The sequence below is a fragment of the Microcebus murinus genome, chromosome 1, assembly GCF_040939455.1.
Source record: "Microcebus murinus isolate Inina chromosome 1, M.murinus_Inina_mat1.0, whole genome shotgun sequence".
Classification (NCBI taxonomy): domain Eukaryota; kingdom Metazoa; phylum Chordata; class Mammalia; order Primates; family Cheirogaleidae; genus Microcebus; species Microcebus murinus.
In genome coordinates, this window is record NC_134104.1 from 8,669,633 (window position 1) to 8,957,990 (window position 288,358).

At 44.1% G+C, this 288,358-nt stretch overlaps 5 protein-coding genes and 4 pseudogenes across 8 annotated transcripts; 4 read left to right on the forward strand and 5 right to left on the reverse strand.

Annotated features, from left to right (window-relative positions):
• Nucleotides 1-1,118: 1,118 nt before the first annotated feature.
• On the reverse strand, nt 1,119-4,348 carry LOC105881306 (carbonyl reductase [NADPH] 1-like). Its single transcript, XM_076000332.1, has 3 exons — nt 3,945-4,348; nt 3,282-3,389; nt 1,119-1,847 (listed from the first exon to the last, which is right to left on the reverse strand). The coding sequence occupies exons 1-3, from the start codon at nt 4,231-4,233 to the stop codon at nt 1,411-1,413; spliced, it is 834 nt and encodes a 277-aa protein (XP_075856447.1). The 5' UTR covers nt 4,234-4,348; the 3' UTR covers nt 1,119-1,410.
• A 5,482-nt stretch (nt 4,349-9,830) lies between these two features.
• On the reverse strand, nt 9,831-16,545 carry LOC142861060 (carbonyl reductase [NADPH] 1-like; annotated as a pseudogene).
• A 5,826-nt stretch (nt 16,546-22,371) lies between these two features.
• On the reverse strand, nt 22,372-26,753 carry LOC105881308 (carbonyl reductase [NADPH] 1-like). The gene is made up of 3 exons (XM_020284764.2): nt 26,313-26,753; nt 25,631-25,738; nt 22,372-23,109 (listed from the first exon to the last, which is right to left on the reverse strand). Exons 1-3 carry the CDS (start codon nt 26,599-26,601, stop codon nt 22,673-22,675), a joined length of 834 nt encoding a protein of 277 aa, XP_020140353.2. The 5' UTR covers nt 26,602-26,753; the 3' UTR covers nt 22,372-22,672.
• A 7,532-nt stretch (nt 26,754-34,285) lies between these two features.
• On the reverse strand, nt 34,286-38,081 carry LOC105881307 (carbonyl reductase [NADPH] 1). Its single transcript, XM_012782930.3, has 3 exons — nt 37,674-38,081; nt 36,975-37,082; nt 34,286-35,395 (listed from the first exon to the last, which is right to left on the reverse strand). Exons 1-3 carry the CDS (start codon nt 37,960-37,962, stop codon nt 34,959-34,961), a joined length of 834 nt encoding a protein of 277 aa, XP_012638384.2. The 5' UTR covers nt 37,963-38,081; the 3' UTR covers nt 34,286-34,958.
• Nucleotides 38,082-44,060: 5,979 nt separating this feature from the next.
• Nucleotides 44,061-68,460, forward strand: SETD4 (SET domain containing 4). Of its 4 annotated transcripts, none has more exons than XM_076000344.1 (12): nt 44,061-44,996; nt 48,060-48,165; nt 49,491-49,586; nt 53,361-53,398; nt 55,801-55,889; nt 57,469-57,898; nt 59,387-59,561; nt 61,147-61,228; nt 62,097-62,177; nt 64,680-64,803; nt 66,845-67,011; nt 67,141-68,460. In XM_076000344.1, the coding sequence occupies exons 2-11, from the start codon at nt 48,093-48,095 to the stop codon at nt 66,977-66,979; spliced, it is 1,323 nt and encodes a 440-aa protein (XP_075856459.1). In that variant the 5' UTR covers nt 44,061-44,996; nt 48,060-48,092; the 3' UTR covers nt 66,980-67,011; nt 67,141-68,460. The 4 variants fall into 4 exon arrangements, with proteins under 4 accessions (XP_075856459.1, XP_075856465.1, XP_075856467.1 ...); XM_076000350.1 differs by having other exon boundaries at nt 44,061-44,531; XM_076000352.1 differs by having other exon boundaries at nt 44,061-44,385.
• LOC142869594 (insulin-like growth factor-binding protein 3 receptor pseudogene) lies at nt 44,992-48,045 on the forward strand (annotated as a pseudogene).
• A 13,276-nt stretch (nt 68,461-81,736) lies between the features above and the next one.
• On the forward strand, nt 81,737-82,443 carry LOC142863840 (carbonyl reductase [NADPH] 1 pseudogene; annotated as a pseudogene).
• Nucleotides 82,444-92,602: 10,159 nt separating this feature from the next.
• LOC105881276 (large ribosomal subunit protein uL6 pseudogene) lies at nt 92,603-99,854 on the forward strand (annotated as a pseudogene).
• A 15,471-nt stretch (nt 99,855-115,325) lies between these two features.
• LOC105881277 (smad nuclear-interacting protein 1-like) lies at nt 115,326-221,838 on the reverse strand. The gene is given in 8 exon segments (XM_076000457.1): nt 115,326-115,624; nt 115,627-115,753; nt 115,755-116,328; nt 197,746-197,780; nt 212,777-212,893; nt 214,149-214,335; nt 214,531-214,666; nt 221,610-221,838. Coding segments are annotated over 8 exon segments (1,704 nt in total).
• Nucleotides 221,839-288,358: the final 66,520 nt, after the last annotated feature.

Consider the following 288,358-nt stretch of genomic DNA (forward strand, 5'->3'; position numbering starts at 1 on the left):
ACAGCAGGCACCATTTGAAATACTACCTCAATACACACAGTCCTCTATTATCTCCATTTGACAGTGCAGGAAACTGAGGCACAGTAAGATGCAGTGATGTTGCCTGAGTTCATGAGCTAAGGTGACAGAGCTTGGAACTTCTCCCTCAAGCTTTGAAAGCTTTCAACAAACAGAAAAGTGGAAAGAACAATAAAATAGACACCCATACATCCATCAGGTCACAATAATTGTTAATATTGTTATATTTCACTTATCTGTTCATCTCTCTGTGTATACTTTACTAAGGTATGTTAATGTTGTGGACCTCATGTCACTTCATGCCTACATGAATATCATATTTACATCAAGGAGATTTAACAGTTCTCTCGTCTCAGTCTTTCATGTCTCATGTTTCATACAATCACCCATTCACATTTCACACACTGCTGTTGGTTGTTTTTCTGCAATGACTTTGGCTCCTTAAAGAGACCAAGTCAGCTGCCTTTCCCTCTGTGGTCCTGTCCACGTCTCCCTAAAGCCCAAGGGGCAAGTCCAGCTGTGCTCGTGGTGGACACGTTGTCTGCTTTCCTGTTACCCAGTGGCAGAGGTGAGCACTTGAAACAGACTCTGTGCCTCACACAGCGGAGGACATTCACTGTCGGGCTCCTTCTTTACTCTCTGGGTTTGCTGACCCCAAGTTAATCTGTTCCTTCCCTTAACCACTTCAGTACGGTGCTCACTGGCCATGAAACCTCGCCCACAGCCGGCACTCATAGTCCGAACGATAGTTTGTGCTGTGCATAGACGACGAATCCATTTTGCTCTTGTGTGATGAGGAAAGCTTTAAAGCACTGAAAGTTTGTTTTACTTTACAGGCAGCTTTACTTGTAATGTAAATCAGAATAGCTAACATATACATATATGTTTTCATTACGTTATTTTTTAATGTTCACAATTATATTTCGATACATGAAAAATTAGAAAAGTCATATCAAGGCTATCGGCAAAAGTCGCTGTGTGCGTTCATCTGTGGCTATCGACTGTAGTCAGTGCTGGTACCGAAGTGGTTAAACTAACTTTTAGGTTGACTACACATGTGAGAAAGCGCTAGATCAGTAGGTTAACAATCTGCACACATGGACATTTATAAAGAACCATTTATTCATCTATTGGTTTTCATTCATTATATTCAGCAATCACATGTTTTCCTCTCCCTACATCACAAAGGAAATTACAAAAGCCTTTGTAGAATTAGTACTCAATTGTGTGAGTAGCCTACTCCATTCATAGTATATTAGTGAATACCTGGTAGGGATGTTTTGATGTGATTTTTTTTGATTGGATAGGAATATTTTTGACATTGTAAATTTCCTTTGGGTCAAATCAGGATAGGGTACAAAACGGGTCCACAGATGGAGCAGGGAGTCCAGCTCACCACTGCTGAACTTTCTTCTCTGATACGAACTGTCCATGAGGCCCCTCAGCATCCGGGGGCAAAAGGGCCAAGTACACCGGGGTCTCTGCTCCTTCTTCTGGACTTTTCGGGGCTTTGGGTCCTGCCATGTCGGTTCTAACCCAGCCTGGGCAGCAGGCATTCAGGAGGATTTTGTCTCCTTTCCTCTGCTCACTGAGTTTCCTGGCCTGGATTCTTGACAGGACTGTGACGCCAATCTTTGAAACTCCATATGCGGTGTTGGGCCAGCCCTCTTTCTGGTGCACTCCCTTCTTGGTGTCTTCCACAAACTTGTTCATGAGCCCCACCAGCTCCTCCTCCGTGATGGTCTCGCTGCGGAACTTCTCCTGCAGCTCTGGGCTGCAGTTTTTAAGGGTCATGAGACTCATCATGCTAGACACATTCACCACTCTCCCTAAAATACACCACAAATCATAATGTAGAAAGGCATAATGATTTTAATCATTAGGCAACATACTTTAATTTTTCTAAACATGGCTGCTTCATTTCACAACTACAAAGACGTAAGAATGCATGGTATATTTATATACCATGGAATATTACTCCACAATCAAAAGGAATGAAATAATGTCTTCTTTAGGAACTTGGATGGAATAGGAGGCCATTATTCAAAATGAAGTAACCCAGGAAAAAAGAACCAAATACAATATGTTCTCACTTATAAGTAAGAGCTAAGCAATGGGTATGCATGGTCATGCACAGTGACTTAGTGGATATGGGAGACTCTGAAGGGGGGTTAATGGGGATTGTGAGATGGAAAATAACTCATTGGGTGCAATATACACTAGTCAGGTTAATGATATATTATAAGCCTTGACTCTTCCACTGTGCATGGGCCATGTAATAAAAACGACTATTATTCCCTAAATCTACGTTTTTTGTTTTTTTTTAAGTGGCTACATGTCTCAATTGCTGTGTATTTTATGGGTGGGTTCATCTCCCATTCAATTACTTGGGGTGAGCACTACAGCACTTTACAGTGCAACACAAATGGCGGTCATGCCGATGATAGGGAGCACGATGAAGGGGAGTTAACCTGAGCCTGGGGCTAGGCAGCGGCAGATTCTGCACATCCCTATAAACTATGCTATGGGCTTGGACTTTGTTCTAGAAGGATCTGTGGGAGGGTAGTGACACAGCATGCAGGATCCTGGGGAAGGAAAAGAGCCAAGAAAGGAGAGGCCCTAGAAGGATCTGCCATTGTCCAGGATGACAGCTGAGGGCCTGTTGTAGAGCTGGCATGAGGTGGATTCAGGACAAACTCCGTGGGCACAACTGCTAGGCCCTGGTCAGTGATGATATGGGGGCAGAGCCTGTGACCTGCAGGATCCAGTGGGTGGACACTGGGGTCAGTGGCCAAGATGATTTAGGGAGAAGGATGAGCACCCTCTGGAAATGTGTGTTTTATTATAGAGTGGGAGGAGGCCACTCTGGGAGTGTTCTAGGCAGGTGACACATTTTAGAAGGGCTTGCTGGATTGGTGGCAGTGAAGGCTCCACCAGCCTGAATAAGATCAGTCTGATGGAGCAGAGAAAGGGTGAGGGTGACATCCTACTGCACTGCAGCGTGTGAGGGGCACAGAGCAAATAAACAGCCTCTCTGAGGAGACACTGGGCTGAGACCTGAAGGATAAGAAGAGCCAGGTGAGCAAAGACCAGCGGGACAGAGAGCACCCAGAGCCACCAGAGAAGTGAGGACAAAGTCCTGCAGGAAAACTGTGCCTGGCAGGCTGGAGATAAAGCAGGGAGGCAGGTGCACCCGCAGCACGGGGAGTCAGCAGGGCCGGGTCCGGGGCACAGACAGGGTGAGCTGTTCCCACCACACTCACCTTGGGGTTTTATCAGAGGGAGTAACTCTGTGCAGACATCTCTGGTAGCAAAAAAGTTTGTTTTCATGGTCACTTCTGCTTGAATATGGAAGGGTGTGGTATCAGCATCTTTTAGGGCAGAAGAGAGCAGAGTTAAAGGACAGTAGCCATGGGGTGACATTTCATAGAATGATTAAAAAAAAAAAGTGCCTGTGAATCCTTGCGATTTGCACCACTAGAGTCTGCCTCTAGTTACAGTGTTGTGCCCGTTTCACCCCTTGGTTTGATAACCTTCCATATAGTATTTTTGAATGATGATACCACTGGGGGAAGGTGGATGAAGGGTTCATACACTGGGTCACAGTGTATCCTTTTGCAATTTCTTGTTTATTTGAAAATCAGTTAAAACTTCATCCAACTTCCTGAAAGTTTAATGTCAGCAAAACGTTGGAAAACCTGGGAAAGATCCCCAGGAGTCCCTCAGCCAAGGAATCACCAAGTTCCCTTTGGCTGGCAGTCCCTGCCTCTCCCTGAGAACTCTGGCTCTCTGGGCAGCTCCCCACCCTCCCTCTGCTCCTGGGAGCCTGTTCAGTCCCTCCAGGCGTAAAGGGGTCCCAGGGATTCTCCCACCGGCAGGAGTCTCTCCCGGAGGCCACCTCCCCTCTGAGCACACCAACCCCTTACTTTTGAAGGCGATGCCCGCGTTGTTGACCAGCACGTCCAGGCCCCCGTACTCCTTGCGCAGGAAGTCGCGCAGGGCGCGGATGCTCTGCAGGTCGTCGATGTCCAGCTGGTGGAAGCGCGGGCTCAGGCCCTCGGCCTGCAGCTGCTGCACGGCCGCCTGGCCCCGCGCCGCGTCCCGCGCCGTGAGCACCACGTCCCCGGAGAACTGACGGCACAGGTCGCGCGCGATGGCGAAGCCGATGCCCTTGTTGGCGCCGGTCACCAGCGCCACGCGGCTGCAGGACGACATGGCTGAGTGGGGCGCGCGGGGCACTTGCGTGGAGAAGGGATCACGCCGAGGTGCTGGAGCAGCCCGGCGCGTAGGAGCGTGTGTGCGAGCGTGGAGGGTGCCAGGTGCGCTTAAGTAGGAAAAGCACCAGGAACCCTGGGCTGGCGCACAGGTGCAGGACCCGCCCCGTTAGGGCGGGGCTTGTGGGACCTCCCTGAACCTCCCTGGATCAGAGGATGCCCAACAGAGCCCTGTGTCAGGGCTTTGCAAAACCAAAGGCAGAAGACCATAGCTAATCAGTGCCCCTGGCTGGCTGCCTGACAGTGATAAAGCATTTCTGTTGCCCACGTGACTATATCTGAACTCACCCCTAATCCCTGGTTCTCTGGTTTCTAAGGGTTTTTCTTTGTGTTCCTGCAACCATTCAACCATGCATAGTTGTGCTTGAAGAAATGTGGCATTTGTATGGACTTTTGTTTGTTTCTGATGTGCTAAAAAAATATGGCTGGAACTAAAGTCTTTGGAACTAGAGTTGTGGAACAATAAGGAAGGAAATGACAGGCTGATTTCTCCCCTTAGTACATGAAAGCAAAGCTGCCAGCTAGTCCTTGGCCAGGTTTTCCAAAAACGTGGGAAACATTCATTAACTCATCACAGGGTTACCTCTCTGGACACTTGTGGGGCCATTGTCTTATCTGTATCTGGGTCCTACCGTGTACAGGTGACAGAGGGCTTCCCCGACCTATTTTACATTCAAAATTACACATGAGGGTGTATCCTCTATACCCATTTGACAATGAAGAAATGGATCCAGCCTCAGAAATTTTTAAATTAGTTCAGTGATGGGAAATGAGTTTTCTTCCTTACTATTTAGAACAAGAGAGGAGAGGACTATAAGGTCAAGTTTCATTTCTGAGTTGTCTCTAGGTGTCCAGTAGCCACAGTGGCCATTTAAATGCAAATTTAAATCAATCAAAATTAATGCATTTAAAGTTTCAGTTCTTTAGTTCCACCAGGCATCTTTCAGGTGCTCACTGTTCACATGTGTTAGTGGTCACGGTATTGGACAGTGCAGATACAGGATATTGCAGATACATCATTGCAGGAAGTCCTCTTGGGCACCATGAGTTTAAATAGAATCCAATTATGTTGCAATTTCAAGGTAGGTTTCCAATCAGTTGCTTTAAAAAGTTAATGATCAGAGAAAGTACTTTGCTTATCTTCAACCGTAATTTTTATTGAGATAATTGTGGATTCGCATGCAGTTAGTTATAAGAAATAGTAGAGATTCCTTCCTTACACTTCACCCCGTTTCCCTGAATGGTAATATTTTGCAAAACTATATTATAATAGTGCAAATAGGATACTGACAACAAAACAATCCACAAATAATATTCAAATTTTATCATTTTTATTTGTACTTCTTTGTGTATTTGTTCTATAAAATTTTATTGCCCATACAGCTTTGTGTATCCACCACTACAGTCAAGATAAGGGCATTTCCATCATCACAAGGGTCCCTCCTGCTGCTCTTTCATTAGCATACATACCTGTCTCTTGCTGCCTAACCCAACTCCATCTCCTGGCAACCACTAACATATTCCCCATTTCTACAAATTTGTTGTTTCAAAAATGTTGCACAGATGGAGTCACATAGTATATAACACTTTATTCCCCCATTCGGGATAATAAAGACCTCCAAGTTGGATTTTCTTCTTTATCCCAGTGTGTTTTGGTGTGTAACTCGTTGGCCTCTCTCTACATCACTAGCTACTTTCTTCCATAGCTGGGTTGAGCCAGTGTTAGAAGGAGGTGGGATGGATTAAACTAAGTGAGAGAGCCACTCATCCACAGGTGTATAGGGAACTTTGGACAGGGTGAGGTTTCTTCAAGTTCAAAAGGCAAATCATAACAAGGCCATGAATCATGATTTTCACTTTCAATTATATGTCCTTTTATTACTGCTACCAACACAAGAATTGACAAATCCATTGGGCAAGATGCTCCAGGAAAGGTAACATATAAAATATCGTGTATTAATAAGAATTTAGTATATGATAAATGTAACATTAACAATTAATTGAGGAAAGAATTCTTCCAGAATTGGCACCGAAGAAAGGGCATAATAACTGGAAAGAAAATAAAACTCTTATGTCAGTCATGGTGGCACATGCCTATTATCCCAGCACTTTGAAAGGCCTTAGTGGGAGTATCACTTGAGGCCAGGAGTTGGAGACTAGCCTTAGAAATATAGGGAGATCACGTCTGCATAAAAATTTTGTAAAAAAACTAACTGGGCATGGTGGCACCTGCCTGTAGTCCATGCTACTGGGAGGCTGAGGCAGGAGGAATGCTTGAGTCCAGGAATTTGAGGTTACAGTGAGCCATGATTGAGCCATTGGGGCCATTGTACTCCCGCCTGGGTGACAAACGGAGACTCTATCTCAAGGAAAAAATGAAAACCAAAACCAAAACTAATCAAAAAAGGTTATGACATACACGAAATAATTTTTTCTTTTTTTTGAGACTTGGTTTCGCTGTGTGTCCTGGGTTAGAATGCAGTGACATCATCATAGATCACCTCAGCCTCAAACTCTTGAGCTCAATTGATCCTCCTGGCTCAGCTTTCCCAGTAGCTGGGACTACAGGCGTGAGCCACCACACCCAGACCAGTTCCTGCTATTAGTAACATCTAACTACCGTGGTACATTTGTCACAACTAAAAACCAATTGGAACACTATTATTAACTAACCTCCATACTATATTCAGAATCCACTAGCTTTTCCCCTAATATCCATTTCTAGTCCAGGATCCCCTCCAGAATGGTACATTAGGTTTAGTTGTCAAGTCTCTCTACTTTCCTCTGGGTCGTGACAGGTTGTTGCATTGGTGAATGCAGGTTTAGCTGCTCATATCCTGAGAACCAGACATGAGGGGTGAGTGCTGGTGACAGAGAGGGGGTTTATCCAAGTGCCAAAAGGCAGAGGAGACAGTGGACTATTGTCTCCGAGGCCATCTCGTCTCTTCTGCTTACTAGCAGCTTATAAAGCAAGGGGTACAGTGGGTTGGTGGCAGACAGCAAGCGTTGTGGTCCTCATCATGACTTGCTGGCCAGTTATCAGCAAACACTAGGTGGTCTGGTGGGTCTTGTCCTCAGCAGTCTATGGTTGGCCTATTCCGGACTCATGGTTTGTTTTTCCTCAAGGTGGTTTTTCTAATCTGTGCCCACAGCTGCGTAAGCAGGGGGGAAGTTAATTAAACTTTGAAAACAGAAAAAGTAGAGAGCGTGCTGGAATCAAGACCACTTCCCCTTAGCCAGCCTGGCCTTATAGACTGAGTGGCCCTTGGGTTATGCTTACAAAATGAGTCCCCACTGTCCAGATCAAGAATGGAAACACAGATACAAACAGCTACAAAGTGAGAAACTTTGCCTTCTAGGGCCACATGGTGCAGGCTGCATCCCAACCATAAAGAATTTCCTGCTTCCCAAAGACTTAAATGATACTTACAGAGAGGATATCAAGCTACATGGTGACAGAGCTTTCTGGGTATAGTTGTTCTGGGGTTTATATGAACAAATGTATATAAGGTATTTATTGGCCACCTTAGATAAATTACTGAAGTGACTCCAAGAAATATTGCTATACAACAAAAGTCTCTAAATTCCTTAGCTTAAATAGTTAACAATACTTATGTTTCATATAACAAATTGCATAAGTTGGAAGCCAAATCCAAGATTACAATAGCTCAATGGTTATAGATAAGTTAGTTAATTTTGTAACCTTGCCTTTGGCTTTTGTATGTAGTCGCCAAAAAGGTTTTAAAGGTTGATGAGCACCTGTCCATCTCCATTCCAGTGTGGCCTAGAATGTTTAGTTGGCTGTAAGCCTTTTGCCTCTAAGTCCTTTGGATACAAGGGTCCCATTGAGGTCCTAGATGGACCCAGGGCAGGTAGCCACTCTACCCAGGCAACGATGGGACAAAGTAAAAGTTTGACCATTGATGCACTCTCTGGCATATCTTACCCAAATGGGGGGGATTGTGAATGCAAAGAAAATCTTAAGCTCCCACCTGACTGAAAGTACCCCTCTTGCCTGAGGGGAACCCAGAAAAACCTTCAAGCTGAGTTGTTGGCCATGAGGAGAAGGGAGGTCAGACTAGCTCCGCCCCCTCCATTCTGAGTTATTCTGTCCAACAATTAGATACTAATTCATTATCAACAAGCCTAGGGCTGTGAAGGGCAAAGCTTAAAGCACACGTGCTGGCCATCCATGTAGTTAACAGATCACTTGAGTTTTGCAGATGTCTGCTGTATGTGCAGTGGTTTGTCTCTGATTAACAGACATCTTCATCTTAAAACATTCCAAGCCTTTAGACAAAGCTTCATTTCTTTAACCACTCAAAGAGTCAAAGGATCTTTAAACCCACCTATAACCTGTAAGTCCCTGCTTCAAGATATCCTGCCTTTTTGGGACAAACCCATGTATACCTTCCATGTATTGATTTGTGATTTTACATGTAATTCTGATATTGAAACTCCAAGTAGGTTTCTACCTAAGTCCAGTTACTCGTCGCACAAAGATCCAATTATTGAGACAACTGTGGATTGCCAAGGAAGAAAGGAATTTTTAATATGACAGATATCTTGGCAGAACAGGGGACAAAGCCTCAAATCTTTCTCCCTGACTAATGGAGATTGGGGACTTTTCAGCAGGAGCCACGTGCCCTGGGACAGGTTATGGTGTAACTAACAAGAGACAGGTGCATTGGGGGCAGGTTGTGGGGGATGGTGAATCTGGGCATCAGGAAAATGCCCAGGGGCCTTCAGAATCTCAGCTCCTTTGTCTTGCAGAAAATCCACTATTTCTGGAAAACTCAAAATGTCAACTAGTTAGTTAAGGGAAAGGATTATTAAAAACACATAGGGGTAATTGAAATTTGCTTATGGAGCTGGTAACAATTCCTATGTCTCTAAAATATATAAAACCAACCGTAACCTAACCACAGTGGAACCACTTGTTCAAGGCTTCTTGGGTGTGGCTCTCTAGGCCATGAGCTCACATATTTGGCTCAGAACATACCTCTTTATGGGTCCTTTTCTGTTGACACTTTCAATATCTTTTTGATCTATGGTGGTTAGAACTGTATTTGTTTAGATTTTAAGTATTTGGGGATTTTCTTGCTGCTATTGATTGTTCACACGATTCCGTGGTAGTCAGAGAACATACTTTGTATGACTTGACTCCTCAGTTGTAAAAGCTGGGAGAAAGATATGAAAGCATGCTGTAATGCAATGGTGATCTCAGAGAGGCAAGATTGGGTGAAGGAGAGAAAGGGAATAATGGCAAGAACAAAACCTGGGAGAAGGTGATCCTGGATGGATCGAGCATTCAGGTGGGAGCGTGGCCTGGGAAGGAGCACACCTTTTCTCTTGCAGCAGAAGGGGAGGCAGGGAGTGGAGGTCTAGTTGCAGGTGTGTTGAATGCTTCTCTCTGACGGCATTTCTCTTTGAAGGGTGACATATTTGAGGTCATCACTGAGAGGGACTAGCCTGAGAGACTCGAGGAAAGAATAGCCATAGGCTCATTACACTTCTGAGAAAGAGCTGGATCAGCACATAAGCAGCATGTACAAATGGACATTTATAAAGGGCTATTTATTCACCTATATCCTTGCATTCATCATTTTCATCACTGACAAGTTTTTCTCTCTTTACATGACAAAGAAAATCACAAAAGACCTTAAAGAGTTAGTAGACAACTGAGCGAGTAGCCTACTCAATGAGTAGTATATTAGTGAGTTCTTGGTAGTGATGTTTTGATTTGGGTTTTTTTAGATAGGAATGTTTTTGACAGTGTAAATGTCCTTTGGGTCAAATCAGGACAGGATAGAAAATGGGGCCCAAGGATGTAGCAGGGAGTCGAGCTCACCATGGCTCAACTTTCTTCTCCGATATGAACTGTCCATGAGGCCCCTCATCATCTGGGGGCAAAAGGGCCACATACACCGGGGTCTCTGTTCCTTCTTCTGGACTTTTGGTTGCCGTAGGTCCCACCATGTTTTTTTCTAACCACCTGGGCAGCAGGCATTCAGGAGGATTTGTCTCCTTTCCTCTGCTCTCTCAGTTTCCTCATGTGGATTCTAGATAGGACCGTGATGCCAATCTTTGTCACTCCATATGTGGTGTTGGGCCAGCCCTCTTTCTGGTGCACTCCCTTCTTGGTATCTTCCACAACTTGTTCATGAGCCCCACCAGCTCCTCCTCTGTGATGGTCTCACTGCGGAACTTCTCCTGCCGCTCTGGGCTGCAGTTTTTAAGGGCTCTGAGACTCACCGTGCTAGACACATTCACCACTCTGCCTAAAATGCACCACAAATCATTATGTAGAAAAGGGTGCACAAAAATGACAATTGCCATTTTTGCTAGGATTTTGGACCAGATAATTTTCATTTGAGGGACAATTACCTGGAAGAACTTTAAGAGGACTTTGCACAGAAAGTATGGTAGTTGCATGATAAATTCCATTCCTACCTTTAAGTTTTGTCTGAGTAGAGCAGTAAGGTGACATTCAAAAGAGCTGCCCTTTGAAGTCCTAGTGAACCAGAGTCTTGGAAGTAGTATAACCTTCCAGGAGTACAGGAGAAGGAAACAAGTTAGGAGTTGAGAGTCCAGGGAAGTGCTCAAATCTAGTCCACCCATTTTAATCTTACTAAAAGTGGCTGCTTCAATTCACAGTTGCGAACATATGGAACCACCAAGGAGATGACTAGATAAAGAATATGCCACATATATACACAATAGAATACTAGTAGCCACCAAAAAGAATGACATAATGTCTTTTGCAGCAGCTTGGCTGGAATTGGATGCCTTTATTATACTGGAAGTAACCCAGAAACAAAGAACTAAATACCACGTGTTCTCATTTAGAAGGAGTGAAGCAATGGGTATGCATGGTCATATAGAGTGACTTCATGGACATTGGGGTTCACGAGGGGAGGATGGGCTGTGTGAGATGAAAACTTGCCTATTGAGTACAATGTTATCCAGGTTAATGGTATATGATAAGCCTAGACTCCTCCACTATGGAATTCAGCTATGTACAAAAAAATTTCTTGTACCCACTAAATCTAAAGGGGCTGCTTGTATCAGTCACTCTGTATTTAACGGCCAGGTTCATCTCTGACATCACCTGACACATTAAGTGCGGTGAGCACCATGGCAGTTTACAACCAAACGCATATGGCAGTCATGTGCAGAACAGGGAGGATGTTGAAGGGGAGTTAATCCGAGCCTGGGGCTAGGCAGTGGCAGATTCTGCACATTCCTATAAACTATGCTATGGGCTGGACTTTGTTCTGGAAGGATTTGGGGGAGGGGTCTGACACAGCATGTAGGGTCCTGGGGAAGCAAAAGACCCAAGAAGGGAGAGGCTCTAGAAGGGTCTGCTGTTGTGCAAGATGACAGCTGAGGGCCTGTTGTAGAGCTGGCATGAGGTGGATTCAGGACAAACTCCGTGGGCACAACTGCTAGGCCCTGGTCAGTGATGATATGGGGCAGGGCCTGTGACCTGCAGGATCTGGTGGGTGGACACTGGGGTCAGTGGCCAAGATGATTTAGGGAGAAGGATGAGCACCCTCTGGAAATGTCTGTTTTATTATAGAGTGGGAGGAGGCCTCTCTGGGAGTGTTCTAGGCAGGTGACACATTTTAGAAGGGCCTGCTGGATTGGTGGCAGTGAAGGCTCCACCAGCCTGAATAAGATCAGTCTGATGGAGCAGAGAAAGGGTGAGGGTGACATCCTACTGCACTGCAGCGTGTGAGGGGCACAGAGCAAATAAACAGCCTCTCTGAGGACACACTGGGCTAAGACCTGAAGGATAAGAAGAGCCAGGTGAGCAAAGACCAGCGGGACAGAGAGCACCCAGAGCCACCAGAGAAGTGAGGACAAAGTCCTGCAGCAAAACTGTGCCTGGCAGGGTGGAGACAAAGCAAGGAGGCAGGTTCACCCGCAGCACGGGGAGTCAGCAGGGCCGGGTCCCGGGGCACAGACAGGTGAGCTGCTCCCACCACACTCACCTTGGGGTTTTATCAGAGGGAGTAACTCTGTGCAGACATCTCTGGTAGCAAAAAAGTTTGTTTTCATGGTCACTTCTGCTTGAATATGGAAAGATGTGGTATCAGCATCTTTTAGGGCAGAAGAGAGCAGAGTTAAATGATAGTAGCCATGGGGTGACATTTCATAGAATGATAAAAAAAATAGTGTCTGCAAATTCTAGTGAATTGCACCTCGAGTCAGCGTCTTGTTACAGTATTGTGCCCCCGTCAATTTTTCTGGTTTGATAACGTTCCACACTGTACTTCTGAAAGATGGTGCCTTTGTGGGAGTGTGGGTGAAGGGTGCACACTCTGAATCTGTGTATCCATTTTTTGCAATTTCTTGTTTATTTGAAAATCAGTTAAAACTTCATCCAACTTCCCGAAAGTCTAATCTCACAAAAACTTTAGAAACCCTGGGAAAGTCCGAGGCAGGGAAACAACAAGTTCCCTTTGGCTGGAAGATGATTCCCATCCCGGAGAACTCTGGCTCTCTGGGAAGCTCCCAGGCACCTTTCTGCTCCCAGGAGCCTGTTCGGGACCCTCCAGGGCTGGGCATGGGGGGCGCTAGAGGGGCCCCAAAGGGCTTCTCTGCCAGGTGCACGTGCCCTGGTAGGAGGCCCTCCGGGAGGCCACCTCCCCTCTGAGCACGCCAATCCCTTACCTTACCCTTGAAGGGGAAGCCTGTATTGTTGACCAACACGTTGAGCCCCCCCCCCCCCAGGAAGTCGCGCAGGGCCCGGATGCTCTGCGGGTCGTCGATGTCCAGCTGGTGGAAGCGCGGGCTCAGGCCCTCGGCCTGCAGCTGCTGCACGGCCGCCTGGCCCCGCGCCGCGTCCCGCGCCGTGAGCACCACGTCCCCGGAGAACTGGCGGCACAGGTCGCTCGCGATGGCGAAGCCGATGCCCTTGTTGGCGCCGGTCACCAGCACCACGCGGCTGCAGGACGAATGGCCCGGTGGAGCGCGCGGGGCACCTGCATGGAGAACCAACCGGGCTTTGGAGGACACCGGCGCGTACAGCGGAGCCCTACAGAGTCACAGCAGCCATGCAGAGGAAGTTCTGGGACCCAGCCCTGGAATTCCTAGACAATAAGGCCCTGGTCCTTGATCCCCTCCCCTCTGAGGAAGGGCTGTCTGTTCCCGAAGGTTTCATAAAGCTCCTACTCTCCGGCCCGCCCTCTGCCCGCGCTGCGCTTTCTTTGGTCCAGGCTCCGAGCCCAGGGAGCTGTGGTTCCCCTGGAGCCAACCCGATGTTGACAAGTGAGTAGAGGGGTACAAATTCGTGGCAGCTGGACTGAAGAAATTGTTTGGAGAGAACCCCAAGGGGAGGAAAGGGAGAGCTGAGTAATTTCCTTGGTTGTGCGCCCATCGTCCACTGCAAAATGTGAAGGTTTTTTCCTAAGGTGCAGTGAAATTACTTGGACACTGCTTCTCTGGACATAGATCCCTTTGCTTGCTCAAGAGAAATTTAGAATTAGGTATTCTGTGGGAAGACTTAAGAGGTGTGGGCAGGCTGCGTGGCACTGCTTCCCAGAGCGCCCTCGGGTGGCAGGAAATGTTTACTGTGGGCTAGCCCTTTAGTGGGAATTTTTAATTTGATCGTTACCTAACTCCTAGGGATGATAAAATTATCTGCATTTACATTTGTCCAAGGAGGGTAGATACCTGTATCTACATTGATCTATATTGATGTATATGTCTTCTGCCCAGTGAAATGTGTGTACCCACCAACAAGTCCAACTGAAAACAAATTCCCAAAGGTGAGTCAAGGTGTGGGTACAAAATTAGAACTCCATCCATTTAAAAGTGCTGCGACCTGGCCCTCATCCCCAGAATGTTGTGCTTCGATTGGTCTGGGGTGTGACCCAAGCACTGGGAGTTGTACAGGCCTTCCAGGTGATTCCAACGTGCAGCAAAGTTTGAGAGCATTGGGTTATAGTGACCAGGTTAGGTGGATCAAAGTGAGGTGTTCTTCAAAAGAGCCTGGGGTCTTTGAAAGACCAAAGAGGAGAAAGAGTTTGGAAAGCACTCAGGGTATTGTGGACAGAATAGCACCCCTCCCTCAAGAGGATCACTTCTAATCCCTGGAGCCTGTGAATGTCAGAGATTTGCAGATGTGATTTAAGATCCTGGTGTGGGGAGGTTTTCCTGGGTTATTCTGGTCGGTCAAGGGTATCCGTGAGGGTCTTTGTTAGAGGGAAGCAAGAGGATTAGAGATGAACATGTCAGAGATACTTGAAAATGGAGGAAGGAGATGTGAGGCAAGGAAACGAAGCAGCTTCTAGAAGCAGCAAAAGACAGCGAAGGGGCCTTCCCTAGGACCTCTGGAAGGAGCACAGCTCTGACACCTTGACTTTAAGACTTCTGGCCTCCAAGACTTCTGGCCTCCAAGGCTATAAGATGATAAATTTCTGTTGTCTTAACCCATGAAGTTTGCGGTCATTTGTGACAGCACCCATAGAAAGTGACTTTAGTTAAAAGAGGATTCCCACCTCATGTCCGGGGCAGAGGGTAAACACCTTTCACTTGTAGCTAGCACACACAGCATTGCACAAAGGATTGGAATTGTGAGCAAATCTTTTAAGACAAGGACTGAAACATGAAATTTGAAATTTTGATACATTCCTGAGAGTGTAGATAGAATGAATTCAAGGGAAAAAGCCCCCTGATGCCGTATGCCCTAAGAAAAATGTGAGCTAGCTGGACCTGTGTCACCTGAAAGCAGAAGTGACAGGGCAGTTCCAGTGCCTGATGCAACTCCTGCCACCTACATGGCCACATGCACACCTTCAGAAGAGTCATGGGCTCTGGCCAGGTTCATTGCTGCGATTCTTTTATAATTGGCTTTGCTGTCACTTAGCCAGGCAATTATCCCTTTGTGTTTGCTAAATCCTTAGGGTCAGAACCAAAGGCTTCACCAGCATTGTGGTATGTCTATCACGGCATGTCTACTCCTTTATTTTATTTTATTTTTTTTTGAGACAGAGTCTCACTTTGTTGCCCAGGCTAGAGTGAGTGCCATGGTGTCAGCGTAGCTCACAGCAACCACAAACTCCTGGGCTCAAGTGATCCTCCTGCCTCAGCCTCCCAAGTAGCTGGGACTACAGGCATGTACCACCATGCCTGGCTAATTTTTTCTATGTATATTAGTTGGCCAATTAATTTCTTTTTTATTTATAGTAGAGACGAGGTCTCGCTCTTGCTCAGGCTGGTTTCGAATTCCTGACCTTGAGCAATCCGCCCGCCTCAGCTTCCCAGAGTGCTAGGATTACAGGCGTGAGCCACTGCGCCCGGCCGTCTTCTCCTTTAAAAGGGCTGTTGAGGTGTGAGGGGCTGCGTGTCCACAGCATGCCTGCAGTGACTACCTGAGCACCTGTTAGGTACCAGGCGTGTTCAGGAATGAACAGATGGTGGGTGGAGAGCTCCCTGCTTGCAAAGCTGCAGCTCTGCTACTTACTGTGTGATCTTGGGCAAAGTTCTCCATCTCTCAGAGTCTTAGTTTGTTCATCTGTAAAATGAGAATAATTATAGTGCCTCTCTCCAGTGATTGCTGTAAGGATTAAGTAATTTAATAGTATTAAAAAGCTTAGATCAGTACTGGCAAATGGTAACACTATATAATTGTTTGCTGTCATTATATTCTTCAGCAAAGGGAGGCAGACAACTGTCTAAAACCAATATGCTCATTTGTTTCCAGCCATTTACTGACATCCTCTGGATAACAGGAGCTGGGGAAGGCACAGTCGTGATTCTGCCAGAATTTATGTGCTGTGGCAGATAATGTGGGCAGAGATGGGGGGGCGAGAAGAACCTGTCTGCACCTCACCTGAAGGGAAGCGCTGCTGACTCCTGCCATGTTCTAAGGACGTCTGGGTTGCAGGGGGCAGGCCTGAGCAGGCCTGGGGCCCTTTGTCTTTCTGAAAGTAAGATTAAGGTCAGGTTCCAGAGTCACATGAAGAGGTCAACAAAAGCTTGGTAACTCCCCACCTCCTCTTCGTGGTCCCCTTCCCAGGGGTGGGTCTTGAAGTGGATTAGAGTCACAACAATGGGGCTGTGAGTGCCATGGGAGGTGGCAGGGAGAGGGCAGACGCTGTGGTGCCACCGCACTTAACTGCAGCCTCACCTTCTTTCCCTGTGTGTTCTGTCCCTGAACACTGGTGGTGGGGTTATCCAGGTCCCAGCAGGGGTGGACCAGGCAGGGAAGTAGGTATGTGATGGCTATCATTGAGGTCACCATGGTGGCTGTCCCTTTGGTACCCTGCGATTGGTTTCTGGTCTCTATATGGAGAGTGACTTGGGGAAAGGGTTCTGCTTGCTGTAAAGCCTGCTGACTTGAGAGATATTCTCCCTGCAGTTGTGGTAGAAACCAGTTTGTGTGTGGTGTCTGCAAGGCTGGGCTCTGTGCCCAGAAAGGAACTGGCCACACCCTTGCTCGGCTGGAGAAGGTTCCCCAGCAGGCTGGTGAAGCACCTGAGCTGGGAAATGTGGGTCCAGGGGCCCTTACCCCTGTCCTTGGGACCCACATCACTGCTTGTTCTAAAGCCTGTTTTTGACTCTAATCTTTGCAGAGTGTTGCCAAGACTGGGGAAAAACATCCTTTCCCATGTTTTTGGTAAGTGGAATATACCTCTTCCTTGGAGAGTAATTAGGCCCTGTCTGTTTAAATGAAAGACATGCATCTCTTCCTGGAAGGGGAATTGTGGGGGAATTTGTCCTACAGGTACCTTCCCATGTGTGAAACAGCAGCAGGACAAGGATGGTCTTTACAAGGGACTCCCAGCCAGGTTGCTGCAAAGCTCACAAATTATTCAGCAAGATGATAATGGTTGCACCTTTTTAAAGTGATAAATTATAACCTGTTTGCCATTACAAAAAGTATGAGAACACTCTTCCTATGGATTTCTGTGTCAACTCCCAGTAATTCTTTCGGACTCATTTGTACATAAAACTTGCTGCCAGGCAGTGGCCCCTAGTGGTCTCTTAGCTGCACTGCATGGCATATGTGCGAGTTCCCTAGGGCTGAACGTATCAGAATGGTCATTATTAAAAGTCAAAAAACAATAGATGCTGGTGCAGATGTAGTGAAAAGAGAATGATTATATAGTGTAGGTGGTACTGATGCAAACTCTGTGGAAAACAGTTTGGAGATTTCTAAAAGACCTAAAAGCAAATCTACCATCTGATCCAGCAATAACACTGCTAGGATCTACATAAAGGAAAAAAAACTCATATTATGTAAATGACACTTGCACCCATATTTTTATCATAGCACAATTCACAATTGGAAAGATATGGAGACAACCTAAGTGCCTACCAACTGATAACTAAATAAAGAAAATGTGGTGTGTGGTGTGTGTGTGTGTGTGTGTGTGTATGTGTGTGTGTGTGTGTGTATATATATATATATAGAGAGAGAGAGAGAGAGAGAGAGACAACCTAAGTGCCTACCAACTGATAACTAGATAAAGAAAATGTGGGGTGTGGTGTGTGTGTGTGTATGTGTGTGTGTATATATATATATATATATATATATATATATATGATGGAATACTACTCAGCCATTAAAAAGAATGGAATATGTTTTTGCGGCAACTTGGATGGAATTGGAGGCCATTATTCCAAGTGAAGTAACCCAGGAACAAAGAACCAAATGCCACATGTTTCACTTACAATTGGGAGTTAAGCAATGGATGTGCATGGTCATACAGAGTGACTTCATGAACATTGGAGACTCAGCATGGGGAGGGTGTGGGGGGCTATGGGATGAAATATTACCTATTTGGGCATAATATACACTATTCAGGTGATGGGTATATTAAAAGCCTAGACTTTTCTACTATGCAATTCAGCCATGTAACAAATACTTGTACCCCCTAACTCTATTTAAATTAAAACAAATAAAAAATAAAATAACTTTTATATCTATAAGGTGTTTTTTGTAAGTAACCACAACATAAAAACCTATAATAGATTCACTAAATAAAAAGCAACAAATTAAAACATACTAACAGAGAATCCCTTAACCACCATGGAAGACAGTAAGAAGGGAAGAGAAGAGTTGCAAAACAACTTGAAAACCAGCAATGAATGGCAGTAGTAAGTCCTTACTTATCAATAGTAATACTGAATGTAAGTGGATTTAGTTCTCCAACTAACAGGCATAGAGTGGCTGAACAGAAGAAGAAATGAGACCCAACTATAAGCTGCCCATATAGGTGAAGAAACACACTTTACCTATAAAAACACATATACTGAAAATGGGGGGCAGGGGGGAGAAAGATATTCCATGCAACTGGAAACCAAAAAAATGCATGAGTAGCTATACTTAGATAAAATAGATTACAAATCAAAGACTGTAAAAAGAGACAAAGAGGTCACTATATAATGATAAAGCAGCCAATTTAGCAAGAGGATATGACAATTACAAACTTCTATAAACCCAACACTGAATCTGTATTATATAAATGGAACATTAATAACGGAACATCAATCTCTCCTTTTTAAAGGGATAGACTGCAATACAGTAACATCAGGGGACTTTAAAACCGCACTCTTACTAATGAACAGATGGTCCAGACAGAAAATAGATGAAAAAACATCAAAATTAAACTACACTACTGGATCTCATAGGCCATTTGTAACACTTAAAGAACATTCCGCCTAAGTGCTGTGGAATATACTTGTGTATATTCTTTGCATCGGCTCAGGGAACATACTCCAGAATAGACCACATCTAAGGCCACAGAGCAAATCTGAACAAAATAAAAAAAAGTAGGAATCATAGCCAGTATCTTTTATGACCACAATGGAATCAATCTAGAAATCAATAGTTGGAGGAAACTTGGAAACTACAGGAACACATGGAAATTAATTAGTAAGCTTCTGAATGACTGACCAATGGGCCAACGAAGAACTTAAGAGGGAAATTAAAAAATTTCTTGAAACAAATGAAAATGGAAATACAACATACCACAATCTATGGGATATAGCAAAAGCAGTCAGTACCAAGAAGGAAGTTTATAGCAACAAATGCCTGTATCAAAAAAGCAGAAAGACTTCAAGTGAACAACCAAACAATGCACCTCAAAAAATTAGAAAAGCAAAATCATTCCAAAACCAAAATTAGAAGGAAAGAATAAGGATTAGAGTGGGTCTACATGAAATTAAGACTAAAAATAATACAGAAGATCAATGAAATGAAAAGTCGATTTTTTTTAAAGATTAAACATAAATTACCAAACCTTTAACTACACTAAGAAAAAAAGAGAGAAGGCCAGGAACAAAATAAAACCAGGAACATAAAAGGAGACATAGTGAGACCACAGAAATACAAAGAATCTATAGGCTACTATGAACTATAAAGCAACCAATTGGAAACCCTAGAAAAAATGAGTGATTTCCTGGACACATACAACCACCCATATTGAGCCATGAAGAAACAGAAACCTCAACAAACCAGTAACAAGTAAAGAAATTAAAGCTGTAGTAAAAGGTCTCCCATCAAAGAAAATCCCAGGATCTAATGGCTTCACTGCTGAATTCTAACAAACATTTAAATTCTACTCCAGCTCTTCAACAAAATGGAAGAGGAGGGAATACTTCCAAATTCATTCTACCAGGCCAACATTACCCTGATAGCAAAACAAGACAAGGACACAACAAAAAAAGAAAACTACAGGCCAATATCATGTTCTATCATGAACATAGATAGATGCAAAAAATTCTCAACAAAACACTAGCAAGCTCAATTCAGTAACACATTAAAAAGATCATTCACCATGATCAGGTGGGATGCATTCCAGGGATACAAGGCTGCTTTGACACACACAAATTAATTAGCATGATACATCACATTAAGAGAACCAAGAACTGTTCTTGTTTCTTGATGTGTGCCTGTCCTCAGCGTATGTGATAACCCTTTGTCCATAGCCTATTGGCAAGCTCGAGTGCACGCATGGAGCTTAAGCACATTTTCCTCTGCAGTAGGAGGTGGCCTCTGAGGGTGAAGTTAGATCTATTATAGTTTATATATTCAAGACTTTCCTGTTTGAACTGCACAAACAATGTCCAACCTGGACTTTTTATGGGAGTCTCCAACAATTCTGTTTGAGGGGTAGATACCTAGTTCTGGGACCATCTGAACAGGGGTTAAGCAATCAGAAGGTTCCCCTTCTTCAGATAAAGAACCCCTGCGGTAGAGATCAAGATGCTACAGTTGCAGATATAAATGGGTGTGGGAGAAAGTAACACAATCTATGGGGGGTGAGTGGGCTTTCTAAAAAATATTGGCTATGTTCAGTGAGCAGCAAATATTGTATGGCATGAGGGACCATTATGCCAAAAAAGCCCGTGAGGGTGAGGTGGCAGAGGTCTGCAGGTGCTGGGCTGCTGCTGCTGCTGCTGCTCTGAGACAAGGTGGATGGGTCTTTGCTGCTGGACTGAGAAAAAGGCTGCCATGGCTTTTTGCCTCTCGTCCCCAGGAGCTGGGTAAAACTTGGAAGGCTTTGTTTATGAGTGAGCAGAAAGGTTTAGGTAGACCCAGAATGAGAATCTGTTGGACTGCTAATTTTTTCCCCATATAAATCTATGCCCTTTTAGCTTTTCCTTTGAACCAGTTACAACATCCACCTGGTTGCCTCCTATCATATGAGTAAAATACATTTTCAACATAACATTATTTTTATATCTGTATGACCGCCATCATTTTGCATTTTCCCCAAAATTTTCATTTAGCACCACGTACCTATCTCCCAGCATAAGAAAGAAAGCCTTAGCCATACAGCCTCCCCTCCCCCACTCCAGAGTAACCAGGTCCTTGAGTTTGGAATCCTGCTTTCTTTAAATGCCTTAAAGCTAGGTATTTTTTTAAGGTACTAGTGGATAAATATCTTTGCAATTCAAGTATACATTTCCAAACTAGCACTTGAGATACCACAGTCTTGACCAGACATTGTTGTTGTTCTGGTGTCTGACTATAAAAACACAATAACTAGGAGGATGTGAACAGCTCTACTGAAGGGCTAAACTTGTGCAGTAAACCCCACTTTAACATAAGGGCCCCATTCTTGCTTTAATGGGCGATCACGTTTCATTTCTCTAAGCCTGAAAATCATGGGAAGAGTGAGGAATCATGAGGGTTGGGGTCTTGTGCAACCCGTAGCGATTCCATGGGAGGGACAGAAAGGCGTGGGCACTTACTGATGCCCACTGAAGCACACCTGGGTGTTGGGCGGCGAACACGTGTTCCTCATCGCCACAGGGGACAGGGTCAGGACGCTTACAGGAACTCGGGAGCAGGCACCATTTTCAACACTTTACCTCAATACACACAGTCCTCTATTATCCCCATTTGACAGTGCAGGAAACTGAGGCACAATAAGATGCAGTGATGTTGCCTGAGTTCATGAGCTAAGGTGGCAGAGCTTGGAACTTCTCCCTCATGCTTTGAAAGCTTTCAACAAACAGAAAAGTGGAAAGAACAGTAAAATAGACACCCATACATCCATCAGGTCTCAACAATTGTTAATATTGTTATATTTCACTTATCGGTTCATCTCTGTGTATATACTTTACTAAGGTATGTTAATGTTGTGGACCTCGTGTCACTTCATGCCTACATGAATATCATATTTACATCAAGGAGATTTAACAGTTCTCTCGTCTCAGTCTTTCATGTCTCTTTCATGTTTCATACAATCACCCATTCACGTTTCACACACTGCCGTTGGTTGTTTTTCTGCAATGACTTTGGCTCCTTAAAGAGACCAAGTCAGCTGCCTTTCCCTCTGTGGTCCTGTCCACGTCTCCCTAAAGCCCAAGGGGCAAGTCCAGCTGTGCTCGTGGTGGACACGTTGTCTGCTTTCCTGTTACCCAGTGGCAGAGGTGAGCACTTGAAACAGACTCTGTGCCTCACACAGCGGAGGACATTCACTGTCGGGCTCCTTCTTTACTCTCTGGGTTTGCTGACCCCTGAGTTAAACTGTTCCTTCCCTTAAACTAACTTTTAGGTTGACTACACAGGTGAGAAAGCGCTAGATCAGTAGGTTAACAATCTGCACACATGGACATTTATAGAGAATCATTTATTCATCTATTGACATTCATTCATTATTTTCAACCATCACATGTTTTCCTCTCCCTACATCACAAAGGAAATTACAAAAACCTAAAAGTAGAATTAGTACTCAATTGCATGAGTAGCTTACTCCATTCGTAGTGAGTACTTTATTAGTGAGTACCTGGGAGGGATGTTTTGATTTGATTTTTTTTAATGGATAGGAATATTTTTGACATTGTAAATTTCCTTTGGGTCAAATCAGGATAGGGTACAAAACGGGTTCCACAGATGGAGCAGAGAGTCCAGCTCACCACTGCTCAACATTTTTTTCTGATACGAACTGTCCATGAGGCCCCTCAGCATCCGGGGGCAAAAGGGCCAGGTACACCGGGGTCTCTGCTCCTTCTTCTGGACTTTTCGTGGCCTTGGGTCCTGCCATGTCGGTTCTAACCCAGCCTGGGCAGCAGGCATTCAGGAGGATTTTGTCTCCTTTCCTCTGCTCACTGAGTTTCCTGGCCTGGATTCTTGACAGGACTGTGACGCCAATCTTTGAAACTCCATATGCGTTGGTGGGCCAGCCCTCTTTCTGGTGCACTCCCTTCTTGGTGTCTTCCACAAACTTGTTCATGAGCCCCACCAGCTCCTCCTCCGTGATGGTCTCGCTGCGGAACTTCTCCTGCAGCTCTGGGCTGCAGTTTTTAAGGGCTTTAAAAGACATCCTGCTAGACACATTCACCACTCTCCCTACAATACACCACAAATCATTATGTAGAAAGGAATGCACCAGAATGGTGATGACCAAATTTGCTGTGATTTTGGACTATAAAGTTTTCCTATGAAAGACCATCAGCAGGATGAATTCTCAGAGGACAATGCATAGAGATGTGATAGTTTGCTGAGAGTTGGCTATTCTCCTAGCCCAAACAGCTCCCAAGGCAGGATCATTGCAAGGGATTTGGAAATAATAGAAAATAAAGAAATGATATATGTTAGATGTAGAAATGACTGAGACAGAGACAATGTGCAGTTTAAAAGATGGGGGAGTCAGGGGTCATCAGCATTCCCACAGGCTGAGACCACACCCCCCCAGTGAAGTCCCACATCAGTATTTATTGGTACAGCAAATAGTTATCTTTTGTTAGAGAATTACGTATACCGTTCATTTTTTGAGATTTCCAAGGGAACCTTACCTAATTCTGTCTACAATAATAGATGGTTACACAATTTTCCCAAGATAAGCTTGTTAATCTCTAAGTTAGAAACAGACCTAGCTGAGCATACCAATTAAAGATAAAATGTATAAGATGAGAACACTGAATCTGTGTACTACTGTAATATATGTCTTCTAAACCCAGAGACATGTAGTCAGGAGTGAAGTGGGACTAGCCTTGAAGACTAGGATGGTTCCAACTGCATGTTATCTGCTGGGCAGACATTTTAATAAGATTCTCCACCAAGGACCCAAACCAAGCTTCTGCTTTGCAAAAAAGCTCAAGGCGCTAGCTGGAAGCAAAGAAGAAACGTTGCTTTGCAAACATCATCTGACAATGTCCCCTTATTGGAAGCAGTTTCTATTTTGTGAACTAACATGTCCACAGATTCCTTCAAGGCAAAGCCCTGCAAAACTGAAACTTCTCACATCTCCTAGCCTATCTTCCAACAGTAGTTGCATAATAAACTCCATCCTAGCCTTTAAATTTTAGCTGAGGAGAGCAGTCAGGTGACATTTGGAAGAGCTGCCCTTAGAGGTTCTAATGAAGCTGAGTCTTAGACATAGTTCCATATTCCAGGAAGACAGGACGAGGAAGCAGGTTAGGAGGTGAAAGTCCATGGGAATACTCAACTCTGGGCCATACACTTTAATCTTTCTAAAGGTGGCTTCTTCAATTTACAACTGCAAAGATATGGAACCACCTAAGTGCCCACCAACTGATGATGAGATAAAGAATACATAACATATTTATTTATATGCCCTGGAATATTACTCTGCAATGAAAAGGAATGAAATAATGTGTTCTGCAGCAACTTGAATGGAATAGGAGACCATTATTCTAAGTGAAGTAACAAGGAACCAAATACAATATGTTCTCACAAGTGAGAGCTAAGCAATGGGTATGCATGGCCATGCAGAGCGACTTAGTGGATATAGCAGAGTCTGAATGAGGGGAATGGGGACTGCGAGATGAAAAATTACTCTTTGTGTACAATATACACTAGTCAGGTTAATATATTAAAAGCCTAGACTCCTCCACTATGCTATTCTGCCATGTAACAAAAAACCTCTTGTACCCCCTAAATCTATTTTTTTTAAAAAAGTGTCTACCTGTATTAATTGCTGCGTTTTTAATGAGTGGATTCACCTCAAGTCTCATTAACTTGGGGTAAGCACTACAGTAGTTTACAATCAAACACATATGGCGGTCAAGTCCAGAACACCGAGCACGATGAAGGGGAGTTAACACGAGCTTGAAGCTAGGCAGCGGCAGATTCTGAACATCCTTATAAACCATGCTGTGGGCTTGGACTTTGCTTCTAAAGGATCTCAGGGGAGGGGACTGCCATGCAGACAGTATGCAGGATGCAGAGAATGGAAAAGACTCAAGAAAGGAGGGTCCTTAGGAGGGTATGCAGTTGTGCAGGATGATAGCTGAGGGCCTGTTATAGAGCTGGCATGAGGTGGATTCAGGACAAACTCCGTGGGCACAACTGCTAGGCCCTGGTCAGTGATGATATGGGGAAAGGGCATGGTGACCTGCAGGATCCTGGTGGGTGGACAGTGGGGTTGGTGGCCAAGATGATTTAGGGAGAAGGATGAGCACCCTCTGGAAATGTCTGTTTTATTATAGATCGGGGGCGGGAGCATCTCTAGGAGTGTTCTAGGCAGGTGACACATTTTAGAAGGGCCTGCTGGATTGGTGGCAGTGAAGGCTCCACCAGCCTGAATAAGATCAGTCTGATGAAGCAGAGAAAGGGTGCAGGATGACATCCTACTGCACTGCAGCATGTGAGGGGGACAGAGCAAATAAATAACCTCTCTGAGGACACACTGGGCTGAGACCTGAAGGATGAGAAAGAGCCAGGTGAGCAAAGACCAGCAGGACAGAGAGCACCCAGAGCCACCGGAGAAGTGAGGACAAAGTCCTGCAGCAAAACTGTGCCTGGCAGGCTGGAGACAAAGCAAGGAGGCAGGTGTACCCGCAGCACGGGGAGTCAGCAGGGCTGGGTCCCGGGGCACAGACAGGTGAGCTGTTCCCACCACACTCACCTTGGGGTTTTATCAGAGGGAGTAACTCTGTGCAGACATCTCTGGTACCAAAAAAGTTTGTTTTCATGGTCACTTCTGCTTGAATATGGAAGGGTGCAGTATCAGCATCTTTTAGGGGAGAAAGAGAACAGAGTTAAAGGACAGTAGCCATGGGGTGACATTCCATAGAATGACACACACACAAAATAGTGCCTGTGAATCCTGATGACTTGGGTCAGGAGTCTGCGTCTAGTTACAGTATTGTGCCCACATCAAATTTCCTGGTTTGAGAATGTTCCAGGCAGTATTTTTGAAAGATGATACCACTGGGGGTGAGGGCTGAAGAGTACACATACCAGATCTCAGTGTATCCATGTTTTGCGATTTCTTGTTTATTTCAAAATCAGTTAAAACTTCATCCAGCTTCCCTAAAGTCTGATCTCTACATACTTTAGAGAACCTGGAAAAGATCCCCAGTAGTTCCAGCCAGGGAAACACCAAGATCCCTCTGGCTGGAAGACCCTCCTTCTCCCTGAGAACTCTGGCTCTCTGGGCAGATCCCCGCCCTCCTTCTGCTCCTGGGAGCCTGTTCTGGGCCCTCCACGTGCCGGGGGGACCCTCAGGGCTTCTCTGTTAGGTATGCCCACCCTGGCAGGAGGCTCTCCCGGAAGCCACCTCCCCTCTGAGCATGCCATCCCCTTACTTTGGAAGGCGATGCCCGCGTTGTTGACCAACACGTTGAGCCCCCCGTACTCCCTGCGCAGGAAGTCGCGCAGGGCGCGGATGCTCTGCGGGTCGTCGATGTCCAGCTGGTGGAAGCGCGGGCTCAGGCCCTCGGCCTGCAGCTGCTGCACGGCCGCCAGGCCCCGCGCCGCGTCCCGCGCCGTGAGCACCACGTCCCCGGAGAACTGGCGGCACAGGTCGCGCGCGACGGCGAAGCCGATGCCCTTGTTGGCGCCGGTCACCAGCGCCACGCGGCTGCAGGACGACATGGCCCGGTGGGGCGCGCGGGGCACCTGTACGGAGAAGGGGTCCGGCTGAGGTCTCCGAGCTGCACGGCGCGTGTGAGAGTCTGAGCGAGTGTGGAGGGTGCCAGGTGTACACAGGCAGGATGCCCGCTCAGGCGCAGGATCCGCCCCTGCCACTGGAGCTCTTGGAACCTCCCCAGACCTCCACAGAGCAGAGGACGCCAAGGAGAACCCCGTGACAGGGCTTTTCCGGACCAGCAACCTGAAGACAGTGGCTGGTTGGTGCAGGTCACTGCCCGCCTAACAGAGATAAATCATTTCCATTGACCACGTGCCTAAATCCCTTATCCCTCCTTCTCTGGTTTCTAAGGGTGTCTCTTGGTGTTCCTGCAACTATTCAACCATGCACATTTGAAGTCTTTGGAGCTAGTTGTGGGCGAATCTGGAAGAAAATGACAGGCTGATTTCTCCCCTTAGTATATGAAAGCAAAGCCGCCCGCTTATCCTTGGCCAGGTTTTCCAATAACGTGGGAAACATTTACTAACTCATCACAGGGTTACCTCTCTGGACACTATGGGGCCATCGTCTTACCTGTATCCGGGTCCTGCAATGCACAGGTGACAGAGGGCTTCCCCGACATATTTTACACTCAAAGTAACATGTCAGGATGTGTCTTCTATCCCCATTTGTAAACGAAGAAATGGGTCCAGCCTCAGAAAGTTTTTAAATTATTTCGGTGATGAGAAATGAGTTTTCTTTCTTACTGCTTAGGACAAGAGAGTAGAAGGTTATAAGGTCAAGTTTCATTTCTGTGTTTTCCATAGGTGGCCAGTAGCCACAGTGGCCATTTAAATGCAGATTTACATAAATCAGAATTAATACATTTAAAATTTCAGTTTTTTAGTTCCACCGGCCACCTTTCAGGTGCTCACTGTTCACATGTGTTAGTGGTCACTGAATTGGGCAGTGCAGATACAGGATATTTCCATCATTGCAGGAAGTTCTCTTGGACACCATGAATTTAAGTAAAATCCAATTATGTTGTAATTTCAAGGTAGGTTTCCAATCAGTTGCTTTAGAAAAGTTAATAATTAGAGAAAGAACTCGGCTTTGTTTATTTTCAACTGTACAGGGAACTTTGGACAGGGTGAGTTTCTTGTAGTTTCAAAAGGCAAATTGTAACAAGGCCATGAATCACGATTTTCACTTTGATTTATTTATCCTTTTAGTATTGCTCCCAACACAAGAATTGACAGGTCCACTGGGCAGGATGTTCCAAGAAAGGTAACATACAAAATATCGTGTATTAATAAGAATTTAGTATATGAAAAAGGTAACATCAACAATTAATAGAGGAGAGAATTATTCCAGAATTGGTACTTTAGAAAGGGTATAATAACTGGAAAAAAAAAAAAAAAAACCCTTATGTCAGTCATGGTGGCACATGCCTATAATCTCAGCACTTTGGGAGGCCAAGGTGGGAGGATTGCTTGAGGTCAGGTGTTTGAGACCAGCCTGAGCAACATAGTGAGACCCCATCTCTATTAAACTTAAAAAAAAAAGTATATGGGCATGGTGGCATATGCCTGTAGTCCAAGCTACTTGGGAGGCTGAGTCAGGAGGATAACTTGAGTTCAGGAATTTGAGTTACAGTGAGCAATGGCTGGGCCACTGGGGCCATTGTACTCCAGCCTGAGTGACAGAGGGAGCCTGTCTCAAGGAAAAAAAACAAAAACAAAATACCTTATAATGTACACTAAATAATTATTTTCTTTTTTTTTGAAACAGGGTCTCTCTGTGTGGACTGGAGCCAGCATAGTGCGCTGTAACCTCAAACTGAGCTCAATTGGTCCTCCTGGCTCAGACTCCCGTGTAGCTGGACTACAGGCGTGCACCACCCAGTCCAGCTACTTTTTCTATTTTTTGTAGAGATAGGGTCTCACTCTTGCTCAGGCTGGTCTTCAGTGAAGACCTTTTAGTCTCTACTAAAAATAGAAATAAATTAATTGGCCAACTAAAAATATATAGAAAAAGATTTCAATCAATAATGTGCTAGTGCTATAGGAAGAGGGTCCAGCATGAAGGAAACTCAACTCTCACTTGTACAAGGTTGACTGTGCATTTTAAAGTTAGAATGAAAGCTCAGGAAAGGGAACAGTGGGGGTTGAGCAGAGTGAGGGAAATGAAAAATGACAGCAGGGTTAGCCAGTGTGGATGCTGATCAGGCAGCTGTGTCTGTTAGCTGGCAGCCAGCAAGTTAGGATTCTATCTTCCCACTATAAAGAATGCAAGGCTAACATTTCTGCTGATTCCATTTCAGGGCAATGGATTCCAGGTCCTGAGAAGACTACTCCTAAACTGTGACAGAAACCTGGAAATCCCACAGGGACAAAGAAAGAATTCTCAACTGTAAGCTCTTTTTAGTAAATGCTTTAGGAAAAGGTGGTCAGGGGCCTATTGTCAGATGTTAACTATAACAAACAAAATTTTTTTATGGTAGCCTTGAACATTCTGAGGAAAGTTCTTTAAGGGGGGCAGGGTCATCCTAGGGATGTAGCCTTGAGCTATTAGAAGCTATTTTAGTGTTTAAGTCTTTTAATGTAGGGGAGCAGGAGTAGATGAAATCATTTGTGCTGAGAGTCTGTAGTTTTTGTTGGCTTTTTTTGTTTTGTTTTTTAGAGACAGTTCTAGCTTTGTCGCCCAGGCTAGAGTGCAGTGTTGTCATCATAGCTTACTGCAACCTCAAACTCTGAGGCTCAGGTGATCCTCCTGCCTCAGCCTCATTAGAGCTGGGACTACAGCTATAAGCCACCGTGCCTAGACCAGTTCCTCCTATTACTAGCATTTTAGTACTGTGGTACATTTGTCACAACTAAAAACCAATATAGAATATTATTAACTAACCTCTACACTTTATTCAGATTCCCCTAGCTTTTACCCTAATATCCATTTCTAGTCCAGGATCCCCTCCAGAATAGCTTATGTTTAGTTGTCAAGTCTCTCTAAGTTCCTCTGGTTTATGACAGGTTGTCGCATTGGTGAATGCAGGTTTAGCTGCCCACATCCTGAGAACCAGACATGAGGGGTGAGTGCTGGTGACAGAGAGGGATTTATCCAAGTGCCAGAAGGCAGAGGAGACAGTGGACTATTGTCTCCATCTCATCTCCTCTGATTACTAGCAGCTTATGAAGGGAAGGGGTAAAGTGGGCTGGTGCCAGACAGCAAGCATTGTGCTCGTCATCATGACTTGCTGGCCAGTTATCAGCAAACACTAGGTGGTCTTGTTGGGGACCAATTCTGGTGTTATGCCTTATACTAGTCATTCACTGTAGCCTGTAATGTACGTGTGCTGCATGGTGCAGCGGTAGTCAGCATTTTCTTCAGACACGGTTGCTGCCTCATGACATGTAAGAGCTTGAGTTTCTGCACATAAGCAAATGTTGCCTAGCTCCCACACGGCGGGCCCCGTGTGATGGTTGGTAGTCAATGATGGGTAAGAGTCCTCAAGGGAGGGGCAACCTAAGACAGGCTCCACGGTGGAGGCCAGTAGTTGACTGGGGAGAGTCGCCAGCTGGGAAAGAGAACAGGAAGTTCTTCTGATGGCTGCATTGCTCTGTTGCTTATCTCGGCCTTGGCTTTTGAGCTATGTCCAGTGCCTTAAGTAACTGTTTTGAGGTCTGAGATCATGGGACCATTGTTCCCTTGTGAAACAACTCCGGAATTGAAAGTTATCACTGCTATGCTCAGATGCTCACGTACAAGGAACTAACCTTGGGTCTGGGGGGTATAAAAGTAAAGTGATCGGTGTATTGGGTGCTTGAGTTATGTCATGTCCTTGTGTGTCTGTGTCGTTATTTTATGTTCTGTGTTCATCCCCTGTCTTGTAATCGGGCCACGTCAGGTCTGGTGGGTCTTGTCCTCAGCAGTCTGTGGTTGGCCTATTCCGACTCTCTGTTCTTCCTCAAGGTGGTTTTCTAATCTTGTGACCCAGCTGTGTAAGCAGGCAGGAAGTTAATTAAACTTTTAAGACGGAACAAGCCGAGAGGGTACTGGAAGCCAAATGGCTTCTCCTTAGCCAGCCTGGTCTTATAGACTGAGTGGCCCTTGTATTATGCTTACAAAATGAGTCCCTACTCTCCAGATTAAGGACAGACACACAGATGCTCAAACAGCTACTACGTGAGAAACTTTGCCTTTTAGGGCCACATGGTGCAGGCATGCATCCCAACCATAAAGAATTTCTTGCTTCCCAAATACTTAAATGATACTTACAGAGAGGATATCAAGCTACATGGTGACAGAGCTTTGTGGGTATAGCTGTTCCCAGCTATGGGGTTTATACAAATATATATATAAGAAATTTTCAGCAACATGAAAACAAATTACTACAGTAATTGCAAAAAAACTGCTATATAACAAAAGTCTCTAAATTTCTTATCTTAAATGGTTAACTGTGCTTATGTTTTACATAAGAAATTGCTATAAGTCTATAGCCAAATGCAGGAGTACAACAGCTCAACGCTTACAGATAAGTTTGTAACCTTGCTTTCGGCTTTTGTGTTTTGCACATAGTTGCCAAAGAGCTTTTAAAGGTTGATGAGTGCCTGTCCATCTCCATTCCCGTGTGGCCCAGAACATTTAATTGGCTGTAAGCTTTTTGCCTCAAAGTCCTTTGGACACAGGGGTCTATTGAGTTCCTAGGTGGACCCAGGGCAGGTAGACACTCTACTCAGGCAATGATGGGACAAAGTAAAGTTTGGCCATTGATGCTGCCTCTGGCAGATCTTAGCCAAAAGGGGGGAATTATGAAAGAGAATAAAATCATAAGTCCCCCACATGACTGAATGTTCCCCTCTTGGCCCAGGGGACCCCAGAGAAACCTTCAAGCTGAGTTGTTGGCCATGAGGAGAAGGGAAGTCAGACTAGCTCTGCCCCCTCCATTCTGGAGTTATTCTCTGTAATAATAAGATACTAAATCATTAACAGGCCTAAGGCCATGTGGGACAAGCTTAAAGCACACATGCAGGCCATCAATGTAGTTAACAGGTCACTTGAGTTTTGCAGATGTCTGGTAAGTGTCCCAAGGCTTTTATCTGATTAACAGACATCTTTATCCTAAAACATTCCAAGCCTTTGGGCAAAGCGTCATTTCTTCAATGGCTCAAAGAATCAGAGAATCTTCAAACCCTCCTATAACCTGTAAGTCCCCACTTAGAGATGTTCTGCTTTGGGCCAAGGCCATGTACACCTTCCATGGATTGATTGATCATTTTACATGTAATTCTGTTGTTGAAACTGGGGCGGGGGTTTCAGCATAGATCTAGTTGCTTGTTGCTCAAAGATCCAATTATTGAGACAATTGAGGCTTGCCAAGGAAGAAAGGAATATTTCATATGACAGACTTGTTGGGAGAATAGTTTCAAAAGCCTCGAATCTGCCCCTCTGGCTAATGAGGGTAATGCCCTTTTAATAGAGGGGCCGCTTGGCTTCAGGGCAAGTGGTGTAACTAACAAGAGACAGGTGCTTTGGGGGCAGGTTGTGGGGGATGGTGAATATTGGCATCAGGAAAATGCCCAGGGGCCTTCAGAATCTCAGCTCCTTTGTCTTGCAAAAAATCCACCATTTCTGGGAAACAACTCAAAATGTCCAGTAGTTAAGGGAGAGGATTATTAATTAAAAACATATAGGGATAACTGGAGTTTACTCATGGAGGCAGTAACAATTCCTGTCTCTCTAAAGTATATAAAACCAGCTGTTACTCAACAGTGGTACAGTTTAACCCAACTGTGGTATGGTGGGACCACTTGCTCAAGGCTTCTTGGGAGTGAGTCTCCAAGCCGTGGTCACACACATTTGGCTCAGAATATGTCTTCATTATAGAGTTTGGATTCTTTTCTGTTGACACTTTTAATGTCTTTTTGATCCAGGTGTTCAGAACTGTATTTTTTAAGGTTTTAAGCATTTGGAGATTTTCTAGCTATCTTGCTGCTAATTGATTGCTAATGTAATTCCGTGGCAGTCAGAGAACCTACTTTGTATGACTGGACTCCTCAGTTTCAAAAGCCGGGAGAAAGATATGAAAGCATGCTGTAATGCAATGGTGATCTCAGAGAGGCAAGATTGGGTGGAGAGAAAGCGAATAATGGCAAGAACAAAACGCTAGAGGTGCCCCTGGAGGGATGGAGCACTCAGGTGGGGCGTGGCCTGGGAAGGAGCACAGCTCTTCTCTTGCAGCATAAGGGGAGGCAGAGAGTGGAGGTCTAGTTGCAGGTGTGTTGAATGGCTCTCTCTGAAGGATCTCTTTGAAGGCTAACAGATTTGAGGCCATCATTGAGAGGGACTAGCCTGGGAGATAAGAGGACACAACAGTGATTTTATAGAGAAGGAAAATCAATTTATTAGAGAAAAAGGCAGCATTGGATAATAGAATTTGTGGTCACTTTGTGATTGAACTTGTAACATAAAAGAGCACAGTTGGCTTCCTGTGATCCCTCCCCCGGGGCTGTCTAGCTGCTGGTGCAGGCTGAGCATGGTGGGTAAGGACGTGGGTTGGGGTTTTGCCAGGGTTCTGCAAGAGTGAAGGGTGTTTCCAAGGGGAGCGTTGTAGCACAGGGCTATGGCCCTGTTCGCTCTTAGAGATATTTTGCCTCTCTTTCTACATTTTAGGTAACTGATAGGGATGCAAATGCTGCCCTGTCTAGTGCTGATTAGACTTCCTCCCCTCTGTGGAAACACCAGTTTTGTCAACACTTGCAATTCAGCTCAACATTAGGTTTTTTTTCCCATATAGATCTGTACCCTCTTAGCTTTCCCTCTGAACCAGTTATAACATCTGCTTGGTTTACTCGTATCTGTAAAACACATTTTTAAATATAAGTTTATTTTTAGTCTGTATGAGAGTCATGATTTTGCCTTTTCCTGAAAATTTCATTTTAGAACTATGCACCTATCTCCCAGCATGAGAAAGCAAGCCTCAGTAATACAGCCTCCCTCCCACACCCCAGAGGTAATGAGGTCCTTGAATTTGGAATCATGCTTTCTTTAAATGTCTTAAAGCTAGGTGTTATTTTTAGGGTACCAAAGGAAAAATATCTTTGCAAGTCAAGTATACATTTCCAAACCAGCACTTGAGATACCAGTCTTGACCAGACATTGTTGTTGCTCTGGTGTCTGATTATAAAAGTACAATAACTAGGAGGAAGTGAACAGCTCTGTTGAAGGGCTCAAGTTGTACAGTTAACCCCACTTTAACATAAGGGACCCATCCTTGCTTTAACGGGGCAATCATGTTTTATTCCTCTAAGCCTGAAAACCATGGGAAGAGTAAGGAATCATGAGGGTTGGGGTCTTGCGTAACCCGTAGCGATTCCATGGGAGGGACAGAAAAGCGTGGGCTCTTACTGATGCCCACTGGAGCCCAGCTGGGTGTTGGGCAGTGAACACGTGTTCCCTATCCCCACTGGGGACAGTGTCAGGCCCGGTTACAGGAACTCATGACAGCAGGCACCATTTTCAACACTTTACCTCAATACACACAGTCCTCTATTATCCCCATTTGACAGGGGAGGAAACTGAGGCACAGTCAGATGCAGTGATGTTGCCTGAGTTCATGAGCTAAGGTGGCAGAGCTTGGAACTTCTCCCTCATGTTTTAAAAGCTTTCAACAAACAGAAAAGTAGAAAGAACAGAATAGACACCCATACATCCTTTAAGTCTCAACAATTGTTAAAATTGTTATATTTCACAAATCTCTGTTCATCTGTGTATATTTTACATCATATATAACATATGTTAATGTTGTTGACCTCATGACACTTCATTGCTACATAACATATTTACATTGGAGAAATTTAACAACACTCTTGTTTCTCTCTTATGCTCCGGTGTTTCATATAAGCCCCAACTTAGGTTTCACATACTGCAATTGGTTGTTTTCCCAGAATGACTTTGGCTATTTAAAGAGAACAAGTCAGCTGCCTTTCCCTCTGTGGTACTGTCCACGTCTCTGGAAAGCCCAAGGGACAAGTCCAGCTGTGCTCGTGGTTTACATATTGTCTGCTCTCTTGGTACCCACTGGCAGATGTGAGTACTTGAACCATTTATTTATCTATTGACATTCATTCAATATTTTGAGCAATTACACACTTTTCTCTCCCTACATCACAAAGGAAATCAAAAGACTTCATAGAATTAGTAGTCAACGGAATGAGTAGCCTACCCCATTAGTAGTACATTAGTGAATACTTGGTAGAGATATTACGGCTTTTTTTTGTGTGTGTAAGTGTGGATAGCAATATTTTTGACATTGTAAATGTCCTGAGTCAAATCAGGACAGGGTACAAAATGAGGCACATGGATGGACTGGCACATGGAGTCCAGCTCACCACTGCTCAACTTTTTTTTCTGATATGAACTGTCCGTGAGGCCCCTCAGCATCTGGGGGCAAAAGGGCCAGGTACACCGGGGTCTCTGCTCCTTCTTCTGGACTTTTCGTGGCCTTGGGTCCTGCCATGTCGGTTCTAACCCAGCCTGGGCAGCAGGCATTCAGGAGGATTTTGTCTCCTTTCCTCTGCTCACTGAGTTTCCTGGCCTGGATTCTTGACAGGACTGTGACGCCAATCTTTGAAACTCCATATGCGGTGTTGGGCCAGCCCTCTTTCTGGTGCACTCCCTTCTTGGTATCTTCCACAAACTTGTTCATGAGCCCCACCAGCTCCTCTTCCGTGATGGTCTCGCTGCGGAACTTCTGCTGCAGCTCTGGGCTGCAGTTTTTAAGGGCTCTGAGACTCACCGTGCTAGACACATTCACCACTCTGCCTAAAATACACCACAAATCATTATGCAGAAAGGTGTCCCCAAGAGTAGTGATTGCTAAATATGCTGGGATTTTGGACCAGGAAATTCTCATTTGAAAGGCAATTACCAATATGAATTCTAGGAGGACTATGTATGGAAGGTGTGGTAGTTGCATGGTAAACTCCATTCCTGGCAATAAATTTTGGCTGAGCAGTCAGGTGACATTTGAAAGAGCTGCCCTCTGAGGTCCTAGTTAGAAGTAATGCAACTTTCCAGATGATAGGTTGAGGAAAGAGGTTAGGAGTTAAGAATGCACGTAAGTATTCAACTCTAGGCCACACATTTTAATCTTGCCAGAAGTGGCTACTTCAATTCACAATTGTAAACATAGTGAACCAACCTAAGTGCCCACTAACTAAAGACTAGATAAACAAAATATGGTGTGTATATACACCTTCAAATACTACTCTGTCACCCAAAAAGTGACATAATGGCTTATTGAGCACCTCGGATGGAACTGGAGGCCATTATTTTAAGTGAAGCAATGCAATAACAAAGAATCAAATATTACCTGTTCCCACAAGAGGGAGTTAAGCAGTGGGTATGCATGATCATGCAAAGTGACTTAATGGAAACTATAGTCTCAGAACAAGAAGTGTGGGAGGCTCCCAGATGAAAAATTCCCTACTGGGTAAAATGTACAGTATTAAGGTTAGCAGTATATTAAAAACCTAGACATCTCCACTATGCAATTGAACCATGCAACAAAAAAAACCACTTGTAAACCCTAAATGTATTTAAATTTTTAAAAAGTGGCTGTTTGTATTAATTGCTATGTATTGAGGGGTGGGTTCATCTTCTATGCCATTACTTGAAGGATTTGGGGGAGCAGACTGACCACATGCACAGCATGTTGGATGTTGGGAATGGAAAAGATCCAAGAAAGGAGGGTCCTTGGAAGGGTCTGCCATTGTCCAGGATGACAGCTGAGGGCCTGTTGTAGAGCTGGCATGAGGTGGATTCAGGATAAACTCTGTGGGCACAACTGCTAGGCCTTGGTCAGTGATGATATGGGGGCAGGGCATGTGACCTGCAGGATCCTGGTGGGTGGACAGTGGGGTCAGTGGCCAAAATGATTTAGGGAGAAGAATGAGCACCCTCTGGAAATGTCTGTTTTATTATAGATTGGGGGTGGGAGCATCTCTGGGAGTGTTCTAGGCAGGTGACACATTTTAGAAGGGCCTGCTGGATTGGTGGTATTGAAGGCTCCTCCAGCCTGAATAAGATCAATCTGATGGAGCAGAGAAAGGGTGCAGGAAAAAATTCTACCGCACTGCAACATGTGAGGGGCACAGAGCAAATAAACAGCCTCTCAGGAAGCACTAGGCTGAGACCTGAAGGATAAGAAGAGCCAGGTGAGCAAAGACCAGCGGGACAGAGAGCACTGAGAGCCACCGGAGAAGCAAGGACAAAGTCCTGCAGCAAAACTGTGCCTGGCAGGCTGGAGACAAAGCAAGGAGGCAGGTGCACCCGCAGCACAGGGAGTCAGCAGGGCTGGGTCCCGGGGCACAGACAGGTGAGCTGTTCCCACCACACTCACCTTGGGGTTTTATCAGAGGGAGTAACTCTGTGCAGACATCTTGGGTACCAAAAAAGTTTGTTTTCAGGGTCACTTCTGCTTGAATATGGAAAGGTGTGGTATCAGCAACTTTTATGGAAGAAAGAGAACAGAGTTAAAGGACAGTAGCCATGGGGTGACATTCCATAGAAAGACACACACACACACACACACACACACACACACAAATAGTGCCTATGAATTCTGTTGACTTACATCTGAAGTCTGCATTTAGTTGCAGTATTGTGCCTACGTCAAATTTTCTGGTTTGATGACGTTCCAACATAGTACTTTTGAAGGACGGTACCAAGGGGGTCATGTGGGTGAAGGGTGCACATACTGGATCTCAGTATGTCCATTTTTTGCAATTTCTTGTTTATTTCAAAATCAGTTAAAACTTCATCCAACTTCCCTAAGGTCTGACCTTAAAATACTTTAGAAAACTTGGAAAAGATCCCCAGTAGTCCTAGCCAGGGAAACACCAAGATCCCTTTGGCTGGAAGACCCTTCGCCTCCCTAAGAACTCTGGCTCTCTGGGGAGCTCCCCGCCCTCCCGCTCCTGGGAGCCGGTTCAGGAACCTAGAAGTAGGAGGGGAACCGCAGGGCTTCTCAGATAGGTTCACCCGCCTTGGCAGGAGGCTCTCTGGGAGGCCACCTTACCCTGGCAGGCCAAGTCCTTACCCTTGAAGGCGATGCCCGCGTTGTTGACCAGCACGTCCAGGCCCCCGTACTCCTTGCGCAGGAAGTCGCGCAGGGCGCGGATGCTCTGCGGGTCGTCGATGTCCAGCTGGTGGAAGCGCGGGCTCAGGCCCTCGGCCTGCAGCTGCTTCACGGCCGCCTGGCCCCGCGCCACGTCCCGCGCCGTGAGCACCACGTCCCCGGAGAACTGATGGCACAGGTCGCGCGCGACGGCGAAGCCGATGCCCTTGTTGGCGCCGGTCACCAGCGCCACGCGGCTGCAGGACGACATGGTTGAACCGGGCTCGCGGGGCACCTGCGTGGAGAAGGTTTGAGGCCGAGACGCTGGAGCTACGCAGACCGTGTGAGCGCCCGCGCAAGCGTAGAGGATGCCGGTTGCGCGCCCGCAGCCCGCGGCTGAGCGCGCAGGCGCAAAACCCGCCCCTGGGTGGGCGGGGCTTCCGAAACGTTCCCTGAGCTGCAGAACTATGTTGCTTGGCTCTGCAAAACTGGCAGCTGAGGCTTGAGACTTGGTGTTGGTGGCTGCCTGCCTGGCAGTGAAGAACCATTCCTATTGATCACTTGTCTAGGTGTCGACTCACCCCTTATCCCTGCTTCTCTGGTTCTCTAATGGTTTTTCTTTGTGTTCCTGCAACTATTCAACCATCACTGTTGTGCTTAAAGAAATGGGGCATTTGTATGGACATTTTCTCAGTTGGTCTAAAAAATATATGGTTGGAACTGAAGTCTTTGGAAGTAAAGTTGTGGAAGAATCTGGAAGAAAATGACAGGTTGATTTCTCCCATTAGTATCTGAAAGCAAAGCTGCTGGCTTATCCTTGGCCAGGTTTTCCAACAACGTAGGAAACAAAGTTTACTAAGTCATCACAGGGTTATCTCTCTGGATCCTTGTAGGGGCCATAGACTTACCTTTGTCAGGGTCTTGCAGTGTACAGGTGTCAGGGACTTCTTTGTCAGGGTCTTGCAGTGTACAGGTGTCAGGGAGCTTCACAGCCCATTTTACACTTAACATGTCAGGATGTACCTACTTATCTACTTGTCCGCTTTTTAAAAATGAAGAAATGGATCCAGCCTCAATCTATAAATTAGTTGAGTGGTGGGAAATGAGTTTTCTTCCTTAGTACTTAGAACAAGGGATTAGAAGACTACAAAGTCAAGTTTCATTTCTTTGGTGTCCCATAGGATGGCAGCAGTCCCAAGTGGTCATTTATATGAAAACTTAATCACAATAATTAAAAATTGAATATTTGCACTAGCAACATTTAAGGTGCTCAACGTTTACATGTGTTAGCCGTCACTGTATTGGGCTTGGAGATAGAGGATACTGCCAGCATTGCAGAGAGTGCTTATGGACAGCGCTGCTTTACATTATTTCTAATTATGGTGTAATTTCAAGATAGGTTTCCAATTAATTACTTTAAAAAAGTTGATAATCAGGGAAAGACTCTTGCTAATTTTTAACTGAAATTTTTATTGAGATTATTGTTCACTTACATGCAATTGTAAGAAATGGTACAGAGATTCCATAGACTTTATCCAGTTTCTCTGAACAGGAACATTTGCAAAAAGTACAGTATCACAAGAAGGATATCGACAAGAATACAGTCCACCAATCATCTTCAAATTTCCCCAGTTTTACTTGTACTTGTTTGTATGTGTATTTGTTCTATATAATTTTATCACGTATAGGTTTGTGTTTCCATCATTACAGACAAAAGAACATTTCCATCAACTGAAGGATCCCTCCTGTTGCTCTTTCATCACTACATATATACCTCTTTCTTGCTCCTCAACCCAACTGTCTCCTGTCAACCACTGCTCTGTTCACCATTTCTACAGATAAGTGTAGAAATGTTTGTTATTTCAAAAATGTTACATAGATGGAGTCACACAGTATATACATTTTTCCTTTTTTTGCACTCAGGATAATTAAGAGATCCATTTTGGATTTTCTGTCTTATCCTAGTGTGTTTGGTCTATCATTGGTTGGCCTCTCTCCACATCCACATTTTTCTTAGTTGTGACAGTCAAAGGTCTGCAGCTGGCCTGAGCCAGTGTCATAAGGAAGTGTGATGTATTATATTCAGTAAGAGAGCCACTCAGTGATAGCACATGGTGTGCAGGCAATTTTGGACACAGTGAGGTTCCTGCAGTTTCAAAAGGCCTGATTTTCAGTTTGATTTGTTTATAATTTTAGTACCGGTACCAACATAAGAATTGACAGATGTCCAGAAAATACAATATACAAATATCATGTGCTAATAAAAATTTAGTATATAATAAAGGTGACATTAATAATTAATAGGGAAAATAATTATTCAAAATGTGTATTGGGGAAAGGGCAGGATGATTGGAAAAACAAAAAACCTTAGAATGTACACTAAGAAATTTATAAAGAGAGAGAAAAAAGTGACTTATAACTGAAACCATGAACTATGAGATAATATAAGTAAAATTTACATTTTCTGTAGAGTTAAAGGACTTTATAAGCATAAGAGCAGGGGCAAAATTATCAAGGAAAAACTGACAGGTTTTACCATGGACAACTTTTTGAAAATTTATTTTTGAAAAGCATGATAATTTAAAGCCTTTGAATTAGGCTATACATGAATGCTTTGTATTTTTTTCCTCTGTGACATTTGGGTCTTTATTCTGATGGTGTGTTTGACTGGTGACCCATACATAGCATCTTGTCTGCATTCTGAACAATTTGAGAAATAAAAGAGTGAGGATGGAGGTCCTAAATCTGTTATTACTGCTGATGGCTTAGTTGGAAGGCATGCCTTGGTTGTGACAAAGGTCTGAGACCATATTGGTTGCTACATGGATAAAGGATTTTATTGTATCTATTGGCTTGTAGAATAAATTCACATCTTTACTATCCACTGGTTTAAGGCAATTATTTTATTTTTCCCAAAGTACATGGTTCCATGGTATCTATTAAAAGATGTTGGAATACAATATTGTCAAATTATGAATTATTAAGCTCTCAGGGTGTTTCCTTGTCCATAATTATCTACGCTCACAGAACTCTACTTGACACTTGCTTTTCTTCTATTTGAGCCTTATTTAGGATGTTCAATAAGCCTTCCTAAAGTACACCATGGGCTCTGAGTCCTGGAACCAACTGTAGTTCAGCTGCTTAGTGCTAATGTAACTCAAGCAAATTTAATTAATTCTGTTGAAGATTAAGCCAGGCACTAAAGTGGTAAGGACAGATTTTTTTTTTTGGCAGAGTCTCACTCTGTTGCCTGGGTTAGAGTGCTGTGTGTCATCAGCCTAGCTCACAGCAACCTCAAACTCCTGGGCTCAAGCAATCCTTCTGCTTCAGCCTCCCAAGTACCTGGGACTACAGGCATGCGCCACCATGTGCGGCTAATTTTTTCTATATATTTTTAGTTGTCCGTTTAATTTCTTTCTATTTTTTAGTAGAGATGGGGTCTTGCTCTTTGCTCAGGTTGGTTTCGAACTCCTGACCTTGAGTGATCCTCCTGCCTCGGCCTCCCAGAGTGCTAGGATTACAGGCGTGAGCCACCTTGCCCAGCAGGTAAGGACAGATTTTAATCAATAATGTGTTAGTGTAATAGGAAGAGGGTCCAGCATGAAGGAAACTCAACTCTCACTTGTATAAGGTTGACTATGCATTTTAAAGTTAGAATGAAAGCTCAGGAAGGGGAACAGTGGGGGTTGAGCAGAGTGAGGGAAATAAAAAATGACAGCACGGTTGGTCAGTGTGGATGCTGATCAGGCAGCTGTGTCTGTTAGCTGGCAGCCAGCAAGTTAGGATTCTATCTTCCCACTATAAAGAATGCAAGGCAGAGGCCCTAACATTTCTGCTGATTCCATTTCAGAGGAATGCCTTTCAGGTCCTGAGAAGACTACTCCTAAATTGTGACAGATACATGGAGATCCCACAGGGACAAAGAAAGAATTCACAACTGTAAGCTCTTTTTAGTAAATGCTTTAGGAAAGGGTGATCAGAGCCTTATTATCAGATGTTGGCTAGAACAAACAAATTTTTTTATGGTAGCCTTGAACATTCTGAGGAAGGTCCTTTAGGGGGGGCAGGGTCATTCTAGGTATGTAGCCTTGAGCTGTTAGAAACTATATCAATGTTTAAGTCTTTTAATGTGGGGCAACAGGGGTGGATGATATCATATGTGCTAAGAGTCTGTAGTTTTTGTGGGACAAGCTTTTGCTCAGAGGAGTCTGGCTAGAATTCACTGGTAAAGGAGAGAATCGTTCTCAATTCTCATGTAGAAAATGGGAGTATGCAGTACTTTCCTCCTTCATAAAAGGAAAGTCTCCATTTCTTCTACCCCTCTTCTTCCTATCTTGAATGCAGTTGTAGGAGAATGTGATGCCTGGAGCAGCAACAATTGTCTTGAGGTTATGAAGAAACAAACAAAAAGGTAAACAGCCAAATCCTTAAGGATGATAAGGTGGAAAGTCAGAGTGTTAATCTTTGATGACATCACTGAATCATGCATCTGTTAAAACAAACAGGAGGTAACGCTAATGCTGTGGGTTCCAACCTAAGCAAAGCAAAACCTAGCTCAGAATTTAAAAGAAAATGAAGCTGAAGCTCAGCCAATCACAGGTAGTTAACTGTGTGTTACTTACCTTGTCTTGAACTTCTCCTAGGAACAGTTCAAATATGGCAATGTTTCTAACTTTAACCAAGCAAGAATTTCTTTGCTTTACTTCTGCATTCACACTATAAAATCCTTCTGTTTATGCCCCTTTGGAGGAGACCTGAAGCACTTACAGTGTAGAGCTGCCTGATTCATGAATCTGTGTGCTCAAATAAAGCTTTAAAATTTTAAAGTGCCAAAGTTTATCTTTAACAATTATCAATCTATAACCATCTATGTCCAGCACCCTCCACTCCTTTTTTTTTTTTAAACCTTTTAATTTTAGAATAGTTGGATTTACTGAAAAGTTACAAATACACTACAGAGAATTTCCTGTATACCTCTCACCCAGATTCTCTTATTAACATCTTTCTACTATGGAACATCGTCTAACTAAAAACCAATACTGGAACACTCTTATTAAGCTCCACACTTTATTCAGATTCCACTAGTTTTCCCCTAAATATCCTTTTCTATTCCAGGATCTCCTCCAGAATACTATATTACATTTAGTTGTCATGACTCTAGTTTCCTCTGATTTAGGATAGCTTGTCAGGGTTTACACTTGACCCTCCACATCTTTGGGTTCTGCATGTGGGGATTCAACTGACCAACAATTGCAAATATTCAGAAAAACAAAATAAAAAATAACAATATAACAATAAACAAATACAAATAAGAAAAACTATACAACACCCATTTACATTGTATTAGTTGTTGTAAATAAACTAGAGATGATTTAAAGTATTCGGGAGTATGTGCATATATTATATGAAAATACTATACCATTGTGAAAGTTATCAAAATCAAAATGAAGTATTCGTGTTATAACCCTGACAAAAAGAGCCAGGGAAGGCCATGAAGGGAGGGTTCTCATTCATGTATCCCTGATAACAAGAAGGATCACTTAAGATTGCAAAAACCACAACCTTGCATGAAGGCCACAGAAAATACTTCTGCAGCACTATCTGTCCAGCAACCGTCTGCTCAACCTTGGGCTGGCATTATCCTGGTTATTGATCCATGTAGCCAAGGATAATTGATTCCAAGCAATTTTTGTAATCCTATTTTGCCTTTAGAAACTTCCCCTTGCCTCAGCCTCCCTGAACACACACATAATTCACTATGGCACTTGTATTTCCATTGCAATGCTACTCCCAAATAAATATTTAGAGAGCCTCTCTGCCACTTAGGTTGGCACCATTTTATATAAGGGACTGAAGCATCCATAGATTTTAGTATGGGGGTAGTGGTGGCCTGGAACCAATCCCCTGCGTATACCAAGAGACGACTGTGCTTATTTTTCACTGATAGAAAATGTTTTAGGTGTACTGGTCAGGTGTTTTGGAGTTTGCCTGATTTTTTTTAATGGAAGAACTGGGGTTCTGGGTAGGAATACCACAGGGACATGCTATCATCATGTTTATTTCTGATATTACCCTTGAGCACTCAGCCAAGATAGCATATACCAGGTTTCTCCACTGTAAAGTTACTTCCCACTCCTTCTCCATAATGTAGTCTTGGGAATCAAGTCACTAGCCCATAATCAAGGTGGGGGTGAGGCAGAAATTGAGCTCCCTCTCCCGGAACACGTATTTACATGAATTAGAATTCTCTTATAAGGCGGGTCCTGGGCAAGGCCAGAAAGGGTGAAATAGGGCGAAGATGTCGACAGAGGGGCAGGACGGGGTAGAGCCTGCCTGGTGTGTGTGGGGCCACCAGAGAGGCTAGGCCGGAGGGCGGAGCGAGGCGCCGTCCTCTGGCCGGCCAGGGTCAGGGTCAGGCGCCCGAGGTGGTTGGTCTTACTCTTACCAACTTCCTAAGGAAAGACTCCACAAGCCGGATCTTTAGGGAATAGGTAGCCTGCCCGCGGGCCACTAGCTTTTTTTGGCCCTAGAGCAGGGTGGCTGATGTAGGGAGAACCTCGCCTTCAGCGGGATTTGGTGTAGGCAGTGAGTCCGCGCACACTGCGCATGTGCGTGCTGGGAGGAAGCGACCCGCGGCAGAAATACCGGAGGCTCGCCCAGGTGACTGGAGACTTGGGTTGCTTAAGGACTCGAGGTGGGCCTGACGGCGCTTAGCTTCTCCCTGTGCACCTTCGGCCCACTTCTTAAACTCGCATTCGTCTGGGGCAGAGTCTCAGGGTTTCTACGTGCCTTGGGCCCTTCTACTGCCGCCTCCATCTTGGAGGGGGCAGTGGAATCGTGGTGAGTCCGGAGTACTTCCGGGTCGGGGCCTTTGTTGCCCCGGTAACGGGAGCGGAGTTTGTGCTGTAGATTTCCTTAGTTTTTTATTCATCTGTATAAAAAGGAGAACTGAGTTCGTCTTGCAGTCCCCCACCAGGTCTGGCATTATTCTGTGCACTACAGTAATTTCCCGTAGTTAGGAGATCGTCCGTTTACCAAATATATTGCTCAGGCGTCCGGGGAGAGGCGAAATAGCCCAAGTCCCGGGGTGGATGGTGCCCATAGCTGTGGCTGTCATCCGGTTTCCACGTGACAGTCACCAGAGCGCTGGTGGGAAGCTCCCGCGCGGGGCCGGGGGTCACGGTGGGGGCTTCCGGCTCTGTGCGGACAGAGTGCTGGGCGCCGGGAGGGGACACGCCGCGCCGGACTGTGGAACCAGACTCGCCACCTTTGGGTAGATCAAGCAAGGAACCTTCCACTGCTGAAGTGGGGCATTCATTCTACCTGGAGTTTTTGTTTCCTGCTCATTTCTGCCTTGGTGTTTTTTTAGGAGTAGATTTTAAAACTAGTTACATTGTTAAAATGCACATATATTCATTTAATGTTCATAATATGTCACCTATATACTCACACATTATAAGTCACAGTGTAGGGGGATGCAAAGGTAATAGTAAAAGCCCCCTTCCCTTAGCACTTTTTAAAATTGATGCCAGTATTTGAACATATTTGTGTGAGTAGGTGTGATAATTTGTTACCAGCATAGACTGTAATGATCAAGTCAAGATATAGGGCCATCCGTCACCTTGAATATTTATCATTTCTATGTGTTGGGAACATTTCAAGTCCTCTTTTCCAGCTATTTTTGAAATATACATTAACTATAATCACCTTACTTTGCTATGGAACCATAGAATTTATTCCTTCTAACTATGTTTGCAGCCATCAACCCACCTCTCTTTATCTCCCCCCATCCAACCACCTTTTCAGCCTCTGGTATTCTGTTTTCTACCTCCATGAGATCAACTTTTTTAGCATCCACGTAAGAGTGAGAACATGTGATATTTGTCCTTCTGTGCCTGGCTTTTTTTACTTAACACATTGATTGACCTCTGGTACCATCCAGTGCTGCTGCAAACGATGACATTTCATTCTTTTTATGGCTCAGTAGTATTCCATTGCCCTAGCATGTTTTTGATTATCCTTCCTTAAATCCTCTAGGTTTGTAAACATATATAATATGCTCAAAAGCAAACTCAAAAGGGATCATTTAATTTATAATGTTCTGCAACTTTATTTTTTTCGCTTAATATGTCTTGGATATTTTTACACCTTAGCACATGTCTTCCTATTAATGTCTGCATTAATTCCTATTATTCCTATTAATGGTCCCACTCCATTGCCTGTATAATGCTCAAGCTGGTGTGTTTAATGGATTTCATTTTTTTTTTTTTTTTGCTTCCAAAGAAGTAGCATATAGAAACTTTAGTAGCTATTTTAGGTCTAATGATCATCATCTCTTAGATGTTTTTTGGCTTTCATTCTCTCCCTAATCATTTGCAAATGCCTATTTAATTACAGTATACTGTGTTTATTTCAGGATCCTGGTATCTAAGAACAAAGCACTGTTTATTTCACACTGAAAGGTGTTTTTTTTCTCTAAGACTTCCTAGCTGATGGGGGCTTTGTGGCTACTGTTTATTCTAAGTATAGTTAATTTAAATTGGTGCTTTAGTAAATATTGATTAGGATTGAGATGTGTAAGTGACCAAAGTACATGTTTATGAAATTAGTGATGAAGATTTCCATGATTAATCGGTATTCAGTAGGCCCTCAAGATAAAACTGTTTTAGTGGGACCAATATAATGGGCATTCCATTTGTGCAGGGATTATGCCTTAGCTCACAGCATAAACCTTTCCTGTAACACAGAGAAGGAGAAAGGAAATGGGATATATGTTGAGTTCCTGCACCGCCGAGTACCATGCAGACTGCTTTATCTGCCACATTTAATCCTTATTACTTGGTGTTCTTAGAACTCCCATTTCACAGGTTCTTAAGCTCACAGAGAGGTTGCCTGACGTGGTTTTACATAGCCAGTGAGTAGCAGAGAGGGATTCAGACCTAGCCGTTTAGCTCTGAAGGTGAGTTCTTCAGCAGACACTGTGTGGGCTCTGGCTGGAACTGTTCTTCAGCTAATTACCTAGCCCCAGAACAGCAGCTTCCTATTTCTCCAGCTAAGAATTCTACTTTTTGGGTTCCTTTTTCCATCATAGAGAGCTCTGCTCTGCTTCTGCTTTGATTAGTTCAGAAATGAAATGCAGCAAACATTTATTGAATGATGCAGGGAGATGAACTGTTAGAGTCAAGAGGCTTAGATTCTTGTCCTGATTCTGCCACTAACTGTGTGGCCTTGGGCAAGTCCCTTATCTTCTCAGAGCTTTAGCTTCCCTTTCCATAAAATCGGTGAGTGCCTTCTCACCAGCAGGCTCTTGTCCAGTTCTCCGTCTCTGTCCTCCAACAGGCTCTGTGTGGAGGCCCAGACACCTCTCTTCCTCATGGGTGACTGCCAGGTGGGGCACAATCTGCATCTGTGTCTGGCCCACCACCCACCTCTGATCTGTGCCACCTTGATCCTGCTGCTGCTTGGCCTCTCCGGCCTGGGCCTTGGCAGCTTCCTCCACACCCACAGGACTGGCCTGTGCAGCCCTGACATCCCTCAGGACTGGGTCTCTTTCTTGAGATTTTTTTGGCCAGCTGACCCTGTGCCCTGTGAATGGGATAGTCACAGGGAAGTGGCAAGGGTCTCACGTCGTGGGCTTACTGACCACCTTGAACTTTGCAGAAGGTCCAGACAGGAACAAGACACAGACATTCCAAACCAAGATCCTGGGTGGTCAGATGGGATTGAAAGGATCTTCTGCAGGACAGCAGGTCCTCATCACAGCCAGGGTGACCAGTGAAAAGACCCCAGGAATCTGCTGTATTTTAGTGCTGTTCCAGGAATTCTGCCCTCTAGCCAGCCACCCATATCCTGTTCAGAGGAAGGAGCAGGAAATGCCACCCTAAGCCCTAAGATGGGTGAGGATTATGTCAGGGTCTGGAGCCACAAAGGCCTCGTGCTCACCAAGCTGCTCACCTCGGAGGAACTGGCTCTGTGTGGGTCCAGGCTACTGGTCTTGGGCTAACTTCCTGCTTCTCTTCTGTGGCCTTCTCTGCTGTGTCACTGCTTTGTGCTTCCACCCATGTCGGGAGTCCCACTGGTCTAGAACCCGGCTCTGAAGGCACTGGCCTACTTCCTGCCTTGTTCTCAAGTTTGAATCAACTTCTTGGTCTTTGTTTCTGTGTTGGAAGAAAGGTTACAAAAAGTGAAGAGCTGGAATGTGGGGGAAATAAAAGGCTTTTTTTTGCCCTGAAAAAAAAATCCTTTCCTGTAAAAAAATACTTTAGGAAAATGATTTATCAAAATATACATTTGCATATTTTAAAAGTACAAGGAACGATGATTATCATACAACTGGAAATTAAGGCAAAGAAATGCTTTTTATTTTAGGTTGGGTACCTACACAGAAACTAGAGTTTGAGTATGCATAAGAGAAGAGGAAGAACAAGCCGGATCAGAAAACGAAAACTCTTCAGAAGTTCTGAATCAAGAGGAGGTACAGTTTTGTTTCTTTTAGTGTCAGTGATGAAAAAATAAATTCTTTGTTGATTAGTGTGTGTTCATACATATAGATTTTCTCAAAGAGAATATTTCTTAAAGAACAATATATATATATATATATATATATTTTTTTTTTTTTTTGGGACAGAGCCTTACTCTGTTGCCTGGGCTAGAGTGCTGTGGCATCAGCCTAGTTCACAGCAACCTCAAACTCCTGGGCTCAAGCAATCCTCCTGCCTGAGCCTCCCGAGTAGCTGGGACTACAGGCATGTGCCCCCATGCCTGGCTAATTTTTTCTCTATATATTTTTAGTTGGCCAATTAATTTCTTTCTATTTTTAGTAGAGACAGGGTCTCGCTCTTGCTCAGACTGGTTTCGAACTCCTGACCTTGAGCAATCTGCCCACCTTGGCCTCCCAGAGTGCTAGGATTACAGGCATGAGTCACCACACCTGGCCAAGAACAATATTTTTAATAGTGCCATTGTATTCTTTTAAATCCTGGTGGGAATGTAAACATATTTAACTCATTACTTCAACTGTCTTCTTTGGGGATAACTCCCAGGTTTCTTTTTCTGGTCTTGACCTGGAGCTATCTGTAGGATATCAATGTTTGAATATAAATTTATCACTTCAAATTCAGAGTAACCCATTCTAAAGGAGATACTGGATGTGAAAGTGCTTGGCAGTTACCTGGAAAACGCTACATAAATGTAATTGTACACGGTACAAGATATGAGTACTGTTTTTTTTTTTGCTTATCGAGAGCCAATTGTTCAAGCATCATTTATTCAAAATGCTATCTTTTTTCCACTGAGAAAAGATTTTTGCACTTAGTCAAAAATCATACATATGTGGGTCTCTTTTGATTTTCTATCCTGTTTCAATGACCAATTTGCCGATCTTGATGACAATATCACACTAATTTGATTATTCTAGCTTTATGTTTTAAAGATCAGCATTTCAAAGATATTTTGGCTATTCTAGGTCTTTTGCATTTCCATATGAATTTTAGAATTAGCTTGTTAACTCCTATAAAACAGCCTGCTTGAATTTTGATGAGAATTGCATTGAATTAATACAGTCATGTACTACATAATGATGTTTTTGGTTGATGGACCACATATACAACAGTGATCCTGTAAGATTCTAATACCATATTTTTACTGTATCTTTTCTATGTTTGGATATGTTTAGATACATAAATACTTATCATTATATATGTCTCTCTGGTACACTTTATCAGAGATATTTTTTTAAAAATGGCGATCTGATTATACAGTGATTTATTATCACCATTTGTTCTCTTCTCACCTGATTAGTGTCCGAGAGCTATAAGTATGAATTTATAGAGCTAAAGAAGTGGCTGAAAGATAGGAAGTTTGAAGATACAAACTTAACGCCTGCTTGTTTTCCAGGTAAGATCTGGCATTCAGCTCTCTGACCTTTCTCATATGAGAGCCGTGTGGAGAGCAGGGGTGATTCTTGCAGGTGGGCTGCATTCTCCGGGAACACATCTATTGCCGTGTGTTCAGCTTCCTGCCTCATAGTTATACAGTTTGCTTGTACTTCACCTTGTAAAAATAAATGAAAGCGGCTTGTGGAGAGAAATGACAAGATGATGAAATAAAATTAAAAATTAAAAAAGAATGAGAATAGAAAAATATGATGAAGCCAAGAACAAGGATAACACATAAAAGACATGGTTATAAAATCTTATGCACTCATCAGAGGTGAGCTACAAACTTAGTCTTTTCAGCGGCTCATATAATTGGTATGATCAATGACCTGAGTCTCAGTGTTCTGTAAACAAAACTGAGTTGTCTACTCAGTAGAAATGCAGGTGTTCCTGGAACTTAGAACTGTGGGAAGTGCCTTCTCTGGGTCCTCATAAGAAAGACATTTGTGTAATATGGTGACTCAACATTATTCCTATGGTGGTTTCATGGAATTTTTCCATCTTTCCAGGCTAATGAGATTACCCCATGGCTCCAGTGAATAAAAATACTAGTTTTCTAAGGGGGAGAGTGGTTCCAACCAACCAGTGAGGTGATTGTTCTCTGGTGGTGTGGCTCGTGGAGAAGAACCCTTAGGGAGGCCTCAGCAAATATTGTCTCCTCAGCTGTTTGTGGCTGTGCACCCCAAGTCTTGGAGGAGGGGCCCTCTGTGTGGCCAGTTAATTGCAGAGCTATAGGCTTCAACAGTCACCTGAGCTGGGGTAGATTAACATTTTGTTCTGGAAATTAAAGAGCTTATTTTGGAGGTTGGATAACATTTTCTTCTGGAACATTTTTTTATGGAAGTTGGGCAGCTTGCTGTGGGTGTGTGCCTGCATACAAGGCCACTCCACTCCACAGGGAGGACAGAGGTGCTCTTCAAAAGGATTTGGGGCCTGCTGTAGCACAGAGATGGTATGCAGTTTGGGTCCTGAAGTTCTGCATTACATGGCAGGCTGTAGACATTTTACCTTATGGAAAATTTAAAGCATATGCCACTGAATCCTCTTGGTCATTAAAATTATGGCCAAGTAAATTAACTTCCTTGTATTTCCCCTAGGATGGATAATTTCCTCATGTGTACTCCTGGCCAAGTGAGGTGATGTGTGTAAAGTTGTTCCCCATGAATCAGTTGCACATGATGACTTTGGACTAAAATGCTTAATTTGAGCTATTTCTGTTAAGGCCTCTCCTAGTTTATGATTGTGAACCATAATTGTCAGCCTCTAGCAGAGTGTTTAACTTTCTGTTTTTGTGTGTCAAAGATGGTCCAGTAAAAGCCACGCTCTTAGATGATACTATATGGAGTTCCTTACCGGATAACCAAGAGAAAATAGTGTCAGGAGTGAACTTGCTGTGCCTAAGGCCTGCCTGCTTCTTGAGTGCCACCGTGCTCTAAGAATGATAGGTTTAAAATCATCAAGCAGGATTTGGCAAATGGTTTAGATGGAATACCTGAAAGTAAGTAATGTGTGTACAATTTGGAGCAGTAAAGATCTCCTAATTATAAAAGTGGGAACAACTTTCCTTGGCCCCAGTCTCAGATTTAGGGCCATGGAGGTGCTAAAGCAAAATGGTTTGGCAGTGATCTGAACCCACAGCTTACACAGTTCTGGGTACAAGGAACCTTCTGTAAGTGCTTTAGCTCTTAGTGTATGATAGGAGGGAACATTTGGGGGATTCAGTCAAAATTTTGTACAAATTTCAATACAAAATTTTGTACAAAATTCAGTACAAAATTTTGGGGGATTAATCTTAGTTTGTAGAAGGACAAGGGAAGGCTCCTACGATACAAGCAGGATTCTGTCTTTAGGCTCTCACCTGATTTATGTCTTGGGAACTGACCCTAGCGTCTCATTCACCACCAAGAGCACTAGCCAAGTTTGGGCCTCCCAGGGGGATTTGTGACCGCAGAAGTTTGAAGCCTTTGATATGTTGGTAATAAGCCTTACTTTTATGAGCTCTTAATGGCCACTTCTCCCTTGCCTAGTATCTTCAGCATAAATATGATAATAAATGCAGATTAGTATGATATGTTTTTTGATATTGAACACTATACATTGTAGAAATATAGGCAAGGGCTGGGCACAGTGGCTTATGCACAAAATCCTAGCACTCTGGGAGGCCGAGGTGGGAGGATCGTTTGAGCTCAGGAGTTCGAGACCAACCTGAACAAGAGTAAAAATAGAAAGAAATTAATTGGCCAACTAAAAAAAAATATATAGAAAAAATTTGCTAGGCATGGTGGCGCATGCCTTTAGTTTCAGCTACTCAGGAGGCGGAGGCAGGAGGATTGCTTGAGCTCAGGAGTTTGAGGTTGCTGTGAGCTAGGCTGACGCCATGGCACTCTAGCTGGGGCAACAGAGTGAGACTCTGTCTCAAAAAAAAGAAAAGAAAAGAAAAGAAATATAGGCAAAGTGTCTTCCAGATTTATTCCTTATGCCAGTTTCCATTCATACATATGTTTGGAGAGAAATTTCCACTTAGATTAACAGGTCTTTTGAAGGTTGACGACATAGAAAAAAGTCCTCCCTTTAATAATTGGTTCTGGGAGGGATTTTGGTCCACAATGATGATTAACTTCACAATGAGATATGCAAAATAAATAAAATAAGTTATTAAGACTGGAACTGTGTGTATTAGCAGACAGTATGATCCTGGGGAGATCCAGCGCCAGATCTATGTAACGTTCATGGTGGTCTTTAGGTCTCAATCCCCGAAGCTGACTTTCCCCTTCAATTATTTTAAACCCACAGGAGGTCAGGACATTTTCCAGAATGTTTCCTGACCTCTTGGTTTCCTGTGGGAATCAAAGACTGAGAGAAACCCAGCTTCAGCTATGTGTTATTTTGAAGTTCATTCACACTTTGTATTCAAAATGGGATCTTGAGGTGGCAGCCATGGGCGTGGAGAGTATGGGCGCCACTCTCGGGTGGATGAAGCGGTTCCTGCTGCCTGGGTAGCCCGGCCCTGCCTTCTGTGTCCTCACTGCCCTGGTCCCTGCCCACAGGTCTTGCACTCGAGACTTGGGCAGGTAGGTGGCGGCATGGATCTTTCAGGCATGGGGCTGTGGTTTGTGCCTGCAGAAATGGGGTGTAGCACGTCCTTCCCGCCTCTGGGGCCCCAAAGCTGCCTCACTTGGACCCTTCTGAGGGGTGTTTTGCTTTCTTCTTTTCCCGCCCCACCCACCTTTCCTGAGCGATAGGAAATGCATGAGCCCTTTCTGGAGAGGGGTGACCCACCCTAGGGAAATGTCCCTTACAGGAAGAATGGTATTAGTATCAGATGAATGTTGAGGCGATCTGTGAGTAGGGTTTTTTTGAAACTTAGAATTTGGGAAGATGATCTGGGCATAAGTTTGGGGAAAAGGCAGAAACAGACTTGTAAGTCTCTGATGATCATCTGGAGAGGAAGTAGAACAGTCCATGTTCCTTGAATTCTGCATGTGTGGAAGCCTTGGTGCTGTGTGTGGTAGGTGCTGTGGGGTGACCTTGCTGCTGTATATAATCCAGGAATAAACTATGTTGGGGCCGACATGTAACATTTGTAGGATTTTTTTTTTTTTGTATTTGGTATTAAAGTACTCAAAGTAGTGTAAGATTAAGAGAAACAAAACAAAACAAAACACCAAAATGGTATCTCTAGGTCCTTGAAGGAATTATAGAATTTACCCTTTTTCCATCTTTGCTTTCCTAGGGACAGGAAGAGGGCTGATGAGCAAAACATCCCTGCAGGTGAGAACTTCTCTTTTATTCTTGAAACCCAAAGTAGATTGTACTGCTTTGTGTGGTTCAAGTCAAGTTAATGAAAAATATTGGAAACATTCAGGCATTTCTTACTTAGCTAATGGATATGTTTGAATATAGTTCTGTCGACTAGAGTAAAGTTTGCTGCGTATGAGAGACAAGCCCAAAGTTGCAGTGCTTAAGCAGCACAGAAGTTTATTTTGCTGTCATATAAACAAACCTGGAGAAGGCAGACCTGGGCTGGTGGCACAGTCCCATGGCCGTCAGAGGCCCCCACTCCTTCCAGCTCTCTGTCATGGCCTTAAGGGGGCCCACACCCTCAGATTGGGCTGTGGCTCTTGGAGCACGAACAGTGGAGGGAGAGGGGGTGAGGAAGAGTAGGCTTTCTCCTTTTAATTCTGGCCCCCATGTCCTTGGCCAGCAAACGGGTACATGGCCCCAGCCAGCTGCAAGGGAGGGGAGCCGTGCTGGCCTTTCCCTGGTGCTGTGCCCTCCAAATAGGATTCCGTTAGTGAGGAGGGGGGAGGGGGCATGTTGGGGTAGGCAACTAGTCGTCTCTGCCACAGTATGTTTTAGAAATCGCATCATATTTTAAGTGTGCCAGGGGAGCTGCTGTCATCTGAGAGAGAGGCTGTGCATAGTGTGGCAGGTAGAACCCTAGCAAGTGTGGGAGGTGGCCTCGGAGCCTGTCCCAGGGTTGCCTTCAGTGCCTGTGGGACCCAGAGTGAGACTCCTCGTCCTCTTGGCTTCTGTTTCCTCACCTATCAAATGAGGAGTAAATGACATAGATGATCTCCAAGGTCCCTTTTAATTCTTTTTGTGCTGTTTTAAAGGATATCTAATGTATAATTTTTGTGTTTTTTTCCTAATGCACAATTTTTGGTAAAGCTAGAAGTTAATTCCTTCCTTTATTTTAAAATTATCTCAATTAATTAATTTTTTTGAGATAGGGTCTCGCTCTGTCGCCTAGACTAGGGTCCAGTGGCATCATTATAGCTCACAGCAATCTCAAACTCCTGGACTCAAGCAATTCTCCTGCCTCAGCCTCCCGAGTAGCTGGGAATACAGGCATGCGCCACCATGCCCGGCTAATTTTTGTATTTTTTTTTTTTTTTTGTAGAGTTGAGTTCTTGTTCTTGCTGAGGCTTAATTTTTGAATTTATTTTAAACTCAGCTATGTACATGTGTTTAGCCTAAAGAATAGTACCTTTTAATATTGTATTCTAATATGCTGTTTTTATTATTTTAAAATTTTTAATTGTGGTAAAATATACTTGTAACATAAAATCTACCATCTTAACCATTTTTAAGTATTCAGTTTAGTAGTTTAAGTACATTCATATTATTGTGCAATATTTTATTTTTATTTTTTGGGAAAGGTGTGATGACTTTATTCCATAATGGAATTTAGGGAGGAGAAATACATCTCTCATGTATGCAGCAGTAACTACAGGTAGTTTTGTTTAGATCATGGAATGATAATAGCAGTCGCTTCACATGCACTTTCAAGGGTGGCTATTTCATTAAAATTTTTGAGAATTGAGACATATTTTATGTATAGTGAAATACACAGATCTTAAATATACAGGTTGCATATTGATAATAAAGAAATATACCCCAATTTTTTTTTTTAAATCAGAAAGTCATAGGATGCCGGAACAGGAAGGACCAGTAGTGATCACCCAGCTTGATCTTGTGTTATGGATGAGGAAACCAGAAATTAATCCTGGCAGGTTTCTGGCTGAGGATTTTTAACCAATGCAGATGCCAGTTAAAAATGAAAGCAGGATGTTATATCTGGCTTCTTGGTGCTTTCTTTCTTTCTGGTGTCTGTTACTTTACATCTTGTTTTTTCTTTCTATGGTTCTAGCTCAGTGGGAGAAACTGAAAGTTACACTTTTGCAAATGGTGGAATTAGATCCTGGTTGTGCTGGGTAGGCTGCCCTTTGCTTATCTAGTTGGCACAGGTTATGTAGAGGGCAGACCATTGCTGGTCACTCAGATTTCACTGGATAGATTTGGGGTGGTTTCTGTCTGTTTCCAATTGTTAGCACATTTCCTGGCAAATAAAATGAAGGAACAATATGATTTGAGTTGTCAAAGTGTTTTCACATTGTTTTCTGGTGAGAGGTTGACTGATGGTGGGTGTCAGTCACATAACTAACCTTCAATTCTTGCTGGGGCCGTGGTGCCTGGCATCGGAGTTGCCTTGTCCGTGTCTGCGGACTCAGGGAGTTGGAACGAGTCTGTTGGTGGGCTCACTGGTGGCTTGTGGTTGGACTGTAGTGGGTTCTTGGTAAGTGATTGTGGGGTCGATGATCTGCAAGATTCATACTAACTGGTCCTTCCCAAAGCATGAGTGTCCTAAACTTTACTTTCTTTTTGGCAAGGAGGGCCAGATGATTATTTCACTGCCTGAGAGCTGCCTGCTTACCACGGACACGGTGATTCAAAGCTACTTAGGGGCGTACATTACTAAGTAAGTAAGTGACCACACACATGCTTACCTGGTACAATGCTTCTCCTTAAAAGTGTCTGTCATTGGGAAATATATCATCTAAGGCATAGTTCATTACGACGCAGCCCCTTCGTATAGCTAATAGATACCTGAAATGATTTGAAGGGTTTACTCTGTTCCAGGAAGTTTGTTCTTAATTCATTTTAAAAAGCATATTTAAGGTTTTTGATAGGCTGCCTGGGTTTTAGGTGTGAATCCTGATCTGTATCACTTTCTGGAAAATGAAGGTTACATGGGATAATATATATAAATCTCAGCTGAGTGCCTTGACTCATAGTAGCCTGTTCTCTATCCTAGTAGGTCTTGACCCATGTTACTCTCTCTTTTATTTTTACCCTCATTCTACTTACTTGAGTTCTTTAATTATGAAGAGCTGTTGACATTATGAAAGAGTTTTAGTTCGGTGTTGAAGAGAGGCTGTTGAGAATGACTTTTGGCTCATCTTAGGGTGGGCCTTTGTTTGGGGCACATCTGAGGGCAGAGAGAGAGTGAGATCCTCAGTGGAAAGGATTTCGAAATTATGAAGGTTGAAAGATTATACTGTTTCTTAACCCAAGGTAAGTTCTGGACTTTTTTCCCCCTGGCATGTTTTCAGAAGAGGGCTAGTGCATCTTTATAGGCCTGAGCAGAGGCAAGGATGCACTTAGTATTTAACATTAGTATTAGTAACATTAGTAACATTAGTATTTCTGAATCCTTCTGAGATTTTGAGTAGAATGTATGGCAGTGTAAGAATCTGGACTTGGAAGGATTAATGAAAACGTTTTCTATATATATTCATATAACATGAGATCTTTTTATTGGTAATTATGAAAAATGTATAAAATACTATGATATGTAATTTGTAATAGAGCAGGTAAATTTAGGAATAAAAAGCTTTAGAACTATAAAAATTATATAATGAGCATATTCAGTTTTTGGTCTAGGGTAGAGCTGTGCAATAGAACTTCGGGCAGTGACAGAGATGTTTTACTCCGCGTTGTCTAACGTGGTAGCCAGTAGCCACAAGTGGCTATTGAACACTTGAAATGCGGTTTGTCTGACTGAGGAATTGTATTTTACATATTATTTAATTCTAAATATTAAAATGTAAAATTAAATAGCTCCATGTACCCGTGGTTACTATATTCTATGGTGCAGTTCTAGGTTCTTTCTACCAGTTTTTTCTCCCTACCATATTTTATATCCTTATTCAGGTGAAACAAATGGACTATGGCAAAAAGCTTTAAAACTGGAGAACCAAGTTGTAAGCAAAGAGGTTTCCTGCATATAGGAATCTCTTGCAAACAAACCTGGAACTTGGGTTGGTGAGTCAGTTTTTCTGACACATGAACTTGGCTTGTTCAGAGCACTTGTATTGGGGGTGTGCTCCGGACAGGAAAAGCCTTAAGGAAGGGAAGAACTCTCTTGGGTCCATTGGGTAAACTTAGAGCGTGTTGACAGGATGAGCACACTCCCTCTGGCAGCAGAACAAACCACTTAGCTTATTTCATATTTTGAATAAAAGTAATTCCTTTACACTGGCTTTTAATTTTAAAAGGTGGAAGCCTCCTCCGTCTCCTCTGCTGGCTCTGTGCACCTTTTTAGTTTCAGAAAAGCATGCTGGGGACCAGTCTCCCTGGAAGCCGTACCTGGATATTTTACCCAAGGCCTACACCTGCCCTGTTTGTTTGGAACCGGAAGTGGTGAATCTTCTTCCCAAACCTTTAAAAGCAAAGGCTGAAGAACAGAGAGTCCGCGTGCAGGAGTTCTTTGCTTCCGCCAGAGACTTTTTCTCTTCCCTGCAGCCTCTGTTTGCAGAGGCTGTTGACAGCATCTTCAGCTACAGCGCCCTCCTGTGGGCTTGGTGCACTGTCAACACCAGGGCTGTGTACCTGAGGCCCAGGCGGCAGGAATGCCTTTCTGCAGAGCCGGACACCTGTGCTCTCGCTCCATACCTGGATCTGCTAAATCACAGCTCAAATGTCCAGGTGAGAAGCTGACAAGGGAACACATGTTCTGTTTTGGTAGCAAGGATTCCAACACGTAGAACCTGTGACTTTGGATGGTGGGCAAAACCCTAGGGAAAGATGTAGCTGGCTGGCTTCAGGTAAACCTGTGTTAAGGCCACCTGCCTTCAGGTGTGCTCCTGGCTTTCTTCCCGACCTCTTGTCCCTCTTGCAATGCTTTTCTTTTTTCCTGTCCTGTCCCTTTTGAACTTGGTGGCATAGCTGCCAGAGCATTTATCTTTGCTTTGATCACTGATTGACTTGCTTCTTCTTCCACCGAGCTCTGAAATCTTTAGGACTGAGGACTTTGTCTTGTTCCTCTTTGTCACCCCAGTGCACATGGCAGGGCCTGGCACGTAACAGGTGTTGAGTGAATGTTTACTGAATGGATGGATGTTTATGGGGAAAGGAGTCTGGGAAAGGATCCTGACGTGGGAGAGGGTCACAGATCTCCCCTTCCCCAGCCCCCCTTCCCCAGCCCTTTCCTGGTGGCTCATGTAGGAAATGTGCATTTGCAGGACACGCTGTGGTGGAGGCCTGGCTTGGAGGGCAGAGGGGAGTCCATCTGTCAGCTCGCCTGTAACCATGTGGGGGGCACTGTGGAGGCCCATGGCTGGGATCTGGGTCATGGCTGTCCCCTTCACATGACATGCCACTGTGAGAAGAGTGATGAAGCATTGTCAGCCCACGTCAGGGAGAGGAGAGCTTATGTAGGTCCTGCTATGCTTTCTTAGGCCGGGGACGATCACGTGGCCTGTCTGCTTGTTAGTTTTTGTAGAAAGATATATTTTTAACAATCTGGAGCAAAGGAGCCAGAGGTTAGATGAGTATTTCTCATCAATGAGTGGTTGGTGTTGATGAAATAGTATCAGGGATATGTTTTTTTAAAATTTATTTTTATTCGGGCTTTGGGTGCATTTATGTTCAAACCAGTGATCTTATAGTCTGCTGTAGGAGACCACAGACTACACACTGTGGGCGTGTGGCCGGAGATCCCTGAGCTAGGAATGGTTTTTACAGTTTTAAAGGATTGTAAAAATACAATAGCTTGCAACAGAGACCACACGGGGCTGGCGAAGCCTAAAATATTTACTCTCTGGATCTTTACAGATGAAGCTGGCTGGCACTGCCATGTCTTCTTCCCACAGGCTGTGAGTGTATGTGACTGATAAACTGCCGTGGGTGTCACCTGTCCAGCGTTTGGCATCGTGTGTGTGTGTGTGTGTGTGTGTGTGTGTGTGTGTGGGTCGCCATCCCCAGAACCCCAGGGCAGGACTCCCTCCCTCGCCAGTGGGGTGAAGTTGAGGCGAAGGAAGCGAGCTGAGTCACAGAAGTGGCATGTCTCCCATACGTAAATTCATTGATGAGCACTTGAAAGCTGCACCTGACTTACGTTAATACAATAACTTAATCAGCTTTGTAGTTTTATGCTTTACTTTAAAAAAAACCTTTAATAATTTTCCTTTCTAGGTAAAAGCAGCATTTAATGAGGAAACTCGTTGTTATGAACTTAGATCTGCTTCAAGTTGGAGAAAACACGAAGAGGTATTCATCTGCTATGGCCACCATGATAACCATCGACTGCTCCTGGAATACGGATTTGTTTCCGTCCATAATCCTCATGCCTGTGTTTATGTGTCAAGAGGTTGGAATCAATTTTTCATCATTATTAGATATAATTTTTCTCCCATTTGCAGTGGTGGTTAATTTTAGTTTGAATAAAAATAACAAAACCTTGAAACATACCTACACATCATTAATTTTCTCTTAGCTGGGTCTAGCCTTACTCTTACTGACTGTAATTTCAATGTTAAAGTAAAAACAACAAGCCTTGGATTGATGTTGAGGATAAGAAGAACTGAGAAAAGTTTTCTTGTATTAGGTCAGAAGATAGAATGGAAGAAAAGGAAAACTGCTAAGAAAATAAGTTTAATATTAAAGAATGGAAAGAAATGGAAATTTTTATAGATGGGTCTCACTATGTTGCCCAAGCTGGTCTCAAACTTCTGGCCTCAAGTGATCCTCCTACCATAGGCTTCCAGAGTGCTGGGATTACAGGTGTGAGCCACTGCACCTGGCAGAAATGGAAATTTTTATACTGATATGTCATTACTGTCAATAAGGATAGAATGAGATTAGAGAGCAACAACAAAAAAATACATTAACCACCTGCTGTGTATAAAATACTGTGCTAATCACACACAGAGATAAATCTATTACATAGTCCTTGTTTTTAGAGTTTAATGCCATGATAAGGTTTGGTTTCATTTATGTTCTTTTGCAATCTATTAACTAGCTATCATCATTGGTATTACTATTTTAAAATAATAATTTAGCCGCTAAATGTGTTGTGAAAATCCCAAATATAGTATTAAAAATAGTTATATAGAAGACTGATTTTTCCCCTTTTGAAAGAGCAGAGTAGCAGTTTTATAGGCCATGAAAAAATGACCAGAGATTTACCAAGTATATAATTTGAGTTATTTTAAATTTAAGTTAGTATGGAAAGAGAAACTTGGTTAAGGTGATACTTCTCATCTTGTAGGCAGAATAATAATGTTATTTCTTGAAATAAAAATGGAAAAGTAAAAACTGGGCCTTGTTGCCAGAAAATTAATTTTGAGATTGGGCTCATGTTTTCAGAATTCTAATAAATTTAATATTGATGGTCATGAAATATTAATTTGTTAAATAAATTAATTTGAACAAAAATTATATTTTAGTTATTTTTATATGTTACAATAGAAAAATCCCTCATTACCCTACTCCCCCAAATAGCTTTGTTAATTTTTGCATGTTAACTTTAAGTTGTTATGGTTGCAGTCACTAATGTCCAGACTAATTTGAATTCTGGCTTTTAAGAAACTCAATAATACAAATCTTTCCTCATGTTTTTACAGAGCCTATGCTTTCATTGGTTGTAATTTTCCAATAGTTATGCTAAGATTGTAACTACCTGATTTTGTGGGTTGATTTATTTAGTGGAGCATGAACTGAGGCTGTGGATGCTTTGTCCACTGGCCTTGAGATTCTTTCAGCTTTTTAGGGACTAAATAATGATCTTATTGAATTGGACTTGAAGAATAGACTTTTTTTCATGTGAGTTAGGTAAAACTATTTATACATGTCTTGATTGCTAATGGGAAGGAAAGTGAGTTGAGAAAGGAAGAAAAGACACACTTGTATCTGAATTACATCCTAAATTTATCTAATATTTTTTTTTTATGTAGAAATACTTGTTAAATATCTTCCATCATCAGATAAACAGATGAACAAAAAGATTTCCATTTTAAAGGATCATGGCTTTATAGAGTAAGTGTTTCTCTTTCCCTCTTGAAATTATTCTTTCAGGAAAAACTTGAGGGGTGGGGTTTCTGCAGGGTGAGATGCCTCCTGACTCTATGAGCTGATAAGTGTTTATTGAGCACCTATTATGCATAGTAAAATTATGCTTATTGTTATAGGGGAACACAAGCAGTATAAGACACTTTAAAGAAACTTATTTGGGGACATGAAGTAAAATCTTGAAATATGAAATTACTGTACTAAAGAAGAGCTGTGTATGTTTTAATTGGTGGCCCAGGATGAGTTTGTGCCCACCTTGTGGCCAAGTGGGAAGGGGAGGGCTACTGCAGACGAGGTTGGCCCTCTGAGAATCCGAGTCACCTGGCAGCAGGGTACAGGCTCTTAGGGTAGGGTGGCTGGGTGATTCCATGACAGATGAGATGAACTGGGTTCGAGGCTCTCCCTTTCCAGTTTTCTTTTCTGGGTAAAATTCAGTTTTAAATAATCCAGTCGTAGTATGAGAGCAGTCTAGCTGTGGTGGCTGCAATTGGTTTAATCCAAAGGAAAATGCAAATTCTTCATCATTCATCTCACTGTGAACTCTGGCGTGGGCCTCTCACTGGGGCCCCTTCATCTAAATTGAGCTTCTTACTAAAATTAATTGAAAAATAGCTTTTTTACTCTTTAAACAAAAAAAGGAAGAGAATTTTCGGTTACTTAAGCTTTATTCGTAAGTATTTGCAGACTTATTTTTCTCTTGTTTTTTTGACCAAGATTGCAGGTTACATAACATTTAATAGCCCCTTGAAAAATATGTTTGGCCCTTCAACCATTTGCCATGGTGTCATGAAATATTGAAGTGATGGATTTGTCGTTATTTGTTTTTCTACTTCAGAAATTTGACATTTGGATGGGATGGACCATCTTGGAGGTTACTCACAGCTCTTAAGTTGTTGTGTCTGGAAGCCGGAAAGTTGTAAGTTCCACGTGCATTGGTGTTAACCTACAGCCACTATCTGACTATCTGGATATAACTGGTTTCTTTTTTGTTGTTATTTTTGGCTTGCATTTAAATACCCAACCTGAGAGGAATAAGGACAGTCATTGTACATTGGAGTTGCTTATTCATTATGTGACTTGCCCACGTAGTGAGTGTTTTACTTATAAGTTTTAACTGTTTCTGGAATTGTAGTTTTAGAATCATAATCAAGGTACATGGTTCTGAGAGTTTTTCAGCCTGTGCTCAAGACTGTGCTCAAGACAGACTGGCACTTGAAGAGAAGGAAAACTCTCCTGCCTTTGCTCCTTAGTTGTCTGGCCTTTCGGCTGTGGCCTCGTCCTCCCTACTGTCTCTTATTGTATCCCCATGGCAATTGGGTGTGACTCCACTTACTTCTGCGCCAGACACAGGGTTGAGATGATAATTAAACTCAGTCCCTGCCTGCACAGAGCACCCAGACCCCTTGCTGTGTATTCTCGGTTACCCCTTCTTTCTTACATTCCCCCTGGTGACCTCATCTTTGTTTTTCAAGGTTAATATTTTATAAAATTGAGCACTGGCACTATTCAGAGGAAAGTCTCCGAGTAGGTAGGTTTTTCCTGGGAGCAAGCAGAGCTCCTAACCACAGCACCACCTGGTCCTGCCCTGGGGCAGATCTAGAAGCCCTGCTGAAGGAGAGGCCTAGGTATTTCCAGGGACATAGAGGATCCCCGGCGCAGGTGAGCATCCTGGCCAGGCTCCTTAATATTCCTGTGAGGCTGTCAGTCCTGTTCCCTGCGGCCACCTGTGGCACATACAGCTGCTTCAGTGGGTCCCTGTGTGGGAGAACAGCCTCCACCTTGCTGCTGCTGGGTGCCCAGGGAGGCCTTCCCGAAAATGGTGCAGCCCATCGCGCAGTAAATGAGCTGATGCCTTGCATGGCCCTTAGCACAGCACCTGGAGGTAGTCAGTGCTCATTCAGTGGTGCCTGTTGTTATTTCAGATGTTACTTCTTTTTCTGTAGGTATTTGGGGAGTAAAATTTCTCCCCATTGTCGACACCAGAAAAAGTTGTTTTTATTCTCAGCAAACGATGTGTTTTTACTTTATAGACTCTGTGAATTCTGTAACTGATATGTTTCCTTCTTTTCATTGCTCACTAGAAAACTCAGGCAAATTTGAGGTTCATCCAAATGTGTAGCATCTTAAGGCTTGTACTTTATCACTGAGTCATTCCTGGCTGTATCTGACCTTCTCTCCTGTCGTTGTTCTGACATTTTATTTTATCTTGTGTGTACCTGTGTAAGCTTCTTTAAATCCTTCTGGGAACGAGGTATGAGTCCTTTTCAGACACTTCAGCCTAAGTTAAATACAATGACTGGATCTTTCCCAGAGGCCTTCCTGAGGGTCCCTTTTCTTCCCTTTGAGTTATTTCTAACTGAGTGGTGTGGCAGAGAGAGCACATGGCTGGGATTCTGCCAGTGACATGTTGCATGCTCTTTCTGCCCCTCACTGAGGACGAGTTTCCACCTTTCCTGATTCTCAGTTTCCTTGAGCCTAACATGGGGGTAATCTTCTTTGCTCGGTAATTCTGAGGATTAAATTAGATAATGGTTGTACATGAAATACTGTGCGTGACACATGGTAATTTCCTTCTTTTTCTCCTGGGAACACATAGATTCTCGAGATTTCAACTGTCACCTCTTAAGTTGCAGACTTCTAAGACCATTCTCTGTTTTGTCTTGTCATCCAGTTTGAATTTCTAACTGGCTTCTGTATATGTTCACAGCAGCCTTCTTACCTTCCTCTTGTGGATTCTCTCCGTCCAGAGTCTGTCCCACCACCCTCCTCCTCCCTGCTTAGTGCCTCTGCCACCCCTGGCTCAGCATCGAGCGTGGGCTCCCTTGTGCCTGTGCTGACACGCCACCCTCTCCCACCTGCTCACGGCCTCGTTTCCTACAAACCTTTGTGTATAAAATTGGAATGAGCTGCACGTAGAGAAAGGCTTGACTGTAGATTTCTACTGCCATAGGTAGAGCATTTTATTTTGTGAAAGGTGTTCCAGTTTGCCTTTTTTTCAGGACAGACTGGCACTTGAAGAGAAGGAAAACTCTCCTGCCTTTGTTCCTTAGTCGTCTGGCCTTTCGGCTGTGGCTGTGGCCTGGTCCTCCCGTCTGTCTCTTACAGTATCCCCATGGCAATTGGGTGTGACTCCACTTACTTCTGTGCCAGACACAGGGTTGCGGTGATAATTAAACTCAGTCCCTGCCTGCACAGAGCACCCAGACCCCTTGCTGTGTATTCTCGGTTACCCCTTCTTTCTTACATTCCTTACCTGCTTCCACACAGGAGCTGCAAGTACGCGGAGGTTTTGAGGAATCTGCTTATGGAATGAGTTTTATTATGCTTTGGAAAAATAGGAGAAGAGTTTTGTGATGTGTAGAAGTCATCTTTAATTTTTGAGAGCCTGCTGAAATTATCTTATTAATTTTGGTTCTAGTACATGCTGGAAAAAAGTACTTCTTGGGGAAGTAATTTCAGATACAAATGAGAAGGCAAGTTTGGACATAGCACAGAAAATATGCTGTTATTTCATAGAGGAGACTAATGCTGTGCTTCAAAAGGTATATTTCTAGAATATTATATCCTTTACTTAAAGACGTGCCTTAAGTATTTACTTGCTGTATAGGTGTTATTAGGAATAGTACATTTTATAGGAGCTGTTTAGTGCCTTAAATATTAATAAATAAATGTTGATGTAATCTCTAGTTTTTGAATTTTAATTATTTTTCAAAAAAATCTTACTGGTTTCTATTATGTTTCCTATTTACTCACCACTATACTAATGAGGAAATGTAATCTCTATTTTTTACTGTTAAAATTGTTGCTGTACCTTTTTTTTCAATTTTTTTCTTTCTTTATTTTTTTTTCAATTTTTTTTTTTTTTTTTTTTTTTTTTTGAGACAGAGTCTCACTTTGTTGCCCAGGCTAGAGTGAGTGCCGTGGCGTCAGCCTGGCTCACAGCAACCTCAATCTCCTGGGCTCAGCGATCCTACTGCCTCAGCCTCCCGAGAAGCTGGGACTACAGGCATGCGCCACCATGCCCGGCTAATGTTTTTTGTATATATATATATTTTAGTTGGTCAATTAATTTCTTTCTATTTTTGGTAGAGACGGGGTCTCGCTCAGGCTGGTTTCGAACTCCTGACCTTGAGCGATCCGCCCGCCTCAGCCTCCCAAAGTGCTAGGATTACAGGCGTGAGCCACCGCGCCCGGCTTCTTTCTTTATTTTTAATCATCCAGTAAAAGTAGTATATATTTAAGGTATGCCCCATGATGTGTATGTGTATACATTGGTATGTGTATACATTGTGGAATGGCTAAATCAAGCTATCTAACATATGCATAACCTTACATACTTATTTTTTTTATGGTGAGAACACTTAAAATTTCTCTTAGAGGGTGGGTATGGTGGCTCACACCTGTAATCCTAGCACTTTGGGAGGTTGGGGTGGGAAGATAGCTTGAGGCCAGTAGTTTGAGACCAGCCTGGGCTATGTAGCAAGACCCTGTCTCTAAAAAAAAAATTAGCTGGGTGTGGTGGCACATGCCTGTAGTCCCCACTACTTGGGAGGCTGAGGCCAGAGGGTCGCTTGAGCCTAGGAGTTCAAGGCTACAGTGAGCTGTGATTGTGCCATTGCACTCCAACCTAGATGACAGAGCAAGACCTGTTTCAAAAAGAAAAACTCTTAGCAATTTTCAAGTATATAATATATTGTTATTAACTATTGTCAACATGATGTATATATAACAGATCTCTTGAACTTATGTGTCTGTCTGAAATTTTGTGTCTTTTGATCATCTCCCCATTCTCCCCAACCTCCCCAGCTCCTGGTAACCATCATTTTACTTTCTGTTCCTATGAGATCAGTGTTTTTACACTCTGCATATAAGTGAGATCATGCAGTATTTGTCTTTCTGTGCCTGGTTTATTTCACTTAACAAAATGTCCTCCACGTTCATCCACGTTGTCACAAATGACAGGATTTCCTTCTTTCTTAAGGCTGAATGGTATTCCATTGTATACATACCCCACATTTTCCTTATTCATCTATCTGTTGATGGATACTTGGGTAGATTCCATATTTTTATGTACACCTTTTAGTAAGTAAAAATTACTGCTTGACTTCTTAGTGATAGATTTCCAAGTATTTTTTTTTCTCTTTGAAGTTTTTATTCAGTAAATATTTTAGATAAATGAGTAATCAGCTCATTCATATGAAAGCACAACTGGAATTAAAAAAGTAATTTTAATGAGCCTTAAAGACAGTATGGTAAATGAAATAAGCCAGGCACAAAAGAAAAAATACTGTTTGATTCTGCTTACATAAGTTACCTAGAAGTGGCAAATTTATAGAGACAGAATAGAATTGAGATTACCAGGGGCTGGAGGGAGAGGGGAATAGGGTTATTGATTAATGGTTACAGAGTTTCTGTTTGGGGAGATAAAAAAGTTCTGGAGCTGGAGATTGGTGATGATTATACAACAGTGTGAACGTACTTAATGCCACTGAACTGTACACTTAAAAATGGTTAAAATGGGAAATTTTATCACATATATATATATTTTACTACAGTAAAAAATAATTAAAAAATAACTTCCAGGTTTCTCATATGAAGGATGAAAAAGTAGCTTTGATAAACCAACTAACTTTGGTGGAAACATTGTGGATGGAAGAGCTAAAGATTCTCAAGGCGTCTGCTGAGGTCCTGCACAGTTTGCAAACAGCTCTTCCCTGACTTCACCTAAGTGCATTTGATCACCTCCTATGGTGAGTGCAACTTACACATTTTTAAACTAAGTCTTGATGGATTAAACTTATGCAGAAGCATCTATAGTCGAGGAATGGTTTCTATTAGACAATTAGGTACTTAATCCTTTCCTTTTGGTCTTCCTACAGATACCGAACTTTTAGGAGTGTCTTCACAGGCTACAGTGGTGGCTGCCCCAGGGGCGAAGGGACGTGCAGGGGCCCCACAGGTTCCGGGACTGTGGGGCTGTGAGTGAAGATGGATGTGCTGTCCGCGAATGGCACTGTAATAATGCTGTGCGGAATAAACAGCACTCGGAGAGCACTGAGCTGCAAGGGGAAAGGCAGACTTCGAGGGGACCAGGAGCCCGCCGGCCTCCGTGTGTGGCCTGTCACCGCAGGGCCTGCTTCTTATCTGGCTCAGCAGCTGTCAAAGTCAAGCAGTTGTGCTTTTAAGATGCTCTGATACCATCGGGTGAGGGGGCACGTTGGCGGTGGGTGGCTTCGGGCGGAGAGTGTGGGGGAGTGCCTGGCAGTCCTGGGTCCCAGCCCGGCTGGCCCCCAGCCGTCAGACCTTCCCCACGTAGACACACTAAGGTGGGTGTTGAGGAGCCTTCCAGGGACGCTTGGGGTTCCCAGGAGGAGGGATTTTCCCCTGGACACGCTCCTTTCCTCGAGCTCGCCCAGGTCAGGGCTTATCTCATTATTCATTGAAGACAGAGAGGCTTAGCCACGAGCTCTTTCAGCTTTGGTCCGGACTCTTTCCTGGGCAGGCCTTTCCGCTGGGGCAGCCAGGCCCTGTCCTGCTCAGCTGTGCCTTGGTGGGCAAGTCTGTTCGATTCTGGGGTTCAGTATGGATCAGCTGACCTCAAGCCATGGTGATATTTTGGTTTCTGTCCTTTTTGTTTTATTTTTTATTCTTCTCAGACCCAGAGTAGGGAAAAGGGACCACTTTCCACGGCTCTCAGCAGTCTGTGGCCTCAGGGGACCCTCTGGATAAGAAATAGAGGAGGGGAGCCCTAGAGGGCCAGCCAGGACTGGCAGAGCTTGGCCTGCTCCGGTCTGTGCCATCACAGTTGCCCAGAGTCCTGTTTCCCCTCCTGGGGGTTAATTGCTCCCCAGAACTCAGATTCCTTTCTCATTATGGAGCTCATCCACCAAGTAGATGGGGCCCACTCGCCTCCAAAGGCAGTCTGAGTTTAAGTGAAACATTTTCATTATATTTGGAGCGTCTTTCCCTGTTTGTGGGTATAGTTTGTGTTGATTTCATTTTTTAATAGCTGTGGTATATTTTATAATATGCCATATGGGGTTTGGGCAGACTCTTTCTGTGGAGGGCCAACTAGTAAATATTTTAAACTTAATGGACCATATGATATTTATCCCAACTATTTATGCCAAAATGGCCAGAGACTACATGTAAACAAATTGCACAGCTGAGTTCTAATAAAACTTTGTTTACAAAGACAAGTGGTGGGCCATAGTTTACTGACCCCTGTGCTATTCCAGCATTTCTTTTTCTTGTCCGCTGTTAGTGGACCTTTGGGATCCAAATATATTAATTCCTTTACACTTTTCAAAACAGAGACCTCCATGAACATGAAAATCTTTGCATACTGCACGTGGTATTTGTTGTGCTTTGATTGTCTAGTGATTAGAGAAAATACACAGTGACAAAAAGCAACTACTCAGAAACATTGACAAGTGAGTAATATTTCATCAGCCCCAGCAGATCCACATTTATTTGAAGAACAGTAGTATAAGACTGTCAGTTTGGAGGCAATGCTTGGTTATATGTGAACCACAGACCTCTAGCAAGAAACCTGTGGCCACTGTGGGGCAGTGTGTAGCCTGCAGGGTAAAAACACTATTCACAGGCCACATGCTGCCTGCTTGGCTTTTCTTGTAAAATCAGTCTGGGGCAGCAAACCCACCTCTCCCCCCAGAGGACAGGCCACTTGTGGTGGTCTTTAATTACCGCCCTGCCTCCCTGATTTTTCTTCTTTCTTGGTTTTCTCTTGGCCGCTGCCTTGGGCGTGCCTGAGGTTCCTACGGCCCCCACCCCTGTTGGCATCTGGTTATGGGAGTTTGTGGGTGGTAAACCTCCAACTGCTGACTTGGCCCGAGGGGACAGACACCACAAGTTAAGGGTGATTTGAGGCATTCCTCTATAATCTTTCAAGCTGAAAATAGAAGAGCACTCCTCAGTCTGAGGGCTTTAAGTGCTTCTGCCTGAATGTGGAGACTGGCAGTGACCTCTTAGGAAGTCTGAGCTGTAATTAATTCTGTGACAATGGCTTTGTCACTGAGGCACCTGGACACCACCTTTACAGGGGCCATTGGGGTAGGGAAATGGGGGTTTGTTTTATCTCCTTGTCCTGTGTGACCGGTGCTGGGCAGTAGGTTTTGTCCCGAGGGGAAAGTCTAACAAAGGCCATGTGGTGTTGGCTGATACTAATACTAGAATGTAGCGCTTTGTCAGGAATGCCGCATGTGGGATCACTTGGAAAAGAACTTTCTTTTATGGTCCAGAAAGTCATGGGTGAACTAAAGGGAACAAGGTCAGTAAGAGGGAAGACGCGGGCTCCATGTGCTTTTCCACAGCCCTGCCCGCGCCCCCTAGCCACAACACGCCAGTGCCCCCCGCACAACATGCCAGTGTCCCCCCTCAACACGCCAGTGCCCCTCACAACATGCTAGTGTCCCCCACACAACATGCCAGTGTCCCCCTCTCAACATACCAGTGCCCCCCACAACATGCCAGTGTCCCCCACATAACATGCCAGTGTCCCCCTCTCAACACACCAGTGCTCCTCACAACATGCTAGTGTCCCCCACACAACATGCCAGTGTCCCCTGCACATGCCAGTGTCCCCCTCTCAACATACCAGTGCCCCCCACAACATGCCAGTGTCCCCCACACAACATGCCAGTGTCCCCGCACAACATGCCAGTGTCCCCCTCTCAACACGCCAGTGCCCCCGAACACACCAGTGTCCCTCACACAACATGCCAGTGTCCCCCTCACAACATGCTAGTGTCCCCCACAACATGCCAGTGTCCCCCACAACATGCCAGTGTTCCCCACAACATGCCAGTGTTCCCCACAACATACCAGTGTCCTCCCCACAACATGTCAGTGTCCCCCACAACGCCAGTGTCCCCCACAACATGTCAGTGCCCCCATGCAACATGCCAGTGTCCCCCACAATGCTAGTGTCCCCACACATGCCAGTGTCCCCACACATGCCAGTATCCCCCACATACCAGTGTCCCCCCACATGCCAGTGTCCCCCCACACGTCAGTGCCCCCACAACACCAGCCCTCTGCTCTCTCCAATGCTGTCCCTCTTCCTTGTGCTGCTGTAACCACTCCTGGAGGGGTTATTCTCTTGTTTCATTTCCTTCTATTCCACGTAGCTTTTTAACATTAGGCTGTAAGTAAATTAAAAAAAACACAAAAAAACTGCTCACAAAAAATTAGAATTATTTAATAAAAAGGTAAGTTTACCACCTGACACCCACAGAATGACTATAATGAAAAGAATAGATAATATCAAGGCTGTTGAGGATTAGGAGAAATTGGAAGCCTCAAAGCCCGTCGGAGGAGAGTCAAATGGTGCACTGCTTTGGAAAACGGCCTGCGGCTCCTCGGGAGGGTTAGTATACAGGTGGTTTCCTCATGATCCAGCAATTCCACTCCTAGGTACGTACCCAGGAGATTGAAAACTTACAAAACTTGTTTGTGAATGTTTATCACAGTACTGTGCATGATCATTAAAGCCCAAATGTCCATCCGAGGATGACGGGCAAGGAAAACGGGGTTTCTCCATAAAATGGAATGTTCAGGCATAAGAGTGAAGTTAGTGATACGCCGCAACGTGGGTGGGCTTAAAATCATTATGCTAAGTGAAGGAATCCAGTCACAAAGGAGCACATACAATTTCATCTATACGAAATGTCCAGAATAAGCACATCTATATAGAGAGAAAGTTTATTAGTGGTTGCTTACAACTGGGGCAGAGGGTGCTGCACCAATTGGAGGGTGATATCTAAAAGTGCAGGGTTTTGTTTTGCTTTGGTGAAAATGATGAGAATGTTCTAAAATTGACTGTGATGATGGTTTGCATACCTCTGTGAATATACTCAAATCATACACTTTATTATTTTTAGTCTTGCTCTGTCACCCTGGCTAGAGTGCAGTGGCATCATGATAGCTCACTGCAACCTCAAACTCCTGGGCTCAAGTGATCACTCCTGCCTCAGCCTCCCCAGTAGCTGGGACTACAGGCATGCATCGCCACGCCCAGCTAAATTTTCCATTTTTTGTAGAGATGGGGTCTGGCTATGCTGCCCAGGCTGGTCTTGAACTCCTAGCCTCAAGTGATCCTCCTGCCTTGGCATCCCAGAGTGCTGGGATTATGGGTGTGAGTGACCATGCCTGGCAAGGGCCATAGATTTAGATCAGAACCCATGTTTTCTTCCCCCTTCTAGTGGACTTTCTCCTCCCCCTGTCTCCTCCCAGACTGTAAGATCCAGACCCCTCCCAAAGGAACTTGCACCAATATTCCTCTGTTGAAGAACAAGAAAGATGGAGCAGGGGTATGGGAGGGAAAGAAGTGGTAGCCTTGGCACCAGAAAGGTGGAGGAGGGCCTGGCAGTCACTGCATCCTCCCTGGGACCAGGCATTTATGTGCATCTTCCTCATTTAATTCCCCAGGGCTCTCTAGGGTAGGCATCACATCTTTTGTTGGAAATGAAGGCACCGGGGGTGGGAGTGACTTATCCCACATTGTAAACTGGGATTAGAACCCAGCAGCGTCTGGTGTCTGAGTGCAGTCTCTGATTTGCCAGTGATACCTGTTTCTGCCCCCACAGTTGGGCAGTCTAGGGCACAGGATGGGACCCACTACCTTAAGGCAGCTTGTTTTGTGTGTCTTGTTTCTGTGAGGGGCCACTGCACCGGGCTCGCTGTGCGGACAGGATGCAGGGACCCAGCGGAGCATGGGGGCGGAGGCTGCCTGCTCAGAAGCCTGTGTGGGCCAGTCCCTCCACCTGCAGCCTTGTCTTGGATGGTCCCATTTCCATCTTACAGCCCCCCTCCTTGTCACCGGGACAACCCCTATCTCACAAAGGGCCGGAGGAGTTATTAGAGGGTCAGTAGGGCTGAGCGATCAGAAAGGCAGGTCTTCCTCATTCCTGAGGAATTTGTCCTGGGGGAGGGGGCTGTCCTGTTGACCCGGGTCCCTGTCCTCTTATAGGACTCTGGCAATTAGCATTTGAAAGCTTTCTCCTGGTGCCAGAGAAACTGCTCAGAACCCGGAATATTCTTCCCAATGCCTAGCATCAGGAGATAAGGCAAAGAGCCTACTTAGCAATTACTGGGAGAGTCAATAATTCCAGTTTTTACTTTGCTCTTATCACAGAGGGAGGCTCTAAACTGTTTCAAGATAAAAGGGACTTCAGGGTGGCACTGAGGCTTCAGGAAACAGCTGAGGGGAGTGTTGGAGGCGGGTGGTGTAGACCTTCGCCTCAGTCTCCGAGACCTCCCTTACTGAGTGTTTCCATGGCCCCAGCGGCTCGCTGCTTTAGCTGTTCGTTGGAATCGCACGCAGAGCTGTAAATCATTCTGAGGCCGAGGTCTGACTGCAGAGGGTCTGATTTAATTGGTCTGGGGTGTGCCAGGGCATCGGGGGATGTACAACTCCCAGGTGACTCTGATGTTCCCCCAGGTTCCATTTCTGAGCCTCTGGGATAGAGGAACAATCTGCTTTAGCTCTTCCCAGCCAGATCATTCTGGTTTTCAAAGTACTTCAATTACAATAGGTTTGGGAGGCAGGCTAAAGAGTGTCAACTCCCATACTACACAAGTTTGTGTTGCAGTTTGGGAGGCAGGCTAAAGCGTGTCAACTCCCATACTACACAAGTTTGTGCGGGCAAATTTTAGCTTTTTCCATGCACAGGTGGGTCTTGGAATCCTCGTGGGACTTGACACTGTGCTCGAGCCACTTCCACCTTCGTACACTAGATGGCGCGAGAGGACCGCCGAGCCGAGGGTGCTGGGGAAGGGGGTGGGGGGAGGAGGATGGCTTTTCCAAATATTAGTAGGATCTAAACAAGGCAAAAGCAACTCTGTTTCTACTGGGAGAAAATGCACAGGTTCACATTCTCTTCGGGGCAGATAAACATCAGTTCAAGGTGACAGCTGCCCAGGAAGAGACCTGGCCAGGTGGGGCAGGGGCCAGGGGGGCCGCGGTGGCCCAGAGATCAGGCAGAGGAGGCCAGTGAGAAGATGCAGGAACAACCCTAGCTCTGTCTGCAGAGGAGCCACAAATAAATGTGTATGTTATATTTAGCACTGTCATTAGAGAAGGAAAACGTTTTTCACATCAGGTAGCAGATTTTAATTTCTATCATAATTGATAGCAGGGAGACTCATGTCCCGACAGGCAAAGGGAGGCAGGAGCTCTTTTAAGGAGTTTAAATTGACCACCCACGCGAAGAAAGGGGCACCTCTCCTGTGACTCATAGCTCGTCGTCTGCCAGATGTTTCTAGAATGAGAAAGTGAAGCCTTTCTGCTGACCGCAGGGAGGGCTGGCCCATCTATTGTTAGAAGTGCACGTTTGATCTGAGGATACAGCTTCGAGGCAGAGTGAAAAAACACCAGGGTGCCCTTGGACTTCTCTGTACACAGGTGACCGACAGACTCCAGACCCTGAAACGGCTGCTGATGTGGACAGACTCAGAGCAACACCACGCCATGGCTTCACGCCGGTGGCCTCCCTGGACATGATTTCTTGGATCTACTGGACTTTCTCAGTGGCTGTATCCTATGCTGTTATGCCCAGACAAATTTAACTTGCAGAATGGGGACGCTCTTATCATGTGTTATCCCTCCTGACACCCTTCTCGTCTCTGACCTATTTATACACATTCTGGCTTTGTCTTGAGTGAAAGTTTGTCTTCTCTTTGGCATTTTGGTCTTGAGGGTGCTAGCAAGACCTGGGTGAAGCCAATATTCACCATCACAGTATTGAAGTGATAGTTTTTAATTGGAAGAGTAGGGAAAACCATAAATTCCTGTTTATCTGATTGGAGTCACCTTACTGGTGGTGGTGGTTGTATGTTTGGAATTCAGGTGTTGCTTAAGAGTGTTCAGGTTGGAATATAACAGGTGATTTTTGATTGTTGTGGTTCAACGTTCAGAGCAGTCGCCACTGTGCAGGCCAGGCTGGGAGCCTTAGCTTACCTGGAAATAGTCATCAAGACAGGAAATATTCTGTCTCTGTATTCAGAAGGCAGGGTATCTGGTACCAGTTGGAGCAAAGTACTGGCAGTGGGCAACTGCTAGATTCTATTTCCTTTTTTTCATAGACGTGTATAGAGGAAGCCACTGTCGCCAAAAAATGTTCGCCAGGAAGCTAAATAAGTGGTTTCAGCTTCTGGTACTGGGCTTGCTTCCCTTAGAGCCCTGCCCCTCAAAGGGTGGTCTGCAGACCACAGCATCAGCTGGGGGCTTGGTAGATTCAGGTTCTCAGGGCCTGTCCCAGACTGACTGAATCAGGATCTGCTTTGGAACAGAGTCCTGTGCACACGAGAGTGAGGGATGCCATGTCTCAGAGGTGCAGCTGGCTCCAGGGATCGAGCCAGCTGGGCAGCATGGTACCAGTCTCCTGGGGCAGCAGTCTGCCCGTCAGCAATCCCTTTCCACTTTTGGGGGACACCCGTCCTTGACACGAGGCACCACTGGACATGGCTTGTCTGCAGGGGGTGAGGCGGGGCTGGGGCTCTGCCCAGAGGACCCACGAGGCCTGATGATCAGAGTGATGACGGTGGTTTTGCCTCTTTTACTTTGGGACATGGCTGTTCCCCCAAATCTCTTGAAATGCCAGGGGAGGCAGACGGGCAGAAAGCCACTCAGCGCCTCACCCACGCCACATGCCGGGGAACCTCTGGGCAGTTGGGCTGCGGACCCCCAGCCCCCCCAGCACGCACTTACGAGTCTCACGTTCACTGGGAAAAAACAGATCCCGACACAGCAGCGTGCCGATGCCGCCACAGAGCCGCTGCAGTGCGTCAGGACGGGCGCACACTGGTTGGAAGGGTCCAGGGACTCTCAGGCTGGGCTGTGGCTTTGACTTAGCATTTCCAGGGACTTTCCTAGCTACGGAGCATGAGCCCAGTAGCAGAGGGCTGTAGCCACGAACCAAGTTCATTCCCACTGCCACGCTGTTCTCCTCCCAGACGAAGCAAGTCCCCTCCTTGCCCAGGGCCACCGCTGGAAGACAACAGACCAGCTCTGGGCCCTGGTTGGCTGGATACCACTCGGGTGCCTTTACCCACACTCTTCCCCGCTGTTTCCGTGGGCTGCCCTCTGAGTGCCCGCAACACTGAGGTCAAGGTTAGGGATGAGTTTCGTTGGAGTCTTAAAGAGCCAGGAGCAGAGAAGGCTGCTGGGAAAGGTTGGGGGTTGGGCTGGGAGAGCCAACTTCGCTTTTGCTTTGTCTTAGGCCAGGGGCCCTCAAACTTTTTAAACAGGGGGCCAGTTCACTGTCCCTCAGACCATTGGAGGGCTGGACTATAGTTTTTTAAAAAAACTATGAACAAATTCCTCTGCACACTGCACATATCTTATTTTGAAGTAAAAAACAAACGGGCAAAAACACCCACATGTGGCCTGTGGGCCGTAGTTTGAGGACTTAGGCCATTGTGGGTTCTGGGACAGGAAGACCTCAGAACACGGGGAAACTTCAGGAACGATGGGGGGGGGGTCTGGAGGGGTGGGGGAGGGTGGGACGGACCAGACAACTGCACTCTGAGTGCCGACTACGGGGCCTGCTCTTTCTTGTGGCCTTGGTTACCCCAGCTGGTTCTAACACGCCCGAGGGCGGCAGGCAGAGCCAGTGGCGGCCCCGGGCACTCTGGCCAGGCTGATTTCAGGACATTGTTTTCCTCCCTGAGCTCCCACTGTGCAGAATGACAGGGAACAGGGCCCGATGTCCCTTCCTTTGTTTATATACATTATTTTTTTTCTTTGTGAAGGAGAAAAAAGAGCTGACTCCCTTTCAAGAGACAAGAAAGCCGAGTTTTTTTTTTTTTTTTTTTTTTTTCCTCGAGAAAGCCGAGTTTTGTCTTCCCTTCCTATTACTGTCAAACAACAGTCACCTTCAAACCGCGGTTCGCATGGCGTCCGTGCGTCCGTCAGGGGCAGGAAGCGGGGCCTTCCCTCGTGAATGTATAACTTACAGTAAGTTCTCAGCAGACCAAAAAAAATTCCTTTTATCATGTTCTGTTTTTTTTTTTTTTCCTCTCACTGTTTTATTTCACTTACAACATCACTCAGGCCCAAATGGTATTTGTCAGGAGTAATTGGCAAACGCTAGAGGCTGTGTTCAAGGCTGCTTGGATGGAAAATCTCAAAGCACTTGTCCACGTTGAAAGAAAATATTACATTTGATCTTTTTTTTATGATTTCTGCAGACATGATGCATGTCTGCATTCTTTAGCCTTATAACCCCTTTATATTGGGGGGGAGAAATCCTCGCAGGAAGTAGCACTTCACAGTTAATTTACAGTACGCCCGAGAAATAGCCGCAACGCATGAAAAGTCATTTTAAAAAACATGAGCATGATTTATTTTTATTAGCTAGCTAATAAACCCGCACTGGTTTGCAGGTTGTTATAGATTGAATGATGACTCCCAGCTTTGCATTTCATGTGCATTTCTACGAGGATGTTTATTCTCCTGGATGAAAATATGCCCGAGGACGGTGGCATCCGTCCACGAGATGCCGTCATGCCCTCTCATGTGGTCTCGTCTGGAAGCTACACGCCTCCCTGGTGCAGGGCATCACAGAGCCGGCAAATTAGAATCATCTGACTCAACTGGGGGCCAGAGAACAGAAATAACGTGACTGAGGCCACGCTGCGCATGGCGGCTGGGTCTCCGAAAACAGTCGTCTTCACACTCTGCCAGATGGTCCCTTTGTGGTTTTGCCTTCTCAGGTGCAGAGCATAGTATAGATGACATATTTGCAGGCTTTTTAATCCACACGACCCCATGTAAATGTGCTTTCCTCCACGTTCCAGACGTGTGTGTGTCTGTGCCCGTAAGGAGATGACACCCGCCAGTGAGGGCGGGTGCAGGGCTCACGGGAAATGCGCACGCCTCGTATCTACGACGCTGGCATCACTGTGGACCAACAACACGCCAAGAGCCACTTTGATGTCATGGAAAACTCTAGACCGGGGGATGGCAAACTATCGCCAGTCCCTATTTTTGTAAACACAGTTTTTTTTTTTTTCTTAATACAAACTTTTTTTGTGTGTGTCAAAATATGCATAAAATCAGTGGCATTGAGTACATTCACAGTCGCATAATTGTCCCTAGTATCCACTTCCAGACTTTTTCCATCACTCCACACAGAAACTCTGTGCCACCAATCAATAACCCCCCCATTTCCTCCTCCCCCCGCCTCTGCTAACCTCTATTCTACTTTCTATCTCTGTGAATTTGCCTGTTCTACGTACTTCATAGACGTGCAATCGTACAATCTTTCTTGTTTTGTATTTGGCTTATTTCATTGAGAATAACGTTTTCAAGGTTCACCCATGTGGTAGCGTGTGTCAGAATTTCATTCCTTTTTAAGGTCGAAGACTATTCCATTGTACGTGCATGTGCACGTTTTGTTTATCCACTCATCTGTTGATGGATATTTGGGCTGTTTCCACCTCTTGGCTATTGTGCTAATACTGCTATGAACATTCATGTACAAGTATCTGTTTGAGTCCCTGTTTGAAATTTTTTGTGTACACACCCAGGAGTGTGTAAATACGGTTTTCTGCATGTATTGGTGTGCCTGTTACCGTACGGCTGCGTTCACCTTCCCATAGCAGAGTCGGGTGATTGTAACAGAGACCATATGGTTCACAAGGCCGAAAATATTTACCATCTGGCCCTTCACAGGCAAAGCATGCCGGCCTCTGCCAGAGCTACTGCAGTATGCGCTCTGTATTGGTACCTTCCCTGTCTTGGGCACTGGCGGTGACCCAGGCCTTGCTGTTGGCCTGGTACTTGGCCATGATCACCTTGGCCATGCTTCAGCCTGGGAAGACCCTTTTGCCCTACCTGTGTCTGCTGTCCTTGCAGGGCTTGCTGGCAGTCATGAGATCCTGCTCTCTTTCTCTCTTAAACCCTACAGCGAGTATTACCTATATGGAGGCAGCATGTTTCCCCTGCGCCAATAGTGTGCCTTGGTTTCCTAGGGCTGTCATGACACATTGCCACAAACTTGGTGGCTTAAAACAACAGAAATGTTCTCCCACAGTCCTGGAGGCAGAAGCTGAGATCGGGGTGCAGCAGGGCCACAGTCCCTCTGAAGGCTCCAAGGGAACCTCTGTTCCCTGCCTCTCTCCCAGCTTCCAGTGGTCGAGGCAATCCTTAGGGTCCCTTGGCTTGTAGGTGTGTCACTCCAATTTCCACCTCTGTGGTCAGGTCACCTTCCCACTCTGTGTCCCTCTGTATCTGTTTCTCCTATAAGGTCTTGTCCTTGGGTTTAGGGTTCATCCAGTTAATCTAGGATGAGTCAACGTGAGATCCTTTACTCAACAACATCTACAAAGACCCGATTTCTGAATAAGGCCATGTGCGCAGGTACTGGGGCTTAGGAATTGGGTGTGGCTTTCTTTGTGGGGGGACACCATGCAACCCACTACCCCACATGATGGATGACGTCCAAATCCAAACTGTATAGATGTATTATATTCATAGAGACGTGTAATAAAATGACACACCCTATGAGTGCATTCAGATTTTTATGTTTGAGAAAATATAAAAAATTTGGTAGGGAAGTAAGGCATTCACAAAACATTTATCCATATGTTGGGTACAGTAGTCATGTAACGATTTACAAAACTAGCCATCTTATAGGCAAAAAGTTAATATTGCCAATGTAATCATCGAAATCATTTTAACAGTGAATATTAAGGAACAGATTTTTTAAAAAAGAATATTGATTTTGTTCTTCTCTATCCCACAGATAATGAGGCAAGTACCACGATTAATACATTTCAATTGGCCGGGCTTGGTGGCTCATGCCTGTAATCCTAGCACTCTAGGAGCCCAAGGCGGGTGGATCGCTCCAGGTCAGGCGTTCAAGACCAGCCTGAGCAAGAGCGAGACCCCGTCTCTACTAAAAATAGAAAGAAATTAATTGGCCAACTAAAAATATATAGAAAAAATTAGCCGGGCATGGTGGCGCATGCCTGTAGTCCCAGCTACTCAGGAGGCTGAGGCAGGAGGATTGCTTCAGCCCTGGAGTTTAAGTTTGCTGTGAGCTAGGCTGATGCCACGGTACTCTAGCCCAGGCAACAGACTGAGACTCTGTCTCAATAAATAAATAAATAAAATACATTTCAACAAACATGTTTTTGTTAAAAATTACAATAAAGGGAATTCACGATCTTTGACTACTGCGAGTTTGGAAGAGATCTGGTTGTGCAGCCTCGATTCTCCCGAGTCCTGCAAGTGGCTTCCTCCGCTAATGAGGATCACAGGTGAATCCAAGCTGTCCGATTTTTCTTCCCATAAATGTGTGAAAGTAAATCTGAAATAGTAATATTGAAAAAAACATAAAGAAGAATTTTTACTTCCCATGGCAAGTTTCTCCGTCACGCTAAGCTTGCCTGGAGGAGTGGTGCGGGAGGGTCCTTGTCCCCTAGCTGTGCGGGGCTTGCTCACAGGTTCTTGGCCTGCCCTTGCTGTCTTTCCTATTAAAAATTCATCCCAGAGTAAAATGAAAAAGAAAACAAGAGAAACTATAAAGTCACACCTCTCAAGCGGCATAACAACGTGTAGTTCCCACAAGTGTCACCTGTGTGTCCAGGGCTGGCGTGTTAGAGGGGAAGGAACTGCGTTAATTCTCTCGCCTTCATCCTAACCCCGCTTCTTCTTTTTTTCCACTCGAGAAAGCACATGGGAAGTGACGCTATTGTAGGGATAATATCGAATCCATTCTAAGTTATTGAGAGAATAGTTTAATTTTATATCAGGGCTGTTAAGTTTTTATTAATAACAAGTTATCCGTGCACACCTGGTGGCTGTGTGGGACGGTGTTACGGGTGGTCTCAGTGGACAAGATCATTGCCCTGTTGGAAAATCAGGGTCTTCCCCAGCCGAAGTGCAGCAGGGACACGCAGCACTGGAGAGGGGACGTGCATTTTCTGGAAAGAGAGATCCGAGAGCAGGACAAAGCAGAGAAGCCCTGTCATGGTCACACAGAGAGCAGGCGCCAGGACTCCGGGGGTGTCCAGAGCTGTGCAGGCAGGAATGGGGGTACCTAGGACAATGCGGGTTCTACTGGCCAGAATGATCCTCTGAGGGGAGATGTCGGGAGTTGTCCGAAATGGAGAACGTGCTAGAATTAGAATACGAAGGCTTCATGGAAACAAGCAGCCCCTCCAGCATGGAACCTCACAGGGAGGCAGGGTGGGAACACGCCAAGGGGCAGCCTCGGACAGGGCGGGGCTGTGACCTGTTACCAAGCTGGGGGGCAGCTCTGGGCGTCACTGCCTGGGGCCCCGCTTTGCCTCCTAATCAGCACCACACCCGATTTCAAAACACGCTTCTCCAAATCTTGCCACGCAAAATCCCGCTCCACGAGCGGAGGAAGGAAGAAAGTTAAGGCTGTGGGAGAAAAGCAGAGGGTTTTTTTTTTTTTTTTTGAGACAGAGTCTCACTCTGTTACCTAGGCTAGAGTACCATGGTGTCAGCCTAGCTCACAGCAACCTCCAACTCTTGGGCTCAAGTTATCCTCCTGCCTCAGCCTCCTGAGTAGCTAGGACTACAGGTAAGTGCCACCATGCCCGGCTAATTTTTTCTATTTTTAGTTGTTTGGTTAATTTCTTTCTATTTATAGTAGAGAGAGGGTCTCATTGTTGCTCAGGCTGGTCTCGAACTCCTGAGCTCAAGCAATCCTCCCGCCTCGGCCTCGCAGAGTGCTAGGATTACAGGCGTGGGCCACCACATCCGACCAAAGCAGAGGGTTTTTATAATCATTTCATCACTCCCACCTGAAGCTCTTGTCCTCCTCTCTCACAGCCTTTTGTTTTCATAGGGCATCAACCTGGGGGACCATCGCACGGCGTCGGGGAGACTTGCACTGTTGTACGGTGGTCGCCACGTCCACTCCAATGTTCCCTTCCCATTGAAATGTGGCACCTCCAGCTCTGTGACGTGGTCTCGTGATGTAACTTGGTAATGTACAGAGAGAAAAGAAAATAAGTGGTGGTGGGATAAATAGGAACTATAATCATTGATGTCCACGGCTACCTATTTGTAAAGCATAAATCATGGCTCTTGACTTTAGTGCCTCAGAGAGCAGGGGCTGATGCCTGTTTGTAGAAATAAAGTTTTATGGAGACACAGCCACACCCATCATTTACAAGCTGTCTACGGCTGCTTTGTTCTCCCGAAGGCAGAGTTGAGTAGTTGCAACAGAGACTGTATGTCTAGTCTTTGGTTAGTGGGCACTTAGGTTGGTTCACTATGTTTACAATTGTGAATTGAAGTAGCCACTTCTGGCAAGATTAAAATGTGTGGCCTAGAGTTGAATACTTACGTGCATTCTTAACTCCTAACCACCTCTTTCCTCAACCTATCATCTGGAAAGTTGCATTACTTCTAACTAGGACCTCAGAGGGCAGCTCTTTCAAACCTGATTGCTCAGCCAAAATTTATTGCCAGGAATGGAGTTTACCATGCAACTACCACACCTTCCATACATAGTCCTCCTAGAATTCATATTGGTAATTGCCTTTCAAATGAGAATTTCCTGGTCCAAAATCCCAGCATATTTAGCAATCACTACTCTTGGGAACACCTTTCTGCATAATGATTTGTGGTGTATTTTAGGCAGAGTGGTGAATGTGTCTAGCACGGTGAGTCTCAGAGCCCTTAAAAACTGCAGCCCAGAGCTGCAGCAGAAGTTCCGCAGCGAGACCATCACGGAGGAGGAGCTGGTGGGGCTCATGAACAAGTTTGTGGAAGACACCAAGAAGGGAGTGCACCAGAAAGAGGGCTGGCCCAACACCGCATATGGAGTTTCAAAGATTGGCGTCACAGTCCTGTCGAGAATCCAGGCCAGGAAACTCAGTGAGCAGAGGAAAGGAGACAAAATCCTCCTGAATGCCTGCTGCCCAGGCTGGGTTAGAACCGACATGGCAGGACCCAAGGCCACAAAAAGTCCAGAAGAAGGAGCAGAGACCCCAGTGTACCTGGCCCTTTTGCCCCCAGATGCTGAGGGGCCTCACGGACAGTTCATATCAGAAAAAAAAGTTGAGCAGTGGTGAGCTGGACTCCATGTGCCAGTCCATCCATGTGCCTCATTTTGTACCCTGTCCTGATTTGACTCAGGACATTTACAATGTCAAAAATATTGCTATCCACACTTACACACACACAAAAAAGCCGTAATATCTCTACCAAGTATTCACTAATGTACTACTAATGGGGTAGGCTACTCATTCCGTTGACTACTAATTCTATGAAGTCTTTTGATTTCCTTTGTGATGTAGGGAGAGAAAAGTGTGTAATTGCTCAAAATATTGAATGAATGTCAATAGATAAATAAATGGGTCAAGTACTCACATCTGCCAGTGGGTACCAAGAGAGCAGACAATATGTAAACCACGAGCACAGCTGGACTTGTCCCTTGGGCTTTCCAGAGACGTGGACAGTACCACAGAGGGAAAGGCAGCTGACTTGTTCTCTTTAAATAGCCAAAGTCATTCTGGAAAAACAACCAATTGCAGTATGTGAAACCTAAGTGGGGGCTTATATGAAACACCGGAGCATAAGAGAGAAACAAGAGTGTTGTTAAATTTCTCCAATGTAAATATGTTATGTAGCAATGAAGTGTCATGAGGTCAACAACATTAACATATGTTATATATGATGTAAAATATACACAGATGAACAGAGATTTGTGAAATATAACAATATAACTTAATGTTGAATGTATAGGGCTTTGAGACGTTTGGGAGGCCTCAGAGTCACATCCAACAGTTTACTCAGTAGTTTCAGAGAAATGGTGGACTGAAACAGTCATTTAGGATTGAGAAGCAGTGCACTGACATTCCATTCAGGCCCATTAGGGACTCATTCCACCTGCATCACTTCCTGGGTAATTTCGCCCAATTGACACATCTAGGACGCAGGATCGATTTGCTCTCCCTTTGGAAGAGCAGTGAGAAGAGTCTACTTCTAAATGGCTTTTGCGGTAAAATCTCATCAGCTAGGATTCTGTTACAGTTTAGATATAGCACATGCCCTAGGAATTTTGTTTCCACATCCCTGACGCCATGTGGATCATCCTGAAGCAGGGTGCTGTATAAAGTAGCACCGTCCCAACAAGGAATTCCAATCTTTATTAGAGTTTATTTGAAGAATATTAAATGGATCCAAGAATAAACTTCATGGTAGCACCCAACCAAAATCTGTTTCTCTGCGTCTTTTGCCCTAGAAGAACCGCCGTCCTTAAACACGCCTTTCTATCCAAGGTCCTTCTCTCTCGGCGAAGTCCCTTTCTCTTCCTGCTCCTGTCCTATAGTCTCTTGGTTCCTCTTAAACCTCTCTACTCTGTCCTTGCTCCCTGGCCACTCCTTCCCTGTTCCCCTTGGCCTCTGCCTTGTGACCAGAGGCTCCTTTCCCTCACTCCTCCTGCCTGCCTCCCTCCCCACCCGCCGTCCTCCTACCTGTGACTGCAGAGTTGGAAAGAACTTCCGGCGCATATGGTGGGGAAGAGGAGGCTGGAACCGTCATTCCTGGTCTGCTCACAGGGCCAGAGACGTCGTGTCATTAAGATGTTTATGGCAGCACAATTTACTATTGCAAGATCATGGAAACAACCCAAGTGTCCATCAATTCACGAGTGGATAACTAAAATTTGGTATATGCTCACAATGGAATACTATTCAATCCTAAGAAATGACAGTGAATTAGCACCGTTTATGCTATCCTGCATTAAGCTTAAACCCATTATCCAAAGTGAGGTGACACAAGATCAAGAAAACGGGCTCCACATCTACTCACCATCAAATTGGTACTGACTGATTAAAACTATGATGCTCAAATGGGGATAGTGCCCACCAGGGTTTGGGGGAGGGGGAGATACACATCTTAGGGTTGTGGTGAGCATAGTGGAGGGTGGGGAGAGGGAATACAGCTAACCCTTCCAAGGGAAAGGCTAAGATATACAATGTAACCCAAAGGTCAAAAAAAGGGAAAAAACAAACAAACAAACAAACTTTTATCGGGTGGTGGGCAAATAGGACGGGGGAGGAGGGGAAGAATTTACACTTACAAAATAGGTGCGATGCGCACCACCTGGGGGTAGGACGTGCTTGATGTTTTGGTAAGGCGGGGGCGGGGAGGAGGGTGGGGGGAGGGATGGCAGGGGCAATATATGTAACCCTAACAATATTTGTACCCCCATAATATGAAAAAATAAAAAATTAAAAAAATGATTTCTTACACTGCCAAGAGTATTTAGACCTTCACAGCATCACTCTGACATGCCTTACACTGAGAGTTGATGTCTCTCTTCTACTCTTTAGGTTTGATTACCAGGGGCTCGTTTCTGTTCTTGGAGTCACTGTGTCCTCAGGAGGGATTGGAGGGGGAGCCCTGTTGCGCATAGCAGCAGCGACCTAAGATTGTCCCTTAGACCGCTCTGCGCTTCAAGTCTACTGGCCCTTGTGAAATTGACTTTTCTCCCCTGCTGCAGCCCCCTAATCCTGTGGCAGTCATCACGACCTCTCCCCTTCTCACCCCTCCTCCTCCTCCCTCACTCATCCTCACCACATTCTTTTGAGAACTTTCTTGGAAACTCCAAATTCTCACTGTATGTTCAAAAATTGAGATATAGTCCACAGATCATAAAATGCACCCTTTAGAAGTATAAAATTCGTTAGTCTTTTGTATATTTACAAAGTTGTACAACTATGACTACTATCCAATCCCAGAACACTCTCATCACTACCAAGAGAAACACCTTACCCATTACCGGTTACTACCAACCACACCCTGCCTTCAGCCCCTGGCAGCCACGGATCTACTTTCTGTCTCTATGGATTTTCCTATTCTGGACATTTCATATGAATGGAATCATGTAACACGTGGTCTTTTGCAACTGATTCTTTCACTTAGCATGTTTTCAAAGTTCATCCATGTTGCAGCATATATCATACTTCATTAATTTTGATGTAAATAATATTCTGTATGTGGATATACCATCTTTTATTTGTTTATTCATCAGTTGATGAACATTTGGGTTGTTTCCATTTTTTTTTTTGCTACTATAAATAATGCTGCTATGAACATTTCTTTACAAGTTCTAGTGTGAACATATGTTTTCAATTTTCTTGGGTGTATAACTAGGAGTGATATTTTTGAGGAACTGCCAAACTGTTTTTAAAAGTGGCTGCATCATCTTATATTCCCACCAGCAATGTATGGACATTTCTATTTCTCCTCTATCTCCTCACCAAGACTTGTTTTTTGTCTGTCTTTTTGAATATAGCCATCCTAGTGGGTGTGAGGTAGTATCTCATTGTGCTTTTGATTTACATTTCTTTGCTATTTAATGATAGTGAGCATTTTTTTTTCATGGGTTTATTAGCCATTTGTGTATGTTCTTTAGAGAAATGACTTTTCAAGTCATTTGCTTATTTTATTTTATTTTATTTTATTTTATTTTATTTTATTTTATTTTATTTTATTTTATTTTTTGAGACAGAGTCTTGCTTTGTTGCCCAGGCTAGCGTGAGTGCCGTGGCGTCAGCCTAGCTCACAGCAACCTCAAACTCCTGGGCTCAAGCAATCCTACTGCCTCAGCCTCCCAAGTAGCTGGAACTATAGGCATGCACCACCATGCCTGGCTAATTTTTTCTATATATATATTAATTAATTTCTTTCTATTTATAGTAGAGGCAGGGTCTCGCTCTTGCTCAGGCTGGTTTCGAACTCCTGACCTCGAGCAATCCACCCGCCTTGGCATCCCAGAGTGCTAGGATTACAGGCATGAGCCACCATGCCCCGACCCATTTGCCCATTTTAAAATGGATTATTTATTCTTTTATTGTTGAGTTGCAAGAATTCTTTATACATTTTGAATGCTAGACCCTTAAGAGATATATGATTTGCAAATATCTTCTCCCATTCTGTGGGTTGTCTTTGCACTTTCCTGATAGTGTTCTTTGAAGCACAAAAGTTTTTAATTTTGATGAAGTCCAAATATTTATTTTTCCCCTTTGATTGCTTATGCTTTTGGTGCTGTTTCAAAGAAACTATTACCTAATTGAAGGCATGATGACACACCTATGTTTTCTTCTAAGAGTTTTATAGTTTCAGCTCTTATATTTTAGGACTTGACCCACTCAAAATAATTTTTGTATATGATGTGAGGTAAGGGTCTAATTTCATTCTTTTACATATAGATAGCAACTTGTCTCAGCATTACTTGCTGAAAAGACTATTCTTTTCCCATGAATTGTCTTGGCACTCTCATTGAAAATCAATTGCCCATAAGTGTATGGACTCTCAATTCTTTTTTAGTGATCTATATACCTATTTTTATGCCAATACAATACCACCTTGATTACCGTTGCTTTGTAGTACATTTTGAAATTGAGAAGTGTGAGTCCTCCAGGTTTGTTCTTTTTCAAGATTATTTTGGTTATTCTGGGTCCCTTGAATTTGCATATGAATTTTAAGATCAGTCTATCAATTCCTGCAAAAAAGTCAGCTAGGATTTTGAAAGAGACTGTGTTGAATCTGTAGATAAACTTGGGGAGTATAGCCATTGTATTAGTTAGGGTTCCACCAGAGGAACAGAACCAGTAGGATATATATATTAAGAGAATTATTGCACCAAATTTGCTCATGTGATTGTTGGGGCAGGTTAGGCAAGTCTGAAATCTGTAGGGCAGGGTGTCTGAAAGGGCAGGCTGGAGCTTTTGGACATGAACAAAAATTATAGTATATAGGTGGAATTTCTTCTTCTTGGAAGCCTCCATGCTGCTTTTAAGGCCTTTAAACTGATTGATTCAGGCCTACCAAATTGATTTAAGATAATTTCCTTTACTTAAAGTCAATTGCTTATAGACATTAATCCCATCTACAAAAGACCTTCACAGCAACACCTAGACTAGTGTTTGACTGAATAACTGGAGACTAAGCTTAGCCAAGTTGACACATCAAACTGATCATCACAGCCATCTTAACCATATTAAGTCTTCCAATACATGAATGTGAGATGTCTTTTCATTTGTGTACATCTTCTGTAATTTCTTTCAATGATATTTTATAGTTTCCAGTGTATAAATAAGTCTAACACTTTTGTTAAATTTAGTCTTACATATTTAATTCGTTTTATGCTATTGTAAATAAAATTGTTTTCTTAATTTAATTTTTGAACTTCTTTATTGCCAGCACATTGACTTTAATATATTGATATTGTTTCCTTCAATTTTGCTTAACTTGTTTATTAACTTGAATTGTTTATTTTGTGGATTTCTTAAGATTTTCTCTCTATAAGATCATGTCATCTGTAAATAGAGCCATTTTTACTTCTTCTTTCTAGTTCGGATGTCTTTTATTTCTTTCTTTCTTTTTTTTTTTTTTTTTTTTTGCTTAATTTCTCTTGCTAGATCCTCTAATACATTGTTGAGTAGAAGTGGTAAAAGGGGACATCCTTATCTTTTTCTTGATTATTAGAAGGAAAGCTTTCAGTTTTTCTTATTAAATAGATGTTAGGCAGACACTAATTTTTGATTTTAATGAAGTCCAATTTACCTATTTTTTTCTTTGTTTGCTTGTGCTTTTGGTAGCAAACAAAAAAACCAATGTCTAATTGAAAGTCAAAAAGGTTTACACCTATGTTTTCTTCTAAGAGTTTTGTGTTTCAGCTCTTACATTTAGAACTTTGATCTATTTAAGTTAATTTTTACATATGGTGTGAGGTAAGGGTCCAACTACATGACACTGGTCTGGGCAATGATTGTTTTTTTGGATTTGACCCCAAAAGTATAGGTAACAACAACAAAAATAAACAAATGGGATTACATCAAACTAAAAATCTGCACAGTAAAGGAAAACATTAACAGAATGAAGAAACAATCTATGAATTGAGAGAAAATATTTTCAAACCATACATCTGATAAGTGGTTAATATCCAAAATACATAAGGAACTCAAACAACTTAACATCCAGAAAACAAATACCTTAGTTAAAAAGTGGGCAAAGGATCTGAATAAACATTTATTAAAAGAAGACATACAAATGGCCAACAGATATATGAGAAAATGAGCAATATCACTATTCATTAGGAGAATACAAATTCAAGCCATAATGAAATATTACCTTGCACCTGTCAGAGTGGCTATTATCAAAGAGATGCAAGATAACAAGTATTGGCGAGAATGTACACTGTTGATGAGGCTGTAAATTAGTACAGCCATTATGAAAAACTGTATGGAAATTCCTCAAAAAACTAAAAATAGGATTACCATATGATCCAGAAATCTCACTTCTGGGCATATATTCAAAGGATTTGAAATCAGTACGTTGAAGAAGTATCTTCACTTCCATGCTTGTGGCAGAATTATTGACAATAGCCAAATTACACAATCAACCTAAGTACCCATCAGTGGCTGAATAGATAAAGCAAATGTGGTCTATCTACACAGTGGAATATTTTTTATCCTTATAAAAGAAGGAAATTCTGTCACTTGTGACACCACGGATGAATCTGGAGGACATTGTGCTAAGTGAAATATGTCAAGCACAGAAAGATAAATACCACGTGTTCTCACCTATATGTGGAGTCTAAAACAATAAAACTCATAGAAGCAGACAGTAGAATGGTGGTTACAGAGGCTGGGCTGGGGCTGGGGGTGGGAGTGGGGAGATGTTGGTTAAAAGGTGGAAAGTTTCAGTTAGACATTGAAGAATAAGTTTTTGGAGGTCTACTGCACAGCATGGTGACTATAGTTAACAAAAAATGTATAGTATTATGTATTTCAAAATTGCTGAGAGTAAATTTCAGATGTTCTCATTAGGAAAAAAATGATAAGTATTTGAGGTGATGGATAGGGATTAGGTTGATATAATCATTCTACATTGTATATGTATCTAACATCGCATTGTACCTCATAAATATATGCACCATACCATTATAATTTGTCAACTTACAATAAAAAGTATCATGTTAGCTATGGGTTTTTGTAGATGCCTTTTACAGGTGAAGAAAGTTCCCTTCTACTACTAATTTGAGATTTGAAGTGCAAGAGGGCCTGTTGAGGGGGCCACGTGCCAAGAGCTTGAGAGTGGACTGCAGGGGCTGAGAGCGGGCCCCAGCTGACAGTGAGTAAGCAGAGGGGACCTCAGTCACACAGCCACAAGGAAACGAATTCTGCCAGCAACCTCAGGGAGCTTGGAAACCTATTTCCCTCCTTGAACCTCCAAATGAGGACGCACCTGGCGAACAAGCTGATTTCAGCCTTGCGTGATCCTGGGCAGGGAACCCAGTTCAGATGCGCAGGACTTCTGGCCTACCGACACCATGAGACAATAGATTTGTGTTGCTTTAAGCTACTAGGTTTGTGACAATTTGTAATGAGCAATGGAAAATTAGCACAGGGCTGGCATGGTGGCTCACGCCTGTAATCCCAGCACTTTGGGAGGCTGAATTGGTGGTGGGAGGGATCGCTTGAGGCCAGGAGTTTGAGGCTGGGGTGAGCTATGATCACACCCCTGCACCTCAGCCTGGGCAACAGAGTGAAGCCCTGTCTCTAAAAAGAAAAATAAAAAATAATAATAAGAAAAAAAGAAAGAAAATTAACACAGGTATCATTTCAAATATCTCTCCTTTATATTGGACAAAATATATGGTAATGCTGGATAAAGAGCAAATTGTGAAAAGTAATGTTTGACGACTCAGGAAATGACAGGTTAAATGCCCCAGAAAATTGCCTTATCTTTTTTTGGTTTTCTTCATTAAATTTTGTCATTTCTGATGGGATCTCATGGGTAAGAGGCTGGACTGGGGAGAGGTTAGGGGGTGTGTTTTATCTTCCTCCAGACAACTGGCCACATGTGGCCATCAGCCCTTGGGAGGCCAGTGCACCTGGGCCGCCCTGTCCTGGCCCTGGGACAACCTTGGCTAGAGGAAGCCACAATCAGCCTCGGCCTGTGCACATTCCAGGGTTCCTTCTGTCAGAAGAAACCTACTCAGATAGGAGCATTCAAGCTGAGAGAAGCCACGGCATCGGCAGGGATTGCTTACAATACATTGGACAAATATCTGGTTGAATTATTTTTCTCTATGGCCTGAGATATGGTTAAGTTTTTCTTCAGAACCTTCTCCTATTTATGGAGGTGTGGGGTTATTTATTAGTGGTGGTGTAGGTTGTGGGTTCTTGAATGTTTATTACTCTGTAAAAATTGTTCAGGAAGATCCAGTTTTCTAGGTAGCTCAACTTGTCCTATTACCAGTTTGGGAGTAATCATTTGTTAGGTGTAGCATGAAGATCATGTCCTATGTATGTGTTGTTAAATTATATATAAAAATAATAAAAATGGCTGACCTTTTATTAACCTTACTTAAGAAACTTTGGGGGTTATTTTTTAATGTCACAGATTTATACAGAACAATTTTGTTTTCTTTCTTTGGCTTTAATGGGATCAAAAGTAGTTGGGTGTGTTTCTAGCTTGCAAGATGATAAAAAATAAGAGGCAGAGAAATATGTACCTTTTGTTGTTGTTGTATTGACAATGAAAATGAGAATCAGATGGTTTTTTTTCCTTTTGAAAATTTAAAAAATGTCCAGTCATTTGTACAAATGGTTTAAAAGCCTTGAGATTTTAGGAACGTGTATTTGCAATTATTCTCCTTTAATAATTAATTGCTAATATGTTTTAGTCACTGAGAACATTGTTTTGATCATTAAGAATTTAGAATGTAAAGATTATTTCAAGGTCAAATTTCAAATGTTAATCGTTGTAACCTAATGCATGTAAATCTCCACTGAATTCAGTTTAAAAATAAAAAGTAAATCATTAATTTGAACTGGCATACTTACTGGAAATTGTCTTTTATTTTTCTCTGCTATGGTTCAAGGTCATTTCTTTAATCAAACCTCAGAATTTGATACAGAGTCATCAAGAGAAAGATCATTCTTTTCCCTCTCTTACTTTCCCTAAAAATACAACTCTCACAGGAGACCTGTTCGAACTTTCCTTTTCTCTTCATTGTTCTCATCTCGTCTTTAATTATTGCTGGTGCTGTTATGTGCTTTTTATTTTTATTTTTTTATATTTATTTTTTAGTGTTGAGGGCAGAGTGTGTCATTGGGCACGAGATACATGGCAATCGCAAAGCTTCCCTTGCTGAAGGGGACTTCCGCTTTGATGTTTGAAACTACACAGGGCATCTTCCTGCTGATGTAGGGGCCATGTGGATAAGCTGAGCTGTTCGCCTGGCTGTCTTCTCACCTGGGCCATGGGGGTATGCATTGCAGGCACGAGGCCTAGAGTGGGCCCCTGGTTCGAGTCCCCATGTACCACTGATTAGTTCTGTGACCGAAGACAGCCTATATGTGCCCTGTGCCCCACCATTTCATCTGTAAAATGGGCACAAGAAGTGGTGAGCACCATGCAGGGTCATTAATTTGACTCACACTAAGAGGCCATGTGATTCCTGTATCTCAGCTGCAGTTGGTCTGGTCTTCGCCTGAGCCCACTCCCCAGGTTGGTGGGTGAAATACGGCTTCCAGTTTAGTCCCATCCAATTTAAATCTTGGGCTCGGTCAATTTAATTTAAAAAGCCCCAGTTGACTTTAAATGCTCCTTTAGGTAACAGTCTAAAGCATCTGTCCCTAAGATGGCTTCGGAGTGTGAGAAGACATGGGGGTTTGCATGTCTTCCCTCCCAGGCTGGTTCTCCTGTCTGTAACTGGTGGACTTGCAGTCTGTTCCCTGGACTCAGGCACTATCTCGGGGACACATCTGCTATCTCCTTCTCTCTGGCTTTTGCTGCCTGCACATCCCCGAGCCTTGCTCTCTGCCTGGCCCCTGGCCGGGGATCCAGCTGCCCTCTGGGGAGTCATTGGCCTGCTGGCTCTCAGCTCAGGGTTGGTGCCCCGTGGGCATGGCAGTGGCCCAGGATAGCTCATCTTCGAGGCCTCCTTTGGAATGATTTTGCTTTTTGAGCTGAACTGTCAAATTTATAAGGATGTGTCCAGGCCCGGGATTGGGATATGGGACAGCCAGTCAGGTGGCTCCTTCCGTAACCTGACATATGTATGTACAAAGGCCAGGAACCTCTGCCTGGATGTCCTCACTTGAAAACTGCAGCACCTGTTGGCCTGGCTTGCCCTCTGGGCTCTGGGCTCCCTTTTCCTCACCACGGCTCACTCAGGCAGGCTAGATAGGGGCAGGCTGTGCCCAGACCTCCCTTATGAATGTTTCCTGGTTTATTCCTCCACGCCTGGCTTTGGCTACGCCAAAGGGAGGAAGAAAATATCTGGACATCCTTTTGTAGTTCCACAGCCCAGCATGAATGGCGAGCTCCTCCTGCAGAATCTTCCTTTTGAATGCACGGAGGAGAATATCGCCTTGGTCTATTTCTTTGCATTCCTTCTGTAACCATCATCTTGCCCCTGAGCAGAGGGACGTCGCCAAGATCGGAGCAGAGAGAAAGGCAAAAGGAGAAAGCACACTCAGGCTCTCCAAACTGCTACGCTTGTGCTGATGCTGGACTGAAGCTTCCCGCAGGCTGGGGCTCACTGCCTGCCACTGGACGCATCCTTAGGACCAGGCCTAGCTTCCGTTCAAAACTCAACGAGTACTTATTGAATGAATGCAAAAAATAAATAAATGGCAATGATGATTAATATCATTCAAGTTCACTGTAAACAAATATATACTTCTCAAACAGCTTGCTATTCACAACAGATGTCTTTTTTTCCTTTTTTTTTTAAGACAAAGTCTCACTCTGTTGCCCAGTGCAGTGGTATTGACATAGCTCACAGCAACCTCAAGCTCCTGAGCTCAAGCGATCCTCCTGCCTCAGCCTCCCGAGTAGCTGGGACGGCGCATGCCACAATGTCCAGTGGGGGTCTTACTCTTGCCCACCCTGGTCTGGAACTCCTGAACTCAAGCAATCCTTCTGGTTTGGCCTCCCAGAGTGTTAGGATCGTAAGCGTGAGCCACTGTGCCTGGCCACAACAGATGTTTTATAAAAATTTTTCCATGAAGAAATTATGAATCCTTTGTTAATCGGGAAATAAGTAACTCTTTGAAGCTGAGTGAAAAAGATTTTTTTCCTTATTCTTTATGAAGAGTAAAGTTATAGAAATGATAAACTCTCATTCTTCAGCCAAGGGCTTTCCAAGAACGGACATTTCAGACTGAAGCCTGACAGGTCTGCATAGACCTGCTCACCGTGGAACGACGTGGCAAAGGGATAGCTTTCAGGTCCCCGAGAAAGACATTGCTAGCGTGTAAAACCAGCACGAGGCTTTTACAAAAGATTTACACGTATCTCAACGTGCCCAGGACATAATTGACAATTACAAGTTTTCTAAAGAAGATGCTGTAAGAGAAGAGATTTTGGGGTCTAGAGTTAGGAATAAGCCCATGTGAAGTTCAGTCCAGCTGGGGAATGTTGAGGCTGTCTTATTTACTCTAAACCAAGTGACTAAGTGGTTTCTACCCCGGACTTGCATGTGAGTATAATGCTTTGTGCTGTAAATATTCCTCACTGAAGAATAGCACCCTTGAAATAGCAGTAGGAGAATGTGGCTAATGTCCCCATATTTTGTTTTCTGGGTCAATCATCTGGGAACAGCAGTCAGAAAAGGAATTGGAGAGTGGAGCTCCCGCCTGGGGGAGCTCTTTACACCCTCGCTGCCATTGATGGGAGGAAGTGGATTGTGGTCACTTCCGGCTTTACAGCAAGTGTTAACAGTGAGTATTTCCCAATTCTGACGCCATTACCAGCCATGCATGCATTGAATCAGGTATCTTATGGCAAAATACGCCATAAATACACAAATATCTTTACTAAAAAAATAGTCTGTATTATGGGCTATTCTTGTGTTTCTATCACAGAGGTATTTTTCTTTTCTGTCACTTGGCTAATAATTGTTAGTGGATCTTTATCACCACGACTGTCTAGCATTAGAGAAATTTAAAGAGGAGACTCCATGGAAAGTTGGCCACATTGCATAAAGGTGTAGTCATACAAAAACAAGTGGGTTAAAATAAAGTAATCCAAAGCTGGAAGCAAGGAGAAAATAATAAAGAATAAAAAAAATAAATGGGGGTCCAGGTGCAGTGGCTCATGCCTGTAATCCTAGCGCTCTGGGAGGCCAAGGCAGGAGGATCGCTTGAGGTCAGGAGTTGGAGACCAGCCTGAGCAAGAGCGAGACCCTGTCTCTACTGAAAACGGGCATCGTGGCATGCACCTGTAGTCCCAGCTACTGGGGAGGCTGAGGCAGGAGGTTAGGCTAAGAAGGCACCGGCACATTTTCACTGTGATGGTTCAGGTGTGGGACAACTGATAGAAAACTTGGGAGCTGCCTAAAAGGTAGGGCATGATGAAGTTCAGAAAGATCCATCAATAGGGGTTGGTTAAATCTGTCTGAAATGGTTACATGCATACAATTTAACACGATCTGGGAATGTTTCTAGGAGCTTACCTCTCCCTTAAATAATCACGGTAACCCATTTGCAGAACAGATATTTGTCAATCTTCATGGAGTTTTATAGCTGTGTATCTTGATAAGAAAGTAAAGATAGTAAGTACCACAAGCCAGTAGTGATTCAGCCCCAGAAACCATAAATCCCCATCAGCTAGTCGCATTTGACAATTTGCACAGATTTTATACATCTTGGATTAAGTGCCTTGTGTATTATGTCTTCATTGTCCATTGAAATAGTAACTGCTATTAAGCTGCTATTAGCAGCAGCAGTTTTTCAATCATAAGGACATTGAGTGAAAAGCCCTTGTCCCTTATTTATTAAATGCTGTATCCATATTTTTTCCCCTTCAGAAGTTAAGTACAAATGGGTTCTAAGATATGTATTTTGACATACTTTATCATTTGGATATGAAAGGAATGTCTAAGGGTTTCTGATTGAGTGAAAGCCCCTTTTAATTATATTACAAATGAAGATTAGAAATATGACCAATTCCTTGCCACAGACACAGTGCTTTTATTATATACATAGTTGATTTATTTCAGGGTATGGTAACCCATGGTGTGTTTCACATTGCTGGAGCTGTGGGGTCAAGCTAAGGCAGAGTAAGACCTAAACTCTTCCACCATTCTACAGAGCTTTAATAATTGATTCTTGATAATGTTTCCGGGATATCCTCTATCATGGACTGGATTTGTATTCCTCTAAAATTCCTACGTTGAAGTCCTAACCCCCAATGTGACTGTATTTGGAGATGGGACCTTTAAGGGCATGATTAGGGTTAAATGAGGTCATAAGGGTGGGGACCCAATTCATGTGACAGGTATGGAGAGACTTCGGGGTGCACATGCACGGATGACCTTGTGAGACGGCGGCAAGCCAAGGATAGAGTCCTCAGGAGAAAACAAACCTGCTAGCATCTTGATCTTGGACTTCCAGTCTCCAGAACTGTGAGAAAATAAATGCGAGAAAATAAAAGCCACCCAGTCTGTGGGGTTTTGTTGCAGCCGCCTGAGCAAACGAGTGGCTCCCCTTTCTGAGGAAGTAAGTATTGGGCCAGAGCTGCACACCCAGGGACTCAGGAAATGCCTCAGATCAAAGCCACTGTGCAAATACTTAATCCTTTATCCTGTTAAAACATCTTTTCCTACCAGTAATTTGCATCTGAGTAATCAAAAAAAAAAAATGCTAGAAACGGAATTATTAAAGCGAGTATGTGTAAAAGCCGAGAGGTATAAGGAAGTTTGTCTTTTAAGGCAGGTGAATAAGCCATAGTCTGCCCAGCGTCAGTAGGTGCTCCTGGGGCCCCTTCAGGTGTCCTTAATAACTAGTTACCTGTTTGGTAAGCAAGTGTCCCATGTGTGACTGATGAGGAGATTCTTAACATACATAAGGCAAGCTTTAAAAAGGTACTGGGAAGTGTTTTTTTTTTTTTTTTTTTAAAGAAAATATAAGTGATACATTATGGAAAAATCTAATAAAGTCAATAGTCTTCTTTAGTATGGAAACAGTTCTCTAATAGCACGTGTGTGGCCGTTGGGATCTGAGCGCTCGAGTGGCAGGTGTCCACAAGAGACAAGCACACTTTGCAAAAGCCTGGACGAAGATGTGCCCTGCCATCCTGCCGCGCCTTCTCTCTCTCTCTCTCTGTCTTTTTCTTTCTTTCTTCCTAGTCACATGGAACCTGGACTGAGCCTTCTCAAGTGCTGCATGGCCTTCACTCAGCAGCCTCTCCACCCTCCCGTGAGGACCTAAGTATCCTCATTCTTCCCACTTTACGCCGCTGATCTGATGAACCGCTCAGAGGCTCGGCCAACCGCCCTGGGCTGGGCTCCCCTGGAGGCCACTCTGTGCCCTGTGGCGTCTAGCATGACCCCCCCACACTCCCCGAAGTGTCCGCTGGACTCTTGCAAACCTACAGCCTGTCCAGTAGCTCTGCAAGCCAGTCCGATTCCCCAAACAGCGTTACTTGATATTCAAGCAGCGGCGGGAATTCTTAGTTATTTTTACTTGCAATTTCAAGGCCTTTTCCTTTCTCCAGATCTCCTTGGGCTATAAATTAATCTTAGTCAAAACATGCTTTTAAGAGAAGGGGACTCAAAGTAGGACGACGACTTGTTCTTTTTGAAATTGCATATAATTTAACAGGGCCTAACCTTTGAAGAGGAAATACGACCCGCACAGAGCATCGCGGTGGGATTTTGGAGGCTCTCTGTCTGAAAGCCTCATCTCAAAGAAGACAGGTATTTGGTTTCAAATTATCAAAACAGCCTTGTACTCTTCTTGGAGTTATTTTGACATCTAAATAATAGTTCTGGCATTTCTTTCACAGTGTAAATCAATAACATTGACTTAGTGCATTCTTTCCTCTTTCCTCGTTTCATTCCTTACTCTTTGATAACCTCAGATCCAGTATTAATAATTATTTTAAGCCTTCGCTTTGGTTTGGTACTTTGCCCACTTAGTGGTGCAGGCGGCACCTCCTCCTCCCCCCTCCCCTTTATGGGTTGCCCAGCTCTTCCAGAATATTCTCTCCCTGGGACAAAGACTACATCCATCTTCAAAGGCAGACAGGTAGCTTTCGTGGTTGCCTTTGATGCATTTCTTTTTCTTCTTTTCCAGTCTCACAGCGTTAGAGCGCAGACATCTTCCTCCTGTTTTCATCACACACTCCTGTCATGCATTGTCCCAGGTTTCTCGCCAGGGCGACTCAACACGTGACTCAGAAGCAGCCGGTGCTCGGTGAAGCTGCGATTCTTGGGTTCTCGGGTCCTCTTCCCTCCATTCCAGTTACGCTCAAAGTGGTCCCCGAATTCTTAGCCACGCATCTTCAGTAACGTTTGCGCCAGGTCCAGACCCTCATGATTGACTTTGAAACCCTGCAGGGCGGGGGAGACAGGGAGGTGTAGGGGGAGATGCGAAGCGTGCGGGGCAGGTGTGAGGACAGTCGGACCCGGGCTGGGTTTCCAACTCTGCCACGGAACTGACTCAGTGAGCTCTGGTGACATACGCGACCTTGCAAGACTCTGGCATCTCAGCTCTAGCTGGGGGCGATAACGCATCGTGCGGGTTGTTTAGGAGGACTAAAGGAAATACCGTCTGCAGAGCCAGGAGGAGCCACGACATGACAGGTCTCAGTGGTCTTTAGTTTATTCCTTTCATCCTCTTCGTTTCTGTAAACTTCTATGTTTGGCTGTCTTAGCGCCTTATCTTTTTTCCCATATTATCCCCTTGGCTAAACTTAGGTTCTTATCTTAGTGTCTTTTTTTGGATACTCCTCTCTAAAAGGATTTCAGTGTATTCATACCTTTTACTCTTTGCCTTTTAAGGTGACAGTCCAGAAATTGCTCAGGCTGCAAGTCTGTGGCGGGAATCTGGGGTTCGGGTGTGTTTAGCAGCTCTCCCTCCTGTAATGGCTTCGCCCTTCACCTCTGGGGTCCTGCCATTCCCTGTCTGTCCCGTGTGGGGTGGGAGGGCTGTCTAGCCCAGGGGGCCCCTGACTCAGGGGTGTGTCGCTTGTGGTGCCATATCCTCCCCACCAGGGTGATCGGCCCAGAGTCACCGGAGGAGGCAAGCAGGGTCAACCAGCGTCCTTCTCTGTAGTTTTCTACACTGGACCTGCAGGTAGAGCTTGTTTTGCTTCTGGAGCTCCAAGCCTCCCGGGGCTCTAAGATGCCTTTAGGTAGTGGGGTGAGGCCACGACCTCCTGGTCTTCAGGTGTGCCGGGCGTAACCCCCTCTTCCTGCCAGAGAAACACCTTTCCCATCTCTGCTTTTCTGGAGGGGACCCCTCTTCAGAGATTCGGGGTGCTAGCTGGTGATTCCATGTTGAATGTTGAATAACTTGCACCTTATTTTTTTCTGGGAACTCCTGGGGATTAAAAAAAATTGGATATTTGGTAAAAATATCCAAATACAAATAAATTCCCTTTTTTTCCCCAAGGGAAAAGTATTTCCTTAGAAGTGATTTTTTAATATCACAACCAGTAACAGATTCCTTTGTTCCTTCTTCACTATCACTACTTCACTTGACCAGCTTAAAAAAAAAAAGAAAAAGAAAAAGAAAAAATTTGAGCAACTACCATTTGAAGTGAAAATACAGTTTTAATGTTTGCAAGAAACATTTAGCTGCAATGAGTGACCTATACGCTTTCATTGTTTTAGTTTTTCACAGCAAAAATATGAAGATGAGAATTTGGCTTTTATTATGTTTTGTTTCAGTGTCTTTCAAAGATTGTCAATATTCAATATCTTTGAAAAAGCAAGAAGGGAGATAATTGGTAAAAAAAAATCAATTTAACAGAATAGCTCTAAAATAAGGGCTACTATTGAAACATCAACTTAAAAGGTGAATGATGACTATAATTCCTCTGATTTAGCCTATTGTTATTTTAAAGAAAGCAAACATATTCAGAAACTTAAGTATAAAAATGATCTCAGCTTTGCAAGCATATTGGGAAAAAAATCTGCCTGCCCAAACTTTAATCTCCTTCTAAGACATCCTCTTTGCCTCTCTTTGCCGCATCTACTGCGGGAAGGAAGACCATTCTCAGCAATCAGATTGTCGACGTTCCAGAAAGTGTTGACCTCACTCTTAAGGGAACACACAGTTATCGTGAAGGGTCCCCGAGGAACCCTGCAGAGGGACTTCAACCACATCAACGTAGAGCTCAGTCTCCTTGGAAAGAGAAAGAAGAGGCTCCGGGTTCGCAAATGGTGGGGAAGTAGACAGGAACTGGCCGCCGTTCGCACTGCGTGAGTCGCGTGTGGACCGTGATCACGGGGGTCACGCCGGGCTCCCGTCACAAGCTGAGGTCACTTCCCCGTCAACGTCATCATCCAGGAGAATGGGTCTCTTGTTGAAATACGAAATTTCTTAGATAATATACACCCGCGGGGTTCGGATGAGGCCACCACGTGTTGCTTGTTCCATACCTGAAGCACAGAAAGATGAGTTGATCCTTGAAGGAAATGACATCGAGCTTGTTTCAATTTCGGCTGCTTGGATTCGACAAGTCCCAGTAGTTAAAAACAAGGATACCAGAAAGGTTTCGGACGGCGTCTATGTCCCTGAGAAAGGAACAGTTCAGCAGGCTGGTGAATAAGATCTAAACGTTGTCCAGCCGCATGGAGATGTCAGATGACTCCTAAGACCTATTTGTAATTTTGATGATGCAATAAAAGACCTATTGGTTTGGGACTTTTTTTTTTTTTTTTTTTGAGACAGAGTCTCACTTTTGTTGCCCAGGCTAGAGTGAGTGCCGTGGCGTCAGCCTAGCTCACAGCAACCTCAAACTCCTGGGCTTGAGTGATCCTTCTGCCTCAGCCTCCCGGGTAGCTGGGACTACAGGCATGCACCACCATGCCCGGCTATTTTTTTGTATATATACTTTTAGTTGGTCAATTAATTTCTTTCTCTTTTTAGTAGAGACGGGGTCTCGCTCAGGCTGGTTTCGAACTCCCGACCTTAAACAATCCGCCCGCCTCGGCCTCCCAGAGTGCTAGGTTTACAGGCGTGAGCCACCGCGCCCGGCCGGTTTGGGACTTTTTTAAACAAATAAAATAAATAAAACATTTGTTGCCTTTGAGCCGTGAACATTAGTTTCCTGACAAAACATATAATGCAAAGGGTGTCTGTAAAATCTGGAAACACAGGTGAGTTAATATACTTGCTACTAAGGACATCTTCAATCTGCTAAAAAGGAAAATAATGTTACCTATATTCCAGGGTTTGTGGACCCCCTGTGCTGTAATATTTTGGGATATTGGAATATAGCTGACAGTTTTTCTTTTCTTTTCTTTTCTTTTCTTTTCTTTCCTTTTTTTTTTTTTTTTTTTTTTTTTTTTTTTTTTTTTTTTTTTTTTTTTTGAGACAGAGTCTCACTTTTTTGCCCAGGCTAGAGTGAGTGCCGTGGCGTCAGCCTAGCTCACAGCAACCTCAAACTCCTGGGCTCAAAGGATCCTTCTGCCTCAGCCTCCCAAGTAGCTGGGACTACAGGCATGCGCCACCATGCCCGGCTAATTTTTTCTATATATATTAGTTGGCCAATTAATTTCTTTCTATTTATAGTAGAGATGGGGTCTTGCTCTTGCTCAGGCTGGTTTCGAACTCCTAACCTCGAGCAATCTGTCCACCTTGGCCTCCCAAAGTGCTAGGATTACAGGCATGAGCCACTGCGCCTGGCCTCTTTTCTTTCTTTCTTTTTTTGAGACACGGTCTTGTTCTGTCACCCAGAATGCAGTGACATCATCATAGCTCACTGCGGCCTCCAACTTCTGGGTTCAAGTGATATCCTCCTGCCTCAGCTTCCTGAGTAGCTTGGACTATAGGGAGGTGCCACCACACCTGGCTAGTTATTTTTACTTTTTTTGTAGAAACAGGGTCTTGCTATGTCACTCAGGCTTGTTTTGAACTCCTGACCCCAAGCCATCCTCCTACTTTGACCTCCCAAAGTGCTGGCATTACAGGTGTGAGCCACCGAATCCATTTCTTAAACTTGCATTTTTTTTTCTCCTCAGAGCTTTGATTGATATTACTGCTCACAGGGTGGCGATTCCTTTTCTCTGAGAAGCGCCTCCTCCCTACTCTCCCGGCCCTCAGAGGCTGCTGCCACCATGTCTGCACTAAGATGGTTCTATCTCCCTCCATAGTTGTTGGACCCTGGGGAGACCAGCTGGGCCAATCAGCTTTCCTGGGTACTCGGAATTGGGTCTCAGAAATTCTGACTATGGAGGGGCACATGAACATCCTGAAGTCATCATGGCGTGACGGCACATGTTCCTCACTGCTGTAGGGTAGCCCTCTTCTACCCTGTGAAGTGAAGCAAAGAATGAATTTCTGAAGAGAGCGATGAACTAAGTAGTTGGACAAAGAGAAGCTGAGACAAGAGGCAGAGAGAACCGGTGGCTTTCCAAGCCCTGTGGTCCATCATGAAGTCCCCTTATCCTCGGGCTCCAGGGGGGACCCCAGCATCCTTCTTACAAATGTCCTTTTCTAATTAAGGTATGTCCGATTGGTTTCTGCTACTTGTTATGCAAAGAGCCTTGAGTAAAACTGTCTCCACTGTTCCGCAGCTAGCATCCGAAGTTGGAATGGTCCTGGGACAGATGCTTGTCCTAAGACAGTTCGTGAAATTGAAAAGAACCATTTAATGTATGGTAAACATTTATGGAAAGAAGAAAGCCAACGCATAAACATATTCTAAGAGTACTTGAAGTGGCAAGTGGGATGTTTTCCTGGTCTTTTCCAGGAAGATCTAAAATCTTGCCCCCAGAAATCAGGAGAGCAAAGCCCCCAAATGAGCATGAGGCCAGCACGCAAACTTTTGTAGAAAGAGTTGCTCTCAATTTATTTAAAAGGCCTATGATAATTACAGAAATAATTATACATGGCACATGTATTATTACTACATTTTTATAGAACAACATTGATTATCTAGTTTGAATAACTCTCCAGGAAGTTCCAAGAAAGGTACACAATGGATACTTAGGCTTCTGAACCATTTTTTTTTTTTAAAGACCCTTCTATTTTCCTTTTTACTTCCTTTCCTTCTCCCTTCCTTAGTATTTAGTCCTTTGTTGGAAAATGGAACTTTCTGCGATGATAGAAGCATTCTATATCTGTGCTGTCCAATATGGTAGCCACTAACCACCTGTGGCTATTGGACACACATGGAAAGTGTGGTTAGTATGACTAAAGAGTTGAATTTTAAATTTTATTTCATTTTAACAAATTAAAATATAAACTGAAATAGCTACCTGTAGCTAGTGACTAATGAGTTGGACAGTGCAGATTTAGTGTATCAATATACTCTGTAATTTTTGTTCTCGGTGCTGCTAAGAGATCATTGGTGATGTTTGGTGAGGTTTTATAGTGGTTTGAGTTACCCATCTGATTGCCCTTATTCTCTCATTTCCCACTTCAAAAAGCTCAGTGGTTGAGAGGCTGGCTGTATCATCTTTTCATCAAATTCGATTTTGCTCTTTGCATGGGAAACTCTGCCCCAATTCTGGTTTATTCTAGATGGGGGTTCTGTGGTCAAGTGTGGGCGAATTGCGGCTTTCTGCCAGACAGCTGGCATTCACAAAACACACTTGATACCGAGGGCAGTCAAATGTAACCTGGAAGGAAGGGTATTTGCTTATCTTTCAACTTGTTTGAAGACCAAACCACAGCCATGTTGGGATAAAGTAGCCCGGCGAGAGAGTCCCAGCGAGCTCTGGGGAGACTTTGTCATGGCTCACCACAGAAACCTCAATGTTGATATGACTTTCGTTCCTCTATGGACTGTAATGACAGGCTTTCCTGGGTCTTGGTTGCTGTGAAGAGGTTGCTTGAAGTGGGCAGTAGTGTATTTATAGCATGTAATTATTCCTGCAGTTTCCCTACTTTAAAAAAATAAACGGAAAGCAACCCTTTCTACAAGAGGCGAGTCTACAGCCTCACGCCCCTCCTAGGTAGCCCGTCCTCCTGATTTCTGGTAGAATGATTTCCGGTCTTCCCACCTCAGTTTCAAGCCTGCTGGGCCCAGAGCTGGAGGTCTTTTGAGACATGACTGAACGCACTGGTTCCGATGACAAAGACTGCATGCAGGCCTTTCTCAGAAGAAGACACATTTGGTTGAGATGGTTGAGCAGGTGTCCGTTCTGGTGTTTCTGACTGGGTTTCTTCATGAGAAACTTGAATGGTCCTTTGGTTTCCTTCCCTGTAGCCTGCTGAGATGCGGCCTGGTGGCTGATGGCTGTGCCACTTTGTTTTGTGCACCTTGTACGCATCTGTGGCCACAGCTGTCCACAGGCTTGGCAAAGCCAGGCAGTATGTGTGTGCTGTGGGCGGGAGGACTTTCCTTCTTCTCCAAGAGCATCCTTCTCTGCGCTTTGACTGTCTGATGCTTGAGCTGCTTGGCGGTGAGGGGAGGGTTATTTATTGGTGTGACGAGGGGTTAAGCCCACCTCCTGAGGAGGGGTGGAGCCCAGAAGCAGGAAAGTGGACGGGATGAAATCTGGGGCCACTTACTGCTATTGTCACCATACGGACCCACGTCAAGACAGTCCAGGAAGACCCAACTGCCCTGTGATCAACCAGCGCCTGTGCAATTCTCTTCGCACTAGACCTTCTGCGCTGCTTAGAGCAGTGCCGGGTGAGGCCAGTGAGTCGCCCAGGTCCCAGCATTCACTGTATGGATGGGTCTCCCAGCGTCTGCCTGGGAATTTTCAGCTTGGTCCAAGCTCTAGTGGAGAGCCCGGAGCCCACAGCCTACTCCGGGCTCGCCTGGAACCTCCCGCTCCTAGGCTGCACGCGTGCTCTTGGTTGATTCAAGGTGCAGATGGGTGCTTAGGGGGTACCCTGTTCTCTCCCTTCCTCCTGTTCCCTGCAAGCATTCATTCATTTTCACTGCAACTATTACTATTGAGCACCAGCTGTATACCTGCAGTCTTCTCTGGGGCTACAGGTGTGAGACTTGCACAGTTCGTTTCTCTCCAGTTGGCAGAATGTCTCTAGACACGTTTTCTTTTTTTAAAAGCTCTCTCTCTCCTCTCTCTGTACTGTCTACTCCAAGACCTTCTTCCATGAGAGGAAAAATCTTCTGAGAATGTTTCAAATAGGTTTTCCAATCAATTCCTCCCTTTGAATGCAAAATGAACACAGTGTAATAAAATTGGGGCCAAAGACGCTAGAATTAGACAATAAGCAAAGACTTTATGGCCCAGAACAATTGACTGAGATTTTCTTCTCTACTTCTGATGTCGGAGGGAAGATGGGGCTTTGAGGTTAGGGGGCCTGGCGCTTCCCTTGCCCACGTGCAGTCAGGAGGCATTTTGTTTTCAAAAGTACCGGGTTCGTGGAGAGATGGGGGACAGGAAAGGAAAGCTGGAGACCCAAGAGTGATGTCCCTAGAGTGGAGGTGGCTGAAAGGCCCACTCCCTGGAGGGGTCCTTGGAGAGGATGGAGCCTCTGAGTGATGGAGTTGAGGTATGTGTATGAGAGTTGGGGTGTGTGAGTTGGGGTGTGAGAGTTGGGGTGTGTGTGAGAGTTGAGGTGTGTGAGAGTTGGGGTGTGAGAGTTAGGGTGTGTGAGTTGGGATGTGAGAGTTGGGGTGTGTGTGAGAGTTGAGGTATGTGAGAAAGTTGAGGTGTGTGAGAGTTAGGGTGTGTGAGAAAGTTGAGGTGTGTGAGAGTTGAGGTGTGTGAGAAAGTTGAGGTGTATGAGAGTTGGGGTGTGTGAGAAAGTTGAGGTGTGTGAGAAAGTTGAGGTGTGTGAGAGTTGGGGTGTGAGAGTTGGGGTGTGTGTGAGAGCTGAGGTGTGTGAGAAAGTTGAGGTGAGAGTTGGGGTGTGTGAGAAAGTTGAGGTGTGTGAGAGTTGGGGTGTGTAAGAAAGTTGAGGTATGAAAGTTGAGGTATGTGAGTTGAGGTGTGTGTGAGGGTTGTGGTGTGAGAGTTGAGGTGTGTGAATTGAGGTGTGTGTGAGTTGAGGTGTGTAAGAAAGTTGAGGTGTGAGAGTTGAGGTGTGGGAGTTGAGGTATGTGAGTTGAGGTGTGTGACTTGAGGTGTATGTGAGAGAAGTGGTGTGAGAGTTGAGGTGTGTGAATTGAGGTGTATGTGAGAGTTGGGGTATGAAAGTTGATGTGTGTGTGAGAGTTGGGCTGTTTTAGAGTTGGGGTATGTGGGAGTTGGGGTGTGTGGGAGTTGGGGTGTGTGGGAGTTGGAGTGTGTGGGAGTTGGGGTGTGTGGGAGTTGGAGTGTGTGGGAGTTGGGGTGTGTGGGAGTTAGGGCACATGTGATAGTTGGCATATGTGTGAGAATTGAGGCGTGCAAAGGTTGGTGTGTGAGAGTTGGGGTACATGTGGGAGTTGGTTTGTCTGATAGGGTGTGTTGTGAGAGTTGGGGTGCATGGCAGAGTTGAGGGGTGTGTGAGAGTTGGGTGTGTGTCGTGAGTTGCTTAGGCATTGCGTTGGTTGTTGTGTGTGTGTGTGTGTGTGTGCGAGGCACTGAACAGTAAGGGGGTCGATGCCCCCGAGACAGACCCTGAGCCCCAGCTGGGACCGGGGGGCCGCCCTCATCTTCGGGTGGACGTGGGCAGCAGCATCGCGTTAGTGAAACCTCCGCCTCTGAGACGCGCTGTTCACCTCCATTCCTCTCAGTTTGGGCAGCTGTGAGAAAGGGCCACAAACTCCAACAAATACTGGTGCTGTCACGTTCGTAGCAGCCTCATTCACAACGGCCAAGAGTTGGAAGCAGCCAGGAGTCCACTGACAGATGAACGGACAGACATGATTTGGTATATCCATGCAGCAGGACATTCTAATATTCAGCCTTAAAAAGCACGGGAATTCTGACACATGCTCCAACGTGGATGGACCTTGAGGATGTCACAAAACAAGCCGGTCACAAAAGGACACATACTGTATGACTCCACTCATTTGAGTTACCTGGAGCAGGCAAATTCAGAGGCGGGAAGTAGAACGGTGTTTGCCAGGGGCTGGAGGCTTCCTGGGTGCAGAGTTCCAGTTCTGCAAGCTGAGAGGAGTTCTGGCGATGGGTGGTGATGGTGGTGACGGCTGCTCCAGTCCCTGCCACCCAGCCTGATGGGTGTCTGGCTGTCAGCGCTTGGGGGCGCACTCTTTGCTCTCCTTAGCGTCAGCCGCTAAGCAGAGGGTGATGTGCCCCCGAAGGCTCTAACAGGAGGAGAAGTGAGGGCAGGCCGCCTCAACAGGGGGACTCAGCACATTGGAAATGATTCAGGACACTGGACTCCCAAATGGCCTCTTTAGACGCACCAGCACGGTGACAGATTGCACATCCAGAACGAGCCAAAGAAACCCTCATTAAAGATAAAAACATGGAATTGCGGACCGAGTTGGACAGCAAGTTTATTTCCCAAGATCATGTTACTGGGCAACACGAATCTCTCTGTATCCGAAGGGTGCAGGCCAAGCTGGCTTTGCACAGCGGCTCTGGGAGGTGGCCAGGCCAGTGTTTTCACCCCCAAGGGTGAAATGTGCACGAGGGTCTCCCCGGGGGGCCAGAGCGCCTGCTAACACCTGGTGCGACGTTTATCCGCTGTCCCGACCCCCACCCCATCCTCCCGCTCTGTACCCCCAAGGCCACCCCATTTGCACCGCAGACCTTGTGCCCTGTGAACATTGAGTTTGGGTTTAAAGCCAGTGCTCCCAGGAGCCCGGGGAAGAGGGGCTTCTCGGCGCTGGCGGTGTGGCCCGGCTGTCCTTTCCTTATGGCTGCAGGTGGGGGTCTGGCCAGGCTCTCCTCCCGCGCCCTCCCAGGGCCTGGCCTTTGAGATCCTGCTCTCCCTCTGGGGCCCGGGTCATGTTCCAGAGTCACTTCAGGGTGAGCTGTTCGCTTTAAAGCCCTTTGATATTTTGACTTAAGCCGGTGTCCCATTTGAGGCACTGGCCGATTTCAGAAGCAGCTGGGGCCTTTGTTTATAGCCTCTCTCATCTCACGTTTCTGGGTGGATTTCTCTTTTGGAGACAATGTTCTATGAATCACCTTTGAAATGAGCATTTGTCAGCTCAGGGACTATATTCTCTTTGAATTGTCAGAATAAGAATAAACGTAACTCTCTGAAGTCCTGTTTCCTTAGTCCCAGGCCCACCGCAAGGATGGAGACGGGCCCCCTAGCCCCCATCCAGGGAACTATGCTTTATTTCTCTCTTCCCAGTTCTCACCTGCTTTTCTTTCGTCTCTCTCCTGAACCGCTGACCTGACCGATTGCACTGTCCTGGTCCTGCCACTTCCTGCTAGCTCTGTGACTCTCTGAGACTCAGTTTCCTCCTCTGTAAATTGGGCACAATAGGGCAGGATGGCTGAGAGCTTAAGTGAGTTTCTAGAGGTGAAAGTATCTTATTGATTTGAAAATGCTATGCAAATTGACATTACTTTTCTGCAAAACACCGTAATAGGATGGGCAGTTTGTCTCTCTCTGGACTCACTCACTGCCTGGCTTGATCATGCTGCCATATTAAGAAAAATTAATAATAAAGGTCATCTCTCTCTCCTCCTTTCGGCCCTCTTTCCCTCTCCCCTTACTTCTGTCGAGGAGGCAGGAAAACTGGTTTTCATTTCTCTTTCTCTTTCCTGGCCTCCCTGTGTGGACTGTCAGAGCTGCTTCTCCTTGAGTGTTCGTTATTTGCAGTCACCTTTGCACGAGTCACCTGAAGGTTGTGCTCTAGCCGGTGTTGGGAGCTGGGCAGCCTTTGTCTTCTGACCCAGGGGCTGATGTGGGTCTGAAGGCCGGTTCTTTGGTTTTGCTTTGTTTATGTCCTGGGGAAGGGTGTCATAAAGCCACAGCGAGCGGGCTCAGCCCAGGCTGGCGTGGGCAGCGGCTAAATCCGCTTTCTGATTACGTCTTGCGATCCCGACTCCGCTCTGCCCTCAGATACTGAATCTCTCTTTTCATCCAGCAGCGCCGACTGTCCCCGGCTCACAGGGAAGTTAACATCTGCTCTGTGGTTTGTTTAAAAGTTTGAATGTGATTGTGAGATTCAGGCCAGTAGTGTCGAGCGTTAGCCAGGGCTGGTTTTTGGAGGGAGCTTGGAGGAGTGAGAAGTTATCCGAATAGCACGACATGGGAAGCTTTTCTGTTGCTTTTAATACTTTTGCACAGTTTTCCAAAGCTCTTGGCAACTAGGTGGTGGCCTGACTCTTTGTGTGATATGAGGCCGCTGTGGATGTGGCTAAGTAACACCTGGGTGGCGTGCGGGTCGTTGCCCAGGAACCTGGACACGCATGCTGTGGATTTTATGGCCAGCCCGAAGTCTTGAGGGATTGGTTGGCTTGTCAAAACATAACATTTCTCCCTGACTCTTGGTATTCCAGCTAGTTCGTGAAAATTACTACCATGTGACAGCTTTTTGGTGGTCTCTGTGCAGAGAAGACAGGAAAGGATAAACTGTATGGAAATTGGCACCACACTCAGCGCGTTGGTTGGCCGTCTCAGAGAGGAGCTGTTGTACGAGGTGATCTGCTTCGTCACGGGTTGGCGGGAAATAATTCTAGCTGTGATTAGGCCGTTGAAAGTTGAGCTCCTGGAAAACATTGGTGAAATCAGAAAGCCAAGTATATTGTGGGTGTGGAAGGATTGCAACGGAAGTCTCCTGCTATCTAGGTGAAATGCAAGAGGTTGGTGGCAGGAAGCAAAGTCCCCCATTTTTTTTAACCCTTTGTCTTGACATGATCATAGATTCATAGGAAGATGCAAAAAAAAAAAAAAAAAAAAAATTCCCAGACCCTATGTCCCCTTCACCCCGTAACATCTTGCATAATTGTAGTATGACGAAAGTCACTAAGTGAAGCAAAGTGCTTTCGAGACAGCCAGTGGCACATTCTGATAATGAGATCACAGACTATGGCAGAGATAATATCAGTATTTTTTTGAGCTCTTAGCATGTGTCAGCATATTGGGCATCAGGAATGTGAACAAATCAGTTCTGGTTCCTCTGTCCAGGGGGCTACAGAAAAACCAGGGAGACTGACATGAATACACACTTATGCAAATGTTTCATTAATTACAATTATGAGAAGTGCTATAAAATGAAAATATAGTTAAAAGCAAAAAAAAAAATGATTTCTTGAAAAGAGACCTTAAAAATTTCTGTGCTTGGCCAGGCGCGGTGGCTCACGCCTGTAATCCTAGCTCTCTGGGAAGCTGAAGCGGGCAGATCGCTCAAGGTCAGGAGTTCGAAACCAGCCTGAGCAAGATGGAGACTCCATCTCTACTAAAAATAGAAATAAATTAATTGGCAAACTAAAAATATATATAGAAAAAATTAGCCGGACATGGCGGCACATGTCTGTAGTCCCAGCTACTTGAGAGGCTGAGGCAGAAGGATCGCTTGAACCCAGGAGTTTGAGGTTGCTGTGAGCTGGGCAGACACCACGGCTCTTTAGCCTGGGCAACAGAGCAAGACTCTGTCGCAAAAAAAAAAAAAAAAAAAAATTTCCATGCTGTTTAGTAATTTTAAGATTTTCTAAATATTCTAGAGTAGTGGCAACTTTAAAGTGTACTCCTACCATAAAATTTATGATCGTGTCCTTTTCTAGGCTTGTTTTTCCAAATTTCCTCCTTTTTTTGACCTGTGGAAGCCATTATGTTTTTGACTGAATGAGCGTTGGTGACTGGCAGTGCCCACAGGGGAGGGTGGTGTTCATGCACATCTGCAATTTGGCTGCAGAATGGGAATAAGACTCCAGATCTGCTCCTTAAATATGTCCAGCAATTAAGAATGACAGACCCCAAACAGACGGTTGCCTGGGGGAGAGATTTTTGGACACTGGCCGTGTTTGATGAGACCCTAACATCTTTCCAGTCTTAAAGCTTTCTGTCTCTGGTTTTAGCTCTCAACCCACACAGAGAGTGCAAATGCACAAGTTTCGCTCATGTGACTCAGCGATAGGATCTAAATTGGAATCCTTAGGTCTTAAGTGAAGAGAGGAACAATTAGATTTATGTTCCCTGTTGAGCTCAAGATGTGGTATTTGCGCAACTCAAGCCGAACGCACACAAGATAGCGACCCTACCCGCCTACTTGGTAAACTCCGAACAGGTGGTGGGAATAATAACTGGATAAATATCGCTGGTCACTGAGGACATTTTCTCTATATCAACATTTGCTATAGGAGGTTCTCAGGTCTCCTGGCTCTTGCCAAGCAAACAGTGTGTTTCAGACAAGAAGTGGAAACAAAGGTTTGCCAGAAATTGCTGGGAGTAACTGGCCTTATCAGTGCGGGCATGGCCGGGTCATTCCACGGGTTGCCAGCTCCGGGTTTTGGGAGATGCGGTCGTGAATTAGGGGGTGTGCCCAACAAGCACCTCATATTTAGAAGCACTGACGTTGTTACCTTCATTCAAGCAGAGCGTCTTTTGAAATTTTTCATTCTTCGTTTGATGTTTTGTGTCGCTGAGCCTTTTGAAATGCACTTAGGGTAGACGCAAGGCCTCCTGAACATTCCGGAAACTTGGCTCCATCATCACTCTAAATAAAATGGTGGTGGTGGGGGGGAAGTCCAACAAAACCCAAGTCTTTCCAAACCTAACTTTTCTTCCCCATGTAGGAAAATCACAGGATCAGTGGGCAATCTTGATGTTAATCTCATGATGTTAACCCTTCTGTTGAATTTTTTAATGTTATAATTTATTTATTTATTTATTTTTTTGAGACAGGATGTCACTCTGTTGCCCGGGCTAGAGTGCTATGACATCAGCCTAACTCACAGCAACCTCAAACTCCTGGGCTCAAGCGATCCTCCTGCCTCAGCCTCCCGAATAGGTGGGACTACAGGTGTGCTTCACCATGCCCGGCTAATTTTTCTATTTTTTGGTGAGATGGGGTCTTGCTCTTGCTCAGACTGGTCTTGAACTCCTGACCTCAAGCAATCCTCCCACCTTGGCCTCCCAGAGTGCTAGGATTACAGGTGTGAGCCACCGCGCCCGGCCAAAATTTGTTATTTTTAATGAATGCTAGAGAGTGGTGGCTGTGCTCCTGGGTACCAGAAGCCTCGTGCACTAATTCCAGCAGGCAGGTGCTGTCCTCACTCTTGGAGGCAGGGCCCGGGCGACCTCTGCATTCCCCGGGGCCGGAATGTGCCCCCCACACAGTCGGCTCTCAGTGCAGGCTGGCTGTATTTGCCGTTGAAAACTCGCGGCTGGGTGGGGTTGGTGTTAGGAGCTGGGCCTTGGAGAAGATATATTTGATTTTGAATTCAGGTTCTGCTACTTACTCATCTGAGTCATTGGGCAGACCAGTTAACCTCTCTGAGCCTTGGTTTCCTCATATGTAAAATGGGAATAATATAACTCACCACAGAGAGTTGGGAGAATTAAATGAGATGACATTTAGCACTTTACGTATGAACCTGAGACATGTTGAATTGTCCATTAGGCAATGTCTCCCAGGTGGAATGTAAGCCCTAGGAGAACAAGGAATTGTTTTATTCACAGCTATAGACCAATGCCTGGCACATAGTAGGTGCTCACTAAATATTTGCCAGTTAATGAATGAATAATGTATTATAGATTTATCTACATTAGCAATAATGTATTGATATTACTGTGAAGAGGAAAAGAACAGTTTGAAGACTGGGGGAATGAAGGCATGAGACAATTATATTGGAAAAACATCAAATTATGGGATAGAGATATTTTTATCCACATGAGTTTTCTAGACCTATCTTAGTATTGCACATTAATTCTACTTTCAAGTAAATTTAATATTTTAGCTAAGAAGTAATTATTCATTTTTCTAGATTATATTTTTCAAGATTCCTGTGAAAAAACTGACATACCCATTTTTAAATCTTTGATTAATATACATATATATTTGTAATATAATTATGTATTCTTATTTTTGGTTTCCCACCGAATATAGCAATGACTTCTCCTCTCTTCCATTACTTCTCTTTCCTCCCCCTCCTTCTTTCTTGCTGTTTTACTCTGCCTCCCAGACAAAACACTACGGTGCATTTAAAATGTTTCTGAGAATTAATGGGGTAGGGGAATATTAGTTTCTCAGGGAAAATTTTAAATAAGGTCAAAATAGTGCTTTTCCTTAGGAGTCACTTGGCTTTGTAATTCCATAGGCAATTAGTAATTTACCTGCCCTCCAAATTACCAAAATCTGGTATCACCTGTTCTCGTAATCAACTCAGAGGAGCAATGGGTGTGTAGCTGCTGGGAACAGGTGGGTGCTGACGGGACTTTGCAAAGTACTGAGTGGATTCAGAAGTGTTTCGGGGACAATTCCTGAAGCCACCACCAGATGGAGAAGGTGCTCCATCTAAGTTCAGCGTAGCGCTTGCTTTGTTTGGAACAGGTTTTGGCACTTTCCTCCTTTCTGGACTAGATGGTTTGCATTTTTCTGGATGTAGGAAAGAGCGAGTCATGAGGGCTTGTATTTTAACATTTTATGTAGGGATTAAAGTATGTGTTGTTACGGATTCTGGCACTATTTGTGCACTTAACATATCTAAAGTGTATGTAAGAACACGAGCATTGGAGACCAGTGGCTCTGTGTTCGAGTCCAAGCTATTCCACTGGGGCGAGCCACGCAGCCCCAGGTTCTTACAAAGTGCAAATGCGCACCTTGCAGAACGGCTGGGCGTGTGGGTGAGACGATGCAGCGGATGCCCCTGCCTGGCACCCATAGGTGCTCATGACAGCTGTGTTTACTGCTAACTGCAGCACATTATTACTTGCAGATGATCCCTGAGGGAAAGGCAAGTGAGTGCAATATTTTACGCGCCCCTCCAGTACATCACAGCCTCAATGACATTAGCTTGCAATCTTGTTATAGCCCCTTTGCACGTTGCCCCCCCCCCCCCCCCCAGGGAATGCTTGGCAATGTCTGGAGACATTTTTGGCTGCCAGAGTCCCAAGTCCCACAGGGGCAACATGGACGCTAAACGTGTAGTGAGTTCACATGATAGCCGGGAGCCCTGAGCTTGGGGGATCCACTGCTCTCACAGTAAGCAGCAAGCCTGCTCTTTGTCTGGGGGGGTACTTGGCTGCACCCCTCAAGGTGTAAGGAACTATTAGTGTATGCAAGGTGCTGAGGACGTAGAATAGGGTATTTCAGGTTGGTGGTGTTTGAGAAGGCTTCGTGGGGGAAGAGACACCTGAACTGGATTTTAAAGGATTCATAGGGCTTCCACCCAAAGGCAAGGGGAGAAAAAGTGTTCCCAGAAGCAGAGCTAGAATGGGCAAAAGGCACGGAAGCATAAACCATCACGGAGTGTTCGGGAACAATGTGCCATTTACTGTTGTCAAAGTGTGAGCTGTGTAGGCAGAGAGGAAATGCAGTCCATGCTTGGTGGGGTGCTCGGGGGGTGCCCTCACAGGGGGGAAGGGAAAACAAGCTCCCTTGGGCCTTTTATTTATTTGAAAGGAAGATAATCTAATTTAATAGGATCAGAAGTTTCAACCCAAAGGGAACAGTTAGTAGCAGCACTGATTGAGTTGTATCATATCCTTTCTCCCCAACCCGCCCCCTCCCCCATCCCCCCCCCCCCCCCCCCCCGCCTGTAGATGAAATAGCAGGGACTGGTATCTCGATGATGTGAAGGCCAACTCCATATATTTTCATCTTAAAAATACTGATACACACAGTCACCTTTAGCAGCAAACAGACCTATGAACATAAGGTCTTCTATGCTAGGAAAGCATTACTCCTTAAAATGGGGCCATATATATAATTTTTTTTTCTATCCTAAAATATATATAAATGAAAACCTGCTCTTCAAATGCAGGGAGGCCTTTGCCTAACATTGTCATAGGAAAATCAGTGTCGGCTCTTTAACACACAATGTGTGTGCACATACATACACACTCTATGTAAGTAGTCAATACTTTTCTACTTACACTATTCCTCTGGTGGAAAATTAGGAAACTGGGGAAATTGCCCAGCCTTGGGAAGGGAAATACAGCCTCTCTGAACAATTTTTTTAAAAAGATGAAATGTTTAGAAATATGTAAACAAAACAGCTTCCTTTAGACATATTCTAACATATGTTGTTAGAATAACGTAAGGACCCTGCCACATAAGGGACAGTGTATTTCTCAAAGAAAAAAGGAGATAGCATTTGAGTAAAAGCACAAACTTGAAGAACAGTTAATATGGTCAAAATTGTTATGTACATGCTCCATGGACAAATGAGGGATTCTTTCAAGGAGAACAGATCCACATTCCACTTCACTCTTGGGGGACATTAAATCAGCACCCGCTGGTAGTCGCCATGATCCTCTGTACAGTCTGTAGGCTTAAACAGGTGCTATAAAGCATCAGTTTACGTTAAATAGTCCACAGTGTTTATTGGCTGCAATTCATTCCCACCCCAAAAAACTAAGTGCAAAATCAACTTACATGACTCAAGAGCTCAACCAGGCCCAAGCTTTGGTATATAGTGGAGACTGTTTTGGTGATAACCAAAGCTTAGTAAGATTCTCTGCTCAGCGGTTTGCCCCCAAAACAAAAGCACCTGGTCCACAAAGCTTAACAACTATATAAATAAAGTTAACTGTGCAAAGAGAACAAGCCATAATTCCCCCTCAACCAAAGGTTGGTTTACGCAGGCGTCCTCAAACTACGGCCCGCGGGCCACATGCGGGTGTTTTTGCCCATGTGTTTTTTTTACTTCAAAATAAGATATGTGAAGTGTGCATAGGAATTTGTTTGTAGTTTTTTTTTTTAAACTATAGTCTGGCCCTCCAAGCGTCTGAGGGACGGTGAACTGGGCCCCTGTTTAAAAAGTTTGAGGACCCCTGGCTGACAGTTTCCTAGGCAGCAGTTCTGAGAGCACCAACTAAAGCCACAGCACCTCTGTCAAAACATGGATGTGCTGTTATTGGTGAGACTGCTCTGAAAACAAACAGCCCCAGACTGATGTGCCCCAGAAAGAAGTTCAACAAAACGTAAGTCAGTGTTCATCAACTGTAACATAAGCTGGTCAACAACAGAGGAAAGATTTAATGCATTAAGCGGCATTACAGAGAGCCCCACAGTGCTCTCTGAGTCGAAGCCTTCCCAGAAGGAAAAGGTGTCTCCATAATCCAGGTTCTTAGTTTGCTAGGGGTCAGACACTTCCTCCTCCTCTTCGTCATCCTCATCTTCTTTCCTGTCCATTTCAGAAGTGTCTGACGACTCACGGAGCAAGACGTATTCTCTGCTACTGAACCCGAACTTGAGTACGTCCTTTTCTTTAAGTTCATGGTATCTCTGTGGCTCGATACGGTTGTTGTTTAAGAAGGTTCCATTGCCTGAGCCAAGGTCGATGATGTAGGGTTTCACGCTTTGGCCAACTGCGCCGTCGGTGCGAGCACATTCCTCAAGCCGGTACTGAAAGACCGCGTGCTGCTTGGAGCAGACGGGTGATCGAGTGGAATGTCTGCAAGGCGGCGGTGCCCACCCAGGGGGTAGGCACTTTGTCGATGTAGGTACATTATTGGAAGCACCTCATCATTTTTAAACGGGTAGAGACGCCACCGTTGTTTTGGGGATACGTGCTTCTGGGGGCTCACTGTATTTAAGGACTACACCTCGGAAGGTGTTGGGGTCCTCGAGAAGTGCCCCAGAAAGTTCAGAGCTTGGTTTTTCTGTAGGGGGCACCTGTCTTTCTTTGTTGCTGCCACCAGGCCGAGGAACCAACTCCTGAGACTCATCACCGCTGCCACTCCCTTCGTCCTTCTGGCCATGCTCCCCGCACCTGGCGTGATAAAGCTCCCGCTCTTCTTCTTGGGCCTGCAGCTGCTGAATGTCTCCATCTTGTCCCCGAGCCTGCCTACTGCCAGGCCTCTCGGTAGACTGTCTCCTTTCTCTCCGGTGGCGTCTGTCTCGGTCCCTGTCCCCAGCTCTCCTGCGTTCCTGCTCTGATGGTGGTGACCGGCACTGCCGATGCTCACGTCCCCTCCGGGGATGATGCTCACATCCCTGCTTCCCTTTGACTGTTGGGTGGGGAGGACTTCGGCTTCTCCTACTCCCAGCAGATTTGCTGCTTCTCCCTGACTTTTTGGTTGGGGACCGGCTCACTCCTCGGGCTCGGTTTCCACGGTGGCCCAGGTGGCCCGGCTCGCTGTCCAGTGGTGATAGGCCAGAGGCACCACATCCTCATCCCGGTGTCTTCGTGAGCTCCTCTGTCCCTCTTAACTGCCTCCATCCTGTGATGTATCTGAGCAAGAGACAAGAGGTTGGTTGAGCTCCTCTTGCGAAGGAAAAATCCCTCAGGCTTTATTTATATAAGGGCACTGATCCCATTTATGAGGGCTCCACCCTCATAAGCTAATCAGCCCCTAAAGGTCCCACCTCTTCATCCTATTGTGCTGGGGGTTAGGTGTCAGCATAGACACATTTTAGGGCGATACGAGCATTCAAACCGTAACAGGCCTGTGTGCTTGAAAAGTGCTGAGAGGGTAGATCCTGAGTGTTCCTAACACAAGAACAAGATAAGTGTATGAGGTGATAGATATGTTAATTAGCTTGATTTAGTCATTTCACTCTCTCTCTCTTTCTCTCTCTCTATATATATCTCCCATGGCATTATTCACTGCAAACATAAACAATTTTTCTTTGTCAATTATACTTTAATAAAGCTGGGGAAAACTGAAATTAAAATAAGTTTAAAAAAGGAATGCACAGGCTGGGTGTGGTGGCTCACGCCTGTAATCCTAGCACTCTGGGAGGCTGAAGCAGGCAGATCGCTCAAGGTCAGGAGTTCGAAACCAGCCTGAGCAAGAGCGAGACCCCGACTCTACTCAAAATAGAAAGAAATTAATTGGCTCACTAAAAATATGTAGAAAAAATTAGCCGGGCATGGTGGTGCATGCCTGTAGTCTCAGCTACTCGGGAGGCTGAGGCAGAAGGATTGCTTGAGCCCAGGAGTCTGAGGTTGCTGTGAGCTAGGCTGATGCCATGGCACTCTAGCCCAGACAACAGAATGAGACTCTGTCTCAAAAAAAAAAAAAAAAAAAAAAAAAAAGGAATGCACACACACACACACACACACACACAGACATGCATGCATGCATTTAATTTTTTTGGAGAGGTGGGTTGTTGTCAAACATTTACCAGCACAGCACTGCGTATATATATGATGAAGCATGGAGAAGATGGCATTCCGGATATTTGGGAGTGCTCGGGGGAGGTTGCAGGTGGATATCCACCCACACCCTCCCTTCACTTGCCATCCACCCGGCCAGCCAACTTCAAAGTTGGGCAACCACCGAGGAATCCTCCCTCCTACGTCGCATCTCTTCGCCAGCTACTGTCTTCTTCCTAAACCTCTCACGGAGCTCATGCTTCCACGTGACGGGAACTGTTTCTCAATTGGAACCCAATTGAGAGAACGGCTCTTCCCAGCGAGTCCTCTCCCGGCGCTTGCAGGGCACAGACTGCTACCAAGAGCGTGGAGGACGGAGGCGCAGAGAGCTCTCTGGGCCTGGCGCAGGTCTTTGGCGAAGAGTGCCGTGGGCACGGGGGGCAGACCCCTGCAAAACCCCCGTGAGGAACACGCATAAAGGGGACTTAGAGAAGTTCAAAAGGAGAGACGAAAGGCAAGGTCCCCGAGAAAAGGAAAGTGGCATCCCAGTGTGGCCTGTGCAGAAACGAGGGCAGGACACGGAAGAGGGTGGGCAGAGCCCCTGCAGAGAGAGGCAGACCACAATGGGGGCTGCGTTCTGAAGTCGTTTCTCGGGCTGGGGCCAGTGAGGGTGGCAGGGCTGAGCGAATGTGGCCCGCAGTTTGTCAAACTCCTGGGCGAGAAGCTCAGGAGGGGGGAGCATGAAGGGAAGCTGGGGCGGGGGGCTTTGTGAGAGCTGCCCACTGGCTTCTGCAATGCCAGCCGGGTCCTGAGGCTGCCCGCAACGTCTGTGTCCACAGGACAGTCACCACCTGCGCGCCAAGGCAGACACCGCTCAGCTTGCGTGTGCTTCTCTGCGCCAAGAACAAGACCTCCAGCTGCCTCCCTCTCCTCCTCTTCGGAGCCCTGCACCCAGCCTGACTGCTTTCCTTGTAGCTTTCCTCCGCCAGCTCCTGGCAGCTCTGCCCATGTGCTGGGCTCCCTCCCTCGCTGATATCGGGAGCTTGCTACATATAATTCTTAGGTGTGGATGTAGCAGTGCCCACATCAGCTCCTAGGAGAGCAAATACACACAGAGCATAGTTTTCAATTCCTCATGGGCTTTAATAGATCTGTTGTTTTCACCCCAGCCTGTATTTCAAGGCCTCTGGGCAAGGTTCAACATTGGTTGACACTTGGACCAGGTAGCCCAACTTTTCTTTCTTTCCTTCCTTCCCTTCCTCCTTCTTTATTTCCTTCCCCCTTCTTTCTTTCTTTCTTTCTTTCTTTCTTTCTTTCTTTCTTTCTTTCTTTCTTTCTTTCTTTCTTTCTTTCTTTCTTTCTTTCTTTCTTTCTTTCTTTTTTTTTTTTTGAGACAGAGTCTTGCTCTGTTGCCCAGGCTAGAGTACCAGGGCATCAGCCTAGCTCACAGCAACCTCAGACTCATGGGCTCAAGCAATCCTTCTGCCTCAGCCTCCTGAGTAGCTGGGACTACAGGCATGTGCCACCATGCCTGGCTAATTATTTTTTTATATATGTTTTTAGTTGTCCAACTAATTTCTTTCTATTTTTAGTAGAGATGAGGTCTCACTGTTGCTCAGGCTGGTCTTGAACTCCCCACCTTGAGTGATCCTCCCACCTCAGTCTCCCAGAGTGCTAGGATTACAGGCATGAGCCACCACGTCCGGCTTCCTTCCTTCCTTCCTTCCTTCCTTCCTTCCTTCCTTCCTTCCTTCCTTCCTTCCTTCCTTCCTTCCTTCCTTCCTTCCTCCCTCCCTCCCTCCCTCCCTCTCTCTCTCTCTCTCTCTCTCTCTCTCTTTCTTTCTTGAATGCCCATCCAACCCCAACTTTACTAATGTGGGCAAAACAAGGTCAGCAGTGCCCCCTTCCAGAATGTGGCTTAGCTTACTCTGAGCATGTCCTAGGTTATACGAAGACAGAATGCAACCGAGTAAAAGTGTGTTTGTAGCTGGCAACTTGGAATTCAGCAGGTAAAGACACTATTCAATCAAGGCAACCAGGATATCGGAGGATCCAAAAGAGCTTGAGTCCACTTGATGGGAAAATGCAAATTGAAGATGTGGCTTCACGCCTCCACCAGAGCAAGGAGCCAGTCGGTCCCACCCTTAAGAGGTGGGTTCTGAGTTCACGTGGCCTACCCTGGAGGCTGACTGTCCCCAGGGTCAGAAGTCAGGTGGCCTTAGCATCGAAGACCTTATTCCCTCTGCCTCTTTACTTCTGTGCTCCCTGGTGTGTTGAGCTGGAAATACTTGTCCCTGCTCCAGCCCCAGGGAACCTCTCTACTCAGCAAAGGCCCTTGTTCCTCTATACTCATGCACATGCTAGAACATTCCTTAATGGATGGTTTTCATCTGGTTATACAACAGTCTGCAATCTTACAGGAATCATTCATTCATTCTTTCATCCATTCATTATTTTCATTCCACTTCATTCTGCCTCGGACAGATGTGGCGTGGGCACAGCTTGCCAACAGTTGCTGACAATTGTCCCTGAGAGAGAGAGGCAGAGTACCTTGGCTTCCTTCTGGGCAAGGGGCCGAGGGAGACAGCGCAGGCTTCATCCCTGTACAAAGACTAGCACAGCATGAAGATGCCGGTAGGATGAGAAAGCCTCCTGCAGAAATAGGATGGAAGGGAAGCATTTCATTACCTCCGTCGCCGGGCCACTGTTTTATTATTTCCTGCCTGTTTGGGTGTTGCTAGGGCTCTGTCTAGTCTTCCCGGACTGGAAGGGAAACAGTCTGCTTCTATAGCACATTTATCATTTTCAGGCTTTTCGACTAGCTGCAAAACTGGATGAGACATTCTCTTAAAAAAAATGGGAGCATCCTCTGGTTAGATGAAAAGGAGCCGCTCCACAGCTCTTTGCGATTTGGCAGCCGCCCTGAGACGCTCCTTGGCCGGGGTTGCGGGCGTGGCTGCTCTTATCACATTGTGCCGAAATTCCCTGCACTGTTTGCCCAGCTGGTATGTGTTTAGAGAGCTGTTCAGAGTCTCCCATAGAAAGGCAAGCTTTCCGTTCCCAGAGAAACCGCAGTGATTACGTACATATAAGAGAGAGGCATCATGATGACTAATCAGAACTGAATCAATGATTCCCTTTTTGCATTATAAATGATGAGGTTTATGGTGGACGACTTTAAGCAGGAGTGTGGATGTGACTTCCGGGTGCAGGAGAACTGTACAAATGCCATTGTGCATGGGACCTGCCAGTTGGGAAAAGGACTAGAAACGTCGATGATGGGATTAGGGTGCCCATTGAAAATCTGACCCGGGAAATGCTTAGCCTTTGTAATAGGAGAAAATATTATCAGAGGAAGCAAGAACTCTCGGTTAGCTACGTGCAGTCATTCGAGGACACCCAGCCTAACCTCTCTGTCCATGTGGGGAACTTTCTACAAAACCTGACCTTCAATCCTGAAGAATCTCACGTTCCCCTAAATTTCCATGCAGCCAAGAAAGGAGAAGGCAGCCTGTGTAGGAATACAGCAGTGGCAGGAAGCTCATCACCTCCTGAGACTGTTCCAGTTTTTGAATGGCTTTCATTATTTGAGGAGTCTCCTCACCTGTAGCTGAAAATCTCCTCCCTGTAACTTTTACCTGTGGGTCTTAGCGCTGCCCTTTGGAACCATACAGTAAACCCTAGCTTCCCTCACACTGTGGTTCCCGCAACATTTAGCGATGACACCACTGTTTGTTCTGTCTGGTGTCTCCTGTCTGACTGTCCTTGCTGCTTTCTGTTGCTAAGGAATTCATCACCACACGGCCACCTTCCAGTTCTGAACTTATGGGGTCCATGTGTTGGTCATATATGGAGCTGTTGCCTCCTTTGTCCACGACACTGTATCTTTATTAATTAATCCATCTTAAGAGCTTGTTTTTTGTTTGTTTGTTTTTTTTTCCAGCAGCTCTTAGCTCCTGCTTACCCTAAAGCCTGAAGAACAATCAATTTCCTATCCTCTCAAAGTTTTAAGCACTTGAGGAGTTGGAAAGAAGCAGAAACACAAATTTTGACTTAGTTACTATGGACTTGTTTTGTTATTATCCAGGCCTCTGTCTGTGGCATTTTATATTAGAATCTTCAGTAAGTGGATATATTATTCACTTTACCTATTTCTGCATATTTAATGTGATAGAACCACACTAAGATCCATGTTCTTCTTTGGGAATGGTGGCTGGAACTTTGTTAGATTTTGGAAAAATCTGCATGTGCTGGTCACAGGCACCTGAGCAGGTCAACAAGCTGAAGGTGTATTTTCCATAAGGAGCTACCCCTGCCGCAGGTAGGAGTCTGAGGGCATTTGTGTGGGGTGTTTACAGAGCCAGGGGAAATTCTTATGGTATTCTGGAAATGCACTTTGTGTGCCTGGTGCTGGTGTTTAGATCTGGCTGAGCAAAATTGTGCCAGGCATAGCCCCAGCCTTCAGGGTCAAGTACAGCCTTTGTATTATAGTAACTGCCCCTGGGCAGGCCCTCCAAAATCATGTGTCGGGTGGGCAAATCCATTCGAAAGTGTCTGTTATACTTTCCTGAAGCAATAGATAGAACCTGTGGACATATCTGCTTCGAGTGGACCGAGCCTGTCAGAAAATCTCTCTCTATCTCCTTTACTGTCAATCTGATGATCATCTCGGACTAGAAAGGGTGATTGACTTAGCAATGGGAGACTTGGCTTTTGGGAAGGAAGGCGAAGAGAACATTTTCTATCTTCCCACCTCCCTGGGTTGAATTTTTAGGTTAAATCCCAGGAGCCCAGGTTTGTCTCTCTGTTCTTTGAATTTCTTCAGCACTTATGGTTTATTTTGTTATCTTTTTTTTAAGACAGAGTCTCACTCTGTTGCCCAGGCTAGAGTGCAGTGGTGTCATCATAGCTCACAGCAACCTCAAATTCTTGGGCTCAAGCGATCCTCCTGCCTCAACCTCCCGATTAGCTGGGACTATAGGTGCGCACCACTGTGCCTGGCTGATTTTTTCTATTTCTGGTAGAGATGGGGACTTTGCTCTTGTTCAGGCTGATCTTGAACTGCTGAGCTCAAGTGACCCTCCTGCCTCAGCCTCCCAGAGTGCTAGGATTACAGGTGTGAGCCACTGTGCCTGCTAGCACCTGTGGCCTATGTTAAACACTTGGGCATTTACAAATTTAATAGGCCTGTTAACTTTTCCCCACGAATACACCTCACCTCTCCAGCTAGATTGTTCCATCTTTTATATCCTCCACTCTTAAACATGGGATTTTCCCCGCCAAAGTCCTGGATAAATAGATGTGGAATTAAATCATTGAGATCTGAGAAGAGTAAGTTTCTTTCTCATAAGAAAGGGCCAGTCAAAAAGGAAAAGAGGCTTTTGGGAAATTCCTACTCTGTGCCCGGCTCTGGGCTAGTAACGTTACATTTGATATTTCCTATAATCTCCATAAGGCCCTCAACGAAGTATTATGATACTCATTTAGCAGACGAAGAAACTAAGTTTCACAGAGAACTTAGGGAACTTACCCAAGTTCATAAAAAGAATACAAGACTAGGCAGGACTTGAACTCGGGTCTCTCTGCCTGCAGGGGCAGCAGTGTAAGGAGCCTGTCCTGCCCCCGTGCAGGTGCAGTGGGGCTGGAAGTGAAGACATTGCTTGTGGCTGTGCTGCTCCATGGCCAAAGAGTTGATGTTGCAATCTTGGTTCTGAATTCCACTTGGCAGGCCGGGCAGGCCGGGCAGGCCGGGCGCTCAGGCAGGTTTCCATGCCGCAGTCCTGAGAGAGCAGCCTCTTCTTTGGGGAACCTTAGTCTTTGCTCTTAAAGTCTCCAACTGTATGTGAAATGTACATGGGAAGTTGGTTTTGTGATAAAGGAGGCATTTACATCATTGGGGAAAGAATGGATTATTGAACACATTATGTTTTTGCAATTGACTGTTATTTGGTAACATTAAAAAATAATCAAGCTAAGATTTAAGAAGTTAAAAAATTAAAAAATTAAGTTATATCCCTAACTTTTCTTTCCTATGTGGCTCTTATCTGTGAGAGTCCTATGTGGGCAATTTTCTTTCCCATTTTACTGCAGAAAAATGAATAAATTGGAAAATAGTTAATATCCTAAAGCAAAGTATGTTTATGAGGGACCCTTTCGTGCACCTGGCAGTGTACTCTGTGATGTCACCAAGTGCTGACCAATTGTTTGCTTGGGTGTCTAAGAAATTAGTCCCTTTTTAGTCTGGTCTGAAAGATTCATGTTGGAATAGAGGATACTTTTATTGAAAAGCTCCCCCACCCCATAGTCATGTTATAGATTAACATTGTGTGGGCTTTGTCTATTTGAGACCTGTCAATCTTGTCCCTTTGTAGGTCTTTGGCAATGCAGGGAGTTAAATGGACACGTTCAAGTCATGCACTCCAAAGATGGCTGGTTATGTGTCAAATCTCATTATAATGGAAGATGAAAGTGAAAGATAACTGCCTGACCTTTGCCCTGTCTTGGCATTCAAATCCCAAATGAATGTTGGTTTACCGAGTGCAAAGCCAGGTTGTGTTGGGTACTTTGTGACAGGAGGAACTACATAGGCATGACGAATTTACTCTTATGCCAGTGAACACGTTTATTGTTTCTGTTTTTGGTCTATACTTTTGGACTAGATTTCATTGTATTATTCATTTAAAAAAGCACTAGCCGGAGCAAGAGCAAGACCTTGTCTCTACTAAAAATAGAAAGAAATTAGCTGGACAACTAAAAAAAAAATATATATATATATATATATACATACATATATATATATATATATATATAATTAGCTAGGCATGGTGGCACATGTCTGTATTCCCAGCTACCCAGCTACTCAGGAGGCTGAGGCAGAAAGATTGCTTAAGCTCCGGAGTTTGAGGTTGCTGTGAGCTGGGCTGATGCCACGGCACTTTAGCCTGGGCAACAGAGCCAGAATCTGTCCCTCCCAAAAAATAAATAAAAAATAAAAATAAAAATAAAAAAAAGCAAAGCACACTTTGGATACTAAATACTAAATTCAAATATGTGAAATACAGGGATACCCTCCTGAAACATTTTTTCGTATATTTGAGTATATACAACAATAAAATAATGTGATTATTCATAGCGCGAAATGAAACTCAGCATGAAAAGGATTCAATGCAATTTCTTTAAAGACAATTTTCCTAATTTAGATGCAATATGATGTTGTCAATTTTTATACAACTTTAAGAACAGAATCTGTAATGAAGTCAGATACAGTACATTTTATAATTACAATATCCCAAATCCCTCAAATTCAATTTGGCTCATGGTAAGTGCAAATGAGACTCCCTTATCATTTTCTTTCTCCCTTTATTTTGTATTTTACCAAATTATAGTTTCAGACATATAAAATCCTGCCCCTAACACACACTTGAGTTTCCTTACAGTCAGAGATGTCTAGAAGCTGAAGAGAGAACTAAAAAGCTATGAGATACTGAAAAGGAGCTTTGGTTATAATTAAAGTAAAAATAGAGCTGCAGAATTTATGCAATTTTTCTGGCTAATTAAAGCAAAAATCCACAGGACAGAATAGGAACTGGGAACTGTAAGAATGTGCCCAATGGGATAGAAGTCACCATTTGAAACGATTCTTTTTTTCTACATTAACTTTATTGGTTGAACAGGCATAATTCCCTGAAAAATCTGTGGTTTATTTCTAAGGTTCAATTAATGTATTAAGGAAATGTCAATATCTTAGCTGTTATGTAGCTAGCTTTCTTTTTTAAAAAATCAAAGGACATGCATTTGAGGATAAGAAAGGATTTCATATGATTTTGCAAGTCCTTGTATCTTGTGTCTATGTTGAAATGATCATATTCAACACAATGACTGCTGCATTAGAAAAAAAATTATTTTCCTTGGGGCCATAGCGTTTTATTACAAAAAATAAAATAAAAACTTTGAAAACAAAATGATACTTTCTAATTTAATGAAAAATTTGCTATTTTTTTTATTTTTTTCTGTGTGTGAGTTATATGCAACTTGAAAAATAGTTCATGTGGCTCCCAAGGTACAGAGAAGTGCGAGTTACATATGCTTTCACGAGGCCCCAGGCTCAAAACTAGTGTGAGTTAAATATAACTCACATGGTAGTTAATGTGTTAAATCCAAATGGGAGGCCTGAGTTTAGGGCTTGTCCCAGACTCAGATTATGTCCCACTGCAGAGCTGCCCAGCCCTGTTGCTTACTGGCTGGAGAGGCCCAGCAATGACTGGGGTTCCTGCAGTCACAAAGTCAGCTTACTGCTGCTGCCACTGTGCCAGGTCAAGTGCCCTCCATGCAGTACCGACTGGACAGAAAACACTGCACCTTGAAGAGGCTGGTGGATGCATTTTGAAAGTGTGGAGCAGCTAGAACCCCATGTGGATCACTTTGCATAGAAGGAGGTGGTGGATAGGAATGGGCTTGTCGATCAATTCTCTCCCTTTCCCCGCCTGCTCCCCTGCCCTCTATACTGTTCTGAGATGCAATGGTCCGTACGACCTTCCTGAAGACATGCGAGAACAAGCAACCAACCAGGCTGCTATAAAGCCGTGGCCAGTGCAGTAACCCTGGTATTTGGTCTCCCTTTCCTCTGCCACACTGCTCTCTCCCTCCATTCCTGCTTTCCTGGGATCGCACTTTGCAGCGAAATGTGTGCACACGAACATACACCGTAGGCTCTGCTGTGTAGGGATCCTGGGCTAAGAGGCTCAGAACCAGTATTGGCCCTAGAAAGCAAGCCCCCTGATGGGCTTTGGTAGTGGTACGCGGTTGGCGACACATCACAATCATGAAAACTTTTATCTGCAGTTAATCAGTTAATCCAGACACTGGGACACTTGCTCCATTTTGGGGCAATAATAACCATAAAGACTGAGATGTGAGTTGACGACTTTTGAAAGCACTGGGAACATTGCAGAAAGAAAACAGGCTATTGTCGTAGGTGCAGCCCAGCTAATTGCCATCTTGAGTATTTCTGCAGTAGCTTTGCAGGGGTCCTCAAACTTTTTAATCAGGGGGCCAGTTCACTGTCCCTCAGATCATTGGAGGGCCATTGGAGAGTGCGGCGCACATTCCACCCACGCGCACTGTGGGCCCGGGATGAGTCGGCTGCTAAGCAGGACAGGCAGCGGCGGCAAAAACACCCAGTGGGCCGGATAAATGTCCTTGGCGGGCCCACATGGCCTGCAGGCCATAGTTTGAGGACCCCTGCTTTAAGGGAAGTGCTCATCTCTGAAAGCCACAGGGTAGAAGGTCCTAAAACTCAGGATCTGATTATAAGGGTGGCAGAAATGCAAAAGGCGCTAATTGTGCAGACTTCACAGCTCCTCAATGTCAAAGTCAAGTCCCCGATGGGGGACAGAGTGGGCCCCCAAGACCCTGGATGATGACATTCACTTGGCCAAGACTGAGATATTGTATCCCCCAATTCCCTGAAGCTTCCTGGCTGGCAGAAGCTGTTCTCAATAACTTGAGGGACAACAGCTTCCTCTTCCTTGGGGGTTATGCTATGACCACACCTGGAGGGCTCTGCAGGTTGACCCTTTTTTATCTCTAGGTCTGCCCCCAATATCCCTCATTGTTTCCTGGCTAGCAACAGAGTCATCTGTGAGCACAGCGTCAGTGAGTAAGTATAATCCCTGATTCAAGAGAAAACAATGTACGTGTCAAAGGACTTACAGGGAATTGGCAAACAAGTAGCAGCAAAACCCACATGGGGTGGATTTTGAGGGTGTTAGCTTGTCACAGTCCACTGAAGCTGGTCTGTTGGGGTGGCTCCTGGACATTTAGACAGGATGAAGGTCTATAATTGATAAGGTGAACATGCTGGAGTATATTTGGCATTATTTTGAGGAAGAGGTTAAAGCTGAAGGAGCTGTGAATGTCAGAATGAATTTACTGCGCAAATCTTGAGAACCTACCACCTAACTATGTTTCTTGAAAGAGACCGGAAGACCCTTTATGAAGGTGTCAAGGTTGTACAAAGAAAGGGCTCACCGACATCTTTGAGAAGCTCAGCATCTGTCTTTTGTAAGTCAGGTTTGGTGGCGATAGACTCCACCATGGAACTGAACTCCTTTACGTTGAGAATGATAAGATTCCAGACTTACAAAAAGCCTTCTCCGAACCACCAGAGGCAAAGTGGCCATAATTATCGTCCAAAGCACTGCAGAGTAGCAGTGAGCACCTTAACCTTCAGAGATTCGTAGCAGTGGCTAATAGATCATGATGCTCCTAGCCATGAGAAAGATGGACAGCTGCCTAGGGCATTACTAAGGTTGAATAATAATAATAAAAAAGAAAGCTGGAGAACAGAAAGTTAGCATCAGTCACCGCAATGGGAAATTGTGGCCTCTTACTCAGTTTTCAAATGTAAGCCAGTTTATAGGTCTAGAATTCATAGACTGAAGGGCAGGCTGAGGTCTCCCTGAAGAAGAGCTCTATTTCCCACAAGTATACATGAACATTTATTCTTCTAATCCTTCTCTTTAAGGAATTTGCAGCCGTTTCCTCAAGGAACTAGTACTAGAGAATGGCGAACATCCATTGTTTTTGAGGACTACTATTAATACATACAAGGTCTGAGCTGACACTGGAACCAGGGTCTCTACAATGCCTATATTGCCCCTCCTTGCAGTTAAATTAGTGGCTTTAGGAAGCCAGGTGATAAATGAAGTTTTACCCCAAGTCCATTTCATAATGGGTCTATTAGGTCCATTGGGTCCAAAAAACTACCTTATGGTTATTTCTCAAAATATGATACATTTAGTGGTTTGCAGAACTCCCGATAGGGTTCCTGACTTGTGGAGCAAGGGATATTGGGGTAGGAAGAGCCAAGTAGAATATTTGAGACTGTTCTTTCCCCATTATCCAAGACAGTAATCAGAAATAATATGATGTTCCAGGAGGAATTGCAGATACTATTGCCATCGTCAAAAACATAAAAGACGCATATACCCCATAATATCTGCATTCAATTTATCCACTGTGTCCTTGTAAAAACAAGAAAAATCATGGCAGATGCTATCAGGTAATAGCTCCCTTAAAGCTGTTGTGCTGTATTTACTGGTGAAGATCGGTACACATTTCCAAACATTGTATGTGACTACTGGTCTGGAAAGTGCTTTTTTCTCAGAAATCTGTAGGAGGATCCATAGGGGTTGGTCTTTGTATGGCAAGGACAGCAGTACACGTGCACTGTCTACACGTCTGTGGGGACCTCGGTCACGCCGACATTCCGCAGAACATTGCTCTGGTCCACCTGTGAATGACACCGTGCTATTTGGACTTGCTAATCAGGGAGTGGCAAGTGTCATAGATACCTTTATTACAGGGGTCCTCAACCAGGGGCATTTTGAACCCCAGGGGGTATTTGGGGCATGTCTGGAGACATTTTTGGTTGTTATAACTGGGGGAGTATGAGCAACTGGCACTCAGTGGGCAGAGCCCATATCCTGCCGTACAAAGGGTAGTGCCCCGCCCCTACAGGGAATTATCTGGCCCCAAAAGCCAAGAGTGCCAAGGTTGGGAAACATTGTCCTAGAGGACACCCAAGGTGGGAGATTAACCCTATGAAAATTCGGGGGTATGTCACATGAACAAAGTTTCTAGGGGCTAAGTAGTCTGGGGCATGCTAGAACATTCTTCTTTTTAAGGTAAAGGATAAATGGCACATATTAGTTACTTAAAACATTTGCTGGATGAATAAGTGAATGAAAGGCATACAGGAAAGTTCCCTGTGCAAGAGAAGGATGCTTGGGAGAGAGAGTTCCCCAGAGGAAGGCGGAAGTTTGCTGTGGCCAGAGGCCAGGAGAAAGGATGGAGGTGCAGCCTGGGAGAAGGCTCTGGTTTATACGGTTTACATGCTGTTCATTAGACACCTGCCCACAGAAGCAGGAGGGCAAACCAGTGGCTTGCATCTGGTTCATGTTCTAGAAAGATCACTTTAGGCCTCGGTAGAGAGGCTGTCCTGAAAGGCTATGAGACCAGAGTCAGTGAGACTCATCTGGCCCTTTTCACAATGTCTGGCTGAGAAACCGTGGACACCTGTACCAGGACAGGATGGAAACAGAATAAAGGGAGAAACAATACACCAGGAGATTTAGGAGAAGAAATTATCAGGATTTAATGGCTGAGCTGGGAATGTGGGTAGAGGGAGAAGGAGGCGTAGAAAAGAACTCCCAGGTCTCTGGGTCCTTGGGTGATTGGGGAACACAGGAAAAGAACACAGTTTTAGGTGACAGCTTTGAGGAGGTCATGAGTTTTGTTTTGGATATTTTGCCATTTACAGATGTGGGGCACACAAGAGGAAGTGTCTAGCTGGCAACTGGCAGATTGGGAGAGTTTCAGCTGAAGATGGGGACTTGGGAGTCCGCATGTGACGGGGGTTGTTTGAAGCTGCGGAATGAGTGAGATCATTCCAGCAAGGAAGGGAAATACTTCCTGGGTATGATTACATTTCATCCTCAGAGCCACTCTGGAGGGGAATATTATTCTCATTATTGATGAGAAACTGAGGCTCAGAGAGTTTATCTGGACTCATGTGGACATGGCTGATACATCATGGAACTAATCAGTTCTAACCCAGGCATTTCTGCCTCTCAGTCTTACTCCACCATCCTGTAATTTACCTTTTTTTCATAATTCTATGGGATTTGACTTTCAAATACCTGTGGATGGCAGTTTCTCAAAATTACCAGTGCATTTGCACTTTGATCCAGGTACCCCACTTCTGTAGGAATTGACCTTACTTTCAGAACTGGACACGTACAAAATAGCACACGCACAATGCTATTCATTGCAACCCTGTTTAAAATAGCAAAAGACTGGACACAGCAGGAGGGAAGGGTTAGACGAACTGTGGAGCATCCATACAATGGAATACCATGTAGCTGTACAAAAAGAGTAAGGAAGCTCCCAGTGAATGATTCAGAGAAGGCCTCTGGGGTATGTTGTCAAGTTAAACAAAAACAGCAACAGAACCCAATGTGTCTAACACTGTGTGTCGTGTGCTCTCTTTTGGGTAACAAAGTGAAAAAATAAGAACATATGTTAGTATTTGCTTATATCTGTGGAAGGAAACACAAAGGATATGAGATACTTATTGAACTAGTTACTTCCAAGGGTGGTGAAGAAAGGAGTAGAAGGACATGGAATGGCAGTAATCTCTCAGCCGACATCTTTCAGATTAGAGCCACGTGAATACAGTTGCTATTCGAAATACTCAAAACATTGACAGTGGGGTATGCTCACTCGTTAGCACCTATCTCCTTTTGAAATTGGTTTCTGCCCCTGGAATGATGTATTTGGCGTATGGATTTATAATATTCCTATATTTAGCCACCAAATTGATTGATAGATCCATCATCTATCCATCCATATAATTATTTTCATTTATGTGTCAGGTGCTGGGCTAGCCACAGGGCAAATACTTGAGAAAACAAACATAGTTCCTCCCTTAATTCTAGATACAAAGACGGAGATTAGTCAAATCACCCACAAATACACTAACATGTCAACCACGCTGCAAAAACGTGTATGAAAGGACCAAGTCATCCCAGGATGGGGTTGGGAGGGCATTTAGCACAGGCTTTCCTGAGGAAATGGCTTCTGAACTTCCGAAAGGCAGGAGGTCATCTGCAAAGAGAGGGAGGACAGACAGGCAGAGGGAACAGTATTTGCAAAGGCTCTGAGGCAAGATCGTGCACAGGATTTGAAGAACACAAAGAAGGCAGGCTGAGGGGATGTGGCGGGTGTGTTAGAGAGGGAGGGGGTGCAAATGTGCGGGATCCCCCAGGGCACGTGGAGGATGAAGGTCTTTGTAATGAAAGATGAACTGGAAGGCATTGGGGAGGTTTAGACTACAGTGGAACAACATGGTCCCCTGTGTGTTTTACGATGCCCACTGGGGACTCTTCAGAGAAGGGTGGGCGTGAAGAGCAAGGGTTGGTCAGGAGACTAGTTGGGTGGCTATCGCTGCACAGGGGGCGAGAGGAGACCTTGTTTGGGCCAGGGGGGAGGGGAGCAGGGAGGAGGTTAGGGTTAGGAGAAGTAGATGCATTCAAGAGAAAAATGACACCTAGAAGACTGCACGAAGAGACGTCTGCACGGAGAGAAGCCGTCCGACATGGAAAGGTGTCTGGTGGGTACCGAGGAACAGACGGGGCTGCCATTTCCTGAAAGCAGACACTCGGGCAGGTGTTTGTGCAGGGGCACGTTGGGTCCGGGGACTCTTGGGCTTCCTGGCAGTCGTCTGTTTTCTTCTGGTTCCCTGGTAAAGGCTTAGCTGCTAATCCTCCTGCATGTCTCATATTTCACGCGTGCTTTTAAAAGGCTGCCCTTTTATTGTTGTCCTCGTCGCTGGCTCCCTATTTACACGGGCATGTCCCTTTGTTTTCTGCCTGGCTTCCGCAGAACGATCTCGGTAACTCGAGACTGCCGTGGGGAGCGGCGATGTGTGCTCAGCCCCGCTGTGCAGGGCCTGGGCTGGGCCGTGCTCGGGCTTTTTGGCTTCCCAACTTTTTAAACACAACGCTGATGCTATTTCTTGTCTCGGTGGAAGGAAGATAGGGATCACTGGAAGTTTCCTAAGGAGAACACTTTTCTGCCTAAAGAGGAGAGTATGGGAGGTTCCTTTATTTTCCAAGAACTGGCCTAAAAATGTATTAGTTTAAAATAAAATTGCTGTTTGTTCCCGAATAACTTATTCAACCACGGAGCCACATTCTGCCAAGGGCACCGTGACCTCTGCAGGGAAACAGAACATCCTGAACACCTGGTTCAAATATTCTGGCCAGAAGGCAACTCTGGTGACTGACTTCCAACAGGTCTAGAAGGACAGCCTGTTGGAAGACGTGTCGGCTCCTGGCAGTGCAAGGTCTGTTTCTCAGCTAGTGAGTCCTTTCCATGTCTCTGAATGGGGAGGAGAGTGACTAAATTCTCATTTTGTAGGTGGTGACGTGCAGGTGTGGAGAGATGACAGTGGTTCATCTGGGAGAGCTGGTGACAGAATGAAGGATGCAGCTCCAGCGAGGGCCCAGGTAGAGTGTCCGGTCCCTGGCCTGCTGTTTATTCCCTTGGGAACCGTGGCAGCCGGGCCTTGAGAACGGCCTCAGATCTCCAAATGGGGGCGCAGCCAACCTACAGCCCCAGCTGCCGTGCGTAGAAGCCCATTGCTGACCACGCCTTCCATGACTGAGCATGGGGGATTATTGAGGCAGGCCTGTTTCCGGGAGAGGCGGAACACCTCTGGCTGCGGCTCGAGGCCTCCCCACTGGTCTTGCAGAACTTTCTGGAAAACTGCGCTTCAATCAAGGAGGCATCCACCCCAACTTCCTCCCTTCCCTCTCTCCTTCACGCAGGTCAGACCTGCACCAAGGTCTAACAGCTCTTGCAGCCTCCTCTGGTTTCTTCTCCACGTCCTCTCTGCTGTGGACTGAATGTCCGTGTGCCCCACAGAGGCCGTATGTTGGAACCCTAATCCCTGATGCGATGGTCTCAGGAAGTGGGACATTCAGGAGGTGATTAGGTTTTGAGGGTGGAGCCCTCGTGAATGGGGTTAGCGCCCTTATAAAGACACTACAGAGAGTTCCCTTGTCTTGCACGTGAAGATGGAATGAGAAGTCGGCCGTCTGCAGCCCAGAAGACAGCCCTCAGCAGAACCCAGCATCCTGGCACCCCAATCGCAGACTTGCAGCCTCTGGCACTGTGAGAAATAAAGCCCCGTTGTGCATAAGTCACCCCATCTACGGTATTTCCTTATAGCAGCCTGGACTGAGACTCTCACGGGCATTTGTCTTCGTAAATTACTTGCACATTTAATCTTGTCTTGGTTTCTGCTTTTTAGGCCACCACCACTAACACAGACTCTCACCTAACGAAAAGTTTTAGAAGGCACACAGGCGGTTCCCACGGTCTCATCTCTTCTATTATCTTGTATTCAGCCTGATTCACACATTTAGGTTATGTGTTCTGGCTCCTGTAAGTGTTTGATTTTATTTCCCACATAGGTCTTGTATTATCTTTTAAAGAATAGCGGAGATAGAGAAATAGAAAAGGATTGGCCAATTAGCAAAATCCTCCTCGGTTGGGAATATGAAGTTAAACTATTGGATTTCTTGAAAGTTATCAAATTTGGATATCATGAAAACTTAATATGTGAATGATCCATCTAACTTTCATTTATTAGCAATTCATTTAAATTTTCTCTATTTTAATTTAATCTGCGAGTCCATGGAGTTTTCTCAAAATTAGAAAGCTGTGGAATCAATGATGCCCTTTGCCTTTTATTAATTCGCATAATTGCTGAATGGCCAAATTCTCTTCAGTGTTTGCAAAACCTTGGTCATGTCCACCAATCCCTACTCTTCCCCAGGGAATGGATGGATTAAACAACAATTCCCTAAAAATACATGGTGCCCATGCAGCAGATATTGTCATATGATTTCAATAAATAACTTTCTGAAACATTTCCAAGCAACAAAAATAGTTTCCCAGCTGCTCTTATTATCTTTTCCAGTAATATTTTTAGAAAAAAAGTTTCTCTATTATTTTTTTCCTTCAAAGTAACTCATCACCTCAATTACGTTCTTCAATTTTGCATGTAATTGAATCTAAACTTTGCTGTTGCTATTGTTGTTAGCCCCAAAGTGATGACCATGCCTCTTTCAAGTTGAAAGAACAGGACCATAAGACAGAGGGGGTTTTCTCCACCTTGGAAAGTTTTCGTTGCCCTCCAGAGAGAACACGGACACATCCAGGATCACCTACATAATTTTGCAACATGAAAATGTGGGCTGCTTGTTGAAAAAGGAGGGAAAAAGAGCTGGTAAAGGTATGAAAATATGAAGTTTTCTTCTTATTTCGTGTATCTCTTCTGCTCACACACACACACACTCCACTGTCCCATTGGATTTCACTTACAAAACACAGGTTCAAAGGTGAAATTGTTAAGAATTTCCAGACTGCGACAGCAGAACACGAAACCAAGCACAGGGCCCTCCTGAGCGCGGGGCCTTTGCAAACTGCACAGGTTCCCACGAAGCTGGCCCAGGGTGCGACTCACCAGTGAGTCACAAGCGATCTGGAAACCAGCTGCAGCGTGCCCCCTCTTCTCTCTGGAGTTCCGGGGAGAGGTGCGAGCAGGTGTCATGGCTGGTGCCTGAGTCCGGGCTCCCGGGTGATATGGAAGGCACGGTGCTTGCGGCTGATGGGCCAGCAATTCTCCGCTATTTTGTTCTTGGCTCACCTGGGCAGTGGCTTCGCCCTACTGTCTGTCTTGGAGGAGAGAAGGGTGATTACTTATTCATGGTGGGCAGTGCTATTTTGACTTTCCATTTTAAACACTTTATATCGTCGTATTTATGGAGTGCCTGCTCTGTGACGGTTTCTGTTCCAGGTGTTGCCGAGATCTTCCTGTCCTCGTGGAGCTTACCTTCTTATGGGCAGAGGCGTGCAATAAGCCAAAGAAAGGCATGGATGAGATACAAAGAAAGTCAAACACAGAAGCGCTGGGAGGAAAGTTGTATTGAGAGAGGGGACGGAGATGTCAGGCCCTGGTTCAGAACTGTCAACAGGGTGTGGCAAGGGAAGGCCTCGCTAGAAGGTGACATTGGAATGAAGACTGAAGAAGACAAAGGAGGGGACCAGGTGCTGATGAATGTCTGGGACAGTCACAGTCATTGCTAAGGTTCTTTGGTGGGACCAGAAAACTTTGTTCTCCATTGACCTTGCATGAGTTTTTGGCATAATTTTAGCATGTGAACATCTACACTAAATCAGCTTTTTCCCCCTTTATAGGTAGAAAAATAGTACTTCTCTATCAATGCAGTTAAAAATGAATGAACGTGGCCCAAGCCTGTAATCCCAGCACTTTGGGAAGTGGAGGCATGAACATCACTTGAGGCCAGGAGTTTGAGGCTGCAGTGAGCTATGATTGGGTCATTGCACTCCAGACTAGGTGACAGAGGGAGACTCTGTCTCAAAAAACAAACAAACAAACAAGCAAACAAACAAACAAACAAAAAGTAAAGGAAAGAATGAGAAGAAGTTTCTACGCCCCGATTGAATGTGGCTACTTTTCCTCCTGCAGCAGCTCAGCCGGGTTCTGAAGTCAAGTAACTTCTGCAGACAGACTTTTCTTATTAAAGGACGTTTCTTATGAATGGATGACTTCAAAGCAAACTTTAAAAAATCCAATCGATTTCTCATTTATCACATTTTGTTTTGCAAAAGATTTTTGTGTCAGTGATCGCAGAATGAAGGTGCCGATAGGAAAGTAATTGGTTTATAAATGGAAAGTTAATCAGGCATTTCCCTTTACATTGCCCTCTCCAAGGTCAAGGCGTAACTGAAATGCAAAGAAAACACGTTAGTACGGGAGGTAGGTGACGGGCTCAGGTGGAGGGGTCATGAACCTGGAGGCTCCCTCTTGGAAGCAAGTGTTGGAGCAAATGGCTTGGTGAGCTTCAAAGCAGAGGGACGCTATTGTACCTGGGGACACAAGGCTGTCGTCTGCAGTTACATTAATTGGGATAACAATTATGAAAGCTTGAGAAGCCTCAAATTTCAGAGCCCACGATAATCCCCAGGAAGACTTTTCCCCTGGTGGATATAACATTGCTGCTTGCCAGGTGCATTCCTAGGATGTATTACATTTCTCAGACGGCTTTGTATAGGCCACGGCCAGGGGCAGCGTTGGGGGTTGCCAGAAGATTCTTTGGTTTCAGCCAGGCAGCTCTCTGCTTTCCCGGAGCGTCAGTGTGCCTGGTGGAAGCACCGGTCAAAGTGGACTTGACTTTTATCTGGAAGCCTGAGCTCCAAGTCCTGGTTTCAGTGACACAAAAGGCAGGAATGCAAAGGTCTGCTTCCTGGAACTGTTGGTGTTTACACGTTGATAACGTTATTGCTTCATGTTGTTGACCCAGATGTGGTCATCTCTCGCCTGGTAACAGAGTGCGCTTTGTTAGCTGGCCGCTTTGGAATTTAATGGGCTTCTGTTGAACGTGGACTGTGTTTTCCTGGAAAATAGAATATTAAAATAGTTGACAGTTCTCCCATAGGCTGAGCTGAGTTCCAAGAACAGCGTATAAGTAATCCTACCTGGTTCACCTTTGGATCTCGACTTTGAACTTCTGTTGGTGGCAACAAAGCTGTCACGGGGAAACAACATACTTCACTTCTGAAAAAGAGAACGTCCATTAAAAAAAAAAGGCAGACTGGTTTTAAAAAATTGTCATTTCAGACTCTTGTCTGAGCCTCACCTCAGGGTAAAAACCTCCTCAATGCAACAAAAATATCTATTATCAAATAGTCATTGGTTTATATGACATATTCCAGAATTCCTCCAGAAAACTCCGAGCTAGCATTTGGAAGTGTCATTGTGATAGGAGTATATTTAGTAACCACAGTCATCTCAGTTGATGTTCCTGCATGCACACTCAGGTTGACTTTTTTTTTTTTTTTTTTTTGAGACAGAGTCTTACTCTGTTACCTGGGCTAGAGTGAGTGCCGTGGCATCAGCCTAGCTCACAGCAACCTCAAACACCTGGGCTCAAGCAATCCTTCTGCTTCAGCCTCCCAAGTAGCTAGGACTACAAGCATGCACCACCATGCCCGGCTAATTATATATATATATATATATTTTTTTTTTTTTAGTTGTCCAGCTAATCCTGAGCTCAAACAATCCGTGCTAGGATTACAGACATGAGCCACCATGCCCAGTCTCAGGTTGACTTTTGAAGGCTTTAGAGAAGTACGAATTGACACGTTAGACCCCGAAGTTTTTGCAAGCTGAATGTGTCATTCCTTCCATTTTTGCTTTACAGGAAATGTTAAGTTATTAAGTTCACCGATATTTCCTGAAATGATATTGCTATTTCCTGTCTGAACAGTCACGGGGTGGGGAGTCTAGAACATTGTCCCTAAGAGTGTTCACTTAATGATTCCAGGGCTCATGTTCTCCAGAATATTTCACTCTTGCTTTTCCACAAGGCAGTGATACAGAGGCGTTAGGTCTGCTATGACACACGAAAACGTGCATAGCCCCTGCCTTGGACCTTGCCACTGGTGAGTCATTTTTTTCCCTCCAGAAACCACTGCTACTTTTGGACAATCTTCTGTTGATGCTGGGGACACAGGGGGCTGGGAAGAGATTGGACAGGAATGTGCTGAAGCCCCCAGCCCCTGCAAATGATTTCCATTCAGTGGGCCAGAAGTGATGGGCAGACACAGCACTTGGCTGGTTTTTGGTATAGAAAATGAAGGGAGGTGGGGCAGGGCACTCCATGCCACCATGTACTTCATGCGTAAGAAAAACGTGTTTTTAGTTGAATTAGCCTTGGGAGCATAACCCAGGATGAGTTCGGTAAGAGCACTGTTGTGTCTGCAGTCACTGGCTCCGGCTCTACAAAGCAACCGTTACTTCTGTCCTTTTACATTGAGTATTCCTTGTTTCAGCCTCCATGGGTCTGGAAATGAGTGCACGTACAATCTGAAAAATCCTGCAGTTGCCAGACGCTCACAGGTTTTCTGGGAGCTCACAGACGAAAGCTTCTGGAAGCTTTTATCTCTCAGCTGAAATGTCTTTCTGAGGCCACCCACATAGTGTCATTGTGACACCATCTTCCTTCTTAATCCTTTTCCTATCATCACAGAGAATAGTTCTAATCACTGGAAAACTACCAGCTTCTCCAGGAAGCCAGATCCTTTGGAAATCATGCAAAACACCAAGAGCAGTAACAAAACCAGCAATGCAAAATGGGGTAAAAAGTCTCAGTGTAGATCTATTCCTATTGGCTTTTTTTGATAGTAGGCAACAGAGAGCGCTCTGAAAGTATGACTTCAGCTTCAATGGCGTATGGCAGGGTGTGCAAGAGGAGGAGAGGTCGCATGTCAAATTCCAGGGCAGGAGGTTGGTGGTTCTCAGGCAGCAGCTACCAGGCCATGGGGTGATCCCACTTGTGTTTGGACAGTGGGCATTGCTGGCTCTGACACGGTTCATTAGGGGTCAGGATGACCTTGAAGGTTCTTCCTTATCTTTTCTTCTGCCATCTTGACTGGCTCCACTCTTCTTCATCTTCCTAGAGACTGCTCCAAAGGATTGTACCACTGGTGCACATGACCACACACACCACTGGTCAGCGCAGAAATAGGGGGGAAGGATCTGGAGTGACTACTGGCTCACCAAGGAGCTCCAATCCTCTCTGCTTCTCTGTCCTCGCTTGGCTGGGCATGGGAGAGGGCCTTTTGCGGACGGGCAGTCTCTCCCGGGGCCTCCCTGGAGTGACTTACCTTAGAGAATTTACTAGGCTTGGCTGTGGCCCCAGGCTTGCGGCTCAGAAAGAGGGTTGGGTCAACACATTAAGAGATGTCCCCTTCTCTCTCTAGCACAGACACTCAGTTACTTCACTCAAGAGACTCAACTGTAAAAGTGGAATTTCAATCCATTGATTTCCGTGAGAACTATAGCTGCAGAGGCTGGATTCTCAAGAACTGCAGGCAGGTCATGCTGCCTGGGGAACGGGGTTGCAGCAGAAGGAAGTGTGACCAGCTTGGCTTCAGAACTGGGGGTGTCTGTGACAAAGTTTATGTCACAGTGATGTGTGCTCTCTGCAGGGGGTTGAATGGTGGCCCCCCCCAAATGTATGTCCACCTGGAACCTGTGAGTATAATCTTATTTGGAAAAACAGTCTCAGAGCCTCTAGAAGGAGCCAGCAACCCTGACAACATTTCAATATTGGCTTTCTGGCCTCCCAAACTGCGAAACAATAAATTTCTGTTGTTTTTAGCTGCGCGCTCTGCAGTAATTGGTTATGGCAGCCCTAGCAAATTGCTACACTCTCCATTTAGATAAACCCGCCCCTGGAGTCCTTGGGCCAGCCCCTTCTCCGCACGTTGCTTAGATGAGCCCTGCCAACATCTGCCCGCAGGACTGGGCAGCTTCCGTGGCTGGCCACTGTCCTTTATAAGGACACATTTTGTCTCTAGACATGGTAATCTGTCCACGTGGTTGTTGTTGGCCTGGAACCTAATCTTTCTCTTAAGCCTGCCTATTGTGCTCATCTTCTGACAGCGTTGCAGCTTAAGTCTCAGAGTGGCCACCGTATTCCCCAGATATTCTTGGGGACAGTGATGACAGTGGAAAATGCACTTCTGCAGGAAGCATATTCCACAAAGACTAAAAATACTTTTTTCGGTATATTTTTTTCTATGCACATTTCTATGCACATTTTCCCATGAGATCTTGCCAATTCTGGTTGGTTCCATGACTTGTCTCTTCTCTGGGGGCCTCAGTAGTGAAGTCAATGTGTAGTACGGAGCCCACCTGTCAGTAGTGACTGAGTACTGGACAAAGGAAAAAGCAGAGATAAAGTTCTCCAAGGTTGGGTGTAACTTTCTTTCCAGGGCTAACCCCTCCCCCCGTCCCCTTCAAATAAGGGGCTAGTACAAATGTCTTTCCTAATAAAAACTGAGTTTTTCTAAGAAACATGCTTCATGGAAGATGGGATCCTTGTGCTGCTTTTGGTGGACAAATAGGAGCTGTTCTTCTGGTGACGAGCTGGGATGAGGGTGGCCTGGGTGGGGAATGGTGTGCATGGGCTTTGGTGGCTGTCACACTGGCTGCAGGGTAGGGACACAGCCAGCAGGGACGACCAGGGAGGTCTTGCACACACGCTGAGCTTGGTCCTTGGTAGGCGACCTCAGAGGGCCATCAGAGATTAGCCCTGGGAATATCATGATCAAATTTTACTTTGTTATTTTTTTTTCGAGACGGTCTCACTGTCTCAATCTGTCGCCCACGCTGGAGTGCAATGGCAGGATCATAGCTCACTGTATCCCTGAACTTCTGGGCTCACGTGATCTTCCTGCCTCAGCCTCCCTAGTAGCTAAGACTGCAAGGGCATGTCACCATGACCGGATAATTTTTAAATTTTTGTTGTAGAGATGGGGATCTTGTTAAGTTGCCCAGCCTGGTCTCAGACTCCTGGCCTCAAGTGATCCTCCTGCCTTGGCCTCCCAAAGCTCTGGGATTACCGGTGTGAGCCACCCTGCCTGGCCAGATTTTAATTTTTGAAAGAGCCCATTTGGTGCCATGGTAGTGAAGGGGTTGCATCGGGATGAGGATGGAGGAGGCAGGGAGAACAGCTAGCAGACCATGCAAGTGAATAGCAAGTAGCAAAGTGGATTTTGGTCTTGAGTTGCAAGGCTTTACAACATTCTACATATCAACTCATATCACATTTCCTTTTCCATCCATCTTTCAAAGATATCATGAAGCACAAATGAGACAGAAGTAGCAACGTATGTGCAGAAGCAGCAGAAACAGTTAGGAGCCCAGCATGTTAAGAATGACATTTTGTTTTCCTCGATAAACCGGAACAACCAACCTTTTCACACAAGGCAGCTTGGAGTAGGAGAAAGAAGAACGGGTAGGAGAGGGAAAGGCCACCTTCCCTGGGCTGAGCATGTCACGGGGGGCCTGACTTCTCAATCCACAGAGTCTCCAGGATATGGGAAAAGAAATAGACACAATGAAGAAAAGTGTAACTGAACTCCTGGAAATGAAGAATCAATTCAAGGAACTACAAAATACAGTGGAAAGTGTCAAGAACAGGGTAGATCAAACAGAAGAAAGAATCTCAGAGCTTGAAGATAACACCCTCCAATTAAATAAATCAGTCACAGAAATAGAGCAGAGAAACAAGAGAAAAGAGCAAAGCCTATAAGAGCTGTGAGATTATGTGAAGAAACCTAATGTGAGGGTCATAGGGTTACAAGAAGGGGAAGAAGACAACACTCAAGGGTTGGAAAAGCTGTTTGAAGATATAATAGAGGAAAATTTCCCAGGCCTTGCTCAAAATCTTGATATACAAGTTCAAGAAGCTCAGAGGACCCCTGGGAGATTCAACGCAAACAGGAAGATGTCACGACATGCAGTCATCAGACTGACCAAAGTATCAACTAAAGAGGCCCTTCTAAGAGCTGTAAGACAAAAGAAGCAAGTAACATACAAGGAAAAGCCAATTCAAATAACATCAGACTTCTCTAATGAGACTTTACAATCAAGGAGAGACTGGGGCCCCATTCTCACTCTTTTGAAACAAAACAATGCCCAGCCTAGAATATTATTCCCTGCAAAACTAAGCTTCATATATGAAGGAGAAATAAAAACATTCTCAGACAAGCAAAGGCTCAGAGAATTCACCAAGACAAGACCAGCCCTACAAGAAGTACTAAAAACAGCGTTACGCACGGAACATCATAATAATAACCCACGAATATAAAAACAATCAAAACCCAAAGATATTAAAGGCCAGATATTACAATGGCTCAAGACAGAAATCATAGCAACAACATCCAACCCAACAGAATGATCAGTAATCTACCTTACCTATCAGTTCTCTCAATAAATGTGAATGGCTTAAACTCTCCACTCAAGAGACATAGGCTGGCTGAATGGATAAGAAAATACAGGCCAAGTCTATGCTGTCTTCAGGAAACACATCTAACCTGCAAGGATGCATATAGACTAAAAGTAAAAGGGTGGAGATCAATATTCCAAGCAAATAGAAGCCCAAAGAAGGCTGGTGTGGCAGTTCTAATTTCAGACGATTTAGTTTTTAAACCAACAAAAGTAGTGAAAGACAAAGAGGGTCATTATATAATGGTGAAGGGCACAGTCCAACAAGAAGAGATAACAATTTTAAATATATATGCACCCAACTTAGGTGCACCCAGATTCATAAAGCAAACCCTACTGGAGCTAAGCAAATGGATTAATAGCAACTCCATAATCGCCAGAGATTTCAACACCCCACTGACGGCACGAGACAGATCCTCCAAACAGAAAATTAATAAAGAAATAATGGACTTAAACAAAACTCTAGAACAATTGGGTCTGACAGACATCTACAGAACATTCTACCCCAAATCTACTGAATATACGTTCTTCTCATCAGCTCACGGGACATTCTCTAAGATTGACCATATCCTAGGACACAAAGAAAATCTCAAGAAATTTAAAAAAATAGAAATCATACCATGTACCTTCTCAGATCACAGTGGAATAAAACTAGAAATCAACCCTAACAGAAACTCACATTTCTACACAAAAACGTGGAAATTAAACAACCTCCTACTAAATGATTACTTCGTAAATGAAGAAATCAAGACGGAAATAAAAAAGTTCTATGAAGAAAATGACAATGGAGAGACAAGTTATCAACTCCTCTGGGACACAGCTAAAGCAGTTCTGAGAGGAAAGTTTATCTCCATAAAGGCCTATAACCAAAAGACAAGAAGATCACAAATAGACAATCTAATGAAACGACTCAAAGAGCTGGAAAAAGAAGAACAGACCAACCCCAAACCCAGCAGAAGAAGTGAAATCAACAAGATCAAATCAGAACTAAACGAAATTGAAAACAGGGAAGCTATTCAGGAGATTAATAAAACAAAAAGTTGGTTCTTTGAAAAAATAAACAAAATTGACACACCATTGGCTAAGCTAACGAAAAGCAGAAAAGAGAAATCTCTAATAAGCTCCATCAGGAATAAAAAAGGAGATATCACAACTGATCCCAAAGAGATACAAGATACAATTTATGAATACTACAAAAATCTTTATGCACACAAATTGGAAAATGTGGAGGAAATGGACAAATTTCTAGAAACACACAGCCTCCCTAGGCTCAACCAGGAAGAAATAGATTCCCTGAACAGACCAATCTCAACAGCTGAAATAGAAACAGCAATTAAAAATCTCCTTAAAAAGAAAAGTCCCGGTCCAGATGGCTTCACACCTGAATTTTACCATACTTACAAAGAAGAACTAGTACCTATCTTGCAGAAACTATTCCACAACATCGAGAAGAACGGAAACCTCCCCGACACCTTTTATGAAGCGAATATTACTCTGATACCAAAACCAGGAAAGGATGCAACAAAAAAAGAAAACTACAGACCAATATCCTTAATGAATATAGATGCAAAAATTTTCAACAAAATCTTAGCTAACCGAATCCAGACACTTATCAAAAAAATAATCCACCACGACCAAGTGGGCTTCATCCCAGGGATGCAGGGATGGTTCAACATACGTAAATCTATAAATGCAATTCACCACATAAACAGAAGCAAAAACAAAGACCACATGATCCTTTCAATAGATGCAGAAAAAGCTTTTGACAAAATTCAACACCCTTTCATGATACGAACACTTAAGAAAATAGGCATAGAAGGGACATACCTAAAAATGATACAAGCCATTTATGACAGACCCATAGCCAACATCATACTGAATGGGGAAAAATTGAAATCATTCCCACTTAGAACTGGAACCAGACAAGGCTTCCCACTATCTCCACTTCTGTTCAACATAGTGCTGGAAGTCTTGGCTACAGCAATCAGACAGGAAAATGGAATCAAAGGTATCCAAATAGGGGCAGAAGAGATCAAACTTTCACTGTTTGCTGATGATATGATATTGTATCTAGAATACCCCAAAGATTCAACCAAGAAACTCCTGGAACTGATCAATGCATTTAGTAAAGTCTCAGGATACAAAATCAATACACAGAAATCAGAGGCATTCATATACGCCAACAACAATCTAATTGAGAACCAAATCAAAGACTCAATTCCCTTCACAATAGCAACAAAGAAATTAAAGTACCTAGGAATATACTTAACCAAGGACGTAAAAGACCTCTACAGGGAGAACTATGAAACACTGAGGAAGGAAATAGCAGAGGATGTAAACAGATGGAAATCCATACCATGCTTGTGGATCGGCAGACTCAATATCATCAAAATGTCTATACTACCCAAACTGATCTACAGATTCAATGCAATACCTATTAAAATCCCATCAGCATTCTTCACAGATATAGAAAAAATAATTTTACGCTTCGTATGGAACCAAAGAAGACCCCGAATATCAAGAGCAATTCTAGGCAACAAAAACAAAATGGGAGGCATTAATATGCCAGATATCAAACTATACTACAAAGCTGTAGTAATTAAAACAATATGGTATTGGCACAAAAACAGGAATATTGACCAGTGGAACAGATGTGAGAATCTTGATATAAAACCATCCTCATATAGCCATCTAATCTTTGACAAAGCAGACAAAAACATAAGCTGGGGAAAAGAATCCCTCTTCAATAAATGGTGCTGGGAAAACTGGATAGCCACCTGTAGAAGGCTAAAACAGGACCCACACCTTTCACCTCTCACAAAAACCAACTCACGCTGGATAACAGACTTAAACCTAAGGTATGAAACTATTAGAACTCTAGAGGAAAAAGTTGGAAACACTCTCCTAGACATCGGCCTGGGCAAAGAGTTTATGAAGAAGTCCCCAAAGGCAATCACAGCAGCAACAAAAATAAATAAATGGGACATGATCAAACTACAAAGCTTCTGCACAGCCAAAGAAATAGTCATGAAAGTAAACAGACAACCTACAGAATGGGAGAAAATTTTTGCATCCTATGCATCCGATAAGGGACTGATAACTAGAATATACTTAGAACTCACGAAAATTAGGAAGAAAAAATCAAATAACCCCATTAAAAAGTGGGCAAAAGACTTGAACAGAAATTTTTCTAAAGAAGACAGAAGAATGGCCAACAAACATATGAAGAAATGCTCAACATCTCTAATCATCAGGGAAATGCAAATGAAAACCACAATGAGATATCACTTAACCCCAGTGAGAATGGCCTTTATCAAAAAATCCCCAAACAATAAATGCTGGCATGGTTGTGGAGAGAGAAGAACACTCCTACACTGCTGGTGGGACTGCAAACTAGTTCAACCTCTGTGGAAAGCAATATGGAGATACCTTAAAGCGATACAAGTGAATGTACCATTTGATCCAGCAATCCCATTGCTGGGCATCTACCCAAATGATCCAATGACACTCTATAAAAAAGACACCTGCACTCGAATGTTTATAGCAGCACAATTCATAATTTCAAGGCTGTGGAAACAGCCCAAGTGCCCATCAATCCAAGAATGGATTAATAAAATGTGGTATATGTATACCATGGAGTACTATTCAGCTCTAAGAAACAATGGTGATATAACACATCTTACATTTTCCTGGTTAGAGCTGGTACCCATACTACTAAGTGAAGTATCCCAAGAATGGAAAAACAAGCACCAGATATATTCTCCAGCAAACTGGTATTAACTGAGTAGCACCTAAGTGGACACATAGGTACTACAGTAATAGGGCATTGGGCAGGTGGGATGGGGGAGGGGGGCGGGTATATACATACATAATGAGTGAGATGTGCACCATCTGGGGGATGGTCATGATGGAGACTCAGACTTTTTGGGGGGGGGAATGGGCATTTATTGAAACCTTAAAATCTGTACCCCCATAATATGCTGAAATAAAAAAAAAAAGGATTTCTTAGCTGTCTGCAAGCATACAATTCTTTTGTTTCTCTAATTTCATGCAACCAGAATTACTCAAACTGAATTGAAATAATCAAGCATTTGCCTTTGCAAATACAAGGAACTTCTAACCCATACTCTGTCTGGTTGTGCTGGCCTGGGCTTTTCATTTTCTTGGTCATTTGCAAACCCAGCCTCAACTCTGAGTTTGGGATGCCTTTTGCCCTTTTCTCATTTTTTTTTTTTTTTTTTTTTCAGCTGAGATTGGGAAGTAGAATGCTGAATAAATGGAAATACACTCTAGGCTCAGGGTTCTTTACAAAGGTAATTCTGACCTGCAGCCACTCGCAGAATTCTGGTAATTTGACCTCGGCTTGATTTCCGCACACGCTGTCATCTTATATGCCCAGGGAAGGCAAGAGAGCACATAAATGAGGAGGCTATATTTCCAGTGGCACACAAAAACAGAATCAGTTACCAAAAACTATCCTTGCTCAGGTGATAACAACCCATATATTTTTTTAAATTTTTGTTTGTAGGTGTATATCTTGGGTGTCTATGGGCTCTAGTACGCAGTTTGTAATGGCTTTTGGGTTTGGTGATAAAATTTTACCTAATGGGCTAGCAGCCTAATATGCAAAAGTAATCAGGTACTCATATGCTTATAAAGGATGTACATTATTATTAAATGCTTAGGATACAATATGACATTTTTCTTTGATTAGAAAAGTAATATAAGCTCATTTTAGTAAACTTGGAAAATACAGAAAGGTGCCCAAATAACTTGGAAGTAATTTGGAACCCATCAGTCTTACTACCATCACTATTATTTGAAGTATTTCCTTTTTGTGTACTCATGTACAGAATCTCTGTATGTGATTATATATACATTACATAATATGTAATTCTGAATTCTACTTTTTCCCCCTTTAACATTGATGTACAAATATTTCCCCCATATTACTGAATGTTCTTTTACTGTGCTAGGAATGGTTAATATTTAATTGGTCAATTTAAGGTTGGCATGGCTAGATATTTGGTGCTTCCAAGCCAATATTGCATAAAGGGTTCTTTTCTCTTTCTTTATTAAAAGTAAAGACATTCTCTATTTCATCCACGGGGTGAGAGCTATTGAAGGCAATTAGGATCTCTGTGTTTTATATTAAGAAAAGTGTAGTCAGATCTCTCTGGTACTGCCTCTTCTGTTTCTTATTTATATCCTATACATTTTCTTTGTTCTCCTGGTCAACCAAAATCACAGAAATAAACCTCAGTAAGAGAGGTAATTCCTACAAACTCAGAAGGTTTAGCTCAAGCTGGCATTGAATGGAAATGGAATATTTTACAGCGTACAGATCATCCCCGATGTCCTGCTATGTGGCCTTTCTCTCCATGACATCAGACTCAGGCCAGTGATCACTGAGGATTTGGAGGGGTGGGATTTAAAAGGGCAGACGGTGCATTCCCAAGGAAGCGGCCAGAGATAGCAGAGGGTCTCGGGGTATACAGGCCAATGGTTACTTTTTAGGGAAGGTTGAGATCAAGGACAAAGACAAGAGTACACAGAGGAGGAGCTCTGCTTTTCAGGGTCACACCCTGGGGTTCAACTGGCTTCATTTGCTACACTTCTGCCGATTAGGCGAAGGGTTAGTCCAGTGGAGGGGAACCTGAGCTGACATATGCCTGTCCCGTCCCCTAGGAGCTGAGGCTGCCCCAGGTCTTAATGCAATAGGCATCGGTGGAGATAACTGTCCACATCCAGGGGACGGGGCTCGAAATAGAGGGGCTTCCTTGACTTGGGCATGGCCAGCCAGGGGAGCTGAGTGGGATGGGGACAGCACAGGGGCTTCTCTGGGCTTTGATGGGCAGGTGACCCCCATGAGAGAGTGGGGAACCCCTCGGAGTTTCTTCAGTCGCAAACCAGATGGGAGGACAGGGGGGAGTGGGTATTTGTTGGGCCATGTGGCCGGCCTTTCTCTGTGGGAATCAGGGAGCTTGGGCACCTCTCAGCCTGGGCCTGACCTGGCTGTGGTGTTGATGAGCTGCAGCGGGTGGGCCTCCCCGCAGAGCATGTGCACCTTCCGGACCCAAGGATGGGGATCTGCGGGTCTTGCCTGGGGGCACTGGGCTCCCTGTCTCTGCCCACCGTCGAACCAACACCAGATCATACGTGTGGCCCTAGGGTACCACTGAGTTCTTTGCCAGATAGGTTTCTGGGTTTAGGTTACCCCACTCCTGGTACCAAAATCTGTATTATTTTTCTAGGGCAGCTGTAACAGAGAACCACAAACTGGGTGGGTGGCTTAACTAGCAGAAACATATTATCTCACAGTTCTGGAGGCCAGAAGTCTGGGACAAAGGTGTCAGCAGGGCTGGTTCCTTCTGAGGGCTGTACGGAGAATCTGTCCGGGCCTCTCTCCGTGGTGTGTAAATGGCTGCCTTCTCCCCGTGTCTCTTCAAATCTTCCCTTTGTGTGTGTCTGTCTTTGTGTCCACACTTCCCTTTTTATAAGGACACCAGTGGTATGGGATCAGGACCCAGCCTGATGGCCTCATTTTAACTTGATCACTCTGTAAAGACCCTGTCTTCAGATAAGTACTGGGGGCTAGAATTCCAACGTGTAGTTTTTGAAGAACACAATTCAACCAGTAACAGGGCCCCATTCCTCACCAGCTGTCATCCTAGTGGGCTCAGGAAGTCCTTCAAGCTATTGGTGAATTACCATGTTCAGCCGACTGTGTCTCCGAAACAAAGTTTGAACTATTTATTGCTTATAAAAGTAAAAGCAGCAGGTTCCTTTGAAACACTTCCACTTTGAAGGAATCATCCAGCATCGTGTTTTGATCTGGAGAAGTAGTTTTTTAAACTGATGGAAGGTGTGGTAGGACCCATCTGGGTCTAAGCTAAAATTTTCTGGCCATTGGTCATCTCCATGGATCACTGTGCTGGTAGATCACAGAAATAGTAGCTGTCCCATGTTCAAGTCCCTGTGCCAGACCCTCCTGATGGAGCTTCTAACTCAGCTCTTGGAGCTTTTGGCCTCAGTGGGCACTAATGATTCTATTTGTGGGCTCAATCAATGCAATGCATAGAGAAATGCAATAGCGGTTATCTTGGTCTGTTTTGTACTGCTGTAACAGAATACTGGAGACTGGGAAACTTATAAAGAACAGAAATTTGTCTCTAGGGGCTGGGAAGTCCAAGACCAAGGTGATGGCGGGTTCGGTTGCCCTCAATCCACTCACAGGGGAGGAGCCCTCAGGGCCTAATCAGCTCTTAAAAGCCCCACCTCTTAATACTATCCCATTGGCCGTTAAGTTTCAACATCTGAATTCTGGAGGGGACATGTCCAAACCACAGTGGCTGCCTAGCGCAGGGGTGAGGAGGGTAGCGTGGAGCCAGAATGACAGAGCAGAACAAACTGTGGGACTGTGGGCAGGGGGCCTAAATTGACTCTGTGCCAGTTGTTCATCTATAAAATGAGGATAAGACTCATATCTAGTATCTACAGCATGGGGTTGTTAAAAGGATTAAATAAATCGATATATGCAAGTGCTCAGCACAATATCAATTTGGTAGACAAAAATAATGATTGGAAGCTTCCCAGGTGCCAGGTGTCGTGTAAAGCCCTTGAAATGCGGTATTGTGACCATGCCAAGGGGCTGGTTACGAGTATCCCTGCTTCTCCGAGGAGGAGACAAACGCAGAGAGCTCAGCCGACGTTCAGAGTCAAGGAGCCAGTGAGAAGGCAGAGCCAGGCTTTCAGACAAGCTGTGTCTGCAGATAGGGCCTGAGAAACGCTTCTCCTTCTGTTAATAAATGAATTCACAAACACTTGCTGAGCCTCTATCATGAAGTGGTAGGTACCTGGCAAAGTTGGACAGAATAATGGTGATGTTTATAAAGGACTGATTTACACCGAAGTGTCAGCTCTAATAATTCGTCTGAACTCTGCCCAGCTGCCTTTTCTACATTCACTAGTGATTAAGAAAGAGGTTTGTGAATTTCATCCTATTTGAGTTTTAAATTGAACTTCCATGAAAGTGATTATTTCCTACTGAGTAGCTGAATATCTTCCCTAAGCTTACAGATAATTATTATTTTTAATACAGACCCAATACATTGGCGTTCTTTTCTATTGCTGAGTAAACGTTCCCCTGATGCAGAGTAGAGTTCCACCTGTTGGGAGGTGGAAGGTAGCAGGCAGAAAGCACGTGGGATCCATTTACCCAGGACAACCACTATAGAGCCTACCAGGTGTCCACTCTGGCCTCTGAGAACCATGGATGGGGCCAAGGCATAATTACAGGAAATGCAAGGGCCAGTATCCCGTGCTTACACTGGCTTACACCTGAACAGGTAGGGAAGGTGTGTTGGTGGGGTGAACATCCCAACAGGTAAGGAACATCCCAACATGTAATTTATTACATGGGATAAATTCCATCCCATGTAATTTATTCATCCAAACCAAAGCTCTTCTCAGAATCAAAAGAGGGTGCTAATAACAATTATGCCTGGGTAACAGGAGCAGAGAGGGACCGTCCTGGCCAACAGGATGAGGCCACCCTACCTCTAGTCCATAAGGCTGGGAGGGCACTGGGCACAGACCTGGGAGGGCGGGCAGGGGGACCGTGAGGGTCCCTGCCGGGGGCTGTGACAGGAGGGCAGGCTGGAGCTGTGTGGATGGAGGTCCTGCTGGGACGCTGTTCTGTTGTGAGGTGGACACGCTGGACCACTGTCCTGTCCAGACATGGACACACTGTCCCAGTTTAGAATTAATGGCACAGAATATTATCTTATTTCTAGTGCTTTGGGACAATTATCATTTTGCAATAGGAAAGCAAATAATTTGGTTTTCCTTTGAGGAATGTTCTGTTTTGAGGGTGAAAATTTAGTGTTTTGTCTTCCATAAATAGAGACAATAAAAGACATTTTCTAAGGGGATACATTTCCATTGGACTTAACTTATGAGAAATCCTTTGTGGAAGGATTTTTTTCTTGTTCCTTATAACCCCCCAAATTAGTGCAGTGCCTTGCACCCATTAGATGTTTGGTAATTATTCATCAAATAAAGCACGACTTCAGGTGAATGATCTGTTGCTCCTCTGGGTAGTCTGTGGGCTGCCTTGTTTTTTACCCAACTGGTCACTAGATGTCCCTCTGTATCCACGCTAAATCCCATTAGTACCATCCTGAACGCGTGCAGAGAAAACAGGCCCTGAAATGCTCCAACAGCTCAAGTTTCCCATTTCACCGGGCACTGGTCTCAAGTGCTCTAGACCATTGGTGTACACAGAAGTGTAAGACAAAGCTGCTGGTGTTAACGTTAAGTTGTTGAAAGAAGAAACAGAGGATCTGTTCTTCCCTGTGATAGAAATGCCGGGAAAATTTTATAGTCAGCAGATTTTTAAATTAGCCGGGCACGGATGCTAGTAGTTTGCATGAATGCTGATCACACACCTGCAAGCGTTGTCTGGGATGATGGTGCATTTGTTGAACTGCTTTTCTGTGACTACTGGGAGGCAGGTTCCTCTGGTGGTGAACAGACAGACCCCGCTCTGCTAATGCTGCTTTGTGGTCAAGCTTCGAGTCATCAGTGTAACTGAAAAGTCATGGTTGGCCTGGTTCTCTAGAATGTCCGTAATAGTATCCCCCCTCCCTATGGGTGTAGACACAATCTTAAACAGGGGGATGCTTTGCAGGGGCCTTGGTAGAAAACATTTCAGAGGTTGTGATCATGGCAACCTTCACTATAGTCACTTCTCACAGCCACACGCTGTGCTATTGGAAAAACAGCAGCACTGAGGAGGAGTTTTCTTTGGGATAAATCTATTCCTTTTAACAATGTAATTTTTTTTTTCTTTTTTTGAGACAGAGTCTCGCTTTGTTGTCCAGGCTAGAGTGAGTGCCGTGGCGTCAGCCTAGCTCACAGCAACCTCAAACTCCTGGGCTCAAGCTATCCTTCTGCCTCAGCCTCCCGAGTAGCTGGGACTACAGGCATGAGCCACCATGCCCAGCTAATTTTTTTTTATATATATATCAGTTGGCCAATTAATTTCTTTCTATTTATAGTAGAGACGGGGTCTCGATCTTGCTCAGGCTGGTTTTGAACTCCTGACCTTGAGCAATCTGCCCGCCTCGGCCTCCCAAGAGCTAGGATTACAGGCGTGAGCCACCGCGCCCGGCCTAACAATGTAATTTTTTCTTCTGATTATGGACGTGATACAATTCCACTGTAGAAAATTTGGAAAATGCAGAAGAGTATCATGAAAACAAGAATTCTTACCTAATTAGAGAAAAAAAATATTAAAATCAAACTGTATGTATAATTTTATGTCATCCTTTTTATATTACATTGTATTATGAACATACTGTATCCCAGATCATTAAATACTCTTCAACGAGATATCTTCTCACCCCAGTTAAAATGACTTTTTTCCAGAAGACAGGGTGGGGATGTGGAGAAAGGGGAATCCTTGTACGCTGTTGGTGGAAATGTAAATTAGTGTAGCCACGATGGAGAGCAGTATGGAGGTTCTGCAAAAAAAACCCAAAAAAACGAAAAATAGATCTACCATAGGATCCAGCAATCCCACTGGCGATTCTACACCCAAAAGAAAGGAAATCAGCATATCAAAGATACCTGCACACTACCATGTTTGTTGCAGCACTTATCATAGTAGCCAAGATTTGGAATCAACCCAAGTGTTCCTCCACGGATGAATGAATAAGGAAAATGTGATATATTGCACAATGGAATACTATTTAGCCATAAAAGAATGAAATCCTGTCATTTGCAGAAACGTGGATGGTACTGGAGGCTATTATGTTAAGTGAAATAAACCAGGCACAAATACTGCCTGTTCTCACTCATGTGCAGTAGCTAAAAAGAAAAAAAAATTTGAGCTCATGGAGAGATAGAGTAGAATTCTGGTTATGGAGGCTGGGAAGGGTAGAGAGGAAGGGTAGGATGAAGTGCAGACAGATAATGAGCACAAAAACACAGTTAGGTAGAAAGAATGAGATCTAGTGCTCAGTAGCATAACAGGGAGACTATAGTTAATAGTTTATTGTATATTTAAAAATAACTAAAAGAGTGGAATTGGAATGTTCCTAACACAAAGAAATGATATGTGCTTGAGGTGATAGATGCTCCAATTACCTTGATTTGATTATTATACACTGTATGCCTGTATCAAAGATCACATGTATCCCACTAATATATATAACTATTATATACCCACAATCATTAAAAGTATAAATTAATAAAATAATACAAAATAAAAAAACACTCTTCAAAAGCCTGATTTTTGACAGCCACATACTATTCTTCCTTTTGCCTGTGCTGCACTTTATTCAATCATTGTCCTATTGATGGACACTCAGGTTTTGTTTCGAATTCTCTCTTTGCAGAAAAGATGCTGACATAAATACTGTTATGGATGCCTTTTGCTCACATCTCTGGTTAATTCCTTAGTACACATTTCTGTAGCTGGAATTAAAGGCAAGACTAATGGCTTCTGGTTGTGGAAGCAAAATGAGACCTTTCTCAGGAAGAGTTCTTCATCTTTTTGGTTACAAACTCAGGGCTGGATGGGGCCACTCAAATCAGGATAGTATCTGAATCTGAAAAGCATTTCTCATGTGGCCTCTTTTGGGAGGAAACCCAGGTTGTTCTGTTTTGCAGATGAATTCTCTTTGCCTTACACCACAATCATTATTTCCTGACAGCTTAACTCTGAAGGTTTCCATCAGAAAAGGCTGCTTTTTCCTAACCCTCGGGTGTGTTTATAGGATCTTCTAGCTCATTGTTTACTCTGATACTTTACTCCAGTCACTGGTGGGTTTAATGCAGCTGACACATGGAAGGTTTTTCCTGATTTAGAATTTGGGGTTTCAAGGGAAGAGTGTTTGGCATGGTCCTTGTAACTATCCATGTTCTTTTGCTAGAAAGAACACATTTTATTCCTATTCTAATAGAAGATCCAAAATGTAGGGGTTTGAAAGCATTTCGGTGACAATTACCGTTGAGAAGAGCTCTTTAAAAAAATTTTTTTTAAAAGATTGACATTGAGTAAAAGGGATGTTAATTTAACTTTTAAAGTCTTTTTGAAATAAAAATTAATTCATTTCTAAGAGTCAGTATTTTGATATAGGAGAACTTTTTATTTGTTTTCAAATGGAGTTCTCTTTGATAAATGAAATGAAATGAACTTAAACATGTCTTTCCTCCCTGGAATCTGGAATGCTTCTGCTTCTGGTGTTTAGGGAAAGGGGCAGAACATTTTTTTAAAACCTGTGTATGCGAAAGTCTTTTAATGTTATTTTTCTGTTTTGGATTTCACAAATTATGGAAGTCATAGCTCAGAGACAGCACAAAAGAGAAAGCAAGGCTGCTTCTGTTCCATGTTCCTTTCTTGGCCCTCTGGGTTGGGTACTGCCCATCAGTTTTCTCACATTATTCCGAGTTCATTGGTGTGTCTAACCGCTTCAAAGCCAGTTGCCCAGTGCTGTTGGCGTCTGGCCTGCCCTGAGCCTTGGGCTGCGTAAGTGGCCTGGTTGGGGCAGCGTGCTGGGGGAGAAGCTGGCCTGCAGGGTCCCTCTGCTGCTGCTGGCTGTCCTGCCACCCCCAGCCTCAAATGCTCAGGCCCCCAGTGGGCCCTGAGCTGCTCCTTGCTTGGTTCCACCCAAGTCTGCCCTCTCTGAGCCCCAGCCCCATGTCCTGAACCACACCCTCCCTCTCAAATTTCACCGTGTTCTGTTGTCTCAAAAATCTGCTTCTGTACGAAAGCTGATAGCACGTGGAAAGTTATCCTGATGCCCACCAGGCAGGCTCTCCTTGCTGTCACCGAAGAGAAAGGCTCACAGAGCAAATTGAGATGCACAGATCACCCAGATTATGGAATCAATTGAAAACACAGCGTGAGAAGCAGTGAGACGTTGATGGGGTAGTGGACACACATAGGATTGGGTGCCTGCCGGTGGAAGGACCACACCTGGAACCCTGGGCTATGTGTCCTTCACAGGTCCCTGTCTCTTTATCTGCTGCATTTACCTTCCCTGTCCATGGTGTGGTTACAAGACTAGATTGAGTTCAGCAAGGGCTCAGCAGAGGAAAGGTGCCTGGAGCCAGTATATACTTCCTCTCTTGGAGAAATGCAGGAACAAGGGCAGGGGGTAGCTCCAGCTCCCGGTTAACCTGCTGAGTGTCTGTGTTAGGCAGAATAAGGACTCCCCAGAGATGTCTGTGTCTTAATTCCTAGAACTGTGAATGTGTTACCTTGCATGACAAAGGGGACTTTGTAGATATGATTAAGGACCTAGAGAAAGGGAGGTTATGCAACGTAAGCACAGTGTTTAGGGAAAGTGGGAGGTAGGTGAGTCAGAGTCCGAGGTGGGGTGATGGGAGCAGAGGTCAGAGCGGGATGCTGTTTAGACGTGTTACACTGCTGGCTTTGAAGACAGAGGAAGGGGCCATGAACTGAGGAATGTAGGTGGCCTCTAGACGCTGGAAGAGCTAAGTGTTATGGATTGAATCGAGTTTCTGCCTCTAGTTCCTGCCTCTAGTTCCTCTCCTCCTCCCCCGAATTCATATATTGAAGTCCTAATCCCCAGTACTTTAGAATGTGACCGTGTTTGGAGACAGAGTCTTTGCAGAGGCAATTAAATTAAAACTAGGTCTTATGAGTGGGCCTTAATCCAATAGGATTCTTATAGGAAGAGGAAGATTCGGACACAGACCCGGAAGAGGGAAGCTGATGGGCAGACACACGGAGAAGACAGCATCTGCAAGCCAAGGAGAGAGGCTGGAATAGGTCCTTCCCCCATGGCCCTCGGAAGGAACCCACCTGCCAGCACCCTGAACTTGGACTTGCAGCCTCCAGAATCGTGAGAAAATATACTTATGTTGTTTAAGTCATGCAGTCTATGAGATTTTGTCACTGCACAAAATCCACAAAGTTATATACCAAGAAAATGGATTCTCTTTTAGAGCCTCCGGAAGTGAATGCAGGCCTGCCAGCACCTTGATTTTAGCTCAGAGAGAACCGTGTTAGACTTCTGACCTCCAGGACTGTAAGATGATTAAATCTGTGCCCCTTTAAGTCACTATGTTGGTGATAATTTGTTACAGAAACGATAGGGAATCGATGCACTATCTTGTGGGTTTCACGAGTTCTTCTGGGCAGAGCACTTGGGCCAGAATGGGCCCGTCGTGTGTCACTGATGAGCGACCAATTCAGGGATGACAAAACTGACATCTTGTCATCCTGAGGGCCTCATGGTCTGTGCCTTAGGACCTGGTCATTCTACCTAATTCTGTCGATAGGTAACACTCTTGTTTGTTCTATCACCCTCTTAAAGTCATACAATTTGTTCCAGCTATCTTGAACATATCCTACATGTTACTAACTTACTGTTTCTTCAGAACACATCTGGATTATGCTACATGCTTACTCACTGTTAGTACAGCAGTTTACTTAACACATTGATGAGTTTTGCCTGCATTACAAATATCTGTGTAAGTGCGTCAGTGTTACAGAGAAACAGAACCAATAGGATCTATGTATGTATCTATACATATATGTATGTATATATGTATGTATGTATCTATCCAAAGGAACTGGCTCATGTGATCAAGGAGGCTGACAAGCTCCCAGATCTACAGGGTGAGTCAGCCAGCTGGAGGCCCGGAGAGCTGATGGTTTAGTTCCAGTCCAAGTCTGAAGGCCTAAGAACCAGGAGAGCTGATGGTGTAGTTGCAGCTTGAAGGCAATCAGACTCGAGTCCCAGGAAAAGCCAATGTGACAGTTCAGCTCCAAAGGTAGAAGAAGAGCCAATGAACATGGCTCTTGAAGTTCGAAGTTCTCAAGTTCGAAGGCCCCCAGACAGGAGGAATTCTCTTTTACTTGGGAAAAAGTCAGCCCCTTTGCTCTATTCATCTGCTTTGTTCAGTCCACTGATTTAAATGTTACAGTCATCCAAAAACACCTTCATGGAAAAATACCCAGAATAATGTCTGGCCAAAAACCTGGGCACCTCGTGGCCCAGTTAAGTTGACACATAAAATTAGCCACCGCAGTAAGTAGTGTATCCTTTGGGTTTCATCCTTCTCATTTCTTTTTCTTGTCTTCTATAGTTGCACTAAATATTTTTTAAAATAACACAGCAAACACAAGTTGCAGCTGCTGTGCTCCCAGAGTGCTGATAGCTGGTCCTTTCTGAGAACAACATTCAAATTTGGAAATGAGGGCTCTGTACACAGTGCTCCTCCTGCTGTTACCCCGGCTGTGGAATTGGGTGAATGCTGTGGCACATGGAAGTTATTAATGTCTTCTTTCTTCTTCCTCCCCAGCCAGTCTCTTCTTTAAGACTTGGGCCACATGTGCATGTATTGTCTATGGCTCTATCCAGGCAGCAGCAGCTGTGTGGCATAGTCATGACCTGGACCGTCTGACCCAGAAAACCTAAAATATTTTCTAACTTACAGAAACAGGTTATTGATCCCTGCTCTAGAGCCTCATAAAAGAACTACTGCCGTTTCAATGTCAAGTTTGTAGAAACCAAGACTCTGGATGGTCATGTACTCTCCTAAAGTTCCTGCCCAGCTGGAGAGTGGCAGGGCCGAGATTCAGCTTTGGAGCCCAGATGTTTCCAACATACCGGCTGCCTTGGGGGAACTTGTCTTCAGTGTGTGTGGTCCATTTTTTCTGCCCAAAAGAACATGACTTTGACCTTCCTTATGGACCTAATTTTGTTGTTTCTGACCTCTTTTCCAGCTCGGCAAAAAAAAAAAATATCCAATATATGATATCTGTTTCTGAGTCTTAGCTATCTTCTAATTTTCTACGAGCCAGTAAACACTTCTTTTATTTTGTCATTTAAGGTTGTCGATGAAAGAGCTGAGGTTTTGTTGGGTAAAGGTGTGATTGTGAAATGCCACTAGTTATGTGACTAGGGTGTATCATTAAAAAAAATCGCACCTTTTTTTGTGTTGAAATAATTTTATGCGTATGGGCAAGTTGCAAAGGTCGTGCGGAGAGCTCCTGCAGGGACTCTTCACCCAGTTTCCCCTTATGTTAACTCTTACGTTAACTGTGGCATATTTATCAAAACTCAGAAATTAACATTGGTGCAATTCTAGTAATTAGGCTACAGACTTTATTCTGATTTTATTAGTTTTTCCACTAATGCCCTTTCTTCTCTTCTGGACTCTAATCCAGGAGACCATGTTGCACTTGGTCTTTATATGTCTTTAGTCTTCTCCAATCTGTGACAGTTTCTCAGTCTTTCCTTGTTTTTCATGACCTTGACATTTCTGAAGATGACTGGTCAGGTGTTTTGTAGAAGTTCCCCATTTGCATTTGTGTGATGTTTTCTCATGATTAGACCAGGGTTTATGAATTTTGGGGAAAAACAGCCACAAATACAAAGTGCCCTTATCATTGCATCATGTCAGGGTTACATGATATCAATATGACTTATTAATATTGCTGGTGACGTTGACTTTGATCACTTGGTTGGGTGCATGGTTTTTAATGATTAATTGACAATATTATGTCACACCCATTTTGTACTCAGTACAATGCTAGGCACGTGTTAGGTGAGATAATTGAGAAATAACAGAGAAAACCATTCAGAAAAAAGGATAAGAAAGTGTTCTTTATATGATGTGCAAGCAAATAGATGAGTAGGCAATGGATAAACAAGTCACAAGGGAAAACATTCTTTTTCTTCTTTACACAAGAGAAAACATTCAAAAAAATACATGAAAAAAAGTTTATCCTTATAGGCAGACAATATTTATCATATCATTATTAATTTTAAAAATGGCACACAAACTTAAAATTACTAATTGGAATTTGGTGTGATCAGTTTGCATCTACAGTATAATAATTATTTAAAAATATGTAGAGTTAAAAAGACCAGGTCATAGAATAAATATTAATAGGGATTTGCCTTTGCATGATGAATTTGTGAGTGACTGGTTTTCTCCTTTTGGATTTTTTTATGGTTTTGGAAAATTTTTACAATGAGCTTGCATTAGCCTTCTAGGGTTCCTTTAACAGAATGCCAAAGACTGGGTGGCTTAAACAACAGATATTTATTTTTTCACAGTTCTGGAGGGCAGACGTCCAAGATCAAGGTGGTGGAAGGTTTGGCTTCCCCTGAGGCCTCCCTCTGTGGCTTGCAGGTGGCTGTCTTCTCGCTGTGTCCTCACATGGCCTTCTTTCTGTGCAAGTGCCTCCCCAGTGTCTCTTCCTCTTCTTATAGCAGCAGTTGGGTGGATTTGGGCCCCACCCTTATGACCTCATTTGACCCTAATTATCTCCTTAAAGGCCCTATCTAACAGTGATATCATGGGTTAGGGCTTCAACATATAAATGTTGGGGGAACACAATTCAGTCCCTCACAGAGCTAAATTAACAGAGGCAGTGTGAAGCAGTGGCAAGAACATAAATGTGACAGTCAAAGCTGATTTGAATGGCTATTTAAAAGCATGTGAGCTTGGGTAAACCTGCACCTCAGTTAGCTTATTGGTCAAATTAGAATAATTAAATAATTTTGCAGTATGTTTTGGGGGAAAATTAAATGATACACTAAGTTTGGAAGCACCTGGCACTAGTTATACTCAATATTATCTTTCTTAAAAGACATGGCACCGTCCCTTGGGATTTTTATAATCTCCTTAGAGGGACAAGATTAAAATGCATTTACAGAGTGGCTAGCCAAGTGTCAGTGGGACCTCACTGTAGTTATTGTAGGAATTCAGAGGAAGTGGAGGAAGAAGTGGAAGGATGCCAAGAAAAGTTCTAGGGAGTAGAGGAACCGCAGCCTTCGTTACAATTGATATGTTAAATGTGTTAGACACTGTTCCAGTCATTTGAGATCCACATTTGTTCAAATACTGCTAAGTGCCTACCATGTGCCAGGCATTATTCTGGGCATTGGTGGTACAGGGAAGAACAGAATAGGCAAGAATACCTGGTTTCCTGGAGCTCATGTTCTAGCGGAGGGAGATGGTAATGAACAAATGAGCGTGCCAGTGTATGTGAGACGGGCGCTATGGAGACGAGCACAGCAGGAATTGTGCTTGTGGAGGATGCAAGTCTAGGAGAGGTGACAATGGTGCTTAGTGCTCACATGCAAAGATTAAGGAGATATCTTCCATGCAAAGATTAAGGAGATATCTTCCATGCAAAGATTAAGGAGATATCTTCTTGCTCTCCATTAACAGCCTAGGGAAGAGTGTCTTAAGAACAGAACAATCACCTACCAGCAGGGTTAGTGGTATCATATAAACCAAAGACAAAGGGAGGATAAAAGAGAGATGTATGGACTCTACCTGGGGACTTAAGGTGGTCTTCACCAAGAGGCAGAGTTTCATCTGAACTTTGAAGCAGGTAGAAGTTCTCCCAGGCACCTCAGAGGAAGGGAATGTGATTGGGTTTGGAGGCTTGGAGCACCCTTGGGTGTGTTGGGAGCCCAGGGTGGGGAGGGAGGAGACGGGTTTGAAATGTAGACAGGGACCTGTACATATAGGGCTTTTCTGCATCATACTGGGGAAGTTTGGATTTTATGCTATGGATGAAGTGGATGAAGGAACTTACAGAGTTATTTTAAGCAGGGGTGTACCAAAATATTTCTTGCTTTGAAAATTGGATGGATGGTGACTTCGTTAACTGAGATCTAGAAAAGAGAGCGAGAAGGTTGAGAGAAAGAGCGATACACATAGAAGAGAAGAAAGGAAGGGACTGAGTTCAGTCTGGCTGAGCATGGTGGAGGTTCTACAGGACTTCCCAGGGGAGGCTCTTAGGACAGCTGGATGGGGAGGCTGAGCTGTGGGCAAGTCAGGAGGGAGTGTCTAGATTTGAGTTGCCCCTTGAGTTTGCTGTGTCAGCACAGATCCTAACCTGAGCTGCATCTCAAAGCTCTAATTCCATCTGCCTTCCTAGCTTAGCTGACCCCATCCCCACCAAAATCTTGATTAGATTAAATCAAAAATCTTAACAAGATTGGAACACATGACATCTCTTTCATTCCTCTGCAATGTGAGGCTTATAGCTTTTTTTTTTTTTTAACAAGGAAATTAGATAAATACAAGAGTATTTGTACTCTGCCAAATCATGCTGATTATTTCTCAGCTAGGTTTCTGCATATGGGTTTTAAAAGTATCATTTACACAAAAGTGTTTTTCTAGTTAAGGAAATTAAGGTAGGGACCTAGATTCGCAGAGGCAAAGGTTGTCCCTTTCTCCCACTCCCACCACGCCCACTCTCTGGAAGCGTGTCTTTTCTGTACATTTTTCTAGTCTTCAGAAATAACTTTTGGTCATTCTTTTCAAGTTGCAAATCCGCAGGATCTGTAAATTGGAACACGGGTGGTGTATTGAAATGATCTCATTCTTGCTTTATTATTTCTTTTTTTTTTTTTTTTTTTTTTTTTTTTTTTTATTTTATCTTTTTAGGTAAAACATAGGAGAGAATATTATTTCTGATTTACTATTTCTTTTCGAGTCAGCTCTGGGCTCCTTACCAGGAGTCTCTACTGAAGGCATCTGAGCTCATTTACTCTTTCGGACAGGACTGCTGTGTCCAGAGAACTAGGCAACTCTTCCAACATGACTTTGACCTAAGTCATCCATTCATTTTTCTCTTGGTTCTTTTCTTTCTTGAAAGATGTCTACTGTTTGCCATGGTCCTTTAGTGGTTGGCACCGACCCTCTCTTTTATAAAAAAATTTTTTTTTTATTTCAGCATATTACTGGGGTACAGATATGTTTAGGGTACATGTATTGCCTTTGCCCCACCTGAGTCAGAGCTTCAAGTGTGCTCATCCTCCTGAGTGTGTGCACTGTACCCATTAGATGTGTATATACCCGTTCCCTCCTTCCCCGTCCCATCTGCCCAAAACCCAGTGAATGTCATTACTATATGTGCACTTAAGTGTTGGTCGGTTAATACTAATTTGATGGTGAGTGCATGTAGTGCTTGTTTTTCCATTCTTGGGATCCGAGAGGGTGTGTGTTTGCATGTATACACGCACACGCGTGTGGCTCAGTGACATTTCCCGGGGCACCTGGCTGCAGTGAGCTGGTTCTGCCCCACTGGGAGGAGGAAAGCCCCTCCCCCCTCCACAGGGCAGTGCTGCTCTCAGAGAATTGAACATCCTGTCACATGCCCATGCTTTTACTTCCCTTCCTGTTTCAACTGGGATGAATCACATTTGCGAACATTTCTATCCTTATAGCGACTACGTGAAATAACACATTTTTTGTTAGTATTTACTGAGATTAACCTTGACCTCTCTTTTGCTTTTCTTTTAAAAATTAGCACAATTATTCCTATTATTATCTAGCTTCCCTCTGTGTCTATACTTAGCTTCACTAAAATGGATTCAAGCCGGGATAGGTCGACAGTCTTCTTTAATTTCCAGAGACTCAGTGTTCATTATGGAATAAGGAAAACAGTGGTGGAAGAGTAGGGCTAGTTGGCTGATAGTTCCAGACTATTTTTGATCAAGTCTCTCCTTGAGTATCTTCCTCCAAACCAAGCTTACAGAGGGGCTCCAATACTGAGCTCTTCATCAATATCTTATGACATTTCTTTGAAGTGGGTCAAACGACCCAGGCTCTCTGTAACCTATTGAGTTCTGTGATTGCAAGAGACTGTTATCAACTGAAAATTCCACCCTCTCTGTCCTCACTTTCATATCCTTCTAATGCATAAATGGAGAATCATGACACAACAGCAGAATTTTAAGACCGCTGCACCTCGTGCCTGCTTTCTGAGTGGTTGGCAGCCACCTGCTGCTGAGAAGCTGTTTCAAAAGGGGAACTGGCCTTACTTCCCTTTTAAGCAAGAGTCCAGGCATGAATGTAGCCTCGATCATCACTTCTAACACAGTCGTCTCCTCTTATAATTGCCCTTCCCAAGAGACCGCCGGCCATGGGCCGAATGTGTTAGGCAAAGCTCTTTCGAAATCCAGACTTGTTTTCCAAACAAATGCCAGATTTCCTGGGATGGCTGGTTATAGCCCCTTAGTCCACGGGCATAGTGCATCTAGGATCGTCTGTGTGGATAATCTTCCCTTTTCAGTGTTTACCTACAGGGGAAGTGATGCTATCCAGACGCCGGGTAGGAATGAGCTCATGTCATGAGGTTTCATTCTGATGTTGTTTTCCTTCAGTAGTTTAGTGACCTCAGGATGTGAAGGCAGATGGATGGCTTTGATGACATTGCAAGGTGACCACCATTTCTAGTCTTCCAGGATCATTGGGAAATCACTAGGGAAATGAGGCCACCATGTAAGGTGGCAGGTCAGTCTGCTAGTTATTTACAGCCATGGGAAGATACCACAGATCTGTCATTAGTCTGTGCTGAAAAGACTTCTCTATTGTTCCTTTTTTAAAAAAATGTAGTTTACCTAGAAGTAGATGGCTTCTTTGAGGTTTTATCCTGAGTGGATGGATGGTTGAATTGTATTTTCCAGCTAAGATTTTAGGCAGGAGAGTGCTTTTCATGAATGTCTCATGCATTGTTAGTGGATATTCTCTCACAAAAGGGTTCCATGGTGGCATGGGTTTGGGAAACGGTGGGGAAGAATATCATGGACTCACCAACAGGATATTTACGTTGCTATTCATGATTTGGATATGCAAACGTATGTCTGTCTAAGTTGACTTAATTATCTCATTTAAACTAAATTTCACTTCTGAGAAATTAGTGAAAACAACCAACCATGAGCATCCTAGCAGTCTGTCCTCATGTCTGTTTTTGGATGAACATTCCCTAAAGGAGTTTATCCATTCGTCTATTTGTTCATTTAGCAAGTATCTATTTTGGGCCTTCTCTGTGCCAATGCTTAGGGAGACACTGCATCTTGACGAAAAGGAGTGTGTGGCGGAGGCCGCCAGTCACCCTGCTCCCTCCTTCAGTTATGTCGAGCACGTGGAACTCAGAACAAAGACTGTGTTTCCCAGGTTCCCTTGCGGCGAGAAGTGCCATGTGACTAAGTTCTGGCCAATGGGATGTGACCTTAAGTGCTCTGTGCAGAGCTGCCATTGGGCCTCTGTGCACGGGCCAAGGTGTGCACCTGTCAGTGGCTGCCAAAGTGAAGCCATGTGTTTCTGATGGCAGAACAAGACAGAAAGAGGTGGGACTCTGACACCAGGGAGTGCTGTGAAAGAAATAAGCTTCTATCAATTCAAGTCATCACTCTTACTTTTGCTTTTTTTTTGTGGCAGCGACGTAACTAATCCAGAAAGGATTTGTGATGATCAGGCATTGTCATAAGACTGAGCAGGTAAGACATTTAGGAGCTTTATAAAGTCAATCGGTATATAATGACCACTCCTGTTTATATGAAAGGCCTGAATTTAGAAGAGGAACATTTTGTGAGCGCCTTAATGTTCTCATTCTCACATGCTGGGGGGAAGGAATCAAAGAACCAAGGAACTGAAGTGTGGAGAGAGGTGCACATTCTTTTCACGATGGTGGCCGGTATACCTAGAGAAACAAGGCCAGTTTTCCATAAGAAAGCTAATTCGCCCAGTTAGTCCAGGGTATAAAGGCACTTGACATGGATTCAAAGGTTTTAAAATAAATCAACATTTGTTTTTCTAATTCCCTCTATATATCTTTGTAAAACAAATCCTGGCATAGTAAATTTCCTTTTACCAACAGGCTACTTCTATCCACAAAGTGGGCATATGTAAACACTGCAAATGTGTATTTAGGTATGGGTTAGGCATAAAATAGCTCTTTCTTCCTAACTAAGAAAAAGAAAAACCTCAATTCATTACTCTATGTGACATTTTAGATCCAAGTAGACAAAAAGGACCATGTGAAAATGTGCTAAGCTTCCCCACAGTTAACAAGATGTCACTTTGTAGAAGAATTTTCATAATTAATGAACCAGTTCAATTTGCTCTGCCACTTGAGTTTGATTAATATGTCGTGCAGTATTCCCACTGGGACTCTTTCCAGTTGGGCTGGGAAGCTCTCATGTCTATATCCTGTGCATGTGTATGGATCAAAGTGCTGGCATCTGCTACCTGCCATGTCGGGTCAGGGAACAGCCTTGCACACTCAGTGGCAATGCCTGAGATCCACAATTCAGAGGGACAAACCCCAAACCAACAAACATAAAATTGAAACCAAAGCCATTTGGAGAAGGGATTGGACCACTCACCCGGCTGTCTTATAAAGTCCTAGAAGGAGAATTTATATAATTATGTTTTTCTTCCTAATACTGCCATGGATTTGGAGATGCAATAGAATGACCTTAGGATCATCTTTAAACCATCTGAATAAAATTTGTTCCATTGCAAATACCGTTTATGGGGGACAAATTACTTGCATGGCGAGTATCAGTCTGTGTCCAATCAGTACATTAGTCTGTTTAGAAATCACTGTAGGTATTTCAAATAAGGAGTTTAATACAGAACATTTATGGTACATGATTTGAGAAGGATAGAAGAGCGAAAATGGGGGAGGCAAACTCACCTAAAGTTAGGAATGCAAGAAGCCACTGTACCCCAGGCTTGAAGAAGCCAGAGGGAACATGATGTTCACTGAGTCACTAGAACTGAGCCGACAGAGCAGAAACCCAGAAGCCACCCTTGCCAGACTTCGCTGCTGCCACCACCATCTCTAGAGGCACCACTAGAAGCTGGAAAATATAGCACCTCCCACCTCCCAATTTGCTACTAGTGCCTCGTCTTGGTGGAAACTAACAAGAGCTGACTGGCACAGGCAACTGGGAAACATGGTTTTTGAGCTTTCCGCTCTAGGGTCAGAGAGGAAAAAGAAAGAGTGTGGAGCTGAAAAACAACAGACTCTAGTCAGCACCCAAGTGTTTCCAAGGACAGATCCTGTGTAAATTTGAAGTAGCTGTGCATTGCTTGATTAAATCAGTTAATGAGGAAAATCTTTTATTGCTAGGCAGGATATTACCTCTTTAAATCCATCCCTGTGAAATCCTATGAGATTGTAATCTCACACATGCATACCATTCCAAAGTTGTATGGATGCTAATGGGTACTGTATTTAAAATGCTTATGTTAATATTTATTCGGGCTATTTATCCAATTGGCCTTGTGTTCCAACTGGCTTACCATATTGGTAAAACGAGACCAAACCATCATAAAGCCTGTCCCTTCACCATGCCAATCCTGTCTTCCTAACCAAAAAAGGATCAAATTTAAACAGAAAAGGTAGTGAAGAAACGAGTTGAAACTCAGCTTAACCTCATGTATTTCCCATTTCACATAAGAACCCAGGTGGCCCTTTCTCTGGGCAGGTATAATCCCACAGGCAACCCCAGCCCCCCAAAAACTACCTTAGAGAGTTAGGAAATGCTACAAGGATGGACCTACGCCTCCTGTTGGGCTTCTGATGGTCAAAGCAAGTCAAGGACTTAAAGGTCCGAGGGAGCAGCCATCTGAGCCCTTTGTTCCACTCTGCGGACCAGCGATGTGGAAGGCCATTAATAAAAAGAAAAAAAATCCTGTTGGTCATAGTGGCATTGTATAAACGGGACCAGGTAATTTTCTTTTATGAATTCATTCCTACCTCTTCATGCGGGTCTGAGACGTGTGTCTGGAGGGCGTTTTCCTCCCTGGTTGGAGGTGACTTAACACGCTGGCAATTACTGTCATTGCAAGCCCAGTCACATAGCTGGAAGACCTAGGCAGCTGCTTATTCCTGAGCAGCATGGGACAAGTGGGAGCAGCTGAGACTTCGGTGCCAGGCCAGGGAACTGTAGACAGGTAATCTGCTGGGGGAAAAGGCCCTTTGATCTTTGCACCAGACGGTAATTTCAGCAGAAGTAGAGTCGACGTGGTATTTTTTTTTATTGCCGTGGGATGGGCATTACCGACCCTGCATGTGTAGGCGCTGCTAAGAGGAAGCGAAGACGATTGTTAGCTTACCTGCATCTTAAGCCGTGCGGTGAAAAGGGCTCATGTTTCTCTTAAATAGAAACGATCTGAATGTCTCATAAAGGTAAATCACTTATTATTTAACATTTTTAACCACATGGCCAACTTCAGCTCACGTGGAATCTGATGCTTGCCGGCCCACTGGAGTCTGGCCATGGCTTTTTTCTTTTTGAAACTGGGGGTGGACTGCAAAAGTTCAACCATTTTTATTAAATTCAGTGCAGTGCTTGCCTTCAGATTTCCCTGGACTCATCTGCGGTAGCCTCGAGGGAGACACTAGACCTGGACCCTCGGGATGGATCAGCGCGCCCTTGGAAATGCTCCGGCTGACTGTTATGCCAAATCGGGAATAACAGAAAGGCTGTTTATATAGAGAAAGGGTCCGAGGAAGAAAGTGGGTCTGGGTGAAAGGCATCTGCTCATGTCCTTTGTCCTGGTTACAAGACAAGCATCTCATCACCCCAGCCATTCCGCCTGGGGGCAGGATGTGTGGAAGTCCCAGTGCCTTTAGCAAAGATTCGTGGACTCTGCAGGAGGACTTACCCATGAGTCTTTTCGGTTAAGCACCTAATTCAGCTCATTCGAATTTTCTGGTTTCAGAGTCACAGTTTTTCTTGAACCAAATAGTTATGGTCCCTCTAACTGGACAGGATGCAGGGTGTTGAGGACAGCCACTGGTATTTTGGCCTTTAGCACACACCAATAAGTTACTGATAAATAAATACTGAGTGAGTGAACACAATGAATTCTCTGCTTATGGCCATTGATTGACTGGTGGAATTCCTGTTTTTTTTTTTTTGGTGTCTGCAGGAAATGTCTTTCTCGCTTGTGTGTGCGTCTGCCAGGCTTGCCGGTTCTAAGTCGGCCACGGGAGGGGTTGCGTTCAGACACCCCACGTGACCTGTCAGGCAGATCAAAGCAGGGATTTCAGGGCTGACTACAAGGGGAAATGGTTAGTAATTAATAAAAGGATGTGGAATTGGTCATGTTGACTGAAAGAGCCCAGAACCTTGGCGAAAGGCTCCCGGAGGCTGCCAAGATAATAAGAGCGGCTGAGCCGGGTGAAGCTCGCAGGTGTTAATGCCAGGGGGTGAGGGTGGCAAGGGGTGGGGTAAGAAGTTTACAAGCTTGGAACATCTCACCCAGGCCCAGGGCTCACTGATTATAAGAGCCTCTTCAGCTCCTGCCATAGTTTTGGCTTGTTTTTAAATGGAGCTTTTAGGAGCCATTAGGGACATACAAAAAAGTTGATAATGATGTTTAATTCTGAGAGTCAAGCTGTGGTTTCTCATTTGCCATTTCTGGCTTTTCCTTGCTTTATGTCAATATATTTTGTTTCCAGATTTAGGATCAAAGAAACCTTTCTCTTGCACTTACTCATTTTTTTTTTTCATGTGTGCTGTCTAATGCATTGGTGAAACCAAATAAATCCCCAGGGAATGTGCCAGTCTGCTGGTGTCTCTGCCACGCTGTGGCCACTGTGCATCTTTTGATAGTTTGGGGGTGGGGAATGTGGGAGGGGGAGGGGGCGTGGACGACAGCTGTCGGGAAAGAGGATGTTAGAGGTGAGTCACAGCTCAGCAAAGGACTGGTGAGTGTGCCTTGGCTAGTCTCAGCCAACAAAGCTGAGAGCCATGAGATGTAGAAGGTCTGGATGCAGCTGTGTGTGTGCTCTTGGGAGGTGGCAAACAAATTATGGAACCTCCAAAGAAATTTTCCACCCATCGGTTGGGAGATTTTGGAACTTATAAACTGCCTCATTGAGTTGTTCCTCAAGGGAGTGATGATGCTTGGTCCTTTTTGTAATCTTCATAAACATTTCAGGGCACGATGGCCCTGTAGGGGTCAATTCTATTGGTCCTACCCAAGTGACAGTGGAATTTTTTAACTTATAAAGGATTTCTCTCTTTTCTTTGTCCTCCTTCCCTCCCCTTCCACCCCTGACCAACCTCCCCCAAGGAGACCAATGTCACTGACAAAATGGCAGCAGGCTTGGGAAAGTGTGGATGGCCACGTGGGCAGCTGCCATGGGCTTTGCTGGCTCATCTTCGGTGGGTTACAGTGGAGTTTCTGACCTCAGAGCATATTTCAACCTTATGGGTCAACTTATATTTTTTGCACATTGAGAATGATTCAATGTAAATATGAAAGATGTTAAAATGATAAGCACTTATGGGGATATGTTAAATATTCCCTGGACTCATCTGTAATTTCAAAACACAAAAAATATCAGTTAAGGGGTTGCAAGACCAATGTGGATAGTGGTAAGAAATGACAAATGGACAAATGCACCCTGGCTGCCTTCAGGTCGCTATGAAGAGAAATCCCATCCCTCACGTATCGGTTATCATTTGCCACATAATGCCGCATAGGAGCACCCCAAAATGCACTGGCTGAACACTAGAATAATTGTGGTGGCTCATAGGTTATGATGGGGCCAATCATTAGGACTACATTCTCTTTCTCCAATGGCTAGTTTAGACCAGGGATACTCAAGCTTTTTAAACAGGGGGCCAGTTCACTGTCCCTCAGGCCATTGGAGGGCTGGACTATAGTTAAAAAAAACAAACTATGAACAAATTCCTATGTACACTGCACATATCTTAGTTTGAAGTAAAAAAAAAAAAAAACTAACAGGCAAAAACACCCACATGTGGCCCGCGGGTGCCTGGTTTAGACAAACCAGGGACGACTTATCTGGGGACATTACATTTCAACTGAGTCCTGCATGACAAGGAGGAATCAGCCATGCAGAAACCTAGGGGGAGAGATGTCCAGGTAAGGAGAGCAGCAGGTGTGAACATCTCAAGGGAGTAACAACCTCTCCTGAAATCTCCAACTTCCAAAAGCTGCCTTCTGCAACGAACGCACGCTTTCTCGTGTTTTGAAGGGAAACATTCTGTCCAAACTCTTTGGGAGCCCCTGGGAGCACTAGCAAGGCCAACTTCAAACAGGATTGGTTATTTATCTATTTTTTAATAGGCTTTACTTTTTTAGAGCAGTTGTAGTTCACAGCAAAATTGAGAGGAAGGCAGAGATTTCCCATATACGCACTGCCCCCACCCATGTGCAGCCCTCTCCCCCACCATCATACCCCCCCCCCAGAGTGGTCCATTTGTCACAATGGACAAACCTACAATGACACGTCATAATCACCCAGAGTCCAGAGTTGGTATTAGGGTTCACCCTCAACCTTGTACATTCTGTGGGTTTGGACAAACGGAGAATGACATGTACCCACCGTTATAGGATCATACACAGTAGTTTCACCGCCCTAAAAAGCCACTGGTTGATTACAAGGGAAATGAAACCTCACACATGCCATTTGCACAGCAAAAGAAGAACAAAGGAAAGCAGCCAGTGCAGCCCTTTCCTCCCTTTTTCTTCTTTTCTTTAAGATCGTAAAGGTCTTTGACGCGTGGAAGGCAGGCTTTTATTAACTAGGCATTTGTACCATAAACATGATTCCCAGACTAGCAGGAAAGTCCCAGAATTCTGACTCATTGATGGTTTGAATAGATGTGTTGTAAGGCCAAGCATTTGCTTTCACAAATAAAGCATTGATGAACTCAGCCGTTGCTCAAAAGGAACCGGGAAAATTTTATGATGTGCACTCGGCCTTCGGAAGACAGTGCCATGATTTATAACAGTCCCCCCCTCCCGCCTTTAATCTGTATTCATATTCCAGAGAATCTTCTGTCTTTCTGGCCACCCATCTTGGTCAATGCCCAGTGTGAAGGAGACCTGTGTGTGCAAACAGCAAAACAATTAAGCACAATTTCACATGGGAAAATGAGATACGCACTCGGTAGATACCTGTCCTTGGCTCACGGATATGGGGCTGCGGTGGTGTCTTCTCTCCCCATGGGAGTTACTGTGTAAGACAACGAGGAACAACTCTGTGAGATACGATTTTTTCAGGAGTGAGATCAGTGTGGTTTATTTTTTGTTCTGGGTGGCTGGTAACACAGCTGGGATGTTTTAATACATTCGTGGTGCTTCGGTAATGGAAAGGTGTGGAAATAGAACTGGAGAGAGATCAGAGAGGGGCAGAGAGTCAGGTATTTGGTGCTCCAGGCTCCTGTTTATATTTATGAGAACTAAACACCTCCTGCGGACTTTGACACGGCAACGGCAAGGGGCGGCAAACGTTAGCTCTCTGCACACACTTGAACAGAGTGTCATTCAAAAAAAGGAGAATCATTTAGCTGGTAGAAAGTGCTAGAGTTGGGAGACAGAAGGTCCTCCTTGTGGGAATGAGGTCCTAGAAGGTCAAATTAAAATACCCACAGCAGGGGCTTTGAGTACCTCTTTCCTTCTCTTGACACCCCAAACTTTCCATTTCCTTAACTGTTCTAAACACGGTTCTCTGACTCAAACTGTCTATGTGGGCAAGGACGTCCGACTCTGAGGACTGGACCCAGCTGGGAACACGTGGGCACAGGTCCCTTGCAGTGGCACGTGGGAATCTTCGAGAGCTGTCTGTGGTCCAGTGGAATTTAATAGTTCTCTACCCTCGACTCTGAACGTCCCAGAGTTGGGTCTCACCTGCTGTCCCACTTGATGCTGGCCCTGCTGGAATAATATGACAACAGTCACTCCTGTCTAAACACTTTTGGTGATGGGTAAGTCAGTTCTTTGTGGGTCAGCTCATCCTCTGGTGTCTGTCTAGGTCGGTTCAGCACGCACAGTCATGGCAGTACAACGTGATCACCTGGCGAGCTTCCACACTCTTTACTGCTTGCGGCCCACTCTCGGGGACTCTGATAGAATTGTTCTGGGGAGGGCGCTGGCATCGGTGTTATTTAAGATTCCTCAGTTGATGCCGATGAGCAACGGAGGAGAGCACAATGGCTCTGGGTGCTAGGAAATGCTTTTTTTAAAAAATTTCGGCATATTATGGGGGTACAGATTTTAAGGTTTCAATAAATGCCCATTCTCCCCTCCCCCCACAAGTCTGAGTCTCCATCATGACCATCCCCCAGATGGTACACATCTCACTCATTATGTATGTATACACTTGCCCCCTTCCCCCCTGCCCAATACCCTATTACTGTAGTACCTATGTGTCCACTTAGGTGCTGCTCAGTTAATACCAGTTTGCTGGTGAGTATATGTGGTGCTTGTTTTTCCATTCTTGGGATACTTCACTTAGTAGTATGGGTTCCAGCTCTAACCAGGAAAATATAAGATGTGTTATATCACCATTGTTTCTTAGAGCTGAATAGTACTCCATGGTATACATATACCACATTTTATTAATCCATTCTTGGATGGATGGGCACTTGGGCTGTTTCCACAGCCTTGTGATTATGAATTGTGCTGCTATAAACATTCGGGTGCAGGTGTCTTTTTTGTAGAGTGTCATTGGATCTTTTGGGTAGATGCCCAGCAATGGGATTGCTGGATCAAATGGTAGATTCACTTGTATCACTTTAAGGTATCTCCATATTGCTTAAGGAAATGCTCTTTTATTGGATGGAAGTCAGCCTTTCTGGAACTACTGCTCTTCCATGCTCATCTGTCCTCTGGAGCTAAGCTCGCTTCCTCTTTTATAAGACAGACTTTCAGGTACGTGAAGTTGATAACCTGTCTCATCACTCCCCTAAGGTGTTTTTCTTCTCCAGGAAAAGTCACTCGTCTTGCCACAAAGTTACTGCTGTGATGTGGTTTGATTTCTGCACCCTCCTGATCGTAAGCTACACTGCCAGGATGCCACTGAATAGAGTGTGTCTCTTCACGCTTTTGTTTCACTGTGGGATTGCTGTCAGCTAAATCCCCCCAATTTTCTCCCACTAAAAGCTTACAGCTTAGTCGGGAGACAAGCATGCCCATAAACCAAAGCTTCCCCATCCTGTAATTATGAAATTGATTTTAAAAGTCTAAATGCAGGACTTTTATTTACCCTTACTAAATTTCATCTTGTTGGGTTTAACCTATTTAATTCTGTCCTCCAAAAGTGTTGGTAAGTAGAGCCAATTTGGTAAGGAATCCTTAGATCTTGACTCATGTTATAAGTAACAATAACAATAGCCTCTGTCTGGGGACCGGGAGCACTTTATTGGCTGGAAGCACCAGCGGATTGGATTGAAAGAGACAGAGATGGGGGCTCAACCCCTGTGGGCAGGAAGAAGGCTGAGACCTACACAATCTCTAACTCTGTATTCTTATAGAAAAGGAAGGGTACTCAGGGACAGAAACAAGAGACCAGAAGGTGCAACTAAGAGCACTGCAGAGTTGTGGGAATTTGCAACCCCTACGCAGCTGGGTTGCAGACGTGCTTTGGACCACTGCTGGCTGTCTGCCTAGTTTCCCCCCCTTTTAACGAGAGGGTCTATCGTAGGTATCCAGTGCTTGCCCCACTGTTGTGTGTGGAGTGTGTGTGGAGGGGAGAGGTGAGGGAGTAAAGACAACCCATCTCTGTAGTTCATAGAATTCAGATGGTGATGAATAGTACTCGATGTGTTATACCCAAAGGGCCACACTCAGGGAGCTTCATTTCTACGTGGACATGATTTAGAGGGATGAAACTTTTTGGGGGTCTTGCGAGGGATGAGTGTATTTTGCATATATGAAGGATGTCAATAATTTGTGTCCACAGGCAGGTTGGATCTGGGCTCTATAACTTCTTGACCAATGGTGAAGTGACATGGTGCCAGTTTCCAGGCCTCAGACACAAGAAACTGACACCTTCTACTTTCTATGTCTTGAGAGACTTAGTCTTGGGATACGGCCGCCATGTTGAGAGGAAGCCCAAGCTGCTGTGTGGAGAGGTTCTTATGGGGAGGATCCAACACCCAGAACAACCTACCAGGCACACGAGGGAGCCACCTTGGGAGTGATCCTTCAGCCCTGGCTTACAGGAGTGGAGCAGAGAGGAGCTGCCCCTGGGGAGCCCTGCTTATAGTCAGATTCATACACACGGTAATGTTGTTGTTGTTTTAAGCCTTTAAGTTTGGAGGTGTTCATTTTGAAGCCATAGCAGCTCCAGGCACTGTGCTAGCACCTTTTCATATGTTTCATTATTTAATTCCCCAAATGAGGTTGTGACATTGGTATTATTTTCTCCTCCTGATAGATGAGAAAACCAAGGCTTTAATGAGTTTAAGTGACATGCACAAGGTCATACAAGTAGTAAGTGGCAATAATGGGATCCAAACTGGGCGATGTATCATTCTTTTAAACTCTAAAATGTTGAGTAGGACAGGGTAAGGGTAAGGGGACCATTTAGCCACTTATCAGACATCTATAGAGTTACTTCCTGTGGAGGAAAAAAGTGATGACTTAGAGGAAGAGACAGACATGAAAGCAAATGAATACAGTTCAGTATAATGTGAACCCGAAGAGTTGTATATTACATTCTCTGAGAGCCAAAGGGAAGAGATTCAACTACATTTTCAGTTTTTTCTTTGTAGATTTTGTATCTGTGGAGATATACAGACAGCATTTGTATACATGTTTCAATAAAAAAGTGACAGCGTACTATAAATAGTGTATGATTTACCTTTTCCTATTATAGATATATGAGCCCAATATTTTAAATTGATGACCACAATTTATTAAACTGTTCTCCTATTAGATGTTTCAATTTTTTTTTTTTTTTTTTTGCTATTGCAACATTGTACCGGGTCAGATATCTTTATATATACAGCACATATATGTATTTCTTTAGGAATTGTTGACTCAAAGATTATGATTGTGGTTTTTAAAGATCATTGCCAGAAAAGCTTTACCAATTTGTACTTCTACCAAGAATGCACGAAAGGGCTGATTCTCCCCTCCTTCACCCTTATGGACAGTGCTTTATCAGTCTGTTAGGTTTTTGCCATACTGATGGGAAAATAGAGTGCTATTGTTTTAATTTGCATTTTTTTGTTTACTAGATCATTTTCATTTGCTTTTGGCCATATATATATATATATTTTTTTTTTCCCCCAAAGATTTCATGGTAATTGCCTTTTCCTGCTTCTTTTTTTGTTTTTAATCTTTTTTCCTGCTGAATTTGCATGAATTCTTTAAATATTCTAGATATTCTTTCTATTAATTGTTGCAAAGAATATCTTCAGGTCTGTTGCTTATATTTTAATTTGCTTAAAGAATCTTTTCTTACTGGAGCTTTAAGTTTTCATTAGAATATCTTTTAATTATTGCTTTTGGAGCCTCTGGTTTTGAAGTGGTTAGAAATACCTTTTTCATAGGTTATAAATTCTCTGTATTTTCTCCTAATATTTATAGTTCTTTTTAAAATTTTACTTTATTTTTTATTTTTTTAGAGACAGGGCCTCACTCTATCACCCGGGCTGCAGTGCAGTGGTGTGATCATAGCTCACTGCAGCCTTGAACTCCTGGATTTCAAGCAATCCTCCTGCCTCAGCCTCCTGAGTAGCTAGGACTAGAGGTGCACGCCACCAGGGACAGTTAATTTTTAATTTTTTTTGTAGAGATGGAGATGGGGTCTTAATATGTTGCCCAGACTGATCTTGAACTCTTGGGCTCAAGTGATTCTCCCATCTCAGCCTCCCAAAGTGTTGAGATCACAAGCATGAGCCACCATGCCTGGCGTATAGTTTTTTTTTTATTTTATATCCATCTGGAATATATTTTGGAGTATGCTATGAGGGAGGTCTAACTTAATTTCTCTTGCTAAACATATCATTGTCTCAACACCATTTATTTAGTGATCCATCCTTTACCTACTGAATTGAGGCTTTACAAAAATGAAATATATACCTAGAACTGTTTTTGTACTCTGTTTTATTTGACTGATTTGCCTATTCCTGTTCTAACAGCACACTCTTCTATTAACGCGGATTTGAAGTATGTTCTGAAATTTAATAGGAGTTCCCTTTACTTTTTTTCAAAACATTTAACTATTCTTACATATTTTGTCTTTCTGATGAACTTTGAAACCAGCTTGCCAGCTCTATAAAAAATTCTGTTGGATGTTGACTCAGATTGCACTGAATTTAGAGATTAATTTGGGGAGAACTGACCTCTTTACAATTTTTTTCATCCAAGATAACTGCATTTGCATTATTTAGAAAATAACATCATTACATTTTATTATAGAGATTTTTAAAATCATGGCTACATGTATTAATGCCTGGGTCTCCCCCCTAGAGACTCTGATTTAATTAGTCTTGTAGTGATTCCAACATGCACTCAGGGTATAAAATTGTTCTTCTATGTATTTTTTTTTAAAAATATTAGTTCCTGCACACTTTTCATCAGGCTTATTTCTAGGTTTATTATATATCTGTTTATTATTATTATTAATAATAATGCCAAATTGAATTCCAGATGAAATTAAGCACTAAATATAAAAAAAGGCTATAAAAGTATTAGAAGAAAATATGACAGATACTCAATTTCTTGTTGCTTATGTGTTAGAAAGCTATTGATTTGATATCTGATCTTATTATTTTGAATAGTATTTTGGTCAATTCTCTCGGGTTAACAATTTGTCTACAGGTAGGAAAATTTTTATCTTTTTGTCCACAGTATATATTTCTTATCTCTTTTACTTTTCTCCCTTTTTAGATAGGACCTATAGAACAATGATAGATGGTAGCTGTGATAGTGGGTATGGTTGTCTTGTTTTTGACCTTAATGGAAACTTCTTAATCTTTCATTATTAAGTATAATATTTTCTGTGAGTTTTTCCCTAGGTTACATGATTTTACATCCTTTCTTAGTGTAAAAATTTTTCTTTTAATCTGGAAAGGCTGTTGAATTTTATTAAATGCATTTTTGGTATACATTAAGATGAGCATAATGTTTTAACCCTTAAATCTGTTAATATAATCAACTACATCATAAATTTCCTAATATTGAACTATTAATACTTTTGCATTTCCATGTAAATTCTGCTTGACCAGTATTAAAATATATTACTGATTTTGATTTGGTAATACACATTTTAGAATTTTAAATCTATGTCCATAGGCAACTTTGACCAATGGCTTAATTTTTTTTTATGTGTAATAATCTTGTCTAATTTTGGAACCAAGACGATACTTGCTATATGGAATGATGCTATCTATATAGAGCCTAAAAGCTATCTTTGTGTACTGTCAGACAGATATGTACTTTAAGAGTATCACTTGCTTCAAAGAATAGAAACTGTTTTCTCAAAAATGGGTTAGAGCTTTGACTGTGTTTTCAATTTTTATAAGAGTATTATTGATCTATCCCTATCTCCTACCTCTTCTTGGATCAATTTTGATGAATTCACATTTTTATAGAAAATCCTGTACTTGTTGACATAGTCAAATTAATTTTTTAAATAGTATTTATTTGGTTTTATTTAATAAAGTCCCATATCCAGAGTTATGTCCGTTTTCTCATTGCTGGGCTGTTAATTGACGTTGGGAATCAGTGGATGTCTATTTCTGCCACACATCCCAAACCAGACTGTCACCTTAGCGTGTTCCTGCTCTGTCCCCTTCACTCTTTCAACCCTACAACCTGTTATGTTGAGATCTTCTGGTTTAGTTGCAGATTGCTCTTAAGCATTTGAAAATATGTTTCCAAACTATACTTTATTGGTTTCTTTGTGGCTCTTGGATCTCACATTTTCCTCCTTTTGAATTAATTTCTTTTTTTGCTTGATTATATCTATTAGAGAAGGTCTGTGTAGGGAGGGTTAACTTTTGGAATCTTTGAATGTGTATGTAAATACCCTTATTTTGTTTTTCCTTTGAGTGCTGATTTGGATAGGAAATAGATTCTAGATTCAAAGTAATTCCTCCTTAGAACATTTAATGTGTTACTCTATTGTCTTTCAGCCTCAAGTATTATCAAGGAGAAAGTTGATGCTGGTCAGATACTCATTTGTTTTAGGTAGGCTATTTATTCTCTCATGAAGCATTTAGGATTTTCTTTTAACCCTTGAACTTCTTAATTTTACAACGGTATGTCTAAAGGCAGGTCTTTTCACAAGCGATGAGCATTTTTAATTCAAGTGTTTATTTGGTCCTGGAAATTTTTTGTTTGTTTCTTAATTATTTGTTCTTTTCCATTTCTTAAATTTTCTCTGTTTTCTATTTCTAGAATTTTCACTAGGTGAATATTGTTACTTTATATCTTTTTTAAAAAATACTTTCCATTTTTCCCTTTTGATGACATATTCTTAAATAATCCCTTGGCCCAATTTTCCATATCAAGAAGTTACTTCCATATCAAGAAGAACTGTGAGCTTTTTCCAATTCTATTTATCCAATGAGGGTTTTATCATCTGAATCAATTAAAATATTTTTTAAATCTCAAATTCTCTTGTATAATATCTGATTCCTAATAAATGGATATAATAGCTATTCTTATATTTCCAAAAGACAGTTATGTTAATCCTCTTCTACTTGCTGTATGTTTCTGCCTAGAAAGTAAAATGTAAAGTTGAATGGAGATGGATACATGTAAAAATGTCCAGATTTTAGGATAGATGTTTATTAACTTGCTCTAGATTGACATTAAGTATTGGGATCTAGTCTATGAATACCTTCCCTCCTTTTAAATATTGAGGTAATATTTGCCTAACTGTTCCTAAATACTTCACCTTGTTCTCTAAGGTGACCAACATTGGCTGATATTCTGATATGTCTGGAATACTTTGTACTATTTTCTTTTTATTGGGAGTTTGAAAATTCTAGTCATGACACTGGTGAAAATCTACTCTTTTGAAAATACCCTTTTAAGAGTTATGCTCTGCCATGGGAAAGAATATGTGAGTTTTTCTCAGGAGAACAAGTTGCAAAGAGGAAGGAGTGAACACATCCTCCTGCAAAACAATAAAACGATCTTGTTTTGCACCATTGTGTCTTTCTCTTAATAACTATGGTTGGGTGAAAGAATGCATGAATGAAATTCCTTATTAGCCATGATACTGGGGAAAAGGTTATATTATAGTAAATTAACCTTTCTTTGCACATGCATGCATGCATCCATCCATTTATTTATTCATTCAAGAAATGTGTATTGTGTTCTATTTATGGGCCAGGTATTATTTTAGGCACTAGGAACATCGCAGTGGACCTGAACCTTGCATTTGTCTGGGGAAATACAATAATGAACTGTCAAATGCAGTGGTAAACATGGAGAAGAAAATTAAAGCTGGGTCGCCAAGTCCAGAGTCCAAGTGCCAGGTAGAGCAACTGGCCATGAGAGAGGATGTGACCAGCCTTCCTAGTGGGGCTGTGGCATTTTTAGCTCCTGTACTGATAGACTTTTGTAATGGGTAGTAGATGTGGGAAGAAGTCCTCAAATATGGAAAGGAGATTAAGATGCTAGACAGCCCAAACTGGCAAAATTTTTCAGTACAGCATCCAACAATTTATGTAATCCTCCGGGTAAACTGGCGGCAGTCCAACCCCATTACAGGGCCCAGACCTGCAGCCCAGTTCCCAGAACTGTTTTTCCAACAACCTCTATTTGGTCAGCATCATGAAAGGAAACTCTCTACAATTTTGTTTTTTAACAATGTTCTAGCTGAGGTTTAGAATGAGAATGTTTTGTTGGGGTGTGTTCTACGATCAAAGCTCCCTTCCCCCCCACCCCCCCACATATAATCCAAGAGGTATCTAAAACATTTATAACATGCATATTTTGGAGAAGAAGTCTAGCCTTAGCTATGTTTCAAATGCTGGGGGGCATTCTGGAAGGACGTCTGGAAGGTAAAGACACTGTCTCTGTGCTCTTGGGTAAGCACATTGTGGCTGAAGGCCCAGGTGTTGGTGATGCCAACAGAGGGCCAAGGCGGTGATTCAGTAAGTGAGCAAAGAGACCATTTGTATTTCTGTTGTGAAGCATGGTCTTTTGTTAGAACAAAAAGATTTTATTGTTTTGATTTTAGGCAGCAGTATACTTCAACATTGAATGAGCCCGCATCCTTGCTCTGAAAGTGAAACAAGAAAATCCTACTACACAACACTATTAACTTTAACAGGGTAAAAATAGCTTAGGACAAAAAATGTTTATGCTGAGAAATGTAAGTAGGACTACTATGAACGAATCTGTTAGCTGTTGAGAGGAATAGAGGGCAGTGGTTAAGAGTTTAGGCCCCAAACCCAGAGTGCTCAGGTTTGAATCTTTGTTCTGCCCCTTACAAGATTTTGAGCAAGGAATTTAACCTCTCTCTGTATTCCTTGGTTATCTAGGATGGAAAACAGTAAAACCTCACTAGATTGTTGAGAATTTAAGAGAGTTAATATGTCTAAGACTAGTACAGTGTAGAACATAAATTCCCAATAAATACTAGCAATTTTTATTTGTAATAATAATCATCTTGCCTCACAAATGAATGTCAGAAAGATAGCCAAGATAATTCTAGCAGGGCTTCTTTAGTGTTAAGAGGGATAATTATTAATTCTACTCAATGGGTCAAGGCATTTTGTTTCATGGGGGACATTAGCCCTTGGTTTGTTTTGGGGGCTGTTAGTACTCATCAAGTTAGAGATTCTTGGGGAACTGCGCAAAGCTTCATTTTGCCTTCAAAAATCTACTCACCATCAAATTGGTTTTAACTGATCAACACTTAAGTGCACATATAGCAATAACATTCATCGGGTGTCATGCAGAGGGAGGGTAAGAGGGGATGGGTATATACACACCTAATGTGTGCGGTGTGCATTGTCTGGGGGATGGACATGCTTGAAGCTCTGACTCAGGTGGGGCAAAGGCAATATACATAACCTAAACATTTGTACCCCCATAATACGCTGAAATAAAAAATAAAAAAATCTCCTAATTTAAGATATCTCTTTCTTGCATCTTCAGAGCATGGCCTTGGGCACTACATCAGAGCTCTTTATTGGGACCTGAGTAAATGCAAAGTTGGATCCAGGAGCAGTTCAGTATCTGTGCTGCACACTCCCGCTCACAGCCAGGCAAGCAACAGAGCAAGTAGTCAGCCTCTTAAATCTCTAGCATCAAAAAAACTTGAAAAGTTGACTGTGCACCTGTGTTTCAGGAATCCAAAGCAGCACATGGATCTGTTTTTATTTAGAGAAAAAGACAGACAACCTGCCCTTCTGCCACTCGTCAGTGCCCTTAACCTCGAGGACGACTGGTCCAGAGCTGGGTGGGGACTGTGGGTGCTTGTTTAAGACATGCATGTGCTAAACACTTTCTCCCCAAGACTCGATGCTGTGTCTCAAGTCAGAGCTCCACAACCTCACCTCCTCCTACTTCAGCCCTGGGAAAACTAGATTCCTACTGGGATGATATGAAATTATGCCTTGAGCATTTATTATTTCATAAGCACAGGCAGAATTCTTCCCAAATAGTCCAATCGGCCAGGTTTTCTCCATTTGTGGTCCGCAGACTACCTGGGTTTATAGTTAAAAATGCCGATCTGAGATGAAAAAGATCTCTTAGACCTTTTTGGATGTACCATCTATGGATTTATTTGAACTTATTTCTGAATGTTTTAATATTCAGGCAATGAATTTCATTAGGCCACTACTACTACTTCTCTCTTCCTCCTCCTTATGTCATTGCGCTTCCAGGTACTGAGAACATATCATTAATACACACTAAACTTGCAGCCAAGAATGAGGGCCCCCAGAGATGTTGACACCCTCATCTGCAGAGCCTGTGACTATGTTATGTTGTATAGCAAAAAGGACTTTGTGAATGTGATTAATGTAAAGATTTTGAGGTGGGCTCAATGTCTGAATGTAATCACAGGGGTGCTAATAAGTCAAGGTGGGAAGATGACTCTCAGAGGGAGGCCTTTAGATGCTGCACTGCTGACTTTGAAGGGAAACTGAGGCATGCAGAGACAGCCTCCTGGAAAACACAAGGACACGATTCTCCCCTGGACCCCCCGCCCCCAGGAGAAACGCAGCCCTGATGACACCTTGATTTTAGCCCAGTAAGACCCACTTCGGACTTTAGTCTTTAGAATTGTAACGTGAGACATCCATGTTGTCTAAGCCACTACATGTGTGGCGATCTGTTACAGCAGCAATAGAAAACAAACACACAGGCCTCGTGCTAAGTTTTTAATGCATACATTTGAAGGTAATTCTCCCCACCATCTCCTGAGGTAGGTAGTATTATTAAATATTCTCATCTTGCAGAAGAGGAAATGGTTTAGAGAGATCAGGTAGCTCAGGACAGGTGCAATATGCCAGGGCTTGATGCCAATGTCCTGTGTTCACTCTGAGCCGAGTCTGCAGATTTGGTTCCACCTGGCCCGTATCTCCCTTCCTCTTTGCCGACTGAAGTCCATGTTCTCCTTCATTCCCCTCCTGGGAACCTCTTCATCCTCTTGAGCACTTTCCTTATCCTTCTTTGAACATCCTGTAACTTATTATGTGTTTCTTGTGGAATGGGAACTACCTCAAGATCTTCTAAAATTATTCCTTGAGTGTTTGGTTAACATAACTCCACAAGTGAATGGAAGAGGAAAGAAGGAAGGGGACAGTGGTTATTGGAGCACCAGCTCACGCCAGTGCTTTCCACGTAGAGATTCATTTATCTTCTCGCCACTGGGCTAGAGGGATAGGTAAAGAGGAGAGACGTGCGTGGTCACGCTGTACTTGCCCAGCAAGCGCGCTGTGTTGATGGGCCACCCGGGGCTTAAAATAGCACAGCCCAATCACAGCCCACGTCATAGACCAGAAACCTGGGGCTCAGAGGTTGGATAATGGGTGAGGGTTGCACAGTTCTTACGTGTTGGAGGTAGGATTTGAGCCCAGGGCTATCTCACCACAGATCCCATGGTGCTCCTGGGATCAGGGAGAAGGGTTCCCGTGGAGGCGATCCACAGCGGGGAATAAGGAGGACAGAGGAAGGAGGAGATCGGACACACTGCACTGGGGCCAGCTGGTGTTGCAAAGCTCACGCTGGGGCCGGTGGAATAAACTTGCATCGGTGAAGCCAGAACAACTGTGGCTTGCTCGTGGCCTGCTTGTGGCTTTCCATGCTAACTGGAATCTGCCCTCGGGGCTCTTTCTGCAGAGAAATTGTAATGGGTGATGCGGGGAAAGGAAAAAAAGGTCAGAGTGATTCCTGGTCTGTGTGTTGGGAGGTTATAAGCCACGGAAATAGACGATTTTATTGCCATGGGTATCTTTTTATTTGCCCACATTAAGGCATCTCACACATGGTACTACTGAGCAGGATTTCAACAAAGTACACGTACCACGACCTGGTACCTGACTCCCAAGAATTTCACGTTTGATTTTTTTTTTTTAAACTGGAATTTGAGAATGACCTGTGTTCTATGTTTTACTGGATTTGAAAATGAACCATAGCTAAGAGCTGATTTTTCTGTTGTTGTTGTCTAGTTCAAGGTCTCGGTTCGTTGGGGCAGGAACTGGATGCAGAGGGAAGCGCCTTGACACTTGGACTCTTTGTCCAATCTTGTTCTCATGTGTCCTTGTCATAACCCTGAAATGTGGGCCAGGGGGCTTTTGGGTCAGGATGTTCTCCTTGTTCCTTTGATGAGATCTATGATCAAGATCAGTCTGGTTGCCTGGGGGGCCGTGATGTAATCTCTAGAAAGACATGGAAGATCGCCCAGGCTAGCTCCTTCTTGGAGACATCTCTGAATGCCTTCTCAGCCTCCTCCAGCTTCCTGGACTCCTGGGCTCAAAGAGCAAGGCCCATTCACTCTTTTGGTTAAGATATTAACCTGAAGATGAAGTCTTTCGTTTGAGGCTAACAATGGCAAATCCAAAATATTCTCCCTTTAAGGGAAAACCAAGCATATGATATTTGGGGTGACAATCTAAAGTCAGAAAGTTTTTAAAAATTGTTGTTCATACTCATGAATTTAGAGCCATTTACAGAGTTTAAAATTGTAAGTGATGATTTTAAAGCCTTTGTTTGGCTAAGAAGAAATATATCTTTTCTGTCACCTCTACTGAAAGGGAGCCCAAGCTATTAACCTGAATTTCAAGAACTGTAGAACTAAAAGCCAGTGCTGGGAGAGGTTGGAAGGCAAGTTTGGAAGGGAAGGAATGGGGTTTCGAGTTCTGTATGAAATTCTTGGACTTGTTGCTTGGCCTTCAGTTGGAAGCACACTCATGAAGTATCTCAGAATACGTGAATCTACATCATGAAAAGGTAATTTCTAAAGAAGAAATGTTCATAACCTGTTGTGGGGAATTGCATGGGTGTTTATCAGTCCCTGCAGTCAAGAAATTCTCCCTTGGCCCACGCACAGCAGATCAACCTCAAATCTCCTGACTGGGTGCATTTCAGGGGTACATCGCATTCGGTCAGTGACTGTTCTAGAGTAGCCCTGGGTCTGTGACTGGTTTGGTCTGGGCAAACCAAGGCTGAGCATTCCTTGGGGATTTTGTGCCTTCCCACTCCTTCCTTGGTCTCCTCCTTGCAAAATGCCCATGACCTTCTCCCTGAGTTGTCCCCCAGCCTCCCTCTTCCTTTTCTGTGTAAGCTCTCCTTTATCTTAGATCACCCCTCCTCTGGCCTCTGCTAGATTCTCAGTTCCTGCAGTCCTCCGCTGCTGGGATCCTTTGGACCAAACATGCTCATGCCGGGCGTTTTCTGCCCTGTTAGCGGAGGGGCTGGGGCATGCTGGCCAGGCTCTGGGCTGTGACAGGTCACCTTTTTAGCCATTTCAGATTTGCTTTGCATCCCGGTCTGCTTATTGATGTCCATGAAGTCTCAGGGACCTGCTCCCTCTCTGGAACCTGCTTGCCACTCAATCTCCCCACTCCTCTATGGACCCGGCCAGTCCTCCCCAGGGACTGGGGTCTTGTCCCTGGACCACAGTTCGTTGATGGCTGCCTGGTCATCCCCCCAGACTCTCTCATCTTGCTAGGCTGCCTTCCAGGTTATTGTGTAGAACAGTTCTAGCTCCTGCTTCCTTCCTGTTCCTGATTTATTTTACTTGTCGGAAAACTTCATGGTTTGCCATGGTAACAAATGTGCTTCCTTCTCCTTGCCTTGCTGCTGCACCCCTGGGTGATATTGGCTGGGTCTGTCCTGTCCTCACCCCAGGGAGTCCTTCAAGTTCTAGGTTGGGACCTTCATAGCTCCTCCATCCTACTGCAGTTAGCCAGCCACGTGTCCTCTGCCCAGATCTCAACATACTTGGACCCATTTTTCAAGCCATATCATTACTCTGTTCTAGCTTTGCTACCTTGTCTCCTCACCTGTGGGGTCTCAGAGGTAATGTGCTCTATAATGATTAGTAGTTGTCCCCCACCTGGCAAGCACTCCTGTCCCCAGTGTTCCATTATGAATATTCACCCAAAGATACCAATGGCTTCCTTATGGGCAAAGCTCTTGGCTGTATCTCAGGCCTCCTTCTCTCTTCCTTAATCTCTTTCCAACATTCAGCACAGTTGACAGCCTTCTTCTTCCTTAAAACACCCCCTTGTCTTGCCTTGATGGGGATTTGTTCTCTCTGTCCCCTCCTTGGCCTCCATCACTGTGCCTGCCTTTGCTGTTTTGTTCCTGAATGTTCCTCCTCTTCCTCCCATCCTGGGGCCCTCACCTGCCTTTGAGGACCTCAGCCTTTACTCTTTTGGTGAATCACATGCAGCTCTCAGCATGTAACTCGAACACCTAGCCTTCCTGCCTCAGTGGTACTCCAATTTTATATTGCCAATTTTTGAGTCGAAGAGGAGTATGAGAGCTTCCAGAAGTCAACGCTTCTACTCCAGTTCATTTTCACTATCATTTTCCTCTTGTTGTTCCTCCAGTCCCCGAAACGGGGAACCTTAGACTCTTTTGCTTGACTCTTTTTTCTCCCTTAAACGACAGCATCCTATTGACACATGTCTGAGTCCTGCCATCTTCATTCTTTCCTTGTGGGAAAATGAAATCTACCATCAGAGTTGTTGGTGCTCAGGAAGAAGTTCAGCCTGTGGGACTCTGAGTTGGTGGTGAGCCAGTCTTTCTGGGTAACGTGGAAGAGACACACACACGTGCACACACACAAACAGGGACGGACCAAATAGGAAGAGGGAGATGGGTTCCTGGTTCTTCTGGAGTTTTCTCTATACACTCTGTTGTCCATTTTGGTGCTCACCCTGCACCCCAAGCTGTGGTTCATGGTGGTGGATATCACCTTGGGTGTCTGATGCATTAACATACTCAGATGTCCCAGAGCTCGGGGGCGTGTGGTGGGAGGCTTTATGGTCAGAATGATACTCTTACAGAAAATACTTAACTTTAAAAAGAAATTATCTGGCTGGAATCTCTCATACTAAACAACAAAAAAGAGTAGTGCTTTGGAATTATTTTTTTCTTTTTACAATGTTAGTTTGCTTTTTACAATGACGGCAACTCTGAAACTCTAAAATCTGTCTCATACTTTTAACAGCTTTATCGAGGTATCATTGCTATACAAAGGATCAAATGTATTTAGTGTGAACGATTTGATGAGTTTGTACGTATGCAAACACCATGATACTGTCACCACAACCAAGGTAATATGTGGATCCCATAAACCTCCCAAAGTTTCCTTGTTTGTTTGTTTGTTTTTTATGTCAAGAAAGCTTAACATGAGGTCTACCTTCTTAACACATTTTGAAATGCACAATGCTGCGCTCTTAGTCACATACTATGCTGTGCAGATCTCTAAAGCGCGTTTATCCAGCATAACTGAAATTTACACCCATTGAATGGCTCCCCACTTCCTCCATCTCCTGGGCCCTGGAAACCAACGCTGTATTCTCAGCTGCTACGAGTTCGGCTACCGGAGTCATGCAGTAGTTGCTCTTCTGTGACCGGCGTATTTCACTCAGCATAATGCCCTCAAGGTTCATGCATGTTGTCACCACTGGCAGGATTTCTTCTTCCTAAAGGCTGAGTAACACTCCCGTGCATGTGTATGTCACATTTTCTTTATGCGTCTTTCAGTGGGCATGCGGGTTGCTTCTACACCTTTGCTATTGTGAATAATGTTGCAATGAACGTGGGAGTGTGGTTATCTCTTGGAGATCCTGATTTCAATTGTTTTGGAGACATATCTAGAAGAAGAATTGTTGCATCATATGTAATTTCTATTTTTAATTTTTTGAGGAACCTCCATGCTGTTTTCCATAACTGCTGCATCATTTTGCATTCCTACCAACAGTGTACAAGGGCTCCAAATTCTCCACACCCTCACCACCACTTACTATCTCTTGTCCTTTTGTTAACAACCTTCTTAACAAGTATGAGGTGATATTTCATTGTTGTTTTGATTTGAATTTCCTTGATAATTAATGATATTGAGCATCTTTTCATATACCTGTTGGACATTCATGTGTCTTCTTTAGAGCAGAAATGTCTGCTCATTTGTCCGTTTTTTACATTGGGTTATTTGATATTTTGCTATTCAGTTGTAGGAGTTATTACTTACTATTACGTGACTGTTATTGAAAATAATTCAGGTACATAGGGGCTCTTCTCTGGGTGTCAAATAAATAAGATATGTCATTATCTTGAGGTCACCTTGTTGGCTAGTGCTTTAATCTGGCGATGATGGGACAATGACCAAATCTATCCCAATGTGTTCTGCATCCTCTGTTTCACTAATTCAGGGTTTCTCAATCTCCCACTCTTGACATTGAGGATAATTTTTTATCTTGGGGGGCTGTCCCATGCCTCGTACAATACGTAACAGCAACCCTGGTTTCTGACTACTAGATATCAGTACGTCCTCTCCCTAGTTGTGACCATAAAAAATGTGTCCAAACATTGTCAAATGCCTCCCAGGGTGCAAAGTCACCCCCAGCTGAGGACCATTGCATTGCTCCCCTTTCACCAATATTGTTTGATGTTCTGAGTATACATCTTTAGTTTGTTAGAGACAGTTGAACAGTGGGATGAATCTGTCATCTTGGCAAAGACCCTTAAATAAAATTACCATCGACACTGGGTCCTCTTAGTTGCACGGGTCTGTGAAGGCCTGAGACACCAGTGTTATTAAGAACCATAGACCAGGAGAACAGGCCCCGTGAAAGGAAAATCTTCTCACAGTGTCTGGGTTCTATGTTACATCCGATAGCTCGATTAAGGACTCAGAATCTGTGAGTAGATTCTTCCGAACTCTTTTTTTCCTAAAGAGATATTTTTAGGTGGAAGGGGTAAAGAATGTGGCCCTCTGCTGAACGTGAAAGAAGGAAACTCTTTTTGAAATGTCTCTTTAGGTGAGTGAAAAGCTGCAGGACCTTTAATGGGCAGGAAGTAGAGGCCGGAATGAGGAGTGCCCCTGACAAAGAGCCTCTTGGGAGGCCCGGATGGTGGCTCATGCCTGTAATCCTAGCACTCTGGGAGGCAAAGGCAAGAGGATCGCTCAAGGTCAGGAATTTGAAACCAGCCGAGCAAGAGCGAGACCCCGTCTCTACTAAAAATAGAAAGAAATCAATTGGCCAACTAAAAATATATAGAAATAATTAGCTGGGCATAGTGGCGCATGCCTGTAGTCCCAGCTACTCGAGAGGTTGAGGCAGGAGGATTGCTTGAGCCCAGGAGTTGGATGTTGCTGTGAGCTAGGCTGATGCCACGACACTTTAGCCCGGGCAACAGAGTGAGACTTTGTCTCAAAAAAAAAAAAAAAAAAAAAAAAGCCTCTTGGGGACCTCTGTAGCCATGTGATCTTTACACACAGTTATCTGGGGCTCCAGAGGTTTGTGCAGGTAACAGACATCTCTAGAACTGCAGGTTGAACAAAGAGGTGGGTTTATTTCCCTGGGTGTCACGGTCTGGCGCAGTGGGGTCACACTTTTCGGTAGCATCACTCTCATACGTACAGTGCACATTTTGGGCTAGTGGTGACGCTGGCGTCCTGCTTCTTTTTTTGTCCCAGGCTTCCCAGTGGGCTTACATTGACTCATGGGGCTGACTTTGTGCAGCGATTCCCAGCTCTGTATTCAGCGACTGCACACTGGTCGCTTCAAACTGGCCGTGATGGGCGCATTTACACCATGGGAGTTGGCAGTTACTACCCATCAGGTCTCCCTCCATCCCCTCCCGAGACCCACTTGTTAAACGTTTACCAGCACATTCACCAGGGACCCTAGGGGCCTGTGGAACAAAATTTGAAAACTACCAGTGCAGCACCTCGTATACTGCAAAGTAGTTGTATTAGTTTGCTAGGGCTGCCTAAAAAAGTATCAAAAACTGAGTGGCTTCAACAACAGAAATGTATTATCTTGGAGTTCTGTACACGAGCAGTCATAATCATGGTGTCTGCAGGGCCCCGGTCAGTCTGCAGGTGCCAGGGAAGGGTCTGTCCCCGAGGAAGGGTCTTCCCCAGCTCCTGGGAGGTCCTTGACTTGTGGCAGCATAACTCCCATCTCTGCATGGTGTCCTCCCTGTGTGCCTGTCTCTGTGTCCAAACTTCCCTTTTTGTAAAGATACTAGTCATATTGGGCCAGTGACCCAGTGACCTTCTGTTAACTTGATCACCTCTAGAAAGATCCTACCTTCAAATAAGGCCACATTCGGAGGTAGTGGTGGTAAGACTTCAACATATCTTATTCTGAGGACAAAATTCAATACCTAACAGTAGCCAAGCATGGATTTGGGTGCTGTTTTGTTCCTCATAGATGATGTGGTCTCATTTTGACACTTAGCCCCAATTCTATAGTGAGGGGATTGGACCATGCTATTTGTAAGATTTTATTTCCCAAATTCTGCAGCTTTACAAACACACTTACTGCTCCTGACCCTCCGTTAGTAGGATTCATCACTAATTTGTTGTTATGCTTTATGTATAAGGGAAGCTGTTTAAAATTGGCTGGTTAATAGCAGTAGCTACTTTATTATTATTTTTTAAGCAACTACTATGTGTCAGGCACTCCATTAGGAGCTTTAGATATTTAATTCCCCCAAAAGGCTTGTAAGACATCCCGTTTGATGTATCCTATTTTATAGCTGAGGCATCCAAGGTGCAGGGAGGTTGCCTCATCTGTTAAAATTTGTGCTATGAGTGAATAGCAGAGCTGGGACTTAAATTCACACCTGCATGATTCCCAAGCCAGTGCTCTTTCTACTCTCCTATTCTACGGAATTGTAGAGGCAGGGGTGGGGGCTTAACTTAGTGAAAATGACCATTCACCAGACAGGTGGGCCCCACAGGCTAACCCTTTGGCACTGGGTTCTAATGACAGCTAAACACTTCTGTTGTGAAGTTGCATCTACTCACCTGAGAGCCTCATCTTTCAGCTCCTTTAAATTTCAGGTTAAGCTTGTGAAGATGCCCGACTCTGAAGGGAGATCTGGGCAGAGGGCATCTCTGAGCTGCCCTTTGGAGGAACCCATAACCTCTCAGTGTGTCTGCAGTTTTTGCCTCCTGGAACAGGTTTGGATTTGTAAACTGTTGTTAAGATCACACAACTGGTGGCGTTTAACAAAGGCTCTTATGCTAGTATTGGTGACCATATTTTTCCTGCTGTTTTGGGACCTTGGCCCTCAGAAACCTAATGATTCACGAACTTAATGGCCATGTGGCAGCTACAGCCATTTTATCCCTCTGAGGCCTGGGGAGCTGCCAGGAGGGACTTGTCCACTGTCATCCAAGTCTGCAGGAGAGCAACTGCTGCCCCAAGGGGTGAGTGACACCTCCTACCCAGACCCCCCTGCTTCCCTGGGGTGCCATTTCCTCCTCTCACGCTGATGATGTGGTGAAGCATTGTGGTCTTCTTTTACCTAGTGTTCATGTCATGAAAGGTGACTGAATCAGGAGGAGTCATGACAGGTGACTCCTCAATGCCTTAGTGTCTGTACCTATGGCAAGCTGGGCTGGGCGGGGCTCAGGGGACCAGGCAAGCAAGCACCAAAGTCTTCCCAGAGTCACATCTTCATGTAGGACTGGGGGGTGCTTATTTTGCCATCTTCTTCCAGAAGATCTCTGGTTGCTCATTAACAGGTTCCTGGTGACCCAGCACCTCTGCCCCGGATGTACTTTAGTCATAATCCAAGGACAGCAAAAAAGACACTAATTGTCTCTGTGCAGAGGAAGAGGTGCAGCTGTAACTGCTAGATGGCCATGCTGGTTGGGGATATTACTAGAAGTCACCTATGGCAGTTTATGAGGCTGATTGCCTGGACTGTCCTGCCTCTGTTTAACCACGCTATCTTCTTGTGCAAAATACCATTACCTGCATATGCAGCAATGGAAAACTTGAGAAGGAGGCTGTATGAACAAGGAGCTGCTAATCAGATAAGCCAGGAGGAGAAGTCCTAGGAAAGAACTCCCTGTTCCACAGCAAACAGAATCACAGTTTACCTGGAATGTCTCTGTGTGTTTATTCATGGCCTTAGCTCATAATTTGGGTCCTGGTTTCATTTATGACACTTTTTAATGAGTTTGTTTGTGTTCTTCCTCTTGCCTCCTGGCAAGACATGTCTGGCTGAGTGGGTGAAGTCCCTGGGGGAAGGGTTGGCCCCTGTTTAATAAGCTTGGTTGGAGGTTGACATTTGGGACAAGCATGAGATTATGAACTAATGCTACCGTGTAATCTAGGAAGGTCTGAGGCTAAGACTGTGGGAGTTGTCAGCAAAGCAGAATACAGAAATTGGAACCTTCCAGTGTTATAGCCCTGGAATTATTACTGTTATATTATTTATTAATATTTACGGGGAGAAAATGGGTGCTTCCTGTGCATTGTAGATTCTGGGCCACAGGAGATATTTGCACTGATGTCTAAGTGGGTGCAGCCAGACCACCTTGCTACTGGGTCTTCACTCCTTGATTGTGTTGATCAAACAAGGAGAGAACGAGGGGATCCTCCCACTGACTGAGGAGAAGGTTTGGGCCAAGCTCTTTTCCTTCGAGGTGATCTGGTGAATTTTCTCCTTACATGTGAGTCAGCAAACATCGATTTTAAATGCGATCAGCTCTGGTCTCCCAACTGGTGTTGCTCTCTGGTAGTAGAGGGATGTGGAGGCTCTTGTAGCACTTTACGTTAAGCACACTTGAGATTTAGATTGAAGCAGACCTTACCCACTTTCTTCTTGGCTTCCTATCTTCCCTCCTCCAAAAATCACATGGCATTGCTTACTAAAGCCATTTTATTGGTTATTTTTAGAAAAAAAATATAAAAATATATAGCAAACAGTGACATGAACCATGAGTCAGAACTTTACAGGAATTGTAATTATAATATTTAGCTTGCACTGATGAATAATCTGAATTGGACTAGAAATAAAAATACCAGAAATACTAGAAATAAAAATACTAGAAATAAAAATACCATTATTTTTAATAAAAAAGTCACATCCATGATCTGCAAAAGCAGCTACTAAATATTTCTTAAGACAAACAACTGCACATATAGTCCCAATAATAGCCATTATTATTAACATATTATACTCCAGGAAGTGAACAACCGCAAAAATTCCCAGCCCAATGGCATCCATAATAATCACGCTAGCGGTGGTTATAAAACTTGGGCTTCCCCATTCTGTTTCTGGGTCTCAGAAGTAATATAGTAATTCCAGTAGTATCAGACATCGTCTCATTCTCATGACAGAGACTGGCACCAGTCCTATTTCAAGTATCATTATCAATTAAATTAAATGTAATATTAATTATCACTATATTATCAATTCAAGTAGGAGGATGAGGAGGACTAAATCAGACACAACTACAAAATATTTTAGCCTATTTATCAATTACACAGACAGGCTGTATAACAGCCATTCTAACCTACAGTCCCTCTACAGTAATCGTAAGTCTAGTAACTACATTATATTAACAATCACTGTATGCATAATATTTAATTTAAATATAACTACCACAACATTATCATTATCACATACAGGAGATAAATGGCCACTAATAACGTCCACTGTCTTTGTAACTCTGTTATTTCTAGGAGACCTACCTCTCCATACAGAATGTTTACCCAAATCAATCATTATCCAAGAATTCACAAAAAACAGCAGCATTATTATACCAACATTTATAGCTACCACAGCACTGCTCAACTTGTATTTTTATATGCACTTAATCTAGTCTACATTATTGTCCCCAACAACCAACATAAAAACATAATGACAATTCCAAAATATAAAACAAACATTCTTCCTACCATCGCTTATTGTGTTAATATTATCAACCTTTTCCCTCCCACATGTACCAATATTCTCAACATGGGATTAGGAATTTAAGTTAGGCAGACCCAGAGCCTTGAAAACCCTGCCCCAGGCTTTTAAAATTTTTTTTAAAAATTAAGGATTGCAAGACTCTACCTTGCATCAATTGAATGCAATCAAAGCACTTTAACTAAGTTCTTACTAGATTGGTAGTACCCAACCCCATGACAGTTTTGTTAACAGCAAATACCTTAATCACCTGACTTCAGTCTACTTCTCCGGCAGTAGAGGGAAAAAAGGCTTGGGAAGCCCTGGCAGAACTGCAGCTGCTCCTTTGAATTTGCAATTTAACGTGACTATTCACCTTGAGGCTTGGTTAAAAGGAGGTTCAACCTCTGTCTTTAGACTTACAGTTTCATGCTTACTTAGTCATTTTACCCTTCTACCTGTGTTCATTAATTATTGATTATTTTCAACAAAACACAAAGATATTGGTACATTATACAGTTTGGTCCTTGAGCCAGAATGTTAGGAACTTCCCTAAATCTCTTAATGTGAGCTGAACTGGGGCATCCAGGAACCCCTACTAGGTGATGATCAAATTTATGTCATCATAGATCCCCCTGTGTTTGCAATAATCTTCTTCCTAGTTATACCAATTATATTTGGAGGATTTGGTACCTGATTAGTTCCCTCAGTGATTGGAGCCCTGGATATCACATTCCCCCGAATAAACAATGCAAGCTTCTGACTTCTTCCATTATTTTTGCTTTGGTTACCCCCTCAGTAGTTTAAGCCAGCACTGGTCTAGAATGAACAGTTTACTCACCTTTAGCTGGAAATTCAGCATGTGCGGGGCCTCTGTGGATCTTACCATTTTCTTATTAATTACACTTAGCAGGCACTTCATCAATTTTAGGAGCTATTAATTTTATCACAACCATTATTAAAATAAAACCACCAGCCATATCCCAATACCAGACATTTTTCATGTAAAATAAAAATAAGTATCCTTTCTTTGAATAAGCCATTATTTTTCCAAAGGAAAGCCTCTCTTCAATTAGGAAGATGAATTTCAAAGGTTCTTAAGACTGAGTTGGCACCGCACCCATTAGGTGTCTATACACCCGTCCCCTCCTCCCCCCTCCCATCTGCCCGACACCTGATCAATGTTATTACTTTATGTGCACGTAAGTGTTGATCGGTTAATGCCAATTTGAGGGGGATGGACATGCTTGAAGCTCTTACTCGGATGGGGCAAAGGCAATATACGTAACCTAAACACCTGTACCCCCGAAATATGCTGAAATAAAAAAAAATAAAACAAAAAAAGACTGGGTTGGCAACTTTTGTCAGTGCCCTCTTAGGTGAAATTGATAGTTCTAGAAAGTAAAAAAAGAAAAAAAAAGATTGGGTTCCCCCCTGTCTATCTGAAAAGAAATTCTTCTGGCTGAATGGGTAGGCAGTTGGATCAAGTGGCCGGCATTGGGATGGGATGGGTTCTGCCACTGCTCGGTCCATGGAATCGTGGCCGCTTTCAGGGCAGCCTGAGGGTCTGAGTTTGCTCTCAGACCTGCCGAGGGGCTGTGCTTTACACACAGCAGGTCCTTGGTCCGTTGGTGGCAGTGATGGTGATGCTGACATAGGTGAGGTTCCATCTGGTTCAGCTGGAGTCAGCTGCAGTCCCTTGGGAAGCCCCCAGGTGACCTGTCCTTTCAGAGTCCTCTGTAATACCTGGGGTTTTAGACCGGAAATGCCTTCCTAAGGTCACACTGGCCGAACTCTGTTTTCCGTCTGGGCCCACTCAGTGTCTGGGGGTCTCTGCTGGTCTGGTTCATGGGTTGGTGGACATACGGCCAGTGTGTAATCAATGGCATTGGATGCATTAAATCAAACAGCTTTCCAGGTCCAATCCAAGCCCTGCATTCTGTGGATGAGGAGACTGATGCCCAGGAAGGAAGAGGAGCTGAATGAGGTTTAGAATCCTGGTGTTCTGACTCATGGGTCAGGTCCCTCTTTGTTTCTGCAAAGAGAGTCTCCAAATGGCAGTGAACTCAATCACTTGGCTGCTTGTTAACCATGCAGATTCCTGGGCTGCTTCTATGAGATTCTGATTTTAATAAATACTCCGTGTCACCACACTACAATCAAAATATAATGGGAGCCAGGTGCGTCATTTAAATTTTCCTAGTGATCACATGAAAAAGGTAAATTGAAACAAATGAAATTTTATTAATATATTTTATTTAATTCAATACAGCCAAATTATCATTTTAACATATAATATCCATAAAAAGTTATTAATGAGTTATTTGACTATTTTTTTTTTGCACTAAGTCTGTGAAATTTGGTATGTATTTTATGGCACACCTTAATTTGGATTAGCCACAATTCAAGTGTTCAATGCCACAGTGGTCAGTGGCTCTCGTTTGGGACAGTGCAGGTCTACAGCCGTTCCTTCCCCAATCAGGGGAGCTCGTTATAAAAAGGCTTGAGCTGCCATCAAAGTGATGAACTCCCCACTGCCAGAGGCATTCAAGGATCTAGTGTTGTAAAATTACAAAATCCAAGATCCCTGCCACCAGAACCTTGTTCAACTTTGTGGGCACATCACCGATGCAGCACACCGTGGACCGGGATATGTTTATACAGCAATACGCACAAAAGCGATGACCATAGGATGACACAGGACTCTTGAAGCCACACGCCTCTCAAGGACCACCGGGCTGTGTGTTTGCACATGTAGACCGTTTGTAAGCACCGGCACTCCATGTGCTGAAGGCACAGGCACCCAATAAAATATTTTGAGTGGCATCTGCAACCAGAAGCAGCTGAAAGTTTTTTCCAATTTAATCTGTAAGCGCAGTTGGGGGATTTTCGCACATGAATCTACTTGTTTGGCTTGACAAGCGCTCTCTGTGCCCCTGCCTGGCCCAGTCTCTGTTCACAAAGGTGCTCTGTGTGTAAATTTGCAGGGGGTGGGAGTCAGTGCGTGGAAGTTCAAGGCAAACTTCTCTGAAAAATGCAGCACCAGGGAGCCAGGGCGGAAGCACAGGAAAGGTCCCCGTCTGAATTTCTACTCAGCTGCTCAAAGGGCTGAGGGAGGAAACGCATTTGGATTCTATCTAATCAGATAGACCTACACGTGATGAGACTTACACCTCTGCATAGGTATCGATATAATTAGTTAATTAATTAGCGTAATGGGTGATTAATTGTATTTAAAGGATAGTTTTCTAAGGATACTAATTTTTAAAACCTGTGTCTCATCTTTTTGTTTTCCATTTGTCTTATGCTTCATTTTGATAAGAAGAAAAAGAAATTGAGTCACCAGAAGGAAACTGAGTGTCCTGTGCCTGGTCTGGTGTCCCATAGCCCCCTTCAGTGCCATCTCCTTACGGGGGTTCCTGTGATGCTAGAAGTGAAAGACGAGGAGTCAGAGTCCATCAGATAATAACAATGTCATGCTAACAGCAGTGACTAACACTGACCTGACATTGATTATGCCTAAGACCCTTGATATATTAGTGGATGAACTCATTTAATCCTCACAACAACCCTATGAGGGAGGCACTGACTTATGTCCCCATTTTTCCAGGGAGGGCACTGGGACACAGAGAGGGTAGCTACTTTGCCCAGGTCTCCCAGCTGGTAAGGGGCAGAGATGGGGCTCAAGCTGAGGTGGATCCTTAGTTCTTACCCAAGAGACCACAGTCTGTCATGCTTGGAGCCTCTTTAAAAGTCATGTGGACTTCCCACTAAAGTAGACAATTCCCCAACCTTCCAGCCTGATTGTCATCTAAGCCCCTGCTTGGATGCACTGAGCAACGGGGAGCTCATTACTTTGTCAGCAGCTCATGCGTTTTATGAAGAGCTCCAACATCTGGGAAATTTTTTAGGGGACATCTACCAAATCTGAACTAGCTCTGCCAATGTTCTTGGGGTGGAGACTTCTTAAAACTGCAATAAGATACATGGTAGGGTTTAAATCCCTGCATACATATTAATGTAATGGGAATTAATTATTTCTGAAGAATAGTTGTAAGAATGTCGTTCAAATCTCCCTCTCACCATTCTTTTTCACCTGCCTTGCGCTTCAGCCCGTTGACCTGCTCACTCCGGGTCCCCTCTAAGTGTCCGAGGAAGTCGCATCTCCACGCCTCTGCTCAGGGCGATTGGTCACCCGACCCCTGTTCATCACCAAATGCCGTTTCCTCTCTGAGCCTAAGTTCTCCCGGCCTCGAAGTCGGCCTTGGTGAGGGAAGAAGTTGCTGTTACCAACGAGAGCTGAGTGATCGTTCACTTCAGAAGGATTAAAAAACAAGAGGCAATGTCTCTCCTCTAGACCTCGGGAGACTATTAAAGCCGCTTGAGCATCCGGGTCCTGCTGGAGGGTGATGGGGTTTCCTTGATGGCTCTGTGACTCCCTGCAAGTCTTGCCACCTCCTGGGCCTGGCTTCCCTGTCGCCAAACTGAACAGCCTCAGTCGATGGGTCTTACATATTGTGAATATCAACTCTCCCAATGCCCTGCGCAGCTTTTTTAAATGCTCATGGCAGAAGTGCTCTGCCAGCCCTGTGAGTTCTCTGATGGGCTGTGCGAGGAGGAGGAGGGTGGGGTATGACAGACACCGAGGCCTGGGAATCGGGCTGTTGCTGGGAGAGGGTCCCCAGGGGGCCCTGGGGTGGTCTGGGCACCGTGGAGAACTGCACACATGGCTCCCCTCAGATGCCAATGGTGACAGCTGGGGATGGTGGCCAGGACTGGCGTCAGGGGAGGTGCCCGTGCCAGCTTGGGTCCTGCAGAGCGCCCTGCAGACGGGGTCAAAAACTGCCCAGAAGTGCTCCCGACTTTCCACTTTTGAAACCACTTGCTGATAATGTAGAGGCTGCATGGCACCCTAGGGTTCCTGCTGGGAGTTTCTGTGCCACCCGGCGGAGCACTGTGGGCTGAGCTTCCCCAGCCCCGGCGTGGCTCCAAGCGAGCGTCCTCCTGCAGCTCTGCTTCCAGCCTTTCGGTGCTTTGACACTCAGTACGTCGTAGCAGAGCCTGTGCTCCAGTCTCACCTCGGTCCCCGGAGGGTGACAAGCACTAGGGCAGCCTGGAAGGGAGAGACAGATGGCAACGATAGTGGGGCAGCCTTCCAGGAGGCTCCTGTCCCAGTAGGGCCATTTCCAAATGGGGCGAGTCCTGCAATCGATGCCAAGCCCAGAGCTGCCCAGGCGACCCACCTCTGCCCTCTCTCCATCACACCTGTCCTTCCGGCTCGTGATGGTCCAGATGAGAGAGAGAGAGACCCGGTGCAGTAGACAGCCTCTTCCCATTCCTGCTAGCTCCCCGACTGAATCCTAGCAGGGCCTGTGTCCCAGTGTCCCTCAGTGGGATGAGATGCAGCTTGCGGACACGCTTTGGAAAATGAAGAGCGTTCTGCAAGCCCTGGGTTTTCTCCCTCGCCTGACCGGCGTCTGTTTCTCTGGAATTCTTGACTTTTCCCCATTATTGTGAAACTGCCCTTCAAGCACGAGTGGAGGTTCTCATAAGCACTGGGAGCCTGCCAAGACCTGCCAGCTCCCCTGGCAGGTCCTCAGTGACACGCTGTGCACGTGCTTACAGACGCCGGAGATGCAGCCCCGGTCAGGGCCGAGCAGGAAGAGGGACAGTGTGTTCCCGAGAGGACTAGGCCTTGTTAGGACAAGTGCTCTGCCGTGGGCCTGTCACGTGGCAGGAACGAGCCCACGAGCCAGACTCTGCCTGCTTTGCCATTAGCTGTGTGACCTTGAGCAAGCTTAACCTCTCTGGTCTGGTCCTCATCTCTGTAACGGGGAAAATGGTAGCACTTACCTAGGGGAGTTATCAAGATTAAGTGAGTGAATCGGGTAGAACACCTAGAATAAGTCAATAAATGTTGGCTCTTGTCACTACTAAAAGAATGGCTTATAGTAATCACACATAGGGGTGCCGAGTCCGTGTGATGGGCTGGTGATGACATTACCCCATTCGACTCCTGGAGACCACACTGCAAGACAGGGGTCTCCATTTCCCACAGGAGGAAAGCAGAGGCCCCGGGAGAGGACGTTTCTTGCTATGCTTGTAAGTGGCAGAGCTGAGATTTTTTTTTTAAGCCCAGGAAGATTTATCACCTATAGCTCGTTCACCTTAAAAGGTCACCAATAATATCTTAAATAATTGATTGACACAATTGGCACATCCTTGACATTTTTGACGTTGAGGGAAGTACCAATGGAGCTTCCTGGGCAGCTTGGGCTGTTCTGGAGCCGTCTGTGCAGCGCCGCTACCCGTTGCTATGGTTACGGCCCTTGCCAGTCATCCTCACTGCCTGCTGGACAGCTCCACCTGGGTCCCCCGCATGCACCCCAACTCCTGCAGGCCCCAGATGGATCTTATTGCCCTTCCCTAAAACCTTCCCCTTCCATGGTTGTTCTTTCAGATTACTGGGCTCACAATCCCCTTCTTCCAGGCTGGGCATGTTGGTGCCGTCTTTGACTCTCACCTTGCACCTGAAGTGAGCTGTCTCTCGACTGTCTCTTTCCGTCCCTACTGCCACCAGCGCAGCAGAGGCCAACGTTGGTAGGGCAGGCATCGCTGGTATGGTAAACAGATCCCAGAGTATAAAATGGCACAGAACCAATCGGCTAGTTTTTGCTCGTGCGACAGTACTCGGAGTAAGCCGGTCCCCAGCGTGGCCTTGTCTGTGCAGGCATTCAGGGAGGCTCAGCTGTGTTCACTGGGCTTCCGGGGCCACCCCAAGGTCAACGCCATCCCCTCCAGCTGGAAGGGAAGAGGCAATGAAGAGATCCTCTGGGGGTTTTGGTGGCAGGTCTGGCAGTGGGCACACCATGTCTGCTCACATGCCACAGGGCCACACCCACTGCAAGGGAGGCTGGGAGGTGTGACCCACCTGCCCTCCCAGCCTCAGCCCCAGGTCCCTTCTCATTCTTCTCCCGGTTTTGTGCTCCCGGCCTTCCTTCTAGAACATGTGTCCACTCCTCTGGTGAGCCTGTGCCCACTTGTGTCCTAGCCTGTCATTCCCAGCAGAGGCGAATTCCTCAAGAACTAGAAACTAGTCCTCATTAGTTTCTCGGAGTCTCAGTGCAAGCATGTTTGGTGGATAGCAGGCATTCGGTAAGCTCTCCTGAATGCATGTGCCCCGCGGTTGAGTTACCGCGTGCCGTTCATCCTTGTCTCTGGAGGTCTGTGTAGACAGATTAGTCTGAGTCTAACAGCAGTGCTGCCAGGACTTCTTGAATGAGCAGTTTCTTTTGTCATCTGATGCTCCTGCTAAGATGGCCAAATGCAAGGACATTTTTCATATGTCAAAGAGGACAGGGTAGGTCAAAATCTGGGGAAAACCCAAAACATAATGAAATGCCAAAAGAAAAAAATAAAAGGAGAGAGAGAGAGACAGATAAAGAAAAGAAGCCCAGGAAAATATATGTGAGAAATGAAGTTCACATTCTTTAACAGTTTCTTCTTTTTTCAAAAATTGAACCATCTCCAAAGAGTACAGCCTTAAGAAACTTGGCCCAGGTGTATTTAATTTTCCAGAACAATATACTGATGACTATCATCTGGGAGCCTGGATTCTTAACCCTTAGGCTGACACCTACTGTTTGTGAACCTTCCTGAGAGCTTTAGGGCTTGTGCCAAGGCAAGAAAATGTCAGAGGGGTAAAGATGAAAGTTTAGGGAACTTAGAAGGAGAGGGCTCTGTGTTGGCTTGGAGGTGGTTCAGGTAGCGAAGGTGGTAATACGGGTGGGGGGTTCGGAAGCGGAGCCATCCAGAAGGGTGAGAGAAAGCTGAGTGCATGGCAACACCGGGTGTAATTCGTGGGATCTAGTTTTCGAACATTTTCTCAATCTTACGAGCCAGGGCGAGAGAAGCCACACATCCATTTTTCATTTTGTGTGTAAAGCTGGAGTTTAGAGTGCTCTTGTTCTACTGGAAAGGCAACGTCAGATTATCATATGGATCGCTTTAAAGCTGAAGTTTTAAAGGTAAACAAAGAAACAAACTTTCACCTCTAGTGCTGGGAAGAACTGAACGATCGCTTTTCGGTGCCAGTTTTTCTGCAGGGCGGTTTTCTCCTGCGCTGTGAGGGTTTCAGTTCCTTCAAGACGCCTCACAGCTTTGTGGTAAACACAGGCACCCACGCTAGAGAAATGCTCATTTTTCTTTCTTTCTTTCTTTCTTTCTTTCTTTCTTTCTTTCTTTCTTTCTTTCTTTCTTTCTTTCTTTCTTTCTTTCTTTCTCTCTCTCTCTCTCTCTCTCTCTCTCTCTCTCTCTTTCTTTTCTTTCGAACGAATAATTACTGAAACAGAAAAGTGCATGACTGGAGTCTGGAGTCTTCAGCATTTGGGTGAACAACTTCCGCCGTTCTCAGCCGGAAGTAGATCTAGTCTCTGCTCATGGGGCAGGGTAGCTCTCTTTCCACCTTCCTTAGGAAACATGATTGGCCTGGGCAACACATCCCAGAACCTCTGCTTAGTCTCACCTCCTTGGACACCTTGAGGAAGGCTGAGCATTATTTCTCCCCATTCGTTGGAAATTTCCACCAGATTTTAAGATGGAGAAGGTGCTATACAATTTGTAAGGGATATAAAATGCATGGGTATTTATAAAATATCCTTGTTCATTTTCGGAAACTATAGACAAGTCCAGTTTCTATATTCTGATGTCCTGTGGCACGTTCACATTCTTTCGTGATGGCTCCAGAATGTTTTGCAATAGTGTTTTCCTCGTTATTGTCTACTCATTCCCACCTCACTACCAACCCTCCATTTGCCAGCTGTGATTGGGAGTGGTGAGAGCCTTTGCACCTTATCTTCCTACAGGATGTTCTAGAGTGACAAAGATGAGGATCTTTGTGGCATTTCCCTGGAGAACAAGAGCCCCTCTGACCTTCCTTTGCCATGTTCTGGGATTTTGTCTTCCAAGTCCTGTTTTTTATTTTTTATTTTATTTTTTTTCAGAGATGGAGTCTCACTATGTTGCCCAGGCTGGAGTGCAGTGGCCATTCACAGGCAGTATAATTTCACACTACAGGCTGGAACCTGGCTCAAGCGATCCTCCTGCCTCAGCCTCCTGCATAGCTGGGACTACAGGTGTGCCCCACCACGCCTGGCCCTACAGACCCTTTTTAAGATTTACACTTAAATTTCCCCTATCCTCCTATTAGATGTGTCATGTACCTTTTCACATTCATTCACTCAACATCTGTTTTTACCAAGCGCCTACTTTTTTTACCAGGGCTCAGTGGTGAGGTTGCAGTGGTGGGCAGACCAGCCACAGTCCTGCTGTCACCGAGCTCATGTCTAGTGGCGCAGCAGAGAGTGCCATGGGCATGACAGGGATGGAATAAAGGCCGACCCAGAGCAGAGCTATGAAGGAACCCATGAACATAGGGAACCACGTGAGACCAATGAATCTGACCAATACAGTTTTCTGGGGAGAGATTTTGCACGGAGATTTGAAGGACCAGTAGGAACTGTCCAGATGGAAGGGAAGTTTCAGGAAACAGAGCTCCTGGGGGAGGGGGGCAAGCATGAAAGGGTAAGACCCTTTGACACCCGTGGGCATATGGTTGAAGTCCTCTGGCTGGAACTCAAGGTGGGGAAGTGCCTGTGAGGTCAGATCACAGTGGTATTCTAGACCAGGCTCAGGGGCTTCTTCTCCAGAAGACAATGAGAAACCAAAGTGGGTTTTAAGGTGGAGCTTTGAATTTTGAAAAGATTATTCTGGCAACTGTGGGAAAGAGAGCAGGCCAGGCCAAGGACGTTGCAGGGGGACTAGTTCATGCATCAGATATTGGGCTGTAGCTTGGTGCTGTTGAACTGCAGAGAAGCAAAGAGACCCGGTTGTTTTGTTATATGAGGGCAAATGGACCAGAGCTGGTGATGAGCTGGCTGTGATGTCAGGGAGATGGAGAAAACGGAGCCAAGGATGGTTCCTCGGTTTCCCCCCAACAAAATCAGATACAGGAAGATGCACTGAGTGATACAGAGGAGGAGGGGAAGATGGTCCTGGATTTGGGGAGAAGATCACAAGGTTCGGGTACATGAGATTGAGGTGCCCACGTGGGATTCATGGTTTGGGGATTCACAGGCAAAGTCTGGGCTGGAGATAGAGATTTTGAAGTCACCAGTACATATATAGTCGGACATTCCACATTCTCTGGGCAGGTGCAATTTGATTGGTTGTATTTAAGGAGAGAGATTGGTACTGAGTCTACAATGTTAAAAAATTATTTCACATGCCGGAGTTCTCTGCTGATGAGAGAACAATTGTAAGCCTCAATGTTCTTCAACCCTATCTTCTCCCATGAAAGCAACAAATGACTCTTAGCCTTAAATCAGTACTTCTCAGGAAGTCTTTCCGTGTTTTGGAGAAATTCGTTCCACAAATGATGTCACCTCCCAGGCCATGCCCAAAAGGAAATAATGGTGTTGAGCGTGGTGACAGATGGTACATCTCTTATACCTAGGTATCCTCACATAAGTGGCTTGGAAGTGCCCTGGCTCACCCCCCAACGCTACAGCACTAATACCCTGTTATTAATTGCAAAGGCTGTAAAAACTATTAAGAAACCATCCCCAAACTGCTAAAAAAATGCAAAATACTTATTATTTTTTCAACATTTTCAAGGATCCCCAAACTATTCAATATTTTAGAAAGATTTAGTCCTATATACATCATAAATTTTATTCTAAAAGTTGGGTCATCGATATGGGGCATGTTACAGTTACTGCCACCACCATTACTGGCCACTAGGCTGGACGCTGACTCACTTAACTCTGGTAGGGGGTGTTATTTCTCCCATTTTCCCAGTGGGAATAGTAATGCTTTTAACGGATACAGAGGCAGGAAGTGGCAGGATAAGAACTGAAACAAGTGTGCCTGACTCCAATGTCAATGACCTTTAGCAGATATGGGCCTTTCTTTTGGGGGACTTGATGCATATTTTATTATTTTCTTTTGCCCCACAGATAGTTCACTCTCTTTCTGGAACTAGTTCCATTGAACATGCTTTTGTCTGGCTTCTGCTTTATTGAAACAGTCAAGGTGTAGACTAGCCACCTGAAGAACTGAGCTGTAGGGTTTTTAAGGGGATCTGTCATCCCACTCTCGCCCCCTCCTTTCCCGGACCATGTCTGTAAAGTGCTGCAGGCGAAAGGTGCCGTGCAAATGCTTTGTATTATCGCCTTCATCTGGAACCATGAAAGGAGCAGCTGGTTGGAGATGAGTGAGCTTTTTGCTCTGAAACACTCAATTTTTATCTTTTAGCTGACATGTGTGAAACTGGAACCCTTCCATAGTGAGAGAGAGAGGGAGAGAGAGAGAGAGAGAGAGAGAGAGAGAGAGAGAGAGAGAGAGAGAGAGAGAGAAATCCCTTGTCTCTGAAGGTCCATTGGTTGGAGAGTTTAGCTATTATGTGGGTCTTAATCTCAGGGATGGTAGAGTGGTGGTGAGTGGGGAGAGAGAGAGTCCTCAGGTATTTGTTTCAGTTGGGAAATAAGGACATTTGTTGTGTGGAAATCTAGAATTTACCATACATGGCGATTTTTGCCAAAAAGGCTCCCAGAAGAATGCATTCTTGTTCTCTCCCTTGTCCACACCCACCATTGATAATCAACACCATTTGGGTGATTCTGGAAGCTAGTCTAAACTAGCCGTGCTGCTTAATATTTGCAGGGGTGGGTAGAAGAATAGTTTCTTCATTGAAAACTATTAGAGGAATTTATAGGCTGTCAGGGTGTAATTAGCCGTGAAGGATATTGGCAAGGGCACGGAGCTCACATTCCTTTCTCATCTCTTAACCCTGTCTCCTTCCCTACCTGGGAAGTCCTCCCCACATCCTGGCATTCTTGTGCTGTTCTGCTCTTTGAACCTATGCCCTGGCTTTGTTTTTCGGGGCCTATCTTGTCTTCTTGTCATCCGTGTTTCTACGATCTCTGTTCATCGCTTGCTGCTTTTGTTTCTCTGACCTGCCTTTGCTTAGCTGTGGGTCCAACTGAGCAATGACCCCAGCAGGCTTTCCACCACTGTGCATTTAGGTGTTCATGCATATGTATGATTTAAGGTCTAGAGATATATTTTATTAATTTGCTGCTGTACAAGGTCAAGTCTGACCTACTTAGAAAGTATCAACATTACTTAAGAGAATAGGTTTATTTGCTCATAAACATTTGACGTATAAATATTTGGGGGTAAAAGCTACTTTTAAATTCAAGCTTCAAGTGTCAGGAGTTTTCCTAGGTACTCATCGTGAATAAAACCAAGAACCCATCGGAAATTTTAACCACTTCTTTCCTTTTGGAGGAATGATTTTCACAGGCAATTGGCTATAGGGCAGGGGTGATGGTTCATAGATATTTAGACTCCCCCAAACAGCGCCCTGTACTGAATAGACACTGAAATGAATGCTTTAAAAATAATCATAATTTGGTGGTTCCTGAAAAAGTTAAGTATAGAATTACCACATGACCCATTAATTTCATTCTTAGGTATATACGTAAAAGAATTGAAAATGAGCACTCAAATACATATGTGTACATGAATGTTCATAGCAGCATTATTCACAATAGTCCAAAGGTAGAAATATATATATATATAACCCAAATATCCACTAACAGATGAATGAGTAAAGATTGTCATGGTCTATCCATATGATGGAATATTATCCTGCCAGGAAAAGGAGTGAAAATCTCACACCTGCTACAATGTATCGAAAGCCTTATGCTAAATGCCACAAAAGGTCTTTGTGCTCAGGTTACCATAACAAAACATCACAGACTGGATGGCTTAGAGAATAGAAATTTATTTCTCACAGTTCTGGAGGCTGGACGTCCAAGAGCAAGGTAGTGGCAGGGTTGGTTTCCCCCCAGGCCTGTCTCTGTGGCTTGCAGGTGGTGGCTTCATGCTTGTCCTCATGTGGCCTTTTGTCTGTATGCTCACCTCCCTGATGTCCCTTTCTCTTCTTATAAGGACACCAGTCCTGTTGGATTTGGGCCCCACCCTCATGACCTCATCTAACCGTACCTACCTCTTAAAAATGCCTGTCTCCAAATACAGTCACAATGGGGATTTAGGGCTTCAACATATGAATTTTGGGGGGGACATCATTTAGTCGGTAACAGACACACGTTGTGTGTTTCCACTTACATGATGTATCCAGAATGGGTAAATCCACAGAGACAGAGAGTGGATTGGTGCTTGCCCGGGGGTGCCAGGGGTTGGGGAGCGAGGTGGTGGGGACCAACTGCTTAATGAGTTCAGGGTTTCTTTTGGGACAGTGAAAACATTTTGGAACTAGACAGACGGGGTGGCTGCACAATGCTGTGAATACACTAAATGCCACTGAATTTTTCATTTTAAAATGATTTCATGTTATGTGACTTTCTCCTTGCAATATAGTTTTTTTTTTTTTTTTTTTTTTTTTGAGACAGAGTCTCACTTTGTTTCCCAGGCTAGAGTGAGTGCCGTGGCGTCACCTAGCTCACAGCAACCTTAAACTCCTGGGCTCAAGCGATCCTCCTGCCTCAGCCTCCCAAGTAGCTGGGACTACAGGCATGCACCGCCATGCCCGGCTAATTTTTTCTATATATATTAGTTGGTCAATTAATTTCTTTCTATTTATAGTAGAGACAGGGTTTCGCTCTTGCTCAGGCTGGTTTCGAACTCCTGACCTTGAGCAATCTGCCCGCCTCGGCCTCCCAGAGTGCTAGGATTACAGGTTTGAGCCACCACGCCCAACCACAATATAGTTTTTAAGATGCTGTCTTGACCCAGTTTTGAGGGCTTGGCTAGCAGCCAGTCAGCTCCCTTTTTGGGCAGCTGATTAAGCCCACACTCCCAGCCACTGTCATACTGGGGGCTACTAGCCACTTATCCTAATCATCCCAGGGCCAGGTACCAGGTAACCCTAGGCAGTATGGTTAAAACACACTTCAATAAAAAAAATTAAAACTACAGCAAACACCTACTGAGCATTTGCTATCTACCTAGCAGTGTACTAACTATTTTACATAATTTTATTTTGTCTGCATAACGCCTTGGTGAGGTGGATGATGATTTTTCCACCCATTTTATGAGGGACCTGATTGAGGCCAAGAGAAGTTTAACAGAACACTCTCCCTCTCACAAGCATCTGGCAACATGGTTTCCCAGAGTTGCATATGATGATTTTTGGTTGAAGGTAGAGTTTTTTTGTTTTTTTCCTTTTAATTGCTTCAATATTTAAAGACTGTGGCTCTGCTCTAAATTTGGACAGTGGGTGGTGAGTTGGAGGGTTTGGTTCTGTTTTTAAAAAGGATGTTTGCAAAGAACTAATTCTGGGTGGGTGCAGAGATGTGCTTTCAAATACTTTGGGGATCATGGAATTTAAAGAAGCAGCAAGACTTCTTGGTAGAAGCTCATGACTGGGGGGCTCTGGAGGGCAGGCGGGGTGGTATTAGGACGGGCCCAGGGATCATTCAAGGTGATATCTGGTTCTGAATTCATATTTGACTGGTCCATCATCAAGTTTCCCCATAAATTTTTCATTCCTAAAATTTTAGCATATAATCTCATTGAGTCTGTGAGTAGGGGTTTCAGTGTCTTCAAACATGCAAGCTCTAAAATGTCTGGGCTGATCAGATTTTCATGATTTATTTTTTCCCCCCCTGTGATTCACTGTTTATTATAAGGATCTGCATATCATATCGGGGTACTTTTCCCCTTCTCCATTCATCTGTTCACTCACTCACTCATGTTCTTGCTCAGGCACTAGCTAGCTCACTCACTCACTCCCAGATTGATTGAGTCATTTAATCTATATGAATAATACATGAAAAGTTGCTTGTAAAAATGCAAACAGTGTAAAAATAAATTGAGCAAAATGTGACTGTGCTCCTGTCCTGAGCCTCCTGGGTACACCCTTTTACTCCCAGCCCCTCAGTCGACACCCCCACCCCCCCAATTCAGAGCTGGTGGTTTGGTGCACAAGTTTCAAGACTTCTAGGCGTTTTTATTTGTAGATGGATATCATAAGGGTTTTCCCACATCACATCCATAATCACAGTGGATTTCTTTTCCAAAAATCTTTTAAATATAACTATTAAGTGTTTATTTTACTTTTTAATTTACTTTTAAACCCTTTTTATTGTGCTAGAACTTTGCAAGTGTCAAAAGTGATCACTATGTTGGCTTTTATATTAATACATTCTTTTCATTTTTTTTGATTAATTAATAAAATTGTGTAGCTCTAAATACTATAGTTTGGCCCATTAAAAAAGTTTATATGTATAAAAAATATATATCCATTTTAACTCTTGCTTAACTTATAGTTTTCTCCTCCATCTATTCATTTTCTTTGCAGTTTATCTATTGAGGAACCTGGGCCAGGTGACGCATGCAGTGTTCCCCAGTCTGGATTTTGCAGATTGTGCACTTATGGTGCAGTTTGACATGCTCCTCTGTTTTTTGTCCTCTTATAAATTGGCAGCTGGTTCCAGAGGCTTCCCCAGCTTCAGGTTCAGTCTCGAGGGCTGGCAGATCATAGGTGGGACTGTGCTCTTTCAAGGGCCTGATTGCCCCTTGTTTTTGATGTTGGCAGATGTGATGCATTTTGCCTAGATCCATTCATTCATGGTGGCGGGGAAGGGGGCAGGGCGTGGCGGGGTCAGGTCTGGCCTCTTGGCGGACTGTCGTCCTGGTTCTTTGGCTCCTCATTGGGAAAAATCACAAGCAGGGCCAGTGTGACACAGTGACAACAGACAGGAAGCAATTCTACACAAACAGCTTTTGTTGCAGAAAAGAAGGGAGCTATACGAATCAATAGTACATTCCAGAGAGGAACGGGTCAGTCTCCATGAGTGGAGAAAGACGTTGAGGACCCCCAGGTGGTTTCCTTTTATATTGCCCTGGTCTGGGGAAAGGCTTATAAGGAGATGTGGGGTGCTACCAGATGACTGATATACATGATTGACAGGTGTTCTTGTAACAAAGTTGCAGCTCCGCAGGTGTGTGTGTGCCTCAAAACCTCAAGTTCCTGCTTTTAGTGGTTGTTAGCTGTGTTTTCCTGCAGTCATTCCCCCACCCCACCCCGCCCCAGCTTCTCCCCTCCTGGGAACCATCCTCCTGGCCTGTGTCTGCCACCTGCAGATTTGGTCCCTGCCTAACAGGGGTGGTGAAGAATGGCGATGTTCTAATTCTATCATTCTGTTTTCATTTATTATCTGGAATGATTGCATAAGAAGATACTCCCTCTCATCTACTAATTGGTTATCTAGTGGTATAGCTCATATGGGAAACTAAGACAAATGTTTGATGCTTTTCTTTTAAGATAATATATTGATTTTCAAAAGTTTACCAGCTAGATTAGACAAAATGTTATAAACTCATGAATTTAAACATATTTGATGAGTTTCAACCCATTGAAATTCTCATGCTTATATAGGAGCTCAAGTTGTCCCATCTTTGACCAGGGGTAGCCACTTTGACCAGTGGCTCTTGAGTCTTCTTGGTGTGACTCTAGAAATCACTGGTAGCTGCCTTGCTGTCTTCTACAGTTCCAGCTCATCTTACTGACTTCTTGCCCCAGACTTGGAACCAGCCATTTCTCTAAGAAGTTCTAGTTTCTTAAATGGCAAATGTTATTTCAAGACCACAGTCTGGGTGCTAGGGATGTTTATTGCCACTGGGTTGGTCACTATTAAGGGCTTCTTCAGTGGAGAGAGCTAGGAAAATATATGCACATATGTATGTATGTGTGTATTTACTATCTATCTATGTATCATCTCTATGTTTAAAAATAAAATACCTTGTCATAGTCATTTCCAATTCAAATCCAAGACTACAGGGCTTTTACTTCATCTCCTCTGTAGTATATGCGTATCTCCTTTCTTTCACACCAAGAATCCTAGTTCTCAAGCACATGGAATTAGAATATTAGAATATCCCATGATTGCTCACTAGCTTTATTCCATGGCATGCACACAACAGTCTTAGAACGTCAACATAACACTTTACTATCAATCATGATTTCTGAAAACAGTTGACTGTTTTTGTGCATATGCTACTTTCACTCTCCCTGCATTTTTATGGCTGGTGCTTTGTCCACATTGTTAGATCTACACCCACAGAGGCATCTGTACTGTAAGGTCTCCCTTTTCACCTTCGTTAGTCTTCGTTCTACAAGTAACTACAGGGAATAGCAGTTCAGGTGCTCACCACCTGTCCTGGTGTGGTTGCTCTCTAGCCATTCTGGCTGTCCTGAAGCATGTGGTCTAGTAAATTCTCCACGAAAGTCTCCAGGGAACGATATTTTCTGAGTTCCTGCATGATGACAACAATATGTCTCTGCTCTCCACATATGAAACCTGATTTTGATGAACCTATGACAAATGAATGCGATGTGTGATCCTGAATTTTCTTTGGCTATGAAAGACACTGTTTGGACAATTGGCAAAGCATGAATAAAGTCTGTATAATAGGTCGGAACAATCGTATTGTTAATTTTTTCACTTTGATCATTATATTGTCGTTAGGTAAGAGAATGTTCTTGTTTTCAGGAGACACAACCTTCAGGGTTTGGGGATAAAAAGACATCATGTTTGCAACTTACATTCTATCTACACACACGCACACACACACACACACACACAAATGATAAATGTTAATATTAAATATTTGGAAAATAGAGGTGAAAGGTATATGGGGTTTCTGAGTTCTTTATATTATTTTTCAACTTTTCTATAAGCCTAAAATTATGTCAAAATAAAAAGGTAAAAATATTTACATGGATATGTGTTTCTCAATAAACATATAAATGCATACATATGCATATTTATGCTAGCACCCATACTTTTATGGTACAATGTTTTTGGTCTATTTTATGTTCTAGTTTTTCAAAGATAAGCAGTAGAAACTTCTTTTGATGTTAAAGGATTTAGGCTTGGCACTATAAGATACAGGGTATTGATTATGGATCCAGAAAATATGCAGGGAAGAAAGATGTAAACGTCTTGTTTGGGAGGAAGGAAGGATCCATTGACAAGGCAGAGATACAAAGATTCAATCTGGATTCATCTTGTGCAGATGTCAATTTCTGCCATATTTTCTTGACCATTAACCGAGACCTTGTCCTCCTTCTTCTACTACTTTTTTCCTTTAAAGCCAAATAAAAATTAACAGGACTATTATTATTTTGCATTGAGAATCCCAAGTAGATTTAGAATGGTGGTTTCAAAGTAAATAAACAAGAGACAGATGCAATGGAATTTTGTAACCATAATGGGCTTTGGGGTGTAATAGTTTTCTTAGGCAAGTTCATAAAACATTTTCCCCCCCATACTCTGTCCTTAGGGACTAATGTTCTAAACAGGGAGGACAATTTTCCAGTAAAATTAACTCTCTGCGGACTTCACGGATTTTAACGACATCCCACTTTTGTGCCTGTGCACGTGTGTGTGTGTGTGTGTGTGTGTGTGTGTGTGTGTGTGCGTTTAAGGGTCATATAGACAGGCCGCTGTGTAGCTAGTAGGGACCTCACTGGTGGGTTGTGTTCTTGTCTTGGTGTCATGGGCACAAGTAGGTGTAAATACTTACATTCTTGGAGCTCCTGGATCCCTGTTCTAAAATATTTTCATCTTTTCTAACAGATTACAAGTTCTCTTTAAAAGTGGAAACAACTCTTAAACTTCGCCATTTGGAGGACAGTCCATGACACATGAGTGAGTTGTCTTTAAAGGCTGTTTTCAAGGAAATGGCTAGAAATTCAAAATTGCATTTATCTATGGACACGTGATAGTTGGGTCCTTAGGCCAGCTGACTAAGACTTACCCAGCCTGTCCTGTCAGTTTTTGTGGTTCTGAAGCAATACTACAGACCCCAACCTCAGGTGCAACTGAGTTTTGGAGCATTAGTTGTCAACCCAGCCAACAAAGACAATTTCTTAAAGGCCCTGCTGGCCTGGGTACCTGACACCTCCCCTGCATGTATTTCTATGGAGTGTAGCTTTTCTCACCCTACTCCCATTCTCCAATGCTCCTTACCGACCATCAAATATATGTCTAATTTTCAGGCAGTATTCAAGTACTTCAACCACATGTTTCATCTTTCCTGTCGCACTGTGTGGTATTTCTGCACATGGACACATGTCATCTAAAGCTTTGCTCGGACATGCCCTATCCTTCCTCAATTTCACACCTTTGCTTGCTGTTCTTGGCACCAGAATTCTAATTCCCATTTGTGTCTGCCTAAGAGATGCCTATTCTTTGCCAGATCACCTCGTATGCTACCTCCTTTGGTGATTTCTCCCAATTAGAGCTCACCTTTTCCTTCCTGAGATAGTCTTATCCCACTATTGTCTTACCTGTCCTATGGCATGTACTGTTATCCATCCCTGCATATATCTGGAGGCAGGGACTCTTGTCTTAGCCACCTGTGAAGATCCAGCCATGCCTAGCAGTGTGCTTTGGATGTGGTGGTCGCACAACAAATTCTAGAGGTGTTTAACTGCCCCCCTACCCTGCACCCCTGCCTGCATGTACACTGAGAGGGGTGGGCAGGGTGTGCAGGTGCTGGGAGGAAGCCAGAGAGGGGAGCTGTCTGTGTTGTTTTCAAACATTAATGTCCGTGGACATCCCTAAGTGCTGTCTACCTTTGGCTTGGAGTCAGGTATAATAAAATAAAATCAGCCATTACGAGTAATGCTTTTTAACTTTTGTTGCAAGGCTCACAAAAGAGGTTTGCTCTCCTTGACTGGTGTCAGATGCAATAAATGTAATTAATCTCTGGAAACACATAGATGAAATTACTTTAATCCTGGGTTTAGTTTGTTTCCAACCCTCTGAATCTCCTGGGCATGTACAGCAGACCACCTGGCTCTTGGCCACCGGAGGCACCTCGAGCTCATCTCCTGGGTTTGGGTTTAGGAATCGTGTTTCTTTCTGGGAGACTCGGAAGTGGAAAGCATTGGTCTTTCCACATCCACCTCCTGGGGACTTACTGAAAGAAAGTTTATTTGCCTAGGAGAGGTGACCTTTACTTCCATTTCCAACTGTTCTCACATCTAATAAAAGTCGGGAGAGGACTTGGCACCTGCTTTCTGCGGGGCAAATTCAATGAGACCACAGTCCTGGCAGTGAAAGGCACTGAGTCCTCCATGTGCGTATTGGCAAAGAACTCCTCTTCCCGGGTCACTATGGCTCTGCAGTCCTGCAAGGTAAAAAGCGTTGACTTTAGGAGTCAAGGCATCCTTGGAGTTGGCTGAGTGCAACAGCTCTATTTGGCAAATGGGAGATGCAGGCCAGGTGAACTGATGCTTCTTGCTGGGAGCAGGTCGTGTCTGAGTGACAGAGATTGAGTGACAGAGAGCTGAGAACCAACTCTCTTCCAGGGGCCTTTCCACCTCACAGACTTTTCTCAAACACTTTCCCAAGTGGGACTCTTCTTATGGTCTCACAGATTCCATGGTGGGAAGACTTGCTCAACAAGAGCATGCATTTCTTGCATTCGTTTAACCAACATCTCTGGAGAGCCAGGTACTGTCCAGGTGTTTGGGATACCATGATAAACGAGGCAGATACAATGCTTGCCCTGTGAACGTTCCAGTTTGCTGGAGCAGCCAGATATCAGACAGAATCGTTCAATGAATTTTGATGGGTGCCATGATGCCTGGGACCTCTAGCGGAAGGGTGGCAGGATTGGTGGGGGAGCTGAGTGTATTCCAGGTAGAAGGGGCAGAGCATACGAAGTCCCAGGGTTCAGCCAGGGCTTCCTCTCCGGCTACTGCCACCTCCCCGCTTCCTCTAGACGCCTCCGTGGCTGCGCCGGCTTCTGCCTCCGGTAGCCTCTCCTGCCTGCTGCTGGCACACACGTCCAGCATTCTTTTCTGATTCTTTCCCCAAGCTTTTCTTTATTTTCATGTCTTTGCACATTCTATCCCTCTACTGGAAATGTAAATTGCTTTACATGTGCAACTCGTGCTTTAGGATTCAGCTTGCGATTCGACATCCTGAACTGTTTTGGCAAATTCTCCTGTGTCAGCTCACAGCGCCCTGCGTGTGGCTCCGTTGGACTTTGCAGCCTTTAATTTAATCGTCTACTTGCTTCTCTTATTTTTTCCTTGTTGGCCTGTGAGCTTTTAAGTGGTGGTCAAAGATGTGTCTTGTCTCAGTATGCCTGGCACGTTGCCTTGAACTTCACAGTTACTTCTAGTACAGGTTTGCCAAGGTTTGCCATGTCAATGGATGAAGAAATATTGGCCTCCGGTTCTCCTTACTCTTCTTTCCTTTTCTTTCCCTTGTCCTACCCTCCATCCATCCATCCTCCCTCTCCCTGCCCTCCCTACCCCTCCCTCTCTTCCTTCCTTCCATCCTTTTGAGACTCTATTATGTGCTTGGCCTCGAGCTGCTGTGCTCGGTGGCTGAGTTGGATGGGCAGTTGGAAAAATCATGGTTTGTCACGGTACCTGGTATTGAGGGAGTTTGAACAAGGGGCTCCAGAGCACAGGGGCGAATCTGCTATGCTTGGAGTAACCCTGGACGGCTTCCCCAAGGAAGTGCTGTTTGAGCTGAGTCTTGAGAGATGAGAGGCATTTACTTATTTTCCAGGTGAGGGGAGGGAGCAGGAAGGGCACTGCCTCGGAGGCATCAGGACTTGCAGAGACAGACCCTGCATCCGTGGTGGGAAGTGAGGAGATTACTGTTCAGGGAATGGAGGGCGGGTATGGGTGTGGGGGAAGGAGGGTAGGGAAGGGTGGGTGGGAGGAAGCACGGGGGCAGAGCCAGGTGGGAAGTGCTCTTGCTCGCTTCCCTAAGCAATTTGAATTTTATTATGTAGGCACTGGGCACCCTGAGGAATGCTCCCCATCCTGCGGGCAGTCGATGGGCCTGCCCGCGGTTATCACAAGAGGAAGTCCCGGGTATTTGGTGCTCGCCTGCCCTGTGCTTCCTCGCTCTCCAGTCTCCTTCTCCGGCAAGTCCCGGTCTGGGGACACAGGCCATCGCTAGCACTGGACAGAGACCACCGCAGCAGGAGAGAAGGAAACGTCAAGGCGTGGAAGCTGCACATTTGCAAATATTTGCCACCTTCACTTCCAGAGAAATAGGACTTTTGAAAGGACAGCCCCATGTGTGTGACTTATTAGGCATCTCATTTCCCTAATAATAATCCCCATTAGCCAGACAATCTATTGTTCGGCTCTCACTTGGGTATGTGCTTGCGGAATCTTTCTGTTGCAGAGCTGGCGAAGGGACTCTTTCTTCCCGGGGCTCCTCTTGTTGTTATCACAACAGTGCTAAATCCTCGCTGACTGATTCGAGGAGGCTGTTGAACTTGATAGTGACAATTAGAGAACCGAGTGCTTACATTAGGGGCACCCACAATCCATTGAAGTGCTTTCACTGCATAATTAATCAGGCCAGCTACAATTCTACATCATTGTAATAATATTTACTCTGAAAACTCTCAGTTGGACCGAAGTTTCTATTGCAGGCTCTGCTGACATCCAGGAATCTTAAACTTCCTTTTTGACAGGGAGGTTTATTAGGGCCTTGTCTTGGCAGTCCCAGCACAATTCCTCTCGCAGATGCTCATTGAATTCGAGGACTATGAAGGATTGACATAGGATTAGCGATTATCTATTCAGTTGTTCCTAGACTTGGCTGAACCGCGGAATCTACTGAGGAGATTGTAGACATTTCTGGATTTCTGGGCTTCGCCTCTGGGAGGCTGATTCAGGAGGCAGGAAGGGGGCAGGAAATTGCAGATGTATTTTCTTACACGCCCAGGTTATTCTTCCGGTTATGGGAACTGCTGATCTCATTTTGAGGACACTGAGAGTGACAGGGTTGAAGTCAGTTGGAAGATTAAACCCATCCTGAAGTCTCTGGGGTTCTTCTGAGGGGAGGAGAAACGTATAAACATGGAACCCTGGGAGACACTTCTGTTGTTAAAATACTTTTGTTAAAAGAAAGACCCCACTTTTGACTTACAGGGAGGGCACTTTCACAGTGTTCACAAGAGTGGGTTCCCTGACTGTCCTCGTAGAAACACTTGGGTGCTCGTTAAACATTCAGATTCTAGGGGTCTCCCAAAGACCCCCTGTATCAAAGTCTCTAGGGGGGGCACACGGATCTGTATGTAAATAAACCCTTCTGGTACACACTGAGGTTGGAGAGCCTTTGGGTGTTCTCCCCTTCTTTTTAATCAATGGCTCTGCCTTGTTCTTGGTGGACATCCAGTGCTATTTGATGAGCTCTTTGGAACTGAAATTTGCAAACATTGACACCTCAGTGACCCTTTCACCTGCTTTGGAAATGCTCTACTCTGGTGGTTTCCACCCCAATGTCAGTCTTGGGCAGCTCCCTCTCCTTTCCTGGGCTCTCTCCGCCTGCCTCTCCCGGATCTGTTGCCCACCCTCTTGTGTTTCCCACTGTGAGCGATGACAATTTCCTGATGTCTTCCACCAGCCCACATTTACTTCCCGAGCTTCAGACCCACACGGACAACAGCTGTGGAATATCTGTGTTTCGGGGGTCACATGGGCCTGTTAGCACCCCCATAGCTGGGTGGAGCTCCTGCTCTTTCCCCTGCACCTGGTTCTCTGCCTCCGTCCTGTGTTCGAGTGGATGGAGCTGCCCTTTGTCCAGTCACCAGTCTGGATCCTTCTTACTTCACCTCTAGCCATGAGCACAGCCTGCGGATTTGCACCATTAAATATGCTGAAATCTACTCTCTGTTTTTCTTCACTAGAGCAACTCCAGACCCTCATCTGGGCCTTGATGCCAGCTTCTGAGCGGGTCTCTGTCCCCCCAGTCCTGCTCTCCCCTGTCCATCAGCCTCATTGTCTCCAGACTGATCGAAACATCTGGCCACAGTGCACCTCCCGCTTAAAACCCTTCGAAAATTCTGCATTGCCTTCAGGTGCAGCCCAAGCTCCTCGGTGTGGCGCTCAGGCTGTCCTCCTCTTCTCTCCTGTTCTCACTTCCCCTCCTCTGGACCTTACATTCTGGCCCTCCTGACTCTGCTCCCTGGAGCCTCTGGGCATTTTCATGGGACAGTTCCATGACCTTGAATGCCTTCCTGTTACCGTATCATCTCTCCTCGTGAATCATCAAGGGAGTCCCTAATCACTGTTTTAGCTGCAACTCTGCCCCTCTGAAACCTTGGCTGACCCTCTGGTGGGGTGTGGCCCCCACTCTGGGCACCAGGCCACCTGTCCCACACCTCTGTCCTCAATCTGTGTGTGAGCATTTGTTTGCACGACTTGACTCATCAATTACCTCCGATGCCTGGAATGGTGACTGGCTCTTCGTAGGTACTTAACGAACACTTTTCGAATGAATGAATGGATGAATTATTCATGGTGTCTGACTTTTGGCGTCATATATCACAAACAATCTATGCTTATATTTTAGCCATTCTTCCAATTTTTGAAACACATGTCATGAATTAATGCACTGGCAGTAGAGTCCATAAAAATAACTGTGCATTCTGATTAATTGACTCATGTTACCCAATTAATTTTTCTATTAGGGGCTGAGCCAGAAGCAGGAATTGAAGCAGATACACTGTGGCGTGGGTCAACATTACAACCTGTCCCCAAAGCAGTTGATAGTTAGGGGTTTTAAAAAACAGCCAAGGTTACTAAGCATGACTTCATCTTTTACAACACATTGGGTATTTTTTTTTTTTTTACCAAAGGAAATCATATTTCATCTCAGTAAGTAAGAATCATGCTAATAATAGAAAACAAAAGTTTTTCCAACATTTTGGCTAAAATTTTAGAGTCAGCTGTAAGTAAAAAGGAGCTTGAAATGCGCAAGTGGGCCTATGTTTTCTCTATCCTTTTGTCCATCGTGGCATTGGAGTGAAGGAAGCCCTGAGTGGCTGCAGCCAAGTGCCACTGGCAGGCAGGGGCGCATCAGGGTGAGACAGGTGGAGGGGGAGGGCGTGGGGGAGCACACCGTGTTGCATTCTGGGAAATGATTAGGTTTGAGCCAAACATACGGAGACTCCAAAGTCATGAACGTTTATTGACTTGTCATTCTGAGCCAGGCACGGGGTTTCGTGTTTTATAAAACCTATGCCATTCAATCCACTGTGAAACTCTATGAAGCCATTGCTAATTTCTTAATTTTACAGACTCAGGAACTGTCCATTGATTCCCTGCAGTTGGGGGAGTAGCTAGGGAATTAGAAAACATAAACCTGATTGATCCCGTCGTTGCCGATTCAGGACAGTGCGGTGAAGGTCTCGTCTGATTTCAACAGGGAAGGAGATGCCCCTGCAATTCTTTTGTCCTCTTGTCCCCCAGATCTTGTCCCTTTATTCTCTCAGAACTCGTGTCTCTTGGTGGGGTTCAGAGGAGACCCCCACCCCTTGCCCAAGATGGCCCCGTAGCTGTGTTCGGCGGCCCTGCCGCTCAGCCTGGGACGGCTGCGGTCCCTCTGGGGACAGGCTTGTCGGCCCTCCCCGGCTCTGTCACACTCACAGGGCGGGAGGGGACTGTGGTGTCTGAACTCAGAATGCCCCTTCACTGTATGCCTGCCAGACCCTAGAGAGACGTGATCTGCTTGTCGTCATAGAGTGTCCCGGTGTTAGAGCGGGAGGGCTTTAGGGTCTGATCAGTTTCTCTTATTTTACAGGTGAGGATCTTGAGTCCCAGGGGGTTAAATTGCTCATCCAGAGTCGTGGGATCACGGGGTGTGGAGTTTTGAGTTTCCTGACATGCCTGGGCTCTTGCCCCCACACTGCCGCGGCAGCCCCATGTGCCGAGTTCATGCCCGGGTTCACTGGCACCCCCTTGCCTTCCTGCCAGGCAGACAGGCGGGTTCACTGGCACCCCCTTTCCTTCCTGCCAGGCAGACAGGAGGCAGCATTTTTAGGGATTACAGCCTAATTTGGTGATGCTCTCCCAGCACACAAGGTCTGTGCTTTTGCTTTGAGGTTGAGTTCTTGTCTCCCACGCAGCCCCACAGGATGAGTTCTTATTCATGGTCAGGTCCTAAGGCTCCTTCCTGCCTGTGTCTCCCGCTCCTCAGAGGTCACTTGGGGTTGTGCACAGCATCCCTTCCACGCCAGTCTTCCAACACGCCTTTGCCGAAGCTGTTCTCCCAGCCTTCTTGCTCTCTCACACTCCCTCCTTCTCACTCCAAAAAGGCTTATCTGGCTGTTTTTTATTAAGCACAAACACAAATCATACTACTTTTATGACACCCTCTCCACCGCTTTAGCCCATGGTGGATAGTCCTTATACAAAAAATCCTTGTGCAGATAGAGTGTTTCTCCTTTGCAACCCCACAGTTCGTTGCTAGTTTAGTGGTTTTCAGGTTTGCTCGTTCACAAATGAGATTCCTGGTGGAGAAGAAGACCCTTTCCCTGTTGAGACATGGCAGAGATGGAATGTGGTAGGCAGGAAAACTAGAAATTGTCCCAAGATGAGAACAGCTTAGAGTATAAATTTGTCATGAGCCATAAGTGAGGTTGGGTCTAGAAAGGCCAAATCTGCTGTCAGAAAACCTCAGTGGAAAAGTCAGAATTTGATAAAGCCTCATGTGAAGAAAGGCAAATAATCCTGATGTAAGAAAAGGCCACCGAGCCCTGTGGAGTGAAAACTAACATTTAAAGATGGAGAGGGAGAGGGAGGGAGGGAGAGAGAAGGAACAGAACAGATGGTTGTAAAACACTCATTTTATTATTTCAGTTTCAAAAACTTTCCTGGGCTGAGCTCCCAGATCCTCACCCTGCTGCTACCAGGAGCTGAGGCTGTAGCTCTTAAAGCTCTGCCCTTGCCAAAATTTCCTTCTTTTGCTCTTTTCTTGCTTCATGTTTCAGTAATGACCTTGAGTAACCCTAGATCCCTGTCTGCCCGTTCAAGTTGGTGCGGCAGTTATTTATTGAGCACTTACTATGCACCAGGCTGTGCCAGGGCCACAAAGATAAGGAAGATGCAGTCTTGGCGCTGGAGTGTGTTCAGCCAGAGGAGGTGGGGAGAGGAGACATTAGACACGATAACAGGTCATTTCCACATGGGGCCAAGACAGAGAAAGCCCAGGAGGCACCTGACCCTGTCTGGGGACTTTAGTGACTGTTCCCAAGCCCAGGAGACACAGAGCTGAGGGACCATGGGACTTTCAGAGGTCCATGAAAATGTTGTTATTTCTTTTAAAGACATAAGAAGAAAATGAACATGACCCAGCCTGGATTTCATCGGTGTTTGTACCAACACAGTTGCAAAGTCACTTTGAATTTTTTTTATGAAGGTTGGAGCCCACAAGGAGAAACGCTTAGGGCCCAAGAAAGTCACACGTGACCGTATTAGTTTCCTGTGGCTGCCATGCACTGGGTGGCTTAGACAACAGACGTTCAGTTCTAGAGGCCTGATGTTCGAGACCGAGGTAAGGTGTTGGCAGGGCTGGTAGGGAGAATCTGTTCCAGGCTTGTCTCCTAGCTCTGGTGGTCTCAGGAAGGCATCCCGTGGCTTGCAGATGGCTGTCTCTCTGCACTTACTTTTGTCTCTTCACGTGATATTCTTTCTCATAAGGAGTCCAGTCATATTGAATTAGGGGCTCACCCTGCACCAGCATGACCTCATCTTAAATTACATCTGCAATGACCCTCTTTCCAAATAAGGTCATATTCCGAGGTACTGGGCTTTAGGATGTTAACGTATGTATGGCGAGCACTTGAGCCCGTAGCAGTGGCCCCAGATTCCTGGGGGTGTCCCTGCCCCTCTCCCCCTTTGTAACCGGTAGGCTGTGCTCAATGTGGGAACTATGAGAGAGCCACGTGGCCTATGGTTTTCTGTGGTTACAGGTCCCCCTTGCCCACACCCTCAAAGAGATAAAAGGAAAGGCCACTGCCCCTGGCGCCAGCTTTGCTAATGGGACAGCCTTTCCACAGGCACACTGTGGAAAATTAGGTTGCAGGATTTGATTGGAACATTTTATTTTTTGACCTAACTTCTAATCGAAGATGGCCAGATTTAGCAATCTAAAAAAAAGAAATCTTGGCCGGGCGTGGTGGCTCACGCCTGTAATCCTAGCACTCTGGGAGGCCGAGGCGGGCGGATAGCTCGAGGTCAGGAGTTCAAAACCAGCCTGAGCAAGAGCGAGACCCCGTCTCTACTATAAATAGAAAGAAATTAATTGGCCAACTAATATATATAGAAAAAATTAGCCGGGCATGGTGGCGCATGCCTGTAGTTCCAGCTACTCGGGAGGCTGAGGCAGGAGGATTGCTTGAGCCCAGGAGTTTGAGGTTGCTGTGAGCTAGGCTGACGCCACGGCACTCACTCTAGCCTGGGCAACAAAGCCAGACTCTGTCTCAAAAAAAAAAAAAAAAAAAAAAGGGAATCTTTACCCTAGGAAGAGCTGAGCGTGACATCTTCAGAGAGTTAAGGCTGTTCCCTGAACGGGACACTCGAGTTCTGCAGACCACCCCTCTGCAGAGGTGCTGGCCTCCGAGTTTCCCAGCATGGAACTCTCTGGGCTGTGCTGCTGGGAGCTGTTTGGGGCTGCGTGTTTTCTTCCCGTTTCTTAGGGGCGGGTTCTGAGCCAGCGGACCACGGATGCCAGTGAGGGGTGATAAGGACTTTGAGCAAATCCACTCCAGTTCCCGCCCTGCGTCCTCAGGGTTAGGGTCTAAAGGGGGCCGGAGCGCATTTTTCAAAGGTCCCGCGTGCTATTTTGGGGAAGGAGCCACGCAGTCACCCAGGGCAAAAGCTGGCGCAGGCTCCCCGAGCCTGTTTTGAATTTACATCTCTAATGCTGCCTTCTGCCCTGGGAGTTCCAGAAGACTCTCTCGCACCCCGCCAGTGAGTCTCGCTGCCGGCCCTGCCGAGTCCGCAAATACTTCTGGGAGTCTGGTTCTCATTAGGGTTGGCTGAGCCGGCGGTTTCCAGGCTTCACCCGACTTGCCACCTCACCTGTGGCTGACCAGGCTCTCCCCATCCTCACTTTTGAAGAAAAGGCCACCGGGGACCGCACAGGTGGCTGCCAGAACTTGTCCTCTGGGCTCTCGCGCCATGTAAGCCGGCGGCCGCTGTCACCACCTTCCTGTCCCGGAGGCCGGCTCGCCGCGGGCCTCTGGCGCTGGCCGGGGCGCTGCCAAACTCCCTGGAGTGCAGCCACCTGGGGCTCGCTCCTGGAGCCCATCAGCGGTCTGGGTTCTCTCGCAGGTTGTAAGAGAAACAAACCGAAAATGTGCTAAGTCCTTCATCACCTCCTTCTCTTTCCAGCCCCTCATTTGCAGTTCCCTGCGTACTCCCAGACACACGCACTTCTGAGTAATTTTCATAAAAATAACCGTGCGGCAGCTCAGGGTAAACATGTAAGCGTTCAAGTCTGTACTGTCAGGCCTCCTCTTGCAACTGGAAATTGAGCAGCTGTAAATAAGAAAAGCACACAGGGAACACGTTTTAATGCCTGCCCTTCGTTTCTGAAGTATCTGAGCCGTTTTGCTATTAACAGCAGGAAATATTTAGAAAAATACGGGGCATTTCCAAACATCTGACTGCTCAGCTGGGTAAAAATACAATCTAAGTATTTCCTTTCAAATTCGCATCACTTTATGATTAGTCAGGGCTTTCTTTTTTTTTTCTTCCCCTAAATGGTTTCCATTACAGCTGTGTCTTTTTTTATTTGGTGACCCAATTATATGACTCTTTGGCATGGAAAAATTCACGTTATTGGTTTAAAAATACATTGTTGAACCCCCACAGCGGTTTCGTAAGGTTTTGTTTCATGAACTTTTATAAAGTTTAATTTCGTTGTTTTGTTCTGGGGTAGAAGAAAAAAGGCAGTGGGAGAGTTTTAAGGTGTTTTGAGGTAGGACAGGGGTGGGCACTAGAAGAAGTTGTCAAGGTCCCTTTCGAATTTACTCTCTCTATCCCTTCATTGTTGTAAAGGAGAGAGGTGGCATTGGACTGGAACCTTCCTGATTATTTGGACCAGGGCAGCCTGGCTGTACAGATTCCTCATCTCTGATAATTTAAGATTCTCATTTTCCTGTGTCAGAGGGCACAGCCCTGAGTGCACGATCGTCCCATTGCTACTTACAGCTCTTAACAAGGAATTATTTAAAAAAGAGTATCGAGTTTAATTCATCACTGAGACACATTCCAAAAGTTCTGGAAAAAAACACTGCCTCAGATAGAGTATAATCTGGAGATTTACATTCTTTAGAATTCGCTAGTCGAGAAATACTTTAGCCCACAGGTTCTTTAAAAAAATGAGTTATTGATAGCTTCAATATTTTCTTTATCATGTGTTCCAACTTGTTCATCATCATCGAGGCAAGTATTCAACTCCCCTTCTCAAGCCAAGTCAGTCACTTCCAAGGGGGAATTTAAAGAAAATGCAGTGTTTGATTCCTCACTCCCCTCTTATCTTTCTGGAAGCAGATATATTGTGTGCGTGGCCAAGCCATCTGCCAAAGTCAACTTTTAAAATAGACGTAACGTAAGAGCAGCACACAGCGTGGCCTTGTTTCTGTCTCCGAGGATTCGGATTCTATAGGATTGGTCTGCCAGCCACGAAGCCTGGGGAGATACATTTGTCAGGAAAGAAAAATGATGGCTTTTGTTCGCTGATGAATGAGCCACCTCATGCATCAACTGCACCAAGCATCATTTGGTACGACTAAGTATAGAAGTATCAGAAAATATTTTTGCCCACTGCGGATGCATTTAAAGAGGGGTGCTTGCTTGGGATGTGCTGGGATGCTTTGTGCATCCTGGTGCTCCTGGTCCCTCGTGGCTCACTCGAGACTGTCTGCTTCTCTCTGAACAGGGCTCAGGAAACACGGAGGCCTCCACGTGATTCTTCCGAGGGTCCCGGCCTTCATCGTCAAGGCTTCAAGGCATTGGGAATTGAAAAGGCAGCTGGGAGACCAATCATGCCCCCTGCGACAGTGCCTCTGGGGACTTGCAGGCTGTGGGTGGGGTAATGGAAGCCAAAATAAATGATCCTAGAGCATGGAGGTGGTGTTCAAGATCAGTGTCTGAAATTTGGAGATGGACTCGCTGCCAGTAGTTTAAGAAATGAAAAGAGAAAAATAACCCAAAAAGCGCACTCAGCCTTCAAATTCAGGGCCCACGATGTGTCTGTAGGTAATTTAAGAAAAAAAAAAAGAAAGAGAAAAGAAAGGAAGCAGTTCAGCCTTGAGTGGTCCTTGGTTGTGTTTTCTCTGTGATGTCTAGCCAGGCTTGAATATCTAATCGATCTCCTCGGCTCGGAGCAGGTAGAGGTTACTCAAAGAGGAATGTCGAAGGCCTAACACCTGGCACCTGTGAACGTGCCCTTATCTGGAAATAGCGTCTTTGCCGATGTCGCTAAGAATTTCAGGATGAGATCATCCTGGATTTGGGGTAAGCCCTAAGTCCAATGACAGCTGTCTCTATAAGAGGAAGGAGAAGGAGCTTTGGGACACAGAGACACACGGAGGAGAAGGAATGTGAAAAGGGAGGCAGAGATTGGAGTGATGCAAGCTAAGGAGTGCCAAGAGACGCCAGCCACACTCGGAATCCAGGAGAGAGTCAGGGTGCAGATTCTCCGTCAGATTCCCCAGGAAGCACCAAATGGACTTCTGTCCTTGGGAACGGGGAGTGGCTAGACTTCTGTTGTTTTAAGTCATCCAGTTGGTGGTAACTTGTTGCAGCGGCAGCCCTGGGAAACTAATACAGAATTTTAGGGAGTCATGGAGACGTCTGGTCCAAGAGCCTCATTTCAGTCTTGAGAGACTTAGCGACTCGCCCAACTACACACAGTAGGTGCTCAGCTGAGCTCAGCATGCAAGGCTATGGACCCCGAGCTCAGAGATCCGCCCACCCATGCACGGCCATTTATGGCCACCCCATGTGTGTGCAGCTGGGCGCAGGTGCGAGGCGGGGTGTGGTGCTTGGCTATCAGGGAGCTTTCAAAGAAGTCATGTGGTCAAGAGGTGTCATGAGAGGGTATCAGTCTGAATACTCAGGACTAGTACGTGTGGTTAGACTTGGCCTTCGAGGTCAAGAGATGGTGGGAAGGAGGGGCCGAGCAAGGAGGCAGGGGAGGGAGATGAGACTCTGAAAGGTCGTAGAACCCAATGCAAAGGAGAACGAACGCTGTGGGTTCCTGCTGCCTCCTACTTCTTCCCAAATGGAACGTGGGTTTCCATCAGGTCTCCATGCTGTCTTCAGCGCAGCTGCACACGGCAGGGGACAATGACCACCAAGCCCGAGTGGTGGCCTCACAGCTAACACCTTGACAGTGAGCTCTTTAAAAGACGATTGCCACTCCCCTCGCCAGTGGGTGGCAGAGCCCTAGACACACGATCTCATTTTGGCCAATGAAGGTGGATGTGTTTGGTGTCCAGAACTGGGACAGACGTCTTGCTACCAGCCTGAAGATAAAGGCCAACATCAGGGACAGCAAAGAAACAGCAGGAAAAGAGATAGGGTCCTGAGGACAGCATGGCACCACTGACCCCTACCTTGCCTTTGAGGCTCCTGTGAAGGGACATGAGTATACTTCCTTAGGTTTCATGCAGTGGGAATCAGTGTTTCTGCCACCTGTCGATGAAAACATGGTGGCCTTCCTGGAGGAAGTGGCACCCAGGACTTCTGAGAGAGGAGTAGGCATGAGATGAGAGAAAAGGGGTAGGGTGGTCTAGGCAGAGAGAACAGTGTCTATGAAGGTTTGAAGGGGCGTGACTATCACCCTTGCATTGGAGACACTGAAAAATGTCGTCTATCTGGCACACAGCACGGGGGCCGTGACACACAAGTAAAGAAGGGCAAGGAGGAGGAGGAGGAGAAAGGGATGAGGCCAGGAGGCAGAAACGGGAGCCAGGTTAGAAACGAGGATGGGAGTTTACGAGGATCCGTGCTGGTGAGACTGAGGGGTGGGGTGGGAATTAGGAGATGCTTAAATTGGTTCCATTCACTGAGACAGAAAACGAGATTCCCAAATTGGGCGTTGGCACCAGGGACCGATGGAAAAGCCACCAGGGAGGTAGAATCCATGGTGTCTGGCGTTAGATGAGCCGCGGAGGGGATGGAGACAGCAACACTGATGCCAGGGCCTGGTCCCGGTGACTGGGAAGACGCGGTTCTCATGAAAGGCAGTCAGGAGGAGGGCCGTGCTGGAGCAGGGGCAGGTGGCAGAGGACAGGTGCTGCAGCCACCAGCTGTGGGGTTCCTGAGCACGAGGTGCTGATGGCCAGGTGACGCGGAGGTGACATAGCCAGGGCGGCCCTGAGCTCGGAGCTCTCTAGAACATCCACAGGATGGAATCGGGGTGCAGGTTCTGCTCTGCCTCAGCTCCCCGTCCAGGGAAGGGACAGACGGGCTTGAGTGCCCACTGGCTCTCTCTGCGCCATCCCTCTTGGTCCTACATCGGGCCCAGGCCCACTCCTCCCGCGTTCCCTGCCCCATTCAGTGTCTGCGTGGGGTGCACTCGGACCCTCCCGTATTCCTGCGTCACCCAAACTTTATACCCTGGGAGCAGGCTTAGCCTTGTGAGTTCCAAAGTGCCCGAGTCTTGTCTGCCAGAAGCCTTGGTTTTCAAGACGATGGTCCCTGCTCTGTGATCTGGGAATTCCACGTTTTGTGTCTCTGCATCCTGCTGGGCTGGTCGTCTCGAAAAGTCCAGCTTTAATAGGCAGGAAGCTGTAGTTCATACATCACACGGCGCCTCACGCAGGTAGTAGCCAGAGAGACAGAGATGTGGGCTGCCAGGGCAGGAGATAAGGAGGAACCGAACGGGGGTTAATCAGAGACCGAGACGTGGAAATCCACTCAGCCCTCGTGAAATCCACAGTGACAAAGAGAGGACTCCTCATGTCACCCCCTCTGACCGAGGCTTCACTTGGGGTTTGGAGGTAGAAAAAGGTGGCTCCCTATGCTCAAAGGATGCTTTTCCCCCTCAAACCGTATAGGACATACAAGAGGGGTGCAGGTGGTTTGGGGCCAACATCCAGAGCAGAGCACCGAGGCCCGCTCCTCGGTTCTGGGAAGATGCAGAGGAAATCCTTTGGCACGAAGCAAGCAAACAAACACACACCCAAACAAAACAACACGAAAGCCCCACACCGAAAACTTTCCACTTGCAAACATGTTTTTTGTCACTGCCAAAGGTTTAGGATTGCAACATTTGGGCGTCTTTGGCCCCAAACCCCAGGACTCTGCAGTTTTCCCAAAGCACCTCCTAAAATAAAGAATTCTCTTTGGCAAAAACAGTATGTTTGTAAACAGAAAGGCTTTATTTTTGAGAAACTCGATTCCCCCTTAGATGGAGAGGGTTGGGAATGAAGCCCCCGAGGCCATTTTCCATCCGCCTTTCCTGCTCCCGATTGTCACAGGCAGGTAGAGCACATCTCTCGTTCTGCGTGTGTGGTTTTCATTAACGGGGCGTGTGTCTGGCATGCACGCTTGCCGGCCAGTTGCTGATTTCCTTCTGAGGCTCGAGAGGAAGGCTTGCAGAGGAGGCCTCGGATCCTTCTAGACTCAGGTTTCTTGTGCCCCTCCCAGATTCACGTGGGGAGCAGCCCAATCGTTCCAATCAAACGCCAAACCACCTGGCTTGCTTTGCAACAGCAGCAGAAGAAAGGACTCAGCACCTACGAAGCATTGAGAACAACTCATGCTTCACCAGCTATCTGGGGACCCCTTAATCCAGTCAAGTTGACACCCCAGATCAACCATCACAATATTCAAAATTTAAAACACTCTGGTCTAAAACTCTAAGACAAAAGATATCATTTTTTTTATTTGTGATATTTATGGCATTGGCCACGTAAGGTGGCATATAGGTATATTTTCATTGAGGTGAAATTCTAATAACATAAAAATAACTATTTTAAAGCAAACAGTTCAGTAGCTGTTGGTGCATGAATGATGTTGTGAAGCAAAACCCTGGGCCGGTTAGGCAGTTTCTCTCTGTTTCCTCCTCCCCCGGCCTCTGGCAGACACGGACCTACTTTCTATCCCTGTGGGCTTTCCTATCCCGGGTATTTTGTGTAAATGGAGTCACGCAATGTGTATAGTCTTTCGCGTCCGGCTTCTTTCATTGGTGTCACGTTGCTGAGGCCCATCCATATATAAGTCCTGTGGGAGGGCTATTCTCTCTCCTACTTAACGCCGAAAGGCAGCTTTAAGAAACCCTGATGCTGGTGTGGTTCTGGAAAGATCCGCAGAAGCTGCAGAGGCTGCGCTTGCTCACAGGACCACCCGGTCTTCTGACTGTTGCGTCCTGGCTCTGGTCCTGAATGATGACTTCTGGGGCCTTAACCTTACCTCTTGCTCCTGGTCGTTGCTACCTTCTTTTACGCCCTGTTTCTCACATCCCGCCGTGGGCGCTCCACGCTGACGCTTTGCACTGCTGAGGTTGCCTCGCCTCTGCATGTCTGGGTTCCACAGAGCTTGAGAGAAAACGAATCGCTCAGAAATCGGGGAGAAGACAAGGGTGGGCTTCTAAACCTCCAGCGCTTCCGATCTTGTTCGATTGCCACGAGGTCTCATGGGACAGAGGTGGGCGCAGAGGCCGTCTTAATCCCTGAATAGGAAGAAGATGCTGAATTAGGATAATGCTCGGAAAAAGGGATTAGTCATAAAAGGTTTTTAGGGCATTCGTGTAATAACTTCATTATCTGAATATAAAATTGAAATGATTTGCATATGGCTTTTTCTCTTTCCCCATTGTATTACTATAGTCTTTTTATTAAAAAAAAAAGAATATCATTCTTATCGCTATTTCTGACTTCACCTGTTTTGACCTTTTCCCCAATTTTTATATTCTCGCTATATTTTTAAAATTTGTTCTGAAAGTCATAGAATTCATTTTTCTGGAATTGGAAACTTGCATCTACCAAATTTTAATAATGACTTTTCTGTTCTTCTGAGCTGATCCTACTTAATCCCAGAGAGCAGTTACGGTGCCAGCAGCCCTGCTGAGCCACTAGGTGGCATTCATATGCTATCGTGAATGGATTCTGACATCGAAGTTAAACTATTGGGAAAAACATTTTGTCTTTATTTTAGGTAAATACAGGAATTGGCCCTATAAGCTCTATGCACTTTTTGGACTACAGCTTTTCCAGCAAACTTCTCTTTCCCTGACTGCCTTTCTCACTGTGGCATCATAGTTAAGCAGAAGGACTCCAGAGTCAGCCTAAGTTCAACTACTGCCTCCAACATTCACTTGCCAGATGACCTTGGGTAAGTCACTTCGCTTCAATTTTCTCATCTACAAAGTGGGATTAAATAATAATACATGCCTCATAGAGTGGTCATGAGAATTAAAAGGTAAATATATATTAAGCATGTAGTGTTTTATGTGTTTGCATTCATTATTAATGCTTTTTTTACGGCATTGCTAATCACTTAGACAAATATTTCCTACCTATTATTTCAAGGACTGGCAGTATCAGAATGTAAGGCTATTACTTGAGATGTAGATTTCTGGGCTCCATACGGGAGCATCTATTTCAGTAATTTGGGGGGTGGGGCTTAGGGATCTGTATTCTTCAAAAGCTTCTCAGGTGATGCTGAGGCTTGGCTAGATTCGGGGACACAAACTACTCATGGATGTGGCTGTTCACCCCAGTCCAATCAAAGTGTGTGAAGCTAACAATATTTGCACACTGTCAAGTTCCAATTCCCCTCCAACACGGAGTGTGCACCATCCAAAGCTCTGTCCCTTGGGAAGATTTCCTCTCACCACTGTCTTTCAAGGCCACCCTTGAATGAGGCTGTACCACAGCCACTGGCTACTTTTGATTGCACCCTCATGCTCAGTTGACCCATGGTAAATCAGTTGAGCTCTATCTTCTTCCGTCACCTGACTGTAGGTGGCCTCCCATATTGTCACAGGTGTCATCACAGAGCTAAGGTGAGGCACTGACACAGCAATGATGAACAACATGGGTCTGGGCTACCTGCTCGTAGGGCTGCACCCCTGACCTCATGGACCACTTCCAGCTTACCAGGAATCGCTGCTGGACCCACCCAACTGTGTCTTTGTGGGTGTGACAGAATCTGGCCCATCACGAATGATTAGTTACTTGGTGTTCCATGGTCAAGTGCCCCAATTCTTCCAGGGCCCAACAGCTTGCTAGGAGCTGTTCTTTCTGAAGTTATATATTGTTCTTTGCTATAGCTGGTATGGAGTTGGTCTAGAACTCTAAGTATCTGAGCTGTGATTTTCCAAACATGGATTGCCAAAAACTCTACACCGTGTCTTTTTCCATCACCAATACCTATAATACCATCAGGGCTACTGGGTCATATGGCCAAGCTACAGGGACACTTGCCATGCAGCTTGGACCCTTTGCAGAGCCTTTTGTGTCCCTTGCTATATGGATATAAGCGATATTCCAACCGTGGAATTAATGTCTTCACAACCCAAGGAAGCCTACCAGGTGTTGTGTTACAGTCTTTATTTTAGGATGGGTGACATATTAAGTCTTTACTTTGGCCAAGACTGCCATGCCCTAGATCCTGGAGTATACTTTTAAAAGTATACTCATGTGCAGGGCCCTGAACCTTCATGGGGGGTTTCCCCCATTTTCTTGATTGCATGAGTCTGACTTTGAAGGTCAGACATAATCGCCACTTCTCGCTCATTAGGTCTGGTTTGCATGATGTCATCACTCTGGTTCCGCAGAGGTCCAGCCGGGCCAGGCCTCCTCAGACTATGTTATGACAGAGCAGGGAGAGTTAACACGGCCCTGGGGCAGTGCTGTAAGTGAATACCGTTGTCCCTTCTAAGCAAATGTGAGCTGTTTCCCATCCTCCTTTTTGATAGAGATGAAAAGAGCACGGCGCCCAGATCAAAGCCTGCATACCATGCACCTGAGCATGCGCCTTAGTGAAGACATAACATCTGGCAAAGAAGCTTCAGTGCCAGCTGTGGGCTGCTACTTGCTTAAGTTTGCAGGAGTCTGTCATCCTCTGGGACCTGTCTGGTTTCTGCAGGGACTAAATTAATTAAATGGTGATATGATAGGGGCCACACTCCTGCATCCTTTAAGTCTTTAAGGGTAATTCTAAGCTTTCAAATTCCAACCTCCCTCTGCCCCAGGATGTGATATTGTTTTTGATTTACTCTTTTGGCTGGGGTAGGGGCAGTTTTAGAAGCTTCCCCTTGGCATTCACTGATAGCTGTTATCCAACATGCTGAGAACTCTGTGTAGGTGGATAGTTGCAAACACCCACAGAGATTTCCTGGATAGTTGTCTACTTCTGTTATATATTTGGGGATTGGGAAAAAGACCATGGGATGGGTTCACTCACTGGTGGACCCACTGTGAAAGGTTCAGGCCATGCCTAGGCCTGGATGCTACTTATTACCTGAGAAATAATATCATATAACAGGCAGGCCATGATGACACTTCAGGTCTGCGTGTATCAATGGCAGTCATTCTGGGTCTGAAAATTCATGCAGGTCTGGAAACAAGGCGGAGGACCCTGACTAGCTATTGGGGCAGTGGTCTTCAGCTTCCTGATCATCCAACATTGATCCTTCTGACAGTATCGACTGAGTAATACTTTGGTTGCTGCTCTGCCGGGGCTCTAGGAGATGCTGTTCTCTGACAACCATTTCTTAACTATGCCCAGCAGACCCCAGGGGGTGCCGCTCTGACCTTGACACTCAGGGTTACAATCTATCTGGCTTCTGATAGCTGAACACAGGCACCTGGTCTCTAATAATTTGAGATCCTTTCATCCCCATCATTAGGTATCTCCTATCATTCAGCCCTGCCCTACTGAGAATGTCGGCCACTGAGGTTTTCAGTGATTCTGGTATCTCTTACCAGCACATTTCTTATTACTTTGTAAGTGGAGTACTTGCTGGATCTCTGGTGTGTTTTCTGGCCTTAAATGGTAATATCCACTCTAGCTACCCACTCTCTGCCTCTTTCTCCAGTGTCTTCCATACTAGTTCTGGTATTTGTACTTCACGTAGTGTGGTCATTGCTTGCTTCAGGCTTCTAAGAACCATCCCAGCATCATGCTAATACCACCTCCTGTAATTCTTGTTGGGTTGTTGTGTTCCTCACCACCCAATGTATATGTTGAAGCCCTAACCTCCAGTACCTCCAAATGTGAGTATATTTGGAGATAGGGTCTTTCAAGAGGCAATTAAGATTACATGAGGTCATATAGGTGGACCCTAATCCAAGGACTGGTGTCCTTATAAGAAGAGAAGACTTGTACAGAGTTACAGAAGGATGACTGTGTGAGGACACAGGGAGAAGATGGCCATCTGTAAGCCAAGTGAAAGTCTTCAGAAGAAACCAGCCCTGCTAACATCTTCTGTGATGGTAAATTGTATGTGTAACTTGACTAAGGGCTAAAGGATGCCCAGATAGCTGATGAGAACATTACTTCTGGGTACATCTGTGAGGGTGTTTCTGGAATACATTAGCATTTGAATCAGCAGACTGAGGAAAGAAGATCCACCCTCACCGATGTGGGCAGCACCATCCAGTCCACTGAGGGCCTGAGTAGAAGAAGAAGGCAGAAGAAGGGAGAATTCTTTCTCTCTCTTCTTGAGCGAGGATAACCATCTTCTCCTGCCCTACATGTCAGACCTACTAGATCTCAGTCCTTTAAACTCTGGGACTTACATGAGCAGCTCCCTGGTTCTATGGCCTTTGGATTTGGACTGAATGATACCAATGGCTTTCCTATTTCTCCAGTTTACAGACAGCAGATTATGGAACTTCTCAGCCTCCATAAACATATAAGCTAATTGTCATTATAAATCTCTTCATCTGTCTGTCTATCTATCTATCTATCTATCTATCTATCTATCTATCTATCTATCTATCTATCCATCCACCTATCTAGGTTCTGTTTCTCTGGAGAACCCTATCTAATACACCTTGATCTCAGGCTTATAGCTTCCAGGATTGTCTGTTATTGAAGCCGCACAGTCCGCAGTACTTTGTCATGCAGCCTGAGCAGACTAATGCAGGTGTTAAATCCTGTACCGCAGGAGAATGTCCTGGGGTTAATAAACTCCCTTATCTGACTTTGTGTTCTACCTGACTTGATCCAGAGGCCAGAGGACTGAGTCCCTCCCCCATGCCTGGCTCCTACCAGCACATGCTGTTGCCTGGGGCCTGCAGCTCCTTCAGGCTCTAGTCCCTTGACATTGGCCTGGGGGCCAGAAGGGGCGGAGGCGGCAAATCCTGGGTGTGTGTGGGTTGTCTCCCAGGCAGAGGTCTCTGAAGAGTGGCTTCCAGCCAGGGGGAGGTGCAAGGCCTCCATAGGGCAGGACAAGTCTCTTCTGGAGCCTCAGTGTTCAGGGGTTCCAGATCCAGTGCGTCAACCTGGATGACCAAGCCCGTATCTCAGGGCATCATTCCCTCCCAATGGGAGCTCCAATTTTTGCCATAGCAGACTCGCCTGGTGGGGGGTTAAAATTGTGCTGTTTTTATGACTAAATCCTGGACCCATCTTTTGCTGTTTTTGCCTTTTGAATACAAGCGACAGAGTCCCTTCACATGCTGGCTAGGAGGCCTCTGGCTCTCACACATGGCATTTAATTCATGGTCATTGTCCTCAGCCTTTCCTTGTCATTCTCCCAAACGTCACTTGCCCTCAGCAACAGCCAGGCGACTTCACAGACTTCATCATCACTCACTCCCATAGGCAATGCTCAAACAGCTGGTGCTTAGCAGAGGCTCCTGCATTTCCTGCCCCTGATACATCACTGCTCTGGTGAGAGTTGTGAAAATTCCACTGCTACTTTGAGCGGGGGCTATGAGATGGGGTCCTCATTGCTGGCTGGGCAGTGGGTGATCCAGCTCCCAAATCCTAGCCTGGGTTCCCAGGGGACAGACTCCAAGGGGCCACTCCTGGGGTCAGGGGGAAGGAGGGACAGAGGAGAAGTGGACAGTGCCACTGTCATCCTGTGGGAAGCCGGCACGGGCTGCAGAGTCACGCTGAGCTGGGGCTGGAGACTCAGAGCGTCCTGATCCTGACCTGTCAGTGACTGTCTGCTGCTCAGGGCGTGTCAGCTGTCACAGGCAAAGGTGTGATCTTGGGCAAGGTGGCTCCCCTCAGCCAGCACCTGCAGAGGACAGGCAGTTGGGTGCTGTGGGCTGGCATTGCTATCAGCCCTGGGGAAATGTACCCGTTAGTCCCGGAGGAGGATGTGTGCACGGCAGAGGGCACCCGCGACCATAGCCCAAAGGTTTCGCAGGGGGAACCTTGAACTTCACATGGGTCAAGGGCCAGTGCTGATGGCTCCTGGTGGCGGGTGGGGTGGAATGCTGACACTGTGCCCCAAGCTGGAAGTCACACATAGCCCAGCTGTGCTGTCATCCCAAGATTTATCCTCCTTACTTCCCAAATGTGTACCTTTTCCACGAAGGCGTGCGATCCTGCAGGCGCAGGCCACACTCAGCCGTCTCTGTCCCCTGGACACCAACTCTGTGGTGTGAATCGGAGCCTCCACCTGACGCTGGGCTGTCATCGAGCCAGAAGTGACAATGAGACCATCCGGCTGTCATCGCAGGGTGGGAGCCGGTGAAGGTGATTCGGGGGGAACTGCAGACATAGACACAACTGGCTCACACGGGTTTGAACTGCACACCCAGAGCCGACCACAACAAAAGCTCCGAGAGGAAAGGTCAGACCCATGAAGTGCTATTTGTTTTCAGTGAAACTTCATCCCTCCCACTTAACACCCGTCTAACCAGCAGCGGAATCAATTACCACGTGTCAGCCCGAAACCTGACACAAGAAATGAAAGAAGGACACAAGCTCCCAGGGGAGCGGGCATGCAGGCAGGCAGAGACAGAGGAGATAGAAACTCGGGGGCGGGGGAGCCATGAATGAGCCTCGCATGCCTGTCACTAAGGGTTAAGCTGGCCCGAGCCCTCCTCCGCCGCCCTCTCTCCTTCTCTCTGCCTTTGCGCCCATCAGCGTGACTGGCGTGGACTACTGGGTGTTGCTTTCACGTAGGGTTATCAGTAAGCCCAGGAGGGTATTTGACTTTGGTTACCTAAGTCGTTCCATTTAATAATTGAAGACCAAAAGTTCCTAGACGTTCATGATGATTTTGGAGAGCTCCAGCAGGGAGAATTGCTGGTAGGGCGCATCAGGAGCTGACTGAGTTGCTGCATTTCTCAGGCTTCTGTTCCAGGTGGTGTCAGCTCCTCAGACAGCACCCCTTTCAGGTGATGTCATTCGTTCTCCACATTTATGCAAGTCTCAAAGGCAGAACCCCATGGGCTGCTCAGGTGGCACCCACAAAAGTTTTGAGGATGAATCCTGGTGATAGGAAGTTAGCCTGGTTCTGCTTCACTAGCTCTGCTTTATTAAAAGATGTTTAGTTTTCTAAAGGTAAGGATTTGGTCGATAAAGGACACCTGGATTTTTTAATTAATAGGATCCTAGGATCAAAACCTTGCTCATCTTCAGATAGAGGATTGGGTGGACATTTTCTACTTTGTCCTGCAAATGGTGTTGCCACTCAGATTGCTGCTCCCTTCTGGAATGTTCGTTCCTCTGTTCGGCTCCTGTTGGAACGTGAAGCATTGATTAAACTGGGACATGGGTACAGAAAGCTGGGTGCATTGTTCTTGATGTCCCGGTGGTCATTAAAAGACATTTCCATTGATGGGTGGGAATGAATGACTTTAATGAAAAGCTAAATTTTTGCAGTTAAAATTGTGAGTGGAACTATAAGCAGCATGCTAATGAATAAATCTGTAAATTGTCATTTGCCCCCATTGCCATAGTTCTTGTTAGTCTTTTCACATTGATACCGCTCTATGACGCTACTTCAAGATTATTTCTTTTTTCTAATCTAAATAGTATTCAATCTTGGGTTGTTTTGTCTGTAGAGAGATGCCGTGGGCTTTTCTTTTCTTTGCTCTCTCAAAGTGATACCACCTACACGCATGGTTTTATTTGCTGCCTAGCTCGACAGCGATGCCCTTGCATCTTTTCTCGTGTGCTGGGTCTTCCGTCCCCTGGCTTGGTGTGGCACCTCCGGCACCTTGGTGCGGCACCTCCGGCACCTTGGTGTGGCGCCTCCGGCACCTCTGGCAGTCGTCCCTGCTGCCTCCCAGGTGCCTTAGACTCAGCATCAATCATCTTTCCTCTGTTTCTACATCTAGGCTCCACTTCAAACTCGGGCGCACAATCCCAGGGGTCACTTAAGCTTGGAACCTGAGAAACTTTCTCGGTCCCCTGACTCCCTTGTCCTCGACGTCTCAGCGGTCATCTGGTGGCATCGATTTTGCCTCCTGACTGTTTCTCAGTCCCCTCCCGCCCTTCCTGCTTCACGCCTGGGCTCCTCTTCCGGCTCAACAGCCCACCCCACACCCTCCCTCTGTGGCTGCCCTTTTCCCGTCTGGAAGGCTGTGCCCCTCCTTCCATTATTTTCTTTATAACCAGTGAATTTTTTTTTTTTTTTTGAGACAGAGTCTCGCTTTGTTGCCCAGGCTAGAGTGAGTGCCGTGGCGTCAGCCTAGCTCACAGCAACCTCAAACTCCTGGGCTCAAGCAATCCTGCTGCCTCAGCCTCCCGAGTAGCTGGGACAACAGGCATGCGCCACCATGCCTGGCTAATTTTTTCTATTTTTAGTTGTTTGGTTAATTTCTTTCTATTTATAGTAGTGACGGGGTCTCGCTCTTGCTCAGACTGGTTTCAAACTCCTGACCTCGAGCAATCCGCTCACCTCGGTTTCCCAGAGTGTTAGGATTACAGGTGTGAGCCACCGCGCCCGGCCTAACCAGTGAATTTTAACTTTAAGACTCAACATTAGGCGTCGTCTCTTATTTTAAAGGAAACATTAATTACTTGTCTTTAACATATGATTTTCTCTGTTTTTTTGTTTTTGAAGTTCCCTGATGACATCCTCTTCTCCCTGCCTCTCCCGGTTAGAACGTTTTGAATCCTCACTCTCCCCTGCCTGTCCACAGTGTCGGTCACTAATGTCAACTGACTGCTCCATTTTGCCTGTTTTCTTTCCGGTCTCTATTGTCGCCCTCCAGGCTGATGCCCCCCTGATTTACGTGCTTCCAGTGCACTCTCGGCTTAGAGAATCTTTCCTCCTCTTTCTCCAGTTTCATGCTGTCCTGAGCTTATCATCAGAGTCATTTTTCTAAAGCACTGTGTTCAAAGCCTTCTCTGGACCTGTGTCCTACAGAGAAAGGTCCTGACTCCCTGGCATGGCATTCGGAGCCCTTAACAGTCTGACCCCAATCGACCGTGTTAACGACAGGTGCTGTCATGCCTTGGCCTCCGTGCCCAGCTCCATGAACAAATTTCAAGGTTTCAATCACCCTGATATGTTTTTCTAGAATCCTCTTTCTCTTATGCTTTAGATTCTCATGCAAGTAGGGCTCGATGACCAGAACGCTGCAACTTTTAACTAACTATTGCCCTTTTCGAGCTGTTACACAGAAATGGCGGAATTTCTGAAGACAAAAGAGTTGAGATCCTGGAAGGCCCCTGGGCAGACTTCCCGATGCCCAGACTTAACATCCCTCAGTGACCTGCCCCGTGCACTGGCTCCGTGTTAATTTTCCCTCTTTAAGAAGCCCGCACTCTCCCTTAGTCAGAGAGACGGCTTGGAGGCTGCTCCTCCAGTTCTCCCGACAAGACGTCTTTCGCATTAACATTTCTTTTCTGCGTTGGCAATCCTTGTTGTCTCAGGATGTTGCTATCTGTGGGGCCAGTAACTGGACCTGGGCCGAATCCCCCTCGTGATTTCAATAACAACACCCCGATGTCCAGTTCCCCTGCCCTGGTCCAGCCCTGGCCCAGAGCTGTGTCGTCAGCCCCACGCCTCTGGTCCGGGGCTGTGCCGTTCTCCTGGGTGCTGACGTCCTGCCTACCCTCCAAGAGCTAATTTCAACGCAACTATTTTGGGAAGTCCTCCAGATTCCACCATGAGGGCACAGTGTCTTTTCTTTCCTGGTGACCATGCAACTTACACCCCTATTTCGCTGTTTGTCACAGTCTACCCGGCATTACGGGGACTCGGGTATCTTTTTTTCTGGACACCTCAGGGGTTCGTTTTATTGCAATTTGTGCTCTTCCGCACCTCATTTAGTAGCCATTCACATAATCCATTGTAAGCCATGTGAGATCCTGTATTTTAAATTTACATTTCGAAAAGAGAGTTCTTAATGTTTGACTGTGTGGTCCTTTTTTGAACCTATTATTATTTCTAAAATCTTCAACATTATAAATACACACCATCATTTGTCTTTTTAAAAATTTAATACAGTCAGATTTAGTGACTTTGAAAACTTGTGATTGAATCGATTCATACAAATACGATTGAAAAATATTTCTAAATTGTTGGTTTGAAAACAATCCTTGGATGGGTTTCACTTTCAACTTTATGCTTCCAACTGGAGCCCACTTAGACAAAGCTGGAACCAAGTACCACACGGTTTCTCTGCATTTGGTTAGGCGTGGCTCCGCCTTAGGGATTTACCTTATTTTTCTTTTATAAAAGTGACTTCTGATTCTTAGCAAATGGATCAGTGGAAATGAATAGCCTAAAACATGTCTTGCTATAGAATAGATGAATATCGGATGAAATGCACTGAAATGCACACACACACACACACACACACACTCTATATATATGTATGAATGTGAACATGTGGACAACAGATGATTCTTTAGATGTGACTAACATACTCATTAGGCCTTTATAGCAAAATTCTCCACTAGGCTTATTGTCCTGAAGTTGAAATACAAGAAGTTGACTGTCCAGTAAGCTCTTCAGAATCCTGAAGTTTAACTTGGGTCCCTTTGAAGTCTTTTATTGTAATTGATGGATCATTTCAACATTGTGCTAAATTCAAAGGCCCTCAATAAAAGATTAAAATCAAGTGATTTACCAATCAAGGATACCACAGAAGACTGGAAATCAGGCGAAAATGTGACATGAATGGTAATACTAAACTTAAAAACCTGTATCAATCACTGTACCTTTCAGAAGAGTTTGGAAACATTTAAAACTTTGAAAAAGTGCACCTAACTGATTGCAGAAACGATTTGGAAAATATTTGAGTGCTATTTGTAATAGAAATAAATTCCAGTTTGATATCCTTCTCAAGTAAGTGTTTTGTAATAGAGTTTGGCATCCCCAGGCAAAGATGCCCGCTTGAGAGCAGGGGTTCCCAGGAGAGGGTTGACTTTTGGTCCCCACGTCTGTGTCAGCCACTGATGGGACTAGACTTGCTGTTCTTAGGGAGGCCAGTGTTATGGCTAGATGTGGAGGGTCATCACCCACACACTGAGATTTTGGGGTTCTTGGCAGGGACTGCTGAGGGCCTGACTTCCTCCCCTTCATTCCACTCCCAACACGGCCCAATGACTGAGGCCTTGCGCTGCCAGAGAGTACCAGGCTGAGATGCTGGCACTCCTGGAAGGGGAGTTCATAGATACGCTGTGGAACCTGCAGCAGAAGAGCGCCCCTGTCTTCCGCATCCTGAGCAAAGAGGAGGCCAGCGAGTGCACTGGGGTAGCAGACAGACCGAGAGGTACGCAGACCGCCGAGGGCAAGTGTCCAGGCCACGCCCTCCGTTCTGTTTAGGGGACAGCCCATGGTCCTTAGTGGGCGTCCAGAATGGGCCAGGGCTCACTCTTGCAGGCTCACATCCTCTACTCCCCAGCATGGATTCTTCACCAGAATCAAAGTCACCCATGCGCACCCTCAACCTGCCGGCCTTAGCGCCTTCGCCAATGCCGTCTGCCAACACCCAGGGTGTTTTCCCTTCTTTGCTCCCATTCAACAGAAACTTTGCCTGGACTCAGAGATACACTCACGTCTCACCACCTGCAGGAAACCTTCCAGTTTGAGACCATACCTCTGCTTCATGCCTCTAAAGCGTCCCCTGGCTTTGTCATCCTCACGACGCACAGCCCACACTGTCTAGTGCTGTCACCCTGTGTGCTCCTGTCGGGAACTCTGGGCTGCTGAAAGCTCATGGGAAATAAGGGGCAGTTCCCCCCTTTTCTGTTTGTCGGCACTTGGCATAGTGCCTGGCGCACGGGGCGGCTCTCAGAGCGTGCTGTCGAGCACACCGTGTGAGTCACGCCTCTTTGTAACGCTTGGTGCCTTAAGTAGCTCACAGGTGGACACATCCGTCCATTTCTTCCCTGAGTACCTCCTCTGTCAGGCTCTGTGCTTGTCCCTGGAAATACAACAATGAGCAATAAAGTCACGGTGTCTTCACAGGGCTTATAACCTCCTGGGAAAAACAATCACACAAATGACAATGACAATATTTACTGGGGCTCACCTATAATGAAGGCTCACTCTGTGCCAGCCCCTGTGCTTCATACTTTCTTCATATCACTTTATTGCATTCTCAGCACAACCCTTGCAGGGGAGCATGACTGTCTCCTTCTTACAGACCCGGGAATCGAGGCTGAGTGAGTTTGTAGGGTTAACTTGCCCAAAGCCTTGGCCGGGGGCAGGGGCAGGACAGCGGGAGCCTGTCCCAGTCTGTCGGGCTCCAGCGCTTGTGTTTCTACTACCACGATATAAATATTGCAGTGATGACAAATACCACGTGTGTTGGTTTCCTATTGCTATATAACTAATTGCCACAAACTTTGTGGCTTAAAACAACACCAGTTGATTATCTTACAGTTGTGTGAGTCAGAAATCGGACACAGGTCCCACCAGGCGAAAACCAGGTTGTGGCCGTGACTGTTTGTTCTCTCTGGAGGCTCTGGGGGGAATCCATGTCCTTGCCTTTTCCACCTGCTAGCGGTCACCCTCATTCCTTGACTCGTGGTCCCCTTTGTCCACTTGCAAAGCCAGCAACGTCATGTCTCCCAGACCTACCTCCTGTCCTCACACCTCTCTGCAGGTGAGAAAGGTTCTCTGCTTTTAAGGACTCCTTTGATTGCATTGAGCCCACCTGGACAGTCCAAGCTCCACTCCTCATCTCAGGATTCTTAACCACACCTGCACCCTCACGCCTCTTTGTGCACAGGTTCTGAGGATTAGGGCATCCTTGGGGACTGTTACTCTGCTCACTGTACTGTGAGAAGATGTAACAAGGGGAATGGTCTGGAATCATTTGGGGGGCTCAGGCTTCCTAGGAGGAAAGACGTCAGGGGTGGTGGGGTCAGCCAGATGCACGGGGAGGAACAGGTCCCCAGTCTGGGGATGGAGCATGTGTGAAGGCCCTGTGAGGTCTGGAAGAGTGAGTGGACAGCAGCCCCTGCTGTGGCTGGAGAGAGTGGCAGGGCCTGAGTCACGAGGAACGTGCCTGGCAGGTGAGGAGGGGGTCGCCATGACAGGCAGTAACAGGGTCAAGTGGGGGACATGACTGGTTTGCATTTTCAGAGGATCATTCTGGCTGCTGTGTGGAGAGCAGCTCAGCAGGGAGCAAGTGGGTGGTTCAGGTGGGAGACGTTGACGGTCTGGACCGCATGGTGGCAGCACAGGTGAAGAGGGGACAGTCCAGGCTCCCGCCCAGGGTAAACATCAGGGCTTAGTGATTGCTTGGATTTGGGGGTCAGGGAGAGGGAAGCATCACAGAAGACTTCCGGGTTTCTCGGCAGGATATCCGGAGTGGGCGGGGCATGGGGTGATCAGAGCCAAGTGGCTGTAGAAGAAAGAAAGGCAATTAGTACGAGATGAGGAATTCCTCTTGGAGATAGGAGGCCAGAGCTGAGCAGGGAGACCCAGGGAAAATTTGACAGAATCAGTCATTTTGATTATTTTTATTCATTTATTTTGCCTTAAAATTTATTTTATTTAGTTATCATTATAACTAAATAATAATATGTTTTAATTTTTAATATTTTCATATTTTAATCATTTTGGGTCTTGTAATTAAATATTTATAGAGACTGTACTGATTTAAGAGGATGCAAATGTACCATGTTCCGTGGGGAGCTGGTCTAGGCAGACCCACCCCCAAAGCCCGAGGAAGCTGAGAGGCTGAAGACAGAAGCCGGCATATCTAGTTTATCAGAAAGAAACATTTAATAGGGATTTATGAACAGAAGCCATGTCCCAGGTGTGTGAGATGGTCGGATCCCCTCACAATTACCCCTACACTCATGGCTAACTGCCATAGGGAAGGAGTGTGTAGGACCGTTGAACCCCTCAGAGTCAGGCAAGTATGCTGTGTGAACCTGCCTAAGTCAGGATTTGTGGTCAAGGTTATTTTGACCTAAGGACAGGATTTACAGACACAATAGAAAAAGTAGGGACCTAGAGGCATTCCCAGAACAGGGGTTCATCAGAAGTCAACATGGTGGATTAGCTTCCAGGATGGCGTTGCTTTAGCTTGCACACACCATGTTAAAATGTTGTTGGGAAAGTTATGCAGACCAAATACTCTGATTGTTGGTTTGGTTTGATTAAGGGTAACAGATCTATCCTCCTCGTTCAGCCTCTGTGCCTTAATAACCAAGCATTCTTTTTCTTCCAGCACCTTCATGTGCAACATATGTTTCTTCTGATTCTCAGCCCCATGAAGATCTGATTCTTGGGCATAGTATATACTATTCTTGATTTTTAATAAGATTCATTTTTTTCTTCAGTAAATACAAAAGAAATTGGGTATTTCAAATTATATTTGAATATAATATACATATTTATATATTATATATCATATATTATATATTTATATATACTATTTATAATAATATAATATATATGATATATAATATAATATGTAATATTATATTATATAATATAATTATATTATATATTATTATATATTTATATATATTTACATAATATAATATAATATTTTAATTGGGTATTTCAAATTAAACTTATCTGCAAAAAAGATTTTAGGAAAATATCTTTTGGCATGAATTATTCATGGGACTGAATAAGGAAAGATAATCAACCCTCAGTGCAACACTGAATTTACAAAATTGCACTGCATGCACTTCCAACTGAACAGCTTGCTTTATATACTTGTCCTGGGATGAGACAACACAATTTTCTTGTTTAGACCTCACAGCACGACTGTACCTACTAACACATGTTAAACTTAGAAGCTCAACATTAGAAAAGAATGGAGTACATTTTTCTGGCAAGCAAGAACACCCTAGAATTCTGTGCTGGCCTCCCATTCAACCCAGGGCCTACAGTTGTTTGACATGTGGGAGGATTTGGATGCCCAGACATCTGTGGACAGACTTCCTTTTTGTTATTTTCTTTAGTCTGTAGCTTGGTCAGTTTGGGATGCTATAACAACGTATCATAAACTGGATGCCTTATGAACAACAGAAATTTATTTCTCATAGTTCTAGAGGCTGGGAAGTCCAAAATCAAGGAACCAGCAGATCTAGTGTTTAGTGGGGATCCGTTTCCTTGTTCACAGAAGATCATTATAAGGACACTAATCCCATTCATGAGGTGAATAAATACCTTCCAAAGGCCCCACCTCTAAATACCAACACATTGTGGAGTAGGATATCAACCTACAAATTTGGAGAGGGCACAAACATTCAGAATATAGCAGTCTGTTCCAGCAGCTTTCAAACTTCGGTGAGCATAAGCATTGCTATGCAAGGCTATATAGATACAGCCGTGTATCTCATGCTTGATTAGCAATTTAAGCAAATTTCAAGGGTAATTTAAACTTTAATATTTTTGCCCTGGGTGCCTATTTTAGAACCTAAAGTCCCTATGGAGTCTTAGAAGCTAGCGCAGTCTGGAACTGTCATTCCAAGTTTGGTTTTGGGAGGCATTTCAGCGTCCTGCCACTGAGAAGAGGAGGGGCTAAAGTTAGAGGCAGTGGGGAGATGCTTCATTTCGAACTTGATTCAATAATTAGACAATGATAAGCACTCTGTGGGCATGCCGTGGTGCAGAGACCCTGGCATAGCTAAGCAGCAGAGACTTTAATATTCATTGTCACACTGCCTCATGTCACATTGTCCAGAGACTTTAATATTCCTTGTCACACTGTCTCATGTCACACTGTCACAGAAAGGACCAGAGGTGGATCTAGGATATGATCGATGAGATTTCTCTCCATGCAAAGGACTGGAGTTGCCACCTAGTGCTGTACAAGCAAAGATGCACCACTCTCTGAGTAGAGAGAAGTGTTGGGAGAAGCACAGCAGCTCACGAGAACTCCTAAGAACATCGGGAAGGTCCAAAGCTCAGGCACACGTGGTAACGCCACAGGTCAGACCCAGGCCACAGGTGCCTTAGCAGTGACGTCATTACCTGCCATGCTAAAATAGATTCATCCATGTGAAGTTGTATGGCTTTTTACCAGTTTGATTGTGTTTATTTCAGATGTTATTTTAATTTTATAGTTGTAGAAGTGTTCTAATCAGAGGGAGTTTATTTTTAGTTTTTGGTGGGTATATATATATATATAATCCCCCCTGTTAGAGATATATATTGTGAGGCTTGGCTTCCTTCATCACAGAGGATGAGGAGTCCCATGATGTCTGCAGGCCAGAGCCCCAAGAAAGCTGGTGGTATAGTTTAGCGTAAGTTTGAAGGCCTAAGAACCAGGGGCGCTGATGGTGTCACTCCCAGGCAGAGGGTGGTAGAAGATGACATGAGTGATATTCCATTGTGAACATATATCAAGTTTTAATAATCCACTCATGAATTGACGGGCACTTGGGTTGTTTCCACGTCCTTGCAATAGTGAACTGTGCTGCCTGCCATAAGCATTTGGGTGCAGGGTGCTCACACGGCAGTAATATTCTCCAGGGATTAGGGCGTTGGGGGTGGTAAACTCACAACTAATGGGCATGGTGAGCGTTGTAGAGGGGAAGGGCATGCTTCTCATCCTCACTAGGTGAGGCAAAGTCATAAAATGTAACCAAAATGTTTGTTCCCTCATAATATCCTGAAAAAAAAATAAATAAACGAAAAAATAAAAAACGAAGATGACCTGAGCTGCCCCAGCTCGCGCACACAGGAGGGAAGCAAAAAGGGGCAAATCCTCCCTCCGGGATTTGAAGATGAGTAGGCAGTAAGCGCAACCCTATCCATCCTCACGACTGGTGATAATGTTTAATCCGGGCACTCTGTGGCCAGTTAAGCTGACACATAAAATTAATCATTACAAGCACATCCTCTGTCCCATACTCAAACACTTCCTGAGCCTGTGAAGTCTAAAGGTGAGCAGGGGTAAATGTGAGCAATTGTTTTCCTACAGAAAGGGTCTGTGTGTCACTCAGCTTAATGGAGTCCTGTCTCATACCATTCGTGACAGCGGTGAGAACTGGGATGTGTCCTTCCTGGTGCATCATACGTCAGCTGCGTCACAATGGCACCAAGGGTTAAATTAGGAAAAAGAAAATTCGTATTCATTCTATAGTTTCCAAAGTGCTAAGTTATAAACAATCCCAGATCCTAAAAACCTGCAGTGTGTCCTTAACGCAAACTGTATTAAATGCATCATAAAATCCACCTAAGAACAAAACGATGTGGAAAGTGACTTTAGTAAAAAACAAACAAACAAATAAATAAAAGCCATGGAGATAAAACTTGGTTAAGAAAAGCAAACAGACAAACAGAAAAAAAACTTGGAAAGGTTGTTGTCAGTGGGAACAGGGACTCTAAAACCAAGATTCCCTTACAAGTGGGGTCTTAACTGTTCTGCGGTCCCTTAACATGTCGTAAGGATTGATGGGGTCGCGCTTACCGCCTACTCATCTTCAGATGCCGGCATCTTGCACATGCTCATAAAAATATTTGAGGAATGAAGACAGTACTAGCTTCTGAGTGATTTCTATTCAATAGCAAATGCATCGCTTAATGTGTCACTCAGCGCATTGGCAGCTCCTGTGATTAAAGTTCTGCTTCTGGGCACATAGGCTGTAGAGCTCCCCTGTTGACATGAGAAGGACCTGGGCTGCTGTCCTTCTTGTCTCTAGGTATCTCCTTCACCGCGACCGTGTCCATCCGGCCTAGCCAGCTGCGGCCAACGCCCATCCACCTGCAGCCTCGGCCCTTCAGCCGGTCCTCACCGGCGTAGTGAGTGGCCGTTTCCACCAGTGCAAAGGGCTGGACTGATTTCCATTCTCTTCCACCTTAAGTCTGGTGAGCTCTGGGTGTCCTGCCTACTCCATCTGCCAACTTCCGTCTTATTTTACCCTCATCTCTCCTGAGACCGTGGGTGAGCAGTCCATCGAAGAGACTTCTTCCCCAGCCCCTAGTTTGCACACTAATTTCCCACAGGAACTGGAGCCCTGCCTGACCCTGGCTCAGCTGGGATACTGTCTCCCTGAGTCTCGCACCCTCTGTCTCCATGGGCTCTTGACCTCCCGGGGCACCGTGCAGGTTGTATTCCTGGAGGAGTTCAGAGTTAGAGCGATGGCCTTTCTCCTTCGTCCCAAACAGCGCTCAGGTCCAGCTCTAGGTTTAGGTCTCAGCACTTGGCAGGGTTCCTTCCCCTCTGCACAAGTGAGTTGGCTTTTCAATGTTATGGGTTTTGCTCAAAGCAAAAGAATCCTAATTGCCCATCACTGAAATAAGAACTATATTACTTCTAACTAAAAATGTATTTGATATACTGGGAATATTATTTACATGGATTTGGAGGTAAAGTCCAGGCTGAGGGTTTGATGCACATTTGGGGGTCTCACTGAGCAATCCCACAACTGCTGTGAGTCTGGTTTTGGCATTTAGTGTATGTGAGAAAGGGACATTGGAGTCTTTGAGTTTGTTCATAGGTTTATAGTCTCTTACCGTGAAGGTTTTTATTAGTATCTCTGTTGAGAGTTTTTTTTTTTTTTTTTTTAAGCATATTTTGTAGAAATGGTAGCTACAGAGCCAACCGATTCATGGTCATTTATTCATTTTTTATTCCAAGTGTGAGATACAATTGCTTTTCTCATTAGCTCCAATGGAAGTGATGTTGGCCAATGCCTCAATTTTGGGAGAAAGAAAAGTCTAGGGTGGTCTGAGCCACTGGAAGTTTGTTTGGTTTTGCAGGTTGACATGGGCAATAAATGGAAATGGAGATTAAAATGTTGTAGGAGAAGTCTGAGGGACAGTGAATTCTTGCTCTTCCTGTTGAGATATCTCCCCATTCCTTGGAAGAAGAGCCAGGCTCTTTTCCCAGTTCTAAAGATGAAGTTGATAGACAAGGGTGTGGAGGGAATGCCCACGTGCAGAGATGACTTGTTTGGACCCACTTTGCAAACCACCACCCTGCAGCCCTACGCCTGCCCTTCGTCTTTTCTGCACCCTCTGTGATGGTCCCTGCTCTCCATCCGCCACACCAGAACCCGGTGGCCAGAGGTACAGTTGGGTGGATGTCTTTAGACCAAGCCTCACCCCTTTCACGAGCAGAGCTGTCTTCTTGCGGGCCCCTTGGTGGGACATTGGGATGTCTCAGGTAGCTGGGTGAGTTATGATGCTTTGCACGTGTACGGGTCACTTAGAACCAGTAATGAGTAATTCAATGGACGGCTTATTAATACTGCAGACAATGCTAGCCACAAAGTAGGTTTGGTGTTTTGTTGGTGGGTGAGGTAGAGAATCACGATAGTTTCCTTTTCAATTTCCCTAGGAAAGGTCAAGATCATAGCAGCAGGAGTTTGAGCTCAGGGAAAAGGCTGAGAGTTGGATGGGAATACGGGGTTGAGTAAAATTTGACGCTGTCTGGTTACTTGTCATTATCACGGGCTGTTCCAAAAACGTGAAGATTCCCAGTGTCTTCCTTCACTAATGAAAAATGTGTGACATCTGCGATTGCATTTATCTTTTAAATTTCCTTCCTAACCCTCGTTTCCCATAGTCTGGTACTTCATTAGTAATGATTTCACTGACAGTTCCCTCAAACATACTCTGGATTCAGGTGGGGGAAGATGGATTTTTAACTAATCTTTTTTTGGCATAAACATGTATCATAGAAGAGACTAACCTACTCTTTCTATTTTTCATTTGTTTTCCTTGGTAGTATCTGACATTAGGTTGTCAGTACAAATTAGAGTGGTGAGTGAGCAATAATTGCTTTGCGATATAAAACGATGGGTAAAAATTGCTTTGTAACTTAGAAGATGCTTTACACTCGAATCTAAAATGTTTAGGCAGGCGTCTACGAGTTTAACAGGCAGGCTTATGGATGTATTTAAGGACCTGGCCCATCTTTTGAAAATGGGGATTTGTACAGAATAATTTGGATTTGCTGACTTCAGAGCTCAGGTTTCCTGGACCCAAGCCAGCCTCCTCTGCCTTTGTGTCATGCAGATGTGCTCTTGCTGCTAATGCTAATCTTGTCTGTCTGCTGTTCTCTTTCTTTGGACAATCTGCTAGCATCCTCCTAGGCTGCATCTGCCCCACTGCTGTTTAGCTAAACTTTTAAGACTGGCCTCATTCTTTTAAAAAATCCATTTCAAAACCCAATTTGAAAACAGAGCAGCCAACACCTTAGAACCCCAAGCCCAAAATGCATAGAGGCACACAAACATTGAACACTTTTCCTTGAATATTTATTTCAGTTAATTTCTTGCTGGATTCTTGAGGGGGAGGGTGGTTCATGTATGTTATGATTTCAATGTGGAAATAATGAAGCAGAATGGTCTCCCTCCTCAATAATATGTACGGTATTTAGGATTCTTGGTTCTTGGGGCTATTTTTATCCCCATGAATACTGGAGAACTGGTTCATAGGTGGAATGTGGTCACATTAGTGTGGTCTTGCTGAGTCTAACTTGGTATGGGAAATGTTAAAAAACAGAAAGGTGCCTCTAAAAGAAAGGGGAATTTTCTTGAGTTCTGCTGAAGGGGACATCCAGGCATTAGCTCACGAAGGTAAATTCTTTGGGTTAAAGTCTCATTTGCAGATTACCTCTCACCAGCGGAGAATTGAAATAGGAAACTTGGATTAGCCAGTTGTACTTTCTCACTGTCTTCACAGATGAAATGGAACAAGGGAGAGAAATGACAGAGGAATGCTTTTCAGCTTTTGTTCCCAGATTCATGTGACACATCTTAAGAGCTCACGCGCCAGGCTGGAATCAGGAAATCCCTTCAAACTTGCTGGGCGTGCACGTATGCACACGCCTGCGTCAGTGTTTTTGGACGGATGTGTTGGAGGAACGTTGGGCTCCATGATTAATTTAGAATTGCTTTGCTGCACAGCAATCGATACAGATATGTACTTGCAAATTTTTGGTATATTGATTAATTAAACAAAGAATCAACACTAATTGAGTGCTTCCTGTGTGTTTCGGGGCTGGATAATGAAATTATATGACATGAACCAGGGCCTCAGGAGTTTGTGGTCTCAGGGGAGACAGACAAGAAAATAATTATCAGGACAGAGTGTCCAGAGAGAGCTTTGCCCCCGGGGGCTGAGAGGGGAGGAGGACAGGAGGGTGTTGGCAGGAACTGCCCGGAGGGGACAAAGTGGGACTTGAGCCAGAGTCCAGACACTGAGGTGGACAAGAGGGAATTGATGGCCTAACAGAGGGCCAATGCTGTGTGACAAATGACAGTAAGATCGCAGCTCTGGAGGGCTTAGCTTTCTTGGGTGGAGCGGGGAGTCTCCATTGCTCACAACGAGGAAATGGCTAGCGGTGCACTGTTTCTCAGAGGACGTTCTATTTGAATGAATGAATATTTTAATCCTAGATATCTGGATAATTTAGACTTTGGTCTTTTTCTTAAAGAATTATCTGGATACCTGGAAACCTATTTTTACTCTTTAATATCTAGATGGTAAGTGAACAGCTGACTTTAGAAGCTCAACATAGTTGAAGTGTGTAACTCTGTTTTCTTAATTAACCCTGATGTGTCATATTATATAATATTAATACAATATAATATAATATTAATGTTATATAATATTAATACAGTGCCTGATATTATGTGGTCCGTGCATTCCTTGTGTGAGTCTTATCATGATAGGTCATTCTTCTAAAACAATAGCATTTGTTTTGTGGTACTTTATATAGAATTTTTTTGTGTATTGTCATGAGATTGGTCTATGATAGGTTTTTTTTTCTTTTTCTCTTTCCTTCTTTTGGTTTTCGTCTTTCCTCTCTTCTCTGATTTTGGTTTCTGGGTTAGACCAACTATGTAAATTGTGTTGGCTGGCTTTCTATATTTTCTATGCTCTAAAGTGATTTATGGATCATAAAAATAATCTATTCCTTACTTTTAAAAGTGTATTTAAATACCTGTTATGGTCTGTAGCCTTTTGGAGGTGAATGTTGGATAACTTTTGAAATTTTTTCCATAGTTTTTGGCTTATCCAAAGGAGATATTCTCACTATTGTTTTGATAATGAACATTTTCTTAAAAGAATCTGCCATTTTCTGAAGATTTCATTAGCAGAGAGCTCTACAAAATATGCTTTTGTGCCTTTAATTGTTTTATTTGTGATCATTTCTACTTCATTTATATAGGCATAATTTTTTCTGATTTTATTTGCTTAATTTAAGTACTAGAAGAGTGTGTGATTATGTACATTTGCCAAGGAATCAGCTCCAGGATTTATCTATTAATTCTACAGTTTGTTTAATGACACTAATTTTTTTAAAAAGTATTTTTTTTAGCCTCTCTTGGATCTGTTTGCTTTTTGGATTAAGAGCTAAGTTCATTTACTTTCATTCTTTTCTTTTTAACATGAAGATAATTTAAATGCGAACTTTCCTTTGACAGCTATTTTATCTTGGCTCAGAAGTTTTGATTATTTAGTTTTAAAATTTTACACATTTAAAAAAGTTTGCTTATTGGTTTATTTTAATTTTTTAATCTAGTTATTTAGGAATGTATATTAATTTCTATTAATATACAATAATCTATTAATATATAATATCTAATGGTGGCTATTCTTTAAATACTATTCATCTGAAATTATTTTTTTAATTTATTCTGGATATTATGGGGATACAAACACTTTGGTTACATGGAATGCATTTGTCCCACCCAAGCCAGGGTGACAAGCGTGTCCCTCCCCCATACAGTGCGCTCTGAAATAATTTTTGCTTCATATATTTGACGCTATCATATTCAGCAAATATTTATTGTAACATATTCATTTGGATTCTATCTTTATCGATATAAAATTTGTCTTCATCCTGTTTAATATTCTACCTGAAATTCAGCTTTGTCATAAATAAATATTGCTACACTTTCCTATTTTTCAAATCCACTTTTCAAATTTGTCTACGCCTCTGCTTCCTCCTGGGGAATTCACAGTATTTATTTAGGTTGGATGTGTCTCGTTCTCGGTGTCTACCACCTTCCCAATCTTCATTTTTATCCGCTTGTTGCTTCCTGTTCATCCTGAACGCCCAGCTTTGCCTCCCAATCCCGGCTCCCATCTTCTACACGATCAAGTCTGACTTGTATCGTTTTCATTAAACATAAAGCAGATATTTACTCTAAGATGGCAAATGTCTCCTTGCCATTCTTCCTGGTCTCACAGGCTACCCTTTGTATTTCATGCACCTCGTTTGCATCTTACCCTGGCTCTTCCTCTCAGCCGTTTGTTTTCCTGACACTAAACGGACAGAACCCATGGAAGGTTCTGCCCCTGCGTGGCATCTCCTCCTACTGAAACTCTTGCTCACTCCAGTGCTCGGAGCTGGCCCCTTGGTCACCTCTCTCTCCCAGCCACTAAGCCATTAGGTTAGTTTCCTCCTCGAGACAAAAGTATAGAGTGAGGCTCTGAAGGTATTTTAACTAATAACCCACCCATCTTCAACACACACACACACACACACACACACACACACACACACACACACACACACACAGTGGTGGCTGAGTATTTTCTGGTGTGTGCAGGTCTGAGGTTCTGAGCGTGGAGACAGGAGAGAATCGGAGCTCCAGAGGGGCAGATATTGGATTTGTCATCGTAATTAGTGGCATTTCCTTCCATATTGTTGTAAAAGTCTGCCTGCCAGTCATAGTTTCACTCTTTTTTATGTGGTTTCCCCCCGTTTTTTCCTTCATCTTATTTTCTGTATTTTTTTCCCTTCATTAGTGGAAACTAGGGAGAGCCCATGTTTTAAACCAGAGGGCAATATCCTTGGAATTTTTATTTCAAAGTGGGTTTTCCCCCCTAGTCATTATTCTTGGGGATCCATCTGTGGATCCCAATTTGTTAGAATTATCTTTGAAACGTCTGTAAATGCCACAAGGTATACAGTGGCAAAGGTGAGATGACATTCCTGAGAGAAATCAGGTTGAATCGTTTGTTGTCTCCCTGAGTCATATTGTGGGGGGAAAAATGATACGATGTAGGCGGTGAGGTGATATAGTGGGAATAAGCCTGGCTTGGAAATCGGGAATCCAGGCTCGACCCCTACTGCTCCGTGTGACTGTGAATTTGTTTCCTGACCCATAAACAGAGAGTCTGGGCTGAAAGATCTCACAGTCCTGTTGACTCCATTGTACTACATATTTTGAGATCATCATAATAATTGTTGCACGGCATTTCATCTTTCTTATACCCAGCAGAGCTGCAGGCAAGAAGGTGCTCAATGGCATGGAATGGTGCATTTGTGGTTGGCAGAAAATGTGCTCCCTTTTTGGTGCCTTATCTTTCAGGGTATCTTTATTTCTTGCACGAGTCGAGGGGGTAAGCAAGGGGAGGAGTTGCATACCAAAGGAGATTTTTCTTTCAAGAAATTAAAGCTGAACAATGGATTGGTTGCTATTATCACACATTAATGGCCCCTTATAAATGGGTAATCGGACAGCTAGGGCAACAGGCTCTTGCCCTAAAAAGGATCAGGGTAGGCAGCACATCTCCATGTCCAATGTCTACTCTGGATTCCAGTTACCGATCTTGTGGAATTAAACTAAACGATACCTCTGGAAGTCTATAGTAGGTGGACAGAACATACTATACAACTGTATGGATCCCTTATATGACATATTCATATGGACTGCTATATATATGAACTCTGACTACCTGATTCCTTTGATGTCATTGCTACATCCAGGGTACCCTGGTGACTTACTGTAAACGAGTCAGTGCCACAAAGTGATCACTTCCCAGCTGTGTCACCTTGCACAGGGTGTTTAACTTCCCTGGGCTCCAGTTTCCTTGTCTATAATGTGGGCAAGGCTGATAATGCCCCATGTTTCATAGCATAACTGTAAGAGTTATAGATGAGAACATGCACAAAGTACCCTAGTGCACCACATACTAGGGGTTCCATACATGGAAACGAGATTTTGAAAGAACATTTATGTCTCCCACAAACATATTAGAGCATACGTTATGTGTTGGCCACTGACCTACAAACTTTCTGTCCATTATCTAATTGAATTCTCACCGTATTAGTTTGCAAAGGCTGCTGAAACAAAGTAACACAAACTGAGTCGATTAGAACAACAGAAATCTATTGTTTCACAGTACTGGAGCCTAGAAGTGAAAAATCAAGGTGTTGGCAGGATCTTATTCTCTCTGACACCTGTCGGGGAAGGATCCTTCCTCTCCTCTTCCAGGTTTTCTGGTACCCCCCAGACTATCTCTGGTTCGTGGCAGGCAGCATAATCCCAGTCTCTGCCCTTGTCTTCATTTTTGTCTGCCCTGTGTGCATACCTGTTTCTGGGTCCGAATTTCCTCATGTTTATAAGGACACCAATCGTATTGGGTTAGAGCCCAACCCAATGACCTTGTCTTCACTTGATTACTTCTGTAAAGACTCTATCTCCAAATCAGCTCACATTCACAGGTATTGGGGGGTAGAACTCCAATATATCTTGTTGGGGGGATGCAGTTCAATCCATAACACCCACGCATTTCTTTACGTTAGGCATTATCATCTATATTTCATTAGGTGAGTGGACTAAAGCTCAGAGAATCCACATAACTCCACCAGAGTCACTTAGCAGGCAAGTGGCGATGCAAGGACTCGAACCTAAACCCCTGAGGCACCTCAGGGCATGGCATGCCCCTTCTACTAATATGTGGTTGCCTCCACATATAAGACCTCTATGTGAACTAGGAGAGATTTAAAGTTTAGGGATAACTTAAGAATCTCAAACTGCTACAATAAAAATTAATTATTATTGGGCATAATGGCCTAAGTCCACAAGCAGCTCGTGGGTCATTTTACTTGAGAAAACAGCCATGAGAGGCACCCACACATGCCTACTGTTGGCAAAGGTCTCAAACCTGGTTTTGCCACTTCCTCCTCTTTCCTGGAATTCCTGGCACTAGAGACTGTTTTTAACCACCAAGCCCTCGGTTTCTTCCCCTGAAAAGGAAGCTGGCAATTCATGTTCCATGTACCATGAAATGAAGTTGGTTAAAAAGCAATTTGTATCTTTCTTTAGTCATGATAGTTGTAACAACTTCAGTAACATATACTGCACCAATCTAGCCCTGACAGTTACAATACCTACCTTTATTTGAGCATCTCCTCTCTGCCAGGCATTAGGACCATTAGTCACGTCCTGAGAGTTCCCATGTGGAATGGTTCTGGCTTTGCAGGGCATCTGTGTCTTCCTCCACTCCTAAAATGCACCCTTTCCATTAAATTGGTAATGATCATGCATTTTGCAAATACAAAGACATCATTTCACAGTCTGAATTTCTAATGAAAAAAAAAACACAACAAAAAACCAAAACAACAGAATAAGGCTGTTGTATACAGTAAGAATTAATAAATTAGGGCCCCTGGGTCAAATCAAACCCGCCTCCTATTTTGGTAAGTGAAGTTTTGTTAGAACACAGCCATGCCAGTGTTTTTATGCTTTGTCTGTGGCAGCTCTTGTGTTACAAGGTGCAGAGCTGAGTGGCTGCAACGGACCCTCTGGTCCACAAAAGCCAAAACATTCACCATCCAGCCTTTTACAACATTTGTTGATGCCTGGTCGAGAGGATTTATAGGGACCATTAGCTTCACAGATAATGAACAATTTGCAGACAAGAGACCTTTGAAGCTAAGAATCTGAGACCAAACATTCAGCCAAAATAGAAGCTGATAGGAGGGTGCAGGGAGAGGGTTGCTGCACACATCATGGCTCTAAACACAGGGCATGATGCTGGTAATACACTGGGTGGCAAAAGCAGAATCCAGGGTTAACATTTATTTGACTATTAAAAAGCATTGCACGAGCCAGGTATGGTGGCACATGCCTGTACTTTCAGTGACTTGGGAGGCTGAGGCAGGAGGACTGCTTGAGCCCAGAAGTTTGAGGTTGCTGTGAGCTATGGTGATGCCACTACACTCCTGCACTATAGGCTGGGTGGCGGAATGAGACCCTGTCTCTTAAAAAAATGTATTTCATTGCTGGGGTCATGTTAAGGCCTTAAGGGAATACAGTGAATGTGTTCTCTAGAGAGGCATGGGTCACGTCATTTCTCACCATGAGTGACCATCTCAGATCAACTAAAGTTGAAGTGGGATTTTTAAAAACATGGATTTGAAAATGCTTTTTAGTTTCTCACTTGCCTAATGACGCTAAGCATCTTTTCATGTGATTATTTGCCATTTGTATGTATCTTTTCTTGGTGAAGTGTCTTTTGAAAATCTTTTGCTCATTTTTCATATTGAATAAGTTGCTTTCTAATTATTGAGCTTTAAAACACTGAGATAATAATTCACATACTGTGATGATTCATTTTGTGTCATCTTAGCTAGGCTGTGGTGCCCAGTTCTTTGGTCAACCACAATCTAGATGTCGCTGTGAAGGTATTTGGTGCGATTATCATTTAAATTCATAGACTTTGAGTAATGCAGATTACCTGCATAATGTGTGTGGGCCTCATCCAAAAAGTTGATGGCCTTAGGAGCAAAGACTGAGGTTTTCCCAAAGAAGGAATTCTGTTTCTCTCAAGACTGCAACATAGAAACCATGCCTGAGTTTCCAGCTTGTTTATCTGCCCTGAGGGTTTTGGACTCAAGGCACCAACATCAACTCTTACCTGGATCTCCAGCCTGTCCACACAATTGTGTAATTTATTTCCTTAGAACAAATAAATCCCTCTCTCCTCTCTCTCTCTTATTGATCCTGATTCTCTGGGGAACCCTGGCTAATACACAAACCATAAAATTGACTCACCCCCAGGCTACCAAAATGAGTAAAGATCAGAGGACAGAAAATGCCTAGGACCCATTGCACCCATCTCCTAGGATGTCCTGTAAAAGCTTTCTGAGCAAGATTCATTCTCCTGTGGCAGCCTTAGAGGGTGTCCCTAAAGGGGGCCCATGAAACTGTTAAAGTGATGTCTCCACATGCATGTGTAGCAGCAGACTGTGCTCTGCCCATCCTGGTCATCAGCCCAGTGTAATGCCCGGCTCTTCCCAAGTGCTCAGTGTTTGTGAGAATGAATGAATGAAAAAAAGAAGATGAGAATTTTAAGTCTCACGACCTATGAAAGCCTTTGTAACATAGCTGAATAAATAAAACCATGTTTTGACTATAATATGATGAATTTTCTTCCCAAGGATTCACCTATTATTCAGAAGGCACTAGCTTCTGAGACTTCTTACAAATGCAGAATAACTTGGGAAATTTTTTGAATGCCACACAGTTTTTGCCAAAGTAACTACCAGGTGTTGGCTGACAGAGTCAGTGGGATTCTTGCAGATGCTTCTCCGCTTGACAGAGAAGATGTAAGGCCTGGTTTGTGTTGTGTTCCCTTCTCGTTGGTTTGAACAAGTCCAGAACTAGAGTCATCACAGCTTTAGGCTTGACCAGTAAATGATGAGAAGTTACTATTTTTGAGCCCTGCAGATTGCACCTCTCTGAAGCTAGACTAGCACCAAAGTTAGCATCAGAATGATCTGAAGTTGGTTTTATCGTTTACTGTGTGGACAAGCCTTCATTCTGCACATGGTCAGAAGCATTAAAGAAAATATAATGATAAAACTAAAAATAGTAGTAATAATTTACTACTATTTATCACATTCATAACAGCGTTATTCACAATAGCCCAAAACAGAAGCAACCCAAATGCCCACCAAATGATGGATGGGTAAATAGAATGTGGCATGTCCATGCAATGAAATATTATTCAGCCTTAAAAAGGAAAAGTATTCTGACACCTGCTTCAACATGGATGAACTGTAAGGACATTATAATAAGTGAAATAAAACAGTCATAAAAAGACAAACATTGTATGATCCCATTTATGAGGTATATTGAGTAGTCAAATTCATAGAGGGCAGAATGGTGGTTGCTAGGGTCTACGGGGAAGGAGGGTGAGGAACTATTGTTTGAAGGGTACAGAATTTCAGTTGTGCAAGATGGAAAGCCTTTTGGAGATGGATGGTGGTGATGGTTGCACAACAATGTAAATGTCTTTAGCACTACCAAACTTAAAAATGGTAAAGACAGGCCGGGCGCGGTGGCTCACGCCTGTAATCCTAGCACTCTGGGAGGCCGAGGCGGGCGGATTGCTCGAGGTCAGGAGTTCGAAACCAGCCTGAGCAAGAGCAAGACCCCGTCTCTACTATAAATAGAAAGAAATTAATTGGCCAACTGATATATATATATAAAAATTAGCCGGGCATGGTGGCGCATGCCTGTAGTCCCAGCTACTCGGGAGGCTGAGGCAGGAGGATTGCTTGAGCCCAGGAGTTTGAGGTTGCTGTGAGCGAGGCTGACGCCACGGCACTCACTCTAGCCTGGGCAAGAAAGTGAGACTCTGTCTCAAAAAAAAAAAAAAAAAAAAAAATGGTAAAGATGGTAAATCTTACATTATTTATATTTTACCATGATTAGAAATTAAAAAAATTAAAAGAAAATAAACAGTAATAATTTTAACAATGGTTATTATTTGCTGTGTGTTTACTTTGTGCCAGATATGTTACGAGCATCTTTGAAACAATCTTATAAAAGTTAAATAATTCTCTGAGCCCGAGACTCAGAGAAGTTTGAGAAATCACATGAAAAGAGAGGTTAAGAGAAAACACTATGGCAGCCCTGGAGGATGGAAGCAGTTAATAAGGTGACCAAAGTCATATAGTTCCTGAATGGCAGGGGCAGCCTCAAGGTCAGGCCTATAGGACCTCAGAGTAACTATCTGGTCTAACCAGAAAAGAAGGATTTCAAAAAAAACAGGGCTGGGACCAGAGTGGGGAGAGAGAGTCACTTGCCCTGGGCACAACATTTACGGGGGCACCAAAAAACTTAGTCACTGAGATAAATGATACAGTCATGCAATGTTTTTCAAAAATTAAAAAGTAATACAAAAACCCATGATGAACAATGTATCAAAATTCTAAATAAAGACAGGATCTGGCAGGAAGGGGATTTGGGCAAGTGCAGGTTGGATCCTGCAAAGAGTCACTTATTGCTATGGGATAATGTCACGTTACTAACTGAACAATAAAGTATTAATAGTGCTTCCCAACTGTTTTAACGTTATGGCATATTTGTAATGTTTAAAATATGCAGCAGCAAAAAGATTGAGAAGAGCCATATGAACTTGTGGAAAGAGAGAGAGGAGAGAAGTTTAAGCACACCGATGTGAAACGCTGTCGCGAAGAGCTAGAGCTTTGTAATAACTTGGCATTACATTCAGAAGGCTTAATTTCAAGAGATATTTATCCCAATGATTGCTGATTATAATGCTTTAATAAATCCTATACTTGGTGCTAAGACTACATTAATTAGACTTTTCTGAGGCTGTGTAATGTATTGGAACCATCATGCCACTGGGTGGGTCTCTGCCACTTACCAGCTAGGGGCTGTTGGGAAGGCAGGGTCCTGATTTCAGAAGCTTGAAAATAAAGATAATGCCTGCTTTGTTGGCTTCATAGCGTTCTTGCGAGGCTCCATCAGACAGTGGTTGTGAAAGTGCTTTGTAAAATTGTGGTGCTCTGCAGAATTAACCATTGTTGTTTTATGGTGTATTCTTTTTCTGAAATCGGAGCAGGGAGCCAGAACTAACATCCACCTTACAGACTGTCATCAAGCAGCAGTTTTCCATGTATAGTTTTTTCTGGGTGGGCATGATTTGACTCATGGTCTCTCTGAATCCATGTGTTACTGAGTTAAAGGCACTATAGCCAAGAAGTTGATGCAACCATTGGTAAAGATTATGACACCAGGAACTTGCAGGAGATTGCAGACTGTCTCAAAATGTGGATGAAGTTTCTGGATATGGCTAAACGTTGAAATGAGGAACAAGTATCAGGTTGACACATTGGATGACTGGGAGATGAAAATGTTCTCGGCCCAGTTAACCTCTTTGTTGAGATTCAGTTGGTTTTGGGTACCTGGGCAGTGGTGAAATTCCTGGTCAGAGTTGGATATGCCAAAGAAGATGGGTGATCATTTAGCCACCATTTCAGCAGTCTGGCCATTCACTTATCTGAGCAAAAATGTACCAATGTACCATCTTTTATGGATATTTTAAAGTGTATGTTATGTGTTTTGAAAAAACGCATATCTATTCTAATATGTCAGAGTAGCTTAAGAAATTATAAATAAATGTATGATATTTATGTCAAAATATCACACATTTCAAGATCTTGAAACTTTTTAAGAACTCTGTTTTGATGAAAGTGTAAGGAAACAGGCCACTTGTTGAAGAAATGATATTGAAAGGTCTTTAAGCAACACCTCTTTGACCTTGTTAAGTCTGAGCCATCCAGCTCAATCTAGCTAACGTTGGTATTTGGCTGCTGGAAATGCTTGGCAGGGTGGAATGTTTTGGTTTCATTTGATCTTCTATTATACTATGCATCTGGTTTTTTTTTTTTTCCCTCCTGTACTATAGAGCTTAAGATTTGATGGGCCCCACCCAAATTTCAACACCGACCAACCTTTTGTATTAAGTTCAGAGTGGGAGATTGTTTGGACAAATAATTCATACCCTTTGATGGGAAGGGAAGAGCTGTTTCAGGAAAGACATTGTGTGTGTGCCAGGTACAGGGGCCCTAGACTTCAATTTGCCAGTGCATTAACCTGTCCATTAAAGGGATTGCATTTTTATTGGATCCGACCAAGTTGTTGATTGAAAAAATAAAAGTGGCCTTTGAATTTTTTACCAGCTGTAACATGACAGAGATGGCACATCCAAAGAATGGGCTGGAAATGGTGAACAATTAATGCTAGCAGTCTTCTCCTAGCCCATCCTAGAAGAAGCACCACCCATGTCCTCAACTGCTCTGGCCAGGACCAAGCCTGTGCACTGGGCAAGGTGGGCTGGGCCTCCCCGTGAGCACAGACGGGCCTTAAAATGCCTCTTTTCTAAATTCCCATTCTACTGTCCTTGCAAGTCTCCACCAATGAAGGGACATTAACATAGTAGTGGAGTGTGAGGGGAGGGCAGTGGTCAATCTAGGAAGGTGAAGGTGGTATACCTTTAAAGAAAAATAACTGAAAAAAGGTCTCAGCGATTTAGAGCGAAAGAAGACATCGGTTAGGTGGTTTGGGAGGGGTTCCGAAAAGGGAAAACAGCTATGGAGATGGGAAAGGGTCAGAAATGAAGAGAAACATCATGTAGCTCGTGACATAAATGTGTCAAGGCCTTCTGCCATTTGTAAACTAGAAGGGCCATCGGTAGACTCCCAAGAATCGTTGCACTCCCGGGAGTAAAGGGCAAGAAGGACCACGTAAGAAGACTTTCCCACGGAGCTTGTTGGATTCCTAGCACTCGCATTCCCATGTCTCATTGATTAGATTTATACACTACATGTAAAGTTCTGATTCTATCTTTCTATCTTTCTCAATGCAGAAATTTGTACGTGCAGATGCTTGGAGGCAATTTTTGCAATAATTGTATCTAGCAGCTTTTTATGAATAGAAGGAGCGATCTATTGTACATCTGGCCGCTTTCCAGGTTTTTTTTTAAACAATCAGTTCTTTTTCTGTTATGTGAGTGTGAAGCTTATTTTGACTGGAGGTGGGGGAATGGGAATCAATATTATTCTAACAAAAACAAATAATTTATTACGAGCATGTCCTCATCACAAGGGCGAAACTTACAGGCAAAACGATTCTCCTCTGTCACAATGGCTTTATTTTGATTTGTGGTTTGTATAAATGGAATGATTGAATTGGATCTGAACTTGAAGTTGTGATTTAAATTCTATCAACCTGGTCTTTCTGTAAGAAGTAGTTCTTATTCCAAATAAAATGTTCTTTAGATCTGAGAATGAAACGAACATCATTTAAAAGGTTTCTTGAAACCCAACAATCAAGCTGTTTGGGATCTCCTTTTATTCCAGTTTCTTCTGTTATTCATGAAAAATTGGGGGGCTTTTAATGAGCATCAAGTCACCAGTTATATCATTTGTTAGGAAGGAGGGCAGAAAGACTTCCTCTCCCCAGTAGGATGTAGATGATCTTGACCAATACTCTTGATACAATAATTAGGAGAAAACAGATACTGGATAAAGTTACAAGAAGCACATTTTTATAGACACCGGAGAGCTATGAAAACAATAAGGACTAGATAAACTAAACTTCCAAGGAGAAAACTCTTCTAGGATTAGTTGGCAATCATCAGCTATTCTCCATCCTTCTGGGGGTCATTGACCAATTCTGGATATGGGTGGAAAACAAAGACCTTTCCCCAGAAGGAGAGGACTTGTATCAAGCCCTTGGCTAGTCTCTCCCTCACCACATTTTCCAAATTTTGAGGCTGATTGTTGGGAGAATAGAGAGAGATGTTGAGAACCTCTGAAGGGCAAAGCTGAAACTCTGAGAGTATTTCAGGGCTGAAGAGACAGTGGCTGTACCAGGATCTCCATAAAAACGAAGGTCACTCCTAACCACAGGAATAGAGGAAAAGCAGAAGTATGATGAGTCTCACTAAAACCAAAACCTAACCTATTTTCAGCTTAACCCATTACTGGAAAGAAATGATCAGTCCTTCATCCTATCTACCTAACAGAGGAAAGAGAAATTCTCCCTCGTAGATAATAAAATCACCTGGGTTCTTTTTTTTTATGTCTGGCATATAATAGAAAATTACAAGACATGCAAGATGCCAGACTATATGACTGATAATCAAGAAAAAACAGATAAATGACCCACAGATGATCAAATATTAAAATGAGCAGCTAAGTATTTAAAAATTACTATGACTAACATGCTAAAAAATAGAGAAAATGGAAAAGAAAGATAAAAGGATAGATAGACTTCCACCACGGAATTGAAATTCTAAGACATGAAATAGGTATTTCTACAATGAGAAAAATACAATATCTGAAATTAAGATTATATAGAGCTGAGCAGTTGATTGGACACAGCAGAACATAAGACTAGTGAACATTTAAATTCAGATTTTTAAAAAGATAAGTGTGCAAGACCTGCATGGAATATACTAAAAAGGGCTAGCATGCACAAAATTGAATTCCATGAATGAATGGAGGAAGAAAAAGTGGCAGAAAAAATTTTCAGTGATGACGGCTGAGAATCTCACTAACCAAACCACTAGATTCAAGAAACTCGTGGAGTCCTAAATAATAGAAGTACAAATAAACCAACAAAAACATAACTGGGCATATCATAGGAAAACTGCTGAAAACTAGAGTGAAAAAATAAAGTCTTAAAAAAAACTTAAAAAAAAAGAAAGACACATTACCCTTAAAAGAGCCATAAGAAAACTGACAGCTCAGGGAAAACCATGGAATCCAGGGAATAACAGAACATCTTTAAAGTGATGAAAAAAGAAAAACTGCCAAACTAATAGAATTAACAGTATTTTGCAACAGTGAAGTACAGATAGTTTTAAGACAAATAACAATGGAAATAATTCATTGCTAGCAAGTCTATACTATTAATAAAAAGCCACATTCTTTTCTTCAGGCAGAAGGAAAACAACTCCACACAGGGGGAAATGAATGATACTAGGAGGAACAACATGTGGCAAAATAGAAGTGATTCTGGATTATGCAAAGCAATAATGATAATGTCTTGACATTTAAAATTGTTACAATAAAGCAAAGGAGGTATATGGAGTGAAACAGTTCTAAAGTTCTGGTAGGATTGGGGTGATAAAAATTATAATGTATGTAAGACACTGATAAATTAAGAAAGCATGTTGCAACTTTTAGGTTAATCATTAAAAGAATATGCTAAAATAAAAAAAATTAAAAAAAGAATAGTAAAAGAATATATAACTAGTATGTTAACAGAAAGAAGATAAATAAGATAATAAAAATATTTTGATGATCAAAAAATGAGGGAAGGAGAACTAACATTTGATACATGCTTTTTTCTTGTGTTCCAGGTGCTTTTATGTAGGTGTTCCAGGTAATTCTCAACATTTTTGTGATGCACATCTTATCATTTCCACCTGACAAATGAAATAATTGAATTTGTTAGATTTCTTAGTTGGAAACAGCAGAACATATTCTAATTTTCTTAAGTGTAAATGGAACTCGATAGAGAACTGATTGGGTAACTCATGGACCCTTACAAGGGTGGAAAGTCTCTGTGGTGACCACTTCACACATAGCACAGTCTTCATCACCGATGCTGAGGACTGATGCTCTCCAAAGCTGAGGCTTCCCTTGCCTCTCTCACAAAACAAAAAACTGTAGGGTGCCTAGGCTTCTGCACATTGCTCTCTACTGATTTAAAGTCTCTGGGAGTGTATCAGATTCACAAAAGCCTGGATCACCTATCTGCATCTCAGCTGCAAGGAAGTGTTGGGAAATGAGTTTCTGGTTTATTTCTAGGGGAGATAGAAGCCATAAAGGAGAAAATTGCCCTAAACACAGGCAGAGTGTTCAAGAAATGTGTTGGTGTGTATGTGTGTGTGTGTGTGTACGCCCAAGGCATGACAGACGTCCAACACAGGAAGCGAAACTCATGGAATGGATGCTGAGATGCATCCATGTGTCTCAGCCCAGGGGTTGGAGCCCAGGACTACTGGCTCACGAGCGTGTGCGTTACCCCAACATGTCATTCATTGGATCGCTTCTGGGTGTTTGTGAGACACATCATATATAATGCGATCGGGGGATGCCAGTACTTGCTGGCCTTTCAAGACCAACAGGCTAGGGCTTGAGACACTGGACTTGGGAGGCTTCCACGTGGCCTTCTGTGGCGGAAAGGTCCTCAGGTTGTACTCCTGCTGAAAACGGAGGTTACAGGAGTGACTCTGTTAGAAACCTCCACATTAACTGGCCGACAGTTCTTCACGTCTCAAGTACCTTCTCTTTTCTATCCAACTGGCTATGCGAAAGAGAGATTCCAAAGACAGAAAGAAAAAAATAGGATTCTAGCTTCCAGGTCTCTAAGAATTAACAAGGAACCAAGAGATGATGAGATTTTTAATGGTCCAATAACATAACAAATCTCATCCCAGATAAAAAGACAAAAATGACATGTGAGTAGTCAGCCATGGGATCCTGTTGTGTATATGATTCTTTTAGCTCACGTTACATAATTAAAAACTAATTTGATAAACATATCTTTTATTTTATTTGTTTATTTTGAGACACCCAGGCTGGAGTGCCATGGCGTCAGCCTAGTTCATAGCAACCTCACAGTCCTGAGCTCAAGTGATCCTCCTGCCCCAGCCTCCTGAGTAGCTAGGACTACAGGCATGTGCCACCATGCCTGGCTAATTTATATATATATATATATATATATTTCTTTTAGTTGTTCAGGTAATTTCTTTCTATATTTTTAGTAGAGACAGGGGTTTCGCTTTTGCTCAGGCTGGTCTCGGACTCCTGAGCTCAAGCGATCCTCCCACGTCGGCCTCCCAGAGTGCTAGCATTACAGGCGTGAGCCACCTAGCCTGACCAAACACATCTTTTAGATCATGCAGATAATGTGGACCCATACTGCGGAGAAATTTCGAACCAGTGGATCTCCCCTTTCTGCCTTTTTGATACATAATGACCTGCATTTGCAAAGCCCTCTGCTAGTTTCAAGATGCTTTGCCATGGAGTCTCTAACTTGTTCCTCTCAGCAAGGGCAGATGGGCAGTGTCATCCCATTTGAACAAAATAGAATGAAATAGATTGAAGGCATGAGAGAATGTTCTTACTTGCTGTATCCAGGGGACATTCTGCTTTTTCCTTTTTATACTTAGTGTGTTATCTTTTTACTTTTGTTCTATGTTTTTATTCTTGGGATGGAAAGGAGGGCTAGAGGATATTATCAATAAGCCATTGGCTATTTATCAGCCTCTCAACAAACATATTAATTACCATAATCATCGAATTTGGATATTCTATGGCAGACCTATATATTTGTGTTTTCTTACTTTTGTCTCATTGAATAATGGTCATAATGGTCATATGTTGCTTTTAATTGACATTGATAACAAACCCATAGCAAATATTAATTAAAGAAACTTTCTGAGATTAAATCATAAAAGAAAGCATTGAAGTATAGTTACTATAAATAGGTTTCTGGCTGACTCTGATCTTAATGGATTAAAGGCATAATATTCTTGCTCTCAAAGAACTGACTCAAAATTAACGATAATAATAAAAGAAAATAATGTGTGTGAAAGGCATTTTCTTTAAGGCCTTTTTCAATAGACATTTCTTGCTACCTTCAACTTACTTTTATTGGTTTGCTTTTGATTGGTTACAGGCAAGAGAAAAAGATACAGAAACATAAATATGGATGTAAAAGAAAGAATAAGAGTGAGAACAACAATGCGAATGAGTAGGAGAAAAATCAGTGAAGAAAACGAGCAGGAGACCCAGTTACTCTCTGGCTAAGCCTTGGCTTAATTATTGCTACATGTTCCCAGAGTACCCAAAGCAGAGCTTGTTTGTAGGCAGCAAAGATGTTCTGCCAGGGTCCCTTACCTCCAGGGAAAGAATAACCCAGTGAAATAAAATATATGATCCAAGAGGCAAAATTTTATGGCTTCAAAGAAATCAGCCACAAAGGTTTCATTTATGAAACAGGTTGGAAGAGATTTTTGTATTTCACATCTTAGGGACCACATCACTTGAGCAATCTCACTGTACTCACTGCTACGTGACGATCCAAATGTCAAAATATTTTCTCTCTGGACCAGACCGTGTGTCTTTGTACCTATACCTATGCACGCCCAGACCTACAGGCTGTTTCAGGTACCTGCCTTCAAGAGGACTCAGTCCTGCTCACGTGTGTGGGCACATTAGGGCCATTCCAGAAGGGTGCCCAGCCCAACCCCTGAAGCTGACACCGATTAGCAGTGCAGACCCCAAACGATCTAAGAGGAATTAAAGAAACCCAATTTAATAGTGAGATGCCAATCTAGTTATCTCAAGTCAGAGGCCAGCAACTAGTGCCTGCAATTGATTTTGGATAGCTGAAAACGTTTTTCTCCATTTGGAATGAGTGTAGAGGCTGGTCTCCTTGAACAGGAGTAATTTTCATATCAACTCTAAGAGTAGGGATGGGCAAACTACAGCCAGTGCCCCCAACCCAGCCTGCTGCCTGTTTTTGTAAATAGTTTTGTAAATGATGTAGAACACAATCGCATGTGTTTTGGTTTACGTTGGTCGTATCTATGACTACTTTCATGCTACAACAGTGGAGTCGAATAGTTGCAACTGAGAGCATATAGATGGCAAAGTCTAAAGTATGTACTATCTGGCTCTTCACAGAAAACATTCCCACCTCTTCTGTCCTGATGTGCCAGGTTGAGAGACCACAGACACACAGGAGCAGTCTTGGAGGTTGGGGTAGGAGGGACTTTTAACACCTCCCTGTGTAGTTCTTGCTTTCCTTTGCACTGCATTATAAAACAAAACAAACAAACAAAAAAACCTTCAAATATACCGGGCCTCCTCCTTTCGTAGGATTCATTGTAAATGTTGTATCTCGCCATGTAAAATGGTCAGTAGGTTACAAAGGTTAAGAAATTCTTATCAAAGTATTATCGGTAGTTCAATGTAACATTCTTGCAATTTTCCTGTAGGTCTGGAATTTGTTTTTAAATGAAAGATTTTAATAACAAAGTCAGAAATAACTCAGGTTTTATCCTCAGACAAACACACACACACATTTAGAGATATGCATACAACGGTATTTGTTATGAGATTCTACAATGAGAAAGGATAGATTAAATGTCTGTTAGGGTGCGACTGGTAAGATTGTGGTACTTGCAGTCCCAATAGATGTAGCTACAAAAAGCAACAAGGATGCCCTTTTTAAAAAAGGAAAACTATTGGAAGATTAAAATGTTAAATGCAGGGCAGTGTGTTATGTTTCCGTTGGTATGGAAAGGAGGGAAGGGTAAAAGTGGAATATATAGATATAGCTGTAGATTTCCCCCCAAAGTATTTGATCCCTAAGAAGTTATACAGAAAACTGGTTGTCTCTAGAGAGGGCAACTAATGACAGGGGAGCAAGATGATGAAGGAGATATTTTTCTGCATAATCCTTTCTACTTGAGTTTTGAACTATGTGAGCAAATTACCTTTTCAAAAACTAAAAAAAAAAAAAAAAAAAACAAAGAAAAAATATTTTAAAGAAAAAAGTGCAGGCCAAGCAAAGTGGCTCACACTTGTAATCCTAGCACTCTGGGAGGCTGAGGTAGGCAGATTGCTCAAGGTCAGGAGTTCGAAACCAGCCTGAGCAAGAGTGAGACCCTGTCTCTATTATAAATAGAAAGAAATTAATTGGCCAGATAATATATATAGAAAAAAATTAGCTGGGCATGGTGGTGCATGCCTGCAGTCCCAGCTACTCGGGAGGCTGAGGCAGTAGGATTGCTTGAACCCAGGAGTTTGAGGTTGCTGTGAGCTGGGCTGACGCCATGACACTCACTCTAGCCTGGGCAACAAAGTAAGACTCTGTTTCAAAAATAAATAAAAATAAATAAATAAAAAAAGAAAAAAGTGCAGGTGTATGGCTTGTATTCAATTATGTAAGTGATGTAACTGACCAAGACCAGCATCTTTGTTGGTACAACCCAGACTGAATCCACATCTAAACCAGAGCCCTGAAGCTATGCAAAAGGGAGCTCAAAGTGGAATGAAGGCTTTGATGGCGACAGAGGTGAGATGACATTTGTTGCTTTTTTAAAATACACTGACTCTTCTGGCAAAAAATCTAGGCAACCTCAATCAGAAGCAAACACCAGCTGGTTAAAGTGCCGGCCTTCCCTTTGTTTCTCTTGCTCTGCTGATGGCCGCTTAACCTGAGTAGGTTAATGCAATTACAGCCACGGAAAATTCTCATGGAGTTAAGGGATATATAAACATAGTGCTTATGTTTGAATTATTAAAGTGTAGATTTACCAATGAAATATGCCCACTGGTGGGTTTCTACTGCTCAATCTGACCCCAGGGACCATTTTTAGTACCTAGAAGCAGCCGTCCAGGGAAGCTTTCATTGGTATTTCATCTTGTAAGCTTTCATTTTTACGGAATTGGGGAACCTGTGGCCTTCTAGTTTCAAGATTGTTCTTTCTTAAGCAGCAAAGGAGGCAAGAAAAGCTTCATCTTTCTCTGCTGCACCTTATTTAATAAAAAAATTTGTCCTTTAAAATTTGAATTCAGTCAAAAGGTTGCACTTAAGGACCTAGAAGGCCACATGTGGCCTTATGGTGGCCCCTTCCCCACCCGTTTTTCCAATGCAAATATTCTGCCTGAAGTCATTCTCACTTATCATGCAATTTGAAAAGAGGTATTTTGATCAAGTTTAAAAAATAAACTTTTCATTGAAGTGTATGCACAGAAAAGTGCTCGTTGTACAAGTGTACAGCACAATGAATTGTCATAAACTCACCACTACTGTAACCAAAGCCCGCTCAAGAAATGACCTCGGCAGTGCCTAGAAACCCTCTTCGGACCACTTCTGGTCTTCTCCCCCTGGCTTCTCCCACACATCCCCACATCCTGACTCACAACAGCAGACTTGGGTTTTGCTTGTTTTTGTGCTTTATACAAATGGAATCCTACAAGACCGTCGTCCTTTGTGTTTGGCTTCTTTTGTTCAACTTTACGCATGTGAGGTTCCTCTAATTGTATGAAACTGTAGATGGTTCATCCTCATTGCTGTATAGATTTCCATGTAGTGATTATCTCATGATTTATTTATCCGTTCTACTGAGGGTGGCATTTCCTGTTTTTGGCTATTCTAAGTGGTGTGACTGCAGATATTCTTGCACTTGTTTTTTGATGACTATTTGAACACATTTCTGTGGGACGAAACTTAGAGTGCAGTTTCTGAGTTACCTAGGCTATGCATGTGTTTGGCTTTAGCACTGTGGTCCTCAAGATTTCAACACATCAGCATCACCGTGGAGGGTTCGTGAAAACAGATCTCTGGGACATACCTGGAGAGTTTCTGATTCAGTAGTGTACGGGGGCCCAGAATTTGCTCTTCTGGCATGTTCTAGGACCTAGGTGATGCTGAAGCTGCTGGTCCAGGGACCACACTTTGAAGACCTCTGCTTAGAAGATACTGCCAAATAGTTTTCCAAGTATTTTCACCAATTTACATTCCTACCAGCCGCATATGTGAGTGTCAGTGGCTCTATTGGGTTATTTGCCTTCTTTTTAAATTTTGGCCACCTGATGGAAGCGTAATGTCTCCTTGTGGTTTTAATTTACATTTCCCTGATGACTAATGAAGTTGAGCCACTTTCCACATGTTTATTGACTGTTAGGATACCTTTTTATGTGAAGTATGTATTGAAGTGCTGTGTTCATTCTTCTGTCGGGCCGTCTTTCTTTTTCTTATTGAAATATAGGAATTCCTTATATATTCTGGGTATCAGTTCTTTGTTGGAGATAGATATTGCAAGTGTCTGTTTTTACTCTGTGGGTTCCTTTTCACTCTCTTAATAGTGATAAACAGAAAAATCTTATTTTTAATATAATCTAATTTTTTTTTGGTTTTAAGTTTAGTGCTTTTTGTGTTATTTAAGGAATCCTTGCCTACTCCAAGGTCATGAAGATGTTCTCCTATGTTTTTCTTTAAGAGATTTATCTTTTTTCCTGCTCATATTTAGATTCAAAAATCATCTGGAATTGATTTTAGTATTTAGGAGAGTTTCAGTAAAAGATTTTCATATGCTAACATAATCCTCCTTAGGAACCTGTTTAAAATTCACCTATTTGTATCCCTTTTTAAAAGTACTTTTAAAAAATATCAATGTCATGTAGCAACTTTTAGAAAATTAAAGAGATTTTTTTCAACCTACATTGTATTAGAAGCAATACTTCAAATAATAAATGCTTTATATTTACTCGGGGTAGGCTTATTTTCAACTGAGCCAAATTTAAGGCAGTTATTGAAACTTTTAAGTAACATAAAGCACTTTTTTCATCTTGTGCCAAAACTGTAATGCCCACAATAATTTATATTTAATTTTTAATACAGTTATCTATCATGAGTAATTATGTGGGCTGCTCACAGTATTCCATTCTCTGTTATGTGGTTTTTCTGAAGACTGTGGTTTCTTTGTGTAGCTACTGGGAATTATTACCTTGCTGATGAAGTTCTCCTCTGAAGAGATATCAACTGTGAGTTTCAGTGTAGTATTTTTTCACTTTAACTTACAAAACAGGCACAGTGTCTGGCTACTCCCTTTATTTCTTGGAGGTTTGGGAACAAAGCACTCTTTGTGTTTAAACAAATATTTTAGCAAGACTGTGTTACTTTGTGATAAACACCTTGGAAATTGGCTGAAAGAATTGATTAAAATCACTCTACATGTTTTGCCATGTCGAGTGGAACAGCATGCTACTTTGGCCAACAGCGTACTTGAATAGTTAAGAAAGACCCTTGGTACTTGGTGGTCAGACTGGCCATGCAATTTTGCACCGAAGGAATGAAATTTGGGTTAGAAGTTAGACTGGGGACAATTAAGAACTTTTAGAAAGATTGAAAAATATATCATATACCAACCATAAAGTTTGTTACTCAGCTTCCTTTTTCTTACTGCCAAGAAACAAATCACTCTGGGAAGAAAGCTCCCTGAGGACAGGCACTGTACTTGTTTTGTTCATCACTTTTTCTCCATCTTTGAAAACACAGCAGTGTTTAGGCACATTGCAGATGCCCAGTGGGTATTTCTGAATGGAAAGTAGAAATGAACCAATCATGTGCCTCTTCAGGGTGGAATTCAGATGTGTGTGAAGTCAGGGGCTGGTCAGTGCCTCCCATCTTTGTCCTCTCTCACCTCTGACCTAGTCTAAGGCCTTCTGGAGGGCAGGCTCAGGTGCAGTCAGACTGGATGTTTCCTGCTCCGGCCTTTTAGAGCTTTAGACTTCGGAGGATGTGTGCATGGGTGTTACTTTCTCCTTTGTATTTTGTGGCCACTATCTGTTGATTTGGGGAAAATTCCAGCTAGCTTATAATGGTGAATTATTTATATTTATATTTTAAAGTATTATATAGACTTCTCAAGAAAGCTCCAGAGAAATTTGCATCCAAGAATTTGTGTACTTTAATTTTATCTGTCCCTGAAGAATACAAAAACTATAGGTAAATTTGCTTTGATATTATACAGTACAAAAGAATAGCTTATGAGTTTATGAGCAAGAAAACTTTCTTAATGAGATATGCAACAGTGTTTTACTTATAAAGCATGTTATAGGATTGTTCTAAAGTTTCAGGTAGATAATAATGCTAATGATTATAGTAATATTAACAATAAGGTAGTCATCATAGACTATTTATTATCAGGCATTTTTCTGGCTGCTTTATATATATTGTTCATTTAATCCATAGATAGCCTTGTAAAGTATTATGATCATTTACAAGTGGGGAAAATGAGGCTCACAGAAATTAATCAACTGGCTAAAGGTAACCACAATAGTAAGTGGCAGAACCAGATGGTTGAATCCATGTCTATATGACTTTACAGCTCTTGTACTCCATCACTAAGCCAAAAAGTGACCTTTGGGTGAACAAGAGAAAGCTATTAGGTAGAAGAAGGTAAGTTGCATTGGAAAACTCTTAAATAGAAATCATAGGCTCATTCCTTTGAAAAGATATTTGTTAGAACCTTAGGGAGAGGGGAGTGGCAGAAAAACCCAATCACTTATTAGAAAGAGCATTCAGCATACAGCAAAAAATTTACTGAGCAACTATTAAGTGCCAGGGACTGAGCTTGGTGTTCAACATTGAATAGATCACAGACTTACCCTCCAGATCTTACAGCCTAGAGAGCAAGTATTTCTCTGTGTTTTATTCTCATCTTCTCTCAAAAGGGGAATAGAGAAATTCACTAAAACCTAACATCTGTTGGACTTTTCAGCTTTCCAACTAATTAGTTTCATGAAAAGAATGGAACCTTTTTGTCCAAGACAGGAAATATAGGGGCATGAACAGATAGGTATCTTTCAAAAAATATTTTCTTTCTTCTGTTAATATTGGCATATGGGACAGTTATTTTCCTAAAATACTGAAATTCGTATGAAATATTTTTAGCAGTCGTCCAGTGTAAATGCCTCTTTGCCTGCCGTCCTGCTTGGCTGGAGAAGCCTGAGGATAGAGCACGTTTCCTGAGGACGTTGACAAAGAGAAGGAGAAGACAGAGAACCAGCTCCAATCAGCCCTTTTCTGATGTCACCATAACCGTGCAGTGACACTGTGAGCTCCTTGCCACGGACCACCTTGGGAAACTAGAGCCAACAGCTGGAAACCGTTCACATCGATTTTCTCTCTTTTCTTTTAAGGAGGCTGTATTCAATCACGCCAAAAAGAGCTGACATACTCAAAATCCTTGCTATTAAGCATGGCAGGAATTTGCCTGATTTTCACAGCTCCAGGTCCCCCGAAATGGACACTTTGTGGAGGTGGAGTTGGGCCCCTTCCTTGGGCTCACGAGCAGGTCCCTGTGTTTACCCTGCAGTGCTGAGCAGAAAGCAACCTTACCCTCCTCGTCCACACGTGCCAGTGGGCGTAGTCACAAGCAACAAACAATACAGAGCCGCTGTCCTCAGTCTGCCCTGCTGCTGGGCCAGGTACACACAGGCACATTGAAAGGTGTTCATGGAGAAGGTGAAAACTGACAAAAAGAGCCAGCAAATGAGAAAATCAACCTCAGAATAATGAAATGCAAGGGTTCAACTACACAACAATAGCCTACAGATCCGTGTTTCTCATATACTCATATTTTAAAAACCAGGGTTGGAAACCTTTAGAAGCCTCTGGAGACAAGAAGGATTTGCCTAAAGCCAGATGCCTATTTGGGTGGACTCAGGATGTCCCCAGAGGCCACTGGGAGCCATGCCAGTGGTGGGGGCAGATGGCACCACCATTCTAAAGATCAGTGTCTGTGTGTCTACAATAGTACATTTACATTTTTTTCCACTGATATTTTTCATGAAAGGCATTTTTTTTTTAAAAAAATGAAGTTTATTTTAAAAGATATTTTGTGTCTTATGTTTTGTCACCATTTTTGGCCATTTTTTCTGGGAGCGTTTCCATTTCTTTATCTCTTGTCACAATTTGCATGATGTACTAACCAAGAAGGAAAAATGACGAGCAGAAAGAATAAGCATTTAGCAAATTATCAAATGAGTGATCATTAGTCCCAAAGAACCAGGCCTCCTGTAATTTTCTGACCGCATATAATTTTCTTATAGAAGCCACTTGACTCTTGGGAGCAAATGAAGCAATTGAGAACTTGGAAAACGATGAGTGTTGCCATGTGTTTAAGTCTGTGCTTTGGAATAAAACCACATTATCTTTTGCTCTGCTTTGTGCATCTGAATCTCTGCTGAAATATCCTTGGGGGATTTAGTTCTAACTTGATTATATTTAAGTTCGGTTTTGGAAAAGTTAGGTTCCATATTGACTCCTAGAAACATGAATGTAACTTCTAAAGTTTCTCTCTGACTCTCAGAAATGAGAGCTAAAGTTATTTTTAGAGATTACAGTTAAATGGAGACAGTGATCTATTGGTCTGATGCTTCTTTGTATGACACTAGCCCTGAAACGTTGCATATTTTCATGCTTACAAATACCCTCTAACTTTGTAACGGACGCTGAGGTTTGCATTGTACCTATTCTTTGCTCTGTAAATCACACAGTGGCTGTTGTCCAGAAGTAATAAGATCTGACCTGACGTCTGATGCATGGAATGGATGTCACATGGTTTGTCTTGGGTCCATGAAAGGCTGGGGGTGGTTCTTGTGAGGCCAGCCTTCCCAGCACGAGGCCATGGCAGTCCTCCCTCTGCAGGAAGGTAGCTCGAGTGCAGGGATGGCACTGAGGCTGCCTGTCCCTTCCTGCTTCAGACATTCTCCAGCAGCCAGACTACAAACCTAAGCGCAGTTTTCACATGAAAGTCAGCATGATTATTCTAGTAGGAATTTAATTCACCCGGCACAGGGCCATGACATTGCCCAGTTCCAGGGAGCTCGACTCACCTAGCAAGAGTGCTGTGATAGGACCGACTGATCAAACAGCACCATCTTCAACCCCACAGGACGAAACTGTGCTATTTAAAATTCATCCTCCAGCCTGTGATTCTTAATACAAAGCAGAGAACTTGGAGAATCCGCTTGTGCCTGTAGCCCATTATGCCGATGATACTGGAAAAATTGGCAGCAGATTATTTTCCAATCAAAGTCAATGTCCAAGGCCAAGGCTAGAGGAGTATGAGTGAAAGTGAATTCAGCAGTCTTGATTAAAGAAGCTCACAAAATGAGGAACACCAGACCATAAGTCCATGTGCAGTAGTGGGGGTTTGGGCTTTTGAAAACTTGACAACGGTTAATTTTATATTCTTTTCTGTTCCCTTTTACCTCCTCTTCTCACGCTTCCCCTCCTCCTCCCCTTCCTCCTCCAGGTGACAGAGACTGCAAGTTGACCCCATTATCTATTTCCCCTTTCCTCAATTGCGACAGAACCCTTCTGTTTAGCTGGGTACAGAAGGGTTTAGCTGTCTCCTTTCCCCGGTACATTTCTCAGTCTTCTTTGCAGTTGGATTTAGCTGCAGGGTAAACTGAGGACTGCGTGGGGAGGGCGCCTTCTGGCTTGTGCCCTTAGGGGAAGGGACCCTACTGCTTTCCTTCTCCTTTGGTTGGAGTGAGGAAGAGCTAATGAGCCATCTCGGATCATGTAGATAAGAGAAAGACCCTAAGGATATCTAAGCAACAAGGAGAATCTGGGGTCCCTGACACCATGATGCCCCCATATCAGCCCAGGACCCATGCAGCCAGACTGCTACGTGCAATAGAAATACACTCTTTTCATTCTTACTGACACTGTAGTGGGCCTCCTTGTCAGTAGCTGTCCTCGTGTGTCCTAATACCTCACCCGCTCCTCCCTGGCCCCCCTCACTCCCTCATCACCCAATTCTTCATCCTTTTCTTCCACTTTCTGTGGGACTGTCCACAGTGTAGCCCAGTGGCTCTTGAATTTTAGTTTGAACAGTATGAGCAGGGTGGCCCTTCTGAAGATGCACATACCCAGGCCCTGCCTCTAGAGGTTCTGGTTTAGGACATCGTGGGTAGGGTGCAAGCATCTGCATTTTTAGCAAGACCCTGGGTGATATGGATGGAGATGGCCCTGAGGCTATACTTGGGGAAGCCCTGATGCGGGGCCTGTGCCTGCACGAAGTGGGTGCTCAGGAAAACACTTGAGAGCACTGGTTACCGCGTTGCAGTAGGACTTGCCAAAGCTGCACAGATCTACCTTACATGCTGCTCAAACCCTGTTGACTCAGCTGCCTCGAAAGTATCAGATAATATAATGGCTTCAACAACAATCATGGCAGCCACAACAACCGTCACTAGCAAATCAGGTATTTGGTACAATGTAGCAAAAAAACCAAAAAACAAAAAAAACTACCAACAACAACAACAACAAAAACCCAAAAATGGGTTGACCCAATTTCCCATTTCCAACCAGTTGCATTATAGCTACTGTGTGCTAGTTATTACGCAACTTGAGACTCCCGATTTTTGTTGTTGGGAGTTTGTTTTCGAGGGGTGCAATTTGTTGAATAGTCATTTGCTTCCTGAGGTTTTTAACTATTCATTCTCAAGTGGGAGTGATTCTGACACTCAGGGAATGGCATTCATTAAACAAGATAATCCCCAAACGCTTGAATTCTTCGTGTGAGACAAGCGTAGTGGTAGGAGTGCGGGACATAGGGGTGAGCAGAGCACAAGTTCTGCTCTCCAGCGTCACTCCGGCAGCTTTGGAAACAGTCCTGCTGCTGCGGAACAGGGGAGGAGCGCCCAGAAGTCGCATCCACAGGAAGTCAGGGGCACAGAGGGTGGCCTGAGCAGCCTGGGATGCCAGAGAGGCTTCCGGGAGGAGGAGGGCACAGGGCTGAGCGGAAGGCAGACGGCGGAGGCCGTGGGCGGATGGGAAGGGGAGGATGCGCAGTCCAGAGAGGACAGCTGGGGTCAAGGCACAGGAAGCGGAGCCTTGTGGGAGGACATCCGGGGACTTGCGGGAGGCAGTGGGGAAGAGGATGGCGGAGGCGAGGACTGAGTTTACGCGGGGTGCAGACTTTATCCTGAGTGCTGAGGCACCATGGAAGGGCGTTAATGAGAAAAGCAAAATCACTAGCCCTCAGCTACAATCTTTCACTCTGGCGGAAGCGCAGGGGATGGATGACCCGGAAGGGAAGAAGACTGGAGACAGAGATGCCGGGTAGAGCGGGCCGAGAGCACCAGCTGAGACTGGAGCTGTGGGGTAAGAAGAGGGTGAGAGATTTTAGTGGCCGAGGCCGGGCATGGAGGAGAGGAAGGAGTCTGGGCTTACGCATGGGTTCTGTCTCGGGCAACTGGGTGGGTGGCTGTGCCATTTATTGAAAAAGCACATAGCAGAGGATGAAGAGGTTTGAGTAGAGGTTGGGGGGGCAGGGAAAGTTGGTGGATTTAGGTTTAGACGTGTTGAACTTGAGGAGCCTGTAGGTCCAGAAGACGATCTGGCTATGCTTCTGAGACCCAGGCAGGAGGTTCCGTCTCAGGACATGGGTTTGGGAGTGACATGCATACAGATGGCAGCTGAAAACGCGTATGTGAAGGACTCACCGAGAAGAGAATTGGGCGGGAGGCCCAAGAGGGAGCTCCATGCGAATTAAAAAAGCCCGGGATGCCTGAATTCAGCGATTCGTTCAGATCTCAACTCTGCAAGACACCTGCTCTAAGTGGCCAACCTTGTCACAGTCCCCGGGAGACATTCATTCAAGCCCTCCTCGCTGTTCCTGAATTGCTGCTGTACCAGATATCTTCCTGTGTCATTAGTTGTACAGATGCCTGTCACCTAGCAGGCTAGGTGGTGAGTGCCTCGAAGACATGGACCACTTTTTATTTAACTTGTATCCCCAACGTGGATCACTGTTACCAGAACCAGAGCATCTGAAGAATGATTCGATGGCTATTTTTATTTATTTAAAAGTCTTTGAGTGCTGGCCTCACTGTTGAACTCTTTTAATATTCATTTTGTTTTTGGAAAGTTTTTTAACAGAAAAATTCCTTTTTCTGAATTAAGAAAAGAACTTAATGGCATTTTGGGAAACAGATTTTTCCTGTGCCTCCTCTTCCTGCCTGCCCTTCTAAGTTCACATCATTCTGGGCTTTTCTCAAACCTTAATGTCTTTTTCTAAAATTATTCGCTGATCTCTACTCAGAAACTTGTATCTCAGTTCCAATAGAATTTATGGCTTTGGAAGTTCTCTGTCTTTTACTTGTGACTATTGATAACATTGCTTTTGAATCAACATTATGTGAGGGAGCAAAATTAGATTTTATGAAAATATGGTTATTTTCCCCAGTTGTCTGTCATTTAAAAATAGTAAAAGAAAACCGAAGAATTGATTTGAAGGTCACATGAAAAACCTCTGTTTAATCTGTGGTTTAGCTTGGATTTTAAAGCTGATTTTATATCTACTGTGAATTGTTGGCAGTATTTAGTATTTGGTTAAGCATATTTCTTACACTTAGGTATTTATTTGTACTTCTTATAAGAGGGATTAACCCATGAATATTTTTTAAAAACTGAATGATATATGAATAATCTTTTTGTTAACTTGAAGCATATTAAAGTTGTTTGCTAAAAAATTCTGTACAAAGAATTTAAATCTAAGGATTGTGAATGTTCCTTCATTTTCAGAATGTACTCGTTGGTATCTTAGTATCTTTTGAAGGCAGGGAAAAGTATTCTGTTATGTGAATATTTGTGCATATTTTTGGAGACTTTCTGAAGCTAATGTGGCATATCAATTAAATTATGCTCTTAATTTGTCTACATAAGCAAAATTGAGGGTTTATTTAGGTCATTCATCTCTAGGTCACAGAGTTTCTCAGGGCAGTTCACATGCTGTCTGCTGTAGAATCACTCAGGTGGGTTTTTCAAGTACAGCGTAGACCTACTGAGTCAGAATTTCCAGGGGAGCGAGGTCAGGTGTCTACCCTATAGTACCCTAGTACTTATGCTCACCATAGGCTGAGAACCACAGCTTAGTATGGTGGTTCTGGGGACTGAGGGAGGACTCTAAGCTGGGGCCACAGGGCTGTCTTCAGGGAACCGAGACAGGCATTTACAACCTCACTCAGTACGATGACAAGAGTCATCATCCTCGTTCTTGTAACTGTACATCATGGAACCGTAGAATGGAGGTAGAATCACTCTATGGCAGCTGTGTAGACTTTAGTCTTTAACTTGTAACTATACTTTGAGTCTGCACTTGTCAGTGTTTGTTTAATGTCTCTATGACCATCTAGACCCTAAGCTCCTGGAGGACAGGACCTGAGTGTGTTGTTTACAGGGTCATCGTGGAGCTCGGCCCAGAGCAAATACTCAATGTGCCCTTATTTACTGATAGTCAGGAAAACTATCTAGTGAGCTTCAGGCAGTTATCATATATGGACCATACCATGCTTGTCCCCATCCATGCACAGGCACACACCCCTTACATGGTTCTTGCAATGCTACAAGGCTACTTTGAAAGGACTATGATGCCAGTTCTTGTCTACAGCTACTTATGTCAGAAAGACTCCACTGGGGACTGTCCCCATTGCCATGTGATGAAACTCACTCTGCTCAGAGCCGAGAGAAAAACCAATATGACATAAATTTGCATGAGCACAGTTCCCTTTTCCAGATGGGGTGGCTGTGTGTATACCTATTCTCTTTCAGTGTGACCACAGAAAGAGGTGCAGTCACTGTAAACCAGTGTGGCTTCGTCTTAGAAACTATCCTGAAGCTCACGTTCCACTGGATGGGAGCTCTCCTGTTCTTGATTTCTCTAGCACCTTGCACCGTTCTTTGGCATTTGCCAGCCTACTCTATTCTTGTTGAATTGTCTTATCTACCTTATTAAATTATGAGTTCTTTGAGGGTAAAATCTTCCCCAAGTTTACATAACCATAGCTGGGTCCTGGACTTTGTTGTTTTTTTGCTCCAGATCCTTCTTTGCCCCAAATCCTAACCCCACACAATGCTCCATTGTTTGTTATTATTATTACCCCAAATGGAACAATATCAGACAGATTTTGAATATATAGGTAGTTGATAGTGGATCTCCCGAGAGTGGGAAACGGCACAGAACTTTTTTATTGGGAAGGATTGTAAAGAAAGCTCTAGAGAGCAGGGCCTGGTTAGTGAGGATGTGCTTGGAGAGAGGCCGTCATGCCAGAGAGGTCGCACAGGCAGCAGGGACCAACGTGAAGATAGCAACTGTTCTGGTGGGGAATATTTGCTGTATAGGGTGGGCATGGAGAACACATTGGGAATTAAGGCCAGGGAGAGAAAGAAAACGCCACTATTTCAAAGTTTGGGCTTTTTCAACATTTTTGTTGCAAAGAGGGGATCTGGGTTGATTAAAGGCTGTACATAGGCTGATGTGTCTTTCTAAGTCTAGAACTGGGAGGCAAAATTAACAGATACTCCACAAGAAATAGGCCAACGACTTTAAACCAGCACTGTTTGGGCATTCGTGGCCAACACCTCGCTCATGTCTGCTGATCCGCGCATACATTTTTATTGAAATTATGAATGATTAAAGAAGTCATGCCATCTGAAATGTTTTCTGAGCACTGTCTATTTATGTCAACATGGTAGAGTAAAATGCAAAGCAAATGTATCATTTTAACATCAACTTTAAAGTTTCACTAAAATTTAGCTTTAAATTTTAATATTGTAATACCTGGATATTCTGTAATTCCTCCCACTTTATCAAAGTGAATGTAATCATTCAAAATTTAGAGGGAATGAGTACGTGCAGTTAAACACAAAATTCGTCATAGTAGAATTGGAGCGTATGTGTGCCTACTTGCCTACTTGGCTGATAAATTAGGCTTTTCCTGGCTGATTGCAATAAGTTTCTCCTGCTGAGGTTTAACTTGTGGTGTATCGTGATTCTAGGAACTGGATCAAGTATCATCTAATGCAGAGATTCTCAAATGTTAGTGTGCTGAGCAATCACCTACGTATCTTCTTAAAACACAGGTTCCTAGGCCCCAGCCCTAGATATTCTGATGTGGTAGGCTTTGGGTGGGACCCCAAATTGTAATTTTTTAACAAACTTTCAGGTGATGCTAGTGCTCCTGGGCTATGGAACGCCCTTTGTGGCTATCCAGGGTCTAAAAGAATTAGAAAATGCAGTTTCGAAAAACCAAAGCTCTATGTATGTTTCTCAGTCAAATTTCTCACCATCAAACCAACCAGTATGATAATTATTAAATGAATTCTACCTTTAATTTTATTTTTTTGAACAAAGAAAAGAGAGTATGAATTCCTATCAGATTTCTTGACAAAACAACTTGGCGTTGAGTCTGACGGCCTAAAATTAAAATTTTATTGACTGTTCATTTTATTAAATAAATGTTTCTGGAGCTTGCTTTAGCTGGGGGAAGATGAGTTTTCTGTGCGATTTTACTGGCTGTCATACTGCCCGCTTTCTGAAGTGCAAAAGAAATATTTATTTATACTGAATCAAAAGGACAAAAGGCATCATCATAAAAATCAAGAAACAGCACTTATATTATCACCTGTATTAAGACAAACACAAGGAAAAATGTATTTGGGGAGCACTGGACAAGGTTTATTATGATGGTTAATTTTATGTGTCAACTTGACTGGGCCAGGTGGTGTCCAGATATTTGGTCAAACATTACTCCTGGTGTTTCTGGGAGGATGCTTTTGGATGAGATTAACATTTATATCAGTAGACTGAACAAAGTAGATGGCCCTCCCTGATGTGGGTGGGCCTCATCTAATCAGTTGAAGGACTGTGCAGACCAAAAAGGCTGACCTCCTCATAAGAGAGAGTTGTTCCTGCTTGATGGGTTTCTAGAAGGGACATTGGTTTTTTCCTGCCTTCAGACTTGAACTGAGATGTTGGTTCTTCCTGGGTTTTGAACTTTCCAGTCTTTGGACTGGAACTGCAACCTTGGCTCTCCCCGTTCTTAGGCCGTTGGACGCAGACTGAAGCTAGATCCTTGACTGTCTGGGGTCTATAGCTTCCTGACTCACCCTGCAGACCCCTGTAATCATGCGAGCCAATTCTTCCTAACAAATCTCTTTCTCTCTGTATATACACATCCTATCGATTCTGTTTCTCTGGGGAACCCTGACTAATTCAGTTACATTATAGCGTTTTATCTGTCTTGATTTTTTTTTAATGCTGTAATTTCCATGGTGTTTGGAAACGTAGGATGTTTGAGGCCTTCTGTGCATCATGTTTTGTGCCTCAGCACCAAATCTGACAAGTCGTATTTGTAAGACTGTGCACAGAGGATGGGAGTGAGAGACAACTCGCACACCTTGCCATCAGCCCAGACCGGTGCAAATCAGAGAGAGCCCTGTGTCTTGGACTATCATAGAAGTCACATTGTCATCTTCCTTGAGATGCACTGTCAACCCAAGCCATCATGCCGTAGACCTTTCATCAAGGCCTGAGCAAGACAGGGCAGGGCAGAGGAGGGACAGACGGTCCTATCATCAAGCATTTATAGTGACATCATGGCTGTCTGTCCCTTGTGGTGTCTTATGACTCAAGAGTCATCTTCTTAGCCTTCATTAAGACCAGGATGGATAATTTCCATAGCTCACTCCAGTCTTGGAGAGCCATCATGCTCCATTTTTAAGGTAATAATGCCTGTGAGTGATATTATTTTGATATGCTTAAAAACAGAATTAGCCTTAAAAAAATGCCATCATTGTTAACATGGAGTATAAACATGTACATATATACTTACACACAGTCCTGCATGGAACATGGGAAAAATTATTTCTCTCTTTCTTAAAAATATTGACTTCGTTAGTAAAATGGAAATGTTTTCTTAGTTACAAAAAAAAAAAAAATAGTCCTTTCAGCTAAAAGTGGGAAAGAATTTACTAAGTTTGAAAAACTAAAAATAATTCCTGGCTAGTCTTATTCCTGTCCTCTGTATTTAGAGGAATTTACTCCTGATACTACTATTACAGGAAATTCCAAAAGCGTGAACATTTTCTGGTATTTTTGTAAAAACAAGTGTTTATGTCTTGTTTAATTTAGATCTGGAGGAAAACAGTTTTGCTTTGTATGCATTGAAGTGTCTAGTGGATGCCATGACAATGTGATTTTGTGTAAAATTTAGGTAATTAAAGCATTTAGGAATTCATAAAAGAATAATAGAATATTATACTTACATAAAATGTTTCTCAAGCTCTATTGAAATCCATTACAAACAGTGATTCTTAACACAAATGCAATGCCCTCTTCCACTCAATAGGGAATGGATGTTGGTATCTTTCTCCAATACCAGCTTTTAGGTCATTACAAAATGATCATTGGTTGATATTGATAATTATGAACAGTTCTGATTACTGTGAGCTGTCCAGGTATTTGCTGGCAGCTAAGTAAGTAAAGGGATTGAAGAGTGATGAAATATTCAGATGTCTTGAAAATATACAGGCCAATGTTTGGTTAAGAGCGTCTCTCTCGCTCCTGGATTCAGTCCCTCTTGCATTTTGTCTATCAATTCTGGAATATACGAACACCACCCACAGGTTTGTCAATATTGTGCATGTGTAGGACAAGGATGAAGATATTAAGAATGTGACCTCTAGTATAAAATGTCCTTGGACCACAATTCTGAATTTCCTAAGTTTACTGTATCTTTCCAAGGTCCCATGAAGATTCCATCTTGGTTTTTCCCTACCATTTTTACTGCACAATAAGTGGATTTCCTGGTAGAGGAGCTATGCAGCGGAAAAAACCCTTTGCACACCCATGAGTTCAGTTCTTGTGAGTTCCATGCAATCACCACCAAGGGTCACCTCAATAACTCACTGAAGAAAGCTGAAAAAAGTTCTCTTTGTGCAATAAGCCTGTGACATTTGTCTGAATATATTCCTTAACTCTGTTTTTAAAAGTCAACTGAACATGTTCATTCATTATTAGGGCCTCTGATGCCACAGGTAACTATAAAAATTTTATCTAACAATTTTGACTTAAATGTATATTGAACAATAACTTTGTACTGTCAGGCTGCATTAACATTTTTGCATCAAACAAAATCATTATTGAGAAATTTGGTATTGCTTTGCTAAAGTGGGTATCTACTGAATACCTCCAATGCAATTCTTTTCTCTAATATGGTAATCTGTTATCCATATTTCATTATCTCTGGAAGGTGAAAGTTGCCGGGCAGCCCAATGGAAATTTTTAAGTCCTTTCACTCTGGGTCGGCTGTCTTTTCAGATCAATCTTTCTGCTAATGACAACCAATACTTTCATATGTGATTACAGGCCTGCTCCATCTTTTCATGAGCCGAGACTCTTTGGAATCATATGTATTGATCTTTTTAATAGAAGTCAGGAAAAATAAAATTACTCTGGCTTCTTATGGCAAAACGATGATAAATGAGAACTTAGAAACTTATGGGAGAAATTTTTTCTGCCTTGGATTATTTTAATCACTAAAAATGATTGTCTTTTTAATAATATTTGCTTTCCATTATGCACATTTGCAGCAAAGCCAAAAATTGTTTCTGTATTGCTTTATGTTACCGCATTGAGGCGGAGGCCTGTCAGTGTTCCCGTACCTGCTGGTGACTCAGGTACAACAGCCCCTGATTGGAGGCAAAAAGCCAAGATCCAAGGCCACCTCAAGTTAAGTGTCAGGAGAGAAAATCTGATGAGAAAGAACTTCCTGAACTACGTATATATTTTTTTTACATTTACTTAAAAAGCTCATTGTTAATACTACTGTGCTCCCCCACAAATAAGACCTACCCATAAAATAAGCCCTAGCAGGATTTCTGAGCATTTGCGTAATATAAGCCCTACCCCGAAAATAAGACCTAGTGATGGGCGTGGCTACGCAGCACATCTGCACGACCCATGCATTTCGTCGCAGAGCAGGAAAGAAGACGAGCAGCCCTTCTCATCTGCCCCGTGAGAACACTATTGCTTGACATGAGAGATTGGGGGCAATGGTTCTAAAGGAAATAGAGTCATAAGAAATTCAGGATGGAATTCGGGGTTTGGAGAGTTATGATGATGTTCCAGAAGAAGACAACTGAACTGTATCTGAATAAATGTAGATTGTTGTACCATACTTAAAAAAAATAACACATGCCCTGAAAATAAGCCCTGGGGTGTCTTCTTGAGGAAAAATAAATGTAAGACCCTGTCTTATTTTCGGGGAAACATGGTATTGCCTTAGAAGCAAGATTATATTTCTTTTATCATGTCTACAATTTTTTACTCCTCATTTGGCCAAGACTAATTATTTCCCAAGTAGTTTTTCTTTTCTGTTTAAGAGCAAGTGGACATAATTCCTTGCGTGTGATTTGGTTGTTTTGTGTGTGTATCCGGGAGCTGCAGATGGAGCCATTGGTGATTGTTGGGAACTAAGCATGCAGGGTCCTTGCTATTATCACTCTTTCTCTGAAACTGAAAATTACCGGATTCACTTTGGCTCTCCTTTTGGAACCTGAGCTTTCTGTTTTATGTTTGAATTAAGTCCCCAGTTCCCAGACGAAGGCAAGATTGTTTCCTTGGCTTTGGGAGAGCATGTGACCGACACAGAGCATTAAAGAACATCAGTGCTACTGCACAGAGAGACTAGATCGCTGTCGGTATGAAGAAACGGATAAAGATCAAAATATTGTAGATGTCTGGCCAAAACATGCCTTGATTTGGTTTGCTTGGCCTTGGAGACCTGTCTGTCCATAAGAAGGAAGACTTGACCCCCTGGGATAGCATGTAAATACCCTCCATGGCCCAAAGGTATTGCTTCACCACATTGCAGACATCAGTCTCTCTCTCTCTCTCTCTCTCTCTCTCTCTCTCTCTCTCTCTCTCTCTCTCTCCTGCCTAAACGTGACAAAAGGACAGATACTTATTCAGGAAACAAATTGCGTTCACTGAGCTTGTCATGCAACTTGATTTAAACCAGTTCCGTGAAGGTGTGATGGGTGGGTTCTCCGTGCCAGCCAAGGGGAATTCAGGACTGATGAGGTGAGAGGTCTCCAGAGCTGCTGGACACTTAAGGTGTACGGCCACCAAACACGGCCATGGGCCCAAGGAGTGTTGCTGCACCACAAGTCCAGAGTGACTGCATGGGAGGATGCAGGGTCCGGTCTGGACATTCACGGAAGGCTACGTTTAAGTTGAGAACTGAGGAGCAGGAACATTCCAGAAGGAAATTGGACAGGATGGGTGGGGTGGAGGAAGGGTGTTCTGGGCTGAGGGAACTGCTGTGTGAAAGCTGGGATTGGAGGGAACATGCATGTGCAAGGCAGTGAACATACCCTGGCATGGCTGTGATACAGAAAGGGCTGGAGATCTGGGTCACTGTGTCCCACTGTCACCTGGAGTACAGATGGTCTCTGCATTGAAACCGAACCCATGCGTGGAGACACTGAGGGTGCCAAGGCCGACGTGGGATCCCCGCTGCTGAGCGAGCTGGGTGTGCAGTGCTGCCTTGACTGGACCGTCTCACTGTGGCCATGGTGCCGTCTCTGACTGAAAGGCAGTGTTTGTACCATTGCTTGGCTATTTCTAGAATTTTGGCTTTCATTTATAAAAATGAGTGGAAAATGCTAATGCCCAAATGCTGATACCTATGATAAGAAGTGTAGGTTTTTTTAAAAAACATTTATACAGTTAGGAGAAAAATGGAAAGTTTTGTGGTGAATTGCCCTCAGGCACATATTCCTTGCAAGCTTGTCAATTGTGTATTCATGAGTGAAAAGCAAACAAAATATTAAGAGGAGTGATTGAAACACTAGAAATAAATTTTTGAAGAGTATATCTAAAGGCGAGGTAAAATTAAGGACCTTATAACATATATTTCTCTGGGAACCCTGTCATCATATGGAATATATTATTAATATTTAAATTTTACTCAACTTTATTTGCTTTCTGCAATCTCAAATATATATATATATGTATATGTATATATGCAAGGATGTTTATTTTGTATGAAAGTAGAGGACTGTCCTCATTTTTTTCTCTTGGGGAATTTGTTAAAAATGATTAGAAATTACAGATTAAAATTTAAAATTACACATTTTAAATGATATTGGTTCTTAGTTCTGTGCATGAAACCATGGAATGGTTTCATGGTTTTCCATCTCCATGGAGGTTCCATGAAACCACGGGATAATGTGAAATTAATAAAAGCAACTGTAAACATCTGCTTGTACCCACCTTGTTGAGTACGTCTACAGTTACCACGAACTTTTCAGATTTTCAAAATCTGGACCTTGCTATTAGGAAGTGGCAATAGTTGTTGGTAATGGCAAATATTACGGAACTCCGTAGCAATTTGGATAAATGGAAACAGATCGATGGCAAAATGTGACTCGCTATAGAGATAGAAAGTCAGAAGAAAGAGAAATGGAATCTTCAATTCAGCCGAATTAGAAATTCTTAGGATTTATTGAGGTAAAGTCTATAAATAAATTTTGCCATATAGTTATTCAAAGAGTACTAGAGGAACATTGTGCTTCAGTTGCATACTTGACTGTCCAGAATCGGTTTAAAAACCTTCCCATACAAGGGCGTCCATTGACATGAAGAGCTTTCCGCAGCTGACTGCTGCAGGTGCCTGCCTTACATTACGCCTTCCTGAGGTTGTTCCAGTTCAAGCCAATCTGTGACTTCATCCTCTACAAGCTATGGTGGTTGCATTAAGAAGATTCCAGAGCCTTGGATAATGTAAAAGCCCTTTTGTATGCTTAAGATCGACAGGTAGGATATGGACTCTGGGTTATCATGCTTTTAGGTTTATAATTAGCAAACTAAAAAAATGCAAAAGGAAAAATAACTTTCTTGTCTGCCATCTAATATTCATTAGAGAATGTTCCAATTTCCCAGCCCCCGGTTCTGCTCATAATTTATTTCTGGTCTGGCTTTCTCTTTTCTTCATCTATTGAAAGCATTGAGGCCTCTATCATCACATTGGTTGCAATTCCTTCAGTATCCAGTGCAGTTTAAAATGGGCTTTAATTTTTCATGACTCAAGCCTGCAGAAAAGCACCACGGGTTAATTTCTTTGCTGGTTTTGCCCACTACCTCTGACTTGCTACTCTGCCTCACAACCACCTGTCTCAGCGCTTTGATATCTCAAGATTCCTTGTGTTCCCTGAGGGTTATGGAGGTTAAGAACTGATGACAGTTCTGTAGGCATTTATTCTCAGATATTTAGGGGGAGACTCTAAAAGCTGGTGCATGCTCAGCTGTCTGTCTGGATAGCTCTCTAAAGACCCTCCCACCAGCATGAGCATGTGATATGGGCACCTCATGGTCTGCTTGTGAGGATGTGTTGGCCCTTGAAGATGCACTCTTCCTGGCATTTCTCCAGTATTTGCTTTTGGATGTTACCCATACCTTTAATTGGTAACCTCATTCTTTCCTTCAGATCCAGAGCTGTTCCTGCTCTCCAAACTATGTAATCTGTCTGTTAATCAGCCAGGTATAGCAGTTTAAAAAGTCTGGCAGTGGAGACACTGTTAAGTGGGGTGTTCTGGTCTCTAGCTTGTTGATGAGTCACCGTGATGTGAACTGATGATGAGCACATCGGAGTCTTAGAAGTCTGTCGATCCTCCCTTCTGAAATCAGAGAGTTCAGGGTTTATTTGGAACAACAAACTAAACATACTGCATGTATTGCTGTCAGGAGATCTGCTAACTGAAAACGTTTCTGAATTATCCATAGGGGCCAATGTATGGGGTATCTATGGTAAGCTCTTAAGAATTCAAAACACCATTTAAAATTCTTTAATTCCTTCATTTGTTAGCTCATTCATTTCACAAGTGTTTACTTAGCGCCAATGAGGTGCCAGGTATTGATGTAGGTACTGAACCCCTGAAGGGTGCATTAAGCATTACCTCCCGCAGGGGGCGCAGGGGCTAGGGAAGGACACAAGTTCTCAGCAATGATGGCAACAGCCTGTCCTCATCCTCAGGTGCCCAGAGACAAAGGAGGTGCGCTGATTCTGCTTTGGGGTTCATGGAAGGATGTGGACGTTTTTCCTTCAGGGATCACAGAGCAGGGAAAGTTGGATAGGGAAAGTTGGTGATATTTGAGTTGAATCCTCGTGGTCGAATAGGAGTTTTCCAGGTGGATAGGGCTCTATGCAGATGAAACACTTTCCCAAAGGCTCAGAAAAATAGTGGATATTTGAAGGCCCAAAGTGTGTTTTCACATGAGTTATATATTTATAGTAACAAAGAACACTCTTTTTCTTAAAGTCTGTGAGTGTTTGCTATTTGCATTCTTGCTCAATTTCCACGTTTTAAAACTCTAACCTTATTTTTATATATTTTAAAATATAAGTCACTGGGAAAGTAGATTTTCATCTAACACAACTTTTCAGGAATCCATTTAATTTGTAATATGAGATTGGTTTTGTTACATCTACTTAGGCATATAAAAATAACTTATTCTTTGTGGTGTATTCTAGATATTTTTAACATGAGAATTATTTTAAGTT

Bases quoted from the DNA above. Each gene is read 5' to 3' on its own strand.
- LOC105881306 (XM_076000332.1), bottom strand. From the start codon at position 4,233: ATGTCGTCCTGCAGCCGCGTGGCGCTGGTGACCGGCGCCAACAAGGGC. The intron at 3,390-3,944 runs GTAAGGGGTTGG...CTGCCCTAAAAG, and splicing joins CGCGGGCATCGCCTTCAAAA to ATGCTGATACCACACCCTTC. The intron at 1,848-3,281 runs GTGAGTGTGGTG...GGTGTATTTTAG, and splicing joins CCCTCTGATAAAACCCCAAG to GGAGAGTGGTGAATGTGTCT.
- LOC105881308 (XM_020284764.2), bottom strand. From the start codon at position 26,601: ATGTCGTCCTGCAGCCGCGTGGCGCTGGTGACCGGCGCCAACAAGGGC. The intron at 25,739-26,312 runs GTAAGGGGATGG...CTCCCCTAAAAG, and splicing joins CGCGGGCATCGCCTTCCAAA to ATGCTGATACTGCACCCTTC. The intron at 23,110-25,630 runs GTGAGTGTGGTG...GGTGTATTGTAG, and splicing joins CCCTCTGATAAAACCCCAAG to GGAGAGTGGTGAATGTGTCT.
- LOC105881307 (XM_012782930.3), bottom strand. From the start codon at position 37,962: ATGTCGTCCTGCAGCCGCGTGGCGCTGGTGACCGGCGCCAACAAGGGC. The intron at 37,083-37,673 runs GTAAGGACTTGG...CTTCCATAAAAG, and splicing joins CGCGGGCATCGCCTTCAAGG to TTGCTGATACCACACCTTTC. The intron at 35,396-36,974 runs GTGAGTGTGGTG...GGTGTATTTTAG, and splicing joins CCCTCTGATAAAACCCCAAG to GCAGAGTGGTGAATGTGTCT.
- SETD4 (XM_076000344.1), top strand. From the start codon at position 48,093: ATGCATAAGAGAAGAGGAAGAACAAGCCGGATCAGAAAACGAAAACTC. The intron at 48,166-49,490 runs GTACAGTTTTGT...TCACCTGATTAG, and splicing joins AAGTTCTGAATCAAGAGGAG to TGTCCGAGAGCTATAAGTAT. The intron at 49,587-53,360 runs GTAAGATCTGGC...TTGCTTTCCTAG, and splicing joins AACGCCTGCTTGTTTTCCAG to GGACAGGAAGAGGGCTGATG.